Below are 213,259 nucleotides of genomic sequence, written 5' to 3'. Positions count from 1 at the left end.
GAACAGCAGCCTCCAAGATCAATCTCTCAGAACCAGCATTGCAACATTGCAAATACTACTACTATTACTACTACTACTGCTAATCATAATAATCATAATGATGCTGGTGCAAGAGTACTAGAAAGAGAGATCATATTGGGGTTTTTTTTATTCTTGAATTCAAAATCCTTGTAAAACTCTGGTTTTCTTCCACAGTGTGTCTTTTATCGTGTCATCCTCTCCTCACCCCTAACCAGTTATATACTGAAAAACTTTCTTCAATGTCTGCCACTGCGATGGTTACTGTATCCTGTACAATGAGGTAACTATTGTCTCCTCTTAGATTCGTACCCACCCTCTCTCCCTTTTTCAAATAATTCACTTCTTATGGGGATCTGCCTGACCCAGGAGCTGGCACCAGTCCCCTCTGAGGCCTTCCCCAAACCACAGCCTCAATTTATGCTCAAGCCATCTGCCATTAACTACAAAAATGTTAGCAAACCTATCTGAGCATGTGATCCCAGCTAGTGAATTACTACTTTTTTTTACTGCAATTTTAAATATTTTTCTACTGTATTTCACTATAATCCGTTCCACTTTGATATCTGACATTAAGGTATTTGCAAAAGGTGAGTTTTATCTCCCTAAATTGAATATATTTCAATTTGATTTATTTATTTAGCTCCAATTTACAAAAGCAACCAAATTAGGGAACTTAACTCTGTAAGCTGAAAAACATTAATATACACTCATATGAAATCCATGGCATGTTAAAACAGTAGCTAGCACTGCTGCCTCACAGCAAGGTCTTCGATTAGAATCCACTGTCTGGCCATGGGTTTGCATAGGTTCTCTCTGGGTTCTCCGGCTGTCTTCAATAGTCCAAAGACATGCTTTTAGTGAGGTTAGGTTAATTTCCAGATTGCCCATAGTTGTGAATTGTTGTCTGTCTCTCTGTATTGGCCCTGTGTCAGACTAGGGGTGTACCTAGCCTCTTGCCCTATGGCAACTGTGATAGGTTTTGCCCCACTGTGACCCTAAATTGGATAAGTGGAAGAGAATGGGTAGAGTAAGAATTCCAGCAAAATAAAATGATGTATAATGTTTAACAAAGATTACATTTTCTAGCCTTGTCTGCAAATTCATTAATCTATAAATATTTAATATATAAGTGAGACATTTACCCTAAAATGCAACAAAAGAGAAGTAACTTTACACCTTGAAAACATTCTATAGCACAGTGCATGAGTAAATCTCCTTTTCGAACTTTCCTTTAATCACTGTGGTGGTTGAGATGTTTTTACTGACCCTTCAAACTTTGCCTTCTAAAAATACTTGCTGGAATATTCTAATATTCTGTTTAGAGGAAATACTGACATTTATTCATGTAACATTTTAAAGCACTAAAAACACAAGGAAAACTAAAACAACACGGGGTTCTTTCTAATGTTGTGAGTTGAGATAAGACGGAATAGTAGAGTGGACAGTTTTATTAGTTTACACACTGATTACATCTGATCACACTTTAATATTGATCATCATCATATAATAAATACAAAAGTACATGATAAAAGCTTTGTTTCACATACAGTCATCACCATCATCATCATTCATATCATACTTGCTCACATGAACACAGAAGAAGAAATGATAAGGATCTATCAATACACTTAAAATTTTCTTTATAGCTGAAGCCTAAGATTAACACCCAGGCCCAAACCTAGTTATTAAGTAAGAAGGTACAGCTTTCAAAGAGAACATTAATTCTAAGTAACCAATCCAATTAAAGTACTGATAGCATTGACATTTGGTTTGACCAGGAAGGGAAATTCATGGCTTTATCCTAAAGCCATAGCTCTGGAGTTTCACTGATACTAATGGTTTAAAAAACAAGAAAACAAAAACAACCCGAAGACTGTCTGATGATGCATAATTCCCCATTTCATTTTATAATGTAAATAATTAGTAATTAATAAAAGACTGTTTTGAATGACTGTTAATAATGTGTTGAACTCACTCAAAACGTTTTTACCTTTTGATACAAAACACTACTCGTGCAAAATGTGAAACACTAAATCACAGCCTTGGCTTGGCAAGTTCACCATGCGTCTCTCCAAATTTAGGTGCTTAGTGTGTTTTTGTTTTTAAATCTTCTTCGAATTTTTATGATTCAATGCAACAAGTATTTGAAAGCATATTTCTTTATTTGACATCATGAACAGCATGGATGGTGAGAAGCATTACATTGTAAATTGCTGGTATGCCCATACATTTACCCTAGTAGATGGTGTATTTTACATCACCACTTAGTACCTAAGGTTTGATTTCTTAGTGTTGTAAGAAGCACAAAGTTATCTTTCTAATACATTTTTCTTTAGTTTACTTTATAAAATCATATATGTATATTTTAATATTTCATGATAATTGATTTCCTTTCTCCATTAGGTGACAAGCTGGAACCAGCAAATTTTTATAGTTTTCTTTGAAAACCACTTCCATGATTTGATCTTTCCAGTCATCGTCCTGCGATGATTCATCCAGTCATTTAAGCTTTACTGTGTATGTGATATTTGAAGGATCAAACTAGGAATTATCATGTTCTATACTATTTGTTGAGTGAGCTAAAGTAATTTGACAATATTGTGAATATTCCTAAAATAGACCAGCTCAGTGCTTTATCTGACAGCCTGTATAAGCCTGTTTTTAATCTTCAGCATTTTTCTTCTCACATTCAATAATCATGTATGTACTTTAATCCTGTAGTCAGTCTAAATGTCAAGCTTCAATAAGCTGATGCCCCCTCAAGGACAGAAAGTTAGATCGTTAAGGGAAAATACAGCCAACAACACTAGATATTTCTGGGAGATATTGTAAAACTAAAAGATTTGATATTCTACCTAATATTTTGGTTTTACTCACTAACATTCAGGGGTGGCTGTTGCTCAGGAAGTAGACCAGGTCATCTACTAATGAGAAGGTTTGTTTTTTTGAAATCTGGCTTCTCCATGCCAAAGTATCCTCAAGCAGGTATCCTAAGCTTCCCTCCAATGTGTTCATTGGAGTATAAATGTTCAATAAAAAGGCACTTTGGCATCAAAAAAAGTCCTTGGGTAAATGAGGCAAGCTGTGTAAAGCGCTTCAAGTGCTTAAGTAGTGCAAAAAAACACTATTTCCAAACCAGTCCATTTCAAATTTCATTCCTGCCTGTGTGTTGAATCAATGTCCTGGAAAAACTGTGTAAATATTTGTGATTTAGACATTACACACAAATATTTGTAAACATATATAAAAGAAACTCTGCTTAGTGCTAGAAAAAGAAGTAATAATGTATGTGTGTGTGCAAGACACCGTTGTCTTTTACAAATATGTCAATTGACTTTTCCATATTTCCACATATTAAAACCTTCTTGTTTTAGGTCAGCCACAGCTCTACAAGAGTAAGAACAAAGTGAAAATTAGGGCTTTATGGAAAAGGAGGACCCTTTTATGAATTCTGAAATACAATATCGTTCCTGTTCATGTCTCCAGACCAGAGAAAAACTAAAGTTTATACATAAAAAATGAGAGAGTGACTCTATGTTCTTATTCCAAAATGTTCAAATGCAACTCTGGAAGATTTATCATATAATTTTCAATTTCACTTTTACTCTCTTTTAGTCTATTTTTTTTTTTTTAAATATCTGTCACTTTATGTGTTAAATGTTCTTTTGTTTTCATCAATAGATGTCTGTGTATCCTGCTCCAATCTGCTTGGCAGGCAGCTGTTTAAGGCTCCATAACTTTAGTGGTTTACACATTTGCCTCCCAAGTGAAAGGCCCCACACACGATGTGTAAGGAGCAGCAGAAAATTCTTTTTCAGCTTTCCTTTTTCTCTTAAATAGCTTCCAGCTTAGTTACAAATTATGACACAAGAGCATAATGTTACCTTATTTAAATGCTAATCATGCGGAAGGACAAGTAAATATTAGCTTTGTTGAGTTGTATCTGTACACTTTTGTGAAAATGTGACAAAATGCAATGCTTTAAGGATTCCCCTGTACCTTGATACAATCCTCCTACACTCACTGACTAACCCAATAATCAAAGAAATGCATTTTATAAGATGAGAAAGGTTTTAGAGATACATGTTTTTTGTACAGGGACAGAAAAATGTTAAAACAGACTGCTACCTTTATAGCACTTTTCTATTCTATTTCAGCACTTTCTTACCACAACTCTCATTCATATACACATCCATGTCTTTTTCTATGCCTAAACACATTTAACCTAAAATTCAGATGGATGCATTTTAAGATTTAGTATCTTCCCATGTGGAAGTAGAGGAGCCAGACATTGAACTGGAAGAGGTTGTGTTCTAATAGGTTGTCTATTAACCTTCCGGTTAGTAGATGACCTGTACTAATTCCTGAGCCACAGCCACCCAAAGCAAAAACTGACAATTAAAATATGGTTTTAAATGACCACATAATTAAAACAAACTTTGATTTCACTTTGGGAACTTTGACCTTGGCTTTCTTTTAAATCCAAAGTCTAATTTAATTATTGCAATCAAAAGTAATAACCACACACCCTTCTGTTGAGTTTAAGTTGTCACCTTTTACATTATCCAGGTTCCAATAAGTTAAATCAAAAATGATCATTTAAGGTTTTGGTTGTTGCCTTTGAAACAGTAAAGAACCTGGGCCCAAATATTACTGAGGAAGGACATATTCTGTCATGGTCACCAGAATCCTCATATACTACACTGTCATGTCAACAAAAACAGTTTATGCACTTAGAAATCCAGAAAGTAGAGGCAGCAGATTATAGCTCACCAGCAGTGCAAAAAACAAACAAACAAACAATCCAAAAAAAAAAACAAACCAGCAACAGAAAATGCACGACAACACCCCATTTACCAAATGCATTAATGTGGAATATCATGCAATTAAATACCATCAACAGCGTAACTGTAGTTAAGTCACCACAATAAAACTGGAAATTTACATAAACATTGGGATATTTCAACATTTCAACCATAGTTTCAGTAGTTAACTTGCAATGTTCGGTACATAAATATCAGTTAAGAACAACAGTAACATCTTAGCATGCTGCATGGTTTTCACTGTCTCACAGAGTGGTTGGGGGTCGTGAGGGATGAGGAATGGGGTGGTGGGGAGTTAAACACCCAATAAATAAATTAAATGAATGAATTAATTAATTGTGTTGTGCTGTGCTGTTGCACAACACAATGAAATTCATAATAAAATACACCCACCAGACTCTTTGTGTGAGACATGTGATACTGATTGTTCATTTCACACAGGCAGCCTTAGTCGTGCAGAATAGCCACTGCTAATGACAACACAGGAAAGAATCATGCATTGTCATAAAAAAGAAGAAAGGATTAAAATGGATAATAAATAGACTGTACAGTTGAAAGAACACAGAGACAGACGGTGGCCATAATTATACTAGAAGTAACAATAGGAAGGAACAATAGCTTTTTTGTTTGCTGTAGGCAGGCCGAAGAGTTACAAGAGTTTAATGTTGTAGCTGATGTGTCCTCTGCTGTCAGAAGATGGGAGCACTGCTATTACTGTCTGCTGTTGTCGAAGTTGTACAGGGAGAGAGAGAAAGAAGTGGGTGTGCAGAGTGCAGGAGCATGACCACAATCCCCAAATCAGATTCCTTCAACCCCACCACACATCCACCTGCACCTCTCTCTCAGTGCTGCTTCTTTCTCTGTGATTATCTGCTCGTTACTTTTCTGCTCTGCCTCCTCAAAATGCCTGGAAAAAAGTATTTATACCCATTCAGATTTTGCATATTTATTTTTTGTGCTGCAGATATACATTTGTTCCCATGAAGCTATATTTAATAACCCGAATGATTGAGTGAAAACACATTTTTATAAATGTTCATCCTCTGCGTGAATGCTATTGTTGTCCTACCTCACCCCTGCAGCGGGGCAGAAGGAGCTCCTGAGCAGTGGAAGTGGACATTTTGCCACCGGCTGTCCCTGCGGTGCCATACCCTGGTCTCTTCTGATTGGCTTGAGCGAGGACGGCCCTGGCCATCCACGAACTGCGTCAGGCGGATGTAGGCGATGCAGGCAGCATCGTCCCCGATTATATGCACATGGGGGTTAAGGATGGTGGTATGGATAGGTTTGCTGTTCTTTGAGAGAACTGATGGGAGACAAATAGTCCACTTAGCGATGAATATTAAATATAGATGTATCATATATTTTACATTTTCAAAACATCAGGAGTAGATTGAACTAGTCTTACGATTGTCAAAGTAAAATCTATGGAAGTCCATTCCCTCCACCAGATTTCCCAGCCCCTCAGGTTCAAATGAGGTCAGACCAGGGTCGCAGATCTTCCTGTTAGTCAAGATATATTTTTACACAAATGATGCACGGAATAATTTAAAGAGTTCTGTAACAATATTTTAGCAATGTTATATGCAAAAATATTATATAAAATGTAGTCTGTTGGCCTGTCTCATAAGTTTCACTCGCAACTCATTAGTGGCTTTATATCTCATAGCTAAAACATTTTTAAAAAATTTATAACACTGACAAGGAGACCTAAAATTCTGCCCACGTCTGTTTAAGCAGTTACAGTTACTGTTTCATAGCTCTGACTTAGCATGTCAAAATTCTTGCTTACTAAGTAACAACCATTATAGACCATCTCACAACTGCACCCAGGTTTGTTAATACAGTAGTTTCTTTTTATTTATGCATTTATGATGCACCTTCCAAACTGTTACAATATTAAACAATGTATACACAATAAGTAAAGATATTATAGAGCTTATAATTTTGCTCTTTCATGCTCCTCCCTCATGGAATGGGATCAAATGCTGCATAGAGTCACACTTTGAATAGCAATAACAATAATAATAATAATAAATATAGCGATAAAAACAACAATCATTGTCACAAAATACTAAATGGAAAACCTTTAACCTTTTAATTTAAACCCTTTCCAGTATTTCTTATCTCATTTCATTTTATCCTACATTATATTTCACTAATAACTATATTCATCACTTACAGTTTAATTTCTTGGCACTATCATATGGACGCTGGAGAATCTTTTTTTTTTTTCACTGCAGTGAGTAAGTTTTTTATCTTCCTTTTCTCATGTGTGTGTGATGCTCAGTTTTGCTGCTGCTCTGTCAGGTGGATTCTGTTCAACTGTGTCTCCTCCTTAGTATATAAAATGGTGTAAAAAAAAGTGTTTGCCCCTTCCTTATTTCCTATTTTTGTATGTTTGTCACACTTAAATGTTTCAGATCATCAAACTAATTTAATTATTAGACAAAGATGGGAGTCTTGGAGATCATCAAGATGTTTTCTGGCATTTCCCTCTTGTCTGTCATTTTATGTGTCAGTCAGTTCTAGCCCTGCCTTGTTACCATTTTTGCTTTTTTTCATCACCTGTTTACAAGCAAATAAAGCTGTGATTCTGAGTTTAGTTCTTCTATAATCTTCTATATACCAAAGTATTGTAGATTCCAAGTAAATCTTTTTCTTAGGATTGCATAGACATTTGTAGACAATATGTTGTGTAAACTGACTGAAATAGAAGTCTATGCCAGGGTGCTGGAAAGGAGAATTCGTCCGCTAGTGAACCTCAGATATAGGAGGAACAATGCGGTTTTCGTCCTGGTCGCGGAACACTGGACCATCCTCTCAAGCATACTTGAGGGCGCATGGGAGTCTACATGTGTTTTGTGGACTTGGAGAAGGCATTCGACTGTGTCGACTGTGTCCCTGAGGCCATGGTTCTCAGCCGGAAAAGGGTGGAGTGCCCACTCAGGGTCGGGGATGAGTTCCTGCCCCAAGTGGAGGAGTTCAAGTATCTCGGGGTCTTGTTCGCAAGTGATGGGAGAAGGGAGCCGGAGATCGACAGATGGATTGGTACAGCGGCCGCACCGGTCCGTCGTGGTGAAGAGAGAGCTGAGTGTAAAAGTGAAGCTCTCAATTTATCTACGTCCCTATCCTCACCTATGGCCACGAGATGTGTGTAGTGACCGAAAGAATGAGATTGCGGATACAAGCGGCGGAAATGAGCTTCCTCCGAAGGGTGGCTGGCCTCTCCCTTAGAGATAGGGTGAGAAGTTCAGCCATCCAGGAGGGGCTCAGAGTAGAGCCGCTGCTCTTCCACATCAAAAGGAGCCAGCTGAGGTGGTTTGGGCATCTGACAAGGATGCCTCCTGGGCGCCTCCTGGGTGGGATGATCTGATATCCTCGTGTCGGTGTTATTCCCACATCATCATAATAAATGTTGTTCCAGGTTCAACATTGCAAGTGACCAATTTTGTGCCTTTGAAAAATACAGCCTTAAAAAAATCTACTTCACTTGCGAGAAGAGAAACCGCTTCTGTCCGCCGATCCAGGAACTTGAATTCTTTGAATTTCAGGATACTTTTCTTTAATAAACAGTAAGCATTATTACATACATTACATATTGTCCTTAAATAGGTGGTTTACCTTCTCGCAAGTGAAGTTGATTTTTTTAAGGCGTTTTTTTTTTTTTCGAGGTCGCGGATGACATCAGGAGAAGATGATTGGTCACTTGCAATGTTGAACCTGGAACAACATTATTTATGATGACGAGGGAACAACGCCAACACGAGGATATCAGATCGTCCTCCTGGGTGAGGTGTTCCGGACATGTCCCACTGGGAGGAGGCCCCGGGGCAGACCCAGGACACGCTGGAGAGATTATATCTCTCGGCTGGCCTGGGAACGCCTTGGTGTTCCCCCGGATAAGCTAGAGGAGGTGGCTGGGGAGAGGGAGGTCTGGGCTTCTCTGCTTAGGTTGCTGCCCCAGCGACCCGGCCCCGGATAAAGCAGAAGAAGATGGATGGATGTTGTGTAAATTTAATTTAGTATTTAACTTTTTCTCATTGTGTATCATGACTTCAGCTGAATCTTATAACTGTGACTGAGCAAGTCAAATATTTAATCCAGTTAAAATTTTAAATTTTTTCAAAAACAATCTCACTTTCAATTTTGAACTAATTACTAAAGATTGTGAATTTAGTAGTTCATACTCCACAGTTTAGTGGTTTAAACAGTCACCTAACAAGCAAAAGTTTCTTGGTTCAGTCCTGGGGGAGACACAAATCCTTCTAGGGTTGCATCAAGATAGGCAGCTGATGTAAAAAATCTGCCAAAACAAACATGTGGCACCTCCTTCTGATGTGACTCCTTGTGAATAAGGGAACAGGCAAAAGTAGCTTATTCTACTAAAGATGGTAAGTTTAACTTAGAGTTAAAATTTAACCCAGACTTTTAGTCTCGATTTTTGACTTGCAAATGTATACTTTTGAGGCAGTAGTTCAAATTGCACTTTTGACTTCCCTGTGTTACATAAATGTACCTACACCGATCATGGTTGTAATTTTTTGAAATTTTATATTACTATCTTTTGAATTTGACTCAGTATGACATACAATTACTATGTCTTTGTAGTTCCACTTCCAATTTAGAATAGCAAATCTTACTCAAAGTAACTTAGACTTATTTTTGAGCTCTGTGAGTAACTGTTGTATTGTTTTTGCTTATAATATAATTGCTTTTTTTAATCTGTGTCACCGTTCTTTGTGGAAATGGGTTTCCATCACTCTAGGTACACTTTAACCACCCCTCCCCACTCTATCTCAGAAGCATTATTCTTAATTATACGGCAGGTAGAGAGGGGAAGAGAGGATAAAACAATGACTACAATTACTTTTTAATCTTTTAATACAACATGTTTTTATGTCTATCAGATTAATGGTTCTCTGTGGCTGATGGAGAGCTTTAATGTCCACTTAACAAGCTAAAATTGTACTGTTGCAGCAGCTGTTTAAAAAATCTTTTGTGGAACCAGAAGGATGTGCATTGGACTTACGCGTAGGCCTCAAAGTCTCCATTGTTGACAGCCTCAATAAGCTGCTCTGTGATCTTTATGATTTCCTGTTTGCGAGCTGCAGAGAAGAAACAAAAAGTGTGAGAAAATCTGATTGTATCCCAAGTGACATTTCGGCTTCACTGTGAAGCTACAATGTACTAATGGTCCAATGTACGAATGCAAAACTCAGCTCATGACACTGAAAAATTGAATGCAAATCACTTCACACTTACCTATGAGCTTGCTATTCATTGTAAATGTTATCAGTCATCGCTTTCTCATCTGAGGTTATGAGTGAAAACTTCTTCATGCTGCTAAACACAAAAACTACTTCACTACTTAGATCCTCCCCTACATATCCCCCATTTTTTAAAATGCTTCCAACTGCTCTGTAAAGGCGATGAATTGCTCGCTACCATCCATCATCCATCATATCTCGTTTGCATGTGAGGCTGCTTGAGCTCATCAAGCTATTCTTGTCCCAGCTCTTCAGATGAGATTTACTGTGTCCCTTTCCCCTCGCTTCCTCCCTACACTGAGAGGAAGGCTTAGCTTGCTCTAATTGTCCCTCTTCCTCCCTCTCTCTCTCTCTCTCTCTCTCTCGTTCCCCACCTCTTTCAGTCTCTCCACCTCTCTCGGTTTTTAATTTTGCTTTGTGCCTCTGTTTATCAAAAATTCACCTCTGCACTTCAAAACTCCAGTTTATTGTCTATATCAATACTCATGAAAAATTAGCAACATGCAAATATTACTGCATTTTTCAAAAATATACTTATATCTCAGATGAACAACAAAACATAACATATTATGCCATGCATCAAACATTATACTATTTCCTATAAAGAAAATAAGCCAATTGCAGAAGCAGTAAGTGAAGAATTAAGCACCTTGCTGCTTTTTACCTTCTAAATCATAACAATAATAATATTTGTGTACTTGCATGTCCTCCTTTCTGTCTTTAAACACAAGAGTTTGAAACATTTTGAATGAATTCCAATAAGATGTTGTACAAGTGTAGACTGGGGTCATGTTAAGATTCCATTATTCCATTATATATGATTTGGCTTATATCTCCCAAGGTCTTCAACACCAACTTTATGATTTATTGGTAAAAGTGACAAAAAGACTAACAACTTAGAAACAGTTATTCTTAAAACTGTGGTGTGTATTGTCAGCATATACAAATTATAAAGATTTAAAATATCATGACACATGACACTATCTATCTATCTATCTATCTACCTACCTATCTATCTATCTATATACATACATACATACACACACACACACACACACACACACACACATATATATATATATATATATATATATATATATATATATATATATATATATGTATGTATCTATGTATAGCTGCACGGCGTCAACGCGTTAGCACGGTTAGCTTGTTAACACATTAGTGCCGTGCAGCCCCACGGGGCGATCCGCGCTAACTCACTAACGGAGATTTGCCGTGTTAATGCAGTTATGGCTTTAACGTCATTTTAACAAGATTAACACTGACAGCACTAATAATTTTATAAAGTAAACTAAAGAAAAATGTATTAGAAAGGTAACTTTGTGCTTCTTATAACACTAAGATATCAAACCTTAAGTACTAAACGGTGATGTAAAATACATATATATATTTCACATCTGCCTTTCTTAGAAGTTGACCCCAAAATGTGTTATATAATTAAAGAAAGTAATGTCAAGCAAAAGAAAATGAGCTATCAAATTAGTTAGAAATAAACTATTGTATAATGTTATATAATAAGTTCAAGTTATTCATGTCCAGACAAAGCTATATTATTGTCACATTAAGTACTCCTCTATAATAGCAGGGTATCAGTGGGAGCTGTGCTACCGTTGGCTGAAGACAAAGTGAGAGGAAGGGAGAGGTTTTGTCCATGAGTGTCATGGTCATGGTTTGGGTTTTGAGAGTTGATGGATCTTTTGGATTCAGAAAAAGTTTTATGTTTAGGTTTTATTTCTTGTCTCTTTCTATTATACAAAAACATTTTTAATTCCCCATTTGCCCTGTAGAGAGTCTTTATCCTTCAAGCTCGGGTCCTCTACCAGTGGCTTGAGGGTCCCATGCAGTATCTTTGAACTTCTGGACAGAAATCTCAGATGTCGTTCCAGGTATCTGCTGGAGCTACTTCCCCAGTTTTAGGATCACTGACTCGAGTGCTCCAATTACCACGTGGACCACTGTTGTCCAAATTCCAGACCATGCTCAGCACCGATGTTCTTGTATACTGTGCCAGCCACTCAGTTGTGGCATTCCTGCTGTTATGTGTTGGATTGTCTCAGGGGCATCTTTGCACAGCCTGCACCTGGGGTCTTCCCTGGTGTAGTAGACCCTCTGTGGATCTTACTGCCTTTGTGGACACTTCTTCTATCTGACAGTGGTACATACCATGCAGGGGCCTGTCTATCCATGATGGTTCATCTCCTTGTTCCTCTTCTTCCTCAGGTTTGTGACTCGCTTGTCCTTGCCCTCCTTCCTTCCACTTAGCATATAGGTCTCAGGGCGCTGGATTTAAGGTGAAACCCTCCATGCATGTTAAGAAGCCTTCTTGTCTCAATGTCAGTGGTTTCTGTCTTGTCCTTTGGACAACTGATTAACACAGCAGGGTATCTGATGACAGGCAGGGCACAGGTGTTGATTGTCCAGATCTTGTTCTTCCCATTCAGCTAACTCCTCGGGACTTGCCTTACTCTCTGCAGATATTTGGTGGTTGCAGATTTCCTAGCAGCCTCTTCATGGTTCCTGTTTGCCTGTGGGATTACCAGGTACTTGTAGCTCTCCCCAACGTCTGCAGTGTTGCAATCCCCTCAGTTCTGACTACCTGACCTCTCTTTTCCAAATGATATGTCATTGCTGTAGACCCTAGTGGTGTGGATGAGTGACTCGATGTCCTGTTCACTCCTGGCATACAGCTTGACGTCATCCATGCAGAGGAGGTGGTTAACGATTGCTCCATTCTGTTGTTGGTATCCTTGGCTAGTCTTGCAGAGGATCTCACTAAGGGGATTCAGGCCTATGCAGAGCAGCAGTGGGGACAGAGTGTCTCCTTGGTAAATCCTGCACTTGATGGCAACTTGTGCTATTGGCTTGAAGTTGGCCTCCAGTGTTGTTTGCCACATCCCCATTTAATTCCTGACAAAGGCTATTAGGATCCTGTTGATTCTGTGTAGTTCTAAGCATTCCAGGATCCATGTATGAGGCACTGAGTCACAGGCTTTCTTGTAGTCAATCCAGGCAATGCACAGGTTAGTCAATCTCGTCTTGCAGCCTCTTGCATTTGACTGCTATTTACCAGGAACTGGTGTTTTACCCCTCTGGTGTTCCTGCCAATTCCTTTCTGGGCCCCACTCATGCATGGAACCATGTTTATCTTATGATCTCTGTCTCTTGTTTGTTTCTTGTCTTATTTTCATGATCCTTTGTCCCATTTGTGTTGTGTTTGGTTTTGCACTCCCTGTCTCGTTAGTCAGTTTAGTTCACTTGTGTTTCCTGGTGTGTTCCATCTCCCTCATTACCTAATGTGTATTTAAGCCCTTAGTTTCCTCCTGTCACTTGTTGTGATCTTCCTCTAGCTGTGTTTCCTGTCTGTTTGGAGTTTCCTAGCTAGTATGTTCAAGTAGCTGCCTAGATTAAGTCCCTTGCAATCTTGTTTCCTGCAGAGTCATTTGTATCCATCCATTTAACCATCAGGGTCATCTATCTAGATATACACTTCTGTGTATCATCTGGGGGTGACAGATCATGTGCTTTTCTTCTGTTTCTTGTAGTCTGTTATCTCCAAAAGTTGATTCTGTTCATCTGGATGTAGCGTTTTCAGTGGGAGAAATGTTTCGTCACTCATCCAAGCGACTTCTTTAGTCTCATCTGACTGCAGGTTTCCCCAGTCTTATAAACAGTACATTTGCATAATGACTGAAACCAGCCCACTGAAGGACCAATGGGCTGGGAGGTCAGTTCCTTTATCATAATTATGCAAATTCTCATGACCACTGATCAACAACCACTGATCAAGGCCCACTGGTCAAAGGCCACTGATCACTGGCCATGAGTACCATTCACAGAGAGTTTGGGAATGGTTGCAATCACAGCATTGTAAGATGACAAAAGATGTACCCTCAGGCCCCCTACTTGATTCAGAGATGGTCTTTCCCTTTTCACGAAAATGGCCTCCTTGACTCCGCACTCAAACCAGCGTTCCTCCCTGTCCAGGATTTGTACATTCTCATCATTGAAAGAGTGTCCACTGGCCTGACGAGGTAGCTCTTCTGTGTCAAGAATAGAATTCTTGCAGTTCGAATGAATAGAGGTAGTTACACTTGTTGATTATGAATGAAATCAGTACATTTGATCACCAGCCCCTAGGTGCTACTTACTTTCTTAAACTCCTATGGAAGGAGTCAGGGTGTACTTACTTTTTCAGAGGACTGCTAACTACAACATCTTAAATTTAACAAAATGAAATTTATCCTCTCATTTAATTTTGCAGTTTCAGCTGAATTGTAGCTTAGAGTCACGTGAAGCCACATGAATTAGATTCAAGTCAGAGACTAATAACGTAGTTACAATTATGATAATTACAATAATGGTGGGATAGAATATTGAAACAATAATATACTGTATCACTTGTCTTTGCAAACACACAATATAAATATGAGAGGCTACAACTACACAACAAAACACAAATAAAAAAAGACAAATGACAAATATATATAGAAACACAATTACCAGGGTGATGAGTTATGTGATTGATGCATTGCCTTTTAATGTATCAAAATCCTTTATTGAGATATTATTGTATCATGGGTTCCTGTGACTCTAATTGCTAATTCATTCTCCAAGGTAATCAAACTACACTTCTTCAGTCCAAATGATATAAGTGAAGTAATTCCATAATTTTAGATGTTTAAATCTTCCACATAAAATGAATATTTGATACAATGACTACATAGATTTTGTGATGTGCTACACAAAGACACTGTCTAAGAGTAAAAGGGGGCCTTATCTTGTATTGCTATGAGATTTTTAATAAAGTCAGTCTTTGCATGTATGTGGCCTACCTTTCACATCTTCATCCTCAATAGTTGTGTTGCTGCTATCAGATGATTCCTGCAAAGTACAGAAACCTCATTACAAAAAATTTCACATGAATAATTAATAAAATTAATAAAAATAAATGTGTTTTTTTACACACCCATAAATGCACACATATTCACAACACACTCAAATTTCTTCATTCTACAAATCTACAAAACCTCCACACCAGGTAAACCAAGTATACAAAGCCAAGCATTTGACTTTGCATCACTCCGACACAATGGACTGAGCTGTCTTAGCAAAAATGGACAGAGACAGACATTTCTTAGCCATTGTTACACATAGGTTGCACAGTGGTGGTATGGTGGTTACTCTGGTAGCACTCTAGTTGACATATGAAGATTGCTAAGCCAGTGGCAGAACCATTGAGCTCCACTGATCTAAACACAGTAAGCGACCATAAGACAAAGAAACACCTCACAGGACTCAAATCTCCAGCAACTCACACTCTCTCTGCCTCCCACATGCATAAATATACAAAGAGATGCACACATTTATTAAAGAAACTTCAAAAACCCTGAAAAATACAGTTTAGCCCAAATGGCTAGAGAAACAATGTGGGGACGACAATGACAAATGAAAACCAGTATAAGAAAAAAAGATGTGGACAAAAGGGAGGAGGATGTACCTTGATCCCATCTACTGGATTATGGATAACAGTAGTCTGAGGTTCCTGGAGGAAGAATGGAGAGAAAGAGAGGGGAGAAAACAGAAAGAAGTTGTGGAAACAAGTGAAGGTGTTTCATGATGGCAAAAAAAGGTTGAGAGACATAAGAGAAAGATAAGCACAGCGTAGGATGTGAGTAACACATAGAAAGATGGTAAAAATTCTGAATAGTACGTTAAAGATTGGAAAGAGTTCATGGTAAATGATGACCTTGAGACCAATAAATCAACAATTGTGAATGATAACTAATTTCTCTGTCGCATGCATTCTCTCTCATCAAAGTGATCACTTTAATCCCATTCATTTCATTATAATTTAAATAAATGCAGTTATTAATCTTGTATACAATAACTTTCAATGTATGGTAGTGTACTACATGTATGTGATTCTGCCACACATACAGTGGGGCAAAAAAGTATTTAGTCAGCCACCGATTGTGCAAGTTCCCCCACTTAAAATGATGACAGAGGTCAGTAATTTGCACCAGAGGTACACTTCAACTGTGAGAGACAGAATGTGAAAAAAAAATCCATGAATTCACATGGTAGGATTTGTAAAGAATTTATTCGTAAATCAGGGTGGAAAATAAGTATTTGGTCACCTCAAACAAGGAAAATCCCTGGCTCTCACAGACCTGTAACGTCTTCTGTAAGATTTTCTGTCCCCCACTCGTTACCTGTATGAATGGCACCTGTTTGACCTCATCATCTGTATAAAAGATACCTGTCCACAGCCTCAACCAGTCAGACTCCAAACTCCGCCATGGCCAAGACCAAAGAGCTTTCGAAGGACACCAGGAAAAGAATTGTAGACCTGCACCAGACTGGGAAGAGTGAATCTACAATAGGCAAGCAGCTTGGTGTGAAAAAATCAACTGTGGGAGCAATCATCAGAAAATGGAAGACATACAAGACCACTGATAATCTCCCTCGATCTGGGGCTCAACGCAAGATCTCATCCCGTGGGGTCAAAATGATCATGAGAACGGTGAGCAAAGATCCCAGAACCACACGGGGGGACCTGGTGAATGACCTGCAGAGAGCTGGGACCAAAGTAACAAAGGTCACCATCAGTAACACACTACAACGGCAGAGAATCAAATCCCGCAGTGCCAGACGTGTTCCGCTGCTGAAGCCAGTGCATGTCCAGGCCCGTCTGAAGTTTGCCAGAGAGCACATGGATGATACAGCAGAGGATTGGGAGAATGTGATGTGGTCAGATGAAACCAAAGTAGAACTTTTTGGTATAAACTCAACTCGTCGTGTTTGGAGGAAGAAGAATACTGAGTTGCATCCCAAGAACACCATACCTACTGTGAAGCATGGGGGTGGAAACATCATGCTATGGGGCTGTTTTTCTGCCAAGGGGACAGGACGACTGATCCATGTTAAGGACAGAATGAATGGGGCCAAGTATCGTGAGATTTTGAGCCAAAACCTCCTTCCATCAGTGAGAACTTTGAAGATGAAACGAGGCTGGGTCTTCCAACATGACAATGATCCAAAACACACCGCCCGGGCAACAAAGGAGTGGCTCCGTAAGAAGCATTTGAAAGTCCTGGAGTGGCCTAGCCAGTCTCCAGACCTCAACCCCATAGAAAATCTGTGGCGGGAGTTGAAAGTCCGTGTTGCTCGGCGACAGCCCCAAAACATCACTGCTCTTGAGAAGATCTGCATGGAGGAATGGGCCAAAATACCAGCTACTGTGTGTGCAAACCTGGTAAAGACCTATAGTAAACGTTTGACCTCTGTTATTGCCAACAAAGGTTATGTTACAAAGTATTGAGTTGTATTTTTGTTATTGACCAAATACTTATTTTCCACCCTGATTTACGAATAAATTCTTTACAAATCCTACCATGTGAATTCATGGATTTTTTTTTCACATTCTGTCTCTCACAGTTGAAGTGTACCTCTGGTGCAAATTACTGACCTCTGTCATCATTTTAAGTGGGGGAACTTGCACAATCGGTGGCTGACTAAATACTTTTTTGCCCCACTGTATACAGTAAGTGGTGTACAAAATTTTAAAAGACTAAGTCAGGTTAACTTCATCATGGAAAGACCAAAACAATGCATCCCAAGTATTTTATCTACCAAAGCTGTTTATAACTTATGGTTAGGTGCATTTATTGTCAAAAAGTAATTTTTGTAATTTAAGTTTACTGGTTAGTTCTGAGGTCATTCTTATTACATTAATGAGTTTGTTTACGATCAGTTTAGTTTCTTTTCTATTGGGTTCCCCTTGTGTCTTTGTCCTGTGTTCCTCTGTTTGTGTGTCCTTGTGTCTCGTCTCTCCTTCCTGTTTACATGTTTCCCTTGCTCTGTCATGTGTATCCATGTATGTTTCTTCAGCCCCTCATGTCTCACTCCCTCTCTCAAGTGTCCCTTCTAGCTCACTTGCTCGTGTTGTCACAGTGTACGTCTCGCTATGTTTCCTGTTTTATTTTGATAGTCCCGTGTTCCAGTGTGTTTAGTTTTGCATCCTCCGTGGCCTTATGTTCATTTGTGTCAGCTGTGCTTCCCATGTGTTTCCACTTCCCTTGTTATCCATCCCTGTCTCTCTTTGTTCATTGTTGAGTCGTCTGTTTACCTCCTCACGTTTCCATGGTTCATGTCATCTGGATTTTCAGGTTTCATGTTTTAGTTTCTACCAGTTTAGCCTCCCAGCTGCACCTTGTATTAACTGTATTATAACACAGACATGTCTTCTCAGATAAACTGAAGATATATTTTCACAAAATTAAGACTGGATTTTTTTCCCCACTGAAACTGCAAAAATCTTTTAATGGCCTACACAAATTCACTTGGTTCTGAAGTACTAAGACCTGATAGATATGGACCATATTTACCATGCATGGTATGTTAAGTATTGCTCCTACTCTAAATGTTTCAAATAATAGGTGTAGTGTAAAAGTGTAAATGCAAGTAATGCGTGTGAACCAAATCTCAGGCTTACAAAAGTCCACTAAATGATAAGTAGTGATTAATTATACGTGAACTGAGAATCAGGCAAATCTACAGAAGTTTTAAAACATGGAGCTAAAAATAAACACAACATATCACTTTTATTAGCATAGAAAAGTTGTGTCACGGTTCTGGGTCATTTTGACCCAGCATTTTCAGTTCCTTATGTTTTGGTATTCTTCTGTATTATGATTTATCTTCTGATTCTTTATTGTGTTGTTTTAATTATTATTATTATAGGTTTGGTTTAGTGTCAAGTTTGCGTCTTGGTTTCCTGTTTTACTTTGAAGGTCTATGTCTTATGTGCAGTGAGTCTAGTTTTGCTTCCCTCTGTCTCGTTAGCCCTAATCTCTCCCAGCTGTGTCTCCCTCCTGTTTCCCATTCCCTGATACGCCTCTGTGAATATAAGTCCTGTGTTCTCTGTTGCGTCGTAACCTCAAATTTTGCCTGTGTGTTCCAGTTAGTGCTTTCATGGTTTGGTTTTTGTTCTTTGCCAGCAATAAAGCTGTGGTTTTGAGTTGCAATTTTGTCTCTACGAGTCCTGTGTTTGTGTCCTCATCCCTGCCTGCCCGCACAAGTTGACATAGGTACCATAAATGTCAACTTTTGTTTCAAATTGATGCAAATTTTAATCAGTTTTCTTCAGTTTTTGGTTGAAAAGTGCAACGTTTCACAGCCTCCTGGCTGTAAGCCTTTTAAAGTGGTTTTGATTGGAAGTGAGACCAGGTGCATTCTCCTAGTGTTTTTAGATTTTTAAACAATTAGAGATGTGGACCATGCATTGGTTCCCCAGCGGGACTCTCAGTTCTACTGTCCTGGGGACTGTAATGTCCTGGGGACAGACATACTGACATAAGGATCAGTAGAACTGATGGAATGCAGAAACTTCTTGAGCTGTGACTGCAAGCATAAAAACAAAAATCTTCACTCGCCACGGGCTACATTTGCATCAACCATAGATGACTGCTTAACAGCAAATGTTCTGAAAATGGTCCAAATACATACAAGCATATCATCTTGAAAGGATGGTTTGCCAAATTAATGCATGGAAAAGTTTTTGACTTGTATAGACCCATCCCAGAGGTTTGCAAATCAAGAAACAACCCAATACAAAGCTTCTTGATGTGTGACTACAACCACAGCAACAAGGTTATTTTATTATGCATTAACCAGCCAGTTAAAAAAGAAAATAAAAACCCTAAATGGATCCATTAGTACCCAGTGGGTAGTGACTCTCACTGTTTCTTTTTGTGCCTTTTGGGTTATGTATGCTTGTGTCTGGATCCTCTTAGAATCATGTTTTTATTTTTTTTAGAAAACAGCACATGCATGGACACCTTTACAAAGAATGAACACAAAGAATAATTCCAATAAGTACAACCTGTGTCAGTATTTGTTTTATTTTAAGACCGACTTACAAGGCAAGATAATGAGTTTGTTACTGGGATTGGACCTAACTGTACTCTCTTGGCAAGAAAGGGAAATGAGTTAAAAAGCAAAATTATTGAGCTGTTACTTTAAAAGTGATTGAAAACTTAGAATAACACACAAAATCATAGCAACAACCCATAGAGCTTTTCTTTTCTTTCTTTTTTTTTTTTTTACCAAAACCATACACGTCTCCCCCTTTCTCAGTCTCTCTTTGACTCTCTCTCTCTCTCTCTCTCGCACACACACACACACACACACACACACACACGCACACACACACACACACACACACACACACACACACACAGCTAGAAATATTTTGGACAGACAGAAACACATAGAGCTGCATACCAGTGCAGCAGAGGGGATGTTGCCTTTGGGACTGGTGACTATGCTGTTTCTCGTGCTGTTTGTTTGAGGCTGTGCAGGAAACAAAAAGTATTATATTAGTACTCAGTGACCATTCTGAGATGTGACTTCTGCTGGTAGTGAAGTGGGTGGTAACTGTGTAAAAATATACAGTTAATAATAGCAGATGGCAGCAAAATTCTCCTAAGACAAAAGTAGTGTATAGAATGAAGAGTGTAGTCATTCAACTATGGATCCAAAACAGTTTCCACACTTTTTTTTTGCTACATTATTAATCAGGTAAAAAAGTTTTCAACAATCGTTCATGCTGACTCATTTCTCTATGCAGGAAAATCCAAACAGTAATCACAGCATTTTTCTTTTTCATTACTGCCCACTGGCTGTGGATGTAATCTGGCAAATGGTAAATTAAATAAATAACAGCTGATCAACTCCACAATATCTGTCAAACATGAAAAACAAGCATCTATTTTGACTCACTGCATTAGTATCTCTAATGTGTCTTCCTGACATTCAAATAGAGAAAACGTAACAGAGATGCAAAACAAACACAGAAAACACAGCCAGCCACTAGTGACATGTTAAATGTACAGCAAAAAGACTCACAGACATAACTTTTCTATTTCAATTACATCAGAAGAAACATGCAAAAACAGGAATTATTCACAGACTTCATGAATCACTGGAATTTTATATTTTCTGTTCATAATTTTCCACGGTACTGTTACTTGTAATTGATGTTGTGTTAGGCAAAAGGACAAGAAAAAAAGTCCATATGGAAATTCAGTGTGCTCAGGGGCTGAAGCTGATCTCACCCACTTTACCACTGTTGCTAAATACTAACAGCAATGTTTCGTAAAAATGCTAAAAATACTCTCAGCTATCAACTTGTGGAGTCAATGCTTTGCACACTATGCTGTTTAAAAAAGGCTAGTTGGTTGCAACATCCATGGTGGTTTTCTAGCTGATGGGGAAAATGGGGAAACTGTGGCTCAGGGGTTGGGAAGCGCATCTGTAACCGGAAGGTCGCCGGTTCGATCCCTGGGCTCTCTGTCCTGGTCGTTGTGTCCCTGGACACTTTACCTACCGCCTACTGGTGTTGGCTAGAGGGGCCGATGGCGCAATATGGCAGCCTCGCTTCTGTCAGTCTGCCCCAGGGCAGCTGTGGCTACAACCGTAGCTTGCCTCCATCAGTGTGTGAATGCGAGAGTGAATGAATATTGGCATTGTAAAACGCTTTGGGTGCCTTGAAAAGCGCTATATAAATCCAATCCATTATTAAATCTGAAAAGCTTATATTCACATTTCTATCACTGAAAAAAGGGTGAACTTTGTTAAACACAGCATAGTTATCTTTCAACAAATTTGTAATGCACTTATTAGAGAAGCATTAACAGTGTTCTTTAATGCTATTATATTTTCTCACATTAACTATTGCATACACTGTAAAATGTAATATTGTGTTTAATTAAAAATATTAAATAGGCTGAACTCAGTTTTTATCAATTTGTTATCAGAACTCGATTTAAATAAGTTACCAGTACTTTTTATGCAAAAATGCTGATAAACTCAATATATTTGAGCTGTCTTAACTTAGAGAAACTAAGTAAGATGGAAGTTTTGCTTCTCAGTGCAGAAGGATGAAAGATGTGTTTTGAAAATGCCACGTCACTACCGTCCTCCTCACTCTTGGATCAGTCCGCATGTTCATGGTGCCAGCATTTGTTATGGAATATGTTGAGCAAACCTGGAAAAGCGTCAGCTCAAGATATTATTGTTTTCATTGCTGTGAATCTTTACCTGATACACTGACTTGGTGAGTAAATGTTTACTCTTATTCAAACTGATTTTGTGGCTTCTCTTAGTTTAGCACCAGGTTTATAATCTTGCTAGCTAGTTAGTGTTAGCCTAGCGTTGCTGCTGCCGCTGGGCTCATGTTACTTAAAAATTAACACCGCAGCCTTAAAAACCTTACATAACACTATGTCTGTGAAATTTTCTGTTGATTGTTTGAAATAAAAAAGTGAAATAAGAGCCCAGACAAAATTCTTCGGAAGGTGCAGCCGTTAGGGGTGGGGTGTGGGGGGTATTTTCAATCCATAGCCATAACTACCTAACTAAGTAATTATATATATATATTAGGGGTGCAACGATACACAAAATTCACGGTTCGGTTCGGTTCGATACTTTGGTGTCACGGTTCGATATTTTTTCGATACAAAAAAAATGTTCATGCCTTTTTATTAATTTGTAATTTATTAAATTTTCACAGCACATTCTGCACCACATCTCTGTGCGTTCATCATTTGTTTGAAGCCAGCTCACCTCCTGCAACCACTTGTCCGAGAATACACGCTTCTTTTGTGGTTTGGACTCCTTCTGACATTTCTTTGGAGGTGGAGGAACACCAAAGTAACTGCTTAAAGGAGCTTCTTCGACATCTTTAAGAGTTCTAAAAATATGTTTGTCCTCCTCCAGAAAATCTTATGTATGCAAACAGGCGTTGCAACTTCTTATCTTGTGCGCGTTTTTTATTTTGACAGCGAATACGCACCTGCGGACCACTTATGTGCAGCCCTGGTTATTTAGCTCGTCATATTGCAGCCACAGAAATTCTTTTGTCCATGAAACCATAAAGCTGCACTTTCTTTTTGCCTTATAGTCTGATTTGTCATAACGTTTCCGTTTTGTGGTAAGCTTTTCTTTGGCTGTCACTTCTTCACCCTGACCTGTCTTATTTGGCTCAGCAGAACTAAAATATATATCCTGCTGCTTTTACACACGCACTCACACAACGCCCAGCGATTCTCTGCGGGATCAACCTCTCACATGTTTAAGCTTGCTGCGGGAGATTTCACTTGTCATGTTTGCATAGTAAGCTAACGATTGATAAGATGATGTCAGAGGAATTGGTGCGCAAATTATCATCACTCACCAATCAGTGCTGTCGCTCTCTATACACAGTTCGTGGGATTGCAAAGTGAAAGCAAAAAACAAGCGCAAATTCAAACGTGATTTCAATATGTCACATATTCACAGTGGCTCACAGATGCCAATGACATAATTACCCAGCTACATTTCCGAAAGAATGCAAAAGCATTGACATATATTTTTCCTTCCTACGATAGGCCGACGGGCAGGGCAGGGCAGCCCGACTGGAAAAATCGCTAGCCCCGGGACGTCGGGCTAGCGATTTTGCGAGCCCTGTATCTGATTGAGGAATCACTCATCTTTGGAAAAGAGAGTTTATTACAGAGGAATGGCTCTTTCCAAAATAAAAGCTATAATATACGCTTCTTCTGGGCTATATTCTCAGCAGCATGTTAAACATATCAGGTCCCCATAAGGAGAATCATGTGCTAACCGCTGACTCCGGTAAAGTTTGTAGCATGCCTGCTTGTTGTTTTTCTCTGCTTCCACTTGTCTTTGCACTAGGATGATGTCGGCGTAAATGTGCAGTCATATTCGTTGTGTTCCCACTAGTGCTGTCAGCGTTAATCTGAAATGAGGTTAACGCCACAACACGGCAAATCTCCGTTAACGAGCTACCGCGGATTGCCCCGTGTGTGGGGCTGAACAGCCAACACGTTAACGAGCTAACTGCGCTAACACACTAGTTCCCACCCATGTAATTGAGCATTGCGTGGCACATCCAACATACTGTTTTACTTTAGTCCATGACACGCTTACCTTCAGGGTCATACATCACATGAAAACCAAAATAGTTCCAAACGCCAGATCTGAATGAGGGTGGGGGAGGTTCAATTTGCCATGTTGCAAGGAGAGCTTAACTTCTGTCTTGCTAGCTTGCCCTGCGCTCAGTGAATCTGTGTTCGACTACTCTGCCTAGGCTGCACTGTCAAGCGCAGATCCACTGAGCGCTCAACACAGACAGCACCGTCAGAAGGAAAGTTGATAAAATAAATTAAAAATGTTGTATTGTTCGATACATATGCGTACCGAACCGAAAGCACTATATCGAACGGTTCAATATCGATACGAGTATCGTTGCACCCCTAATATATATATATATATATATATATATATATATATATATATATATATATATATATCATGTTTAACCTGAGTAGCAAAAGACTGCAGGGGGTTGAAAGCAATAAGCCAGGAGTTAGCTGTGCTCGCAGGCTCTGTCGAACCTTGACCTCCCGGTCAGCTATTGCACTGGTGGATAACAGAGCTCTCCCAAAACATGGAAGCACTTTTGCAAATATGTGATATTTTGATAAATTAAGTAGATATTTGAGCATTGCACAGCTACATTCTCGCCTGAACATATCTTAAAAGGTTATTTTGTGACCCAGAAAGGGTAGTCTGGGGAAAAGGAGGATCGCATTTGTCGGCCATGGTTGTCGGAGCCTGTGCCTACTTGTAAGCGTGGCAATGGCGGAGGAGCGCGGCTAAAAAACGTATTACTTTTTCTGGGTCACAAAATAAACTTTTAAGATATTTTCAGGTGACAATGTAACTGTGTAATGCTCAAATATCTACTTAATTTATCAAAATATCACATATTTGCAAAAATGCTCCAACGTTTTCAGAGACGTCCATTTTTGTTTTTGTGGCAGCTTTTGAACATCTATGGCATCTATTAATGTCAAATCTAGACTTTATTTAACAACATAAGCAAACTCTATGTTACAATAATTGCACAGCCATTAAGGATCAAATCAGTTTCTGAAAAATGTTCTGCTTTTTCTCCCTCTGCTTGCTTCTTACTGTCTTTGAGGCTCGGGACCAGCACTCCTGCTGTTGGACAGAAAGACATCAACTCAGTGGTAAGTATTTTGGTTTTCCAATATATTAGCAACTGTCAGTGACATTTATATTAATCAGGCTGAACTTTAATCATACTTTAGATCAGCCTGTTTTACTTATTGTTTTATTTGTGCTTTGGTTTGGGGAAGTTGTTTCTTTACTGATCTTTTCTTGTCTTCTGTTATTAGACTTGAGATATGACTGCACTATGCTGTTGCTGGTGACTCCAGTTAATTCTACAAGACATGATGTAAGTAAACAAACAACAACAGTTTGTCTGCATTTCTTGAAAGATCACATCCCCCAAACTTAGTTTAGAGGGTCTACACTGTATATAGTGAAGTCTGCAAGTTTTCTAACAACAAAATTTGTTTTGTGCCCAAATCATTTTGCACATCATTAGAATGAAAGTTATTGGCCATGTTTGCATAGCCCTTTTTAAAATGATGCTTTCATGACATTATTGTGTGTTGGGTGGTGGTCACAGCTATCCAGACTGACAGTGGGATATTGAATGTCACCTCTCTGGTGGGGAGGGAGCCTGAGTAAATTGGAGACTGTTTTATACCAAATGCAGAAAAAAATGTTTTAAGAAAGCAGTTAAGTTCATGTTCCAAAAAATATGATTGTTTGCTTGCAGGACAACAGGAGAGATGAGTCCTCCGTCACAGATGGTGTGGTCAGTGAAGATGGTCGCCTGCAAGTTCAAGCTCATTGCATCTCCAACCAACATCCACTGCCACTGTACTTAGGGGAAGTTAAAGACTTTCTTCTGCACCTACATTTGGATCACCTCGATCCATGACAGTCATTCAGGCAGTAATGCCTGGACTGGAAACAAGCCATCCTTAAAACATTACAACAATCCAGCTCATGTGTTGGAATGCAAAACAAATGTGTTGTTTAAATTAGAGACTCTTGTGACAGAACAACAAATATTTTATTTTGATTATATAAGTAAGTACAAAACAAACTTGTGGTAGGCCTAAACTTATTTTCAGAATAATTACATCTGAGACTTTGTTTTATTGTGAGATTATAACAGTGATGGCAATATAATTGTTTGTTGTTCAGCAGAACAGTGTCCAGTATGTTGGCTGTTATACTTTGTTGTGTTTGAAAATAAAAGTTGGGCTGATTTTAACATCATTACAAAAAGTGTTGTTAATTATTTTTAATCACATTCAGGTTACCACAAATTGTTTTTTCATTTAGTTGAACTTGAAATGTTTGTCAGTAGGTAAACAATTAGTATTGTACAGTCAGAAATATCAAGTTATTCTTAATACTGCAGACTTGCAATGATGGCTGTTGTCCTAACAGTCATCTTAAGTAAGCTTTACTTAGTTTTTTTGAGGCAACGAGTTTCCTCAATTTTTTTGAGTTCTGGGAACTAATTCGATTTTACAGTGTATCCTCGTATCCCAAGAGAGGGTCACAACACTAAAACTAATTAAGCACCTTTATAATCAAGTTTTTGGGAAACTAAGATCTTTTCATTATTGTAATTCATGTGTGCGACTCATTTTTAGAACTGCTCACATTATTGAACCCCCACCTCTAGAATACTCAACCAGAACACATAACCAAAGCTTTGAGATCAACTCGAGGTTACTTTAAGGTTCTATAAAGGAACCCTCCTTTCTCCCAATCCGCCTTTTTATTTAAAGCTCTAATGCCTCCAGAGGGACTCCTTTGTTCCCAGCCTCCTGAAGGCCTCTGCCTCTTTCATTACCAGCCCCTTGTAAAACCACATTGAAGGTCTCTGTTTCCTTTGTCACCAGCCTGTTGAGGGTCACTGATGCTGGCTTCCAGCCACATTACCGGAGCATAGCCTTCTAGTCAGTCTCCACAACTGCTTCATCTCTGCCACTGGTCTCCAGGCTGGGCCTCAACCTCAGCATTGAACTTTGCTGGAAACTTATACACACAGACCAGTACCTACTCTTTGACTTGTACCACCCTCTGCAACAAAAGCTTGGCGTAATCAGTATCCTGTAACACTGGGCAGAAAACATTGCCTTTAAGCCAAAAGGGAAAGAAAAAGAACACATACATTAAGAAAGCTCTTAAAACATCCAACTTATCCCAACTGAGCTTTTAGTTTGAACTTTCAAATCAGCACAGATGCACAAAAAAGAAGGTCAGAACACCAACTAGGAAGAAACAAAATGACAAACAGAACAAACAACATAGTGCTGTGCAGTGCAGTGAGGAGTGCTCAGACTTCTAGACTGGAGAAACCAAACAGCCACTTCATAAAAGGATGGCAGAACAACGAAGAGCTACCTAGACAGGACAAGGCTCAGAATAATAACACATTTGCACTTAAAGTGCATAAAGTGCATTTAACTTAAACCTAAATAGATTGCTTACACAAACTTATATACAGGTAAATGGATTGGTTCTTAAGGAGCACCTTTCTACTCTACTTGAGCACTGAAAGGGCTTTGTACAAAATTCCTCATTTATCATTCAAGCTGGTGATGGCTCACCAACCGGCTATAATAATAGTAGATATTAAGCAGAAAAAGGACACAGTGATAGACGTTGCTATACCAAGTGATAGCAACATCAGGCAGAAGGAACCCTTAAAATACATTAATTTAAAGATATTGTAATTGTCAGGATGTCTTTTGCCCAGCAACTCACAAAATTGCTTGTTGTGAAGTTTACTGTTTATTTCTTTCAAAAGTTATAAGAAACAATTACCAAAAATAATACTGAACAGTACATGCAACCTTAAAATACTGTAAATATCTTGTCATTAGGGTTAGTTACGACACTTACGTGTGAAGCTTTAAAAAAAGTATATTTACAAAAAAAAGCTGGAAACAAAGAGGAGATGTGGAAGTTATAATGAGAGATAGTGCCTGTGCCAATGCCAGAATGCTAATATAGCTCCATGGTTGTTTATGTACATTTTACATCATGGTCCAGCAAAGGACAAGCTGTGGTTGTGTAATGATAGATTAATCATCTGGTGGGAAATAATCTGAGATTACCAATCTAAACCCCTAAGAAGGGAGAGGAGGGGTTGTGCAGAGGATGAAAAAGGGAAGAGAAGCTGAAGGAAAATGAAGAAATGTAGGATATGAAGAGTGACATAAGGAAACAGGTCAGGAGGAATGGAAGAAGAAGGGCTTCTGTCTAATGCTTCGTTGTCGGTGGCAACACTTTCCTATTTGTAAGTGATTTATTAAGTTGCAGTGATTTTTTTTCCAATCAGAACCACTGTACGATTCAAGTGTTTTAGGCACTTGTGACAGAGATCTTTAAAATACATTGTGCAGGAAGAAAATCATTATGTTTTGCTACACATAAATACAGAATTACTCTGCCACATTGGACAAGGTAAGCTTCCCTTCCAAGCAAGTCAGTTGACACAGAGGTCTATCGAAATCAAAAACATAACTGCTAAATGTTTTACTTATTTTTAAATGTATTCATTTGTTACAAATTCAAGACATATATTCCAGTTATCAGACACTTAAATAAACAAACTGTGGATTTTGATACCAAATGTTTATAATGTAGGATAAGCGGCAGCGAATGGATGGATGTTTATAATGTTGTGTGAAATTTAAAAACTGACAAATTTACTCCATCATCTAAGCAAGTTGTCTTTCTGTGTGACAGAGATACATCTCACAAGAAAGCACATTATACATGCTTCTCTAAGTCATTATCATTCAAAGGCATAGTTGATTCCTAGGTGACCCAGAGTTTGAGTTTTTTTGTCTGGACTTGTACTTTTTGTAAGGAGGAGATAATATCTGCTGATATTTTATATCGACACATCATTTAATTTAACAAGACATTATCTTCTGTTATTTTGGAACAAACAAAGAAAAATAAATAAATAAATAAAGTTAAACTATGAGCTGTGTGAGACACATTATAGGGTAAATACACTACAAATTTCACCCTACTTAAATAAAATCAGATCTATTTGGTTGAATAACTGAGTGTATCCAGCATTTATCAAACGTATGAGGAGGTACAGGAGGAGGAGCTGTCATGGATGACCAAGTCACTGCATGGAAAGTACCATCGACAAATAAAATAAGTAGCTGACATCAAGAAATCCTACCAGTGACTAGACAAAGCCAGTTTAAAGGAGTTTGAGTTTGTCTTGGTTTGGTCTTGTTCATTGTTTTGGGAATTATGCAATTCTTGTATTCAGTTTGCGTGCCCTGGTACTAGTCCTTAGTTCATTGAATTTTGTTCCCTTTTGTGCTCTGTTTGTCCTGTGTGTCCTCTGCGTGTCCTCCCCAGCACCCCCTGTGTGTAGTCAGTTGTATCTGGTTGCAAATGTAAAGTTTTTGTCTCTGTCTTGCCTCCATGTTTCTCTTGCCCTCTCTCTCTGTCCCGCACTCTATCTTTCTCACTCATTCTCTGTATTTAGTCAGTCTGATCTCAGTGTTTGTTTTCTCTGTCTTCCTGTGTCTGGTCCATCTGTTTCCTGTTTTATTCTGACAGTCAGTTGTCCTGTGCACATCGTTGCATGCATCACATGCTGATATGACACGCTGATCATGGCAGTACAGCAACAGGCCCTAAACACCAGATGCACAACCAGGTCGCTGGGACAGTGTACAGGAACATCTGTGCCACATACAGACTAGCAGTCTGCCAGTCATAATGAGAGACACCACCAAAGGTGGAAACAACAGCACTAAGATCTTGTGGGACTTTGGGTTCCAGACAGAAAAGCACCTGTTTGCCAACCAACAACACAGTGGTAGCTGACAAGGAACAAAAGACAGCAACATGAGGAAGAAGGAGCATCCGAAAACAGAGGAATATCAGGGGCTGAAGGAACAGCTGGAGCAGACATGGAAAGTAAACTACAAAGTGGTCCCAGTGGTAATATGAACACTAGGAACTGCAACCCCAAAACTGGAAGAATGGTTCCAGCAGATTCCAGGAACAACATCAGAGGTCGCTGTGCAGAAGTGTGACCTAAACTGACCACTCACAGTTTACTACAAGCCTCATTTACCCATTCACACACACACAATGGATACTGGGGGCAAAATGGAGTTCTTGCCAGGTGCACTTCAACATTAACAGTGGTGGAGCTGCATACTGAACCACCAACCGCATGACTGCGAATAACCCAACCTACCTGCTGAGCCACAGCTGTGTTTGAGTGCATTACATGTGACTGTGTCTATATTCTGAGTGCTTCATGCATTCAAAATGAATGGTGCCTTCACAGATATCCACTTTATCTATGTCATGTGTATTAATGCACTCCTATACATTAGAGATACTGGCTTTTAAACTTAAAACAAGCTGGATCATCCCTCTGCTCTAGCACAGTGGATGTGCTAACCATAATTTTCTTAAAGAATTTTACATTTTGACAGTTGGCACATTCAAATTTTAACTTGCTTTATCAGCAATGAACTATATTCACTGACAATGGTTTTCAGATTTCCACATACTTTCCAATAGCCAAAAGTGCATTCTTAATGCAGGGTCATTTAAGGTTGTGAATATCACAGCCATTTTATACTGGGTTTTCAGCCTTGTTCCTTGCATTTGCTTTTGAATAGTAATAATACAGTCACCAAATTCTTTGTGAGAAACCTGTTCTTAAATGGTTGAACCCCTCATCATCATTACGATCATTCTGAAGGTCTGACGTGTTTTCTGGAATACAATTTAAAACAACTTTGGATACCTTCCCAAACATGTCTTCCCCTGTTTTAATATTTTTAATTAAATTAAAAGGATAATGTGAAAGGATAATAGAAAAGTCTAAGAAAGAAAACAATACAGCCATCACAGACACCCAAAAACAATATCTTCCAAAAAATTAAAGTGAACGCAATCGTGCTTTAAAAAGATCACCCCGAATATTTTGCATCTGCCTTTGACCAAAACATTTACGGATTAATAAAAGTAGTAGAAGTATGGAAGGGCAGCCAAGAATATAAAGAGGAAACACTGCAGATGAAAATGAAGAGGATGACCTAGCTTACCTTGACATCAGCCTTCTTGTTGAGGAGACTCTTGGCTGCTGCAGAGAGGCAGAACGACACACCCTCAGATGGTAGAGTACACATTATTTACCTTCAGATGACCACTGCTTTGTAATCTGCTCACACAAATGCAGATCCACATCCGCGGTCATTCATGCATGCATGCAGGCACTGGCTTAAAAGGAAAAAAAATCACCTGCTTGTCAAAGTGCACAAATAAACGAGTTACAATGCCTATCCTCCCATCCACTACCACTAGGAGGAGGGGGAAAAGGAATTTACCCCTCCCTCTGAAAAAATGGAAAATTCTTTCCCTGCTTCTTAAAAAGCAAATGAATAAAATGTGCAAAAACTCACACATATATTAAAAAGAATTCTCCATCCTGCTAGCACTTCCTGACCCTGATCCATTGCCCAAAGCATTAGATAAGCAGAGGGCATCAAACACGAGGGAGGGGGGAGAAGTCAAACTAATTCTCTGTATAATCCAAATACACTCTCTCGCACCGCTGCACGCACAGGCATAGATAGAAGGGGGATTAGGAGCGAAAGCATGAGGGAAGAGGAACAGAGATGCAGGTATATGATAATGGGTTTGTTAATCTGAAGAGTAGGCTGGATTAATTCACAGAGTTCACTGATGGGCAGGAATTAGTCTGGGATGATGTGGAAAAAATAAAGTATGTGTTTTGCTGCTTAAATGCTGATATAAAAAGGAAGAAACGGCTTAAAAACACTCCAGTTCTGCTGACATTAATCTTTTATCATGTTGGAGCTCTGAGTGGATGTGTGATCCCCAACCTAAAAGCAGCACTGAACAGTTACTGCACTCCACATTTAAAATGTGATAACTAAACTCCCACTTATACACCACAGTGCATGCTATTTGTCTGTACAAGGAAAGAAAAGTCTGTAATACTCTTCCCTTCAGATGAGAAATGATATTGCTTACCTTGGCAAACAGTTAAAGAAGCAATAAGGGTGAGGAAGAGGAGAGAAAGATTTAGGAAGAGAGATTAAAACAAGCTGAGGGATAGAGCTAAAGGAGTGTGTGATGTTGTGACCCAGGGAGATTTCCATTTAATCACATCTGCTCCTGCCTCAATGAGGGGAAAGGATGTAAAGTTTTAAAAGCTGCAGGGAGAAAATGCTAAAAGATGTGCTTGCGAGATGTGTTTACCTTGTTCCACGATACCAGCTGTGGTTCCTGCTACAGCGCTGACAGCAGCAGGGGCTGTAGTCTGACGGCCCACTGAAAAATACAGAGTATCATTAACAGTACCAGTCAAAACTTTAATACGACTATGTGAATGGATCAAAACTAAAAAATAACACATATGGGTTTGTGTAGAAAGAAAGCATAACCACAACGACTTTATATATGGGTGATATTGTATTTTAATGCCAAATCTGTTTCAAGAACAGCTTTGCATATTCTTCAGTCTTCAACTAGCTTCATGAGATCATCCCCTGAGTTTAAGCAACAACTTTGAAGAAATTCCCAATTGCTGATCACTTGTTGGCTGTTTTTCCTTCAATCTGTGCTCTAATTTATCATAATCTCACTTGACTGTCGGTCAGGGATTGTGGAAGTCAGATCATCTGATACAGCCCTCCATTATCCTTGTTATTGTTCACACAGCTCCCACGGAGCGTCATGGTGTGACTTTACTCATGGTGCTACTGAAAAAAATGATGTTCGTTCTATCCATAAACAAGAGGGGATGTTGTGTTACTGCAGGATGTTATGGTACTTATGCCAGCCACGAATCTGTCTACAGACTGGAGAAATTACATTGCTTCATATGGCCACTTGAGGCTGACTTCAAAAGTGAGCCAATCCCCACAGACTTCCATGTTATAATGCCCAACTTTACAAGATAAATGAACATATTTGCAGGCTATTATAAAAATAATTATGTCTCCCCATTTCATAAGAATTGTATGTAAACAGCTTATTCTACTAGTGATTCTTGTTTTGAGTATCTGGTGCCCCAGGAAAGGACATTGGAAATTTCAGCAGGAAGCACCAGAAGATAACCGTTGCCCAACCATTGTGAACTTAGGAACCAGAAATCTAATTTTTGGCTTTTTTTTTCTACTCATTTTTGTCACGTTGGATTATAGGCTCAAATGAGCTGGAGGCCTTTGTACTGAGCCACAGCTTCCCCATTTGAACTTTACTGGGCACAGGATAGAGCGGATCTCTTTTCTGATCAGTGCATACCCTTTCTCCTTACTCTCATTCTTCTCAACACCTGTACCAGAAATCAGCATTAGCATAGGATAGGTTAGTTAAATTAGGATAAAAGTCTGGTGAATTCATCAAGTGACTGTTACTATTTGATTAAGCTTTTGCCAGTTCTTTTCCTGGCCACTAAAGAATAACCTGGTTAAATTTGCCATGTGCATGGACCATAGTGAAGAGCTGCTGTTAACAGGCAGAATCTCATAATTGACCCGCAGGGCTACTCAATAAAGTATTTCATCAGTAGATAGCAGGATCGACATCCAGAGGTTATCAGTTCAAACCAGGTGAATCTTCTCAACTCCGGCTCGGTAGTCTGGCATTACATGTTGGTCAATATCCTTTGGAATCAGAAGCTTTGATCCTTGAAGAGCCAGTCCACAACCGCACTATAGGGATAACTGGTACAAATGTAACTCAAAGAGTCTACAAACCCATATGATGTTGTCATGCCAGATGAACCATGACATTGTGACATTACCCATTGGTTAGTAAAGTCCTACTGCAAAGCCTCAAGCTGAGCTATCTTGGTCTTATGCAACTGGATGTGACATTCAATACGGTTATCTGACAGAGAAACAGAAGGACACTGCTTGCTCACAGACTAGTCACTTGTCAATTGCATGGTAAAAAAAAACTGTTTTATCCTTCTTTTTAACTCTAATTGTGATATAATTAAGAAAATAAGCATTGTAGTGAATTCAATACGATTTAAATGTAGCTATTGATACCATAGAGTCATCAGGAAAGTATTTACAGCCACAGATTAAGGGATGGGAAGAATAGGTGTTTAAAGCACATCCACATTACCTCCACTTTATACACCATGTTTTTATATAGTCTGGTTTGAAATAAATCATTTTTACCTTACCTTAGGGTGCTGTCTGTTCATTAGAACTAAAGCTAAAAAAATGTTACCTGATAGAAAGCAAGAAAAATACAAAAGCACCAAAGTTCACTGACGAGACGTTTTTTCAGGTGTTGAAAGTATTCAACAGGATTCATCGACCTACTTTTGCAGGTTGATGAACACTGTTTGTAATTAATTTGCTTGCAATTTGATGATCTCCACAAAATGCACTTCGTAGCACTAGAAATAAACTATTGTGTTAAGAGTTATAATTTTGTATGTTTGGGGAAAATGTAAAAATAAATATTTGTATATCAGTCGTTCTTAGTTTTATAGTTTTTCTTAATATACAGTTTGTTAAATGGTTCTAGTCCTACTAACTGTAAGTCAAAATGTGATTGGTTAAAAAAAAGAATTATAGTTTTTAGCCAGTAATCCTTTCATTTTAAAGGAAATCTGATACACAACAAATACAAAACATGTTGCAAAAAATATTTGGCTTTCTCTAGATTTGCTAGTCAAGCAAATCGGGTCAGGCCAGTGAGTGTTCATTTCATTTTCTTAACACTACTATTAGCTTCTTTATGGATTTCAGTGACTTAGCTTTTGTCATTTATCATTAAAGAACAAAGTGACAAATAAACAAGATTTAGTTATATGTGACACTGACACAATATAATTACAGCTATGTTGGGTGAGCTTTTAAATAAGACAAATCTCTACCATAGCATCTCCCATGAGCCTGTTATGTGTTAATGTGTGTTTTGTGTGTGTCTGTGTGTGTGTAGGTGTAAATTTCTGAAGAGATGGCATGTCACCTCTCCTCATCACCTCTGTCTTTTTAAAGAGCAACACTCACCAGAGAAGTTCCTGGAGACAAGCATGGTAGTAAGAATGGCACCCTGATGAGGAAGAACACAGAAAAGCATTATAAGAATCCACCCTGAAACCTATTTAATATGCTGGTGTCGTGAATTAACTTTTAAACTGATACTGTATGTATCTTGTATCAAAGATCATAAGCTGGATGAATGATCACTACAATTAAATAAAATATGGATACACAAATAACATGGATATGGATAACAGAAGTGGAGATGGGTGTCATGAGAGACAGGCACTTGATGAATAAGAGGTATAACAAAATGTCCATAACTGGGGCTCTAGGCTGCCCAAAAAAGGTTCACAGGTCTGGCCGAAAAGATACGCCAAAAGAATAAATGGCCTGTTCTCTAAAGACCCATGCAGTGCATAATCTCAGCTGCAAAGAATATGTCACGGTCCTGGGTCAGTGACCCAGTGTTTTGAGTTTCTTGTGCCTCTGAGTTTTTTGTATTATGTTCTTAGTTCACTTTGTTGTCCCAGCTTATTCTTTAGTGTAGTGTCTTTGTTTGGTTTTCTTGTATTCTGTTTAGTTCTCTGAGTATTTAGTAGCTCCCCTCTGTCTCTTTGTTGTTGGTATTGTCTGTGTTTCTTAGTTGCTCTGTCTCCCCTAGTCTAGTTTGCGTCTTCCTGTTTTACTTTGAAGGTCTGTGTCTCATGTGAGTGTATCCTACTTTGCTCCCTGTCTCGTCAGTTCTGATTTCCCCCAGCTGTGCTCTCCTTCTGTGTCTCATTCCCCTCGTTACTTCCCAGTGTATTTAAACCCTGTGTTTCTCTGAGTCAGTGTCGCGTTGTCCCTCTTGCTGTGTGGATCTCCCTGTGTCTCGCTTGTGAGTTTAGTTTGTGAGTTTAGTTTGAGTTTCCAGTTTAGTTTACTTTGTATGCCTTTCTCCTGCCAGCAAATAAAGCTGAGTTCTTTGTGTTTAAACCTCGTGCCTGAGTGTCTGCATTTTGGGTCCAACTCCTGCCTGCCGCACAGCGATTCATGACAGAACGACGCGACCACAACATGGACCCAGCAGACTTACCCGGGGAGAGCGATCTGATACGTGTCCAGCGCCTAGTCGAGTGGATAACCCACACTTCTAATACAAGGGCAAAGATTGTGGGGATAAATGCTATCAAAGCAATCCTCGAAGGAAATTCCTATCTCCGCCAGGTCAGAGGATGTTTGGACTTATTGGCCAATTTGAATAAAGCCCGGGAGGCGGCGCGAGCTCGGGAAATATCGGACTTGGCCCAGCAGCAACAAACAACAGCCACCCCGGGGCAACCGCGTCAGCCTCGCCCCGCCGGATGTGGTTTTGCCTGGCCCTTCGGAGCCGTCTGCGGGGAAGAAACGACGATCGCGCCGCCGGCGCGCCACCCCACAGCCGGACGTTCGGACTTCTACATCGCCGGCTGTGGTGAGTGAGGACTCTTTTTCTGTGTCAAACCGTGGGACTATTCGTTCAGGGGTTGGGTTTTGTGCTATGGATAGTAATGTGAACAGCTCATTAGCCGCCCAGCCTCCTGAAGCTCTCTTAGCTGCCCAGCTACGAGCTGCGTCTCCTATGTCCCCCCTAGCACAGTCATTAACTCCACCACAAGCTCCATTTTCACCTCTACCATCACTTCAGTCTCCCTCAGTTTGGTCTGCCGCTCAGTCGCCCTTAGCTCCATCATCCACACTACTACCTGTTTCTCTTCCACCACAACCATCACTACACTCAGCCATTCAGGCTGCTACTCAGTCAGTCATTCAACCCATAGCCCTGCCATTAATGCACTCTGTAGCTGAGCCATTAGCCGCCTGGCCCGCAGTCAATTCAGCCACTCCTTTACCCGTTACACCTCCACCACAACCCCCAGTGCGGTCTCCAGTGTCCCCAGTGCGGTCTCCAGTGTCCCCAGTGCGGTCTCCAGTGTCCCCAGTGCGGTCTCCAGTGTCCCCAGTGCGGTCTCCAGTGTCCCCAGTGCGGTCTCTAGTGTCCCCAGTGCGGTCTCCAGTGTCCCCAGTCCCCCTTAGCACAGTCATCCGCTCAACCACCAGCTCCGCTTTCTCCCCAACCGTCACTACTACCTCTAGTTCAGTTTCCTGTGCAGTCACCCCTAGTTCATTCCCCTGTGAAGTCATCAACTCCACCACCTACTCCACTCTCACCACCGTTACTACAGACATCAGTTCAGCCCCCTGTGCCAGTGCAGACATCCTCAAATCAGTCTCCCGTGCAGTAATCTACTTCACCACCATTAGTAGCTCAGCTCCCCATATTTCCAGTAGCTCAGCTCACACCTGAACCATTGGCCCAGTCCCCGGTAACAGCACAGTCTTCTGGTCAGCTTAACAGTCAGCCAGGGGTCCCAATACCCTCTGGCTCTACATCAGCCCCTGCTGGAAGCTCGGATGAGTCCATCCAGCACTCCGCGGCTCCCGCACCGCCACCCGCCTCGTCCGCTGGGGGTTCTGGTGAGCCCGGCCAGCCCTTCCTCGTCTCCGCTGGGGACGAGGAAGGGCTGGCGGGAGACTGTTTTTCTGTTGTTGCCGTCTTCACAGCCGGCCCCCTGAACTGGCCTGTGTTTGGGCTGCTTTTTTGGGCTCCAGTGTTTCCTGTGCACTGCTTTTTGTTTTCTGTTCCTGGCCCTCCGTCTTGGGCCCCCGCCGCCCGCCCTGGTTGGGTTGTCTTTTGTTTTTTCCTGTTGGGCTGTCTGGGGCCAGCCCTTGAGGGGGGGCGGTACTGTCACGGTCCTGGGTCAGTGACCCAGTGTTTTGAGTTTCTTGTGCCTCTGAGTTTTTTGTATTATGTTCTTAGTTCACTTTGTTGTCCCAGCTTATTCTTTAGTGTAGTGTCTTTGTTTGGTTTTCTTGTATTCTGTTTAGTTCTCTGAGTATTTAGTAGCTCCCCTCTGTGTCTCTTTGTTGTTGGTATTGTCTGTTTCTTAGTTGCTCTGTCTCCCCTAGTCTAGTTTGCGTCGTCCTGTTTTACTTTGAAGGTCTGTGTCTCATGTGAGTGTATCCTACTTTGCTCCCTGTCTCGTCAGTTCTGATTTCCCCCAGCTGTGCTCTCCTTCTGTGTCTCATTCCCCTTGTTACTTCCCAGTGTATTTAAACCCTGTGTTTCTCTGAGTCAGTGTCGCGTCGTCCCTCTTGCTGTGTGGATCTCCCTGTGTCTCCCTTGTGAGTTTAGTTTGAGTTTCCAGTTTAGTTTACTTTGTATGCCTTTCTCCTGCCAGCAAATAAAGCTGAGTTCTTTGTGTTTAAACCTCGTGCCTGAGTATCTGCATTTTGGGTCCAACTCCTGCCTGCCGCACAGCGATTCATGACAGAATAGCTCAAGGGCAGATCCACACAAAAATGAAACTGAGCAATACTGAAAGAACAACTGGGAGAGAGAGAGCAACAATGGAAAATACCAAGAACCAGTAACCATTGGCTGAAGAAGCTAACTAGAGGGTCAAAGGACCAGGTATTGGTTGATAAAGCTGTACAACAGGATTCAAAGAGCAGACAGACCAATCTTACAAATAAGCCTATATCTCAGTGCCCTCCACATGGGTACTGGTTCAATTGGCACTGTGTACAAGATACAATAAAGTGCTAATAGAATAGGCCAGCACTCCCCAGGATGACGATAAAGTGCTGGACACCAGCCAGGACATCCATGGTTTGTCAGCGTGATTAGAACCATGATTTCACCTCTTTTAGAAGTGAAGAAGCTTCTCGGATGAGAGGTGAAATGTCTTCAGGAAATGTAAAGAAGTCCAGTCGCTTTTCTTTACAAGCTCCTTAGACTACGATGACCTGGATAATTGAGAACCTTCACTGAACCTGAAAAGAAAGGGCTAGCCAAAGGGCTCAATTTTGCCATTTCTCCACAACAGTCGCCCAAATTGGACCTGATTACAACCACGGAAACCGCCATAAGGGTTAATAAATTAACACAAACAGAAGCAGAGCAAATCAGGATGAAGGTTTCACACTCTCCAGTGCAAATGTTCCCCCGTCTAACCTCACAATACAAGAAAAGAAGAAAATCTCTGAGCAAAGACCATAACATCACCATGTTACCAGGCTACAAGGGCAGGTGCACTGTTGTTCAAAACACAATGGATTATCACACAAAAATTACTACGTTGACAGTTGGATATACCAATACCTATGAAGCCTTAAAACGAGACCCCACAAGCAAATACAAAAAGAACGTCATGAGTTGCTTACAAGAACTGGAAAAGGATGAAGTTATTGACTGTCCTACTTACCATCGGCTACACCGAGGGGAAGCTATACCCTGTATTTACAGACTTCCAAAGATCCCCAAAGAAGGGGTCTCACTCAGACCCACTGTTATCAGTATAAACTCAGCCACCTACACCATTTCCAAACACCTTGCCACCATGCTAGCACCCCTTGTTGGAACACCCCCAATCACATCGAAAACTCCACTGACTTCACCAACAAGGACCAAAAACTTGATCCAGATGAAACCATAGTGTCTTTTATTGCGATCTCTCTCTTCACTTGCATACCTACAATTGAGGCAGTGGAAACTGTCAGAAAACAACTACAACAAGACAGCTCCTTGGAAAACAGAACCAGCTTCACCCCAGATCAGATTTGCACACTGTTAGACTGCTTTACCACCACATATTTTAAATACAGTGAGGGTTTTACAGACAAAAACATGGATGTGCCATGGGTGTCCGGTGTCACCTACTGTAGCCAGCCTTTCCATGGAGGAAGTGAAAAGCAAGGCTCTTGGCTCTTTTAAAGGGACAGCACCAAGCCACCGGTACACATAAACTGATGACACCTGGGTCAATATCTAAATCCAAGAATTACAATCCTTCACTGCTCACTTCAACTCAGTGGATAGAAACATAAAGTTCACGAAGGAAGACAAAAAGGATAGCATTGTGTTTGGTGGCTAATCGAAGCCTTACATCACTCCCACACTGTCAAGCTTATTGCGACATTTGTGGTCTAGTCTTCAGGCCAATCAGCCTCCACTCCGCGTACTTTAAATCTCACTGCTCATCCATCATTTGCCCTTCCAGGTGCCTTCTAGCAACCCACACCCTCCACATCTCCGCCTTACCCAAGTCATTCAGTGACTCATCAGAGTCTAATCTCCAAATAACATAATTGTATTCTGTATATCAATAAATCATGTTCAATTGTTTCTAATGATATCGCCGAATTGAACTGCCTTTGTTTATATTGGAAACATTTAGGAAAAGATACTGGTATATGTTGAGTCTAAATATCACGCAACGGTTTCCAAATAATATGTCGCGTTTGACCACTGAGCTCACGTTTAAATTTCATATTTGCCTTTTTTTGTTGACCCTAAGTTTTGCCAAAGTTTTGTCCAGTTATGTCCAGTTATGTCCAGTTATTTAAAAATCAATACCTATTATCCATTACCTACGCCTACATAATGTCTGTGTGATAACAGTAAACATCCCCCGTGCCTCCCTTATCATTTTACTGCACTACAAACTTCTTAAGCTATGTTTAAAAAGGAAAAAGAGATCAAATATATCACATATACCACTTAATAATTAGTATGACTACAGTAGGGAAGGGCAAATTGTTTTTATAGCTACTGTAGCTCCTTTTAAAAAAAATCTGAAATCAGTTTAAAACTGGTAGACATTAAGCTAGAGTAAGGGTTTCCTCCTTTCTCCTGAAATCAGAGAACTTCTTTTTGAACCATCAAATATTTTCACACCTTGAGTTTCCTCCTGGCATTAAATTTCTTCAGGCACTCGACGGTCTCCTGTCTGTGCATCATTGAGGCCACCGTTGAGCGTTGCTGTGGGGAGACAGAGAAAGAGATGCTGAAAATAAAATGTTACAAGAGCAGCTGTGACAGTGATAGGTTTATGTGGGCAGGAGCTGCCAGTGAGATTCTGCATTGGTGAAATGTGTTAATTCTGAGGCCCCTTAGGTAACAAAATTTCAGCAAAACTTCAGGATAAAGAGATTCAACTTGGCTTTACAGTATCCGCACAATACATTCTGTTTCATTGCAGAGATAATGATATGGTGTTATGTTAAGGATTTAGATCTTTGACTTAGCTAGTCATTTTGTTGCGTTTTTGGGCCAATTTCTCTCAAATTTTACATTAGTCATTCTTACTAACTATTCCTGCAAACATCACAGATACTGGGGTTTATGACTTAAACTGATGAAGACAGTCAAGAAAAATATTGTTTTACAAATTATAAATGGAAAATACTGTAAATGTAACTTTTTTTCTTGTTGCTATGATCATATTTTTAAAGATATTGTGCCAATGTTTTATTGCATAAACTGGCAAAAGTTCACTTAAAACTCCAGTGAATACAATTGCCTAAGGGAATATTTTTCTTTTCCAATGAAAGCCAAGTGTTACAGATGGACGTATCACTGTAACTAGTGTTCAGTCTAATGGTTATGTATGAAATGTAAATTCTAATTAGATATATTAAATCCTAATGCATAAATGCATCTATTATTATCTGTCATAAAAACAAAACAGAAGTAAAAATTAACTTTGTAAAATAATTAAATTGATCAAATAATACATTTGACATAAACTAGTTTTAAACTGAAAAGTACTGAATTCATTGAATTAAACTGACATTTTTATACCCCCAAAAATTACCAACAAACGTGGTAGCACCAAAGCTCATTTAGAGAGCAACTGTGTTTCTGATCATTTTATTACAGTCAAAACAAGTCATTTAATTCATTTAACTGTATTTTCCTTCTAAATCTTGTATCAAAAAACACGTTTATCAAAAAGTACTTTTCCTGGAAGAAAAGTATTCCATTGGGCTCAAGCTTGTGTTTTTAGTTCAGAATCAGAGTCTCTTGAATTGTTACATTAATCAAAGGTCCTTGTAAGATGGCATTTATTTACAGAGCATCAAGCTGTGATTTATTGCCAAACAAGTTGAACATTTGTACTCTGCGATGTATTTTTATTAAACACACTAACACACTGTTTAAGACGTAAATTTACTCTACTTTAAACATAATTGTAATTTTCTAGACTTCTTTGGGGAGTCTAGAGATTTCTGCAGGAATTTAACTTATCATGTGGAACTTGGTTGCTGAAGGTTAATAGGTTGAACTTTTGCCTGTCTATGGAAAAAAACATATTCAAGATAAGCTGACATGTCAGCACATATTTGCACATGTCATATTTGGCAGTTTTAAGCACATGTTCTCATAGTTGCTGATAGAGGATTTGCAAATTACAAATTGCTTGCTAGTCAAAGCAGGAGCTGCGAAATAGTGTTTCCTGTCAGTTTTAATAGGATGCCGGATGTGTATATGCTACTTACACAGACCCATGGGTGCTTCAGAGCCTCCTGGGCAGTGATTCTCTTGGCTGGATTAATAGTAAGCATCTGGTTGATCAGATTTTTAGCCTCGGGAGTCACTGTGTCCCACTCTGGGGAGGGAAACTAAACCAAACACACACCTAAGCATGCCCACATATACAATAAAAATATGTACCACATCTTATTTAACTTCAAGAGAAACAGAGATGAGAAGCTGACTAACATCATATGCTCCAGCTTTGATCTGTTGGTAGAGTTTGTGTTGGTCCTCGTCCCAGAACGGAGGGTACCCAACCAAAAGGATGTAGAGGATCACACCTACACACATAAACAGCCATTGTTTGAGTGCCAAGAACAAAATTGGCAGAGGTGGTGCTGATAATAGAAAAAAAAAAAACCTACCACATGCCCAGATGTCTACAGGTTTACCATATGCTTCTTTCCTCAGCACTTCTGGAGACAAGTAGCCAGGAGTACCTGCAAAGCCTACACACGAAAACAAAAAGCAACACAAATGAAGGCTCTGTTTCTTGGCGAAAGTACAGAAAAGAATGCATTTTAAAAGGTTCTGCTCCTATCCTTTAGATAACCTCTTATTTTGGTGCTTAACTTTTATAGTTTGATTTGTCTTTTGTGATACCTTTAAAAGGCGGTGGGGCAGCTGTGGTTCAAATGGGTTGTCTACTAATCAGAACGTCAGGGGAAACGTTACCCCTGGGTTGAACTCCAAGTTACGGCCAGTCAAGTGGTATCAATTCCTTTATACTACAGGAACTGCATGCATACTCTGTCAACAGGAGGCTGGACATTATTGTTCATCAGGAGGAACCAAGGACCCACTGCACCAGCACAGGATCTGCCAATTGGTTGAAGGATCCCAATATCTTCTGGCAGTCAGTGTGGCATTGCCTAGCTTATAGTGGACTGTACATCGCTCCATGGATATGTTTTCCACACCATAATTGACACACCAACACAACAGCCATGCTAAATGATCTTACAGGCAGCATAACATTCTCCATAGCTTCTTTCATGTCTGTCGCATGTGCTCAAGATGAATCTGCTCTCATCTCTGAAAAGCGTAGGGTGGCAGTGGTGAACTTGCCAATTTGGATAGTCTATGATAAATGCCAATTGGGCTCCACAGTACAGGGCAGTGATCATAGGGCTCACTAGAGGATGCTGACCCCTCAGGTCACCCTCAAATCAAATTATTTATATTTATATTTTTATTTATATAGCGCTAAATTTAAAACAAAAAAACCCCCAAAAAGCCGTTTTTATATTAAAAGGTAAAGATCCTAATGCAAGTCTGTTTCTGATTATTTGGTCAGAGACATTCACACCAGTGGCTTTCTTGAGATCATTTTGTAGGGTTCTAGCAGTGGCCATACTGTTTCTTCCGGCACAAAGGACAGGCATGCGACTTAAGGACCTTCTATGGTCCTGTCCAGCTTTCCTAGAGTAACTGCTTGGAAATTCTGGAATTTCCTCCATGTGCTTAACACTGGGATGGGAGACACAGCAAACGTTCTGTCAATGGCATGTATTGATGTGCCATCCTGAAGGAGTTCGACTACATGTACAGCCTCTGTAGGGTCCAAGTGTTGCATCAGTATTGAGACTGACCTTAGTCAAATGCAAAAGTGTTGAAAAAACAATGAGAAAACACAAGGAAGGACAAATATCTGTGGCTTCAACTTGTATAACCTTTTGTGTTTTGGGGGTTGTCTTATCCTTTAGATAATCTCTTATTTAGAATTAGATCATCTTTGTCTTCTAAATGCTTCCTTAATTTTTTGAGCATGAAACTTTGTCTGTGGCATTCTTTCTAATTGTACATATGTTTTGAAATTAATGGAGATGCTTTTCTAATTGTGTTATTTTTAATAACACCTACAGACACATGCACACTTCTGTGTGTGTGTGTGTGTGTGTGTGTCTTACCAAACCAAGCCTGTTGGTCTCCTTGCACTTCAATGGCCAGTCCAAAATCAGCCAACTTGACTGCTGCGTTCTTACATTTGCTGGCCAGCAGCAGGTTTTCTGGCTGAAGGTGTAACACAAGCACAGTAGTGTCGTGTTAGTGTTACATTTTATGACCTTATTAATTTATGTCTCAAGGTTGTTACGACATTGTTACTGAAAGGCTTTTCTTAAATTACTTTAGAAGGGGTGGCTGAATCTAGGGAAGTTTTTATTTCATGTTAAGTCATTTGTAACTCCATCTAACCTATCTTACACACTCACAACAAGTACTATAATCACTATGCAAAGATCTCAACAGTAATCTTGCAGAGTTGAGCCAGATAAAAGTTTAGTATCACATTCAACAAGCTTAAGTTTGAAAAAAAATTTGCGCTTTAATTTGGTTTCTTTGTGGTTTGGTTTCATTTTATTTTATTTTATTTTATTTTATTTTATTTTATTTTATTTTATTTTATTTTATTTTATTTTATCATTAAGGCAGTAGTCTTTCTGTGACATTTTATTTTTTTTAGCAACTGGAAGGACCTGTCCTTCCAAGATGGTCCCTGTTCTTTTTTTCCCTGTTTCTTGAGTTTCTGCTGCCTGGGGTATTCACTAAGCACATGCTCAGTGCTACATCATTGCTACATCTTCCTGATGTACTGATGGGTCTTTGTTGTTTCATCTTGGATAGTATTTCTGACACTGACTAATCAGTCTCTTTCCTCCCCCTCAGTGTACAGTGTCAGGGCACTAGGCTTGGGATGGAACCCTCTACGTATGGTAAGGAGCTTTCTTGTCTTGATGTCAGTGGCTTATATTTCATATTTTGGCCAGCTTATTATCCTAGCAGAGCACCTGATGACTGATGATGATGATGTTTATGAATATGCAGCATAAGCATGTGTGAGGCATTCAGACAGAACTTTTTCATAATGTTGCTATTTGCTGGGATTGACACATCTATCACAACTGCAGTCCTCTGTTCCTTGTCAATCACCACTATGACTGGTTGCTTGGACAGCAGCTTCCTAACTCCCACAAGAATTTAGCCCCATTTGTTCTCAACCACCTTTGATGGTGTCTCCTTTAGTGACTTGGGGAGTTCTAGTCCACATGTGGCGCAGATGTTTCTATAGAGCTACTTGGTTGCGCTGCTCGGTGTACTCTGTCCAGGGTGCATCTTGCACCCTGCTACTATATGTTGGATAGTCTCTGGGGCACCTTTGCACTGTCTGCAACTTGAGTCCTGTTGGCTGTGGTAGTGTCCTGCTTCTGCTGATCTCATGCTCAGCTGTGTGTGTATATGCAAGCATTTAGAAAATCAATAAATGCATTTTTTTTGGGGGGGGGGGGGGTAGTCAACTGACTGTGGAAAATGGGGCATTAGGAACAAGTTTCTTCTCTTACTTCTTTTCCTATACATAACTTTAAAGGGAAAACAGGAGAAGGAGGCAGACCAGTTATACCCAGATCAGAACGCTAAAAATAGTTATGGCTACAGACATATTCAGAGGTACAGTCATACATGTTCCAGCAAATAAAATGTAGTCTCTCATTTTGAAGTTGAGACAGACAGATGGGACTGAAAAATGTGTATAAGCCATTTTTTCCTTTGTTTACTTGAGGACGACCAAACACATCTTGTCTGTCTGCAATAGTCGTGTCTTTGCTGCTCAGACGCTGAAGCAAATGTGACAAATAACTACACAGGAATGACAGCTCTTTGCTGTCTGACTAGTTTATGCTAACAGTGACAGATCTGTGTCACAGAAGCAGCAATCATTTCACCACAGTGATATAAACAGCTGTATGCTGTAATCCAGCTGAAGGACAGTTATCATGTCACCCTCTGCTGGTTGATTTAAAAACACAGAAGGTGCATACAGTAAAGGCCTTAACTCTTAATCCAGTTGACAAAGTCATAATGAGAGATTTGAAGAAAGTAAATGTGCCCAGTAGCTCAATCTTATTCAGAAATATTCCACAACTGTTGGACAAATGTATTTTTCATTCCACAAAGAACAGACTCAGTTGTTTGATATTTTAGGAAATACTACTACAGTTTATTAATAAAATGTTCTAGTTCTAGTTCATTTGGACAACTTAAAATAACCCAAAACAAAACAAAACACTTTCTAAGTCAAGATTTGATCTTCAGACTAATCGGGCAATTAATTGTTGTACTTTTTTACTTAGTCAAAATGAACAGATGATGTTTTTGTACTTTTTCACACTATATCATAATCACGATAAAGAGAGCTGCAAATGTCAGTATCAAACACAAAAACTGTATATATTATATATAGTTGTATACTCAATGGGTAAAACAGTCAAATTAAAAACTAAAGTCAAAATGGAAAAGTGTTTAGTGTTTTCCTTTCCTAAATGTTATCAAAAGTGAACCGAATTCTTTATAAAATTCAGATTTAAAAACTCAAGTTGTGAGATTTTAACATATCATCTATTCTGTATATCACTTGTCCACTTTCCTGACTCAAATATTGTACCAAAGGATGTTAGATGATTAATGTGATTAATATTAATTGCTAAACATGAGGATATTAACTTCATCATCAAACAAGTTATGCTGTCTCATATTTTCCAATAAAAATCAGAAATTTGCTTTAGAAAATAATCAGTAGGTAACTGTAGTTTCCATGTTTATGCCTGGAAAAAAAATTCACATTTTGATATTTGCATAAAATTGATAAAATCCTAACAGAACACATGTAGAGGATTCCACACAAATGCACCGTACAGTGATGTTGGTACTGAAATAAACATCCAACCATAGTCTGATTAGAGCAGGCTCAGGGCTGAGAATTATCGTTCTTTCTATTTCTGTGTATAGACAGCAAAAAAACAAAAAACAAAAAACAAAAAACGATCCAAGTGACTATGAAAGTGAATTCATTGTTAACTCCGACAGTGGGGGTGGTGTGGGGGGTTTATACTGTCCGCTTAAAGAAAAGGGTCACTGCAAATCAACATAAAATGATGTTGTATATAATGTAGTATTTCTTTGAAGATGGGAGTGTTCTCTCCATGATGACACTGTCACGAATCACAGGATGCAAGGGGTCACTAACTGGTTCAATGAAAATGTAGTACTGTCTAAAATATAGTGAGTACAGACTATATAGTGCACTCAAAGAATTCTTCAATGTTTTATAAAAAGTAGTGTACATCTGATGGTCACTACCCAAGCATTGTATCCAATCATGCATTGTATTAAAGTGAGAGATGAAAATAAAGAGAGCAGTGCATCAAAGCATTAACTAATACCATGATGAAATATGACAGATTTAATAAGTATTGCTGAAAAAACATTGCAATCAGTATTTATTAAGTATTTATTAAATGAAATATTTAATTATTTATGTACGGAATATTGACAAAAGTATTACTTATCCATCTAAACCCTTAAATTCAAGTAATCCAATCACTTCCATGGCCACAGGTATATAAACTCAAGCAACTAGTCATACACACTGCTTCTGTAAACATTTGGGAAAGAATGGGTTGCTCTCAGGAGTTCAGTGAATTCTAGTTTGATGCCGTGATAGGATGCCACCTCCAAACAAGTCCAGCTGTGAAACTTCCTTGCTATTAAATATTCCATAGTAAACTGTTGGGGGCAATATAATAAAGTAGAAGTCATTGAGAATGACAGCAACTATGCCATGAACTAGTAGGCCAGGTAAACTGCATAGTGTGCTGAGGTTGGCAATCACTACAGATCTCCAAATTGGGCCTTCAGATTAGCTCAAGAAGATTACATAGAGAGCTTCATGGAATGGCCTCTTCATGACCAAGTTCCAAATGCAGTGAAGTAAAGCATGTCGCTACTGGACTCTAGAGCAGTAGAGAAGTGTTCTCTGGAGTGATGCATCATGCTTCTTTGTCTGGCAATCTGATCAACAAGTCTGGATTTGGCTATTGCCAGGAGAACAGTACTTGTCTGATTGCACTGTGCAAAGTATAACGTTTGGTTGAGGGGGAATCATGATGCGGGGTTATTTTCAGTAGTTGGGCTAGCCCCTTAGTTCCAGTGAAAAGAACTCTTAGTGCTTCAGCATACCAAGACATTTTGGAGAATTTCATGCTCCCAACTTTGTGGGAACAGTTTGAGGATGACCCTCTCCTGTTCCAACATGGCTGTGCACCAGTGCACCGGGGGAAAAAATCTAAACCTACATGGTCCTGTGTGAAAAAGCCCCTTAAATCTAATAACTGGTTGGGTCAGTTATTAGTAATAAACACCTTAGTTCAATGTTTTTGGGTTCTCAGTTTGGCTGTTACTATTTATTCTTATTTGCCACATTTCTAAGTATCTTATTTCATATATCTTTGTTTCAGTTTCTGGCTATTCTGCCTTTGGTTTTGTACAGTTATTTTATCATTTATAATTTATATATTACATTTTTTTTTATAATCATTTTTTATTAAATGTGTATAGTCTTCCCTTTGTGCCCCACTGTGCCCATCTGTCTTTGATTTGTTCTAGCTGTTTTCCCCCACCGTTTCCCCTAGCCTCATTACTGTCATTATCGTCTCAGTCTCCTCTTGCCCCTCTGTTGAGTCACCCACAGTATGCTTTCTAGATTACACTTACACTCCTTGTATAATTACTCTTTGTGCCTCCTTTTGCTTTCTGTTTTGGGATCATGTTTTCCTTTGATCAATCCAGCATTAAATATTCACCTTATGCTCACTTTGGTCTCCTGCATTCTGCACTTGGGTTGGAAAACAATTAACCAAATTCCACACAGTTGATAGTCACAGAGCAAGTTGACCGCACAAAGCACCCAGAGGATACAACAATCTGCATGGAAGAAAATGACTTCGACTGTTCTAGGTTTCTAGTCTACTCAGAAAGACTGAGAGAAACAGCTGATATGAGGGCTTGGCCAGCTGCTATCTCAGCATTCGAAGGTATAAAATCTTACAAACCTCAACTGCTTCACTAGCTGGTTATTCCCACTTCTTACTCCCAGTTATTTCACAGTAATTGACTATTATAGGACAATTCAATTCAATTCAGTTCAATTTAATCTTATTTATGTAGCACCAAATCACAACAACAGTTCCCTAAGGGGTTTTATATTGTCAGGTAAAGACCCTACAATAACACAGAGAAAGCAAAAAAACAACAACAACAATCAGATGGCCCCCTATTAGCAAGCACTTTGTGGACAGTGGGAAGGAAAAAGTCCTTTTTAACAAGAAGAACTTCCCCAGCAGCCATGTGCCATAACTGGTTGGTTTCAAGGGGAGGAAGACAGGACAAAAGACACACTCTGGAAGAGAGCCAATAATGAATAATAATAATAATTATGTGCAGAGTAGTGTTTAAAAACATACTGAGTGACAGAAAGGTGAGTGAACACTTGTGCATTAGTGCACTAGTGCATTACGCCCCGAGGAGCCTAAGGCTATTGCACTAATTCAGGGTCACCTAATCCAGACCTAAGAAAATGCTTTGTCAAAAAGGAAAATTTTAAGCCTAATCTTAAAAGCAGACAGTGTGTCTGTCTCCCAAATCCAAATTGGGAGCTGTTTCCACAGAAGAGAGGGCTCCTCAGGTTGTACTGTCACGGTCCCCGTGTCTCTCTGGTTGGCTCACGCTGGCTACAGGTTTTGTTGTTGTTGTTCTTTTTTGTTTTTGTTTTCTTTGTCTCTCCTCCTCCTCTCTGCCTGGGTGGAGCTCGTTACGGGCTCTCGCTCTTGGCCCACGCACCTGTGTGATTGTCTCCGCCTGCTGTTGATCTGGCTGATTTCCCCAGCTGCTATTTAAGGCAGTGGCACAGAGCAGCTCACCGCTGGAACGTTGAACCTCCTGAGTTCGTGCTCTCGGCATTATCAAAAGAATCCCCTGTATGTATTTTGCTGTGGAACTAACGTTAAATTCTGTGTGTAGATATCCCTCTTCTGGACCAAATCACGGGACCTGCCCGGGTGTGGCAGCATGTGTGGAGTTTTGGAGCGAGTGCGGCTGAAGAGGAGTGCGTGTGTGCGGAAGAGCTGTGGCGGTGACTGTGTGGAAGAGGAAGCGTGTGTGTGGATTCCCCCTCCCCCCCCTTCTCTCCCTGGAGCCCTGGACCCCCCCTCCCAACTCACTGTACATATATATAGCACTGAGGTGATCCCTATTGTAAATAAATAATCTCCTTTTGTTCTCAAAGAAAGAACTGTCTGCGCCTGAGTCCGTACAGTAGCCATGACATGTACAGGCTGCCTTAGTTTCTATATTTCCTGGGTCAGAGAGAGTGCTGATCTACCCAAGGCCTACCCTGAATCTGTGTCTCAGCAAGTGAACCCAGTGAATTCTGAACAAACTAGTCTAGGCAACTTGGAGCTTCCACTGTATCCCGCGCTGGAGCTGCTGTGGACCCAGACATCAGAAAAGTGCACCCTGGTCAGCTCCCACAAGAGTTGACAGAGTCTTCTGAGTATCCTGAGCCTTTCATCCTGCCCCAGTACATGGTCATGGAATAAAACATTTGGCAAGCTTTTCAAGACCATTTAAGGGGAAATAAACAAGCTTTCCAACAGCACAAGATTTAGTAATTTTATTTAGTAATTTATTAATTATTATTTATTTATTAATTAATGACCAAACACAAATTTCTTTACTTTTTGTACTAAGTTTATATAGTCTTATAATCAATAAAAAGCCATCTCACAGATTTCTGCTACAAATGTAATGTAAATTGCTCTATTAATGTTAACATACATTCTTGACAATATTTTGTCTTGACTGCATCATTACAAAAAAATTATTTGTTTTTTTTTGTTCTTTATAGAGCTTTAGGTTGTTCTTTAATTATATGTTGGTTTGTTATTAACATTGTTTTTTTTATTTGTTTATTTGCTACTCATACATACTGAACAAATCACTAAAAAAATGTATGTAATTCAGTACAGCAGATCTATCTATGCTGTAAGAAACAGCATATGATAATAAGAGGAACGCGTGATATACACAAAAAATATTCAAACATTCCTCTGTGAAGGATTAGTTACTTTCATCTGTGAACAGGGATTCATTGTTACCTATTCAGATATATATACATATCCTGCTTAAACATGAAGCAGGTCAATGAAAGTCCAAAGGAACTTAATCAAAAGAACGTCAGCTGCGCGGTATACAATACTGCAGCACTGGAGGTGAGCAGACACAAGGTTTCCAACTGCTATGAAATTTCTCTTTCAGTTGTAGTCGACTCAAGTGCATGCACAAGACAGAACTTCAACATATGTGCACAAACACTCATGCACGTTTTGATAAATCCAGCCCATAGACATGCGCAGACATGCTGGATATAAATATTTTCACTGCACTTACCAGCTGTCAATTACAACAGTCAGACAAAACACAGAACTATGGAGAACCGCTTACTGATTTACAAAAAAGTGAGACCACAGCCATACTAGGTCTTCATCAGGCAAACAGACAACATGACATCAGAAGATGATATCCAGACCAAACTGCAATACAGATGACAAAACTCAACAAAACCTAATCTGCTATACCACTCACATATAACAGTGGGAATTCCACATAGAACCTTTTTTTTTAAATTCGGAACACTTTTCGAAAAACCGGCACTGTTCATAATTAATAATTTGTAATGTAAAGGCATAAACATGCAGCAAAATTTATAATGCTACAGTGCAGAACAGTGGTCACATTCTGGTTTATGAGGCCTATAGTTCCTGATGAAATATTTGCAGATATTTGCAGACGTTTACATATGAAAAGCAGGTTGTGTCACACTATTCTATTTATAGTATGCAGATTTATGAAATTTAATGATGACCATGTTTGTGAACATTTAGGAGGGTTGTTGTTGTTGTTGTTGTTGTTGAATTACATTGTTCATCACAACATTTGTGACACAGTAATAGTAATAGTGAAGTTGTTTTGTTTTTATAACAAATTTTTTTTATAACATTTCAATAATGAGTTTGTTATTCCAAAATATGTGGCTGATTTGTTGGATTCCTCCAGGTTCAGTCCTGGGTCCATTGCTATCCTCCTTTAACATGCTCCCTTTAGCCAATCATTACATCTTTTTCTGTCATTTCTTATCATTTCTATACCTATGATATTTCGATGTACATATCCTTATATATATATAGGATATACATTTTTGAGGCAGGTATTTGTTTGTATAACTTTCATGTGTTTTTGTCATGCTGTCCATTTGCCTGAAAAAGAAAATCTTTTTTTTTTTCTTCCAGAAACATTTCGAAGGTATTATTCTTTTTGTGGAAGCTCTATATTTTTCCTTCATGGACTCTTGTCCCTGAGCTAAACCTGGCCTGAACATAGTACAAAATGTTCCTTATACTGATTTTATAGCTGTGCAGCTAAAATTCACACACCTACATGGACACAGACACATGACCTGCTCGTGACTCACCTTGAGATCTCTGTGAACCACACCCATCTGATGGCAGTGGAGCACGGCCTCCAGGATCTGCTGGATGCAATGACTGCATGCAGACAGCAGGGGGAGCAGGTTAGTCTGAACACATTTAGCACATTGAGCCCCAACTGTCACAGGTCATACATGTTTTCAGTGTAGGAACCAGCTCTCTCTTCCACACTCAACACATTTGCACACACATATAAAAAAGTGTGAACCTGTCTGTGAGCTACACAGAGAGAATGTGTGCAGTTTGCTATTTTCTGTTTTAAAGAAAGTGCCAAATATTAGTCAGTCAGCGTAGGAGGGCTCTGCAGCTCCGTGTGGAAGACACTCTGTCTAACCTGTATATTTTTGTGTGTAATTTATTTAGCAGCAGTGATAACAAAGCGTTTGAGGAAAAGATTCTGCAAGTATTTAAAGTTGTCGCTGCTGCCACTCTGTCACTTTATTGGCCTCTACTCCTTCACCCTTTCTCAGGTTTTCTCACTCACTCAGTCACTCTTGCTCAAAGTATGACAGTCCTAGGACCCACAGGAATTGTAAATATATTTCAGACTTCTAAAATGGTACAACGAGAGCTGCAAAAGCAGAACCAGAAGACAGGCAAGACAGGCAAGGGGAGACAAACAAACAGGCAGCAGGCACAGACAAAACTTGCATCAAATCACAGGCAAAAATTAAAAAACAGGACTATAAAATACAAGCAGCTCTTGTACAGAGGGTGCACAGCAATGCAACACAGTGAGACACACACACCTTGAGGTCCCTGTGCACTATGTCATGGTGGTGGGTGTAAGAGACACTGTCTAGAATCTGATGAATACAGTGACTGTGGAGACAGAACAACAGAGTGAAGACCAGATAAAGGAAGCAACACGAGAAGGAAAGGGACCAAAAACATAGTAAAAAAGAGAAGTGGAAAGAGAAGAGAACGGGAAGATCTGAGGCACAGAGGCTGTTGCAGGGCGAGGAAGCGAGGGAGTTGATGTGAGAAGCACTTTACATATTTCCTGATTTGCCTCCGAATAGAGTTTTTTAAATCTCCATTGCTAAGATTTCATTCAGTTCATAAACATATCTTTGTTTCTTCATCTTGCTATTCTGTTCAAATTAAAAGTGAATTTTTAAACATGGAGCTTTTCTAAAATGGCCTCCAGAGTGTGTAAACCTGAAAACACAGCTGCACTATGTGACAATGAGAGAAAAGGAGCTTTGTAGACCTGTCATCATATTACTAACAAAACAGAACATGAAACTGTGTACTTTACAATTGTTGCTGACACAGACTGTGTGTACAGTGGTGTGAAAAAACTGTTTTCCTGTTTTTGTCACACATTTGTCACACTTAAACGTTTCGGATCATCAAACTAATTTAAACATTAAACAAATATAACACAAAATGCACTTTCTAAGTAAAGCTGTTTATTATCAAGGGGGAAAAAAATCCATGCCTACGTGGCCCTCTGCGAAAAAGTGATTGTCCCCAGTAAATTTATGTTTTATAACATAAATTAACAGTGGTGTTTTACCTCTTTGGAAAGCGGAGTTCACTTTCTTTAGTCACACCCACACACTTTTCTCAATCAAGAAATCACTTTAATAGGACTGCCCTGACAAAGTGGAGTAGACCAAAAGATCCTCAAAAGCCAGACACCATGCTGCGATCCAAGGAAATTCAGAAACAGATTAGAAACAAAGTAACTGAGATCTGTTGATCTGGAAAAGGTTATAAAGCCATTTCTAAAGCTGTGGGACTTCAGCGAACTACAGTGAGAGCCATTATCTACAAATGGTGAAAACATGGAACAGTGGTGAACCTTCCCAAGAGTGTTTTGCTGCTTCAAGACCCAGAAGACTTGCTGTGGTAAATGGAACCATGAATTCTGCTGTGTACCAAAAGATCCTGAAGGAGAATGTCTTTTTGTGATCTCAAACTGAAGCGCATTTGGGTTGTGCAGTAGGACAATGATCCAAAACACCACCACAACAACAACATGTGGCATAACCTTAAAAAGATGGTTTATGTTCTAAAACCCTTTAATGTGGCTGAATTAGAACAACTCTGCAAAAATGAGTGGGCCAAAAGTCCTCCACAGCACTGGAAAAGACTGTAAAAGATTGCCAGTTATCACAAATGCTTAATTGCAGTTGTTGCTGCTAAAGGGTGGCCCAACCAGTTATTAGGTTTAGGGGGCAATTGCTTTTTCACACAGGGCCATGTAGGGTTGGAATTTATTCCTCTTAATAAAAAACCCCCCACACCTTTATTTAAAACAGCATCTTGTGTTTACTTGTGTTATCTTTGTCTAATATTTAAATTTGTTTGATCTGAAACATTTAAGTGTGACAAACATACAAAAAAATAGGAAATAAGGAAGGTGCAAACATTTTTTCACACCATGGCAAAAGACAGACAAAGCTACAGTAACATTACTCATTACTTTTTTGAAGTTGGATGGCACAGTTGTGCAGTGGTTAGAAATGTCACCTATGAAAGCTGTGATAAGCCCGCTGACTCTCAACTGGTAAGTGACTGAAAAAATGGACAGAAGGAAATTCTGAAGCCTCACGTTTGCAGTATTTTTACTGTTGCCTTCTTGTGTTTTTTTCTAGCTGAATATCACAGATTAGGTATGGACTTGAATAAGAAGTAAACAACACATCCATATGTGTCGATCCCAAAGTAGCTTTGCCATTTGTCAAAGCATATAAATGGTTTAAAAATGGTTTAAAATCAGTAATTTTATTGAGTAATTATCAATAAAACAGGCTTTGGAGAGACTAAGACCCCTAACACACTTAGCATATGAAATGACTTGATTATAGTCTATTGCAAACAAGGACATGGACAGCTGAGCTGGAGACCTGATAGTCAAGTAGTCATTCTTGTGATATTTCTTTAAAGTCCACTACCAAGGGCACATGCATTGTAATATAAATTCTCTGTGGTCACAAAAAAGCAAGCATTTGCTCACTGTGTGATGATGACATTTACATCACTCAGAAGCAAGCATACCCTAGTGGACTTGTGAGTGTGGAAAGTATTATCAGGCTTTAAGAAAGATTAGTCCCATTACAAAGCCAGAAACTCAACATTTTCACCATAACCATCTTGGATTTTTGATATCCAATGTGATGAGCAAAGGGGGACTCTGACGGAGAAACCTAAGAAGTCGCATTCTGCCATTTACCTAAGTAGGCTTGCCAATCATCACTGTGAGCCAATCATTCTGTTTTCCATGTGCTTTAAACGTCATTGCTGTTTTATCACTCTGCCTCTAAGAAGTACATTCATCCTCCCCATATCTACCTTATCCTGGCCACCACCAGCATCTAGGCTACATTCACTGGACTTTCCTCTGCTATGTAGCTTCATAGAAATTATTTGGTGATTCGATTCTAACTCTGCATTTCAAAAAGCATGTTCAGTTCTTCTTTTTAAAATAAATGTCCTTTTTATAGTCAGTAATACTTGAAACTACTTATTGAGACTGTACACTCATCAGTTTAATGCAAATAACAGATCAAGGGATCAGAGTGCCATTTTCCCACAGATTTCTTACATGTACAACTATATTTCTTTTTGAAACCACAGCGATCGCCCCTTTGTGGCTTTCAGAAAGAATGTAGAGACACTTTTGCAATGCCTGTATACAGTAAAGTGTAAGCTATCTAGCTGTTGTCCAGTGTTGTCAAGGTGCATATCCAAAGTGAACACCAGTAATAACCAGCACTGAAGAATACATGTCCTGGCATGTATTCTTCAGTGCTGGTTGAAATATTTCTTTACTTCAATTTGACTCAGCTTCAAGGAAAAACGATGCAGTGATAGAGCTATGAATCAACATCAGCCTCACTTCTTGACTTGTTGGTGCACAAAGTAAAGTTAGCTCTTGATTACCCAATAGTCAAATTAGCTATAGCAGCTAGTTAGATAGACGATTCTGAACAGGGCTGAACAGGTTGCGAATAGGATATTGAGCTGTGATCAGCAGGGATAATGGATGCATGGACACATGGACATGTTGCTGGCTATGCAGAGCAGCAGAGGAACGATAACTGCACTAAACAGAGATGTCCAGAATATGAAGAACTAAATAAAGAGTGAAATCTGGAGCAGAGGACCACAGAGGAGCAGAGCTGAGGAGGTGAAAGGCTGAAGACTGAGGCAGAGCAGCATGTATACTGGAAAAGAGAGATACTGGAGGACTTTAGTAATAATTCATTTCCTATTCTTCTTAAGAAAAATAAGATATTAATTGTTATTTTAAATTTTGTTATAGCCAGCTGTGCGGTCAGCTTTAAAATGCTGGTAGCATGGTGGTGTGTTGGTTAGCACTGTTGCCTCAGAGCAAGGTTTGAATCCACCATCTGGCCACAGCCTTTGTGGGGTTTGCATGTTCTAATCTGTAGCTGTTTTGGTTTTCGCTGGGTAATCTGGATCTCCCACAGTCCAAAGATATGCAGTTAGTAAGGTTAGGTTAATTGCTGATTCTAAATTTGGCCATAGGTGTGAGTGGCTCTCTGTTAACCCTGTGACTCTGCTGTATAAATAAAACTGAACTGAAATATTGGACTGTAAAGCTTAGATGCTTCCAGCACATCATTTGTAGCTGAACATTGGTCACTAGTGTACCTGGCTGCATAGATAACCCTCAAATGTATTTACCACACTTCACTCCCTTTGGTTGTTTCTTCAGTTATGGTGTCTTGGACCCAGGGGTCTTAGTTTTGTAGAATCTTTATGTTTTCTTTTGGGGATTTGATGTTATTTATGTTCTAGTCTTTATTATTTTGTATTGAGTATTATATTAAGTCTTTGTGGTTCTAGTCCACTGTTTCATTGTGAAGTCCGCTCCCTTATTTCTTCATTGTGTCCCAGTCTCCTCTGCTTCGTCTTCTGCGTAAACTCCATTTTGTCTGTGTTTTGTCTTCTGTCTGCATCAAGCTAGTGTATCTTTGTCCAGGTCTCCGTGTCAGTCATGTCTCCATGTATATCTCTTGTCCTTGTCCGTTCTCATGTCTTAATCTGGGTTGCTATATTTGTTTACCTGCATTTCCGTTCCCATTCTCTGTTGCTTCCTGTTTTATTTTGGTAGCCCGTGTCTCGTCTCCAGTATGTTCAGTTTTGCTCTCCTTGGCTGTATCCCAATTCAGGGTCTGCAGCCTTAAAGTACGCAGTCTCAACGATCCTCAAGGGCCGCGTACTTAAAGACCGCTAAGGCCGGAAGTGCGAGGCTTGTGAAATGGGACGGTGTAGCCTCCGTTGCGCTGCCCAGGTTGCCTAGCAACCATGATACTAACAGCTGGAAACGTTTCATACAGCTTTGTTTGACAGAAATGAAGGAGAAAATCTTTTGTTCATTTGTTTGTTTGTTTCTACATGAGCTTTGATCATTCTCTGTAAGATTAAGGTCAGCTATTGAACGGCGTATATTTTAAAGTAAAGGCTTTAAAACCAAGTTAGTACAAACGTCACTAATGTCACATAACTTTGCCGACATGTGGCCAACAGTAATGTTTTAATGTTCTTCGTTATTAAACATTTGCACATAAATAAGTGACATAATATTCAGTACTTACTTAAAGTTTACTCTTCGGGCGCCCCTCATCCGCCGTTTTTTTCGGCAAAATTATCCACACCCACCGCCGCACTATGCATTCTGGGATATGTTGGGCCACGAAGTCTACACCGCCACGTCCTTAAAATTCAGGGAAATGAAGGACGCATTTGAGGGCCGCATTTCGAGCAGCCTTCGAATTGGGACAGCCTTCGTCGCGTCGCGGTGACGTAATCGGCCTTAAAATGCGGCCTTTAAGGCTGGGATACAGCCATTGTCTCATTAGTCTGTGATTAGTGTCCGCTGTGTTCCCACCTGTGGTCTGTTCCCTCAGTATTCTCTGTGTGTTTATATTGTCTCAGTCTTCCCTTGCCCTTTGCCATGTTCTCCTTCTAGGCTGTGTTTATCTTGCTGTACGCTCCACGTTGTCCATATTCCCTCGTTTATGCCTATCTCACGAGTTCCTGTTTTCTGCCTGGTATGATTTATTTTGTATAATGTATTTTATTGTCTTTTGCTCAGCAATAAAGCTGTTTTGAGTTTTGCATTGTTCTTTTGAAGTCCTCCATTTGGGTCCTAACCTGCCTTCTACACAGCTAACGTGACACATCGCTTCAAAGTCGAGATCATTTTAATGGGATTCCCACCCATTTTGACTTGCCAAGAATTACATTAGTGGTTCTTGTATCATTGCTAGTTTCTTCCTGTGAGGGAGATAAAAAAATGCCAGTTTTGCAAGTCTTTACCCATGGTGCAGACTAACAAAGAAAAATGAAAATGCAGACCTGATGATAGTGTTGGAGGAAAAAAATATACAAGACTGTGACAGAGTCATTAGGATTCAACCTCTGGGGATGGACCCCCAGGCCACGGACTGGTCCGTGAGTCGTTTGGTACCGGGCCACAAGAGTTGAGGCTCGGTGTGAAATTTATGGTTTTCAGGGTTTTTATCATTATTTTTTAATCATTTTTATCATTGACTCGGTTACCCTGGGTCTTTTCCCGTGTGTTATGAATAAATCTTCTTTTTTTTTTGGTACCGGTACTGGTTTTACTTTGTTTTATTTATCCACGACACCTTAAAGGCTGGTCTGTGAAAATATTGTTGGACATAAGCTGGTCAGTGTCGCAAAAAAAAGTTGGAGACCACTGATCCGGAGGACTCATAATCAGTTTTCTGTGGAATTATTTTACACACTGATTTGTGGTGGACAGAAATTCAAGTAACAACTACAGTATGTGAAAAGCTGACACATAAAACCAAATGAATCCATATGGTTGGACACCAGAAGAGGGTAAGTAACAGGAAATCTGTTTTTTGGTCATCTAGAGTGAGTGAGACATGAACAGGGTAGAGAAAGAATGGAGAGACTGAGTGATTCTGCGTACAGATGGAGTACGGAGAGGAAACCGTTAGTGAGATACTGTTGGACAGAAATCAAGACCTGCTAGTCACACACCCACACATGAACACACAGAGTGCCACACACACACAGACACACACATAATTTATGCAAAGAGAACAGGAGAGATTGAAGACAGCTGAAGGAAAGAACAGAGAATAACAGGGCAAGTAAAGGTTAAAATTAGAGGAATAACTTTCCTTATAGTTTAACACAAATTCCTATCTTTTTTTAAATATCTTTTGATCTTCAGATCTCCTTTAATTGGTTGAGAGACTTTTCAAACTGGCAAAGCATTAGTATAGCATTTGTTCATTAGAGGCAAGTTCATGTAGCCCCTTTCTGCAGGTGTGTGGATGGATCTTTCTGCAACTTTCTAATATTACTCATTAAACAGAAATAAAGGCTGTGATCTAAATCTGTGATATTATATATTTTTTTAAATAAAAAGACAGAAAATGTCTTGATGCATCCTTAATCAGCCAGTTAAAGAAATCCAAGAAAGCCGATTATGTGCATCTGGATGATGCATTTCAACTGGAAGAAACATGTCATTACTCTGACAAGTGATTTGTTCAGTCTCCGCTGACAACATGTTTCCCCATATTTAGCACCACTGACTGTCTGTGAGTTCTGTTTCATTAAACATATTGTTTAACATACTGTTTAGTGATTAGTATGTATAAGTGGCTTGTGGTTGTATGCATCTTCCATCCAGTCAAGTTGCAGTTATGGTACAGTATATTGTGAAGTCATTGATGAACTTTATTTGGGAAGCACCAAAGAGTAGTATTACCAATGTCATATCTGGTCAAACTGATTACAATTTATTGTTCTGTTTGTGACTTATTGTTTTCAATAACGGCAAGCAAAGTGTTCTTGTTGAACATTACAATGTCAATGAAGTTTTAAACTGGACCATTTGGATATATAATGACCTTTCTTTTTTGAAATTTGGTCACATTTAGTGTAATTCCAAAGTTAGGACCCAGAGCAGTTTTTTTGTCCTTGGAGCTTGAAGACTTTTTCAATTTAACTCAGTTTTATTTTTATAGTGCCATAAAACAATTGCCTCAATGTGCTTTATGGTGTAAAACAACAAGTCTACAATAATAAAGAGAAAATCCAAAAAACCAGACAACCCCCTGTGAGCAAGCACTTGGTGACAGTGGAATGGGAAAACTCCCTTTTAACAGGAAGAAACCTTCGGGAGGACCAGGCTCACAGACGGGTAACTATCTGCCACAACTGTTTGGGTTTGATGGGAGGGAGACAGGACAAAAGAGATGCTGTGGATGAGAGCCTGAGATTAATAATAACTTTTCACTTCTAAAATTTAATAAGTTCAAGTCCAAGTGAATATTTTCCCCAATTTGAAGAAATTCCCCTCAAGGAATCTAAGTGATATCATGTTTATTAGAACAAATCTGACAGACAGGTGATGATTTAAACTCATCTACTTTTGCTATCTTCAACAAAGCAAATGACTCTAAGAACACCTCTTCATCACTTGTTTGGGAAACAAGCCAACTAGTATTAAGAGGCATGATCATCTCGTACTATAAAAGAAAAAAGGAAGACACTGAATGGTATCTCAAATTTGGAATAAAAAATTAAAGATTTTGAAAACGCTTTTGACACTGTATAAGCATATATACGTACATATGTATAAGATATAGAACTAAATGATCTAGTAAACAAAAACAGAAAGAAAAAACACACACACACCAACGGTTTCTCTCAATGACTTCAATTCAACAAAGTCCAGTGTAGTAATAATTCAAGTGAATACCTTGTAAAATCCCAAATCTAGTTAAACAAAACACAGTTAAAGCAATAATTACAGTTACCTAGGACTTATCAGGTGTTTTTTTTTTTTTACAGTTCTATAGATATAACTAATGTTTCCAGGATTTGTTTTGTAATTATAAACCTCAGATTATGATCTGAATATTGAATACATCATTAAATTGCTTGACATCCTTAAACCTCACACAAGAGCAAATGAACACACTAGATAAAACCCTATCTCTAATGTACTCAATCAAATGCCGAATAATAAAATGCCTGTAACTGAAGGTTTCTCCAGTCACTTTGAAAGACATTTATAGCATAGCATCCTGACTAGATAAAATCATACAATTTCTTATTCATCTTGATCTGAAAGGTTTTATTAAAAGTAGATATTCATCCATTAATTCCCAAAAACTTTTCAATTCAATACAGCTTTCAAACAACAATAAACACCATAATTTTATTATTAGACAGAGAAAAAACATTTGATAGAGTTAAGTAGAAATTACTGTTTCCAACACTTGGAGAAAATTAATTAAATGACTGCATAAAGACACTTTACACTTCACTAAAGACCACAGTCACCACCAATTAATTGAGTTCACAAAACTTCAGTCTACACAATGGGGACAGGTAAAGATGTCCTCTCTCACCACCTCTCTTTGCTGTGTTTATTGAACCACTAGCAGCTACAATAAGACAAAATGGTAAAACTATCCAAACAATCACTACTCATCACGTCTCTTCTTAACCTAGCTTCCACAACTTTTTCCTCATCCCATGGTGAGGCAAATCAACTCTATCCCCCTGTACTTACTATACCTCTGCACATTACTGTCATTCTGGAAATCTGGAGTCAGTATACTTTATTACCATTCCTCAGTCATCCTCTCATTCTTTAAAACTGTGTTTTTAAAAAAAACTGGCCAAACAGTCCACTGTACTCTTCTATATACATCTCCATAACTCAACAGGTTTATCATCTTTCAATTTCTCAACACACTCTCTTCTCTTGTTAGCACATTTCTGTTTCTCTCCTTAATCACCTTAACCTGCTGTGCATCACTTGCAGCTAAATCTTTCTGCCTAGCCAATCAGCAAAAGTAATTTTCTCTTTCTTTTGTGTCTATCCCACATACAACAATTCACTAAAAGCCTTTTCCCTTGCAGGCTCTTTCTTTGATGTACCCCAGCCTCCCAGTACTCCTGTTTACTTTTGTCATCTCCCTGACTTACTTTTTACTCTTTGCTATCCTCTGCCTTTGAATACGTTCCTGTACTTCCTGTACTTCCTTATTCCACCACCAAGTGTCCTTGTCCTCTTTAGTTTGTCAAAAGGCTAAACCAAATGCCTCAGTACTATATGATAACTCTCTCTTACCACCCAGAGCCTTTCTCAACTCTCAACTCTGAGCAACATTCTGCTTTCTCCGACATCCACCATTTAATCCTTGCCTCTGCCTTCACCCACTTCCTCTTCTTACTCTCCAACGCCATCCTACTGATTACTGAAAGCCCTCCTGTTACATTCTACCCTGCCACCACCTTGCAGTTTCCGATCTCTTTCAAATTTAATACTGTCTGTCCTTCATTTCTGTTCTATATCAAGCACCTCCTCATCACACTCTCTACCATTACCTGTATTTGACCCCCTTTGCAAAGATTGCAAAGATTTCCATAACAGAACTTAAAGGTAAGGCAACTCTAAAGATACAGTCACCTTTCTCACTCACTATGTGTTAATAGACTTCTCTGCATTGACTCATTCTTGTTATTAATCCCTGGCTCTCTTTCACAGCATGTCTTTTGTCCTGTCTTCAATTCTCTCACCCAGATGGCAGATGGCCACCCCTCCCTGCTGGAGGTTTCTTCCTGTTAAAAGGGTTTTTTTCCTTCCCATTGTTGCCAAAGTGCTTGCTCATAGGGGGTCATATGATTGTTGGGTTCTTCTCTGTATTGTTGTAGGGTCTACTTTACAATATAAAGCCCCTTGAAGTGACTGTTGTTGTGATTTGGCACTGTTTAAATATAAAATATATTGACAATAAGGTATGGTCATTTATTTTCTGACAGCATAAACATCATGATTTGATTGATGATTATGTTTTGTACTTTATTACTTTAACTAAATTCCAATTTGAAGGAATTACCACAGATAAAACATTTATATAATGCTTTTGGCAACATAATACAAAACTCCAGTTTTACTGTTGCTGCATAGACACAAAACAAACCCTGCTTCACTTGAAAAGTTGATGGCTCTCATGCTATAGTTGACTAATACTTCATATTTTATGTTGGAAGTATAACAGTCCAAACCGAATGTGAAAAAGATCACTCATTGTCCTGAATTGGATAACAGATGAATAAGCCAGAGTTAGGATGAGGATTGAGGGCTAAATCTGTTTATGGAAAATAATAAATAGCTTAAAAAATCAGTTTACTGCATCTCTCATTCTACCTCTTCCCATCCTCCCTTTAACATTTCTGTCCCCTTCTTCTCTTCTCTCTCACGCCTTCACAAACCGCCTCCGCAGTCAAATTGATTTAAGTCTGCCTCCTAAGGGGGTTATGGCATGGGCATGTGTGCCTTTTGTACAGTTTTCTTGTATGTTTCAATCTGTCTGTAAATTTGGACTCTGGAGAAAGCTCCTCGCCCTCAATTTGCAATTCAGTGCACAGAAAATTGCGCAGAGGTATAATCCGTCAGAGCCACAGCCTGTTCTGCCAAAAAAAAAAAAAAAAGAAAAAACAATGTGTCAAAATTATCTGCGTGCTAATGAGAGGAACACAACTCTCCAAGTTGCTGCTGGAGGACTGCAGAGGCTGGAGGACTGACATAGGCAGAGGATGAAGAAAAGATGAAGAAAAAGGGGGTCAAAGATAATATTCACCAGGGGTTTACCTTGCATCTGCTTCACTGTAGTATTCTCGAGCCACAATATCCTCAAACAGCTCCCCTCCTGTCACTCTGAGAAATAGAAAGATGGAGGTTAAAATGGCAAATTATATAAATTTTTATTCTTTACTCAGACAGCACAAATGTATACACACACACACACACACACAAGCAGGAGGGGGATGTCCTCATTAGGGGGAAACCCCGGTTGCAGGATTCACTCTGACTGTGTTGCCATGGAGACTGGCTCCAGTGCGGGGGAGTGTAGATCTGTGTGTGCACTAAAGTGGGAGCTGCAAGGAAGGGGGTGGGGGTGCTGTTATGCAATGGGGGAACTGCCTTGGAATCAAGAAGGGGGATGGAGACAGAAGAGAAAAAAGAAGAAGAGAAGAAGGAATGAAGAGATGCAGGTATAAAGAAAGAAATCATGTAAAGCAGTGGCATCACTGAGGAGACAGATGCCATAAGGACTGAAGGAAGGGAGCGGAAAATGAAGCACCATTGGAGAGGAAAGAGGAGGCAGAGGACAAGGGAGGGGAGAATGGAAAAAAGAAGTAGAGGATGGAAGGAGGGAAACAGGAGAAGTAAAAAAGAAAGGAAGCAACTCACAAGTCAAAGAGGAGATAGTGGAAGCCTTCCTCAGAGATACTGTCATGAAGACGAACTGCAAGAGGGATATCAGACTAATTAGGTCTGTTTTAGGACATTTTTTTTAATACAGGCTGCTATAAAGCACATTTATTAAGGCCTTTCGGCACTATTATAGACCAAATGAACCCATATATTTAAGACATACTGGTAAGAACAAACAATAGATATTGCTTTAGCTTTTTCTATTTCTATTTTTTTTTAACTGATGAATATTTTTCCACAAGAACTGATATTTCATATTGCTAAACAGCTGATCAGCTGATCAGTCAACACTAGTGCAGCAAAGGACATTGCTTATTCACTGATATGAATTAGGCTGTTAATTTAGGCCAATATAAAATGAGATGCAGATTTAGAGTGTCTTTTGGAGTGTTATAGGTTTATCTTTCAAATGATGTATCATTTCTCTTGCATAGTGTTAAAGCCATATGGCAGCATCTTGTCCATCACAAGGCAACCACACCCTAAAGCACACCCTGCTTTATTTTTTTTATCACAATTAATGTCTGTATAGCCAGTGTACAGAAATGAGATCCCAACCAGAAGTTTGTGAAGTTCCATTTTAAATATAAACAGTTAAACATTGGGGTCTTTCATGCATTCATTATTGACAATTTCTCCATGAAGCAATTCATTAAAGCCTGTTTCCCATTTATGATGGCTTATCAATAAAAATCTTAAGCTGACAGATTTAAAAGTGAAATATTTTCAGTGTTTAAATAGTCTAAATAAAAATCTGAAATACATTAAAGTTGAAATATTTTTAGTTCACCTCTTTCAAAGGATTAGTTTAATATAACTTAATGAGTTAAAAATGCCCCATTTTATGTCAGCATCTCCCTGTATGTTTTTTTTTTTAATTTTTAGAAACATACACAGCATTACTGTTTGTCTTGCAAAACTTCAGTGCAAAGACTTTGAAGTTCACGTTGCACATCTTTCTTTGTGCATTGTTAAGAGGATCATTGTGAACTCTTCTGATTTTTCTGATGATAGTCATCAACCCCACAACTCACTTGACTCAGGGTTACAGATTTTAAACAATAAATATTAACAAAGAACAACTTAGTATGACTGTATATATAATTCAATAGTTTAGCTAACTCAGTAAGATTGCTAATGCAAAGGGCTTACATTAACACATTCTGATTAAGCCTCATCACGCCCACTAATATGATGTTGTCAGATACATATACAAAATAGACAGCTGTACAATAGAAATAAGAAAAGCAAAACTAAATTCATAAGTATTGCTCAGTTCCAATGAAGCTTATGCGTAAATTCAGTGAGGAAGATCTGTAATCTCTCGTCTCATTTCCCCACACTGTTAAACTCAATTCTGATATCATTACTCTGTCCAATAATATTCTTGCCTGCTGTCTACAAACTACTTATGCTCAATTCTGTGCATTTTAAATTTCTGTACTCTTCTGTCTTTGTATTATTCAGACTCTCACTCTTGCCCAATTATTTTCTCATCCGCCTTCTTTGAGCCAATCAGCCTCCGCTTCGCATGATTTGAATGTGTGCTCTTCGTCTATCCCCCTTTCAGACTTTCGTTCATGCAACCCACCTCCTCCCCAACTCCACCTCAGACACCTGTGTTTTCAATGGGAGAAATGTTTCGTCACTCATCCAAGTGACTTCTTCAGTCTCAGCTGACTGCAGGTTTCCCCAACCTTAAGTTCTCATTAGAATTTGCATATTAATAATCAAGGAACTGACCTCACAGCCCATTGTTCATTCACTGGGGTAGTTTCCGTTATTGTACTGTTTATAAGGTTGGGGAAACCTGCAGTCAGCTAAGACTAAAGAAGTCACTTGGATGAGTTATCTTTAAAAATGTAATAAACAGAAATCTGAAAAAAAGTCTCACCAATGTTGGGATGCTTTAGCAATCTGCAGATCCTGGCTTCCCGCTCCAGTTTCTGATGGTCTACAAGGAAGTAATGCTATGTTAGTTTGCGACAAAACAAGCAAAGCAAGAAAACACCACTGTGGTCAAAACGAATGGCAAGGAGATGAAACGGGAGAAAAAGAGGGATGATATGACAGTAAATGAAACAAGAAAAAAAAGTAAATAAAACGCATTGAGAAATGAAGAATAGAGAACAGAATAGGGTGCGAAAACAAGAAAGTAAGCACACAAGAAAGAAAAGGAGGGGAAAAATGAGAAGAGAGGAAACATGGAATGAAAAACAAAAAGAAAACAGGGAGAAAATAGGAACGGAGAGGACAAAAAACAAGGCAGAAAAAGAAAACGATACCAAAAACAACTGGAGGGGATGTGATATGACGAGAAAAAGCAAGAAGTAAAACAAGAAAAGTGATAGAAGGGGAAACAAGAGAGAAAAGTCGAGTTAAACAATTATAGAAGTGAAGAAAACATCAGTGCAAAGAAGAGGAAAAAACAGGGACAAAAAATACAGAAGATACAAGGGAAGAAAGAAGAGAGGAAAAAGGGAAAGGAAGAGGAATGGTGAAGAGAGAAGTAGACAGAAAAGAAGGAAGAACCAGCAGCAAAAGCAGAAAAACAACATCAGAGGAAAGAGACTACAGGAGAAACATATCAGGAATGACACTGCAGAAAGAATAGAAAATAGAAATAGGTAGACAAGAAAAAACCAAGACAGGCTTAACAAGGGATAAAATAGAGGAGAAAAAAAACAGGTAAGGAAATGACCAAAAGGTGAAAAAAGTAACCAAGGAGTGTAGAGAAGGAAACAAGACGATCTTTGGTTCAACTGAATGTTTTGCTTGGAGGTTAGTGTAAGAGATGTAGGCAGCTAGTGTTGCCCTACAGTTCAGACACAAGCATCTGTATCAGTTCTGCACACAGAGGAACAAACAATTTCAGCGGAAACATTCCTGAACCTGAGACAGAACTGGTTGTATTTTTAATAAAGGTTGTGTGAGGCTGACACTCCCACGGTCCCACCTATGAGCTCATTTCTGAACAGCAATAACACCACCGTATTTTTAGCTGTTTTCAGAGGTGTTTTGTATTGTCTTTCCTTTTTTGTCAGTGTTATGTTGGGAAAAGTAAAAATAAACATAATGCTGCTGTCTCATAGTTGGACTCTCCTTGTAAGTATTTTTTGGGGAAATGCTTGATTTTCAAAGCACAGATTAGTTCTCGTGCTGTGGATTATGACTGAGCCCATCATCTGCCTCTCTCCGAGAAACAGACGTGAAGGCTTCACACTCTGGAATCAAACAAGCGCTAAAATATGCTAATGTGAGCCTTTCAAATCTGGGACATACACATGATGATGAAATGATGTCTCTGCTTCTTCAAATTCCTGAAAATGCAGAGAGTATTTGATAGCTTTGTTTTTCACTCTCACCTCTGGCCGAGAGCTTTTTGGTATTGATGATTTTGGCTGCATACTCTTGGCCTGTACAAAGTTTGACACAGCGACGCACCACTGAAAAGGCCCCCCTGGGGAAAAAAAAAAAGACAGGAAACAGGGGGTGAGAGGCTACTGTATAAGCTTGGTCAGCATCAATAGGGACATCATAGCTGTCCAGCTGACCTCACTGTCATTCTGGACTCTTTTCTGTCTAATCTAATACAGAGTATTATCCAAAGGTTTTAGGTACTGAAGCAGAAAGGTAGAAAATCAATCACAGCTGTGTTAACCTGATGCCATGTCTTTGTACTGTATGAAGAAACCAGGAGAAAATCCATGCAGACACAGGAAGGACGTGCAAACTTACAGAAAGGCCTCAGATAGTAGATTTGAATCCTGGCCCTTCTTGCTGTTAGGCAAGCATACAAACCACCCATCATTTCCGACATAACCATGTATCTCAGTGAGCACTATTACCTAACCTATTCCTAAATCCAACCACAGCCACATAAAAGCATTATTTAAGAAATAAAGATTTTGTCCAAGAGAAAAAGTGCAAAGATGCCTTTTCCTGCAGTAGTACCTCACTTGTAATTACTACTTTGAATTTGATGTCAGATTAGTTTAAGCACTTTTTTAATCCAAGAAATTTATCTATTAGATAGAGTGAAACTAGTTATACAATCAAACCCTATACAATGTAGCCTTTGTTGCAGCTCTATTTGTTTATCTATTCTTTTCCAAAAACAAACTGTGAATATGTTGAGAAGAGAATAAATTAAAATCACAAGCCTAAATTTTGTCAACCACAAATCATTAAAAACATCACTATCTCCTCACACAGGGAGTATAGTATATTTCATGTTTTCTCTTAACTATTCTAGATTAGTTCCTCTCTTACCCAATTAAGTGCTTCAAATTTATATTACTTAGATTTTTCTGTAATTAGCAGGTAATGGATCTGACTGCAGAACCAAGGGACACGATACTATTATTTAGTATCTACTGTGGATAACAACATAAGCCTAGGCTTAGGATAGCCTGGCTGATTAAGGCAAGTTCTAATATGGTCTACTACAATGACACTGGCATGAAATATCATTATGTTCAGGATTGATAGGCTTCTTTTTCAGTGTTGGTGCTACTCCAGCACCAACACTCAAAATGTGTTCTTCTTCTTCTTTCGGCTACTCCCTTTAATGGTCAGCACAGCAGATCATTTGCCGCCATCATCCACTCATCCTTGCATTCTCCTCTGTTACATCTACCTTCTGGATGTCTTCCACATTCAAAATTCTCTTTGGTCCTCTTTTCCATCTACATTTACTATCTCTACATCTTCATCTTCACTGTTACACCTGTCACCTGTATTCCTCCAGTGCATATCCCCACCTCTCCATGCTCTTTTCCACCTACATATTCCAAAGATCACTCACTGTCTTCATACATGTCTTACACCGTCCTCACACACCTCTCTGCCACTTCAGACTTATTCATACTGCTACTTATTCATTGTCACCTCTCTCTTCTCTTCTCTTCTCTTCTCTCAACAACTCTTAAAAAGTAAGGGCTCTTATACTGTCTGTCTGTCTGTCTGTCACGGCACTGTCAAATAGACAGACAGACAGACATACCAAAAGGGCTATTATTATCAAAATCATCAGCAGAATACTTTATTAATCCCTAAGGAAATAATGTATAATGAAGACAAATGTACTTCTCATTGTTTTTGACATTTTACCCTCTCATAAGTTAACCCTTTGTTTTTAAAGATTGTATTAGCCTTCATTTGATGGCAGAGCTGACGATTGACAGGAAAGGAGTGACAAAGTGCAAACAGCCACAGGTTAGACTTGAACCCCGTCCACTGTAATAATTCCAGTAATTTCAGCGGCATCAAACAGGAAAGAAAAGCCATCAATTTGAAGTACCCTAAGTGTGAGCATTTTAGAGTTTTTGGGGCCACATTTGCTCTTCAAACTCAATAGAGACCAACAGAAATAACCTCCTCTGTCATTTCTCAGAGCTAATTTTATCTCACCTCAGTATTGTTATGCAATGAAACACTCACACTCCCCTCAGAGCCCATGCCTCTCACAAGCTCTCCAACATGAATATATTATGGGGAGACAGGGTGACTAAGCATGACACTTGCTGACATCCCGCTGGTTGGTGGAAAAGGCAGCAGAGCTTAAACATGACAGGTTATCTGCAGGGCAGGTGGGAATCAGCTGGAGTGCTGGATCTGGGTCTAAAACCTGGATTAATGTGAGTGTAAGGTCTCTTACCTAATCTACTATCTTTTCCCTTTTGTCATATAATAAAAATGGATGTCATATAGCCAGATAGAAAACTTTTAGTAGTAAGTCTATTCCTTCATATAATAATAACATAATGGCAATCTTCCTGGAAATTCCATGTGGTAATCAAGAATCTGACATGGGGTTAAAAATTTTGGTCATTAATAATGCTAATTTCTACAGTGTTTGGATACTGGAGTCTACAGTTTGTTTACACATGAAGCAAGCTGCTAATTTGCCAAAACTAAAGTCCATTTCCAATAAATGCAGCTCTAAAAATTATTGGCATCTTGTAATCTACAAATATGCAAAATTAGCCATTCATAGTCACTCATGTTGGGTTGTTTGGCCACAGTAGATACATTTGGCATAGAACAAAACCAGCTTTTCAGGAGAAGAACTTGATAGTCATTGAGAAACACGGTGATGTAAATGTTACTGGCTTGGAATTCTTTGAACTACTGCATATACATTATGGGCATCACAATGGCCTGACAATTAAAGTTAAACATGGCATCACAGACTGTATGTAGCAGATGAATTTAAGTAAAAATTTAAGTAAAGTAAAAATAAAAAAATTAAATACGTTTTTCAATTCAACTTTATTTATATACCACCAAATTACAGCACAGATCTCAAGGCGCTTGATAATGTGAGGTAAAGACCCTACACTAATACAGGGAAAACCTCAATAATCAGATGACCCCCTTTGAGCAAACAATTGGTGACAGTGGGAAAGAAAAACTCCCTTTTAACAAGAATAAACCTCCGGCAGAACCAGGCTCAGGGAGAGGGGCCATCTGCTGTGACTGGTTGGGAATGATGGGGGAAGACACAACAAAAACACTCTGTTGAAGAGAGGCAGAGATTAATAATAACTAATGATTAAATGCAGAGTGGTGTGTAAACACACAGTGAATGAAGAAAGTGAGTGAACAAGAAACCCTCAGTGCATCATGGGAAGCGTCCAGCAGCCTAGACCTATTCTAGCATAAGTATGGGAGGATTCAGGGTCACCTGATCTAGTCCTGACTATAAATTTGATCAAAAATAAGTTTTAATAGGTTATAATAAGTTTTAGGTCTAATTTTAAAACTGTCTCCCAAATCCAAACTGGGAACTGGTTACACACAAGAAGGGCCTAAAAGCTCAAGGCCTCTCATTCTACTTTTAAATACCCTGGGAACCATGTGTAAGCCAGCAGTCTTTGGGGGATGTGCTATATTTGGATAAGATGGAGCCTGATTATTCAAGACCTCATACGTGAGGAGAAGAATTTTAAGCCAATATGGCAGAAATATGCTCTCTCTTTTGTAGCCTCATTTATCTTCCCCACAAAGTTCAAATCATCTCAAACTGGTTTATTCAAGATAACAATGAATTCACTGTACTCAAATGATCTCCATAGTCACCAGATCTCAATCCAGTATAGCACTTTTGGGAAGTGGAGAAATGGGAGATTCGCATCATGGACGTGCAGCTGGCAAATCTGTAACAGCTGTCTGATGTGTCATTGCTGGTTTTTGTATTTCTTAAGGACATGATTTTCAGACACTGTTCATCTGCTGTAGGTAGTGTTTTTAAGCCTGCCACTTTTCTTACTCCATACCTACTTACTCTACTGTGATATTTTCCATAGATTCAACTAAAGAAACTTGAACAATGCTTTTGCAACAGGCTCCTAGCAATAAAGTGCCCAAGATTCAATTTAAAATTGGTTCTTTGTTTAAGTTTCTGTTATGTAGATTTTCTGAAAATGATCAGGTACAAGGACTGGACTACAATTCGGTAAAAAAGCAGCCAATGTCCAAAAGAAAAAGTCTGAAAGAGCTTCAAAATATGTAGAGAACTAGTGCTTCCGAGGCTGGCTCCTTTCAAGCAAAATATAAAGACATAAGGGATGACTCGTGACTGTACCGTATAGTCCTAACATTGGTAAGTTTTAATTACAGCATAATAATGCATTATATCCAAGGGTTCAAGTGTGCCTGTGTCTGAATTTAGGGTTACCCAACCTCCAAAATCACATTTTAGCCATGGTTATATTTTATAGTTGCTAAAGGCTTTAAAAGAAATGCTGGATAATATTTAAGTACTTTTCTCTAAACTCTGAAATTAGAAAGTTGAAGTACATCAGAACTGTACTTAACTGCAAAACACCTAAAAAATAATTAGCACTGAAAATCAAATTCATTGTTAGCTTTAATCCAATATGCTACTTAGAAATAAGCCTTATGTCACTGACTGCATTCAATACTTTTACTCTAAATACATATTTGTCTGGTCATTGAGTATTCAATGCAGTACCTTTACTTATACCAGAGTTGGGGTTGATTGGGTGACCAAGGTCACTTGGTGTGAGTCAGGGAATACTCATCAGCAAATCTTGTTTTTACATCTGCATTGCACATTCAAAACCAAATTCATAAACCTGGGACACAGCAGACATGACAACACAAGCAAAATAAAGCCTCTATTATCAGCAAGGGCAACTGCTGCTGCCGTGACTATTGTCTTTAAGTTATCTTCACACACACACACACACACACACACACACACACACACACACACACACACACACACACACACACATTAAAGATCACCAAAAAACAACTGAACTTAAAAGAAACATAAAATGCTCATACTGTAACCAACCACAGCAATCACAATAAGCTTTTCTCTCTCTATGCCTGGCTGTTGAATAAATGTTCCTGTGAGGCAAACATTGCAGAGAGATCCTTTCTACCCACGCACAACCTGACAGAGACATTGAGTCCACTTTGCCTCTACCCACTGGGACACCCATAGCCTCTTCAGTTTCAATTTGTCTGCATCCTATTAAGGGCCACACATTCTCACTCCCTCATCTTTTTTCCTTATTAATCACAAGACACACCTCATTAGATTTGCAGTAGATCAAAGGGCAGTAGCAGCATTATTCTTTGACATCTCTGTTGAGCTTTGTGCCACTGTGATTAAAGACAGCTGATGATGATTCCAATCTGTCCCTCATATTAGACCGCTTTGTCCCTAATTATCCTGGGCGGGGGTGCCCTTAAAGTATTTCTTCACACAGAATCTGACAATCTTAAACACCATCACTGGTTGGCTCATGCATTTCAAGAAGTCCACAAAATACGCCCTGCACTGAGGATTTAGGTTTAGAGCTAATTTTAGTTGCTCCAGACCAGCGTGCGTTTGTTTTGGAAGGATGGAGCTGCAATCATCACCGCAGATGTGCAGATCTTGATTCCTCATGCTCTGTACGGTTACAGGACGGGGTCAGGCTGCATGCAGGAGACTCTGGATAATTAATATAACAGCGGCTTACTTGCCAAGCTCCTCGTACAGCTGGTATTCATCTGTAAAACGTGTGCAAGTAGTCGTTGCCATGATGTTTCCTCCTCGGACCGGTGTGCGGTTGCAGTCTCACAAATGTACGGTGTGTCTCTATCTGCACACAGGAGGACCTCGATCTCAAGTCTCCGCCCACCTTAGACCTCCGGACGGCGGAGTGCTTCAATTGCAGGCCGGTACACACACGCACGCTCCCGGCTCGGATGTCAGTAGGATCTCCGCTCTGCCAAGCAATGAGGACGCACTCTTTAAATACCACACGAAACAGTAATGTGAGCTCACTACATGACGTGTCTCTCCGGAGAGAGAGAGAAAAAAGGAAAAGAAAGAAAGAAAAAGAAAAATCAAAAGCCGATAGTGAGCTGACCCAAGAGTGCGGAGGAGCGCAAAATTTGATTACACCTAATACATCATAAAGCGAAGAGAAGCCTGCAGCATATAATGACATTACTGCACTTGGAACTCAGTAAGGGCGCAGTGTGGATCTATTTTTGAGATTCGGTGAGGAGTCCCTCAGTTTATCACAAAACCTAAGAAAGTAATAATCAGTAAACATAATAATTTTATTACAATTTTGTAAAGGGATTATGGGCGTGTTCAGAGATGGGTCATGGGGAACCCCCGCAAAAGATGCATTTATGAGTAGAAATCAGTATTTCCATGTTATATGGCTTTCTGCTTCTGCCTCAAAGTCCAAACATTGCACTTTCTACTCCATACCGTTTATTTCAGAGGTGTTTTTTAATTAAATGAAAACTTTTACAAGGTTGCATAAGTCTTACTGTTGTTATACATTCCGACCATATTTCCATAATTATTTTTAATTGCTATCTTGAAAGACAATTTCCCGCTAATGTTTCTATATTTGTCCTCTTCTACCAAATTTAAATCACATCAAGTATGGTAGTAACATGACTTCTGTACAAATGTTGAGCTAAGAAAGACTAGATTCAACACTGACTGGCTGCGTAATAATGTGGTGGTGGAGGAGATGGTAGCGGTTGCGAGGAATTGTTTTTTTTTTTATTCCCATGTCAAATATGCTAATGAAGCTAGAGCTTCATAGCTTGTATAATATGTAAGATTAACACATAAGGCTCTCTGATATACACAGGAAGAGAAGTAGTGAAACAACCAGAGGAATGTTAAATTTAAACTCAGGGACAGACAAAATAATCATTTGTGGGTGGGTACAGAGGACTACTCTCAACTTTACTCTTAAAGCAACCAATGGAAATACTGTTGACACTATTTATATCAATTATACTGCCATAAGTGAAACAAGAAAGTCCAAAATATCAAATGGTGTCTTTAAAAAATATTTTGTAGGGAGAGGAAAAAATCACTAAACTAGCTGTGGTCTGGGTTCATTAGGCAGATCAAGTATCGACTCTTGCCTTTAGCTGAGAAAAAACTATTAAGGCTTATTACATTTTGCTTTGTAGGTTTCCGTCTTTCATATTCTAGTCTTCTCTTCAAGATATTATAAACTTATTATTTCCATTTACACAGTAACAAGACAAATAACTGAAGATCAGTGATACTTACGGATTATCCAGCTGTATACAAGATGAATTATGAAAGTATGGAGCCAATGCATTAAAACAACACTGACGTTTCCTAAGTAATTAGGAACTTATTAATGTATTTAAGTTTTTAGTCTGTTTGATTTACATACATCAACAGTTTTTAATTAGACATGCTTTAGAAGGGAAGGACTGTAATTATGACCTCTTTATTATAATTTTTAATATTTTGTGTTTTGCTATTTATGGAAAAAATGTATGCAATGGACTATATATATATATATATATATATATATATATATATATATATATAGATAGATAGATAGATAGATAGATAGATAGATAGATAGATAGATATAGTTTTCTTTATTAATTGGTGTTAAATAAAAAAAATGATTGATTAAATCATTATTAATGCAAGGTTCATAGAATGTATTCATGCATAAATTATAGCTTACTACCAATTAAGTCCATATTTTAACACTTTATTGAAACGGAAATATCACTCAAAATTGCTTAATTATGTTTTATTAATATATTACTAGTAAATAAAGCCTCAATAATTGATTGATTAACCTATAGTAGCATTCTTATATATGAGTTTGCATTGGGATAGGCATTGTTAATCCCTTTATCCATATTCATAAAGGCTTATTAAGATCATCTAATAACACAAAAATAAGAAAATGTAAGAAAATGTAACAAGGAACTAAAACAGAAAACCTAAACTGAGAAACAGTGGGAAACAGGAACTGGGAACATGGAACCTTAGAACCATGAGAGTAGAGGAGCAGGAGACAAGGGGAGACTGAGACAATGGTCGTGTCCAAATTCATGGGCTGCATCCTCCTGAGGACCCAGACTTCGCAGTCTATGTGGGCCGGGTCCTCAGAAGGTCGGGTAGGCCGGAAAAGTAAACGGCTGGGGAAATTGGACGGTCTAGCCTTCAGATATGTGTCACCGCTGTCTCGGTGGAGTTTAATAAACTCGGCCGTCTGCTCCTTGCTATCTAAAATATAACAGGACACTGGCGTAAATTCTCGACTGTCTCATACTTCTCTTTAATCAGTTTTCTGTTTGACGTTTAGTCAGCTGTGTAAAAACCAAGGAGGAACCCATCCGGGGGATTAATAAAGTTTTATTTTATCTAATCTAATCTAATAACTTCAATCTCAGCCAAAACAATTTACTCACGAACAAATAAAACACTGAAAGAAGCCCAACAATAACATTTTTAGGTTGTCTAAGTGACTTATATATTACGTTTAACCTGAGTAGTGAAAGTCCGCGGTGATCTGAAAATGATGTGCCGGGAGTTGTGCCGTTCTCGGCGGCTTCAGTGACCCTCGAGCTCCCGACTAGCTATCGAGCTGGTGGGTAACAGACGTCTCCGAAAACGTCGAAGCACTTTTGCAAATATAATAATAATGGATTGGATTTATATAGCGCTTTTCAAGGCACCCAAAGTGCTTTACAATGCCACTATTCATTCACTCTCACACTCACACACTGGTGGAGGCAGCTACAGTTGTAGCCACAGCTGCCCTGGGGCAGACTGACAGAAGCGAGGCTGCCATATCGTGCCATCGGCCCCTCTGGCCAACACCAGTAGGCGGTAGGGTAAAGTGTCTTGCCCAAAGACACAACGACCAGGAGAGAGAGCCGGGGACCTTCCGGTTACAGATACGCTTCCCAACCCCCTGAGCCACGGTCCCCCGTGATATGTGATATCCTGATAAACCGAGCAGATATTTGATGTTTACACAGCTACTTTCTCACCTGAAAAGATGTTAAAAGTTTATTTTGTGACCCAGAAAGATTAGTAAAAGTAATTTTAAAACTTAGTAGCGGCCACCATTGTTGGAAACTGGAGTTTGGCTGGGATATGGTAGGCCACGAAGGACACACCCAACCCATCCTTCAAATTCGGGGAAAAGGAGGACGCATTTGTCGGCTGCATTCGGAGGAGTCTACGAATTTGGACAGCCTTCGGCCTGTCGCTGTGACATAATTGATCTACAAATGCGGCCTCAGGAGGATGCAGCCCATGAATTTGGACACGACCAATATATACACAAGAGGAAGATTAGGAGAGTGGAGACATCTGGGGAACACAGCAGGAACAAATTAGACATAAGGAGGCAAGGGAAGCAAAGTGAACCAAATGCACAAGAGATGAGGGACTATCAAAATAAAACAGGAAGCCTGGCAAACAGAGAACTCAAAACAATAAATAATTTACAAGATTCAACACTCTAAACATAAAGCACTGGCTCAAGACCCATACCCATGACATAAGCACATAAATAAGTTTTACAAATAATTAACATAAATGAAATTATTAATAAAATTCACACTTTTATCAGCTTATTACTATTGAGATTTAATAAAAACCACTTTAATACATTTGTTACAAAATATATATCAGTATATATTATATTCTGTATATATATATATATATATATATATATATATATATATATATATATATATAAAAGTTTTCTAACATGTTATCATTGATGAATGATGCATTGATAACAGTAGAAAACATTACAGTACAAATCAATGTGGAAAACATTACTGTATAGTACTCTGCAAAAGTCTTAAGCCACTCCTCACTACTCCTAACCCACACTTCCAAGGAGACAGGTTTACTTGTAATTATTTAAAGTGCTAATGAGAAATCTTTTTAGAAAAATTCTATTTTGTTTGTTAAGCCACTTAACACTGACCTATGGATCATTCTTAGTTAAAAAGACACATAACTGAAAGAATGGACCAAAAGTTGCAAAGAATCCATTCTAAACTGTGTCTTTGGGTTTTATACAGCAGCTTGTCACAAAACACATAATTTGTTGCAATTTCTTTAGTTGAATATACAAAAACATGCCAACAGTAACAGATTGATATGGCATACAATAGTATTTTTGCACCAACAAGATAATTCCCAGAGTGTGATTAGCCTAAACCCTTGCATATGTTGATGTGGTGTGCAATGTCTCTTTAAAAAAAATTATAGGAGAAAAGTGAAGCAGCAGATGGACAATACCTTGAAGTCATAACATTAATAAATAGGAAAAATTACAGCATTGACCAGACACAGGACATTTTAGATCCTTCTGGCACTTCTGCTAATCCATCTGCTGTTTACTGAAGTCTTATTAGAAATGGTTTCAATGGAAGGGTGGCTATCAAAGAGCAATTTTTAAGAAAGGGAAATGGGGAGTAAAGGCTGAGCTATTGCATATCTAATATTACACAAGAACTGGACTGAAAATCAGTTGTAATAGGTCTCATTGAGTAATGAATCTGAATTATTATTCAATTAAATTTTAATTTTATTTATACAGTGCCAAATCACAACAACAGTTGCCTCAAGGTGCTCAGAGCAGACCTAACAATAATACATACAGATTATGTATGAAGGTCAGGAGAGAGGTATAACACTGAGTACTCTGTATAACACAGTGGAGACTCTTTCAGCCTCTTTGGGGATTCATATCAACCGGTGGTGTTGGGGATTTTGTCAAAATTAATAGAATTTTGAACACAGAACAGTACTGTCAGATTTTGATGTGCCATGCAGAGAGAATTGAAAAATAAAGGTGATCATACTAAATATTGACTTTCAAGCACATCAGAATTCTAAAAACTCTGTTTTTTCCCCCTATTTATTATATATCCACATATATTTGCTCATTTCAATAAATTGCTGCAGCTATTTCCCACCGTTCTATCAAAATATAAAGAAATAAGGGGTGGCTTAAGACTTTTGCTGCACAGTATTGTACAGAATAGGTCAAATCACCTCCAGCTGAAGCTGGCCACAACATTAATATACTTTACTGATGCAGCTTGCCAGTACCAGTTTGGACCACATTTTGCCCGGAGAGCAGCCTTAACTCTTCATCATAGACTGAACATGCTGGAAGCAATCCTCAGAGATTTTAGTCAATGTTGACATGATAGCATCACACAGCTGATGTCTACATTGCAGGTACTGTAGATATCAGTTGAAGGCATGTATTAACGTTAGCTATCTCAGGTTATCATTGGTCAGTAATTTCAGAAAACTGAAACATCAGTAAGATAAAATGCCTTAATATCTGTAAATGTTATGAGCCTATGAACCTTTAAGCCTCAAGTTAAAGTAATGCATCCCTAAGCTTAATGTGCATGTTCAATACATCTGTAATCACACTGTCTGCTAGTCTATGCTTTTCAACACTTCCACTTTCCCCATGCTGTAAAACTCAATGCTGATGTCATCATTCTAGTCCAATCGTCTTTCTGCCGCCATCTTTAAACCAATCAGCCTCCATGCCACTTATTTTAACTCTCACTGCTCACTGTCCCTTTCAGACTCCTTTGCACAATCCACCTTCTCCACATCTCCCACATTGCTCAGAGTTTCATCTAAGCCTCCATCTTCATCACCACCATCAGGGTTTAAAATCCAAGGCAGTCCTACCTACTGAAGTAGTAGTTAAATCATTTAAATAAGTTAAGTTTAAATGAAGCTGTCTGATTTTATTTGACATTTATTTTAAAGATTATAATAGTTATGATTATGCTTTCACATATGTAAGTTAAATGTAATAAAACTGTAAAACGTATGATGTATTTTAACAACACTGTATGATTTTGATGTGTACTGTATGTATAAAAAAATTATCTTATCCAAAGAGTGGCGTGGACTCAAGGAATTCAGAAAACCCTTTTTCATATTTATTTGTAAATTGTTAAATGTTTTTTTTAATTCTTGTTTTTTTTTTTTTTTTGTTTAGTCATTAACAGCAGAGCAAGGAAGCCGAACCAGCAAACCAGCAGGTAATCATCACAGTTTGAAATAAAAACAGAATCAGTAGGGCAGATAACACATAGGCACTGCAGAGTTGAATCAAGAGTCAAACAGTGTACAATAGTACATATCAGCTTCAATTTAATGACTCATCACTGTCAGAATATAGAAATATTCCCTTCCCACCAATCTCAACAAATTTGCAGCTTCTTTTATTAGAGACAAACTTCCATCATTCCAGCATTTCAAAGCTGTTAATAAGTGTTGCCTCTGCTGCCATGAGCTCTTTAAATGGAGATGCTTCAGTTCATGTTTGGCTGAGGTTTTGTGGCATGTCAGAACTGCACGGCACTCGGTGGGATGTCAAACATAGATGGGTCAAAGTCCTGCCCTTTGAAAGGTGACCCTTCAGCATCCCATCCCTTCTTCAGCATCTCATGCACTTTCTGCAAAGAAACATGGACACAGATATGTTATGTATGTATCTTTTATGCTAACAAACATCCTCACAATTCACACACAACCCAGGTGCACTACAGCAGTGACTTCCAACTATATTTGTCAGAATAGGTTTTAAGGACTTGACTCAATAACTGAATATCATTTAAGCCGATTTATAAGATAAACGTTTTTATTTTACAGAAATAATATAGATATAGATAATATAGATATAGCCTGTGTGTGTGTGTAATGAATAGTTTGTGTTATTTTTTAATTTGCTCCTTACCAATTCGTGACTTTGTGGCTTTCCCTGCAGCTTCTGGTGGTAGTCAAATGTGAGCCTGTCCAGAACAGCATGCTCCTCCTCATCCACTGATGCCATGGAACGCTCACGGTTAATTTGGTTTATATCAATCTCCTTTTCGCCTTTGAGCACCGCATTCCACCAAACCTCTGATGTCTTGTTCAGTGACAACTGTAATTCAGAGACAGGATGTTCAATTCAAATATGTCTTTTGACAAAGCCAACACTGGCTTTTGATAAAATTACTTTTTTGAGAGCAAAACTCATTTTTACACTTATCCTGTTATTCCAAGCACTAGAGAGCATTAACTCTTTCTAAACTAAACATTAAATGAAAACATCCCATTATGCAATGTAGAGTCTCTGTAGAGTCTAGTGTTCCTGTACATGACATTAACTTAATATCCCCACAGGGAAAGAACAATATCTTACACAAAGATAAGTAATTTAATAGTCATTAACATGAACAAAATTAGATTTTTGTCTTCGATCACCACATTATTCATCATCTACAGCTCTTGTCACCTTCGGTGTACAGAAAGGTTGGACTGTAGCTCCTGTTTTACTTTTTACTTTACTTTCGCCTCCTCTCTCCTGGCTTGGCTTTGTGTTTTACAATTGATTTTAAGATTTCGCTGATCAGCTTTGCAGCAAGTTCTGGTTCTGGAACAGCTATGACAACCTCTTATGAGCCAGTAGTCAGGCCAGTCAAGCCAGTGACCTTCTTTCTTCTTTTTACTACCATAAAACCAGATGTTAGCTCCTGATAGGTGTTAATCCCTCTTGTTAGTTCATATTCTGATAACTCAAATAGCAGAAGGTGCACTCATTGCCACATTTTCTTCAGGAGTGTTCTTGTTGTTATTACAAAAACTAGATAATGCTTATGTGTACTCACAACCACACAGTGTCCAGGTTCCAGACTCCACAGAGAGTTTTCAGTGTTGATCTTGTAAGTGAATTCACCCTCCATCAATGTCTTCTCTTCGGCTCCATCCCTCACACATACTCTCACGCCACTGGTCTGCAGACTAACACTGACCTGTGGGCCGTGAACACAGTTACAATAAGTAAAGTGTTATAAAAAAGTATTACTGGTGTCTCACATAGTTAAATAGACCTGCATTCACCTGTCTGCCTTTAACAACCGTCTTGGGCACAAACACGCGGACCTCCACATCCATGTAATCCTGAGACCAGCTGTAATTTTCCCTCACTGCCCCATTGTAACTGTCGGGATTGGACTGGAAGTTTTCTTGACTTCTGAAACACAAAATTCAAATTCAATTTTTATATAAACGTCTTAAATACTGACGCTACATTTTGAAATGCATGAGCCATTTCAGAATCAAATTAGAAATCATTCGTTAGTGCAAAGCCTCATTATTTAAAATGTTTTGAAGCTACCAGAGTTAAGTAAGAACCACTGTTAAGCTGGTGGAAATCCTGCACACCCATACAAAATTTAATTTAATAAATTTAATACAAGTCTAACAAATCCAAAATAGTCATTTTAGTTTTGTTGTCTCCCCGAAAACAAAACAAAACAAACAAAAAATTAACACCTTCAAACTTCACAGGAAGTTTCCACCTAAGAGTGAAGCAGAGGCTGAGATCCAGTGTCACTTGTTGATGGGATATGTGCTTACTTATTACAAGACTTGACATCACACTGTTATTGTGAGAACTCAACAATACTGCAGCAGAGCCAGGCGTCTGGTTCTACTTCTTTTAAAAGCTGTCTTTCTGTTGATTTCACCCAGAGTGGTTATACATGATATTTCCAGAAATATTCACTTGTCACCCTTCATATGTATAAGTATGATATTGGTATGATATTGGTCCATCCTTTGCAGCTATAACACAAGATTTAGGAGTGTGTTTATGCACTGTTCTTGAGCTAAACTGAAGGTCACGTAAAGTTTCGAGTTCTGCAGCGATTGACTCCACCTCAGCACACTATGCACCTCAGCATCTGCTGATCCCTGTTCCTGTGATTTTACATGGCCTACCACTTTGTGGCTGAGTTACTGTCATTTCCAATTGCTTCCACTTTGTTATAATATCACTAACAGTTGACTGTGGAATATTTAGTAGCGATGAAAATTCACAACTGGACTTGTTGAACAGGAGACATCCTATCATGGAACCATGCTGGAATTCACTGAGCTCCTAAATGTTTGTAGAAGCAGTCTGCATGCATAGGTGCTTGACTTTATACACTGGTCGCCATGGAAGTGATTGGAGTACCTGAATTCCATTATTTAGATGGGTGAGTGAATACTTCTGGCAATATAGTACAGCAAAGTACAGCAGAACTAGGTTGGTTAGCAGTGAACATTTTCTGTCTTAGTTTATAAATATAAATATTTTCCATGTTCTCCTTGTTTCTGCCTGGGTTCTCTCCAGGTACTCTGGCTTCCTCCCACAGCCCAGAGACAGGGGCAGGGTTAGGTTAACTAGTGATTCTAAATTGCCTTTAGGTGTGAATGTTAGTGCAGTGGTTGTCTGTCTCTCTGCGTTAGCCCTGCAACAGAACCTGCAACTAACCTTCACTAAGTCTGCATCCCGTCACAAAGTCATTTTAAGGCCTAAAATTGACCTTGACGAGTGCATTTACTGAAACACTGTAATGTGCAGAGTAATGTTTATGTTGGACCATATTTAAAACAACAGATGCTTCAAAGGTTAAAAAACGCCTGTAGCTACTCACCCTGCTTTGGATTTCGAGTTGGCTGCAGCTGCTTGATCTTCACAAATTGCTGGACTGCTGCTGCTATCCTGCTGAGAGCAGACGGATGTGCCTGAGGCTGCTGGAGCTGAAACATCCCCAGAACGTGAGGGGGAGTTCTCCATCTGCACCGCCTCTGTACTCTGCTGCTTGGTTTCATCACAAGGCTCAGAGGCAACCTCCAGCTCCTGAACTGCAGGAGGAACATACCTAGTCTCCTCTCTCTTCTTCAGATTGCTCACTGCTCTCTCTCTGTCGTGCTCCGCCAGCTTCTCGAATAACTTAAATGTCTGAGGAAAGATTTAAAGGTTATCGCTTATCATCATTTGAGAGGCAGACAACTCTAGATTAGGATCTAACCTTCACCAGTCTTAGGGCAATAACAAATGTATTGCTATAGGTCTGTGGCTCATATAGACAGCAAGGCTATCACCAAGCACAGGAGTTATTTTGTATTATGTAGGTGTTAATTCATCGACGAATTACTGCAGTCTAAGAAACTCGAGGACCACAAAAGTGTACGTAACATTATAACAGTTTAATTTTTAACCTGTGATTGTAAATAATATGCACGTGCACAAACTGTACACATAGTCATGTGTGTTGCCAAGGTATTTACATTTAGCAGGTTAAAATGTTGAGAAATTTCACCTTAAGCACCATCTTCTCTGCCACACCTGGAGGGAAACCCATCTTATCATTGGGACTCGACAGCAGGCGATAAAAGTCCGTCTTGCGGTACAAGAACCCAAAATAGACCTGCAGAAAGTCCTGAACGTTCCCAACGTGCTGCAGGATCCCCAGAAGAGCATTATCGTACATCTCTGTCATCTCCAGCGGCGACGCCATCGCAGCTTTCAATCTTTATTCCTCTCAACAAGTCTTCAAATTATTCAAGCCAATACTTATCCCACCAAAATAATGACAGTTTGTCAAGAAACAAGTGGGACGAGTAGGATAACGCTTCTTAGCAACTACTTTCCTCTTTCCAGAACAATACAAATACTTCTGGTGCAACGCTTTCAAAATAAGTGTGCAGTCAGACAAATATCGGATACCGGGTATCAAAACAAAACAAAACAAACAAAAAAAACCCCACAAGCTATGGCTATTTGTAGTGTTTTTGTGTATTTATTTATTTATTAATACATACAAAATTGAAACAATCACGCATTTAGGATCCCCCCCTTTTCAGTTCTTGCCTTATATTTATGTATTTATTTTTTAATAGCACAGATAGGCATTAGTACACATTTTTTTGTACTAATGTATATTATACACAATAATAATATTAATGTTTAAAGCAAATTAATCATTAATAATTAAAAGAACGACTATGGTTAAATTAGAAGAAAAACTAAAGAGTACATATTAGGTAACAAAATGTATATTTTAAAATGCATCTGTTAAAAATAGGAATTTTAACTTGCTTTAAATAACTATTCGTACGAGAACATGTTGTGAGGAAAAACTTTGCAATTAAACTGTAAATTAAACTGTGTGTTTGCATACAATTTTCGTTGTTCTTAAAGCACAATGTTAATAAAGATTCTGATTCTAAAATATCACTCATCTTTAACTATCTTAAAAATTTTATTTTCCCTCTTTCCGGTTGGTTCAGGTTAATAGTTGTCCGGTGGAAACTTGTGGAAACTGCCTGTGGAGAAAAACAGTTCCAGTATACAGCTCAAGTGCAGTATAGAAACGTTAATTTTGTGTTATTATTTGTGTTATAATTATTACCGAGCTTTCGAAAAGCTTCGGCTATTTATACAGTAATAAACCGAGTGACTACTGCGTTGTAGTTTAGTACCACGAGTTAATTATTTGAATAAAACATGGCGGCGTCCTTGAGCAGCTTAGGAAACATGAGGGTGCTGGTAAGAAAGTCATTTTAAACCGTAACATTTACTTAATTTCCATGAAGTCTTGTTGACCGTGTAGCTATCGGCGTGCACCCATTAATTTAGCGCTACGTTTGGTAAGGCTTTATATATATAAACAATTTTAAGCTAGGGGTTAGCTAACTTGCTCTTGGCTGCCTAAGTTTCTGTGATAAATAGCAAAAATTTCAGACATGTAACAAACGTTTGTGTCGTTTGTTACTACTGCGTTGTATGACCACAGAAGCCAAGCGTGTTTGTTTGTGGCACTACGAACCTGAATTATCAAACATGGAAACATCTATAACAGCCTTTTGCCTTATCAAAATATCTGAAACTGCATTATGAATACTAAGAACGGCAACTAAGATGTCGACAAATACCTTTTAACAACTCGTTACTACACAACTTCCAATTTGCAATAGGAATGATTCACAAGACAGCCCACTAGTTTCTAGCTGTGATTTAACGATACAACATCTCTGACACTATGTCCAAGACATCTGTGCACTGTGTTGCAGTTGCACATTATGCATTATATGGACAAAAGTGTTTTGCCACCTGCACATTACACCCACAGGAGCTTCCATGAGCTTCCACGCTAAATCCATAAGCATTAGTGTAGAGTTGCTCCACCTCTGCAGCAAAATCAGCTTCCTACAAGACTTGGGAGGCTGTCTGTGGTAATAATTGCCCATTTATCAAGAAGAGCATTAATGAGATCAGACACTGATGTTAGACCTGAGGGCCTGAGTGAAAATCTCCATTCCTTGTATTTTCCTTTCTTAACTTGGTTTGAAATATTTTGCATTACATTATTAGGCAACTGAAACAGCCTCTGCATGTTAACACAGGAAGAAAATAAAATTCGCCGAAACACACTGTTCACTACAGTCACAGCTTGCTGTCATGATCCAAATATTAATTTTTGTACGGATATTTCTCCAAAACATGTCTTGATTATAATTATTTGTAGTAATAAGTTATTAGTTTTAGTAAGTATTCTTGTTTGTCCAATGCTAACATGCATGATTGTTTCACAGACTAGCATTAGCAGATGTAATGACTGCCAGAATGATCAGTAGGTATTACAATTCAAGCACAATTGCTTCAGACATTTCAGTGTTTTACAAAGCCTCGTCTTGCCCAACACCTCTTTCTGCTAAGTAGGAGTGTTGCATCAGCAAGGACTTCCAACTTATCTTTGCTAAGTCAAACATGCTGAGTCACATGCTTTGACATCCCCATTGGGAAATAAGGGAGAAGCCAGATGTACCTTTTTGCTTTTGAAATGATTTCTGACCATCAATTCAATATTTACTCACTGGTTTTCACTCTCACCACATTACCTGTTTCGCAGAGCGCCTTAGCTTGGTCCAGCTCATTGTGCAGCTTCTCTGGAAGCAGGGGCCTCCACGTTACTGTGTCGTGCTGCAAGGTAAGCGGCCTTGACCGTCTCAGGGCTGTTGTATCAGCAACACTAACTGTTTAACATAGTGTTTATCTTTTTAACTTTCACACACTATATTGTTACATCTGTGCTCATTTTGATTTAAACACAGGGATGATGAAATAAAATAAAATAAAATCTAAATAAGTATTGTTGCAGATGTAGAACATAATGATAAAGCACTTGGAGGGCACATATCTCTCCCGAGGCAGCTCCCTCTCTGGGCAGTATTTACTTTTATGGGAATAGTATTGTATTTTGTATATATTAATTTTGTGTTCGTAAACATACTTTAACAAATTTGTTTACATCCCCATACAATCATTTAGAGTGAAAGATACACACTGTCCAAATGCCTATTTCCTATTTGACTTTTTATAAACCTGCTGCTGTATCACCTGAAGTATTCTGATACTTTACCAGAGCCACAGTCAGAGTGGTTCAGAGGTCACAACCATTTAAAAAAAAAAATAGTAATTTGAGGTTTTTTGTTGCTTTTACAAAGGCTGATAGGTTGTTATAGATTATTAACTTTCAATGGGTCTGATAGTGTTTTCTCCAAATATACCCAAGAGGTGCCCTTTTGTCTTTCTCTTTTACAGAATCGAGCCGCTCGTATCCGAGTAGGGAAAGGAGACAAACCTGTGACCTATGAGCAAGCGCATCATCCTCACCACATTGGCCACCGCAAAGGATGGCTGTCACAGCACACCAGTAAGCATGACTGAGATTGAGAATATGCTCTCGCTAGGCACATTTGATTTTATGCACACTGTCCTCTCACATATTTGGTCATGAATTAGTTAACTCAGTGATTTTTATGGAAGCAGTCATTGGTGTGGATAGCTTTCAGACTACATACCAATCATCACTGAGTCCAACCAAACTATGCACTTTAGCTTGAATGCTCCTGTGCCACAGACTTAAAGTGTTGTGCACAGGCCATCCACACAATGACACTGGGAAACATTTCCATGTTTTCAAAGTATGTCCAACACATTTTCCAAGTCGAAACTCATTTTAGCATTTGATTAAATATTTTTATCTGTTCAAGAGAACCACAGCAATCAAGCACCTTCAAAGAGAAAAGCTGGCAAGACCCAGTGCTTCACCCACTGCTGAGGCTCTCCAGTTAGTCTCTCATCCTGCAGTTGGATACAATGGGGAGATCAGCAGCTCTTGTTCTTCTGTGGAGATTTGCTGGAAGCTTGAACTAGAATTTGCAGCAAGTGGAGAACTGATTAGGCTGCGTAGAAGAACGAGAACCACCATCTCTAACTGTTCTCAAACTATGAGGTTTGGGTCTGTCTGACCATGAGATGAGAGACTCGCTGGAGAGACAGCTGATTTTTGACTTATCAAAACTCTTTTTGACTTGATGGTCTATAAAGAAAACCAATGGATGTAGCCGCTGTGACATCACCTGTTGGTTCTACACTGTGCATTTTGAAGCCTCCCTGTTAGTATTTTGCTTGCAGCCCAGTTGGCTTTTTGGAACCAGAATTTATCGTATTAGTCTGTTAATTACCATACACATGCTAAACAACAGAGCAATAAAATAATAGAATTTCACTCATCAAAACTGCAGCACGAACAGGACGGGTCCAGTTCAGCGTCTCAGATTATTGAAGTGAGGCCAAGCACACAGCTTTTATCTGCTGCACGTCAGGCTGCTGTTCATTTCATTCTGTCAGAAACAATTTATAGAGTCATGATGTTTGTGCTCTCCACGGCCAGACAGCAGCAACTAGTGGTTTCATTTTATAATCTTTTTAGACTTCATCAAACTCTGCTCTGTCTTTTGATACTTTTCAGTGTCTGTATATGGTGTTTGCAGTTTATTACAGAAAATGCACAATTTAAGCAAAATTAAGACCTAAAGATAAATATTAAACTTTTCAACTATATCTCTAAACATAATATTAAACATGGTAAATAAACTTAAAATAAGATTTATATTGTTTAATGTGACTGTGAGCCTTATTAATAAATATTTTGCTGAAGAGGCAGTGATCTTTTCGTTTGCACATCTTTGTCCATCAGCCGCAGCTAATGTGTAATTCAGTCCAAATTCCTCTTAATCTTTCATGACAGCTCCAGTTTCTTTTCTCTCTTGCTGATAGGTAACCTCAAAGGAGAAGATGGGGCAGCTGAACGCACTGTAGAAGATGTCTTCATTCGGAGGTTCATGTTTGGGACGTTCCACGGGTGCCTGGCCAATGAGATTGTCATCAAAAGGCGTGGCAATTTGCTGAATGTGTGCGCAGTGATGCTACAGAAGTTACCACCACAAAAGTTTTACTTCCTGATTGGCTATACAGAGTCACTGCTGTCACACTTTTACAAATGCCCTGTCAAGTTAGAGATTCAGACCCTGCAGGATAAGATTGTGTACAAGTACCTCTGATTAAACTGTCCGTAACCATTTTCTCTGTAGATAGTAGATGTGCTACCAGTTTCTACCTTTTTGATTTTTGAAAAATGAATGAGCAGATTTCAAATATTTGATTTATTTATGTCCTCAAAAGGGTTTTAAGTTAGGAGAGAGGAGATCACTGTTGTTATAAAATTAGCTGGTGAAACCTGTTGCATTTTCTACAAAATGCTCATCAATTTTTGTTCCTGAAGTTAAATAAATGACCAAAACCTTGAATTCTAAGAGATAGTTTATAGTGCTGGTTTGCAAAGGAAATTGACATAACTGCACATATTTATTGAGTATTTAAAATGTGAAAACACATCAAACACTGTGTCATCAGCAGATTTACAGACAGGTGACAAAAGAAATACTTGAACCTCTAATCCAGAGCTCTGGGATGCTGTGTGGCAATGTTGTTGTCGTGATTTGGATTCACCTCTCCTTTTAAAGGAGAGTGTCGATCTGATCACCTTTATCCTATGAAGAAACATTTCTACCCCGAGTGGGTTTTTCCAGCAATGGAAAAGCCCCCATCCATCCATATCTTTTTAAAGAATGATGTTGCAAATGTTTGCTTTCTTTTCAAGCTCGTTAGATGAGGTGTGGAGTAGGAGTGACAAAGGGGTTCATAGTCGGGGTGAGATTACAGAGATATCAGGGATGGCTCTGAGTCCCTTCATGTTTGCAATGCTGAATGACAGGTTGACAGATGAGGTCAGGCAGGAGCCTATGTGGAATGTGATGTTTGCAGACGACAAAGCGATCTGACCTTTTTTTAAAAAAATTTTTTTGGATGATTAAATTATTTTACTTTGCACACAGAAACAAAATTATTTCACAAAAAACAAAAAAATAGGCCAGAGCTCTAGTTCTCATCTGACCAAAGGATGTGCTTTCAGTATGTATAATATTTCTCAGTTTGTATTTGGCATACTTCCATCTGGCTTCACGATGTCTCCTCTGTGTTGAAGTTTTTCTTGGTCTGCAGCATCATAGTCCAGTCCTCTGCAGGGTTCTAGTGGTTGGTCTTGTTTTAGACTACAGTCTTTAGAAACATGTCTCATTAGTTTTCAATCCAGAGTCTTTAATTAATTCCTCTTCTATTATGACCTCCAAAGCCACATGCTAATACAACACTACGTGAACTTAAATCTCAAAGGTTGATTATCTTGCTAATGGTGTTCCATCTTCACTGTGTGGAAGAAGGCAACACATCAGAGATGCTTGACTGACATGTATAACTCACAAATGTGCATTTAAGGTGTAATGTTAAAGTCTTTTAAAAAGTCCTCTGCAAAACTAGGACATCTTACTGAAACTAACATAAGTAAAGGGAGAATAGCCCCAGGTTTATTTTCAGTTCTGTAGCCAGGCTAAGAAAAGAATCAGAGCTCAGTTATGCCAAATGTCAACCTTGGTGTAAGCACAGGTAACTCTACCCGACACATCTCTGATAAGCTGATCAAAACACTTTGTCAGGTTTTAGGAATTACCTGATAAACCTGGAGGGGAATTGGCCACCTAGGCCAGCTATAAAATGTACACTTTTTTCCCCAAGGAAATTGACTTGAACCTACCATAACGTCACATTAAGAAGGAAACCTACAAAAAAGTGCATTTAAATGTTTCATTTAATTTAATCAGTTTCATCACAGTACAGATTTGTTCACATTTTAAAGGCACATGCACCTCATCAGTGCGAACATAAGGCTGACAGGATTAAAGTATTCATCTTAAACATCACTGTGCAAAAGTTCCCTTAATAGAGTCCTTGCAATAAGAAAACATGAAAAATATCAGCATGTGTTCCTGCTACCAATTAAAAAAAGGCTCTTAGTAATAAAGAGTTCAGTTTTTTAAAAGCCGAGGTCCTTCTTCACATCTGAGGCACAATACGGAAAATAAACTGTTATACTGGATTACAGGACATGGTGAACATTTCAGACTTTGTTGTCTTTCATTGAAAGGGTTGCAGAGATAGTTATGAGAGTACAAAGATCTTTTATGGAAACTAAGCTTTTGCCACAAAAAAAAAAGCAAAATGAACAAAAACAAAAAAGAATATTGACACAATACATCTCCACATTATACAGTTAGAAACAGCTTTTGGTTTGGTCAGATTAGCATAACCATGTGTAAACCAACTTACACGCAGTTGCTTAAATTATCTGTGCTGGCTAACTAATAATTGGTGGTATGTTTATACTGAATGAAAAAAAAAAGTCAAGTCATATTAATCCCTTCATCCAACCCATGGAAAGCATTTAAATGAAACCCCAGAATGTTAAACCAACTCTTCAAAAACGATGATGATGATGAGTCACAGTTTCAGTGTAGCAGTAAACCTTTCTCTTAACTGCTCACAATCAAAGTCAGAAGAAGAATCAAACATTTTGTGTTTCTGAGAATGGTGAAATGTTCAGAAGACACTGACTATGCCTGAAAATTGCAGTTTATACACAAACACATGACAGCATGGGGGAAGAAGGTTATCTTAGAGGTGCTTTAAGCAAGTATTTTATATGGGAATTTCAGACACTGCTAAGCAGCTAACTCTTTGCCATCTAACGTTTTTCTAATTGAAGACTGGCCACTGAGTCTCTCCAAAACCTGGACTTAGTCCTTGCACTCTGCAGTCTTGGTGAGCCTGGCATAGCAGTAGATGAGCCAGTTCTCCACCAGCTGCCAATTTTGGTAAGGATGTTCCTCCAACTTCCAGCAGATCACCAAGAGTGCAGAATAAGGTTTACCATTTCACTGCAGAGACTCGATGGAGAGGTAGAGGAATGCCATAACACTGAGCTTACATGTAGCGCCTTTGAAAAACAAAAGTAAACTTACAAGAGAAGATAAATCAGTGTGGCTCAGAAAGACGGCAGAAATTTTGACTCGTAAAAGGAAAAGTACACTGATAATACACCAACTCTGAACCCTTTTCCTGTATTGATGTTTAATCCAACATTTTGACCGATATCTGATAACGATTGGGTAATGTTTATTTTGTCTTTTTTCTTGCTTTTTATGTTGGACATCATATAAAAAAAATTGACAAGTCTTTTAGATTTTTAAATGTTTGAACATTTAGTGCAAATGCGTGCACACGCTGATAACAATCAACAAGGTCGATACTGGCTGATATCAGTGTTTACTAGATATGTCAATCCATTTCTATTGGTATGTATATGTATATATAAACAAGTTGCATAATTTGTGTCCCTGTCGTCAAAAGAGCAAATTTCCAAAGAAAGTAATGACTCTGGGCCCCTGAAACTGACACAGTTAAGTGGAATACAGCCACCAGTCACTTTATTTGTCAACCATGTTTTTTTTTCCTGTCAGAATCTCATCTCATATATGTAAAAATTTGGACAAACTGATCCCACCCTCCTTTCAGACTTTGGTGTGGTCATCGTTTGGCAGCTTCTTTGGCGGTCTTATTTTTGCTTGTAATCCCGGCAGCTGTCACTCACGCAGGACTGGAGCTTTATGAGCCGCTGGTTCATGATCTGCAGGATGGAGGGATCCACCTTCTTCACGATGTTCTCCAGCTGATGCGGGTCCGACGTCAGGTTATAGACTTCTACAAACGACTTGGGGGGTAAAAAAAACAAAACAAAACACTGAGAAGCTTCACATCTACTTTCACTAAAACGTGTCCAAAAAACAAAACCCCCACACAAAAAAGTCCCGGGTGTACCTCACTGTCTGCAAATTCACAGTACTGCATGTTCATTTTGCTGTCCAGAGTTCTGACACAGGCGTACGTGTTGTTGTAGGCGTCTTCACAAACACAGTCTGGGAAACATTGCTAAAGACAGTGAAAAATGTTACAGTGAAGGTTTCTTGGGAACAGAGCAACAAACTTTCAGAATCAGCAGGAGCAATATGTTTTGTGGCAACATGAACCCTATTTTTAGGCTTTAGTCCACAGCTGTTTCCATTTAGGAAAATTGCCATCTATTCTGAATTTGCTATTAAAAGGCACTTATTGGAAATTTCCTTACAAATTTGCACCATTAACTCAAGCCATTAATAGAATCTGAACAATTAACTGATTTCAGTTACTGTGTACTGACATCATGAAGCTCAATAGAGCCAGGCTATAGTTTAGTTTCTATTATAAGTCAAGTAGTGAGTAGCATCCAGTCTTCCCTCAGTGCATTATTAAAAAAGCAAAGAGGAAAACAGTGGAAAGGCTGAGAAAATACTTCTACTGTATTCAGCTCCATTTTTTTGGTATCATAATTCTTTGACACTGAAGAGAAAAAAGGAATTATTTTAAATAACTTTTTTAGTTTTTTTTCCCCTTTTTCCAATCAGAGATGGAAACTGGAAGCATGTTACTTTCAGTGGTGACCAGAATAGGAAGCCTGCTTTTGTAGGTACTCACAGATACTCCTGGACCTAATTTAGGGCAAGTAGGGTCTGATGTTGGCTGTCCTTCTCCAGTGTACTCAACAAGGAAGTATGGTCGTGCAGTGCCATTACGCAATGAAGGAGCCTAAGATAAAATTTGGGTTAAGATTTAGCATGTGGGAAAAATAAGTGTCAATGTAAAGAAGCAGCTGACCATCTGAGCGAGGAAAGACTGCCCGTCCACATTCACAGACGACAGGTTGACTCCAGCTATGTCCAGTATGGTGGGAGCCAGGTCTATATTCAGTACTGGAGCCTTTCATGAGGGGGAAAAAAAAGGTAAAAAACAAAAAAACAAAAAAGAGTTCCAGAGACATTAATATGCTTTTAAGCAGCTGGAATGTGTGTGTTTTAGTGGAGTATTTTTCTGACCTGCAGCATCTGCTTGGCTTTTATGCCAGGACCGCGGACCATTAGCGGAATCCTGATGTCAAATTCATAGAGCTGCCTCTTATCAATGGGCAGCGAGAACTGACCTGGAACAACAAGTACAGCTGATTACACCTAGATCTAATCAATCACTAGGCAGCAACTCAAGGCATTTAGGCATATAGGAATGGTCAAGATGACTCGCTGAAGTTCAAACTTAGCATCAGAATGAGGATGAAAGGTGATTTCTGTGACTTTGAACGTGGCATGGTTGTTGGTGACAGATGGACTGGTCTGAGTATTTGAGATACTGCTGATCTACACGAAGCGCAATCATCTCAAAGTGGTTTATAGACAATGGGTTCAGTGTATTCAGATGCCCTCCATTCACCACATAATTGAGTGCCTTTGGGATGTGGTGGAATAGAGGATTTGTATTGTGGATGAAAATCTGCAGCAATTGTATGATACAATCGTGTCAGTACGGAGCAAACTGTGAGCAATGTTTCCAGCATCTCGTTGAATCTAGGCCATAAATAATTAGGGCAGTACTGCAGTTAAAAGGGGTTTCAATGCAAAGAAAGGTGTACACAGTAAACTGGCAGGTGACTGTGCAAATACCTATAAGCTCTCAGGTCAGACTGGGGAACACAAATGTAACCTGTAACAAACAATTTACCCGCTATTGCTTTTAAAACAACATCAGATGGTTTAAAATAATTATTTCATTCAGTTGGGTGATTATTTGTTGCAGTCATTACTGTTTATTTACAGTTTTTTGTAGTTTTTGCACATTTTTATTACTGAACCAATCCCATACAGACAGGTCAGTCATTGGTCAATATCGGTTTATTATATTTATCATTCATATAAGATAAACCAATCTGAAGATTTTTTCTTTTTTAAACATAAAAGATACTTGGGATATAGAAATGTTGTAATTACATATGTTCAGTAGAGTGCCTCAGATTCTGTTTTTTTTTTTTTTTTTTTTTTTTACAAATCTCTCAGCATTATTAGAAGCGCATGTGCATGACAATGATCTGGAGTCAGATGGTGTCTTTACAGTAAGTGATTTATTTTTCCTGTACTAGCTTCTCTTTATTGGCTCCCTGTTATATCCAGACTCAATTTTAAAACCCTTCTCCTCACATACAAGATGTTGAATAATCAGGGCCCATCTTAAAGACCTCATAGTACCATATCACCTCAATAGAGCACTTCACTCTCAGACTGCTGGTTTTCGTGGTTCCTATCATTTTTTTAAAAGTAGAATGGAGACAGAGCCCTCAGTTTTCGTGCCTCTCTCCAGTGGAATCAGCTCCCACCTTGGATTTAGGAAACACACACCCTCTTTAAGAGGGAGAGGGACTTTTGATAAAGCATTTAGTTAGGGATGGATCAGTTGACCCTGAATTATCCTTCATTTCTTCTTAACTCACTATATTTTAATACATCACTCTGCATTTAGTCATCAATTACTATTAATCTCTGGTTTACTTCCACAGTGTGTCTTTTTCCCCTGTCTCGCTCCCCTTACCCCCAACTGGTTGTGGTAGATGGATGCCCCTCCCTAAGCCTTGTTCTGCCTGAGGTTTTTTCCCGAGTTCTTCCTTTGCCAACATTGCCAACAGGGTGTTGTTCTTTTGTTCTGGTTTTCTCTGTATTATTGTAGGACCTTTATCCAGCAATCACTTTGAAGTGACTGCTGTTGTAATTTGGCGCTATATCAATAGGCTGAATTGAAATAAATTGAATTATTTTCTATTACCCATGGTATTTCTTGAAGAAAACAAACCATAAAAAAGGGCCTAAAAGTAACTTAAAATGTTTTGGTGACTTGCATTTATGCAATGCAGCCAGGGGGCTAAAAATTAAAAATTAAACTGTCTTCTGTGACCCAGCAGTATAAATCCATCTCAAGATGACACAGACAGAAGGTACAGAGCATGAACTAATCTAAGATTAAATGGAGGAGTTTATCAAAAACAGACCTGTGTGGTAGCCGTTATCTGAAGTGTAGAAGATGTAGGTGTTGTTTAGCTCCTTTATACTGTCAAGTTTCTTCACTAGCTTCTCCACCATGTCATCCACAGATAACAGGGTCTGCCACCTGCCAGAGACATCAGAATTTTTTGGATGTACATGCTAGGTGGAGAAATATTTGGATGTTGATATGATTTTCATCATTTTGATCTATACACAAACAAAATGGATTTGAAAGAAATCAATAAAGATGCAGTTAAAGTGCAGACATAGGCTTTAATATGTCAGGCTGAACACAAATACTGATTTTACCATTGAGGAACTTCAGATAACTGCAATTACTCCTTTGATTCAGGGATTTTGTTTTCTAAATTGTTTACACTGGTTTAATGTCTGCAGTTGTTTGCAAGTGTGGAATTTTGCTTTCCTGAACCCATTGGAACAAATTTTATTCATAACTTTTATTAGTCATTTGCCATTTTTCTTCAAGCAATTAAAATTAATTGTTTATTTGTTATGTAAGCTCTGGTGTTGACCTCAACAACCCCAATGAAGACAAATAGGGAGGATGATCACAGGATCCTTTCCATATTTTAAAAAATACAATACCATAAAATTCAAAAGCATCATGCAGAAAACGTTGAGGTAGTTGAATAAATAATTGATTAAAAAAATGAACTTTCTGCTGCATCTTCTGATTTACAGAGTGATTTCCAGAATTCTAACAGCTAAAATGTATTAATGCTTTATCCCTGCTGGCTCATGAGGTTAAAACTACAATTCGATTCAATTCCGTGTCAAATTACAACAACGCTTGCCTCAAGGTGCTTTATATTGTAAGGTACAGACTCTACAATAATGCAGAGGAAACAGAGAGAAAACCCTAACAATCAGATAATCCTCTATGAACAAGCACTTTGGCAACAGTGGAAAGGAAAAACTCCCTTTTAACAGGAAGAAACCTCTGGCAGAACCAGGCTGGGGTGAGGGGAGGTGGAAGACATAAGAAAATAAACAAAAACAAAACTAGTTTTACCATTTTTTTTTTTACGTTTTCTTGTTTGACAGTGGAAAAAGAGACGTACGCTTAACAATTGTACCTTTTCCTGTATGCATTATCCAGGAAGGTGATTGAGCTGTTTGGCATTGGATTAGGAGGTTGGCGCAGCAGCCAGTGTTTATCCTAAAACATTCACAAAAATAAAAGATTCATTAGAAACAAAATTAAAAACCAGACACATAGCATAACATTCTTGAAAAGGCATACCTTCCCTGGCTTGTTAAAGCTGCCATCTCGAGGGGCCTGGACATCCTTGAACTCTTTCTGGTACTGAGGCGCTGCAGTCCAGGGGGAGTGACAAGCTGGAGGGGACAGCATCAGGAAGAACGGATGTTGAGGGCTCCTGTCATCCAGGAAGTGAAGAGACCGGTTCAGCTGGATTGACAAACAGGCACAGACCTATTACATGACTGCTGCAAAACTTACATTTCTTTAAAATCTTAGCTTAGGCAAAAACAAGCAGACTTGTAAAGAAATGAACACCAACTGTATAAATGTATGATGTAAGCTACAAAAATGGCATCTGAAAGTCATTATCACCCAGGGATGTAAAAATACAGTTGGTCAGAAGCCACAGTGGACCATTCTAGGCTGTTACTCTTTTTCCCCAATTTGAAATGTAATTTTGATTTTAGTTTTTTCCATCTAAGTTTAAGATTTATAGATCAGTTAGTATGAGAGCCCATATATATACACATAAACTGCTTTCTTTGGCCAGTGGGACAGCAGCTGCACAACAGAACCAGCTTCGAGTCAAAATGAAAGTGAAATATTAACCAGCAAGGGTTTGCAAAAATTCAAATGACTCTAAGGGTGCGAATGGCTTATTTCGTTAACCATATAAAATATGGACAAACTGTAAAATTCAAGGATGACAGTCAATTTCAATGACATCTTTTCCTGTTAATTAGGCTTCATTTACATTTCCCGTTTTGTGCCATAAAAGAAAACTGTTTTCAAGACTTCCAGCTCTTTATCTCATCATCTTTAAACAGTTAGAAGCACAAAACTAATGTGACACATCAACAAAAGCTGAATGTCAAATATCACTCACATGTCAGCTTACTAGTCAGTGGGGCAGTGGTGGTTAGCAAGGCTAAAACAAATGCTCCCTCCCTGTTTTACAGAATAGAATTTTATAAAGAAAAAAAGACACCAAGCCTATCTATGTGAGAGTATTTTTATAATATGAGCTATTTATGTTGGGTAACAGACATGAAACTGGATTGGGAAACAGAAGTTCTCATGCTGAATCTCATCTTTTCCCTGTTGTGTGGATGAATGTGTCAGCAAATCACTGACATTTCGAACCTGCCTTGATGGCTTACAGACATTAAAACTAGGACTACTATCATCTTTCTTCATAAAATGAAGCCACACCTTGGACCAATTCTTTCTCTCCACCATTATTCTTTGTTGCAAGCAATCATGACAACAGCACATGTGACAAAGATCATTCAGCTCTCAAACTAAATTTAAAGTAAGATAAATTCTTTGAATCACCTGATAAGCAGCAAGTGCGTGAAATTTAAACCTTAAATATAAACACAAAGAAACCAAACATTTTTACCAAAACTTGAATGTGCGTCCCACATAAACTAAATAGCCCTTTCTAATATTAGCTTCTCTCTTGCATCCCTTTTATCGCCAGCTACTGCATTAGCTGATGATTAACCTGTCACAATGCTGATTGGCAGAAAAACATCACATTTTATGTTTCTATGCCAGCAGCTGACTGACTGCAGAGGTGAACAACCTTCTTCCCATACCCTCTTTTGTAAATTCACCCTCAAATATCCCAAAACATACAATATTTCCCACATACTGTTACTGACACATTCCCACAGTGTGGCAGTAATAAATAGAAAGCATATCCATGTGCATACACAAGCATGTGTGTTCACCATAAAAAAAAAAAACAGAACAAAAAAACAACCAGCCACCAATGACTTCAACAAACCGCACAGAGCCATACCTGCTCATTTTTGCAAAGTATCAGCAATAAAATATTAGAATTTCAGCCACCAAAACTTCTTGGATAGTCTGTACCAGACAGCAGTTCATATTATTTTCAGATAATTTAATTAAAAATGAGGTCCAGTTTAGTGACATGAATCCGTATATGTGTAGCTGAGCAGATGGCTGGCAGCTATAGCCAACAAGTTGTTAAAGCAACCATGGCCCTACTGCCAATACTTAGAAGTTCCACAAAAATTTCACCCCCATACAATTGTTGTAAAGTAGGGAGCTATCCACACTTCCTTAAACTATTCCATATGTACATTATGACACTAATTAAAATGTAATCAGCTTCATGTTCAGCACGGCAAAGCCAGCTGAAGTATGAGGTAACAGATCTCAGTCTGCTCCATGTCCTCCAGCTCAAAGATAATCTCTGGACAAAACAAGGTCTCCAACAAGAGTGCAGTAGGGATGGAAACTTAGTGGGGAAGAAGCTCATTGTTGCAAGATTTCTGACCAATGACAAGAGACTCAAGACATCTGAATGATATCAAGTAATATCACACATGATGTCAAGGACAGCACCTAGCTGGAAAGCACTGAATGCTCAAAATAAGAGTCAGGTAAATCAACCACCAAAGATAAATCAACCACATAAACCACGTAATGAACTCCCTCCACTTCAAATCTGAGGGTCTGATTACTACTCACTATGAGGTCTGTGAGGTAGTCGTCCTCGTAACTGTCACTGTGCTTTTCTTCTTTCCCATTGACTGACAGAGTGTAGTTGTAGTACTGAGAGTTTCCCACCTGTAAATGCAGCAAAAGGTGTCATGACAGAAGTACTTAGGAGAAATTGTGCATGTACATGTTACTTGTGACTCACCAGTGCATGCCACTGGTCCCAGCCAGGTGGAATATGGCCAACACTTCCTGCTGCTTTGCTACCATACTGAAAGTAGAAGGTACAGTTAGCACAGTCAGCTTCAAGAGAAATGATGTAACAAGCATCTTCAGGGCTTCATACAGACAGTCCTGCAGAATACTGTTTTGTAATGAGTCAGTCATCACTGCTGAGTCGCCTTGCAGGACTTGTGTATCTCCATTAGCTGTATCTGCTGACTGTGATATGTCACAGTCTCTGCCAAATACGTGAGTGAATAAAATGAAAACACAACACAAACACTGTTGGGCTCCCGACAATATTTCAACATTTAGAACAGGAAAAATCAGTCGTAAGCACGGTGTATTCATTGTACTGCCTGTGTGTTTTGAAGTTTGGAAACATTTGGACGTGTATAATGCTTATAAAAGTATATACATGTACAAACCTGGTTAAGATACTTCCCAGAAAAGAATGTCTGGTATTTCAGTTTGTTGAGGTAGGTGGGGAAGGCCTCTGCCTCGGGGCCTTTCTGCCACTGAAGGCTGGAGCAGTTCCCATTGAGGGAGTTGTTTCTCACCTCGTGATTGTGAGGGTATCGACCTGTCAAAATACTGCTCCTGCTGGGGCAGCACAGTGGCGTGACTGTGAACTTCGCAGGAGGAGGAAGTGAGAACAGGGGGAAAGGGGGAGAGAGAGAGAGAGAGAAGCGTGACAGCAGAAAGGAGGATATGCGACTCATTTATTGTGTAATCACTGGTGCAAACAGTGCTTCAAGAACATTTGAGTTTTGCTTTCATACACACATCTTGTGCCATATCTTTGATTATTGTCTTGCAATGTATGTGGTTTTGCAGATTTGATGTATCTGATTCATTATTATCATAAAATCTTCGTTACCATGGTCAACATATCAGAATATTATATATTGTATTTGTCTGTGATTCCCACCAATTGCTCTGACACTTGTTAGTCAAACTGCTCACATCTGAAAAATGACAGGATTCCCCAAGTAGACACTTGTAAAAGGAAGTCATAATAAGTACGTTTAGGAACCAGTGGTTTAATTTTTACCAACATATATTGTTTCATAAACTTGTAATGTGATCTATTGTGTGACACTTCAATCTACAAGTAATTACAACTGTCATAAAATATAATGCAATAAAATAAATGTCTCCCTGTGAAATGTAGTCTAGTAAAAGTATATGTACTGCATAAGATACTCACAGAATTCACAAATGTTGCTCCTTCGTCTCCTATATAGGCTTTTGCCTTCTTCATTGGTGTCTGTGCAATAGAAACAGACAAAGTGACTCACACCATAATGACAGTACTGGAGAAGTAATAGATGCTACAAGCACAAACTCAAAACATTATGACAGTATTAGCTATTGTCAAAACATCTACTAGAAAGGCGCATAAAGTAATCTCTTTTAGCTAAACACTTGATCAGCTGACCATTTTTCTGTGAATGGATCTTTGTGGATTATTCAAATATCTGGCAGTTCCAAACATCTGGTAAAGAATCTCACAGGACCTAATAAGAACAGGTACCAGCTTTTGAAAACACATTAAGTGCATTCCAGATTTCTCCTTTTTAAAAAAAAAAAAAAAAAAAAAAAAAAAAAATGCTTTCAATTCTGAGCAAAATATTGCAAACATAAGTGTGGTTATACCGGAGGGACCTTTAAGGTTGCACTTCACTTATAAGCAAAAATACACACAGGAACAGATGTAGGACTTGAAACAGGAATAGAGTTAACTGAGCAATTGTTTCAGAACGCATCTGCTTTCCAAGCATGTTAGAAGTTGAACTTAACATTTAGGTTAAAAACACTTGTTGTAACTTCCAGAGTTTCAAATAGCTTCATTCCAAAACCAAGTAAAGGTCCTAACAAAATTTCATAAAAAATGCTATTATTTCATGTAGAAAACATCCGCATGTTGTGTAGAATAGATATCAACTGAAGGTCCTAGGCCCTCGGGCCTGGCTGTAGTTTCGTGTAATACAAACCTGTACCACAAGATACTGTAGCCATAATTTAACGCTGCAACTCATAAAAACACGTTGTTTTTTCCAATGACGCCTGACAAAAGAAAAAGAAAAAATGTGCGAAGAGCGTGGGTGGCACACTCGTGCACTATAGCCTCACACCAGCCCAGCAAACACCTTTGATGAAACTTTTAGTTAACACATATGTACAAACTAATTACAAAAATGACCTTTAAGTTCAGTCTCAGATCAATACTGTGACCGCACACTTGTATCTCATATTTTGACTCTACTGACTTTCCAGCTTTAATAAATTCGCATAAATTGCATTTTCTAATTGTTCGTTTTATTTGCTCAATTTTATTATTTTTTATATATCCAGCCTGTCTTTCTCAAAAGTCATAAATTTCCCACAATTCTTGTAATTCTTTCATCATCTAAGACAGTTCAGCTATTCAACTAACTGATTACCAGGTTCAAAGCACTGAGGAGGTTAAATCTGAGAGCTAGCCCGCAAAACAGAAAGAAAATAGAGCGTGTGTTTGTCTAAACTCAGTATCAGGTGACCATAAACAGGACGTTTCAAACAGTATGAGCACTGCATGACCTCACTACAGAAACTGTCAAGTCTCTGAGGAACCAACACGAATGACAGGTTGTATATTTCTAGAGTGAATTCACTCACCATCCCACCTATCTGAACATCCTGGTCGTCGACAAGCACGAGGATAATGTTGCTCGGTTTGTCGCTTTCTGCACACCTGACGCCGCAGGTGAGCAGCGCAGACAGCAGCGTGACCAGGGACAAGGCAGCGGAGTGTCCGCCTCCTCTCTGTGGGCTTCTGGTCGCACCAGCTCTGATCCTCAGGTCTGCCATTGAGACACCACAGCGCTGGGCCTGGTGCTACACGAAGCCACCGCTGCCGTTCAGCAGCTTTGCTTTGCTGCACAGGGGAGGCTTGCTGTAAAATGAGCGTGATCCGGCTGGACCGGACACACTGGTAGTTTTAAAGTTTGAGGAAGTGGATTAAGAGTCTGCGATCATATGATCACACTGAGTGGGAGGAGGGAGGACTGAGAACACCGTGTACAGCACGGCTTCAGAGTGCTTTTATTACTTTAGTTTGCATTTATTTAAGTTTAATAGTGACATTAAGTCACCAAGCATAACAAAACCAATCCTGAAATATTACGAGATAAAATATCCTTTACTAATCCCGCATCTTGAAAATATTTTGATACTAACATGTTTGCACCGTTAAGCTATTTAAGTATTAAGGATTTCCATTCAAAAATCTAAATTATTTTTATTATCTTTGCCATGACAGGATCGCCATCTCCCTTAAACAAAATAGCAGAGTGATCCATGTTCAGCAGACATAACAACAGGATTAGGATCCAGGTGTGCAACTGGCCTCCCTCCTGAACTTTTTTAGGTGGATTATGAAACTAAAACATACAACAAAGACAGTCCAGAAATATTCAAATTCGAAATTGAATAAATGAGTGCTATGCTTTCAGAACTAACAACTAACAGTTGTAACAACTAACCTAAACCTAAACACTGGTATTCGTATCTATGTGCAAAATCACGCTATGCCACATTAAAATCCCTTAAAATGGTGACATGATCAAATAAACTCATATAGTAACTCAATCTACGTTCGTCTGTTTTTTTTTTACTTATGAAAAGAGATTTCTCTACTGATTGCTCTATGTATCTAATCAATCAAATCTTTGCACTTCCTTTTGCTGTAGCCTGAACTACAACTGATAAATGAAATGATTCAGCAGCTAATTGTAGTTTTTATTTCTTTTGGTTGGTTTTACTTTTTTGTTTTCACACTGGATTGAGCAAATACAACAATATTATCACAAAATAAAAAATATCAGTAGATATAGTTTAATCCAAATAAAACACAATTCTGAAGTTTGTAGAAGGTACTAGAGGGAAGGGAGAAAATAATATTGATAAATTGATGCATATTTTTCATTTTCGAGACTTAGGCCACTCTATCTCACATAATCAAATAAGACTTTTAGAGCATTTTCAGTTAAACCTTCTCTAATTTCATATGAACTATATAAATGTACTTTATTTTGAAGTATTGTGAAATTTAAATGAACTGTGAAAATTCATTTAATAGAGAAATTCAACCCACTATTTTGTTACTGCAATTTTTTTTATTAGTGTGTGCTCAATTATGGGACAGGACTGCTTGATTTATTTATTTCTTTTCATATTCTGACTAGCCAGTACTGATGTATATGTCCAAAATTACAGATTCAGATTCATTCTGATGGTAATAAAGACCAGTAAAATTTTCAGACTTTTATTTTCAGACTTTTACCCTAGATTTCTTAGGACTACGCAGGCACAACAAAACAAAACAGATTAGTTTATTTAGCGGTCATTAAAATGGATTCAGAAGTTGCAAATTGTTGAAGACTCACTTCATAAATCATATCAAACTGATGTCTCCTATATAAACAGCCTTTATATGTTAAAAGCGCCGGTAAGTATCAACAATGCTGTACCTGCACTTACTTGATACTGGATTGATACCAAAATTTCTAGTATCGTACACCACTAAGGTTTATGGATGTAGTAAAGGAGGATATGAAGATAGCTGGTGTAATAGAAGAATATAGAACAGATAGGGTGAGAGGGATACATACTGCGTAACCAAGTAATAATAATAATAATAATAATAATAATAATAATAATAATAATAATAATAATAATTGACGTGGAGGTCTTATAAATAAAATAAAACCTTCCGATCGTTTCCAGTCGGAATTATTTTGGTAGTGCACAGGAGGAGTGACGAGACACCGGTGCAGCAGCTACACAGCTGCATCCGGTCGCAGTCATTCACGTTTGTTACTGAAATTGGGGTTCTTTCCCCACAAACCTACCTCACAGCTTAAACCTCACCCAGTGAGTCAGGTTCATTTATGTAGGTTACAGTGTCGTATGTTTAGAAATGGTAATTTTATCAAAAATAGTTGAAGAAAAAGACAAGCTAGGAAAACAAACGTCACGAACTTGTGACTAAAGTACCCAAACTACCCAGTGAGTTCTATTAAATAGTTTTGTTGTGTACCATGGTGCCACTAAAACGAAGAAAAACTCTCCCCTCGGATGCTGGGAATACTGTGAGTGACAGCAGTGGACATAAGGTACCAAACAAGTTCTCTCAAGTTGTTTTGTTCTTGTTGGAAAGAAAAATGGGAGCCAGCCGAAGATTTTTCCTCTCTCAACTCGGACGAAATAAAGGCTTTCAGGTGGAGGACGTGTTCAGGTGAGAAGTGTCACAAATCCACTGATACAAATGTCACGGGAAAACAAGTATAACTTGGAAAATGTAGGTTTTGCGGAAGCCTAAAATGAAATGTATTAAGGTAAATATCTGTCTTCAAACCCTCCTTCACAGTATCCAAAGTGCATGAGTCATTTTACTTTTAATCTGCTGTTTCTCCACAGTGAAAGTGTCACACATGTTATTTCTGAGAATAACTGTGCCACTGAGGTCAGGACGTGGCTAAAGTCTCAGGGAAGGGGTCAAAGCCTTAGAGTTCACCTCCTGGACGTCAGCTGGTACACAGAGAGCATGCGTGCAGGTCATCCTGTGGAGATAACACATAGACATAAACTACAGGTAGATTTTCATTTTACACATCCATGATATCAAAACCGAAAATCTGAGGCTTTGTTTTGTAGTAATAGGCGTTTTCACTTAATGTAAATATGTACTAAATAAATACAAGCAGTTTATAGTAATAGTAACCTATAGAGCAACTCTCTGATGATAAAGTGACAAATCACATATCATGCGTAAAATGCTTTTACTTGCCATTAGGGAGTAATTGCACAGTGACACCATCAGTCTTTTATTGACACTAAATTGCCAAAAATGACTTTTTGTTTCATTGATCTGTGATCAGTAACTATGAGGTCTATTAAGTTTTTCATCATTAGCTGAGTGAACTCATAGAAGATGGTAAATTATAAATGGAATTTAGAAAGGCTCACATCTATTTTTTATAAGGTCCCACTATTTTACATTGTATGTCAGGACAAAAAGCAGTGAGATGGTAAAATTACTTTCAGTGAAGGTCTTGCCTAGTTCACATTAGACTGCTAAACAACATACTGCATCAGTTACAGCAGCATGGCTATGAACTGATCTGCCTGCAGTCAAGACCTTTCACCGGTTGAAAACATTTTCACATGAAACGAAACTAAAACCTGAGACTGTTGAGTCAGTAGAATCCTATGTCACACAACAATACGACAACACTCCTCTTACAAAAGTCCATCGGCTGGTCTTTTGCTGGAAGGGGTTAACACAGCCCTGTCCAAAACATTTTGAGATATGTTGCTGCCATCAAATTGAAAATGAGCAGAAAGTGGTACATCTAGTGACCACTCCTGACTAAGCTACTTTTGATAAACCGCATTCATTAAAAAGGCTTCCATCTGCATTGAAGTTTACTATTACACTTATTTGTTAAAAAATAACTGTAGTGAGTTTCCTGTCTCAGACTGACAGATGTGTTTTTTCTTGTCCTCCACTTATGCCTATCATCTGGCATTCTTTTTTACTCATTCACTAACTCGAGGCAACTACTGTTGTGATGCTAAATAAAACTGAATTGAATTGAAAGAAAATTGAATCAACTGTTTCTTGCTTTCTTTCTTTAAACCATTGTCACTCCTGGGGACTTCCCTGGCTTCCTCCTCAGAAACTGTTGTAAGTTTCCTCAGTCAGAAATTGCAATGCTTTCTGGTTTAGCAGTGCAGGCAGGTAATTGCGTTTCCCAACAGAGCACAAGCCTCTTGACTTTGTATGTCTCTGATGCACTCACTCATTTTTGTTTCTTCCACGTATGATGGTAAGAAGAAATTGGGCAAGTGTGCATGTTTGAGAAACTCTGTAGACCTCAGCCAGGGGAGGCTCAGGTCAAGGTGAGAATTTCCAAAGTTGTGAGTGTTCTGGGAGCGCAATGGGAACAATAGCTCGGAACCACAAAGAATTTTTAAAGAATTTTTACACTCAGACCACAGTGAATAATGGAGTAAGAAAGTGGTCTGTCAGAAAACCCTATACTTGGTTAAATGTCCCTCACCAATTTGGTTTGATAATTTGGTTTATTAACCAATGAGTTTTTGGTATAATCCTAAAATGTATTTTTGGTAAGAGTTTGACATTTTAGGCTTGGTTTAAACATGAAGCTGGTTTACCATCACCCTGCTGTAATCATTTCTGCTCTATCCATTCCAAAGCTAGCTTTACGTTAACCAACATGTATTTTAAACCAAATAGGCATTGGTTTCAGGTTATACTGAAGACTTTAAGTCCTTGACTTAAAGTTGACTTTAGTGTTATGTGTGTCTTCCAGGAGCAGCAGATCAGTGAAGCAGAGGTTGCTTTGTTCTCAGTATCCAGCTATGCCTGTCAGAGACGAACCACTCTGGACAACCATAACAGCAACTTGACTGTAAGCCCTCCACCCCTCACCCCAAGCAAACACAGAAGTCTGATTTTAGGTGCAGTGTTAGCTAACACATATGTCAGAACGGCATTTTCTGTCTCAGGATGCCTTGTCGCTTTTAGCTGAAAACGCTGAGCTCAATAATGAGGATGGACGAGGCGTTGCCTTTCGACGAGCTGCTGCCTTGTTGAAGGCGCTCCCCACACAGGTGATAAGCATGTCACAGCTCAGGGGTCTGCCTTGTCTTGGAGAACACTCACTTAGAGTTATAAAAGTAAGTGAAAATTTTTAGCATTCCATGCTCACCCCCTAACAAGATGTAGTAACCCAATTAAATTCTCTGGTCTTGCAGGATGTTTTGGAGAATGGAGTGTCAAGTGAGGTTGAATCCACCAAGCAGTCAAAGCGGTACAAAGCACTAAAGGTATCTCAGGCATTTTAAAATCTGCTGCAGGTGTGTCCCCTTGTTCAAAAGCAGCTGTTAAAAATCTAAAGGGAATAGGTCCACTTTAGCTATCACTAGGAAATGAAATTATTCTTCTCCTTTCTAACTTAATACGTTTTAACTCAAGCTCCCAAAATGTTGTTTCTGTTCATTCTGACTCATCCAATTGACTTCTTCAGTCAAAAAGTCAACCTTACAAACAATACATTTGCATAGTACCTGAAACTAGCACCACTGGCAAACTAGCCCATTGTTTGCCAGTGGTGCCAGTGGTAAGTTCAGTCTCTTGATAATTATTATTCAAACTGTCATGACCATTGATCAACAAACACTGATCAAAGTCATTGATTGCAAGATGGATAAAGATGTACCCTTAGCCCCAGTCCTCGATTCAGAGATGGTCCTTCCCTTTTCACGTAAATGGCCTCCTTGACTCCCCGCTCAAACCAACGTTCCTCCCTGTCCAGGATGTGTACATCCTCATCATTGAAACAATGTCCACTGGTCTGTAGGTGTGAATAGACTGCAGAGTCCTGGTCTGACGAGTTAGCTCTTCTGTTTGTGTCATCTGCTTAGCCAGAAGTTGTTTGGTTTCTCAGAATCATGGCAAACCTTTCTGGCACTTAACAGTGTAGACTACTTTACTCTGTTTGTGACGGGGGACCCAATCCTTGGGGTGGACCAGTTTCTGGCGCAGGCTGGAGCTTTCTTTAGACAACATTCCAGCTTTGACAAATGTCCAGCTGGGATAACCACATTTACTCAGGGCTTTCTTGCTATGATGTTCCTCTGCTTTCCTGGCCGCTTGTCTGTGGTGATGGTGTTCACTCTGTGTTTTAGCGTCCTGTAATAATAATACTAATACTACTACTAATAATAATAATAATGATAACATCATCAACAGGTGCTCCAGTTGATGATGAGAGTCAAACCTTAAATACTGATCTGTTTGTGTTGGTTTATGATACACATCAACTTTTAAATGTCCCCCATTACTGATGGAAATCTTACAGTCTAAGAAGGCTAACCTGTCATTTTTCATTTCCTCCTTGGTGATCTGCCTACCAATGGGTTGAGGATTGAGACCACAAAATTTAAGATGTTACAAGTGACCGAGTTGATCATACAGACAATTGATCTTAAATGTATATACCATACAGACTGCATAGCTTCCCCTAGGCAACCTGTGGTATGATGTCTGGTCAAAAGCATTCTCTTGTTCTAACCGCTTCAGATAGTCTATCACCCTTTTCCTGTAACCACTTCCTGAGTCTTGTTTCAGAGGCTCATAAGTTTCTCATGATAGTCTTTCTGGTTCAGCAAAACCATTCACGCACCCTTTTCTACGGGAAGGATGATAATGCTGTTGTCATAACTAAGCAATATAAGTGCCTTCATCTCTGCCATGCTGATGTTGGATGCTGGGGGCTTTGTTTGCTGAGACAGGCATCGGCATTTGCTTTGCTGCAAACTTGTTTGTTTGGGGTTTTTTTTTTTACTTTACCGGAGTAGCTTTGAATAATTCAGATTTGAACAGGAGGATGGGGCTTCAGCAGTGCTCATAGCCAGAGCTGTGTGCTTGAGATGACAATATTATGGAATTTGTTACTGTAATTGTATGCTTATATGACAGAAAAGGAAAAGCTTAATAGACCCCACTTTGAAGGAAAATATAGTCATTTCATTTTCTAATGGAATTTTTTTGCTACTTTCTGTTATGATATCAACTGTTTTACTGCTTTCACTGTACAGTTTTGCTTAATGTACACAGATCGTGAATCTGGCTGGTAATCGCAAGCAAAAATCTATCTAATGGCTAACATTCTTAGTATTATTTGTGCAACCTGTAACACAACATGTTATCCACTATTTAAAGATTTTGTATCAAGCAACTCAATTCTAGGATATACTGCCTTGCTCTAAACTTTCCTGCTCTTATCACTGTTCTATGATCAGGAGTTAGCAATGACATGACACACACCATAAGTATGTCCTGAAACCATGTAAACTTTGAATCTCTTACGTGCAAGATGGTGACAAAGCCTTCTGTTGTTCTTTGGAGGGGCTGTAAATAAGAATAACGTTTACTATAGAACTGTGTTTAGCTCATCAGTGTGCTATGGGTCATGTGCAAACACATAGGTGGAGGGCGATTTAGGCCCTGCGCCAAAGTGGTATAAATGTACTGTTGTCCTTAATAAGAGAAGACAAGAAGGTATTGTATTCAGAGTACAAGTGTACACTGAAAATAGCTGAATACTGATCAGTCAAAGCAGAGTGTGCGGATCAAGAACTTAGGTACTCATGTGTCCCAAGGGCTAGCACATTGTTGTAAAGTTTGAAGATGAAAATTGTTGGTAATATAAACTTTTTACACATTTTTACATTTGGTGTGACCTTGACCTTGATCCGATTTTCTCCAAAATTAAATCAGGTTGAGCTGTTATTGGTATCTACCATCACACAAAATTTTAAAATGATATCTTGAAAACTGTGGAACCTAGGCTGCTAACAAACAAATGGAGAAACAAACAAACTGAACCGGCTGCTTAATCCCTCCTTTTGGGGGAAGAATGTGTGAAACATTAAGCCAGAAGGATGGTGGGGGGATGCACACAGCCCAGTGTGAGATCAAGTAATGGGAAAGTTGAATAATGCAATAATGTAGGAGAGCTCAAGAAAACAAATATGAAAAAATGGGCCTAGTGGTCATAATTTACAGATATATGACACAATAATTTCTCATAGGTGTCTAAAACCTTACTCGATAGTAGTGATGTTAAAGTTGTTATAGTCAACAACATTGCTTACTAAATAACATTTAGTTAACACTTCTGCTTATTCATTTTATAGGTAAATATCCAAGTTCAAATTAACCAAGACACGGCTAGTTTTTAATTAGGATTTATCAAATGTCTGTGATGCTTTGTAGCATTAGAAAAGGCATTTCAAATTATATTATTAGTTATTGAAGTTATTGAGGGCTTTAATGTCAGAACCCTTACAGTGACAGTTTTGAAAAGCTGTCACTGACTGCATGGGAATGTTTTTTTCAGGTTGGAACATCCCACAATAGTCAAAACTTTAAGGGGTAAGATACAGAGATAAAAAGGCGAAGAAACAATTAAGTGTTGTGTTTGTTTTTAAATAAATGTATTTCAGATTTTGACTGGTATTTTTGGAGTTGGAACCAAAACTGCTGACCGATGGATTAGAGAGGGAATATACAACCTTGAGCAGTTACGAGATTCAGGACAAACACTTAATCGAGCACAAAAAGCAGGTTTGTTAGCTTTGTTTTTCTTGGCATTCTTGAATGAGGATAATTTTCTTATTATAATGATCATAGCAGGCGTATGTATGCTGTCTCCTCTTTAACTGGTGTCCAGGTTAAAGCATGTCAGGTGAGTTCTTGTGTCTTTGTGTGTCTGTCTCTCTTTTGAATGGGCCTTAAAAAAGTCATCATGTGTAATTCTTTTGACTTTTTTTAAAATTAAACCTTTCAGGCAGTTATTATATGTTTAGTCCAACTTCAGTCTACACATTTTAATTAAACTAAATATAGATAACTTGAGATTGTTGTCTTGAACAGTACTCTCTTTTAGTTTTGGGATTTTTTTGTTCATCAAACAAATGGTTTGACAAAGATCACCTGAGTAAATATAAAATGCAGTTTTTTAATATAAGGACTTTATTTATTAAGGGAAATACCTATTCAGACTGCTCTGGCTCTATGTGAAAAAATTATTGCCCCCTAAGACTAATAAGTGGAACTGAAACTTTCACGTTGCTGGGGTTAAATTAAAAAAATTTAGCCTCATTGGAGGGTTTGCAAGCATGAGCGGCCTGTTTTAAGGTCAAGCCAGAATTTCTCAATCTGACTTGAGTCCAGACTTTGACTAGGACACTCCTTTTTTTTTATCCTGCTGCATAACCCAACTGACCTTGAGCTGCAGGGCATGACACTATGTGTGGCTAGACATTCTTCCGAGGGTTGACCGAGTGGTGGAGGCAGCAATATGTTGTTCTGAAAGCTGACAGTCCAGTCTTTTTATTCTTTCTTTCACATCCGTGATCTAATGTGTCATAAATACAGTACAGCCAACTAAATAAAAACTCAAATTAGAAAGACTTTACTGAGAAACAAATGACAAATAACAAATGACAAAGATGATCCTAATCTAAATAGAAACAACTCTGCAGTGGGCTAAACTACTGTAACGACGGCCCCTGATGTAAGCCACTATGGTCCACTCTCCATCATGACTCGGCACACACTAGTCCTCGAGAGGAGTTGCAACCCCTGAATAAATAACCAGTGGCTCCTCCCACTCCTTGAATTAAATAGCAATTAAGAATTAAACAAATTAATAGCAATGCTCAATCTGTCATTCAAATATAATGATGATAAGTTAACAGTGAGAACATTAACACAAATATATTTAGAAAATTCCCCAACTCTAAACGTTCAACATCAACAGATTCTTTAACCTCACAAAACCCCACCCCCACTTCACACTACACCTGGCACATTCCCTCCCAAGAACTTTACCATAAAAGGAGGCCAAAAAGAGCCAGACTTGTTTGGAAGTTCCTGTCTGGCCAGCTGGAGGCCTGGTGCAATCTGGAGGAGAGGTGAGAAACAAATTAGACATTAATCTTAAAAGAAAAAGAAATTCTTTGCATGATTTTTAAAAAATAATCTGGTAGCAATATACACAATAGTTAGATTGAAGGCACTGCAGCATGCTTAGAGTTCACAGACTCACTGTCATAATTATCTTTAAGTGTTTTCTGGTAGAGAGCAGAATTCATGTTCCATCAATTTCGGTCAGTCCAGGTCCTGGAGAAGCAAAGCAGCCCCATACCGTCACACTATCACCTCCATGTTTGACTGATCTTTTTACGAAAACCCCCAAACAGTTCAGCTCATCAGTCCACAGAATATTGTCTTAAAAGTCTTGGGGATCATCAAAATTGACAAAATGAGATGAGTCTAATATTAAAGATTTTTGACAGTCGCAATCACTTGTTAATGATAAATATGAAAAAAAGGATATCTGAGAAAATGTGGAAGTTGGGAAATACTTTTTAACAACATTGTGTAGCATTAAAAAAAATAATGTGTTCACTTGGTTGCTTGGTAATTCGCCTTTCCTCATGTCCTATATAAAATAAAATTGTTAGAAAATAATAAATACACTCTCATCATCAAGGTCTGGAGCACTACGATGACCTCAACGAGCCGGTCACTAAAGCAGAAGCGGATGCCATCGGGGAGATTGTGCAGAAAGCCGTCGATACTGTGCTAACAGGATCACAGGTTGCTCTGAGCGGAGGATTCAGGAGGTGAAAGCACAAATATTCACACACAGTACATCTGATAGCACATTCAAAATCTTCACAGCCTAAAATATCTCAATGAGCTCTATATTGTCAAAATTATTGTTTATATGTGCGGTTTAAAGAAAATTTTATATGAGCAACAAGTAAACACTTCTTGAACCAAATCAAATTTTAAACTTGCCCTCTGCAATTTAATAGAAATATGAACTGTGGTATTTTCACAGAGGGAAGCTGACGGGCCACGATGTTGACTTTCTGATAACGCACCCAGAGGAAGGCAAAGAGGTGGGACTGATGCCTAAAGTGGTCGCCTGGTTGGAATCACAGGTAACTTTTGAGACAATTTATATTTATTAAATCCTTTGAAACAAATCAACACACTTTCCTCTGGGGTTAAACAATTCTGATTCTGATTTTTACCTCTCACTGGTAAAGGGCTGTTGGGATATTGTTGTCACCCTGGTGTGCAGGCGGCGTACACACCCAAGTCTGAATGTGATAACTTGATAATGAGGTGACATATGAGTATCAAATTGATGTTAAAGGTGCATCTGCTAAATATCTAGGACATGTTTGAATCCTGGTGACCTTGAACCCAAGGTCAGAGGTCAGCTGTTTCCAGTGAATGACAGGCTTGAGCCTTAGTGGTTTCTGGATTGTTCCTAATCATCAGGAAACAAACAGTTTCCTCCCATCTGAGGGTGGCGGTTTGGGTCTTTTCCAGATCTTGGAAAAGTGGTGACATGCCTGAAAATTTGTACTTGCATACAGTTGTTTGAACTGATGATCTTGGAATCTGCCATTATTCAGAAATGGCTCTAAAAGACCTTCACAATCTGTGGAAATCTACACTCTCCATTCGGAGTTTATATTACTTTCAGGTTGTTCTCACTGTTTTCAGTCCAATGAATACTGTTAAACAAGAACTTTTTTTATGCTTCCAAAGAGAAAGTATCAGTTGCAGTAAGTCATGAAAAGAAATTGTATAACCTTCAGCGCCACTTATTTAAAGCTTTAAGTGACTGTATGTGTGTATATATTTGAGTCTGTATATGTAATTTTGTCCCTCTGGATTTTTAGAAAATTCAAAATGCATTTAAACTTGTGCATCCAATGCATGCTATGCAATCATTCACCCTGGAAAATGAATATTTCAAAGCAGTAATTGAAAGCTCTAAATTGCAGTGAATTCAGGTCCATGATGAGTTCATGTAAACTTTCCCCACAACTCTATATGACATATGATGTTTCTGATCTGAACTGGTTGTTGTCTATTCAGGGATTTCTGTTGTACCAAAAAACTACCAGAAACTCATACCTAGAGTCGAAGGATGGCCCTGCTCGGCCTGCCTCCAACATGGACCGCTTTGAAAGGTGTTTCTCCATCTTTAAACTGACCAAAGGGAAGGAACAAGAAAGCACGCAGCCAGAGGAGCAAAATGATCTGAAAATCAAGGACGTTCTCAGACCACACATGCAGGCAGACACAGATCAACAATTATGTGAGCTCAGTAAGAATTACCAGATGGAAGCTGCATTACACAAAATATGGAGAGCTGTGAGGGTGGACCTGGTGGTCTCTCCGATCAGCCAATTTGCTTTTGCTGTGCTGGGCTGGACCGGATCCAAGGTAATCGCTCACGCCTGACCTTTGTCCTCTTTCAAAAAACTATCGCCTAGTTCTTTTTCCCTGCTTTTCTATGTTATATTGTTTAATGTTCCTTCTGTCTGTGCAGTTGTTTGAGAGGGAGCTGCGACGTTGGGCTGGGCACGAGAAGAACATGTCTCTGAGCAGTCACGCCCTATTTGATAATACACAGGTAAATCGAAAATAGAAAAATAAAGCCTCTTTTTTGTAGTGTTAGCGATTAGAGAGTCTATTTTTAAGATATCCTTTATTAGTTTTGCTCATTGTTGAAGCCGAGAGCAGAAGTGCTCTTGAGGTACTGCTGAGGCAAGGCAGTACTCTGAGCACTAAGAAACACATTTGGATTTCAGCAGGAAGTTTGTCCCATGCTCTTTACATAGAAATCACTCCACAAACTGTTAGAAGCAACAGATCTTTTGCTGCTAACAGGAAAGTCTTTTTTAAGTTAAAAAAGTGGCTGCGTGAGTGATTGGGTCTGTTGTGGAGGGCCGCAACAATAAGTGGGACTCAATTCTGTTCAGTATTAATTTTCTCTTTTCTCTTAAACGCATTAACCCATCACTACACTTCCAGTTTCTCATGCGAACCCTTGAGAAAAAAAGAATTGTGCCCCCCCCCTTTTTTTTTTTTCATGCCAACCACTTCTACTTCTTCCTTTAAGTGCATATTATACCTGCCATATTTCAGCTTAATTAAATGAAGATGGCGTGATGGAATCATACTTGTTTTCCTTTTGTACAGAATAAATATCTGAGAGCTACATCAGAGGAGGAGATATTTGCTTATCTTGGTCTGGAGTACATCCTTCCATCAGAGAGAAATGCTTGAAGTGGCCTGATCAGCTGCTACACTGCATGCAAGCAAGAGCTGGAGGGCAGAATAAATGCTTCTGTTGGAAGGGCGGCATCATGGCATGGAGTTGCTGTGTAACTACTAAAGAAATATTATATGATTGAACTCAACGATGACACCCACTCAGCTGACTGAAATCTTCTTATTACATGAATACAGAATTTTATTTATTAATGAAATCCACTGACCAGAACTGAACCTGTTTAGTTTTTTTTTTTTTTTTAATAAATGTGAAATTTATAATTGAAAGAGTGAAAACAAACCTTGCTTCCAGTCACAGTGTAATTTCAGAAATTTTACGGACTTCCTATTTACATATAATTTATGAATTTTTGGGCCACAAAACGCACACAAACAACTGATATGCGATAAGGAATATATGATTATAGAATTTTATAGATTTTATGAGTGCAGGAGCCGTCAAGTGGCTTTATAGTCATTTCAACCATGTGCAGTGGTACAGTACACAGTGAAACGAGACAGTGCGCCTCCAACACTATGCTGCTACATATAACTTATAAGGCACAATCAACACAGGACTACATAACGTGCAACACCAGACACAACACATTGCAGACACAACAGTGCAATAGAAAGGTACAACAATGACAGTGGGTTGTGCAAAAAAAGAACTTGATGTATGAAAGTCTGTGTGTACATGACACTGTGCAGATAAATGCTTGAGGTAGTGACATGTATAAACGTATGTGTGTGTGTGTGTGTCAGTCCAGTCACTGATTCTTTAGGAGTCTGATGACTTGGGGGAGGAAACTGTTTTGCAGTCTGGCAGTGAGGGCCCAAATGCTCCGGTACGTCTTGCCACATGGCAGCAGGGTGAAGAAGCTTTTACAACAGGGCACTAGGGCCCTAATCAATGCTAACAGCTGATCTTATTGGCTACCTCCCTGGACTTTTTTTGGGGGGGGGCAATAACAATAATAATAATAACGATATGCAATAAGGCTGCATTTTATCACACATCTTGTATTTTTGTGCCGCTCACATAAACCGTACTCAGAGGATTGAAAACTGTTATGTTTTATGTAAAGACAAAATGGCTGTTAGGTTTATTTCACCACATCCACACCTGTGTCACGATGACCTACATTCAGCAGCATCCTTATCACCTTATCTGTACATATAGCTGAAAAGAAACCCACTCAGCTGTTCTGAGAATATACAGTGTGAGATCTCGCATGTGAATTAAACATTTGCGTTGGAGTGTTTCCATATCAGTTCTTCTTCTGTTCAACCACACTAAAGATAGACTGCAGTTTTTAGTGCAATACATTGTGCACTACTGATAGATATAAAAGGTTCAGGAAGACCTGCTTGTTTTTATTTTCTGATATACAATATATACTGTTACAGTAATGCTTCTCATGATAAATATGTCTCGATGCATTTTCAATCATTCAGGTAAAGAAATTCCAACTGTTCGAAACGTTTGATTAGCACTGTTGCCTCACAGCAAAAAGGTCCTGACGTGCACTTAGTGGGGTTTGGTTAACTGGTGATTCTAAATCACCCATAGGTGCGAATGGTTGCCTGTTTCTCTGTGTGACATACTTGTGGTCTGTCCAGGTTGTATCCTGCCTCTCACACTATGGGAAGCTGTTCCAGATGTCACTGACAACGGTTATCTCCAGTATTGTAATCTCAGAAACATATCTCTAACTGTGAGCAAGAAAGTCCCACCCACCTGCTGTTTGAAACCACATGTTTGTGAGGAATCATAAGAAGGTTGGCTTAAAGAGGAGCTAACAGAGCTCTTTCTGGATAGTGGATGAGATGGGAGTGGAGAAGGGTTTGACAGCAGGCTTTGTTTCTATTTCTACTTTTTGAAACTCCCGGAACGACAATTAAGCCTGTATTTTTTAGAGGCCTGCAATAAAAAAAAGAAGTTGTTTTAAATCTAAGAACCAGATTTTCAGCATCACACTGAGGCGAGATGTTTCTCATTTAAATTTTTTTGCACTTAAAGAAGGAAATCCTGGGTATTTGTTTAATGAGCATGCTGAAAGTCATATCCCGGTCAAAAGTTACTCCAAACTTTCTCAGTGTTCTTGCAGGCCAAGGTAATGTCACCCACAGTAAGTGTGTTGTAGAACCTCTTTACACAGGTACTCTTTAACCTACACCCTAACCCAGGGGTGGGCAACTCCAGGCCTCGAGGGCCAGTGTCCTGCGGGTTTCAGATATCACCGTGGGTCAACACAACTGAATCAAATGATTAGTTCATTACCAGGCCTCTGGAGAACTACAAGACATGCTGTGGAGGTAATTTAGCCATTTGAATCATCTGTTATTTTGGATAACACCGGCCCTCGAGGCCTGGAGTTCCCCACCCCTGCCTTAACCTGATATGGACCTCCCTGGTAATGTAACTGCACTTTTCATCATTTCCTGCTAGTTTTTCACAAAACCTTTGGAACAGATTTGCGAGAGTACAATAATCACCATCTCAATATAAAGATTAAAAATCGTCTCAAAATAAGGACTCACAGATATCAGCAAATTCCTGGAGAGAGACTGCTGAAACTATTGGAATGAATGTGAATGTGTGTTATAAAAAAGCCAACAAAGGATGTGGCCAAGGGTGGAAAACGGTCCCAATATTTGTTTCTATAAAAACTTATAAAACATCTGGATGTAACCACAAGGTAATTGACACATAAGAATTCACAAGAAACAATGATACACAAGGATACAGGTGAGGTTCATTCAAATTCAAAACAGAAAATGAACCACGAGAGGTCACACAAATAAACTACGCTTTAAAATATACAAAAAACAAAGATTCAAAAGCAAAAGAAAGAACCACCTAAATGTAAAATAAAGCAACACAGGGGTCTGTTAACACAAAATCTAAACAATATACTTTGGAAAGATCTCAAGAACTGATTTATAATAATAGCACCACCCACTGTACTTGCTACAGTGGGTAGCTAAATAAGGACTTTGACTGAACTCCCTGAGTTTGCTAACTCAGTTTATCCTTTGTCCCTAAATGTTATTTTGATGAGTGATTAATATACATATGGACACTGTCACTGATACTAATACTATAATACTATACAAGGGTCCTTGCATCATGTCTTGATAACTCTAATGAGAAACTCTAATGTTCTCGATCTTATCTGTTGTTCTAGCGTTATTCCTCAACATTAAGAACACTGATATAACTGGCTTTTTCAGTGAAGTTGACAGTCTTCCTGATGATAGACAGGAATAGATAAATGAACCATCACAGGGTTTTACTACTAGAATTGAATAAACAGTCTGCTGGATGCTTTTGCACCTTTGAAAACTTCTCACTGTTTTACTTCAGAATTGCACCAACATAAAGCTAAAGGAAATCACCCTTTTCTCTAAACAGCATCCTTCAACTACCTGACAGTTTTTCCACCTCTGTTTTACTGCCCCGAGCAGTGTAATACTTTTATGGTCTTAATAATATTCACTGTTTGATGAACCATCTGGATTTATTAAGAAATCTAAACCTGATAAGTATGCCCATTAATAAAGCTCCAGGTCCAGACGGCTTTCCTGCAGAATTCTACAAAGAATTCTGGACAATTTTGGCACCAGTATTCCATGGAATGTTGCAGGAAATCAAGAAAAATGGCAGACTACCACCAAATATGAATTCTGCTAACATTAGTCTCCTGCTAAAACCAGGAAAAGACCCTTTATTTCCCTCAAGTTATCGTCCAATATCCCTTATAAATGTAGACCTTAAAATAATCTGCAAAGCTCTCTCAAAGAGATTAGAGAAAATAACCCCCCTCTTAATTCATCCTGACCAAACTGGTTTCATAAAAGGTCGGCACTCCTCAACAAATACTCGTAGATTTCTTAATTTAATAGACTACTCATACAATAAAAACATTGAAACCATAATATTATCTCTAGATGCAGAAAAAGCATTTGACAGAGTTAACTGGAAATTTTTATTTGCAACTTTACACAAATTTGGTTTTGGAAACTCTTTCATAAATTGGATAAGAATATTATACAATTCCCCAACAGCTCGTATCAGAACAAATGACCAGACATCCTCCAGCTTTTGTCTCCTGAGGGGCACCAGACAGGGATGCCCACTCTCCCCTTCACTTTTTGCAATTTTTATCGAACCTCTAGCAGCAGCACTTAGACAGGCTACAACAATTAAGGGCATAAAATGTAATAACGTAGAACATAAAATCAGTCTCTATGCAGATGATGTGTTGCTTTTTCTGCAAAACTCACAAATCAACCTCTCTGAGGTAATTACTCTAATAAACTGGTTTTCAAGAGTTTCAGACTATTCAATTAACTGGCCAAAATCTACAGTTCTTCCCATTAACTGCTCCTTCCACAATTCATCTTCTGCCCCACTACAATCTGGAAATATTAAATATTTAGGTATTATTGTTTCTCCTAAGCTTTCAGACTTAATTAAATTAAACCACATCCCACTTCTAAAGAAAGTAGAAGGCGATCTGACTAGATGGAAATCTCTACCCATATCACTCATGGGAAGGGTCGCCACTATAAAAATGATGATCTTGCCAAAAATAAATTACTTATTTTTAATGATCCCTAACAAACCATCACAAGATTGGTTCAGATCTCTGGATTCACATATTTCTAAATTCCTTTGGAAAGATAAACCCCCGCGCATCAGCTTAAAAACGCTACAAAGAACCAAGGATAGAGGAGGACTAGATCTGCCTAATTTTCACCAATACTTCTTAGCCAACAGGCTCCAGTTTATCTCAGAATGGTTAAAATGTACCCTCTTAGATGAGCCCTGGCTAGATGTTGAACAGGCACTATGCAATGATCTAGAGATTTCAGACCTACCATTTATTAGCTCAAACATCAAAAGACATGAATGCTTTAAAAGCATCAACATCAGCTTTTCTCTGTCAGCATGGTGGGAGTTTCTAAAAATAACGGAGTCTTCATTAATCCCATGCAAACGTACACCTATCTGGAATAACCCTGACATATTACAAAACAAAAATATGATTAATTTCCCAGAATGGAGTTGTAAAGGAATTAAATACTTAGAACATATATTAGAGGGAACAGAATTTATTCCATTTGACAGACTAGTTATACAATATGGGATCAACAAGAAAAGATTTTTAGAATATCAACAAATTAAATCCATAGTAAAAAAGAAATTTAACCTCAGTCAAGTTGAATTACAAACACCACCAAGTGTGGTTCAATTTCTTACTCTTAAATCCCCCAAACTATTATCTAAAATATACAGAACACTTTCTAAAATAGATGAATCAATATCCCTTCCTATTGCAAAGTGGGAAGCAGATTTATCAGTCAGCTTAGACCAAAACGTCTGGTCTCAGATTTGCTTAAAAACCTTTAAATTTATTAAAAATCCCAATCTGCAATTAATACAATACAAAATACTGCATAGAGTGCACTATACAGGTCATCGAATGTTTAAGATGGGCTTTACATCCGCCAACAACTGCTCACACTGTCAAGGCAATACACCAGACAGTTACATCCACGCTCTTTGGTTCTGTCCACCAGTGCAGAAGTTTTGGCACGAGATATGTGAGGACTTATCAAAGTGTCTGAAATGTAAAATTCCAACCTCCCCTTTAGTATGCTTGTTGGGAAATTTGGATGATGTCACTACAGAAATTAATACAGTCCACATGGTTTTTATTGCCCTATGCATCGCCAAGAAAACGGTCCTCATGAACTGGAAAAATAAAAATAATCTTAATTCTAGCCAATACAGAAACTATCTAATAGATCACATTAGTCTCGATATAGCCTCTGCCACCACATTAGATCAATCCCTCTGGGCTCCTTTGATCGGCTCCATCACCTAGCGGGGGTGGGGGGTCGTGGTTTGGTCCCGCCTTGGCTATTGTGGTTGATGTGGAGGTTGGGATGGGCTTAGGGCACCTGGAGGACCCCTAGAGACGTTATCCCTGGAGGGCTTAACCCGGGGGTTGTGTTCATAACCTGGTTAGTGGCTCTGGTCGCTCTCAGAGGTTGTTCTCCTCGTGGCCGCGTGCAGCGGGGCTGGAGGATGGTCTGTGCTGGCGGACGTAGGTTACTGGCCTGGTGGCCTGGCTGCCCCTGAGTGGATCCGGGGCGGGCGTGGGGGTTTGGGGTTCGGGGGTGCTTCGCCTCCGTGCTGGGGCTCTGGCTGGGCCTTGGGGGCTTCGGTCCTCGTCGGTGTGTCGCCGAGGTTGTGGGCGGGTGGGTGCACGGGGGCTCAGCCCTGGCGCAGGGGGCCTCTTGTGCATCGGCCTAACCGGGGGGCTCTTGAACTGGCAGGGAGGTTGTTCCATCTTTGCAGGAGTCCACTCTGCAGGTGGGGGAGAGACATAGGAGAGGTGGAGAATAAACTTAACCTGGGTGTCTGTGTCTTGTGTAGTCTGGGAGATGATTGAATGTTGGGGTGGGTACAGTTTCCTCTGCGGTGGGGTAGAGTGGGCTGCCCCGGGTCCTGTGGGGCTTGGCGGTGTTGCTGCCGTAGGCCCCGGTCTGGATGGGCCTGGGCTCCCTTGCCTTGGTGGATACCAGGGGACGGGGGTGCATATTGGGGTCAGCGGGGGAGCTGGCCCTAGGGAGGGACACCCTCCCCTCCCTTCTTTTCCTCCCCATCCCCGTCTGCCTCCCTCTTCACGCTCCACCACACCCACCCACACAGGTAGGGCTTTGGGGTGCGGGTGTGTCACCAGGGTGCAGGGGAGACATTCCCCCCCCCTCTGTCCTCTTCTGGCCACCTGTGCCTCAATTTTATCTCACAACTTAGACATCCACATTACTTACACTCTCATAACACACACATATATATATATATATATAGGGCCTTGAGGGTGGGCACGTTAACGGCGTCCAGTAGACGGTCTGTGTATTCAAACCTGCCTCTGGCGCCGGTGCCCACCTCTCAATTTTAAATCCATGTAGACATTGAGGGTTCTCGGGAGGGGCCGTGCTATCACCTGCTGCTCTCTGGCAGCAGCACCATGCTCTCCCTTGTTTTAAATACACTTTAGAGCAACACGCAGCAACACTACACTTGAGCGGGAGGAGGGAGGTATGGGGTCTTAACACACCCCTGTTCTCTGCTAGCCATCGGGGCGGGGGGGCTGGGAAGAGATGCTGGCTGTCCGATTGGCCTCCCTGCTGCTGCGGAGCCTGGGGCGGTCTGCTTGCCTCCACCCCGGAGGGAAGGGTAACATCTCTTGGGTCTGGGTGCCGTTTCCATCTCTGGGGGTGAGGATACCTGGACCCGGGATATAGAGTATGTTTGGGGAGTGTGATTGTGTGTACATGTCCATTTACGTTTATTCCTGCGTTGGGTGAGTGCTGAGTGTTTGTATATGTGTGCATGAGGGTGGGAATGCATGTCTGTGTCTGTGTGTGCCTGTTTGTCTGTGTCTATATGTCAGGTCGGGTCTTAGACTTCACCTCTCTGGGAACTCCAAGGCCCTCCAAAGTGTGGAGGCCTATCTCCCCTCACCACACTCCCTGCCGGTGACTGATGCCCTCAGGGGTCGGTGCGTTGGTGGTTCTTGGTGTCCGGGGCTGGGCGCTCAGGTATGTACCAGCTCACTCCCGGTGACTACTTGGCGGGGCCTGGCGCCTGCTGCTCGGTCAGGCCTCTTCCGGGGCGCGGGGGGCCCTCGGGCCTCCGGCCTCTGTGCCTGCGGCTCGGTTCACTCTGGCACAGCTGGCTGCCGGCAGAGCCGGCGGGCACGCCGGTGCAGCCCCCTCTAGCTTCTGCCCGGTGGCTACTGGGTGACCCCTCATCTGGGGATCCTCAGCCCTTCCCATGAAGGTGGCACGGATGCCCCTCCGGTGGTCCTCCTTGGGCTCTTGCACTCTGGGGCCTCTGGATGTCTGGGGCCTGGATCTCCTCCATGCCTGCTTCATGCCCTGGGGGACGGGGCTATGGCCCCCGTCCCCCATAGTGTTCACTATTCGTAGACTTAAATCACACCTTTCTTGGCTGCTACTTCAAAGCACATTGTGCGCTGTCTGTCCTGCGTGCTGCACAACAACATTCAATATTTAGTATTTACTGCTGTTTTCACTTAGCTAGATTAATGCGATGGTGTTGTGTATAGTATGTTGCATTGTTTTGTTTTGTTTTTTTGCTTGTTTTCTATTCTTTTTCTCTCAACAGGTGATCCCGGAGATATTTTTTCTTCCCCCCTTTCTCACTGTCCCTCTCCCCTTCTGTTTTTCTTTTCCTTCCTCTTTCTTTCTCCCTTTCCTATCCCTCACTCATGTCTGTCCCGTCTGTAACAACTGAAAATAAAATAAATAATAAAAACAAAGGTCGATCAAATGGACCAATACGGCAATGCCATGATGATCCATTTGGCAAAATAAATCCATTGGGTATCCTTGTTGGTCTTCAGACAACAATTCTGACGGCTAAAGAACCAAATGGGACAGGCGAAAAAAAAAAAAAAAAAAAAAAAAAAAAAAAAAAAAAGAAATCTAAACCTTCTGCTGTATGTAACCCTGACCCACTTTCATGTGGTTAAGTTCTGCTTATTCTCTCTCGCTCCTTTAATAATTAACACCATACAGTCTTCTCTAATCTCTGGCTTTGTCTTTCTAGAAAAACAAACAGTTGCAGTACAAATTTACAAATTCACTCTCACCTTACATCATCCCCGTCAGTCGTTTTTGCGTTTGAACAACTTGAGTCTGTTTTTTTTTCACAGTACACAGTATTATTATTTCAGTGCTAATTTAAAAACTCACATATTTGGACAATCTATATTCTTCTACCACAAAAACATACAAGTGTCACTGAAGTAAATATACAGCGTAGTAGTGGATTTTTAAAAAATGTGTTTATTTTATATTTATATATAAAATAAACACATATTTGTATATTTTATCTTCATTTTGATTTGCCGCTAACGGCCTTGCTTTTATTTGTGGTTTTTGTAGTAGGGAGAACTAAAAAACAGGAAGAAACCTACGACAGAACCAGGCTCAGGGAGGGGCGGTCTTCTGCCATAACTGGTTGGGGGGTGAGGGGCAAAATAAAACTGAACATAAAGGAAAGCACAGCATATTTAAGACAGGTGGAAAACTGGAAAACATTATTACTGCTTTTAAAAGGTAACTGGTCCACATCCACAATTACAGTAGGGCTGAAGTAGATAATAAGCTTGATCCCACAGAGACAGCAGGACATTCACTTCAGCCGAAAAGCTTTGAGATGGCCCAGCAAGCTGCAGGAACAACAATGGCCGCTGTGGCAAGACCTAAACCTACTTTAGGCATTTGGGACCATAACACCATGAACCATGGGTCTCAGCCTCCTCCGTATTGACATTTTTTTCAACTGTTATTTTATGCATGGTCTGATTTGGGCATTTAATTTCTTGTAAGGCGTGCTTACAAGATGAATACCTTGAGTGCCTTACAAGGTGCCATTAAATAAAATGCATTATTATTATTGTTATTATTATTATTAGTAGTAGTAGTAGTAGTAGTAGTATGTCTGTGAAGGTTCTCAGTCATCCAGGTCATCGTAGTCAAAGGAGCTTGCAAAGAAAAGCGTCTGGACTTCTTTAAGTTACTTGAAGACGTTTCACCTCTCATCCGAGAGGCTTCTTCAGTTCTAAGGTCAAATGGTGGAGAGTCCCAGATATATATTCACAAGCGCATGGCACAACACAGAAGAGCCACCTCCACAGGACAAGATTCAGCTGTCCATCTGCATCTTAAGGATAAAGGACACTCTTTCGAGGATGCCAATGTTCACATTTTGGACAGAGAGGACAGATGGTTTGAAAGAGGAGTGAAAGAAGCCATCTATGTCCACTGTGAGCGACCATCTTTGAACAGAGGCGGTGGTTTACGACACCAACTCTCTGCCATCTATAATCCAGTTTTGAGATCCCTTCCCAGACGCCTTAACTCCCACTCACATCCTGGGCCATCTGACCTCAGGAATTCGCATGATAAGGTGGGGCCAGGTTTCACAATGAACTCACCCGAAACTCTGGCTGATTGGGACCCACACCCAGTTCCACACCTTGGCTCAGGCGATTAGAGGATCATCAGGGGGTCCTTTTGTCCCTCTGTGGGGGGGACACTCCCACCAGGTTTATATCTGGGACTCTCCACCATTTGACCTTAGAACTGAAGAAGCCTCTCGGATGAGAGGTGAAACGTCTTCAAGTAACTTAAAGAAGTCCAGACGCTTTTCTTTGCAAGCTCCTTTGACAGTAGTAGTAGTACTTATGTTGGACTTCTTTGTTGGAAGCCACACTGACTCACTACACCATCTTGTGGTTCTAAACAGAATTATAAGGATATTGCCCGTTCTACTACAACTTCAGTCTCTGCACCTCTCTGCAACACTATACATATGATCTGATGGGCCCTAGTTTACTTTTTTTTTTTGGTCTTTTAAAATGTATTTCCTGGGTGGCTGTAGTTCAGGAGGTAGAGAAGGCCAACTAGTATTTGATGTTCTAGCATAAGAGTATGAATGTTAGAAAGCGCTGGGACACAGAAAAAAAAAGGTAAAAAATGGTTGTATATAAGAGATGTTGTGTAAAGTTCTTTGACTGCTTGAGCAGAGAAGCGTTATATAAAAATCAGTCCGTTCATCATTTATTGCCTCAACGTTCCTTTCTTCCTTTCGTGGAACAGAGAAATATTCATACATTTGCCCACATACCTGTATACTTAAATTTGTTGCTACTTTCTAGTCAAAGGAGCTTGCAAAGAAAAGCGTCTGGACTTCTTTAAGTTACTTGAAGACGTTTCACCTCTCATCCGAGAAGCTTCTTCAGTTCTTCGAGAAGCTTCTCTCAGCTTCTTCAGAATTGAAGAAGCTTCTCGGATGAGAGGTGAAACGTCTTCAAGTAACTTAAAGAAGTCCAGACGCTTTTTTTTGCAAGCTCCTTTGACCACGATGACCTGGATGACTGAGAACCTTCACAGACATCTTGCTACTTTCTAGTTGTTACATAGAGAAATTTTTTTTAAAAAAATCCAACACTTTTATGAGCTACAGAGGTGCGTACGTGTGTGTGTGTGTGTGTGTGTGTGTGTGTGTGTGTGTGTGTGTGTGTGTGTGTGCGAGTGAGTGAGTGAGTGAGTGAAAGAGGCAGCAACAAAAAAGCGAATATGTGGCATTTCCTTCACAGCCTCATTAACCTCTAAATACCATTTTAACATCAAAGGCCGTGTCATTGCTCACACCTCTATCTCTCTCAAGTCCACTCTCTCCACATGTGCACTCTTCTCCAGGAATGGATTTTTTATGCAAAAAAAAGAAATCAATTTTAAAACAAGGGACCCATGGGAAGTATGAAATACAAACATAGTTCTTTACAGCTTTGCTACTGCAACCAAGAAAAGGCAGTAAAAGAGATGGGGAGGAGCAGGTTTAGTTTATGTTCCCATAAATCCTCGTTAACATGTGACTGCTGACACCGTATGTGTGAACCAAAAGGAGATATGACTTTGTCCTGCACTGAGGAGACTACAAGTCTGGGCTGCTGTGAGAACAGATGAGTTCATGCATTTGTGAATGTAAATGAATGAAACTGTGGATGTAGGAACAGCAGGAGTTGTGACTAGGAAAAAGCTAGAACAACAGTTCTGTTTCAGACTCTTTCTCAGTTATGAATCTATTTGTCTGTGAATTTTTAAAAAAAGCATCCTTTAAATATCCAATTTAACACAATTTGTGATAAAGTCACTAAAACAATTACTAAAACGTATTAATTGCTACTGTTACTATAACAAATTACTAAAACCATGAAAGTATTCCAACACATCAATTATTAGTTGCAGATTTAAATGATCTTTTTAATAGTGACTCATTAAAAGTGATCATTTCTCATTATGTAAACATTGTTTCCACTGGTAAAATTACTTATTTATTTAAGATAAACAAATGGTCAGCTGTTGATATTATTAGTTATGCTTTTGTACAATAAGCTGAATTTTGGGAGATCGGCAAGACAATGTTAGAACTATGTAAACCACTGTTAGTTCTAGTTTGTTCTATCTATATATTTATCTTTTTTCTAACTTTTCTATGAGTGACGGTGATATCACAGCAGCACAAGCCACCTAATGATAGGCTTTATGATTTTAGGCATTATGACAAAGAATTTGTAACAGCAGCTGTCTCTGGATTAAATTGTTGTACAGACATGGAATCCTCATCCTAGTTGGGATTTAGATAATAACATGTACAGGGAAAAACTGGGAATGAGGGGTGAAAGTTCTCTTTTAAAGAAAAAAATGCATTTATTTAGTTACTCACGTTTCTTCACTTTGTCACACAAGTATTTCACATGTAGCAGAAATGCCCAGTGAATTAACAGTGAACCTCATGAGAATGTGGCTGATCTGAAACAATACTGTCTCAGACAGTGTTTAAAGTTCCCGCGGAACACTGCACTCCTCTGATCTGCAGTTATGGGAAACACTTCTAAAACATTTCCACCTGTGCTGCTGGTCTATAATGAGACCTTATCACAGACTTAAAAAATATTATTTTGTGTATTTTTGACTTAAACCTATGACAGTCACTTTTTTTGTTTGTTTCACCACTCAGTACAGAGTATATTTCAAAGGGCTCACATTGTTCTCTTTTACATTTCGTGGTTGCAGGGATGTTCCCCACTAGCATTCCATAAAAGTCTCATGTGGGCTTCATCGGAACACTGGCTCCAGCTCATAGATCTTTGGGAGAATTGAAAATTTGTCAGCCACGCTGCCCTGCATCCCCCGTTTGATAAGAAAAGTTGCAGTGCCTGCTCATCCACCAGGACCAGTCCTGCTGGTCCCTTCAAAGCTCCCAGAGCCTTTGATGGGGTTGATAGGGATCAATGGAATAGGGAAGGACACTTTAGCTGACTGTGCTACAGACAGGGCGGGGAACAACTGGAGACTGGCAGAAATAGAGTTCAGTGATTGTTAGGTGTCATCACAGCCTTGAAGAATCCATTTACTACGAGAGGCAGAAATATAATCTGCTGCACTCTATCTGTTATAAAGAACAACCAGTTATGGCTTATTTATTATACAATTATTATTCAGTAAGTATGCTGTGTGTGCATAAAGCTCTTTATTCTCTGTTGTGATGCCTATGATCTTTACACCTGTGTTGTAGTTTTTGATTTGAAGTTTGGATCTTCAAAGCCTTGGTCCTGAAGATGAGTTTACTGGAGATTTGGCCGGGGATGATGAAGACTCATATATTTATTATAGAGATCTGAACAACAGCTCTGTTGGGACATGAGTCTCCCTCTGGTACTGCGGGGGAGGAGAGGATGGGAGTGGGAAGGTGGGTCGAGGTGTGTTTGTTTCCATAACAGAGCAGCAAACAGGCCCATTAGAGATGAAAGGGTCTGAATGGAGTCCATCAAAGACAGGGCCAGCAGGGGACTGTTCCCCAGCAGACATCAGTAGTCTGAGACTGGGGCCAGCAAGTTTGACCAAGTCCTTCATCGTGGATAAGGAACACTGACAGACAATAAAACTTACTATCTGTTTCAGTTTGTTTAACATTCTATTCAAGTAGTGATGCTCCTCACAAACATGCTGCTACTTGTGTTTCAGGACAAAAAGCATGAACAGGTAAACAGAGACTGATGAGATCATGTAAAACCCCATGGAGCCAAAGTAAAAGAAGAAAGAAGTAAAACTCTGTTTACCATATTTATGACAAATACTTTGCCATAAATATCAAAAAGTGTTTTACAACAAAAATGCTAAAAGATTGAAACAAAATGTTACCCAAGAGTTCTTTCCTTCTTTTTTTAAGAGACCTCTGAGTCTATGGATCTCAAGCTCAAGCAGAAGCTTCCAGAGACTCGGGGCCACTGTTTGCTAAGGTACTTTCTCCTTTAGGTTTCAGCCTCTTAGTGTGAAATATGAATACTCGGTCGGAAACCTTGTAAAATCCTGCCAGAGAAAAGAATTGTTTGGTCAGATATGACAAGAAACATTTCAAACACCCAGTCTCAGCCTGTCATGGTCAACCTGGTGATTGGTCAGCATCGTCAAAGGCAGATGTTGAGTCCAACATCAGCAGAACAGAATATTTTCCTGCATCACTTCACATTAAGATGGACTGGGGACTCCAAGAAGGGCTGTTTCATAGAACGAGATCTGTGAAGGTCAGAGCGAAAATGATCAAGAATCCAAAGGTTATTTACTGTAAAAGTTTTCCAAATCATATATGCAGATATATATGTTGTTCCTTTTTTCTTTTGATTGGTTGGGAAAGAGTAGGAAAGAAGAGAGTTGATTTTGTATTTTTGTGTCATTTTTTAATTGGGTAGATAATAATCTTGTTAAAATAAGCTGGGACCTGACTCAACACCAGTGAAGTTTTGATTAAAGTGAGCAAACAGAGACCAGTGGTCTTAAAGTTCAGAGAGCAGGAAGATGCTTTCATTGAATTAACTAATGTTACCTGTTAAAGAAACAAGTAGGGAAAAAACAGGCCCAGCTGGAGTTTGAACAGATAATAAAGATGAGTGACTTTACTGAAATATTAGAACACCCTTGTGGCCCTTAGAAATGTATATTGCAAAGTTGCATCTGGTCTGCAGATTGTTGCTAAAAAAATTGAATGGGTTTAATCAGAATTTTGGCATTTATAGATTTAGCTTGTTATCATATCAGATTTTCACATTATGATCATCATTGCCTAAAAAAGGGCAACACAGTGGTGGTGTGGAGAATTCTGTCAGCTCACAGCAAGAAAGTCCTTTGTTCAAATCTGCGATGTGGTCATGACCTCTGTGTGGAGTGTGCATGTTCTCCCCATCTTTGTGAATACTCCAGCTTCCTCCCACAGTCCAAAGACTTATACTTTGTGGGGTTAGTCTAACTGGTGATTTTAAATTGGTTGTCTGCATTAGCCCTGTGACATACCGGAAAATTAGAAAAACATAACAGCAATAATGTGACCATTCATTCGGAGGGGTCGCCAACAGTGGATCATCTGCCTCCATCCCACCCTATCCCACTGTCACATCAGCCCTCTGCATGGCCTCCTCCACTACATCCATGAACCTTCACTGATGTCTTCCTCCCCCCCCCCCCCACCCCCCCACCCCCTCCTTCCTGGCAGCTCCACATTTATCTTTTGTTCAGTATATACCCTACCCGTCCCCTGCACATCTGCCAAACATCTCAGCCTTGTGACTCCAAACCACACAACCGGAGCTGTCCCTCTAATCTTTTTCTAATTTCTAATCTGACCAAAAACAACAACAACAACAACAAACCAAAACATAAAACATACAAACATTAAGCCAAAACTAAAGCCGACTGTAAACAGGACACAGACTGATGTGTTCCTGCTACTTTACTGACTTTAAAGTGCTCACAGTTCTCTCCCATTGACTGCATAGTTAATATCTCATAAGTAACTATGTAGTCAGACAGGTGTGTCTGTCATTGTTCTGACAGTCCTATGAATCTTGTAATGAGTTTCTAAGTGCTGGAGTCACAGAAACACAGACTGTTGACATGTCTCGCTGTCTCTGCTTGCAGCTGTGTTTTCGTCCCGTCTCCTAGCCTCTCATCTGCTTCTGGTCTGTCTGCCTCAGCAGGCCTCACATCAAAGAAGTCAAGCACTGCGTCCTGTGACAGATCAGGAGGGAGGTGACGAGGTGGAGCAAGCTGACACTGATACCCGGTCATATAGCATCCAGACAGACAGACGGGCAGCAATGGAGAAAACAAATGACCAGCTCCTCTTTGAACTCCAAACAATACCAATCAGCCAGCTACAGTTTTTCTGTTGTTGTTGTTGTTGTTGTAATTTTCCCAAAAGATTTTTTTCTCAAAACCTCTTCACAAAAACAACACACACAGTTTTAATCTCAGGATTGATGGTGCGTCGGAGAAATATTAATGTGATAAATACAAAACACTGTATGTTTTGACTTTATGGGGTCATGTTACATATTTAAATGCATACAACTGTTCTGTCCTTAAACATTTATAGTTCTACATGTATACACAATAACAAATATTATTTATTTTACTTCATATGTAGCAAAACTAAACAAATTTACACTGCAGAGAAAATCAGCGCACAGATACATGTAACAAAAGAAATACATGTTACTGTAAAACAGTGTTTAGCTGAACTGACAATAAATAACCTCAATCTGGCTTTTCTGTTCTGATATATGACTGGATTGTTCTTTGAACTAAGTTTGAAATGATGTAATGAGCTTCATGTTCTCAGAACCATGTGCATAGTCCCATTTTTTGTGAGTACTATAACATTTTTTTTCCCATTAATGCTTTTTAATTTTTACACTGCACCTTCACAGGGTGTCTCCTCCCTCTTGCCCTGTGGCAGCCTAGATAGACTCCCGCTCTCTCTTGACCACACTGCATTTTTCATCTTTAAAAATTTAATGTCTGATGATTAAGGAACAAAAAGTAAATCTTTATAATATAGTAAATCACTCTTTGGACAATGATACTCTTTGAAGTTGAAGGCCATAGATGGAGCTTTAACAGTGATTAGTTTTTAAATGATGTGATCAGGCTCATAAAGAGTTGATCCTGTGCTTTTAATGTAAAATAGCATGCACATTTAAAGTACTTAAAAAAAACTGACTATATAATCAACCATTAAACAATAATCAGACTTACTCAGACCTCTATAAGCAAGAAGCACTTGGGATATGAAAGTAAAAGTGTTTAATGCAAGGAGGTAGTTCCAATTGATCTCTATATTACTACAAATTAAATAATCAAATATTTAATTTGATGTGAATTAATCAGACTGAACAATTTTACTATTGTTTGACACTAGAACCAATTGTGGCCTCAATAATTCCCAATAAAAATATTTTTACAATATCTACAAAACAAATTGATAGCTGTAATAATCATGCTATAATTGTGTTTAGCTTTGTTTAATATGGGTTTTGGTTCTTTTTTTAAACGAGTAAAACTTAAAGAATGTAAGGGAGGTTATGGCAGAGTGCGACCATGACAGCTTAAACAGGTATTTACATTATCGCGTGTGCAAATTTAAGACGACATTTTTAATTATAACCATTATTATTAATCCGAATATGAAAACTACAATACATATAAATGATTAAAAAACACGGTATCACTTTAAAAAAAAAAAAAGTAATGTAGAAGTATTTGAGTACATGGAACACCGGCATTACTTTACACCACTGAAAAATACAACAGTACATTATACTGTTGAAGTAGTGTCGGAAGAATTGCTCATATTATTCAGATAAGTAAAAGTACACATGGAAATCGTTTTATTACTAATAAAAGTCCTCCATTCGAATACCTTTACACGACCACAGTCATTACAGAGAAGTTAAAGAGTTAAAGTGAAGGCATATTCGTGCTTGTTAGCGCCACTGACAGCACCATTACCCGACTATGACTTTATTGGGTTTGAAAAGCCTCCAGAAGATATTAACAGGCTTTAAGGTGTTAGTTCTCTTTTGTTTCATGTTGGGTGTGCTGGTATCAAAGCATTGAGAGCCTTTGAAGTGTTCCAGTTTCAGTAGGTAATGAACTATTAGCACCGGCTCTCCCCTCCACTGCGCGCACAGACGGAGGGTCAGCTTGAGCGCACAGCCTCGAATCCATTCTATGATCACCACCAGAGCTTACTGTCATTATCTTATCAATGGGAGTGTTACGTGATCGACTAAAACCTCTAAACAACACAAAATACTTAACATTTGCACATAAAACATCCCCCCGCCCCCGACACACACCTCTTCCTCTTAGTCAGTCTCGGGGTCTATCAGGGCGGCGGGGCTGATGTTAACAGCCACTTCACAGCTGGGATCATAATTTTCAACTCATTATCAGCCACCTTAACTGATCCCCACATAGTTTGATGTGATTTAAGGAGGTACAAAAGAGATGACCAACCAGTTTCTATCAGCAGGGGTGGGAAGTTACACTCTGCGTATCTGCATATTATGCTTTGTCAAACTCTTACGTAAATACGTGCATTTGCTCAAATATTTGCAAGTATTTTCTTGTTTGGTGACTTTACAAGACATTTCAGTGCGATATATACCCAACTTTTAGCTACTCTCTTTTTATATGAGAGCTTATTTTTCACTCACCATTTGACAGTTGAAAGAGCGAATATTTTCAATTAAAAATTTAAAATGGTCTAAAAACATTACAACATCAGTTCTTTATCAACTACAGATAAATCCTGATGAAATAAGCTATAAAAGGATCACTGTTAGTGCGCTGTGTGAACACTCTTTTATCTCGGGATCATCCCAGAAAAAGCCATTGTTACCGTTTTCAGCCACTCACAGCTCATTGTCATGATTATTAACCTAAAAGCTGCTTTTTAAACAAAGAAGTTAAATTGTTGGTGCTTCATCTGAAATTACTGGATACGATGAGCAGTTTAGCATTCAACCTTTGAGGAGATTAAAGGCCATGAACGTTTCTTTAAAATGTTTCTAAAAGAAAGAAAGAAAGAAAGAAAGAAAGAAAGAAAGAAAGAAATAAGAAAAAGAAATAAGAAAAAATTACAAAATTTTCAGCAAAAACGGGATATTAATAATGCTCAAATATTTTGTTACATTTGGCAATTGTATTCTTCTTGTTTTTATTCAGCTTTTCTCCAATTTTCTTGTTTTTTTGTTCTTTTATCTTTTGATAAGTTGTTAGGCAGTCATTTCTTTCACTAGGTTATATGTGTAAGGAAGGTGCTCTGCAAATGGTAAAAGCAGGAATGGGTAATTTTTGGAGATACAAGCATATGTATAGAATTGTTTGAATTTTAATCCAGCCTGCATCCTTTATTTTTAGACTGAGATTGGCTGAGACAGACTGTTTTACACAATAAATCAAGATATTCAGAAAGCATAAAATCCTTCAATTGTTACACTGACATTGTTACACTGCACACCATTGACAAATGTGTCAAATTTACAGCTGCTAAGCCTTTGGATTTGCCTTGTTGCAAAAATATTGTTTTATGTCTGTCAAATTATGTTGTTTTGGAAATTCAGCTAAAGAAATGGGAACAAACGGTGTATTTTTGTGACAAGCTACCAGTAACAAAGTGCCTAAAGACAAAGTTGTGTATTGCAAAGTTGTCTTTTATATGTAGACAGAACACTGGTTCATCCCTTGAAGTAGGTGTCTTTTTAATGTTTGAAAGCCTTCAGAAAGGCTTGGTAATATTTGATCAAGACCACTGTAAAGATTTACAACAATATCTTGCTTCTTGGGGAAAAATATAAAGAAATGAGGACTGACACTAGTATTTTAAAGTTCTTCACTCACCCCAAGTGGAAAAAAATGACTCCCTAAAAAACTGCAGAAGGTTAATTTTTTAATAGGATGGATATGGCTGTGGAAGAGATGGAGACAGTTTGGGGCAAAGTGACTGTATTATCTATGTGAAGAGCGGGAAAGAGGGTGGGTAGGGGGTCCTTTCCAGACTGACTGGAGCCTTGTTGTAACAGCCTCATTGAGACTGAATGGGACGTCTTAATTACTCAAGTTGTGAAAACTAAAGGAGGGCTGGACTGCAGGGAGGGGAGGATGTGTGCTTTGATCTTCGGGTGGAGGGAGGTTGATATGAGGTGGGATGTCTTCTATAAATACAAGCAGGTTGTAGATGAGGTAGTCATAATTCTCCAAGCTTCAGGACAAACGGATTCCTCCTCAGCAGCCATGAATGGACATTTTTCTATTGAGTGGATGGCCCAGAGCAGCCAGCAAGAAGGATCAGAGACCAGCACCATAACGGTCTCCGGACCTACAGCCTGTGGGACGCTTTCTGAGAGTCTGCCTGGTTTTTATTGCAGGCAGAAGTCAGAGAATATCCCTAAGCAGGAAAAGCAAGAAAACAGGAGTCAGGCCCTTGAAGCATACAGCCAGAGTCTTCTCCAGCAACAAACCGCTCCCAATAGCCAAGGTAAGAGTTCATAATGAGCCAAAATCCCAGACTCCAATTTCAATGTAAAGTCTATTTAACGTGAATTACAGAAAAAAGTGCATTTACATTAAAACATGTATTAGTTCTGTGTAAATGTGCATTTTGAATTTTTTTTCCTAAACATTCTTCACATTTAACTACATTTCAGCTGAATGCAAATATGAACATCTCAGAGAACATCAATCATTTTTTATATTTTTTACATTTTTATTTCATCTCCAAAAGTTGATTCTGTTCATCTGGACGTAGCGTTTTCTGGGAGAAACGTTTCGTCAAGTGACTTCTTCAGTAAAGTCTGAGACTGAAGAAGTCACTTGGATGAGTGATGAAACGTTTCTCCCAGAAAACGCTACGTCCAGACGAACAGAATCAACTTTTGGAGATTTATTTTCCTGGATGATTAAGAATGCATCAAGAGATTTTCATTTCATATTAGCGCTCCTGGGTACACAGTTACTTTGGTTGTCTTAATTATTTGATCTTTTTTTAAAAAAAAAAATCTTCTTATTTACTTTAGTGGAAAAAAAAAAACATTTATGCAGTTTTATTGTTATTAGAGTACTTTTTACCTAACTGATATTGGTGTATTAATTAGAAGAATATAAGTTGATAAATGTATCAGTGATGCAATGCAGATGTGTTTCGTAACCTATAAATAAACTGCAATAAAAACATTTTTATAGCTGAATTTCCATCCAGTTAACAGTATGTGGTTAAATACTCTGAAATTAACAAAGTGCTTTGTAAACTACTCAAGTAAAATACCAGAATATGTCTAAATCGACGTAATGTGAAGAACAGATTTTAAGTTTCTTTCTTTCTCACTTTCTGTTTCCAGTGACTGAGGTTGGTTTCAGCAGTGGGACAGAGGAGGAGACCTCAGGATATGAGAGCGAAGGTGGACAGTCTCTCTCCCCTTCAGCTCAAGCCGTCTCAAAATCACCTCCATCTCCTCTAGTGGGTCGGAGGCCCCGGACAGCTTTCACAGCAGAGCAGATCAGTAGCCTGGAGAAGGCTTTCGGCATAAGTGCTTATCTGGGGACGCAATCTAAGGCAGAACTCCGCAAAAAACTCCACCTGTCTGATAAACAGGTAACCACCCCCAGTATCAATACTTGACATCATGAATTCATGAACCTGGTGCTACTGGATATTCAAATTATGATAAATCTATAATAATGAGAAACAGCAGCAAATTTAAAAAAGAAACTGCCAAGAGATCAGTTCTCATGAGCACCTATTTGATAGCAGCTACTGACCTTCAAAACCATGTACTATTTTTAGTAGTTAAAAAAATAATAATTTATTTTTAATTTCTATATTTTATAGTACTCTAAAATACTCAAGCTCTACTGTTCACTAACAGAAAATTAACATTACTTATGTTTTATTTCATTATGTCTTGTATTTTAAAAATGTTCCTTATATCTTAAATTTTCTGTTTTCATCACAGATCAGAAACTGGTTCCAGAACAGACGGATGAAGCTAAAGAGAACCATGCAGGATGCTCTGGCTCAGGCATGCCAGGCTAATGTCTGCCAGGCCAGTGTTGCCCCACAGTTCATTCATTACCCTGAGCTACAGGCATACAGGCCAGGGACATACCCAAGATACCACTCATCAGCAGCAGTAGCACCTGAGGGCCCAGCTGCCACCTCCTACATCTATCCACACAGTCATGTGCAGTTCAGTTCCCCTCTGCCCAGCGTCGCCACTCTGCCCATGGACTCTTTCTACCAGTACAGCAGCCTCTCAGGAGTGATGGTGCCCTCTGCCACATCTCACCTCAGAGAGTCCTACCCAACTTATCCTCCATATTACTGAAAATCACATGCAGACATTCTTCTGTAATATAATCTCAGCTGTGATATTTTGGCTTAGACAAAGGGAGAAGTTTTTGATTTGATTTTTGAATAAAATAAAATGTGTTATTAGAAACATGGCAAAAATACTGCTTTGAAGCTTGAACCAAGAATCAAACAGGGCAGTGTGCAATAATGTCTGTTTGTAATTTATGTATAGTTTGAATGTATTTAAATTTCATTTTTTAAATTTCTGTTGTTATGTCACTGTTGGATTTATGTCAGTGTCAATATTATTCAAATAAATAATAGCTATTATTAAAAACGTTTCGTCACTCACCCAAGTGACTTCTTCAGTCGACTGAAGAAGTCACTTGGAGCCCTTAAAAAAACGTTTCGTCACTCATCCAAGTGACTTCTTCAGTCGACTGAAGAAGTCACTTGGATGAGTGATGAAACGTTTCTCCCAGAAAACGCTATGTACAGATGAACAGAATCAACTTTTGGATATTTTATAGCCTATAGATATTTTAAGAGAGGATTCAGGGTCACTTGATGCAGCCTTAACTATATGCTTTGGCAAAATTTAAAGACACCACCAGAATTCCTACCCAGACTGTAAGAGTAGGGCCACCACCCTACCTCCCACCCGACTGAGATTACTGAAGCCCTTAAAATATTACCCTTCTTTTCCACAGAAGTGGACTGATTGATTTCTGAGCATTGTGTTTAAGCAATTAGCTGACAGAAAGATAAGTTAATGTCTAGATGTGTTACGCTGCATGTTTATACAGCAGACAACAGCACATTATATGTCATTTATTTCTTGTTAAAGAACCTCAGACACCTATATAGAAACAAGATCAGAAGCGCAACTTGCATTTATTTTTGCAAAGGGTTTAACATTCTAATGATGCCCCCTGGTGGCCGCATTTTAAAAAACAAACCGGCAGAAACCTATCGTCCTTGACATCTTGATTGCTGTCTTACTATAATCATTTTCTGACAGGCTCCACTGGCACAACTGTGATTATATAAGTAAATATTGAGGTGACATAAAAAACAAACAAACTATGGTTTACTTATTTCAAATGCTTAAGACTGCCACGACTTGGATGACTGAGACCCAGTCACAACAGGGATGTCAAACACATTTTACATAGTGGGCCAATACAGCCAACTTTGACCGTGTCGTGAAATGATATGACAAATATGTAAGATTGCAGAACAACAAACATCAAACATCTCTTAATCAATAACTTTGGCAAAATATGAATATCTATAGAAAACGCCGTAAAACTTACGAAAATACAGTTAAAAGGTTCAAAATCTTTGCATCCGTTACCATTTTCTAAAGCTTTCCAGTGGGGTGGATTAGTCTTTGTTTAGGATTTATACTGACATCTTCTGGCAGGTCCGGGAAATGCAATAACAATGGAGTAAATGAAACATTCAGAAATGACAAGCTGCTGGAGAACCACCAATGCTGAGAGTAGAATTCACCATTATTATTTTCTTCTTATTCTCCATCTTTTCTCTGTTTTCTTTTCTTTTCACTCTCACCTACCTCCTCTTAATTCTCCCCTTCATATTCTTTTCTCTTGTTCCCCAGCCTTCAGTTTATTCCTCTTCACCCCTTGTTTCTTCTTTCTCTCCCCCCCCCCCTTGTTTTCCAAAGTCATTCTTTGCTATTTTAGTTTGTTGGTGTACACAAGTAAGAATGTGGATGTTGGACAGTTGTAATGAGGTATTGTTCATTTTATGTAAAATTGTGCACACAAAACATGTAATCTACATGTAATCTATCAAGGGTAGTGTATTTTCACAGACTTGTGAAACAAAATGAGATCCATCTCAACAAAGAACGATTATTATTATGTGGTGTACTGTACTAGTTTATCTAGCTATTTTTCACATATATAAATAGGTTGGAAATGTCCATTTCGAAATTTAACTAAAATGCAAAAGTATAATTGTGAAAAAAAAAACAGATTTCATCATGTTCTAACCAAGACGATTTCACAATCGGGATTAAAAAAGTTTTACAAGACGTAAACGGAACTTCAGTCTGAACCAATAGCTAGAGAAAAATATTACAGGTGGGCACGGCTTACAATACCGACAGACCAATAGGAATGCCGTAATCGTGTGAACTAGTGAAACAGGCAGTTAGTTGAACCAATCACAACGTCCCCCGAAGGGCACCCATGACGCACGGGTAGGAGGCCCGCGCTGGCTGAGTGCTCGCAGAAAGCAGCTACGCAGGAGAGAGAGGCAGAAGCCGAATGGTGGAGCTGAAGATGGCGGATGGCGACAGCGGGAGTGAGCGCGGAGGTAGTAGCGGGGGAGGAGGTGGAGGTGGCTTCCAACACTTCCAGAGGGACCAGGAAACCCAAGAACTGGCGTCAAAGCGTCTGGACATCCAGAACAAGCGCTTCTATCTGGACGTCAAGCAGAACAACAAGGGCAGGTTCATTAAAATCGCCGAGGTCGGGGCTGGGGGCTCTAAAAGTCGCCTGACCCTCTCGCTGTCAGTTGCGGCGGAGTTCCGTGACTATCTCGGGGATTTCATCGAGCACTACGCCCAGCTGGGCCCTAGCAGTCCGGAGCAAATAGCACAAGCTACCGCGGGTGAAGACGGTGGGCCGAGGCGAGCTCTTAAGAGCGAGTTTCTTGTCCGGGAAAATCGCAAGTACTACCTGGACTTGAAAGAGAACCAGCGGGGGAGGTTCCTCCGGATACGGCAAACCGTAAACCGCGGACCTAGCTTTGGAGTGGGGGGCCCAGTGGGCGGCATGCTGGCCGGCCAGACCATAGCCCTTCCGGCACAGGGGTTAATAGAGTTTAGAGACGCCCTTGCTAAGCTCATAGATGATTACGGGGGAGACGACGAGGAGATGACCGGGGGCATGGCCGCCGGGGGCTACGGCGAGCTTCCCGAGGGCACCTCCATCATGGTGGACTCTAAACGGTTCTTTTTCGACGTTGGGTCCAACAAATACGGCGTGTTCCTGCGCGTGAGCGAGGTTAAGCCGAGCTACAGGAACTCTATCACCATCCCGTTCAAAGCCTGGAGCAAATTTGGAGGAGCTTTCTGCAGATATGCAGAGGAGATGAAGGAGATCCAGGAGAGGCAGAGGGATAAAATGTACGAGAAGAGAGACGAGTCCGAGGGGGACGATGTGGATGACGACTGAGAAAAGAAAAAGCTATCAGCCAAGTTACATGATGGCAGATCTACACTATAGGGTTATTTTGCGAAAAAACAAAAACAAAACAAAAAAGAAGCAGAAATGACAGATAAAGTGCATGACAAATCGTGCTGTAATAGCCTACTAAAGTATTGTGGAGTTTTAAAAAAAAGTACATGTGCAGGGAATTTTTGGTGTATTATTCTAAAGTTTGTTGGGCTTGAGGTTGAAGTGGTGGTTTGAATTTCTGAAAGTGAAAATGTATGAATGAGATGTATCTCATTGGCTGAAAAAAAGTGAGTTATGCTTTATCGTTGCAAAAAATAAGAGGAGAGAACTTACTAAAACCAGCAAGTTGGTTTTTCATAACTAGAGGTGAAGCCATTGAATGCTTTCCTATGTGCAACATAGTTTCTATTTAAAGAGTGAAGACCTGTTCAAGATGTTTTCCCTTCTTGGTTAAAGGAGAGAGCTAGCATCCATCCTGTTCCAGTCCAGGACTCTCCTCTGTGGGAAGTTTGCGGGATTTTTGCAAGTCAGACAGGAAAAGCTGAGAGCAATGCAGAGACAGAGCTGCTGTCACTCTATGGATTTTATGTGTTAGATATGTCAGCAGCTGGAGAGCTGTCAAACAACCGCACAACTGCTGCTGCAGCATCTGCAGGCTGTTAATCGAAAAGATTACCCAAAATGTCCGGTGGGGGGGGGGGGGGGGGGGGGGGGTTGTTACTAAGAGGATTATCTGTAAGCCCAAACAAAAAGGGCCTGGTGGACTAAATTAAATGTTTTGACTCCAGTAGTCAGTTACAGTGCAGAACAGCTGGGTTTTATGTTATACATATAATCTTAGCAAAGCGTACTTCTTATTGTTTTCAAGAAGATTCACTCTGTGAGTAAGGGTGGTGACTCTTCTCACACCAGAGCATCCTTGGTGTTTGAGAACAACCGCTTGGAAAGCCAACAACTGGGGAGCAGATGCTACCGGAGGAAACACAGATATGGTTTTATGGGACTTTTCAGATGATCATTTGCTAACAGGGGTCCAAATGTCTTGCAGTTGGAGGAGGAGTGCTGCATTACATGTAGCGACAAGTTTTCTCATCAGCCTCATGTTCAGAACATGACAGCTGTCCTATTCAGCCACAGGCCATTCTCTGACGGCGCCTTCCAACACATTATGAAGACCCTGGACAGAAACACATTGATGGATGTTTTCTTTTGTTTTTCCTTTTTTTGTTTCTTTTTTCCCCAAAAAGAGCTATATTGAAATGAGATTCTACTTGTAGGAAAGATATTACCAAACAAACCAGCAAAAGATATTTTCAGATACTTATTAAGGAAAACATATTTCAATCCTAAAAATAAAAAGTTAATTTCTTAAAAGAAAATTGTGACTCAATCTCAAGGTAATTTTTTCATGTTCTTAGAGTGAAAGTATAACACTTCATTTATTAAACGATTTGAAATGAAAGACTCGATGTTGTGACTGTGTACTTGAAATCAGGTTATTCATTTTGCAGACTAAGGCTACGTTCACACTGCTGGCGAAAGCGCATCAAATCCGATTTTTTTGACCCTATGCGACCCATATCTGATCATGGTATAACAGTGTGAACGGCGCAAATCCGATCTGGGTCACTTTCGTATGTGGTACTGAATCCGATACATATCCGATGTTTTAGAAAGCGACTGCTGTTTGAACGGTCATGTCACATTAAATCCGTCTTTTACGTCACCGACACAAGACAGAAGCCAATTATCAGCGCCAGAGAAGACATCCGAACGCTTCCTGGCCATCCGGTGTAGATATCAGTGAAACTGTTGGGAAGACAACGTTGGAGAAACGTGAACATTTTATTTGTACTGTATAATCTGCAGATTCTGACAGAAATCTGCAACTATCCTTTGAAGCACCGCTCCTCTCTAAAACAGCAATAAGGATAATTATTAGGTTATTTACATTATTATGTAAATAACAAAGCAAAAATTGGGAAACGTAAAGTCCGAAGTCTTTATCTTAACGGCCATCTGTCAAACAATACTGTTTGTTCTGGGTCTAAACAGAGCGCGTTGTGTGTGAAGTCTGCGGGCCGCTTTGAGCGTTCACACTAGAGCGCGTTTGCTGTCGCATTTTATTTGTAGTGTGAACGAGCAGACAAAAAAATCGGATTTGATCAGAAAATCGGAATTGAGCATTAAGACCTGCAGTGTGAACGTAGCCTAATTGGGTGAATTGATTATTTTCTTGGTTAAATACGTACAAGAACAGTCTGAGACTGCATACATCCTCCTGCAACATTTTACCTTTTCAAGTTATGTAAGTGTAGTTACTGTAGAATTATATAAAGATGTCCCAGACCAGCGTAAGAGTCCATGCGCAGCAGATGTCCATCTAGAGACCAGGCCACCAGGCTATGACTACACTATGCAGTTTCTCTTCCAGTGCCACACCAGTCTACCCACTCAGCTAGTTCTGCTGGATATTTTTTGTATATGGCAAAAAATGCCCAGTTTTGCCTTCTGTCACAATGGTGAAGAATCTTTCCACAAATTTCTGGATCCAGGTCTGATTCACCCCCCAAAATGAATTATTCTAATACTAGAAAAACATTAAATTCTCCTGTCTTTTTATTTAGTTATTTATAATTTTAAGTAATTCTAATTGATTCTAAGTGATTTAAAACAAAGAAAAATGCCAAAATAAAACCTTTTGGCTGATATATTGACCTTAAAGAGTATAATTCATTCCAGCAATATCACCTAATGCAGATGTGATATTGCTAGTGATTTATCAGTCCCGCAAGATACAGTTTGCATTCATTTAAGAGGTTCATGTGACTATTAAAGTGATGACACTTATTAGTTCTTTACTTATTAGGACTTAGTTCACATCGAACTGAACCAGCTGTGCTTATAATGTTTACTCTCATTATTTACTGGCGTTTATTATATTTTTATTAAACAGAAGCATCTATTTAAAAAAAAAACAGCTCTGTAAATATCTGATTAATGCTCTGTCGATTAGCTAATCACATTTAAATGTTTCACTTTTAAACTGTACTACTTGACACCACTTTGAGCTTCATTTCATACATTTGGTTTCATTTGGTTAAAACCACATTTGACATTTAAGAGTACTTTTGAAATCCATATTTACTTTGGCGAACTTAAAACCTTTACTTCAGTCCCTTAAGTTACAAACTAACATACAACATGAACTATGTAATTATACAACTAGTTCCCATTTGCTATTTTACAGACATAAACCTTTGTAGGAGTTGGATGACCTACTACTCATTGGCATTTAGGTTTGATCACTGATGAATAATTCATCAAAAATATCTTCTGGTTCAAGCTGTTGATGTGACACTTTGGTTTCCTTTGTCAAAAATGCAAAGGGTTAAAACATTTAGCACTTCTGACTGGATAAAACAGTCACCGAAGCTTTCTTTTTTAAACAAATCATATCAACTACTTTGTTCTTGGATGTTCAAAACTTAAACTTTGCTGCCTTTCAGAAAAGAAAGAAAAGAGTTTAAGACAAACAGAAATGAAAAAATAAACATATTTCATCATTTAATTTAAATTAAATTTAAGGTACCGTATTTGCACTTATAAAGCATTTCTAGTCTTACTGACCATTCAAAGCTCTTTAGACTTCAAGTCACATTTTTGACTATACAGCACTTTATCTAACTCACATCCATGGCTAATTCAGTCATCAGTTAATCTAACATATTTCTTTTGACTGTGGCAAAAACATGCATGATAGGTTAATGTAATTAGTATGTCCACATATTGGAAATGTGTATTAATGAGAAATGACACAGGTGAAAATGTCGTGATCCTTTATTTATTCAGGCAAAAGAGGGCACCAGAAGTTACAACATATAACAAGTAGAAAACAAGAACATAATTCTGTACAGACAAGTGAACACAAACATGTGAATAAGATGCAATATAGATCATTACAAGTGTGACATTAAAAACAGTCACACTGACCAAAAGAGCTATTCTCTTGCTCTTTTAAAAGGGATTTAAACTCCCCCATTGTAACCATTTCTGTACATTTCAGCTCCTTCTGTTGATTATTCCAGGAAACAGGGACAGCATATTTAAAAGCTTTCTTCATGTTCTCTTCTGATTCTCAGAACCAACATTTGTATAATGTTGTGAGAGTGTGAGCTTTATAGTGGCATTTACACATGTAAGCACAGATAAGAAGTAAGTAACCCAAGTAGAGATTTAGAGATAAAAGCCAACTGGTTGGAACATCTGTGGATAGACAGAGATGGCCATTTAGCAGCAGCATACAGAAAACAGTGATGTACATGATTTCTACAGCTACTAATAAAATGTAAAGCACAATGGCAGACAGTATTGAACTGGCCAGGTGCATTCATTAAATACAGACCACCATAATCCGTTAAGTGTAAAAAAAAAAAGTTGCATAAATCAAGTGTTCCCAAGGTTGGAGAGAGAAACACAATCTAAAATCTAAAAATCTAAATCTAAAAAAGAAACTTAGTTTAACCCCAAAATGATAGCTAGACACCTGTAAAATGTGACTATTTCAATTTCAGCCCCTTGAAGGGTTTTGGGCTTAGGACGTGTAGATAGGTGTCAATAGCACCTTTAGAAAATGATTTACTTTAAAAATTGGTGACATTTTCAATACTGATTGTACTTGCGCTATGTGATTAAGTAATTGCACCCTTGTTAAATCACAAATTCACTATTTTGAAACTACTATCACTAAGGGTATCCACAGTAGGTTGCTACTGTTTCCTTTGACAGTAATATGCCAGATGCCCTTCCAGACAGACAAAATCCCTTAAATACAACCTGTCAGCTAAAAGATATTAAAAAGTAACACATCATGCTGTGATATAAAAAAGCCCCCTCAAGAACAGATGAGAAAAGCTTTCTACAGCCTTGGGAATCCAACAAATCCAGGGTGAGACCCATTATCCACAACTTGAGAAGACTCGGAACAGTGGTGAACCTTCCAGGCCTATAAAAGTACTCCAAATCACATTAATAGTTCATCCAGGAGGTTAAAAACAAAACCAGAACAACATCCATAATACTGCTGAACTCATTCAATTTGAGGTCAGTATTTGTGATTCAATAATAAGAAAGAGACTGGGCAAAAATGGCATCCATAGAAGAGTTCAAAGACAAAAGGTGCAACTGACAGAAAAGAACACATCTTACATTTGACAAAAACATCTTTAAGATCCTGAAGACTTTTGGAAAAATACTCTGTGTCTGAACTTCTTTGAAGGTTGGATTCAGGACCTGGACATGGACCTGGGTTATGTAGCAGGCCAATTATCAAATGTATTACCTCCTCCCAAAAATGGGAGCACCCAGAAATGAGAGTTGGAAGCAGAGGTGCAGTCCTACAAGCCTCTCTGCAGCTTCTCTACTCCTATTGTCCCCCTAAAACCCAGTGTCCATAGAGACCAATAAAAAAAATCAGCATAAATGATTTAAGAATAAAGAACAATACATCTTCAACAGCAGTAAAGATTGGATTGTAAAACATTAAGTACCTCTCTTCTTTGTTAGTAAATTATATAATAATTGATCAACATATTGATATATTCTGCCTTACAGAGATCTGGGTTGAGCAAGATCATTATATTAGTTTAACTGAAGCAAGACTTCCAAGTCCAATAATGTAAATATGTAAGTAAAATTGTGTATGTTTCGGTTCTGTGTCCTGTTTGTTTGTATATGTGTCTTTTTGGCTGCTGTTACAACCAAATTTCCCCTTGTGGGACAATTAAAGGATTATTCTATTCTATTCTACTCTTTTCTATTCTATTCTAAGTCTGCTGGGGGCTTCCCATAATGCATTTAGCATTTCTTCTCCAATCACTTTTCTTCACTGTCCATGTATTTATATATTACTTTGCATTTAACTATTAACTATTATAAATCTATGGCTCTCTTCCGCAGTGTATCTTTTATCCTGTCTGTTTTACCTCACTCCTAACTCCTCATGGCAGATGGCTGCCCTTCCCTAAGCCTGGTTCTGCTGGAGGTTCTTCCTGTAAAGTAGAGTTTTTCCACTTCGATGTTGCCTTTATTAATCATTGTGTAAATCATAAGATTATTGTGTTGTGTAGAAGTACACAGCTGAATTTGATGTAAATATTTTATTGAGATGTGTGTATATAACAGCCCCCCCCCATTTTTGTTTCTGAGAAAAATGAGAGCCACATATAAGGTTATTCATTTGAAATTTTGATAGAACAGTTGCAGTTCGATAGAACTCCAGTTGGACGCCAGGTCCTAGGAGGTTAATCATCTGGGAATTTACCCAGATTTCTTTATTTATTTAGACAGAGATCTTGACAGCACAAAGTTTTGCCGATGGTACATAATTTAGGTTTTGGATTAGTATCAGATAAACCTTTGGCACTAAAATGCCTATGGAGTTCTTAACTGAAACCTGCAAAAATGATTGGCAGTTGGGGAATGGGCCACATGTGTTTTACAGTTGCTCTCCTCCTGCACACATATGACTCTAAAGTAGAAAAAGAGTGTTCAAAGGTAGCAGAACTTGTGTTTAAATGCACAACTAAACAAAGTCAAGATGTGCTTTTTGGTCATGTTCAGTCCGCAGCATCATCCCTTAGTTTTATTTTTTTAAATTGATTAATACATTGTGTGGAAGTATACAGCTGAATTTGTTTCCTGGTGTGAAGATCAGAAAAGGAGAGACTTACAAGTAATCTGACTCCATCACCTCCTCCTCTTCAGGGATCTGTTCTCCTGTTGTCGTTTGCTGTTTCTTCAATGAGAAAATTTGGCAGCTGTTAGCCGCCTATGTGCATGCAGAGAGGGTATGCTGACAGGGCATGCTGGCTATTTTAATGTGGGAGTCCTTTACAGAGTTGGCATTCCAGGTCTAGGAGTCAGCTGTGCTATTAGGATTTCAGTGTCTGGGGATGGAGGCATACAATAGTTTGATTGTGATGAGCTCTGCTCACATGTGGTACACACAAGGTTCTCCTGCTGAAACATGCTGAGCTATGTGCAAGCAGGGATTGTTACTAGACAAATTGCCTTCTTCTCTTTGGTAATCCTTGTGTCTCAGCAACAGAGATAGTTAGATGGTCAATTTGAACAAAATGGCTCTTAGTGCCTCAGCACATAAGTATTAAAAAATGTAAATGTCATATAAGTGTTACCAGATCTGACAAACAAGAAATGACCTAATCTTGGATTCAGTTATTCTTGCTTAATCACACTGTAATGGCATGTAATGCTACAGTCACACCAGGGAAAACAGTGTTTGAAGGATACAGCATGACCACAATTATTGTCACGGTGTATAATAAACTTGGAAGTTTGTTGCCTTTGAAGTGGCTTCTTTGAAAATGGGAATCAGGTCAGTGATCACATGCAGTCAGTCACCATCTTCAAAATGAATTTGGTACATCAATATGGCAATTAAATCTTGAACCTATTCAATTGAGACTTGTGAGCAGTCTGGGCCATTACATCATGTTATGTGTCTCTCTTCATTCATTTGGCCAGTATTTATATTACATTTGATAATCACTGCAAACATACCTTTGTGGAGAGTTTAAATCAGCTCACTTTAGAACAGGCACCCCTTAAGTTTTTTTTTTTTTTTCAAATGTATCTTTCATTTAAGAAGTCTTGTGAGTCTATTATTAAAGCGCTTTTTCATATTCAGATGCTAGAGGGCATTATGGGTTGGTGGTATAGAGTAGTGTTTCAGGGCAGAGAAAAACTTTTCTGTTGTGAGGTTATCTGTTGCAAACTCAGTGTGTGTACCTCTTCTAGTCTTAAACACCGCACCGCACATTGATGGCACAGGAGACCAGTTGTCCTCTGACTGCAGACTGAAAGAGCCAACCCCTTTATGATGCTGTTCCCTGTTTCTGTTGGTCTGTCACAAGTCAGGGATTCATTTCCAAAGTGTAAAGTCAAACAGTGCAGACTTTCTACATCCCCTCTTCCACATTATACTGTATGCTCCCAGTCCTACTATTTTGGTAAAGCAGACACATTATAAGAGTTCCACTATATGTTTTTTTTATGGCAGATGGACGTGCTGGGAAAAATACTACTTAAACCAGACTTTGCTCGCTGTCATTTTTTGGAAGAAAGCAACCAAGTAGTAAAGTAACATCCACACAATAGTGTTAATATCGACAGTACAAGATGATTAGTTCATTAAGTATTTATGGCCTTAAAGCACTGTAAATCAAGACTTACTATCTTGATGATGCTATGAACCACAACAGTAATATCCTTGTGAGTATAACAAGCAGCTGGTGGTAATGACTGAAGGTTATTCTATTAAAAATATTCTGCAACTGGTTTACTGAAATCAAAATTCTTTGAAGTGGTTAATGGTGCTGTGACATTCAACACAGATGTATCATATCTCTCCAATAGACTTCAATTTGTTTATCTAAATGGAGAGTCCTCTTCACACTGTAACTTCATCTATCCATGAAGCCAGATAACACACACCAATTAGTTAAACTGGAGGAATGTCTTAAAGACATAAAGACCTGGATGGCCTCTAATTTTCTGCTTCTAAATTCATAAAAAAAACTGAAGTTATTGTACTTGGCCCTGAAAATCTTAAAAAATAATGGTAATGCCATTACTCTGGATGGCATTACCTTGGCCTCCAGTAACACTGAGAGGAACCTTGGAGTCATTTTTGACCAGGATATGTCCTTCAATGCACATATTAAACAAATATGTAGGACTTCTTTCTTCCATTTGCGCAATATCCTATCTCAGAGTGATGCTGAAAAAATACTTCATGTATTTATTACTTCTAGGCTGGACTACTGTAATTCGTTATTATCAGGATGTCCTAAAAACTCCCAGAAAAGCCTTCAGTTAATCCAAATTGCTGCAGCAAGAGTACTGACAGGGACTAAAAACAGACAGTGTATTTCAACTATATTGGATTCCCTTCACTCCCTTCATGTATACTATAGAATTGTCACAGTCAGGCTGCAAAGCTGACTGTGTGGAAAAAGGAGGTGACACTCTAAAACAGCGGTCCCCAACCCCCGGGCCTCGGACCGGTACCGGTCCGTGAGTCATTTGGTACCGGGCCGCGAGAGTAGAGGCTCAGGTGTGAAATGTATGGTTTTCAGGGTTTTTATCGGTTTTCAGCGTTATTTTGTTATCGTTTTTATTGTTAACTCGGTTTTCCTGGGTCTTTTCACGTGTGTTATGAATAAATTTTATTTTTTTCGGTACCGGTACTAGTTTTATTTTGTTGTATTTATCCGCGACACCTTAAAGGCCGGTCCATGAAAATATTGTCGGGCGTAAACCGGTGGCGCAAAAAAGGTTGGGGACCGCTGCTCTAAAACAAAAACTCAAACTTAACAGAAAACGAGCAGTTTATTAAGGCTGGGAAAACATTACCAAACAAAAAGCAGAGGTGAAGCTAAACAATAACTTAAACTGGGAAAACTAGAAAGAAAACATGACACATCCTAAACATGGAAGAAAAGAAAAAACCTTAAACATGGCTACTTGGCATGAATAGATGTGGATCTGGTAACATGGCAGGATAGCAGACAATCTGACAAAGACTGAATGAACACCAGTTAACAACACTCCACAGTTAGTGGAAACCACGCTCCGTTGTTATGTCGAGGGAAAGTAATATTGCACCACATACTTATAAATTGAGCGATAATGTTGTTTAATCATTTTATTTACTGTATGTGCATTGCGTCTTACATAATGGATCCCAAAGCCATTTTGAAAATGTCCGATTTCTCCTTAGTTATGGAGAACAAATACGAGGAACTGCTCACATTTCTTTCTGCTGGGTCCTACCCATCAGAATACGACAAGTCCCAGAGGCAAACTCTTACGCCACAAAATTCAGGTTGAAGGGTCAGTATTTTAATGTAAATAATAACTGGATGTAATTATTGGTTCAATACATGTTATAATCAATTTACATTTTTTAAATGTAGATGGAGAGCTCTTCTTTGGAAACAGGAAAGTGATAAAAACAAAAGAAGAAGCCATGGGACTATTTCAGAAGTTTCATTCAATTGGTGGACACACTGGTGTACTCAAGACTCGAATTGCAATGTGTTCCAGATTTTACTGGTATGGCATGTCAGTTGACAATTGGAATTGGGTATGTATTTTTAAAGTTGTCATTTATAAAACAAATGTATATTATGTTAATAGTGCACAAAAAGAATGCATAGTTATCCTGAAGACCTGTCCCAGATTTCAGGATGATGTACAGTAATTAACACTGTAGCTTGATTGAGTATTTTTTTTATAGAATATTTGTAATTATGTTGTTTAATTAATTGACATTGTTGGATAATATAAATAAGAACATATAATATGTTTAAGGTCCTGGCTTGTGACCAGTGCCAAAAAATGGGAAAACCTTTGGCTGTTGTGCAACCACTGCAGTGTATAAAGGTAAATATCAGTAGCATTTTAGTAGAAAATAGTAATGTTATAATGTACATCATAAAAATGTGATTCTTTTATCATTGACAGGTGTCACATGTCTGGGAGCTAATCGGAATAGAACCAACTGGACCTCTTCCAAAAACATCTAGTGGCTTCCAGTACATTCTGACTGCAACAGCTTCCATCAGCAAACCTGGGTTTGCAGCGTAGATTTGTTAATTACTTCCCTGCAGTTGTCACATGCTAAGCCATCCAATGAGACAAATTAGACCCTTTTGTCAGTCGCATCTGTCCCCTGGGCCCTATGTTTGACACCCCTGCCACCCTACCTCCCATAAATCATGTTGTTCTATATGTAGCTTATATACACTGCCCTTTCCATGTCCAGGAACAGTAGATTTAAATTTATTTTTTAAATCTTATGGTTCATGTGACGCAGAGCTGTTTTTATTTACTTGTCTGGAACACTTGAGATGCAAACGAGCTATATTTGGCACTTGATAAGATGAGCTTCGCATCCCATGTGGGTAGAAAACAGGAATCTTTCTTCAAGGGGATAAGTGGGATTAGTAGGTGGGGTGGTCTTAATGGTAAAAATAGTAAATTCAATATAAATAAAATAAGAAATGGTATATGAGATAGTAAGATAAAAGGAAAACAGGACATAAGCATGCAGTTATTTTGCAAACTTGTTTCTGAAAAAAAGAAAAAAAGACAAACAAAAACAGCTTCTTCTTTTCTTAACCATCCATCCAAAACTTTGTCTAACTAACTGAAACTGAAATGGAGAAAAGCCAAACTTTTGAGATAATAACATGAAATTTTAGTTATACTGTACATCTTCTGCTATTTAGTCCAAAACCATAAATAACCCGTATGATTGTTGCACACTAGAAAAGAAAGGCAAAATGTAGAAAATAAACAATTATGTTTGTGTCCTTGATATTAAGTTTTGTTTTTGTTTTGTTTTTTTTTGTTTTTTAAAAAAGGTCACATTACAGAGCTGTTAAGGAAATTTAGCAGGATTTTTAAAATGGGGTGGCCCATGGGAGGACGTGAGACAAATGCAGGGAGGTCCAGTAGCACCAAGGTAGTCGAGGTGATGGAAAATCAGAAAATAAAAGCAAACAAAGCTAAAGCAGTTTGTTAGGTTAGTTATATAAAGATCACTGATATACACAGACGTACCTTCACAAAAAGGCATTGGGAGACGTTGCAAATCGTCCTAACACACTGTGTGCTCTCTGTCACTTTAACACTGTGCTGTAATAAACTAGCAAGTGTTATTATTGAGATGTTACTGAAAAGCATTTTTGCAGCTCAATGTTGAAGCTGCAGTTAATAATGGAGGTTTGCATGTTTTCGCTGCAAAACACAATAATATATATTAAACTGTGTGATATTTGCCACCTTTTCAGGGTTAGGTTTAGGCTTTTTATGTTACAACATTCTCACTTAAGGCCATAGTACCAGTACCAGTGTCCGGTCCACCACTACACCCATGCTGGTCCCTAAGGTAAAGTCAGCCAGGACACACCCTTCCTTTGCACCCGTACCTACTCCTTGGTTTGGAGCGGCTATTGTCCAGCAGGTGCCTCCTGTCCCCGCTGGAGACTCAGATGAGCCCGTCCAGCTGTTTACCTCACGTTCTAGAGGTTCAGGAGAATTAGCTCAGCAACCAGCTACCACCGCTAAAAACTTCATTACAACTACCACCACTACAGCCTTTACTTCAGTCTCTAGCTCAGTTATTAGCTGAGGTATCTGTTTTGTGTCTAGCTTAGTCCCCTGCTCAGTCTCCAGGTCAGTCTTTAGCTTCGTTATCAGTTCTTGCACCAGTTCAGTCTCTAGCTCATTGACAAGCTCAGTCACCTGGTCAGCACTGCACGGCTTCCACGCCGCCGTCTGTTCCCGCTGGGGGTTCTGGAGAACCGATCCAGCCTCATGCCACGTCAGCTGTGGGTTCTGGAGAGCCCGTCCAGCCTTTCCTCACATCCACTGACGGCTCTGGTGAGTCTGTTCAGCCACCACCTTCTCCACCACCTGCAGCTTCCTCGCCGTCGCCTGCAGCGCCGTCGCCTGGTCCTGCGCTGCCGCCTGGTCCTGCGCTGCCGCCTGGTCCTGCCACGCCTGGTCCTGCAGCCAGCTCAGCCTCGTCCACGTCTGGTTTGGCGTCAGCGGCCACCTTCCAGGCCACTGACTGGAGTTCTTCGCCGGTACAGACAGCCTTTGTAACTGCTTCGTTGCCACCGCTGGCTCTGCGGTTAGCTTCCTGAACTGTTCGGTCATGGACTCACCTACAAGTCGGCCCGCTGAAAAGGTTATGAACTGTCTCCTGAGCTTGAGTGCCTTTAATAGACTTTTGTTTTGAGCTCCACGTTGTTGGGTTTTTTTTGTTTGTTTTTTTTGCACTTTTGCTCTGGCTATTGTCATTTCATTGGTCCTGACTGTGACACTTAGTATTCGCATATATTTCTCTAAATTCCATTGGAAATACGTTAATGGCTCACAGTCAGTGTGACAGGAAACCGAGGCACAGAGTTTTAGAAACTCGCAATGTGAAAGTCCTTTTTTCTGACAGTTGGAGCTACAACTGCTACATCCTCAGATTGGCACCATTAAACAGGATACATCTCTAAATTAGAAAAGGATGATGATTGAGCGAGTGTACAGTGACAGCAATAACCTAGCACAGCTGTTTTCATAAAGCTAAAAACTAAACTTCTCTTTTTAACAGGAAGTTGTTACTTTGGTGCCATCACATAGGTTTTTTTTGTTTTGTTTTTTTTTTTTTTTTTAAGTATGTCCTCATACGGAGTATAAGTATGGACAAAATAGTTTTATTTTATACTATCAAGCAATAAAGAGGTCATTGTTTAACAAAAACAGTCTTATATCTCCATGTAAGAGCTCAGGATCTCAGTACATTAATTTTTCTATGACTGAATTATTCATATATACATGTGTGTGTGTTTTAAGGACTTGGATAATCGATAAATAGAAAAAGAATAAACCAGACAATGAAACAATGATCTTTTATGAGTGTTTAATTTTTAAACCAGACAAAATGATTAAATTAGAAACTAAATATAACAGCTGCTGGCTATGCTTCTAATTTCTGGTTGATATTGTAGTATTCTTTTAGGCTGGACGTCCAAATTGGGTGAGACGACTTTAGGTTTGAATGGGAGTTTAATTTGAGTACATTTGATTTATGTAGCACCATTTTACAATAATAATAGTTAAATATAATAAATAAAAGACCTTAAAAATAATAGAGACAAAACCCTAACAATTAATCCCCTATGAGCAAGCACTTGGGGATGGTGGGACGGGAAAAACCCCCTTTTAAGAAACCTGAGGAAAATGAGGCTCAAGGACGAGCAACTGTTTGGGGATGAGAGAAAAGACAAAATAAGAAACAACTCAAGAGCATACGAGGACAAGACAAAACACATGATGGGAGGAAGAGGACCAACGTTACTGACACGCAGTAGTGATATATTAACACACTGAGAGTAAAAGACAGAAGTGCTCAGTGCATGATGGGAAGTTAATGAGCAGTTGTGGCCAAAAAAAGCATAACTAAAGGATGGGACAGGGTCAGCTGATCCAGCTGTAGCTATAAGATTGATCAAAAAGGAAAGTTATGAGTTTAATATTAAAAGACGAGAGCGTTTCTCTCGTATCTGTCCTGATACTGCTATTTCATCTGCTATAAACAATAACCATACACTATTATTGCAATCTATACTTCAGCTCAAAAGTCTGTAGAGAATTAGAAATGTCTTATTTTCTGACAACAGTAAAAATCTTTTTGATGTTTTACTAAATTATTCAGAAGCGTAAAGAAATATAAATAATTATTGGTAACATTTATCATAAATCACAAATGAGATTGAGTGGAATATCTACTAAGTGTTGTTGAGACAACGTCAGTCTCTCCGATTCTTTTTGTTTTGGTAAAGATCACGCAGAGATGTTTCCAAATTTCACACAATCCTTTTATTACCCATTTTCCTTACAGATGCATCTGGAGATCAGCACACTGCATCCTGTGCAGTCCTACTCTAAAGGCTGATCTGAAGAGTTTCACACAACAGTTACAGTTATAGTCTCTGGTCTCCAGTTTCTACAGTGAACCCCCCACAATGGAAAAACACTGGTAAAGTGGCCCAGGGTGCTGACACCCTGACCCCCATCTCCTTTTAAGGTAATGTACATTGGCAATTGTCTGCCCCTCACCCTCAGTAAATCTTGCTACTGTCCTGTGTTTGGGGGTTAATTGCCCCACTTCCCTGCACCCCAGTTCTTTGTTCCCATCCCAGGACTATTTTCTATTTTCTAATCTTAAATCCTATTAACAAGAAAATCATACTACGACACACACCAATAAACTACATTCACTATGACCTCAATACCTAATACACAGTCCATTATTTCTACAGTGTACTGTTATGAAAACAACAGAATGATGATGAGACTGTGGTGGGGGAGTGGTTTGCTGGCCTGCTGCAGAGGAAGGGTGACACAGTGAGCTCTCTGGGCGGCACGGAGGCAGGGAGGCAACAGGTGTACAGGACTGCGTTAATGAGGGAGATGTCTTTTTGTGTGCTCACAATGAGATGGAGCAGAGGATGCTGGCAGAGAGACGGAGTGGCTGCGTCCGTGGCGGGTGCCAAAAAACTACAGATTATTTTCAAAATAAAAAGACATCAAGCATAACCCGTGTGTGTGTGTGTGTGTGGGGGGGGGGGGGGTTCCTGTGTCACAGAGACACTGTGGTAAAGTTTTACAGGTTCATTTGCAGATAGTTATCAATACAGGATAAACACTATGGGCTCCAGGAGACGGGGCAGAGGTAGTGAAGGTTGTCTGGAGGCACACTCAGACACTGTCACAGAAGGTCGCGGAGATCCGTAATGCTAAAACATCTGCACACAAACAGAGAGTGAGCAAAGGCAAGAACTGATGGAAAATGTGACATGACTGTGGCATGATACGTTACCTTGGTACTGCAATGATCTGGTTGTTTAGAAGCCAGCATGAAGACCTCGTGAGGAACAGGCGAGTAATCAGCTGATTGTTCACAAGTGACTGAGGGACGGGAAGGTGGAGGAGCATGCCCTAAAAAAGACAAGCACACGGAAAACAACACAGGCATACACCGAAAGAGGAGAGAGAGAAAGAAGCAGGCCAGAAAAAGAGGGCAAGGGAACCATGACATCTACAGAAGCCCATTTTCATTTGATACATCGTATCACCAGATGTCAGTTTGTGATGTTAGATTCCAACTTTTTTTTGTCATCAGTGTCAACAAAACGCTCATTTTTTTAGCTGTGTCTATCATCAAAATTGAGTTGGAGTGTTTTAACTCTGATGTCAATCTCTCCCTAACAAGTCTACTTTATTGCGTGCTCGTTTTCTCCTATTAATGGCTCATAGGAGTCTAACTAATGCACTTTATGCATGTTTCCTAATCTGTCACGCTTATCAGTGGCTCATGGTTGCTTAAGGCCTATGTCTGTACTTGACCACAGAGGCAGAGCATCATTCAATCCTGCCAGCTGCCTATCTTGGGAGCTTTTCAAGGATGACAGACTCCACTTTCTCTGCAGCAAGACAGCTCATAACTTTTTTACAGTGTCTCCCTGTCCTCATACTTCTATATATTCTTCTGTAATAGATAACTATACACTATCACTGCAATCTACACTACAGCTCAAAAGTTTGAAGTCAATTTTCACCTGGGTTACAACCATGTGATCAATCCACATATCAGTGTCAACCAAACGCTCATTTTTTTTTAGCTGTGTCTATCATCAGAAATTGAGTTGATGGCAAACTCTCCCTAACATGTTCACTTTATTGCTCATCAATCTACTCTACAGCTGAATGATGTTTGATATGACATTAACTGGTGTATGGATTACAACAATAATAGCAATACCTATTTTTTTTCACAGGTGCAGAGCCTTTTTCTACAAAATTACGAATAAACTGCATTTTATAAAGTACCATTAACATAAATGTAGACTGACAAGTAACTCAACCTTTAACACAGTGATCAGTAGAGAAGAAAGAAAATAACCCATTTCAAAATTTCTAGTTCAGATCAAAATTATTGTTCTGATTAAGGAAACAGTAAATCTGGCCACATTATTGTCCTGATCCTCCAATTTTCCCTTTCCAATGTGACTAAATAAAATTCAACTATTTTAAAAAAAAAAAATAAAAGCAGATGAACACCCAGATATTTCTTACAGTAAGAATCCTCCAACAACCTTTCAAAAGAAACATTTTTTTGTCTTTCCTCAATTTTGAGACCAACTGAACCCACAAACCTGAAGCTGCAGACCCCAAACTAACCAAATTTAATGTTTCCTTAATCAGCACAGTCATTTTTAAGTCTTTGTGTGTTAAGTTCACTCACAGTTTTGATGCTTGCTTCTTCGGCTTGATCCACGATTAGCTCTGCACCATTGCTCTGCTCAGATATAATCCAACCTGCCTCCTTGTTTCCTCCTTGACTTATATTCGCAAAATTTCCATTTAAATTAAAAGAAATCCAGTTCTGTCCTCTGCAGAAATGCTGGTGTTCCATCGTGATGTAAAAGTATGTTAATAATCTTTAAACAGACACTCACTGATCCTGTAAGAGCAGGAATTTAACTACAAACCCTCATAGTTCCCATCAGTATCATTCATTCTGCTCTGCCTCAATGGTCACAGTGGCTGGTTTAAGTACATTTGCCCCATAGAAATCCACTGATGTTCAGTGAGTCCCTTTGATACATATTTAGACCTTCATAATTTTCAGGGTGCATGAGTGTTATATCTCCATCTCATCCTAAACATTTGACCAACATGTAAAAGGCATACGTCCACCAGATTTTGATTTGTTTAATTTTAATTGAAACTTGTTTTTTTCTGAATAAATGTGTGAGATGGCCCTCAGGCCTCTAAATCCACGTCCAGGTTTGGGTGACTACTTGGATTAGGGGAGTATTATTTAGAGCAATGTTTATCACTTTGGTTAATTGCTAAACTCAGGCCGTTTTTGTTCAGTCTTTTTCTAACTGAACTTTCACATTTAACATGCTAACTGATCTTTAGAGTCTGAGATGTAGCTCTTTTATTTTCTGTATTGTACAGTCTGACTTAGGGGTGAATTTGCTGGGATTGGTGACTGTGTTGCATGTTTTCAATAATCTTCTTCAGAGTAGACTTTTTGTGTATGCTGATAGTGAATGAAGAAAACTATAAAAGGCTGCTGTGGTTTTAATTTTCCAAAAGAGGTAATGCACATAATGCAGAGACGAGCGCACGGGGGATATCCAAATTCTAGGAAGGCAGCCTGCTGCCTTACACAGGCGGATTCTTCTTAGTCATAGTTAACAACTTGACTGTTTTTTCAAACCACACAAAGAGTGCTGTTTCCATTCTGGGAAGTCTACTTATTGGTGTAGGCAGCTCTTCAAATTATAAGTAGCTATATATGAGCAGCTATATTAGCTTTGACTTATCAGATTAAAATTTATGATGGCTCAAAATTCAAACCTTACAAATTAAAACCCTGAATCATCACCACCTGTGTGAACTACAAGGGCGCCATCATTTTTCTTTTCAATCCATTAAGTACCACATTTTACACACTGAGCAAGAAAGGAAGTAAGCTCTTCATGGTGACCCCAGAAATTTTAATGTATCACTTTCTAGCATACTACTGACACTGCTCGACATCTTTTTTTTTTTTGCCTGTCCCGTTTGGTTCTTTTGCCATCAGAATTATTGTCTAAAGACAAAGAAAGATGCCCTGCAGATTTACTTTACCAAATGGACCATCCCAGCCTTGCCATATTGATCTATTTGATTCACCTTTGCTTTTGTTGTTTATTTTGTTTTATTTTCACTTGCTAAACATGGGACAGATTTGACTGGGGAAAAGAAAACGGAGAAAGAAAGAGGGAAAGAAAAACAGCGGGGAAGAGGGACGGGGATAAAGGGCAAAAAACAAAAACCAACAAAACAAACAGAAAAAAATACATATATCAATCACCTGGATCACCTGTTAGGAAAGAAAAAAGAGAAAACAAGCAAAAAAAAGAGTGCAATATAATAAATAACATAATCGCGATGATCTATGTGAATATAACAGTAAATACTAAATATTGAATATTATTGTGCAGCACGTAAGATCAACAGCGCACAGTGTGCTTTAAGGTAGGAGCCAAAAAGGGTGTAGTTTGTGTGTGTGAGCACCCGTGTGTTCACCTGTGAGCATGAGCGTGCTTGTTTTTAAAAGGTTCCTTCATGTAATGATCTGCTAGAGGGTGTGTGTGTGTGTGTGTGTGGGGGGGGGGGGGGGGGGGGGGGCATAGCCCAGTCCTCGAGGGCATGAAGCAGGTATGGAGGAGATCCAGGCTCCAGACATCCAGAGGCCCTCAGAGCACAAGAGACCAAGGAAGACCAACAGAGAGGCAACCGTGCCACTATCCCCGAACGAGCTGAGGAGAGCCCCAGATGAGGGGTCACTCAGCAGCTGCGGAGCAGAAGCCGGGGTTGTAGCGACGTGCCCGTGAGCTCCGCCAGCAGCCAGCTGTGCCTGAGTGACTGAGGGAGGGTCACTGCTCGACATCTCACAGTACAGTATAACAGTCCCACCACAGGGAGACACTAAAGGCTTTCAAACCAACAGTTTCTGCTTCCAAAGTGGCGCCAGCTGTCACCACTGATCATCATACTTATGTAACATAGACTGTGGATGCATGTTTAAGTTGATACATCACTTAAAGCCACCACTGTTCAGGCATCACATCTGTCCATTAGGTTTCCCTTTCATACTCAACATTTTTATTCCTGGGTACTAACTTTTTTGTTTTTGCTGACTGTTTATTTATTTGTTTGTTTGTCTAATGCTCTTGTTGCACTGCTAAATAGGCTGTAGCCAACATGATTTATTAAAGGATTATAAAATCTAAGAAATTACTGCATTATTTCACCTACTCTTATTAAACTCACTTTCCTAAAAACTGATTGCAGCTTCTACTTTATGATGTCAATGTTATGTCTCTAAATTATTTCATATCATTCATGGGAGATATGCTTGACAAATGATAAGTTAACAAGTCACTGCTACCAGCTTAATCAATTCATTGGGGCGACCTGCGTGTTGTGTTGCATTGTCTGATTTGGTCGTAGTGTGTAAACACCTCTAGAGGCCACTGTTGTATAGCTGCTGCAAACTGAATGTGCCCGTACCAGAGGTTATACTTAAAATGGCAGCTGCCAGGAAGTCTCTTTGGACATTTGTGTTCGCCCTTTATGAAATACATATGTTGTATTACAAGGTACTAATGCACCCTTGCATTGGTAAAATAAATTCTACTAGAATAGCTGATACTCCCTTACAGAAGATTTATTTTGACCTTTCTAAAGCCTTCTTTAAAAATTAGAAAATAAAATGAAAACAGGCATATCAAAACCAGCCTACTAGAAATACTACTCTGCATTACATCCTAACACTTGGCTAAATCCTAATATGTAATTCTGGTTTAATAGTTTATTACACTAAATGTGATTATGTACTAAAAAAACCAAACATGTTGGGTTTACTTAATTCAATAGTGGACACTGGTTGCATACAGATGTTTTGCTTTGGCAGGAGCTTAAACAATTGAGGTGAATTAACACAATAAAGTTATTAATATTCAATAAACCTGTGCAATTTGTGTTGATAAAATTTGATTGAAACAAAATATCCAATTTGAGCTCCTGGATATTTTAATCCTTCACAATTTTCACACTTTATTCCAACACTGTTCAGTAACTTTTACCCAAATACTATTTGGTCACTGAAATACTATATGTTATCTTCAAATTACATGTTGGTATTATATTCCAAATACACAATTTTCCAATGGAGGCCTTATAACAGATTGTATTGTTCTCTTCCAAGATGGTTGCCAGCATCCACTAGTAACCTTTCAAAATAAAAACGCTAATATCACTGCAGTGACAGTAGGTAAACCAGGGGCCTCAAACTCACGGCCTGGGGCCCACTTGCAGCCCACCTCACCCCTACTTGCCACCCCTACTATTGACGTGAAGAAAGGAAATGCAATTTGGCCCTTGAAGTTAGTTTTTGTTACGGGGGATTTTGTGGAATTTGAAAATAAGTTGTTTAAAAAGCAAACATATTTTAAAATGAGGGCAATATGAGCAGAGAGTAAAAACATGTTGAGGGATTGGCTGTATTAGTTCAGTGAAAGAGTTATATGTGAAGAAAACAATTTTTACTAGCAGTCAAAAACTAATGTGTTCACTTATGTCTGCATTTTTATTTTGTTAAATATGGACAAAACTATGGTAGAAGTGCTTCCACGTGTCTGGCCAGAAAGAGAGTATCTTTCCTTTTTATTTGTTAGTTCAATAAAAAGGTTTCAGTTAGTTAAGAGTGAGAAGTTTTTTTGCATTCACATTTGCAGTTTTGTCTTGTTATACAACATTTGAAACAAACAAACAAAACACTACATTTTCTGAAAGATTTGTGGGTGTTTTCTTGTTTGTTTGTTTTTGTACTACTTGAACGCTAAAGTGGCCCTCCAATGACATGACAGTACCAGCAGTGGCCCACAGCTCATTTAAGATTGACACCCCTGCGTTAAGGTGTTATTATGTGGATATATTGGTTTTATTTAGTTGCTGTCAACAAGTGGAAGGTAACCTAATGAAGCCTGTTATGTCTTTCTGTGGCTCAGAAGTTGGAAATTTCAATAACAGTGCGTTATCCAATTACTCAGATTGTCAGAGAAGTTCACATTTCCCTATATACTCGATTAAAATACCCCATCTTCGATCCATCCCATACAGGTCATCCTGACAACACTGAGCAGTCCCTTCAGTGACTGGCTGCTGCACCCACATTGTGCAAATGGGAGATTTTGGATGCCTTTCCCACCAGCTGCTGTCAGACTGTACACTGCACAACAGCAGTGAATGTACACCACATATGAACACACTGGGGTCTTTACATATATCAGTGTGCAATACTCAATACCTGCTACTATTAACACCCAAACACTGCACTATGTTTCATTCTTCTTCTACTAGTAATCTGTATAATTGCATCATATATGTGTATATATGTATGTCTGTATATGTATGTGTGTGTATTTGTGTGTGTGAGAGAGAGAGATAAAGCCACGCATTACATTAAAGTCACTGTTGCAGAGACAGATGTTGTTGACGTAATTAACAGCTCTCAGTGTGCTTAAGTGGCTGCCAGGAAACACGTTTGTGTCCATTTGGGCTCGTGTGTGTGTGTGTGTGTGTGTAAGAAAGAGAGACCGAGAGAAGCTGAGCTTTATTCAAAGTGATTTAAAACAAACTGCAGCAATAAGGGCAAACTAGTGCACAGTTATGTTTACGTGAGCGTTATTTTGTATGCATTTGTACAGTTCGATAACTGTGAGAGTACATTGAGAGCATTTAGCTCTAGTAACAGGCATTTGTACCAGTGAGCATGAAAAAGGAGGGCAAAGACCTAGTATGTAAGCACTGACTGGTACTGTACAGTATATGTGTGTGTGTGTGTGTGTCTGTGTGTGTTTTTATGTTTGAGTGAATGAATAAACGAGTCAGTTTTAAACAGTAGCAATTTAAACAGTAAAAGAGTAGCACTATATTTATATATTTATAAAGAATTACAAACAACAATTATTTGATGCTCAAATTAATTAATTAATGTCCAGTTTATTTCCAATTAGTTCCAAATTCATCTTGAATTCAATTCAATTCAATTTTATTGATATAGCAGCAAATCACACCATCAGTCACTTCAAGGCTGTATGTATTATTGTATGGTAGACCCTACAATAATACATACAGAGAACCCAACAATCATATATGACCCCCTATGAGCAAGCACTTTGGTGACAGTGGGGAGGAAAAACTCCCTTTTAAAAGGAAGAAACCTCCAGCAGAACCAGGCTCAGGGAGGGGCGGCCATCTGCTGCGACCGGTTGGGGTGAGAGAAGGAAGACATTTGTTGTAGGTCTGATTGAAGGACTGATGTGATGGTAAGTTGACTGCTGCTCCGCTTTGAATTTTGAGTGATTAGTCAATGGATTTTAAGCCCAATTGTGCCTAAGTTAAAGACCATATTCATTGGTTGTTTTTGTTGTTGTTATTACTTTGGGCTTTTGTTCACAAGAATTGCTAGCTTCCCTAGAGTTTTGGACACCTACACAATCAGATGATTGCTGAGAAAGCACAAGGTTTCTCTCCCCCTGTGCTTTTCATGTCGGTGAAGGATGGTCTCCTAGAGAGGCCAGGGTTGAAAAAAGGATGCTTCAGAACCTCTGAGGGTGTTATGCGCTGATTTGCATCCAAGGCCAACATCTGTTTGATTAGCCTGACAAGTAATTGTTGGCCATTTTCAGGTCCTCGCCTAACCTTCATTAGTTTTTCGAGGTCATCGAGACACTTAAGTTTTATATATCGAGTTTCCTTGGATTGATAATCTGTCTCGTATTGAAATTGTTCTTTTGTCTTAAATGTCCAGCGCTGTTCGTTGTAGTTATCTTCAATGAAATAGCAATCAGTGTACACGCCAGAATCTAGAAGATGATCTGGTAGCTGACCCTGGGTTTCAGTTATGAATCTCAAAACATCATAATTGTCTTTCCCAGGATAGAGAGGCACCCCTGTAGCAAGCTCCACAGCTACCAGCCCCAGAGCCCACATGTCAATTGCTTCATCACATGGAATGCCAAGCATAACCTCGGGTGCACAATAACCAACCGTCCCCACACGGTGACCAGGAATCAGTGCAGAAGCGGGACGTGCGAGGCCAAAGTCTATAAGTTTGACTTTGACGGGAGACTCATGGCGATTCACAACCATTATGTTTCCAGATTTGAGGTCAGCATGCACTATTCCCACAGAACCCAGGTGGAACAGAGCATTTGCGAGCTGATGCAAAATTGGACTGAGTTCTCTTATTGGGAGACCCCGGTTATTTCGGTCCCCTATATAGTCCCACAAGCTTTGGTCGAGGAGTTCAAAATTTAAGCAAATACGCTCTCCGTCTAGGAAATAGCCGTTCCATTCAACAATGTTGCACCTGTCTGGATCCAAGCGTCGCAGCTGCTCCAGGATGAAAATTTCCAGTTTTGCCTGTTGCAGAATTGCAGGGTCGCTCTTGTTGACTTTAATAGCCACAGTTTGGTTGTTTTTTGTATTGCGACATTTGGTTACAACACCAAAGCCTCCTTCCCCAAGGAAAGCCTCTACCACGTGGTGATCTCCCAAAATGGTCCCTTCAGGTATTTCAAGATCATCTTCAGAGGAAGATGATATTTCAGAATCATCTTCAGAGGAAGATGATATTTCAGAATCATCTTCAGGGGAAGATGATATTTCAGAGGAAATTGGGTTTGCTGAGGTTTTGAAGTATCCATTTTGTGGAAATTCAACTGAGTTTTGGAAACTGCAGTTGAATTTTTGTAATCTATGACTTTTCCAGCTTGAAGGCTGCTGAGAGAGCACAAGGTTTTCTCCCCCTGTGCTATTCATGTCAGTGCAGGGGGCTCTCCCTGAGAGGCCAGTGTTGAAAAAGGGATGCTTCAGAACCTCCGAGGGTGTTATGCGCTGATTTGCATCCAAGGCCAACATCTGTTTGATTAGCCTGACAAGTAATTGTTGGCCATTTTCAGGTCCTCGCCTAACCTTCATTAGGTTTTCGAGGTCATCGAGACACTTAAGTTTTATATATCGAGTTTCCTTGGATTGATAATCTGTCTCGTATTGAAATTGTTCTTTGGTCTTAAATGTCCAGCGCTGTTCGTTGTAGTTATCTTCAATGAAATAGCAATCAGTGTACACGCCAGAATCTAGAAGATGATCTGGTAGCTGACCCTGGGTTTCAGTTATGAATCTCAAAACATCATAATTGTCTTTCCCAGGATAGAGAGGCACCCCTGTAGCAAGCTGTACAGCTACCAGCCCCAGAGCCCACATGTCAATTGCTTCATCACATGGAATGCCAAGCATAACCTCGGGTGCACAATAACCAACCGTCCCCACACGGTGACCAGGAATCAGTGTAGAAGCGGGACGTGCGAGGCCAAAGTCTATAAGTTTGACTTTGACGGGAGACTCATGGCGATTCACAACCATTATGTTTCCAGATTTGAGGTCAGCATGCACTATTCCCACAGAACCCAGGTGGAACAGAGCATTTGCGAGCTGATGCAAAATTGGACTGAGTTCTCTTATTAGGAGACCCCGGTTATTTCGGTCTCCTATATAGTCCCACAAGCTTTGGTCGAGGAGTTCAAAATTTAAGCAAATACGCTCTCCATCTAGGAAATAGCCGTTCCATTCAACAATGTTGCACCTGTCTGGATCCAAGCGTCGCAGCTGCTCCAGGATGAAAATTTCCAGTTTTGCCTGTTGCAGAATTGCAGGGTCGCTCTTGTTGACTTTAATAGCCACAGTTTGGTTGTTTTTTGTATTGCGACATTTGGTTACAACACCAAAGCCTCCTTCCCCAAGGAAAGCCTCTACCACGTGGTGATCTCCCAAAATAGTTCCTTCAGGTATTTCAAGATCATCTTCAGAGGAAGATGATATTTCAGAATTATCTTCAGAGGAAGATGATATTTCAGAGGAAATTGGGTTTGCTGAGGTTTTGAAGTATCCTTTTTGTGGAAATTCAACTGAGTTTTGGAAACTGCAGTTGAATTTTTGTGATCCACGACTTATTTCAAGATCATCTGAGTCAAAGGATGGGTTGGCTGACATGGTGTAATGTGGATTTTTTTTTTTTTTTTTTTTTGTGAATTGGTGAGAAACAAAACTGAACTTGTTTTGGTTTCTGTCATAAAATGCTCTCAAAACTTCTCGAAAGGGTTTTTGTTGCTGTCAGGTCAATGTCCATTAAGCCATAAAGTATAATAGGTGAGCGCTCCTACTTAAGGGTTTTGGGATCAAAGCAAAGTTGCCACGTCAGAAAGGATCAAAGCAAAGTTACCGCATCACAAGGAATCAAAGCGGTCTAATATGTGCGCGCATGCGCACACACGTGGTTGTTTGTTCACACTAAGAATTTTAAAAGGAAACTGAGTTACAAAACTTTTTGTTCGTTTATTTGTATTTGGTGTTGTTGTTTTTTTTGTTGTTTTTTTCTGCATACCATATCCAGCTTTTCTGTATAAACTAATGAAGAATCTTGGATTTTAATATTGTAGTGCGTGGATTTCGGATTTGGAGCTTAAAACTTCGTGAAACTGTAACCGTATTTCATTCACCATAAATAACTATCTGATTTTGAATAGTTTTCTTATCAAATACAGAAGTCTAAAACCAACATTTCTCTGCCTGGGCTGCCTTGTAGCTCTGCACGTTGTCTCTTCAATGTGTGACCCCCCTCCCTCCCCGAACAGTCGGGGGTGAGTGCACTAACGTGTCCGGAGGATGCCGTTTTAATGAGTGTTTGCTGGAAAACGAAAAATACAAGGAGTCTGCAAGAAGGATTTGTACGTTTTCACAATGGGGGAGTTTGCGTATGTCCTAGTAAATACTTTTCTCGAGTGTGTACGTTACACATGCTAATTTTTTAAAATTGTTTTTATTATTTTTCTAGCTAGAAAACTCGTGGGATAAATGATTGAAATGTACTCAGTGTGATGCAATACGGTGCCGCTATTATAACAGTTAGTTATTGCAGGGTAATTTATGGAATATGCTGTGAATTTAACCAAGATTACACAGCAGTAGCAGTATTGCGAGTTACTTCCCCAGAGTGAACGCTTTAAACGTTAGCCCGATGCTTAACTAGCCAACTTAAGGCTTTCTGATTGAAGGCTAAAAGCGGCGTTGTCACCAAGTAAATAGAATATTGATTATATTTTTGTGTATTGCTGCAGTTTTTTCAAGTTTTAACTTGGTGCCTTTGGCGACCTTAGGGGGAAATAATATGACTGATCCATATGGACACAAAGAATATACACTTTTTAATGCTACCGAAGTTCGCTCGCTTTCATTCAAAATCTGTTTATCGTTAAACAACTTAAACATTATAATGGCTTCAAACTCACATTAAGGCCTGTGGGGCACTATAAGCCACTGAAACAGTAGACAAATGAATATTTCATACCTTAAGGCTGCCTGTTTATTTAAGGGAGATGAACAATACATTATAATTGTATATAATAATATCACAGATGATTGATTAAATAGGTTTTTGAAAGATGCTTGTGCATTCTTAAAGTCTTATATGTTGAATTGAACTGAGTATGTCATCTGTTCAAAGCCTCTCCCAGTCAGTGCTGTTCTATGTGCCTGTCTTACTGTACATGATGTTATTAGCAAACACTTTAAAGGTGATAATTTAGGACTTCAGCAATAACACAGACTGCAATGTAGTTAAGCATCTTACAGTTAGTTTTGAATGAATGAAAAGAGACAAGCAAACATCTGTCTCCTATTCTTTTGTGTCACTTAAAAAAGAAGCATAAATATCTGATGAGAAGACTTATTAATTTGGCCTTTCTCATGTTCTTACTGAGGTGATGCAAAGTGAAATATGCATCCTTTTTTGGTAATGTGTTCGAAAAGCTTGAAGATGGAGATTGATAGTGCTTACAAATTGCTTGGATGTCACCCTGAAAAAGGTGTATGAAGTAAAATCTGAGTTTGATGCTTTCAGCACAAAATTTAGTCACACAGCCAGGACAACATCTGATTTACCTTCATTGGGAAACATTTTTTAAAGCAGGAGTTCAGTACATATTTTGTTTTTTGTACATATTTTTTTTTATAGATCTTTATGTTTATTAACTTTTTTTTTATTGTAATCTTATGTTTTTTTAATTCTATATATTTTATACATGTGTTACATTTACATTTTCATGTAGCTTTTTTAAAAAAATCTTTTTTTGTATTTTGGTATCTTTACCTGTCTCATAAATTCAGGGCTAGACAAAGAGCTTATCTTGGAGCCTTCAGCTTCTTCTTTAGTACTTTCATAGGTGGATGTAGGAAGTAACAATAATATGTGATGATAATCTGTGATACATGAAATATACACATGATACACATATATACATGAATCTGTTCCTGTCAGGAAAATGCTCGTGCAGAGGTTTCATTGTGCTTGACATTGTCCTTATTACCACCACAGCTCTGCCTCGCAGTGACAGTGTAGTTGCAGTTTCGAGGCTCATTTGTGTACCAGCATAAAGACTTTCCTCGCAAACAATTAAAATACAGTGTAATTAGTACTTTTAACAATTTGATAGATGCCTTTTATTATATTTATAACATCAGCATGCTGAAGAACTTGTTTAGAAGAGAGTGCTAATTTATATGCTAAAATATGTTTTTCTTTTTGGCCAAGTTGGTGAAAACACTTTATTATCCTCTAATAGATTTTTTTAAATGCTTGGTGATCATAGTACCCAAAACTAGCTGCATCAGGTAGTACTTCTGAGAGGATCAGAAGTCCCAGGTATACTGGTATTGAGGGTTGCAGCTGTAGGGATGACTCTTTCTGAAGCCTCAAGCTGACTGTTTCCTCTCAGATGTAAAAGGCTGATGATTTACAAAACAGACACTGCGTCGTTCAAATAGATGAGGCTCATCATAAAATAAGAGATACTTTACTCTCTGAGCATTGTTTCTAGTGTCCATTCATCCATTTAGTTTACTCTGGTCTTAATAAAGAGCTTAAGAAGAGATATTGTTAGAACTTAGAAATAGGAGGAGCAATTCAGACGTTAAGTTTTTAATATGTATCGCTGGACAGAAAAAAGTGACACACCTATTCGTCTTCAAAACAGGTTTGACTGACAGGTTAAAAACTGTTACATACTGGGCTGAACTGGCAGCTTATCAGAAGTAGCTTTTGATGTTGGCAGTGTGAGAGCTGAAAATCCCAAAGTCATCCTATTTTCATCACTGACTGGTTTTAATCACGTGATGGCTTCATGTTACCATGTGCTCTGACTAAAGATCGCATAATGTTATGCTTACTCATTTCCTTTAACCCGACAGTCCCGTAATCCTCTCGTCACAGAGCGCCTCTTTAAGTGATTAAAGCAAAATGAGGATACTTGACGAAACACGATCTATTCATAGCACATCACCGCTGTTCCACCCTCATCTCCACCACCTCATCTATTTTTAACATTTCATTGTCAGTCCTCACAGCTTAAGAATGGAAACTGAAGGCATTTCTCTTTTCAGCCTGCAGATGGTGCTGCAGTCCTTCACTACATCTCATCCTGTTTTTCTGTTTTCCAGCTGCTAAGAAGGCTAAAAAGGCTCACAGACCTTTGAAAAAACAGCTGTCCTCGCCAAACTTCCAACGCAAAGAAAAATCTGAGAAAGTGAGTCAGCAGTTTCATGAATATTTCACTGCAGCTCCTTAATGGAGTCAAACACGGCAGAGTACAACCCAAATATCTGACGCATCTTATCTGTAACCTACAACAGGATGAATTGTTTTTAGCTGGGTCTTATAAATAACTGAAATGCCCTAAATATGGATACAGAACTGACTTTGTAGCATTTTGGTGCATATCTGATATTAGTGGATATCCTACAGGAAAAAGCTGGATTTATTATTGATACTCCACAATATCTTATTGTGTGTCCATAAAAAGATCTCACACACTGACTTACACTTCCTTTTAGATATTCTGTCATAATTGTTGCTTATCTTTTTTACTTCAATTTTACAACATTCATTACTTTGTCTTCAGAATGTGCTTTTTTTCCTCCCTCAGTCACAGACCAGGGACAACACGCCTTTCACGTGAGTAGATCTACACGTTTATCCTACTTACAGATTTGCTAAGCAGTAGCTGTGCATTGAAGTTTAATTCTTTAAAATGTAACTGGAGCTAATATAAGGGTTCAGCACTTTGTATTAATCACATTCATAGACTGTATAGGAAAGATGGATGAAGCCACCATGTTCTCAGTAATTTGTTGTTGAAGTCCTGTTGTGAGGGGTGTGTCATTGCCTTTACAGTCTTGGTGTTTTAAAACTGGGCGTGGCTCCGACTGAAACAGAATTCATGTTGCCACATCTGTGTTTGTTTGCATATTTGGCTAGAAGGAATAAAGCATTATGGGTATTCAAGCTATCCAGACTTCACTTCAATTAAAAATTTCTTTGTCTAGCATGACTCGGATCTTGTCTGTGGCAGAAGAGCCACAGAGAACGATAGTAGCCCATAGACCAGCTGGTGCCCTCTGGTGATGGTAAACAGTTACAACAGGTAAACCAGTCCTGGGTAGAAACCAGTGGATCCGCTGAGCTCAGCTTTTAGGGTTTTCCATTAGGTGGTAGTTAGGGCCATATCATACCATTCACAGTAATATTGGTATAATGTTGGGCAACGATAAGAAAATGGAATACCGCGATAGAATATGGGTAAAATGCGCATGCACAGTGCCTTTGTTTTCATACGCACATGGCGGAAAAAGCATGGCAGTGACAGAGAATGAGAAGGGCCAAAGCGGATCGTTGAATGAAACGGATGAACCAGAATTGGTTTGTAAAAATGCTGCAACTTCAGTGTGGAACTGGTTTAGCTTTCGTCCGTCAGATACACAACAAAGCACTATTTTTGGTAGCGCATGCTAGCGGGCCGTCGTTATTACCGTGTTTTTTGGAAAATACGGCACACTTAAAATCAATCCTTTGATTTTTCTGAAAATCGACAGTGCCCCTTATAATCCTGTGTGCCTTATGTATAAATTCTGGTTGTGTTTACTGACCTCGAAACGATTTTATGTGGTACACGGCGCTCGAAAATCTGTCAGATGTTTTAGTACGACTTTGCTAAGCTAATAAGCCGCACCGCTTGATGGATTGTCGGAGCATTACGGCTATCGTAGGCAGGAGCCTCGCGGAGTGATACGTACTGTGCTTCAACATAATACTATCGTATTGTGTGTGTACAACGTCTTTTAAGTTTTGTGGATATTATACATGGTTATGCTGAGGATATGTCGGCCAATTTCCACTGGAAATACCTTTTGGTTAAACTGTCAGCAAGAAATTTTGCACTGTTAAATTTTTATATAAATTTAATGCACATAAAAAACAGCTGCTTGTTTAAGTGAAAATACATAGATTTTTTTTGCACTATAAAGTTGTGGAGTTGTAAAGTATTTTGTCTAGTGTCAGTTATATCGTTATCGCAAATTTTCAAATGTATATCGTGATAAATATTTTTGGTCATATCGCCCTCCTCTAGTGGTAGTACTTGGTACCAGGTAATGTTTTTGTAGTTTCTCAGCCGAGTTTCCAAGTGATCCAAATCAATTTGAATACAGACATCAACAGACTGCATACCACCTCCTGCCTCATGCCCAGCCGGTGGTGGCAGATGGCCGCCCCTCCCTGAGCCTGGTTCTGCCGGAGGTTTCTTCCTTTTAAAAGGGAATTTTTTTCTTTTTTATATTTTTTAAATTAGTATGGAATGCAAATAAATATTATTGCTTAAAACTTGCATTGATCACCAATTATGAATGATGTTTCATATGACATTAACTGGTGTATGGATTACAACAATAATAGCGAGTGTGTAGATTATATTACCTTTCCTCATTTTATCACATTAAGTCTCAGTTTACTAGTGACCCAGCAGTTTTCCAAGTACAGCAGCGCTAACCAACATAATTTTTTTCAAGTAATATAAAAATCTATTTTATATATTACCTTTTTAAACATCCCATTTTTCTTTCTAATGTCATTAAAACAAGTTTGCACATTTGTATAACAACAGTCAGACCTCCAGATCTTTGAAGCTTTCTTTCTTTTTTTCAGTGTCACACATAGATTAGTTTTTGTCTCGTTCAATAAGAAAGTCATATCTTCAAACCCTAAAGCAATCTTTGTTTCTTTCAATCATTCATTATTTTTAATCTCCTGTTATATAATTGCAGTTAACCAGGGCTTAGCTACTCTGATCCACAGTGATTTTGGGGGTGTGGATACCTATTTTCTTCCACAGGTGCAGAGCCTTTTTCTACAAAATTACAAATAAACTGCATTTTTTAAAGTACCATTAACATAAATGTAGACTAACAAGTAACTCAACCTTTAACACAGTGATCAGTAGAGAAGAAAGAAAATAACCCATTTCAAATTTTCTAGTTCAGATCAAAATTATTGTTCTGATTAAGGAAACAGTAAATTTGGCCACATTATTGTCCTGATCCTCCAATTTTCCCTTTCCAATGTGACTAAATAAAATGCAACTATTAAAAAAAAATAAAATAAAAGCAGATGCACACCCAGATATTTCTTACAGTAAGAATCCTCCAACAACCTTTCGAAAGAAACATTTTTCTTCTTTCCTCAATTTTGAGACCAACTGAACCCACAAACCTGAAGCTGCAGACCCCAAACTAACCAAATTTAATGTTTCCTTAATCAGCACAGTCATTTTTAAGTCTTTATGTGTTATGTTTACTCACAGTTTTGATGCTTGCTTCTTCGACTTGATCCACGATTAGCTCTGCACCATCGCTCTGCTGTTTCCTCTCTCCTCATGCTTCTCCTTCATGCGTCCTGTCCTCAGATATAATCCAACTTGCCTCCTTGTTTCCTCCTTGACTTGTATTCGCAAAATTTCCAGTTAAATTAAAAGAAATCCAGAAAAGTTTTCCTGCTTCAAAAGCTAAGCTCTTCCAGTTGGCTGTCTTCTTGTCCTCCTTCAAATGTGCATGTTGTATATTTGTATTTATTTGACTTCATATTGTCATGACAACATAACACAGAGTATCATGGTAGATTAAAGTAGGTGGTTCTGTCTAGGGCTGGGTATCGTCACTGATTTCTAGAATCGATTCAATTCCGATTCACAAGGTCCAGAATCGATTCGATCCACGATTCGATTTAATTCGATTCGATTCACTTCGATTTGAATATGGGAAATTTTGACAGTCAGAAATATTATAATTCAGATTAGTACATTTACATATTTTTGTATCTATAAAAAGGAAGCTGACACACGCAAGACTTTATCAAAGGTGTGAGCGTCACAGCAGATGCCTTTGTGTCAAAGTAGCTGAAGATAAAACACAGAAACACATGAAGGTGATTTTTCCTGGCCTGGGATTTTATAAAAATATTCTGCAGTACATCAAAAACGAAAGAAAACCATTAATCAACATATGAACATTACCTCTGAAGTTACAGCGGTTTTATTAGAGACACGGCTAAGCATTTTGCATTTTGCATAATTTTAAAAAGTTTAAATTTGTTCAGCATTGAACGGCAGAAATTAGGTTTTCTTTTCGGAAGTATATAAAACGGAAAGAAAAAAAAAGTCGGCCGATAGCGCTGTAAACAAAGGTAGACTTGTGCGTAACAAGCAAGCGAATAATGCAGAAAACCATACAGAGAGAGAGGGGGGGAGAGAGAGCTGTGCATCATGGTAGAAGCAAAACAGTAAAAGTAAGAGTGAATACATGACGATGTTTATGTGAAGTGTAGTTTGGATCTTCTTTTGCTGCTGGTTCGGTCAATATTGTTTGGAGAGACATCAAACTAACAGCTTTACAATCAGCGCATAAAGGGCGTGAACACAAAGCGCGGACCCGCCGACAGATCAGAATCAGCGGGCTGTCGGCTTTCAGCCCCGACCGTGAGAAATTCGACATCTGATTCTGATCCGCGGGCTGCGCTGTGTGTTTAAGTCTTTGTGCAGAATCCGTGTTCCTGCTCTCATTTACTGTTTTAGCTGTTTGGTGGTTGTTGAAGTTTTGTGAGATTTCACCTGAGATTCTGGCATTTCGGGCAAAATAAATTTATATTAAAAAATCGATTCAGGATTTTAATGAATCGATTTTACGTAATCCAAGCCAGAATCGATTTTAATCGATAAATCGATTATAAAAACCCACCCCTAGTTCTGTCCTCTGCAGAAATGCTGGTGTTCCATAATGATGTAAAAGTATGTTAATAATCTTTAAACAGACACTCACTGATCCTGTAAGAGCAGGAATTTAACTACAAACCCTCATAGTTCCCATCAGTATCATTCATTCTGCTCTGCCTCAATGGTCACAGTGGCTGGTTTAAGTACGTTTGCCCCATAGAAATCCACAGTGAGTCCCTTTGATACATGTTTAGGCCTTCATAATTTTCAGGAAGACTTTTGGTGTAAGCTGATAGTGAATGAAAAAAAACTATAAAAAGCTGCTGTGGTTTTAATTTTCCAAGAGAGGTAATGCACATAATGCAGAGACGAGCGCACGGGGGATATCCAAATTCTAGGAAGGCAGCCTGCTGCCTTACACAGGCGGATTCTTCTCAGTCATAGTTAACAACTTGACTGTTTTCTCAAACCACACAAAGAGTGCTGTTTCCATTCTGGGAAGTCTACTCATTGGTGTAGGCAGCTCTTCAAATTATAAGTAGCTATATATGAGCAGCTATATTAGCTTTGACTTAACATGTTAAATATTATACTTTCCTGTTTTTAAATTTATGATGGCTCAAAATTCAAACCTTACAAATTAAAACCCTGAATCATCACCACTTGTGTGAACTACAAGGGCGCCATCATTTTTCTTTTCAATCCATTAAGTTTCACATTTTACACCCTGAGCAAGAAAGGAAGAAAAAATAAATAAAATTTGCATTTGCAAGTGTTGCATTTTTTAGGAGAAATTCATTTTGAGCGAAGAAAAGCTAAATTTGAGTGAACAAAATTCATTGCTGCGTGCAAAAAATGTATTTCAGTGTTTGCTATTATCCATACACACACACAATAGCAGCCCCTCTCGCTCAGTTTTTGCATTTGCGCTTGCTCACAATGTGTTGCTTGCGCTCTCAACATTTCTGCCTGTGTGCGCTCAACTCTTTCTGTACACCGTTATATTTGTGCCACAAAACCAGCCAATCACAGACTTGGATGCAAAAAAATCTGATTGTCCGTTTTGGTCACCAACCAGCTCGAAATGACGAAATGCAATATCCCAGAATCCATTTTGTCCCAAACTCAAACGAGGCAGTGGCGGAGGAACACAGAGTGGCGGAGTTTGAAATATTACTCTTTCTGGGTCACAAAATACACTTTTAAGATATTTTCATGCAGACAGCAGGGAGAACACACACAGGTGGGGGACACAGCTGGGAGTAATTAACGAGATGAGACAAGGGAGGTAAAACACTCACATAAGACACGGACTTTCACAATAAAACAGGAAACAAGAAACCATCACACAAAGACGCAGACTCGACACTGAGAGGCATGAGACACAAATCTTGAAACACGAATAAAACAGAAACATGGAACTCTAATAATAATAATAATCATCATCATAGCACCCAAAAAAACAAAACAATCATTCAAAAATAAACCAAAACATCAGAACTCAAAATGCTGGGTCGAACAGACCCAGAACCGTTACAAAAGGTAAGTAAGAAATGTCCTTTGCCCACTTATTTTGAAATACAAAAAATGTATTTACTGTTCTATAACATTTTTGTATACTTATACAGAATGCTGCACACCTGCTCTGTTCAGTAGTTGCAAGCTCGTTGTTTTCTGGGCAGTTCAGATCCCTAACCAGGGTAAGTTGGAAGTTCAGAAGTGGTCCAAAAAGTTGACTCCTTTCTATTTCTGAGGACAGAGTTCAGTTCCTTTAAAGAAGACTATATTTGGAAACACCGTGAGACGAATGGTACCTAAGTAAATTGAAATTATTCTAAACTTCCAATCCCACACATGAAGTTCCCAGTTGAAGACATGTGGCTGTGCCCTGTAAACTTTGGTAGACACTGGATTCTTGTGGTATGTGTTCATTTAGTTATTAATTAGCGTAATTTGTTGTGAAGCAGTTTCTTGCTCAAAGTGTTATTTTTAAATAGGTTTTCAGTGGCAAAAACTATTTTAATTTTTAATTTATTTACTTTTTTTCTTTTTAGATTGTCAACATTTCTGCTCAAAAAATATTGCTCATAGACCACTTGGGGAATGAAGGTGTTCATGACAGGAAAATTCTGCGCAAATGGAGGTATGTATGATACGGAGGTATTATTCTTAGATAAAACATTTCTTGTTTCATTATAAACTTTTTTCAACTAGGAATTTTCTGAGGATGAGAGGGCATGAAGACACCGTGGAGTGGCAGTTACAGACTATGCAACACAACAAGCAACAGGATTCCAGCAGTTGCGGCATTTTACTGTTAAAGGTAACCCTTATTCAAATAATTCCATTTATTGTTAGCTATAATTAAGACTTTATATTATAATTATTATAAATCTCACAGTTTGCAGAACACTACCTTGCTTTTGAAGAGGTCAGTGAGGTGTTAACCACTACGGAAGCAGTTGTGCTGGAGCGAATGCAGATAGCTTGGACCCTACTTGAACATTGAGGTAAGTCCAGTAATGTCCTTATCACGTTAGAGTGTGTACTTCCAATTTAAATAGTGCTTTTCAAACAGCACAGTACAAATAGTACTTTTCAAACACTTTCTGATAAGACCTTTCTTAAATTCTAATTTAAAAAAAATCCATGAAGTGTTTGTGGAAAAAATGTACTATTATTTTTTAATTATTCAATAAATAATGTTTAATTAAAAGGCCATGTATGCGTTTCAGGGAACGCTGAGGACTACTGCATTGTTTGCACTATGTTAGATGCTGGCGCTGATCGCAGCATGATTCAAATGGTAAAAAAACAAAACAAAACAACAACACCCACATAAGTCTTAGTATCATTACTTGCTAATCATGTTTAAAATGGTATCTAATAGTATTTACCAAACATAACATGAGCTATTTATTTTTCCTTTCCAGGTGCAGTGTGATTCTTGCCAAAGATGGGCACATTTTGAATGTGCAAAATATAAGGAGAGCAACCGAGAATATAAATACAAAAAATGTGAGGAAAACATGTAACAACTTCTAATAAAAACAGCCGTCTTTCCTCCTCCATTTCTCCTTGTATTCTGTGTCAACATTAGACAAATGTGTGCTGGAGGCATGTTTTTAAGTGTGATTTGCCCATCAGAACGTCCTACCTATAGATATGTACGATGGAGGTGTTACATAAGGCCCAAAATGGCCTCCGTACAAGAAAGTAGTAGCTCTAATATTGACCAGTAACAAACCACCACACGCACACTGCAATGGGTTACACAAGATTTATTTGTTCTTTCTCCGGGTGAAACTACTGGCTGAAGACACAACTCTGGCCTGGAATCCAAGGCCCAAAGCCACCGCGGTCAGGGTTGTTAGCCTGGTTACAAACAGGGGAAAGGTGGTCACTTGGAAGAACAAGCAGCCAAAACGTATCAATCCTGCATCTTCCTCAAAAAGGCTTGCCACCCACCTTTTCAGGCCTGACTTCGTTCGAGGCTGGGTCTCCACATCACATCCTGGGAGCTGGAACTTCCCCAAAACTGGTCCAGTTTCCTTGTCAGGGGCACAGAGAGTCTCCAGTCCAGTGTTTGTTTTCCTGCCTCCCAGCACATCCACTCACATCCCAATAAAAATGAGTCCTCCCTCCAACATCCTCAGATTATTTTAAAAGCAAAACCAGGCCAGGTTAAAAATCTTTTCCGTTAAAATGTGCATACTTCATCCTGGATCTTCGAGGCTTCCCTGCTACACCAGTGTCCTACTAAAAAACAACGACAACCCTAATTCCTGTTTCCTCTCCCCTTTATAGAGAAGGGCTCCAATCCTCCCCAATCAGCTGTTCCCTGTACTCAACTCCAAATAGCTGGCAGCTGGACTAGAGTAGAATCTCCACTCCCACATGGGTGTGGCCCACACCTCACATCAAACACAAAGAAACACCAAAGCATGCAATTAATACAAAACAAAATCTAAAGTAATGCCAGCCCAAAAGCTTAGTGGGGGATTCTCTCCATCCTTTTCCACCATGCTATACTCTGTAACACAGGCATAAACCATATCTCCTGTAGTTTACAAGCAGAAAGCTGTTTGTTAGCTTCTTACTTAAAGAATTAAACCTTTCTTCATGTTGCACTGACAGACCTTCTCCAATATGGGAACAAATATGCTCTCTCTTTCAGAGGCAACATGGCTTTCTGTTTTTGTGGAAACTTGTGGTCACTTTGAGAGGACTTTCTGTGTTGTCCATCTCCCTTTTCTGTCTGTGTGCAAGTAAACCAAGATAACAGAAAATTACCCTCAGTCATTTTTGACCATTTTGTCCCAATCGGCCCATGACAGAAATGAGGCTGGATGCAGCAAACAAATATTATTGCTATCCAAAATTATTTTCCAAAATTATGTGGTGCGTGCTCTTAACCTTTAACCACAGGGGTCATCCTTAATCTCACAGCTGTGTACATGATTTAAATATTGCTAATCAAATTACAGTTGAACTATGCACAAAAACATTTTGTCATTTTATATGTAAAAAGAAATGCAAAATACTTTTTTATTTGAAAAGTATTTGTCAGATGGAATCAGCAATAGGGCTGGGCGATATGACCCAAAATTCATATCTCGATATTTTTTACCTGGACTGCGATATAAGATATATATCTCGATTTTTTTATTTTATTTTAAAGCCATAAAGTAAGAACAAAAAAAGAGTTCTTAGTCAAAGCTGTGTCCCAGATGTCACACAGGCACTTTTATTAACATAGAGCATAGATGTACATAAAATTTACTCAAAAATAAATTATGAGCATTTATTAAATAATAATGCTCCATAAATAAAAGAAAACAATGTTGTTTTTGTGCATAACAAAAAGCTCACAATTGGGCAGTCAAAATGTAAACTAAAAGACGCAGAGCATAGTAACAAAGACAGATTTCACAGCTGCTCTGTTCCCAACTTCTACTGCGTGACTGACAGCATTGAGTTTGAAATCCTCTTCATAACCGCGTCTCTTAACAGGTGCCATTTATGGTCCTTATACACAGTAGGGTAATATTACGTTGAAGCACAGTACGTATCACTCCGCGAGGCTCCTCGGTAGCCGTAATGCTCCGACAATCCATCAAGCGGTGCAGCACCGTAGCTTACCAAAGTCGTACTAAAACATTTTTTTGACAGATTGCTGAGCGCTGTGTACCACATAAAATCGGTTCGCGGCCATCAAGCACAACCAGAATTCATACATAAGGCGCGCTGTCAACTTTTGAGAAAATGAAAGGATTTTAGGCTGTGCAGCGCCTCTGGGCTGCATGGCGTTAGCGTGGTTAGCTCGTTAGCGTGGTTAGCTAGCTAACACGTTGACGGCGTCCAGCCCCACGCACGGGGCGATGCGCAGTAACTCGTTAACGGAGATTTGCCGTGTCCATCTTGTGGCTTCCTGCAGGTGAAGCGATGGGGGAGGAGGGGGAGTTGTGTTCAGTGAAGGAGGGGCGAGGCCAAGTAATGTTGCGTAAAGACAAAAGTGAATGAAAGAGAGGCAAACTTGCGGCTCCACAAGTATAGTTATAACGTAACATAGACTATATCGATATAAAGGATATTGTCACATCTTATATCTCGTATAAAAATATATCGATATTTTTTAAAAACTCGATATATCGCCCAGCTCTAATCAGCAATATGGCATAGTGGGAAGCAATCACCAGAAAATAATTCAATTTCAAAGGCACATATCTCTCAAACAGTTAAATTCCTTGCATGTAAAATTAACACCCTGCATGCTTAAAATTTAAGGACACAAACAGGCATCACACGTTGGTGTCTGCGTGGCAAGCACTGCAGCAGTTTAATGCTCTTGTGTGTAACTTTGCTTTCAAAGCTGAAATCAGTTTAATTTCTGACAGTATGGAAGACAGAAAAAAACAAAGAGGAAGACTGGCAGTGTATTTACAACAAATGACTTTATAGAAATCCTCAAAAGTGGCAGATTCAGACAAACAAAAACATTCTCCACAATTTAGCAATTCAAGATAAACTGGATCAATTTTAAACATTAAATTTGTACTCTACATCATTCTATAGCTAAATAAATATCTATTATTATCAAAAATTATTTGCTGACAATGACAAGTGATGGAGGATTTTTTTTCCCTAATCATTTCTTTAGGAAAAGAAGCAATCAAACACTTGGAAAACACTTCAGTACAAACAAAACTGTATTACTGAAAAATTTGCATAAAATAGCAAAATGGAATGGTAAACAGGCTGGCTCAAATGTGCTTTTCTACTCTGAGTGCTCTACACAACTTGCCTCATTCACACAAGCACTTTTTTTTCTAACATTCACAGAAATTCATACTTCCATGGATTCATCAAAGAGCAGCTTGGGGTTAATATCTTGCCCAAGGATATGTGTAATGCAGACTAGAGTCAAACCATATAATTATAATTGGTAGGTGCTAGCTGTGTTTCCATACAAAGCTCAGGTTGTAACTGATCTCAAAGGAGTGAAAGCTCAACCTAAATCATCAGTAGAAAAGCTGCTGACACACCCATATAACATAGAGAACCACAGCCTTCAATGAGTATGAAATAAGCACAGCTTTCAGCAACAATTGCCAACTGTGGCCACAAGATGGAGGCAATATAAAGGATGGAGGTGAACAGATGAGGAGCTAAAAGGAGAGATAGATCAATTTACTTTGGTACATTTCAATTTATGTACATTTTTAGGTTTGTCCTGATGGAATGCCGTTGCCTTGGTGGGTGGCTGTAGGTTCGGAGGTTATCTACGGAAGGTTGTTTGATCACTTGCTGCTCCGGTCTGAAGAAAGCAGAAAAAAGTGCTTGTATGAATGGGTGAATGAGGCAAGATGTAAGAGCGCTTTGAGTGCTCTGGTAGAATACCTCCGCTCTATTTATGATTTTAAAAAACTCACAATGAGGCATACAAAAGAGGCAAATGAAGAAGGTTGGTGTGCAAAGTATCTGGCAGAGTAGCATATGAAGGCTCAAGCAGCTTACACAGCATATGAGATTTTACTTATACAATCTGAGAGTTATCAGCTATAGATGTATAATGTCAAAATTCTTCCAAAACATTAGAAAAAAAATGTGTCCAGGGGTTTGGAAGTATCTATGCAGTAATGCATGCAGAAAATTTACTTAAAAATCAGAATGGTGTCTACTTCTTTAGGACTCCATTTCCACAGAGATGCAGGCAACTGCATACAGCAATAAGTGGGTTATCAAAAGGATCCCTTACCTTTTACTACAATTTGGATTTGCATGTCACTGGTCTGTCCTTGGACTAGGAAAGGAGTCTCCTCCAAAATAGAATCAAAAAATGATCCAGAGTCCTGTTTGCAGGGTTTTCTGTGGTAGTATTAAGGAATTTATGTCTATATGTTGAACTTACCAACCCAGAGAGTGTGTCTCAGGACAATTACTGAAGTGTATTTACCTTTTTTGGTGATGACAGTTTCAAGCAACCCTTGCTGTATGGAGAAACTGATTGCATGCATTGCTCAGGTGTAATTTTGGTCCATTCTTCCAGACAACCAGTATTCAAATCCTGAAGGTTCAGTTGGCCCCTTCTATAAACTCTGAGCTTTAGAGAGCACAAACGGGGCCAACTCAGCAACAGAAGTGGTTGGTTTTGCGTAGTGCTTTTAGCAGTTCTAGTACTTTTAATTTCTTTCTCTGAAACCAATTGAGACTTTCTTTGGCTGTGTGTTTTGAGATCGTTGTTCTACCATGATCTTTGTCACTTTCAAAAAAGCTTCCTGTGCATGCAAATGTCTAAAAATATTTGTGAATCTCTCTCTCTGTCAAAGCATCCAAATCATCCAGATCCACAAATAGAGGATGCATTAAAGCGCCAGTGTAAAGCTGGGGCATGTGGGCTTCCACTTGCGTTACCTATATGAAAACAGAGCTTTTAGTTTCAAAGGAAAAGCAGAGATTTGAAAATCTATAAACTCTCAAAAATACTGAATACATGCTAACATATGATTATGGGCATATGGCTTAAAAAAGGTACTGGGTAATGGTGTGGTAGTTTATCTGCTGGGGAAACCATAGACCAAGGGTTCCCAACTCCAGTCCTCAAGAGCTAATTTCCTGCAGCTTTTAGATGCAGCATTACTCCAACACAGCTGAATAAAATGGTTAAATTGCCTCTTCAGAATGTCATCAAGGTTGGGGTTAGAGGGATGAAGGAGCAACCTCGGGGAATTAGGTGGATGGTGAAATTCAGGTGACCTAACAGTGAAAGCAGATACCATTTAGAGATAGAAGTGAGAAAGAGAAATGACTCTATGTCCAAATAGACGCCACTGCAACAGAGATGAATGGGATGAAATATCTCTGAAATATCAAAAACTGTGGGTATCAAAAACTGAGCAATATCAGAAAAAATAAAACATTATAATGACAGATATTACCCATAATGGTTACGTCAGCAATACACACAAATCACATGGCAAACACATGATGTTTTAGGGAAGCTCAAAGCATCTTTTTCGAAACTTCCTTCTATTAAAAGACACCATCAGCATTTGGGATGGAAGGCATGTGAGGAAACGCTTAGTTTAGTAAGTTTAGTGAGGAATGAGGCAAGAATACAATTCCTGCTTGTGAAATGTTAAATGAGGACAACAGATTTCACAGCGTAGTCAGATGAGGAGCTGTCGTGGTCTGTGGCTATCTGGCCTTTTTCCCCTTCATTATGTATGAAGACATCATGTGTCTCCTCAGGAAGAGAGAACTTCTTTATGATCCAAATTTACCAAATCCATAAAAAAAAATGGATGACCAGCATTGAATGTCACAACTAAAATGTTTCATATCCTGGCACATTGCAGTGCAATCTGCCTTTTTAAAGTTAGTGTGAGCTGTGTGGAACACACATGTATTTACAGTACAATTAATGTGAAAAAAAGTGAAATACATTTTTAAAACTGCACAGTTTTTCATAGTACATCTCAGGCCATTCATACTCCGTGTTGTAAATGATGGTGCAGTGGTAAAAATATTATTGTGTTTTAGGTAAAATAAAGGTGAGATTCAGTTATCTTTGAGTGCGGTCAAATGTCAAATATGGTGTCAGGGAGACACACTTTAATCCTTCAGGGCCTCTTAGGCAGTCAACAGTTGTACGACTGCCTCAGAGTGTCGGCAGTCATACAACTGTTTCCAACTAAATCTAGTTGTTTGTCTTTAAGAAAATGAAGTGAGAGTTGCGCCTGTTCATCAACAAATAACACAGCACTTTTACATCAGACAACAAATACAATGTTAAAGAGACTCAATTAAAAGAAATACATAAATTCAAGTACAGGTGCTTCATTAACTGACAATGTTTCATGAATGTAAACAAATTTATTTACACTTGAGGTGTATATTATTATTATTATTATTAGTAGTAGTAGTAGTAGTAGTAGTAATAGTAGTAGTAGTAGTAGTAGTATAATATTGCTGTAATTGTTGCAGCCACATGACATTACTGGTCTTGTTCAAAGAGCCTTGTGTTGATGCCTGCATGTAACCTGTCTTTCTGTCTGTATCAAGAAGTGGTCTAAATTATTTTGTTGAAATGAAATATATTTTGGAAAAAGAATATCAGATTCTAAAGTGAGGCAACTTTAATTATAATGTCAAGCAAAAAGTAAAAGAGCTCTTATCTTTTTTATTTTAACTAGGTCTTCCAAACTGGAAATGTACTCTCAGAAGTGGCCTTGTATCTTTTAAACTGTCAGCAGAAAAATAACCGGATAGTTAGTTTTGAACAATAGCTGTAGTCTCAGAAACACTGCCCAATCCTGTTTTCTCCTCTTGAAGAACATTTCCACATACTGCCTATTCAGAAGTGACCTTAAAAGACACATCCTCAATAATATAAGAATTAATTGTTTAAGTGACTTCTTAATATCCTGTTTTTCATGTGTATCTGTGACATTTCATTTCAGTATTTGAGCACGATCTTTTGTAATACCTCTTCAATGGGTTTTGCATCCTGTTTAAATGTCTTCCTTAATCTTTAATTACTTCCATTTCCCTTTCCCATACCAATTGTTTTATTTATTTATTTTTTAAAGTTCCTGATAGCCCCGTGACAGACTGACAACCTGTCCAGGATGTATCCTGCCTATCGCCCTATGGTGGCTGGGATAGGTTCCAGCCACACTGCGACCCTGAGTTGGATAAAGAAAATGGAATGATGGAAGTTCCCGATGTTTTCCACAAGATATCTGGTGAAACAACCCTGAACTATCAATTTGTTAAGTGTGAGGTCTTTAGTCATTTCCTAGTCCAAATTCTTAATTTTTCCAGAAGCACACTAAGAGTTACACCTTGAAGTGTTACACCTTCGTTGTGGTTTGCTGCTATATATATATATATAATTCTTTTACTTCCAATATAAAATTATCATTCTGGCTATTTTATTGTAATAAAACTACAACACTTCTATAATAAAGTTAAACGTTAACACTTACATTTGCTAGCTAGTTGACATCTAGTGTGGAATGTTCTAACTAAAGAACATCAAGGAAAAAAAAGTTGCATCTTTAACATTCTCACGTAAATTAGTGTCCCCCATCAGAGTCAGAAAAGAAGATAAAACAGACTATACCTAATAATGAGACTGACAAGCCTGTGATAACATAAGCAGTATCAGTTTCACAGTCTGACTGCTCTTCATGTCCATTCTCAAAGCACCAGCATGGCAAGAGCAATAAAAGTCAACTTGAGCTTGACAAATGGACTTCAGGAACCAAAAACTGATGACTATGTATCTTTTATATACAGTGCATCCAGAAAGTATTCACAGCGCTTCATTTGTTCCACATTTTGTCATATCACAGCGTTATTCCAAAATGGATTAAATTAATTGTAACCTTAAAATATTAGACACACTACGCCATAGTGACAACGTGAAAATGTTTGCTTAAAAACTCATGTAATAAATATGTTTCATTTAATAAATATGTTTATTTAATCAACAAACCAAAAAAGTATTCTAATATGTACATAAGTATTCACAGCCTTTTCCATGATACTAAAAATTAAGCTCAGGTTCAATTCAATTCAATTCAATTTTATTTATATAGCGCCAAATCACAACAAATGTCGCCTCAAGGCGCTTCATAGATACAGAGAAAGCCCAACAATCATATGACCCCCTATGAGCAAGCACTTTGGCGACAGTGGGAAGGAAAAACTCCCTTTTAACAGGAAGAAACCTCCGGCAGAACCAGGCTCAGGGAGGGGCGGCCATCTGCTGCGACCGGTTGGGATGAGAGAAGGAAGACAGGATAAAAGACATGCTGTGGAAGAGAGACAGAGATTAATAACAGATACGATTCAATACAGAGAGGTCTGTTAATACACAGTGAGTGAGAAAGGTGACTGGAAAGGAAAAACTCAATGCATCATGGGAATCCCCCGGCAGCCTACATCTATTGCAGCATAACTAAGGGAGGATTCAGGGTCACCTGGTCCAGCCCTAACTATATGCTTTAGCAAAAAGGAAAGTTTTAAGCCTAATCTTAAAAGTAGAGATAGTGTCTGTCTCCCGAATCCAAACTGGAAGCTGGTTCCACAGAAGAGGGGCCTGAAAACTGAAGGCTCTCCCTCCCATTCTACTTTTAAATACTCTAGGAACAACAAGTAGGCCTGCAGAGCGAGAGCGAAGTGCTCTAATAGGGTGATATGGTACTACAAGGTCATTAAGATAAGATGGGGCCTGATTATTTAAGACCTTGTATGTGAGGAGCAGGATTTTGAATTCAATTCTGGATTTAACAGGAAGCCAATGAAGGGAAGCCAAAACAGGAGAAATATGCTCTCTCTTTCTAGTCCCTGTCAGTACTCTTGCTGCAGCATTTTGGATTAACTGAAGGCTTTTCAGTGAGTTTTTTGGACATCCTGATAATAATGAATTGCAGTAGTCCAGCCTGGAAGTAATAAATGCATGAACTAGTTTTTCAGCGTCACTCTGAGACAGGATATTTCTAATTTTAGAGATGTTGCGCAAATGGAAGAACGCAGTCTTACATATTTGTTTAATATGTGCGTTGAAGGACATATCCTGGTCAAAAATGACTCCAAGGTTCCTCACAGTGTTACTGGAGGCCAAGGTAATGCCATCCAGAGTAAGAATCTGGTTAGATACCAAATTTCTAAGCTTTTCAGCGCCGAGTACAATGACCTCAGTTTTATCTGAGTTGAGAAGCAGAAAGTTAGTGGCCATCCAAGTCTTTATGTCTTTAAGACATTCCTGCAGTTTAACTAATTGGTGTGTGTTATCTGGCTTCATGGACAGATAGAGCTGGGTGTCATCTGCATAGCAGTGAAAATGTATGCTATGTCTTCTAATGATGCTGCCTAGGGGAAGCATGTATAATGTAAACAGAATTGGTCCTAGCACTGAACCCTGTGGAACTCCATAATTAACCTCAGTGTGTGAAGAGGACTCTCCATTTACATGCACAAATTGGAGTCTATTAGATAGATATGATACAAACCACTGCAGTGCAATACCTGTAATACCTACAGCATGTTCTAATCGCTCTAATAGAATATTATGGTCAACAGTATCGAATGCTGCACTAAGGTCAAGAAGGACAAGCACAGAGATGAGTCCACTGTCAGAGGCCATAAGAAGATCATTTGTAACCTTCACTAAAGCTGTTTCTGTGCTGTGATGAGCTCTGAAACCTGACTGAAACTCTTCAAATAAACCATTCCTCTGCAGATGATCTGTTAGCTGTTTGACAACTACTCTTTCAAGGATTTTTGATATGAAAGGAAGGTTGGAGATTGGCCTATAATTAGCTAAGACTGCTGGGTCTAGAGATGGCTTTTTGAGTAAAGGTTTAACTGCAGCCACCTTGAAGGCCTGTGGTACATAGCCGATTATTAGAGATAGGTTGATCATATATAAGATCGAAGAATTAATCAATGGCAGAACTTCTTTGAGCAGTTTTGTAGGAATGGGGTCTAAAAGACACGTTGATGGTTTGGAGGAAGTAATTATTGACGTTAACTCAGAAAGATCGATTGGAGAAAAAGAGTCTAACTTAACATCAATGGAACTACAAGTAGCTGTAGATAATATTACATCTGTGGGATGATTATTGGTAATTTTTTCTCTAATGATAAAAATTTTATTTGTGAAGAAGTTCATGAAGTCATCACTAGTTAACGTTAAAGGGATGGTTGGCTCAAGAGAGCTCTGGCTTTTTGTCAGCCTGGCTACAGTGCTGAAGAGAAACTTGGGGTTGTTCTTATTTTCTTCAATCAGTGACGAATAGTAAGCTGTTCTGGCTTTGCGGAGGGCTTTCTTATAAAGCAACAAACTATTTCTCCAGGCTAAATGATGATCCTCTAAATTTGTGACACGCCATTTCCTCTCCAGATTACGAGTCGTCTGCTTGAGGGTACGTGTTTGAGAATTATACCACGGGGTCAGGTACTTCTGATTAGAGACCTTAGTTTTCACTGGAGCTACAGTATCCAGAGTCGTACGTAGTGAGGAGGTGAAATTATTAACAAGATAATCGACCTCTGTTGGGGTAGCGTTCAGATAGCTGCTCTGCTCTGTGTTGGTACAGGGCATTGACGATGATAACAGTGGCTGGATTATATTCTTAAACTTAGTTACAGCGCTTTCAGAAAGACATCTACTTTGATAAAGTCCACTCTCCACTGCTGCGTAATCAATTATTGTAAATGTAAATGTTATCAAGAAATGATCAGACAGGAGAGGGTTTTCAGGAAACACTGTTAAATGTTCAGTTTCTATGCCATATGTTAAAACCAGATCTAGAGTGTGATTAAAGTGGTGGGTGGGTTCTTTTACATTTTGAGAGAAACCAATTGAGTCTAACAACAGATTAAATGCCATGTTGAGGCTGTCATTTTTAGCATCTACATGGATGTTAAAATCACCCACAATAATTATTTTATCTGAGCTCAGAACTAAATCAGATATAAAGTCTGAGAAATCAGACAGAAACTCTGTGTAAGGCCCAGGTGGACGATAGATGATAACAAGTAAGACTGGTTTCTGAGTTTCACAGCTGGGGTGGATAATGTTGAGCATCAGGCTTTCAAATGAATTAAAAGTCTGTCTTGGTCTTTCATTAATTAATAGACTGGTGTGAAAAATTGCTGCCACACCGCCCCCTCGACCTGTGCTTCGAGATTTCTGGTAGTTAGAATGACTCGGGGGTGTTGATTCATTTAAGCTAACATAATCATCCTGCTGCAACCAGGTTTCTGTAAGGCAGAGTAAATCAATTTGTTGATCATTTATTAAGTCATGTACTAACAGAGACTTGGAAGAGAGAGACCTAATATTTAATAATCCACATTTCACTGTTTTACTCTTTGGTTCAGATGTGGATACTGTATTGTTCTTTCTTTGTAAATGTTTAAGTTGTTTGTTGCTGGTTTTTAGTTTGTTTTTTGTCTTTTTGGAAGCAGACACAGTCTCTATGGAGATGGGTTTTTGGGGGGGTAGCAGGAGGAGAGAAGCTGCAGAGAGGCGTGTAAGACTGCAACTCTGCTTCCTGGTCAGGTGCATCCTGATTCCACTAATCATCTGTCAGATGTTTCTACAACTTGATTGGAGTCCATCTCTGGTAATTTCAGTTGACTTGACATAATTTGGAAAGGCATAAACTGGTCCATCAGATGACAGTGCATGTCAAAGGACAAACCAAGCCATGAAGCCCAAAGAATTGCCTGTAGATGTCCAAGACAGGTTTGTATCAAGGCACAGATCTGGGGAAGGGTACAGAAAAAATTCTGCAGCATTGAGGGTCCCAATGAACACATTCACGTTATCCATCAATAGATGATGTAGCTCCTCAGTAAAAGCACTTTGAGGTGAGTGTTATTGTGATTTGGTGCTATGTAAGTAAAATTTAATTGAACTGAAATACAAGGTACACGACAACCTGCCTGGAGTTTGCCTAAAGGAACTTGAAAGGCTCTTAGACATAAGAAACAAAATTCTCTGGTCCGATGAACCAAACATTGAACTCTTTGACCTGAAAACCAAACGTCATGCCTGAAGGAAACCAAGCACAGCAGCATTATGCCTTGGGAATGTTTTTCAGCAGCAGGAACGATGAGGGAAAAGATGAATGCAGCAATGCATAGCATTATGCTTGATACAACTTGCTCCAGAGCGCTTGGACTAAGGCAAAGGGTTATATTCCAACAGGACAATGATCCTAAGCACATAGCCAAGATAACAAAGGAGTGGCTTTGGGACCACTCTGTGAATGTCCTTAAGTGGCCAAGCCAGATGCTAGACTTGAACCTGATTTAACATATCAGGAGAAATCTGAAAACCAGTGCTCTCCATCTAACTTGATGGAGCTTGCTCGACAAGTGCTACAAAAAAGAATGTGAGAAACTGCCCAAAATTAGGTGTGCCAAACTTGTAGCATCATACTCAAAAAATACTTGTTGCTGTAATTGCTGCCAAAGGTGCTAGCAATGAGCCTAGGCTTTGAATACTTATGTACATGTTAGGGGTGGCTGTAGCTCAGGAGGCAGAGTAGGTCAATCCCTGGTTGCTCCAGTCTAATATCCTTGGGCAACATACTAACCCCAAATTGCTCTCCTATGTGTTCATCACCGTATGAATGTGTGTAAATGTTAGATAGAAAGAACTTATGTAGAAAACACACAGAAAAAAGAGTATTGTATGTATAAGTATGTATGACGCAAGTTGTATAAAGCACTTTGAGTGCTCAGATATCATAGTAAAGTGGTATATGGGAACCAGTCCATTTAACATGTTATATTTTCTTTTCTTTTTAATAAATTCGCAAGAATTACAAGCTTCAACTTTTTTCATTTGTCACTAGGGTAGGGTATTTTTTGTGGAATTTTGAGGTGAAATGGATTTAAACTATTTTGGAACAAGGCTGCAACATGGAAAAATGTGGAATGTGAAGGGCTGTCAATACTTTTGGGATGCACGATATTTTTTGCATTTTTTTCCATATATTTTTTGTAGTGCTCTGAAAGTAGTGAAGATGTGCATATACAAGGAGGGGTGGGGTCTGCGGAGAATAAACTCAAGCTGGTCACTCAACTGCTATTTCCTTTGAATACATCACTACCAGTGGCTTGGCTTTAAAACACCACACACTCATTCAGCCTGTTGGCTTGCAGACTCAGAGGCAAGAGGAGCAAAACAGTGTCTTCTTTTATTATCAGACACCACTGATCATTGCTAAGAAGCAACCATGGCCATCAATAAATCCAAAGTAGCTGTTGGATTTATAGTGGCAGGCAGTCTGACTTTGATTTTTGGGGCAATTTCTTTAATTGTGGGACCAACAGTAATAAGCAACCAAGTTGTGAAGGTAAGTATTATCGTTATGTGAATACTTCAGAGTTTTATAATCAGGGTGGTCTGTTTATTTCCTGTTCCAGTTTAAATTCTTTGTCTTTTTTCTTTTGCTTAAGCGAATATAAATTCTTGTTTTTCTTTATTTTGCATAAAGGAAAAGCTTCTTCACAAAAAGATTTAGTTAGACTCATTCATTTGACATTTGCAGGTATAGCAACCATCTTATTGTATATGGAGTGTTTAAATAGCTTATCTATTATCTACAAAGAGCACTTGTCTTTGACTACATATTTATTGTGTCAGGTATTTGCATATGTAGTCTGTTTACTCCTATTAACATTTTATTTAACAAAAAAATAAAATACCAATGTTTCACCAATGATTCCAAGCATGGAGGTTGCAGACATCATGGCACTGACTTCTGATCTGTTAGCTGAATGTTCACATGTCCAGACTACAGTTATCTATTTTAGATACACATATGTGCAGGTATATGTGTATGTATATGTATACATATGTATATTTAGTGTGTACATGTGTGTGTGTGTCTGTGTGCGTATACATGTCTATACTTATAGATACTTATAGATATCTATTACTTACATTTTACTTAAATTTCTTGCATATTTCCAGAACCCTCTATCCATAATCACATACTGTGTATGCTACTATTGTATATAGTTTATTATCCTCCTTATTTTGTATTTGTTTGTATTTTATTTGTATTTTGGTATTTTTCTCCTGCTATTTGTACCTGAGCTGAGGTAGCGCACAAATTTCCCCACCGTGGGATCAATAAAGTCTTATCTTATCTTATTTTATCTTATCTTATCTAGATGCAATGATATTTCCAGTATAACATCTGACAAGTGTTCTTAAAAACTGCTTCAAACACGTTCTTATATCTGGACCCACTGCTTTATCTAAATGAGGTAGAAATGTTTTTGGCAGGAGATTGAACCTCATGTGGGCTTTTATAGACCATCCATTCATCCATTCTCTTCCGCTTATAAAACTCAGGTCAGGGTCGCAGGGTGGCTCGAGCCTGTCCCAGCTTCCATAGGGCGAGAAGCAGGGTACACTCTGCACAGTTTGCCAGCCTAACACATAAAAACAGCATCTGGTATTCCCGTGCGGTATCCCATCCATGTGCTGTCCAGGCCCGACGCTGCTTAATATTCAGGATAAGCCATAAGCCATAGCACCCTGTTGCCTCACAGCAGGAAGGTCCTGAGTTCGGTTAATAAAATAAAAAAAATCCCCAAATGCAATACTTGATCTGAATATTAAACTTTTAAAATTAAAGTAGAATTATAGATGAAAGGTGGCAAAAATATTTTTCCCTGAAGAATATCAAATAAATCAGAATAAAAGTATGTAACCACAGACTGTCTTTACAATAATATGGTTACTTCCGACGCCCCTCTTGTGTGGCAGCCTGTTACAGGAGCTCTGCTCATTTCTGAGCCCTTTCCTATTTTCCTCCTTTAATACTAAAGTAAATTTAAGCATACACTATGCCTACAGCATACCAAAAGCTTGATATCTTACAGATCTTATATCTTGAAAGATCGGGCAGTTACTTAAGCTTTTACTTATGGCCTTCATTTCTGTGGAAACAGGGAAATAAAAATATACGTAAAGAATCGGAAGGCATATCTGGAAAAAATGAAGGCTTTCTTTCCCAACCCGATATAGAGAGCGGGAACTCAATTTCCCAGAATCCTCGGTAGGCGTGTCAAACAGCGCAAATACAGCGACAATAAAAGCACGTCACAACAACAACGATTAGAGAGATGAGCGACCCGCAGGGATCTCAGAGGAATATACGTTTAATTATAAGTTTTGTTTCATGCCGAGACTCTGGTGGAGTCATTAAGCTGACTCCGTTTATCTTTACCGACAAAAAGTGCGGACACGGACAAAACAAAGCTACGAAGACTCACTGACAGCCTGTCAATATGGCAATTAAACGACCTAAAGTTGCTATTGGATTCATAGTGGCAGGTGTGCTGATGGTGCTTTTCGGCACAATTATGTGTTTTGTGGTGCCATTAGTCATCGATGATCAAATAGTAAAGGTAAGAAACGTCCTGACACGGATAGTTAGCATGTTTTACACATGTGCTTTTATGTTTGTGAGTCAAGCAAGATTCACCTTTAATCGTACCTGAGGACTTAAGTACTTCAAAGAGCCTCCAGAGTTAACCAGTAAATGATAACAGGCGCGTGCAGATAAGCTAATCACTAAATGCATGTAGTCAGATTAAGTAACGATGCTAATAGCTCCGGAAAAACTTTCTGAGGCTTTTAAAGAGTCACGCATGCCCAATGTTAGTAAAATGATTTGATTAACTAACTAAACTATTATTGGTAATGTCATTTATTTCCATATTAAAAATCACAACAGGCTGAGGTTTTTCAACTTTCCTTTCACTCAATATATCCCAGTAAAACGATACAAGTAATATTATTATTTAAATAATGTGCAGAACAGGGAAAAATACGTGCAAAAGTATTGCCTACTTCCTCAGTTTGCTTTATTTCTGTTGTCAGTTCAAAGTGCTGATTTTGCCCGTTAGGGGCTAACTCTGTAAGTTGTAGTTGGTTCCCTTTTGCAGTTGACCTTTGCAGTTAGGGCACATGCAGACCGCAGTCATCCTTCCCTGTTTGAGCTAAATATGAGGCTACAAAACATAAACATGGTGAGAAATATAGCATTTCTACATACCAGGTGTTTGAACTGTACTGCACAATCAAAGACTGGATGTATTTAATAATTTTATTTTCATTTTTCACATATAAAAATCCAGAAAACATAGTTACATAGTATTTTTACTTTCTAACTAATCACTCAACGTGCTCAAATTAGTAACTACATAAGGAGCACCACAAAGAAGTATTCTTAAAATGAATAGATTCATATCATATTTGTAGGAACATTTGTGACTATAACAAAAACCTAAATGTAAATAATTGATTAAAATTAGAATGAAATGTAATGTTGTGTAAACTTTAAGATGATGAACCACAATCTCTGGATTTGGGACCTTTTAGGTAAATAAAATAAGAAAAAAGCAATTTGAAGGTGTCCCCTTGAATTTAGATTTTTTTTTTTCTCTATTAGTTTGTGAAAACGTATAAAAACCTTAATGAAGAAAATGCTCATTCTTTTGCTTTTGTTTTTTTCCTCTCTTTCACATCAGCACACAGTAATTGATCCAAAGAATGATCTCACATACACCATGTGGAAAGACATCCCTGTGCCGTTCTTTATGTCCGTCTACTTCTTCAATGTCCTCAATCCTGCTGAGATACTGAAAGGAGAAAAACCGATGGTGGAACAGAGAGGACCTTATGTTTACAGGTACACAATTTAACTCCTGAGGACTTGTGCTCAACCTTAACTATCAGTTAAAAACTTTAAATTGTTGGATACTTAAACTTCAATAAAGTTTGCTCCAGTGAAACTCCAAATGGACTTATTTTTTGTAATAAAGTTAAATTCATAAAATTAATAATTAGAAATTTTATTAATGGTATAATACTCTGTGTCCCAGAAAAGTCCTGTTTATAAAAAATGTAAAAGAATTAAAGATCCATTTTACTGGAAGGAACTTCATTGGTAAACTGGAGCTAAGCAAATGGCCTGTATTTGTATAGCGCTTTACTAGTCCCTAAGGACCCCAAAGCCCTTTACACATTCAGTCATCCACCCATTCACACACACATTCACACACTGGTGATGGCAAGCTACATGTAGCCACAGCCACCCTGGGGCGCACTGACAGAGGCGAGGCTGCCGCCACTGGGCCCTCTTACCACCACCAGCAGGCAACGGGTGAAGTATCTTGCCCAAGGACACAACGACCGAGACTATCCAAGCCGTGGCTCGAACCGGTGAACTTCCAACTCTTGAGCCACGATCGCCCTTGACTATGACTATGATAGCATAGTGTATGGGGGCTAGATGACGCTGGGTCGAAGGTTGTTGTACAGGTTATTATGAAACTAGACTCAGTTAAAATCAGTGCTCCGGCTGTTCATGTTTTGTGCATTGTTTCTGGATTTTTAAATCTTTCTAGCCATTTTGCTAATTCATGATATTGTTAATTTTGTGCATTAAGTAGACCTTGAGTGTTTTGAAAGACACCAGCAAAAGACATGCATTATTAATGTCATTAATAATGACTGCTTAACTGCTTTGTACAGACTTATTACTGTTCTAGGAGTTTACATCCTTTGCTACAATAAAAAAAACAACATTTTTTGTTTTAGATTGCAACAGGATCCCTTTTACAACTTGATCTTAAATAATCAATTTTTGCTCCTTTTTGCCCTTTAAGAAACTGGTTGAGGAATCGGTGGTTCAATGTTAATTGCAACTATTGCCACCTACAGATCTTGTTGAATGCCATTCATCAGTATAACAGATAACATTAAACTTAAGCCTTACCCAATTTAACCAAAACTTAATTTTTTTTCTTCTAAACATAGAACGTAGAAGTGAAAACTAATTCTAGAAGTAGAAGTGCAAACAATTTTAAACAAGTGTTATAAATGTGAGCTACAATTTATATCCGTCCAAAAGGTGTTTAAGAATCATTAATTTTTTTTAAATATATGGCTAAACTTTTTTTACATATTGTAATATGACGGTGAGCATGTTTCAGTCCAACATTGTTGGTCATGTCCACAAGAGCATGTGTTCACCTTTTGTGCACCTTTTGGAATTTGAATGGGGGGGAAAGCATTCTGGAAGGATGTGATTCTTATTTAAAGGAGAGAGGTTGCAAATGGTAGACCACTTCAGACTTTTCTATTGAAAACAACTATCAGGACATTCCAGAAATAAATTAAAATGATTTGCCTGAGACACCAGAAGAGCTTTTTATTTTTTATGGTTTGTTGTCTTTTCTGTGTCTGATGTTTTAAGGTCTGTCAATTTTTGACTTTCTCCAAAGGATAACTGAATCCATTAAACCAGGGGTCTCCAATCCCAGTCCACGAGGGCCGGTGTCCCTGCAGGTTTTAGATCTCACCCTGGGTCAACACACCAGAATCACATGATTAGTTCATTACCAGGCCTCTGGAGAACTTCAAGACATGTTGAGAAGGTAATTTATCCATTTAAATCAGCTGTGATGGATCAAGGAGACATCTAAAACCTGCAGGGACACCGGCCCTCGTGGACTGAGATTGGGGACCCCTGCATTAAACCCTTAAGATGTGTGTACAGAGGTGGACTTGAAGCACAGGTTTTGAGTGGACATATTACCTTTCTTCCAGAAAGCAGTGTCAGAAGGAAAACATTACATTCCATCCCAACGGTACAGTGTCCTACAGGGAATACAGACAGTACCACTTCGAGCCCTCCATGTCTGCTGGGAACGAGTCTGATGTTGTCACAATTCCAAACATGTTGGTGTTGGTAAGACATTGTTGCCACCTCCTCACTTCTTGTTTGGTTCAATAATTTCCTCAGTTTTCTGCTTTTTCACCGCCTGTGGCTTCTGTAATTTTAGGGTGCATCAGTGATGATGGAAAACTTGCCCTATGTACTGCGCCTCATGATGAGTGCAACCTTTAAAACTTTTAAAGAAGGTCCCTTCCTGACCAAGCCTGTAGGGGAGCTTATGTGGGGTTATGACAGTGGACTAGTGGATTTTCTAAATCAATACCTGCCAGGAATGATTCCCACATCAGGAAAATTTGGCCTCTTTTCAGAAGTAAGTATTAGAAATGCTTCGTTATCCTCTCTATCTGATTACCATGATGATAATAATAATAATAATAATAATAATGGATTGGATTTATATAGCGCTTTGCATGAGCATAATGGGTTCAGTTTAAGGAACAGATTTGTCTTTTGCATGAAATTTCTTTGAGCAGGTAAAGAAAGGTGTCTGCCTTTTATGCTTTCTTTAGTTCAACAACTCCAACACTGGCCTGTTCACAGTCTTTACTGGAAAAGATGACATTAGAAAAGTCCACAGAGTCGACTCTTGGAATGGTCTGACGGAGGTATGATGCCAGCAGATTGTGTTTTGTTGCTGTTGGGTTTTTTTTTCTTCCCCTCACACCATTTTATTTTTCACACTGTAACTGGCCTCTTTCTCTTTGGTGACAGCTGCCATACTGGAGGACTGCTCAGTCTAACATGATCAATGGAACAGCTGGGCAGATGTGGCCTCCTTTCATGACAAAAGAGAGCACTTTGCCTTTCTACAGCCCTGACGCGTGCAGGTAAAATGCTTTGCAGAATTGTACTTTTTTTTTTCTCAGTTCTGCCTCTCCCATTATTCCTTCATATATTTACCCATTGTTTTTCCAGGTCTATGGAGCTGGTTTATCAGCGTCCTGGAGAGATGTATGGGATCCCTCTATATCGATATGTTGCACCCAAGACCCTTTTTGCCAATGGGACGGATTATGCTCCCAATGAAGGCTTCTGCCCCTGTAGACAGTCTGGACTCCTCAATGTTAGCAGTTGCCGCCACAGTGAGTAGTGATGATCAGTGTAGGAGAAATAAATATTCAGTCCATCACAGCATTCCCAGAGGTTATTAGAAAGACCTACCACTACCCATTTCTTTATATTTTGAAAAAAGAAAAATATAAAATGTGTACAATAGTTTTGGAAGTCTGGGGTGTTGAAATCCCAAATTTAGATTGATCACTCCATGAAACCTGTTGCTACTGATTTTCAGACAGCTCATGGTCCAGATGTATTTCTCAGGTCCCATGTAAGGTCTTTGCTGGATTTTTTTCCCCCCCTATTTCATGAGGGCATAACTTTCAGATAATGATTGTCTGCTGTTGAGTCTTTTTTTTTTTTTCTTCTTTTTTTTTTTTCTTTTTTTTTTAAACCCTGATATTTTTTTTCTTATTTTGTCCTCTGCCTGTCCAGTTTCCTTTATAGAAACTCACTACACTCAAGTTAGTATGCCAAGGCTTATTAACTTTTCAGTTAATACCACTTTGTGAATCACCTTGATGGCACAAAACTATGCACTGATAAAATGCTAGACCTTTTGGAATTTTTCATAGATTCATCTAAAGAAATTTCTGAAACAATTTATGTTATGTATTTATTTTTTTTTTCCACAGGCTTTTGGTAATAAAATTCTTAAAGATAGAATTTTAAAAAGTTGTCTCATGTGTACACAGAACGCAAAATTTTATTTTTGTCCACGAAAATAAAAACTGCCAGTTTTGAAACCCGAGGCAACAAGGGAGATGGCTCCCAAAAACAATGCTGTGGTCCCCAAATCTGATCTAGCAGCAGGTGTACATAGTTGCCTTCACATCCACTTTCGTTGTAGCCTTTATGTCACATACTTGTTATATCACGGGACACTCAGCTGCGTTGCTATTATGATGGCCACACACATTCGGTGGTACTCGATTGGAGTTGAAATTAGTCGATAAGAGCAGGTACTAATGGAAAAGGGGCTAAAGCTAATCGTTCTGTTGAGCTTCAAAACAGTGTTACAACCATGTGAGCTGGCTTTTGCCGGTGGTTCTCAACGATTGGAGCAATTTCAAACATTTTCATGCAAGGTTAGGCATTGCATGAAAATGCCTAAAAACCTCATAAGTTTCCAAAAATGATTGTCCCTTTGGCTAACGCTGCTGAAACATACATTTTAAATGGATTTTAGGGTATTTTCACACCTATTGTTCATTTACTCTTGCCTCATATTGTAAGGTAAAGACCCCACAATAATACAAAGAAAACCCCAAAATCAACTTTTTTTTCTTTTTTTGCATTGCGATTGCTGTGTTCACATCTTCACAAACAAACCACACCAAGTGGGAAAACAAATCAATTTAATCTAAACAGGCTAAACAACACCACATGTGTGAAAACATCCTTAACTAAACCAATGCGATCTTAGAGATATGGCAGGGATTGCCAACAAGCCATGAGTTGTGAGTGTACTTGATAGATTTTTTTAATTTTTAATTTTTTTTTTCAACGGTTCAGTTGATTAATGTTGCCATTCTTTGAACATTTTAGACTCTCCAGTCTTCATCTCTCATCCTCACTTCTTTAATGCTGATCCTGTGCTGCTGGACTACGTGCAGGGTCTTAATCCCAGTGAGGAGAAGCATGGCCTCTTCATAGACATTCACCCAGTGAGTATACAGCACACACACCACAGTGTGTACAGTTGGTCATCATAATTTTGATTCAAAGCTCATAGGTTAGCAATATTTTCTACTGAAACTGGGTGCAGTAGTTATTTGTGGGCTTTTTTTGTTTGTTTCTTTGTTTTAAACACATCTCTTCCCATTGCTTATTAGAAATGGTATATACTTAATTTTTGTTTTCATGTTACTGTGAAGACTCCAACTTAAACTGCAACTCTTTTTTTTTTTTTTTAAATTTGATTTTATTTTGGAACAGACCCACTTGCAAGACTCGCAAGTGAAAGTGCATTTGTGATCAATGAAAAGTGTGTAACATTTTGTAACTGGCTTATATTTAAAAGGAATGTCATTAGTCTGCAATATTGTTGTAAGGATATTAGAAGTCAGCCCCGTTGTCCTTGAAACCTGCTGTGATCATGAGTGTAGCTGGACTCTTGCATATCATAGACCTTCTTTTATTTGTCATTGTCAAGTTTTATGGCACAGAGAGAAACATGTAGGGTGCATTTTGACATTTAACCTATAAGAGGCCATTCTGATAGCAAATTTGTGGAAGAATTTGGTTAAAGGTTGTATCGTACCATTATCACTTACATCCAACTGTTTTTGTTCTTTTCTACAATACAAGACCAAGTCTCAGTCACCTTCTCAGTCTTCCTCAAATGCTTAAAGTTAGTTTCCTTATCACATTGCAATCATTCAGTCATCACTAATGCAAAATAGCAGTGATAAAGAGGTTAGCTAAGGGGATGAGGTTTAAAGTTAATGTTTATTTTTCTGGATGGTAAAGCAATAGGAAAATTGATATGTAGTTTTATTACTGTACAGTCACGCAGTAACCTGTGTGCTACAGTACAGAAAAAGCCAATGACTGATAAGACTAAAAAGATATTCCCATGTGCCATTCCTTATGCAACTCTGCCTGTGTAAAAATCACCTGCAGTGTGATAAGGTAATTGGAAATGTGATTATTTCTCCATGTTATCTATTGCTTCAATAAAATATAAAAAAAATCTCAGTTGATACAGAAATGATTTTTGCTTCATAGATTAAACCTTACAACATTGTTCAGTCAATTCCATCAAGCCCACGTTGATATCAAGTTAATGATAAAGGGACATCAGTCGGCATAGGGTTCCATTAAGTATAGTGTTTAGTTTTTTTGTTGTGACTAAGAGTGTAAGTTTTGAAAACAAGAAATGGTACTTTCTTCATCTAAAGATGAATTTATATAAGAACAATTGCTAATGTTAAATGTGGAGTTTGCTAAAACACTACCACTGGTACAGTTTGTTCTTGAATTCCTAATACAATCTATATTCTATAACGGTCATTAAGATAAGGTAATTGGAAATTGGGCTATTCTTGTATAACTGCTGTTGTTTGACAGTTAAAGGGTTATTAAAAAGTTCTATGATGCCAATAAAAAGTCAATATTGATAGTGAAAGAGTTTTTACTGTCCAGATAAAAGCTCACAAGATGTTTAGTGGATTTCAGCAGGGCAACATTCACACTTAAGTTAATAATTAAGAAACATCAGATGGCTTGAGATTTTTATGGCTCTATCGTACGATAGAGCCATAAAAATAACATGGCACTGAGGACACTGGATTTATCTTAGTTTTCTTCTCTTTCTCTCAGTGCCAGAAATTTGAATCTTTGTGTGGTATTTTTACCAAAGTAATGTTACATGAGACACATGACTTAAAAAATATAACTTGAGCATTACAATAAAATGTATGCCACTCATTTCTGTTATACATGTATATTATGCACATTTTTCTTTTAGATCTTCTGGTCTGTTTTGGCTCTGCCAACAGCTGCATTCCTATTGTCTATCCTCAGCTGTCGTCTTTCTCCTGCCTTCAGCCCATATTAACTTTTTATCAGAGCCACATGTCTGGAAGTGAACTTTGTAGTTTGTTTTATGGACACATTGAGCTAAAATCTCTTGGAAAAAATGTCAATAAAAGATGAGAGAATTGTGTACAGCAGTAGATTAAAATATTTTAAAAGTTTAGCTAACTCACAAAATGTAATAGAAAAGCTGGACCTTATTTATTTATTTTGCTTTTCAAAGCTGATTCAGTACAAATCACTGCAATCTGTCAGCTGTGCCTTTGAGCTAATTGTATTACACTTTTTTTTTTTTTTTTTTTTTAGTGAGGAGACTTTTTTTCAGTGTGTATAGATCTATGGATTTTTTTTTTTTTTTTTTTTTAAAGTGTAGCAGACCATGTTTTCTCCTTTCAAGCACTTCTTTTCATGTAGAGAGTAAAGCAAGCCTGTGCCTAGGCTACATGTAATTTCCTGTGGGTTCAAAAAGCAAATGGTTGCTTTCAGCTTCAGGTTACTATGCAAAATGTCCTGTACTGGAAATGGCTTGTAGGCTCACCCACATTGAGTTTGGCAAAGCTTTTAAAGTTAAAATTACTTAAGGCCATTTTGTAGAGATAAAAAATAAATAATATGAAGCTAAAAGTGAACAGCAGTTATGTGCATCCTCCCTCAGATGAACCAGTCAAACAGAACATTTCCTCCTTGAGTTTATTGTTAAAATTATATGTGACCATATCTTTAATTGCTACCTGGAGATTTACATGTTCCAGCACATTTATGGTGTTTGAGGTATAATTCCCTCCTTTTTTATTCCCAGTGTGAGATCTGTATATTTTTGTTGTCTATTTGCAGCAAACCGGTGTCCCTCTGAATGTGTCCATCCGCCTGCAGCTCAACCTCTACATGAAAAAAGTCTCAGGAATTACGTAAAGAACTATTCCCTTAACTACTATCACGCCAGAGACATTGTCATGTATTGTTTTATATGTTGTGATCATTAAATATGAAAGGGTCTTAGATATTTCCTGCCTTTCTTACCATTTGCTATGTAACCTTGGAGTGTAAAGTTGAACGTCCTTGTCCTTCTAGTGAAACTGGAAAGATTTCTGATGTGGTGATGCCTATGATCTGGTTTGAGGAGGTGAGTTATTAATGATATAGATGATGTAGTGTCTTTACATCTATTCTTCTGCATTTTTTTTTTTTTTTTTTTTTTTTTTGCACAAACTGATTAAAATTCTACAGAATGGTTCTCTGTGTGGATTAAAATGTCATAAATGTTTATTTATCCTCTTCAGAACGGATATATTGATGGCCCAATCATCAATACATTCCGTACAAACTTGGTTGTTCTACCTACTCTTTTGGAATACCTACAGTACATCCTCATAGGGCTTGGTCTGGCAACCATCATCGTTGCTGCTTTGGTGTATCACAAAGTGAAGGTAAAGCTGCCACACAGGATTCAGGCCAGCATGTTATCTTGTTTAACTGCACGTTGCATTTTGTTGTTATGGTTTTTTTTTCTTCCCTACACTGATGAAAGAAAAGGAGTAGGAAAGCATGCCCTGAAGATGCTCTCATTGAGTTTCAGGATTAAAATTTGTAAATTAGTCAATAAGTAAATAAACAGAGAAAAGGGTAAATTGGTAGTAATTAATATTAATTAATAAAGTATCTCGATCAGTTGCACTCACTTCTGCTCCTTTCCTGGCATTCATGTGACAGAATCATTAACTTGATATCTAACCCCCCTCCCCCGCGCGCCCCGACTGACTCGACATCAGTTCATGTTACTGTGGTAACCTACATCACATTATTACTATTACTGTCTGTTGATCTTCAAACTAATGCCATGCAAAATATCAGCTATGGCTTAATTAGGTGTGGCACAGTAAACAGTAGTGCTTGTCAGTAAGCATAAGGAAAAAAGTCTTGTTGAGTCATCATGTTATATTGTCTTTTGTTTTTGACAAAAAAAAAACAAAAGCAAAAAACAAGTAGTTTTTGGATTTGATCGCACATGAAAAGGTAGGTATTGTATTGCCAGATATAAAGCTGTAGCCATTTATACTAAGCTAATATTTATATTTTGCTTGCCAATTAAATGTAGACATGGCAGTGTTATCTTACTATTCAACTGTCAGTATAAATTATCATTAATGGCAAGCCCCCCCAATTTCTTCATATATTGTATGTATATTTCTTATTTTACATTTAACAGTTTAGATAACTGTTTTCCCACTTTGTTAAGGTATGAAAATTGTCACTAGGCTTATTAGAGTCAAGAAGGTAGCAGCAACACTGGCCCCAAAACGTAACACCAAAATGTGGTTTGCCTTTTTTTTTTTTTTTTTTTTTTTCTTTTGTTTGAGCCAAAGTGTACTTACTGAGAAGTTCAGATTTCAGTAAAGCTATTGAGTAGTGGCAGCTGTTAATATCAAACTTAATTTTTTATGTTGTTGTTCTTAATTAATTAATTTGTTTATTTATTTTGCAGCGGTCTAACTTAAATGTTTCACTGAGCTCCACATTTATCAAGAATGTTGGGGTGTGTAAAACCTTCCACTCATTCAAACCCAAATCGTTTTGCAAGATCAAATGATTATTTGATTTAAACTGTAGTAACTGAATTCATTTTTGGAGTTTTTAAAGACTGATTAGAATGGAGGGGAAAAGATGTGTGGTTTATATCCTGAAATTGGAGAGATTTCTTGCTTTCAGGTTTTTGTTATTAGCATGAAAGTACACACTGAATATAATGGTGTTAACAATCCAAATTTCTTTATTGGTTATTAAACCATTATTGGTTTGAGGTTCTCTGATACGAATACTATGGTTTTGATTTTACAACCTACTTTTTTTACTTGGATCTTGAAAATTTTTTTTGCAATTGATTTGATAGTTTTCATTAAATTATTACTATTATTATTATTTATAATTCAATGCTACATAAAATTAGAATGATAATCTTCCATGTAAACAAGCTGACAGTGTCCATTTTCATAAGTATCCGATCATTTTAAAAAGACTAACGGAACCAACTGCATGTCCCGTTGATTAATTGCATGGTGAAATCAAATTATCACCTCAAATGACTCCCTGCATGAATCCTTACAGTATCTTGCTACAAAATCTCTAGCAGTCTAATATGAAAAACCCAAATGACTATCAAAATCCCGTTAGCATCCTTCTCTATTTCAATTTTCGGATTGGCTGATTTTTAAGGCAATTTGGTCATCTTTTAGGCAGCCGAGAAAGAGCCGGTAAAAGGCTCACATGGCCTTGAAACAAAGAAGAAAAGTATCTGTACTTCAGGTGGGTGCACACATACAGGTGAACACATGTACCCTATAAGAGTATTGTTCATTTATGTTCAAAGTTTTTTAAAACCTAGAACACCTTGGCAATAAAAGCACATTTTCTGCCTAGACTGAAAAGTTAACTCAAACTATTGTTTTTGACTGATAGAGTATTTAGTCTTCCAGTTCAACCATGACAATATGGATGAACAACCACCTCTTTGGGCTTTTACAGCATTGTGATTGGTAAAATACTTCCTGGGTCTAGTTTAAGGAATGATTGTTTGTTTTTAAACCAGGTTTGCTATCAATGTAACCATTTTGTCTCTTACTAACTACAGATGTAAAGAAACCTGTGTGTGTCTTTGTACTTGTTTTAAGCATGTTCATGAGGACCAAAAATTGGCATGTCATTAAACTCTTTAAAACTCTTTTTTTGGACGAGGGGACACTCATCCTCCTCACAGATCTTTAGTAAGTAACAGGTCAGAGGAGAGAGGTGTGAGGGTTGTGAGGGCTGCTAGTAGTCTTTTTGTATAGGTATGAGCAGATGGGAGGTGTGAATGGTTGTCTTTAAAATTTGCAGTAGAAGGTGTTAAGGTCATCAGGAAGCTGGGGATGGTAAATGGACATATTCTTAGGCTACTACCTTTTTATTTTGTTCCTAACACAGAGTAATCAACCTGACCACAGCAACCTACTGGATGGAATCAAATGTAGTTCAGCTGAAGAGAAGGACTCTCTGCTACAAGATGACATGAACTGAATGATGCGCAAATAAGCCCATCCAGCTGTTGTTGTGGACTTACCAGCAACCTCCAAGTATACTTTAACTGAAACACTGTCACAAGTGGTTTTGCAATTGCTTTAATTTTCATATGCACTGAGGATTATAGAGAAGTTGGAACTACTTGTCGAGGCTCAAGCTGTCAAACGTCTGACCACCTGTGAGTCAAGCAGCGCTGATGCACTCCTGTTTCTGTATCACTGTATTCTGTAAAGCTGTATTTCTTGAAATGTATGAGAATAATGCAGTTTGGTGCAAAGCACCTTCTTAAAAAAAGTTAATAAATTAAAAGAAACATGGAGGTTAAGTATAAATGTGTCCCTGTTGTCATTATGTGGTGTGTTTTTGTTTTTCATATTTGAATTCCAGCTTCTTCTTTTTTTTTTTTCTAATTTGGTTTTTGGATAGGTTATCTATGCTACATGTTGCATGCAAATAGAAAACACTGGCTGAAAAACTCTTAATTTGTCTGCTCCGAATCACTCTGTTGTGACAGACCAGGTCACAGAGCAACAGAAACAATAGGCCCGAAGGTCAGTGATAGCAGTTCTCCAAGAAACCAGTTATGATTTGGGAATCTGGCTTGTAGTGGTGGACAAGTCAGGACTACCAGGTCCCTATACTATGAAGCTCATGCAACACACCCAGGTTATCTTTCGGTTATCTGAATTTATTTCCCCTAACATTGTTGATTGGAATAAACGGTCACATGAAGCTGATTATCAAGTTGGTAAGTTAACCAAGGATTTTCCTGGCATGTTCCCCAAACAAGGGTGGTGTTGGCAGCATCTGACCAATCTACAAAAGAGGTGTTTTATGAATCATATGACTTCTTCCACAGGAAAGGACTGCTGCTACCTGTACGAGTGTGACTATTTAGACTTGAGTTTATTTTAGAATTTAGATTTTATTATATTTATCCCCATTTATTGTTGTGATTTATTATTGCCTTTTTACTGCTCTTTTTAAACATTTTAATTTGTAATGACTATTGCACTGTAGAGGCTGGTGAGAAGCAGTATTTCATTTCAGTCTGTCATTTCGTATGGTATTACCCAAACTTCTTGAAGTTGAAGGAAATGGTTTCAGTGACACCTACAACCGAAACATTATCTAGACTGCATGAAAAGAAACGCACCTACCTGTTCCTTAAGTTAGGGCAATGAGGGTCCTGGCATTCCCTGCATCTGTCCTGGTCCCTAGGGTAAGGGTGGTCAGCACCCTATCTAAGCCTGCACCTGTAGCCACTGGCAGAGGGAGGGCAAATGGGGTCCCTAATCTCATTCCATTTCCCTGGGAGGGGGTGACCAAGGTCTTTCTAGCTACTTGCATTCTAATATCATAGCTTTTTCCAAGATGAGGATGGCTAGGGCCCAGCTTAGCCCCACTCCTGTACCTATTCCAAGGGCAAGGGTGGTCGAGGTCCAGCTCACTTTTGCCTTTTCCTAGAGTGAGGAGGGTTAAGACCCAGCTTAATTCCAAGCCCATACCAACTCCAAAGATGGGCCAAGTAAGATCCGGCTTAAACTTACCTGATTCCAGAGTGAGGACAGCTAAGATCCAGTCTTTCTCAGCACCCACATCTATTCAGTGAGGAAGGCTAGACCCTAACAACAGCCCCAACTGACAGAGGAAATGGATGGGTATTCCCACAGTCCTAACCCAGCCTCTAGAGTCAGCTGTGAGCCCAGCAAAGCTCCAGCCTCCCCCACATCTTCCTGAGTCTTCTCCAGAAGACTACTTCTTCCAGAGAATCTTCCAAAGTGCCCTCCAGCACCTCCAGAGAATCCTCCAGTGTCTCCAAAGAACCTCAAGCCAAAGCCTAAACTGGAATCCAAGGGTTCTGAGCCTCTGGCCAAAGCCCGTGTTTTTCTTTCCCTCCTTTCCGGCCCCCTTCACCCTCCTGGATCAATGGGACTCTCCTGCTCCTTGTTTCGTATATCTCAGTCTCTGTCTCAGTGTTTGTTTTCTGTGTTATTTTGATGGTTAGGTTTAGGATTGGAGGTGAGGGAGAATCAGCAATCAGCACAAAAAATAAATCAGAAAGGAGAGAGCACATTAATAAGAGAGATTAAGAACTTTTGTTTGACTAGACGTTAACACAATAATAACAAAGACTGACATGACGTGGCATGAGATAACTTGGTGTGGGGATGTGGCAACCTAGGCGTGGACCTCTCCTGCCACCGAGGAGAAATAATGTGTTAGTCCCCGTAGGGAAATTACTCCTCTGCATTTAACCCATTCACCCAGTGAAGCAGTGGGCAGCCACCAATGCAGCGCCCTCGGAGCAGTGTGTAGGGACGGTACCTTGCTCAGGGGTACTTCAGGGTAGCTGTTCAGTGGAGTCGAACCCCGACCTTCCGATCATGGGGCAACCACTCTACCTACTGAGCTATCCCTGCCCCAGAAAGGGGTTAGTGTGGCAATGGCTACTGAGTGCAGGAGATGGTGACTATAACTAAACTGCTTACTTGCAGGTGGAGAGAGATGAGCTTTGAGGGGATGTGATGTTAGTTCGGGTGAGCAGAATGGTACGAGAGGGCTGACCTCAATTCCAAAGGTTCTGGTAAGTGGTGGTGGCAGGAGGGCAGGCAGGTGAAGCACTGAGAGATTTCCAAGTGAGACAGTCAATTATCTAGGAGTGCGAGAGGTGGGCTAGAGCCAGAGAAACAAGTCGAGTGAATTTCCAGGTAACTACAGCACAAGAGAAGAAGGTGAGTAAACTTCATAACGACAAAAGCATAGGTCATAAGAGCCGGATACCAACATTGGATAGTTGACAAACTAGCCGTAAGGGGACGTCAAAGTGGTATTTACAGTGGGGCAAAAAAGTATTTAGTCAGCCACCGATTGTGCAAGTTCCCCCACTTAAAATGATGACAGAGGTCAGTAATTTGCACCAGAGGTACACTTCAACTGTGAGAGACAGAATGTGAAGAAAAAAAAAAAAAAAAAAAAAAAAAAAAAAATTATCCATGAATTCACATGGTAGGATTTGTAAAGAATTTATTCGTAAATCAGGGTGGAAAATAAGTATTTGGTCAATAACAAAAATACAACTCAATACTTTGTAACATAACCTTTGTTGGCAATAACAGAGGTCAAACGTTTACTATAGGTCTTTACCAGGTTTGCACACACAGTAGCTGGTATTTTGGCCCATTCCTCCATGCAGATCTTCTCAAGAGCAGTGATGTTTTGGGGCTGTCGCCGAGCAACACGGACTTTCAACTCCCGCCACAGATTTTCTATGGGGTTGAGGTCTGGAGACTGGCTAGGCCACTCCAGGACTTTCAAATGCTTCTTACGGAGCCACTACTTTGTTGCCCGGGCGGTGTGTTTTGGATCATTGTCATGTTGGAAGACCCAGCCTCGTTTCATCTTCAAAGTTCTCACTGATGGAAGGAGGTTTTGGCTCAAAATCTCACGATACTTGGCCCCATTCATTCTGTCCTTAACACGGATCAGTCGTCCTGTCCCCTTGGCAGAAAAACAGCCCCATAGCATGATGTTTCCACCCCCATGCTTCACAGTAGGTATGGTGTTCTTGGGATGCAACTCAGTATTCTTCTTCCTCCAAACACGACGAGTTGAGTTTATACCAAAAAGTTCTACTTTGGTTTCATCTGACCACATGACATTCTCCCAATCCTCTGCTGTATCATCCATGTGCTCTCTGGCAAACTTCAGACGGGCCTGGACATGCACTGGCTTCAGCAGCGGAACACGTCTGGCACTGCGAGATTTGATTCCCTGCCGTTGTAGTGTGTTACTGATGGTGACCTTTGTTACTTTGGTCCCAGCTCTCTGCAGGTCATTCACCAGGTCCCCCCGTGTGGTTCTGGGATCTTTGCTCACCGTTCTCATGATCATTTTGACCCCACGGGATGAGATCTTGCGTGGAGCCCCAGATCGAGGGAGATTATCAGTGGTCTTGTATGTCTTCCATTTTCTGATGATTGCTCCCACAGTTGATTTTTTCACACCAAGCTGCTTGCCTATTGTAGATTCACTCTTCCCAGTCTGGTACAGGTCTACAATTCTTTTCCTGGTGTCCTTCGAAAGCTCTTTGGTCTTGGCCATGGCGGCGTTTGGAGTCTGACTGGTTGAGGCTGTGGACAGGTGTCTTTTATACAGATGATGAGGTCAAACAGGTGCCATTCATACAGGTAACGAGTGGGGGACAGAAAAGCTTCTTACAGAAGACGTTACAGGTCTGTGAGAGCCAGGGATTTTCCTTGTTTGAGGTGACCAAATACTTATTTTCCACCCTGATTTACGAATAAATTCTTTACAAATCCTACCATGTGAATTCATGGATATTTTTTTCACATTCTGTCTCTCACAATTGAAGTGTACCTCTGGTGCAAATTACTGACCTCTGTCATCATTTTAAGTGGGGGAACTTGCACAATCGGTGGCTGACTAAATACTTTTTTGCCCCACTGTAAGTCTCCTGACCTGATTGTCTCAAAATCAGCTCCATTTGTGGAGAACAGGTGAGGGGATGGTGACCCTGCCCAGGAGCGGATACCAGGTGACTCAGGAGAAAAGTGGAATTTTCCAGCTATTCACCCGGACTGTGACACATAGAGGGTTTGTTTAACAGAGGAAGATTAGATGGACAGTTAAACGTAAGTGGTAAATAAAACTCGACATAATCTGAATAGCAATGAAAATGAAAGCCTTGCTTTCAAGAATTTTAACATAGTAGGAGCAGGTTTAGAGAGAAATTAACCCAGTGTTTTATGTCCTCATGAAATGAAGAAGGCAATATAAACCAATTCTATAGGAGGCAGCTCTGCTTATTAGTCCCCATTAAAACAGCAAAGCAGATGCCTCTAATCCTCTAATCCTTCGCAACCCTAGGCACGCGTGCCACTGTTGGCAAGGGTTAACTGATGGCACGGCCATAGCTGGACTGGCCATCGGGCATACCGAGCATTTGCTCGGTGGCCCGATGATTTATTTATTTTTTATTTTTTTTATAACGGTGTAAACAATGAAAGGTGTTGGATTGGCCGGTGTGTAAAAATAACTCAGTTGTTTGGTGGTGGCATCGCGGGGCTTCCACAGATTCAGTAAAATTAACAAGTCGTGGAGCCCAGCAGGTGGATGAGGGAGATCGGAGGAAGGACGAGGAGAGACCCGAGGCTGGCGTTTAGATCAACTGGCGTTGGTCGAACAGATGTGTGGCAGTCTTGCGTTTCAGGAGCTGCTACCGACAAACCAGCAAAAAAAACGCCAAATGTGTCACCTGTGACACTTGTGAGGTTATCTCAAACACACTCCGTTAGTCTTGATGCTGTTGAACAACAAAATGTTTAAAAATGTGGCGAGTTTACCTGGTGATATCCTCATGCGCGACGCGATCGCGAAAACAGCAAACAATTAACACCACGCCAATGTTGTTCACAGGACAGCAAGAGTAAACGATCGGGAGATTCTTGTCGTCGTTATCGTTCCCCTCGCACGTTTTATTTCTCCGGTTTCAGCGTTTTTGCTTCACAACTAAAGCGAGCAGTTTACTTTGTGCACTAACTTGGACTTGAGTCAACCAGCGCCACCTCTGGCCAAGTGCCACAGCCTACAGCCAGATCAACTTGTGACACACATCTGCAGCACGTTTGAATTCGTTTCATGCACGATACATTTGTACCTTTCAATTGTGTCTGTCTGTGCGTCATGCAAATAAACCTTTGAAATGAATGAAATGATATCATGTATGTACTATCAGCCTACATTTATTCAAAATGCCAAATTATATACACAAAGTCATAATAATCACCCCCCTTGTTCATCATGATATCAATACTTTTGCCCATAAGAAAAATATCGTGAACAAATATAGACACACTAATATTTCACCAGTGTTGTAACATCACATGTTGTTAGCATGGGTAAGATAACGAAATCAATACCTCAGATGGAAGCACCTTGACTGGGTTACTTCAACATCACTGGGTGACATGTCACTTTGATGCACTGACAGTGGAATTATAGTTCAGGTGACCTGCATGCCTTTGCACTTTAAAGACACTAGAGCACCTAAAGGACGCATGGAAACATCAAGTGACACAGATAAGACTGTTGCACAGAAATATGCAGTATCTGCACACTGTAACATGTTTAGTTGCTTTACTCAAGAGCCTGACTGCAGATGAATGACTCTGACAATCTAATTTTTCTTGCAGATTGAATGCACCTTCTGTGGGAAGTGGTACCACACAGTGTGTGTGGACTTCCCCTCTGCAGAAGGCGACTACAAATGTTGTGGTTGCTAAATAAACAGAAAAAATTGATCCCTGTTGTCTTTGCTTACTGATTGTTTTTAGTGTTGACAATCCACATTGCTGGCATTGCATCTTTCAACATGTTTGTGGGTAGATCTGAATGTACCAGGGGTAAGTGCAGCCACTCAGCCTCTACTCAATGTGATCATAGCAGCAGGTGCAGATGTGTCACAAGTTAATCTAGTAGTAGGCTGTGGTATTTGGCCACAGGTGGCAGCAGTGGACTGACCTCCATTGGAGACTGCTCCAGCTGCTATGTGATAGTGGATCTGCTACAAATTGAAGATCATAAGGAAGTTTTGGAAATTAACCCTTGTATTATGTTGACAAACATAATACATTAATTTCTACGTCTCCTCCAGTCTCAAAAACAGATGACAAACCAATCGACACACCTGAGTCACTGACTTTCTTAAATCCACTCACTCTCACTGGCTCTGTTCATTACTAATCACTGTGTAACTGCTGTGAATTCACAGTAACTGCCATCTACTTACAAATGTTCATTTGATTAACCACACTTATACAGACTGTATATAACTACCAACTCTCCAGCCATGTTGATGGATTGCCTATATTGGCTGGAAATATTAATTTCCAGAGGAAAGACACAGACAGACTCTGCTTACAGGATGTGATGTGACAACACTAATGAAATATTGATGCGTCATATTTGTCCAAGGCGTATTTCATTGTTATGGAAAAAGAGAATATTAAAATCATGATGACCAATTGGAGTGGTGATTTCTACGACTTTGTATATATAATTTGGAATGTTGTACAAATGTAGGCCAATAAGAAATATATGATATCATTTCATTCTGTTCAAAGGTTTATTTGCATGACGCACAAACAGAGACAATTGAAAGGTACAAATGTATCGTGCATGAAACGAATTCAAACGTGCTGCAGATGTGTGTCACAAGTTGATCTGGCTGTAGGCTGTGGCACTTGGCCAGAGGTGGCGCTGGTTGACTCAAGTCCATGTTAGTGCACAAAGTAAACTGCTCGCTTTAGTTGTGAAGCAAAAACGCTGAAACCGGAGAAATAAAATGTGCGAGGGGAACGATAACGACGACAAGAGTCTCCCGATCGTTTACTCTTGCTGTCCTGTGAACAACATCGGCGTGGTGTTAATTGTTTGCTGTTTTCGCGATCGCGTTGCACGTGAGGATATCACCAGGTAAACTCGCCACATTTTTAACATTTTGTTGTTCAACAGCATCAAGACTGACGGAGTGTGTTTGAGATAACCTCACAAGTGTCACAGGTGACACATTTGGCGTTTTTTTGCTGGTTTGTCGGTAGCAGCTCCTGAAACGCAAGACTGCCACACATCTGTTCGACCAACGCCAGTAGATCTGGAACACCGGTCAGAGCGTCAGGTGAACTGAACTTCAGGTAAGAAGTTACGACTGCAGTCTATCTGGGTCAGATATAAACCAAGTTTAGGTGGAGTTTATTTTCGTTGTGCTGACCTTTTATAGTCAGTTACAATAACTCTACTGCCTAGCATGACCGAGTTTCTATACAGCTGGGTGGGTGCTGTGATGTTACTGATGTTGAACTTTATTTAATTCATAAGGTTAGTTAGTAGAGTTGCCAACCGTCCAGTAAAAAGACGGAATCCTCCCGCAGTCAGAGAAATTATTACCCTTTGGTGTTGAGCTGAGAGGGGACGCAGTTGGTCCCGGACTTCAGCTAGAATGAAAAAGATACAAAGGTTGAGTTATTCTTTGTCTTTGCTGCACAGCTGTCTCTTCTTCTCTTATTCTCTCCCCTCCCTCTCCTGTTGCTACTTCAATCATGAAACTGATCAATGATCAGCTGATCGGCTTTTCTCTCTTGTTCGTTTATTGCCCACTTTGCGCCAGAAAGAGAAACCGCCAGATGTCGCGCTAAACAACAGCAGCA

The 213,259-nt window shown here is 39.0% G+C and overlaps 8 protein-coding genes and 3 long non-coding RNA genes across 30 annotated transcripts; 7 read left to right on the top strand and 4 right to left on the bottom strand.

Moving 5' to 3' along the window:
- Positions 1–1,454: 1,454 nt before the first annotated feature.
- Positions 1,455–74,583, bottom strand: camk2b2 (calcium/calmodulin-dependent protein kinase (CaM kinase) II beta 2). 15 transcript variants are annotated; one of them, XM_085165308.1, is made up of 21 exons: positions 74,203–74,576; positions 68,566–68,660; positions 67,095–67,154; positions 65,177–65,231; positions 64,574–64,639; positions 53,667–53,739; positions 44,449–44,551; positions 42,904–42,987; positions 42,725–42,819; positions 42,502–42,624; positions 40,898–40,981; positions 35,164–35,206; positions 32,387–32,458; positions 31,207–31,244; positions 20,420–20,488; positions 15,633–15,677; positions 14,968–15,016; positions 9,877–9,952; positions 6,253–6,347; positions 5,914–6,150; positions 1,455–5,751 (listed from the first exon to the last, which is right to left on the bottom strand). In XM_085165308.1, the coding sequence occupies exons 1-20, from the start codon at positions 74,262–74,264 to the stop codon at positions 5,915–5,917; spliced, it is 1,623 nt and encodes a 540-aa protein (XP_085021434.1). In that variant the 5' UTR covers positions 74,265–74,576; the 3' UTR covers positions 1,455–5,751; position 5,914. The 15 variants fall into 15 exon arrangements, with proteins under 15 accessions (XP_085021434.1, XP_085021433.1, XP_085021435.1 ...); XM_085165307.1 differs by lacking the exon at positions 53,667–53,739 and adding an exon at positions 52,902–52,974 and having other exon boundaries at positions 74,203–74,572; XM_085165309.1 differs by lacking the exon at positions 53,667–53,739 and adding an exon at positions 52,902–52,974 and having other exon boundaries at positions 31,207–31,241; positions 74,203–74,569.
- On the top strand, positions 21,881–27,404 carry LOC146513809 (uncharacterized). The gene is made up of 4 exons (XR_014874920.1): positions 21,881–22,253; positions 25,185–25,233; positions 25,402–25,463; positions 25,854–27,404. It is a non-coding gene; the product is annotated as an uncharacterized LOC146513809 (long non-coding RNA).
- Positions 74,584–80,679: 6,096 nt separating the features above from the next.
- On the bottom strand, positions 80,680–85,049 carry nudcd3 (NudC domain containing 3). The gene is made up of 6 exons (XM_085169041.1): positions 84,683–85,049; positions 84,014–84,321; positions 82,431–82,563; positions 82,199–82,342; positions 81,283–81,471; positions 80,680–81,001 (listed from the first exon to the last, which is right to left on the bottom strand). The coding sequence occupies exons 1-6, from the start codon at positions 84,878–84,880 to the stop codon at positions 80,891–80,893; spliced, it is 1,083 nt and encodes a 360-aa protein (XP_085025167.1). The 5' UTR covers positions 84,881–85,049; the 3' UTR covers positions 80,680–80,890.
- Positions 85,050–85,668: 619 nt separating this feature from the next.
- mrps24 (mitochondrial ribosomal protein S24) lies at positions 85,669–91,845 on the top strand. The gene is made up of 4 exons (XM_085167138.1): positions 85,669–85,911; positions 87,275–87,352; positions 87,967–88,078; positions 89,488–91,845. Exons 1-4 carry the CDS (start codon positions 85,870–85,872, stop codon positions 89,769–89,771), a joined length of 516 nt encoding a protein of 171 aa, XP_085023264.1. The 5' UTR covers positions 85,669–85,869; the 3' UTR covers positions 89,772–91,845.
- A 729-nt stretch (positions 91,846–92,574) lies between these two features.
- gnsb (glucosamine (N-acetyl)-6-sulfatase (Sanfilippo disease IIID), b) lies at positions 92,575–103,470 on the bottom strand. Its single transcript, XM_085167137.1, has 13 exons — positions 103,141–103,470; positions 101,690–101,749; positions 100,908–101,111; positions 100,463–100,528; positions 100,288–100,386; positions 97,822–97,989; positions 97,655–97,737; positions 96,563–96,681; positions 94,572–94,675; positions 94,354–94,455; positions 94,174–94,284; positions 93,481–93,591; positions 92,575–93,373 (listed from the first exon to the last, which is right to left on the bottom strand). Exons 1-13 carry the CDS (start codon positions 103,330–103,332, stop codon positions 93,218–93,220), a joined length of 1,575 nt encoding a protein of 524 aa, XP_085023263.1. The 5' UTR covers positions 103,333–103,470; the 3' UTR covers positions 92,575–93,217.
- A 1,789-nt stretch (positions 103,471–105,259) lies between these two features.
- polm (polymerase (DNA directed), mu) lies at positions 105,260–117,466 on the top strand. The gene is made up of 11 exons (XM_085167135.1): positions 105,260–105,760; positions 105,943–106,117; positions 107,862–107,960; positions 108,058–108,228; positions 108,307–108,378; positions 111,562–111,682; positions 113,616–113,748; positions 113,970–114,072; positions 115,025–115,375; positions 115,482–115,565; positions 116,135–117,466. The coding sequence occupies exons 1-11, from the start codon at positions 105,564–105,566 to the stop codon at positions 116,219–116,221; spliced, it is 1,593 nt and encodes a 530-aa protein (XP_085023261.1). The 5' UTR covers positions 105,260–105,563; the 3' UTR covers positions 116,222–117,466.
- On the bottom strand, positions 116,448–125,089 carry LOC146513803 (uncharacterized). Its single transcript, XR_014875179.1, has 2 exons — positions 124,742–125,089; positions 116,448–119,748 (listed from the first exon to the last, which is right to left on the bottom strand). It is a non-coding gene; the product is annotated as an uncharacterized LOC146513803 (long non-coding RNA).
- A 9,710-nt stretch (positions 125,090–134,799) lies between these two features.
- ved (ventrally expressed dharma/bozozok antagonist) lies at positions 134,800–138,354 on the top strand. The gene is made up of 3 exons (XM_085167139.1): positions 134,800–136,199; positions 137,059–137,312; positions 137,674–138,354. Exons 1-3 carry the CDS (start codon positions 135,824–135,826, stop codon positions 138,043–138,045), a joined length of 1,002 nt encoding a protein of 333 aa, XP_085023265.1. The 5' UTR covers positions 134,800–135,823; the 3' UTR covers positions 138,046–138,354.
- A 1,856-nt stretch (positions 138,355–140,210) lies between these two features.
- Positions 140,211–142,685, top strand: purbb (purine-rich element binding protein Bb). Its single transcript, XM_085168398.1, has one exon. It carries the CDS (start codon positions 140,309–140,311, stop codon positions 141,218–141,220), a length of 912 nt encoding a protein of 303 aa, XP_085024524.1. The 5' UTR covers positions 140,211–140,308; the 3' UTR covers positions 141,221–142,685.
- A 31,942-nt stretch (positions 142,686–174,627) lies between these two features.
- On the top strand, positions 174,628–177,729 carry LOC146513800 (uncharacterized). The gene is made up of 3 exons (XR_014875273.1): positions 174,628–177,101; positions 177,327–177,397; positions 177,525–177,729. It is a non-coding gene; the product is annotated as an uncharacterized LOC146513800 (long non-coding RNA).
- Positions 177,730–190,777: 13,048 nt separating this feature from the next.
- Positions 190,778–205,363, top strand: scarb1 (scavenger receptor class B, member 1). 6 transcript variants are annotated; one of them, XM_085168159.1, is made up of 14 exons: positions 190,778–190,976; positions 194,170–194,330; positions 196,253–196,394; positions 196,489–196,692; positions 196,892–196,987; positions 197,094–197,209; positions 197,298–197,464; positions 198,987–199,105; positions 201,813–201,886; positions 202,050–202,101; positions 202,259–202,405; positions 203,461–203,511; positions 204,209–204,278; positions 204,936–205,363. In XM_085168159.1, exons 1-14 carry the CDS (start codon positions 190,857–190,859, stop codon positions 204,938–204,940), a joined length of 1,524 nt encoding a protein of 507 aa, XP_085024285.1. In that variant the 5' UTR covers positions 190,778–190,856; the 3' UTR covers positions 204,941–205,363. The 6 variants fall into 6 exon arrangements, with proteins under 6 accessions (XP_085024285.1, XP_085024289.1, XP_085024287.1 ...); XM_085168158.1 differs by lacking the exon at positions 190,778–190,976 and adding an exon at positions 192,702–193,044; XM_085168163.1 differs by lacking the exon at positions 203,461–203,511 and having other exon boundaries at positions 190,780–190,976.
- Positions 205,364–213,259: the final 7,896 nt, after the last annotated feature.

The sequence above is a fragment of the Neolamprologus multifasciatus genome, chromosome 7 (assembly GCF_963576455.1).
Source record: "Neolamprologus multifasciatus chromosome 7, fNeoMul1.2, whole genome shotgun sequence".
Lineage (NCBI taxonomy): Eukaryota > Metazoa > Chordata > Actinopteri > Cichliformes > Cichlidae > Neolamprologus > Neolamprologus multifasciatus.
Note: the sequence above shows the minus strand (reverse complement) of the source record. Positions and strands in the feature narration are given on the sequence as shown.

Bases quoted from the DNA above. Each gene is read 5' to 3' on its own strand.
- ved (XM_085167139.1), top strand. From the start codon at position 135,824: ATGTGTGCTTTGATCTTCGGGTGGAGGGAGGTTGATATGAGGTGGGAT. The intron at 136,200-137,058 runs GTAAGAGTTCAT...TTCTGTTTCCAG, and splicing joins AACCGCTCCCAATAGCCAAG to TGACTGAGGTTGGTTTCAGC. The intron at 137,313-137,673 runs GTAACCACCCCC...TTTTCATCACAG, and splicing joins TCCACCTGTCTGATAAACAG to ATCAGAAACTGGTTCCAGAA.
- scarb1 (XM_085168159.1), top strand. From the start codon at position 190,857: ATGGCCATCAATAAATCCAAAGTAGCTGTTGGATTTATAGTGGCAGGC. The intron at 197,465-198,986 runs GTGAGTAGTGAT...TGAACATTTTAG, and splicing joins TGTTAGCAGTTGCCGCCACA to ACTCTCCAGTCTTCATCTCT. The intron at 203,512-204,208 runs GTGTGTAAAACC...GTCATCTTTTAG, and splicing joins CATTTATCAAGAATGTTGGG to GCAGCCGAGAAAGAGCCGGT.
- mrps24 (XM_085167138.1), top strand. From the start codon at position 85,870: ATGGCGGCGTCCTTGAGCAGCTTAGGAAACATGAGGGTGCTG. The intron at 85,912-87,274 runs GTAAGAAAGTCA...CCTGTTTCGCAG, and splicing joins TAGGAAACATGAGGGTGCTG to AGCGCCTTAGCTTGGTCCAG. The intron at 88,079-89,487 runs GTAAGCATGACT...TCTTGCTGATAG, and splicing joins ATGGCTGTCACAGCACACCA to GTAACCTCAAAGGAGAAGAT.
- gnsb (XM_085167137.1), bottom strand. From the start codon at position 103,332: ATGGCAGACCTGAGGATCAGAGCTGGTGCGACCAGAAGCCCACAGAGA. The intron at 97,738-97,821 runs GTATGCCTTTTC...TGAATGTTTTAG, and splicing joins GCTTTAACAAGCCAGGGAAG to GATAAACACTGGCTGCTGCG. The intron at 96,682-97,654 runs GTACAATTGTTA...TGTCTCTGGCAG, and splicing joins GATAATGCATACAGGAAAAG to GTGGCAGACCCTGTTATCTG.
- camk2b2 (XM_085165301.1), bottom strand. From the start codon at position 74,264: ATGGCAACGACTACTTGCACACGTTTTACAGATGAATACCAGCTGTAC. The intron at 44,552-53,666 runs GTGTGTGTGTCT...TTACACCTTCAG, and splicing joins TAGTGCACAGGGACCTCAAG to CCAGAAAACCTGCTGCTGGC. The intron at 42,625-42,724 runs GTTAGTCAGCTT...TGTTTGGTTTAG, and splicing joins TCAAAGCTGGAGCATATGAT to TTTCCCTCCCCAGAGTGGGA.
- nudcd3 (XM_085169041.1), bottom strand. From the start codon at position 84,880: ATGGCGTCGCCGCTGGAGATGACAGAGATGTACGATAATGCTCTTCTG. The intron at 82,564-84,013 runs GTGAGTAGCTAC...TTTGTGTTTCAG, and splicing joins AACTCGAAATCCAAAGCAGG to AAGTCAAGAAAACTTCCAGT. The intron at 82,343-82,430 runs GTGAATGCAGGT...CACGGCCCACAG, and splicing joins CGGTTGTTAAAGGCAGACAG to GTCAGTGTTAGTCTGCAGAC.
- polm (XM_085167135.1), top strand. From the start codon at position 105,564: ATGGTGCCACTAAAACGAAGAAAAACTCTCCCCTCGGATGCTGGGAAT. The intron at 107,961-108,057 runs GTAAGCCCTCCA...TTTCTGTCTCAG, and splicing joins ACCATAACAGCAACTTGACT to GATGCCTTGTCGCTTTTAGC. The intron at 108,379-111,561 runs GTATCTCAGGCA...AATGTATTTCAG, and splicing joins AGCGGTACAAAGCACTAAAG to ATTTTGACTGGTATTTTTGG.
- purbb (XM_085168398.1), top strand. From the start codon at position 140,309: ATGGTGGAGCTGAAGATGGCGGATGGCGACAGCGGGAGTGAGCGCGGA.